At 40.5% G+C, this 288358-nt stretch overlaps 3 protein-coding genes and 1 pseudogene across 16 annotated transcripts; 2 read left to right on the top strand and 2 right to left on the bottom strand.

The window, feature by feature from the left end:
• Positions 1–46351: 46351 nt before the first annotated feature.
• TXNDC16 (thioredoxin domain containing 16) lies at positions 46352–162023 on the bottom strand. 11 transcript variants are annotated; one of them, XM_053595379.1, is made up of 20 exons: positions 161577–162023; positions 148857–149164; positions 147833–147915; positions 140238–140311; positions 139321–139395; positions 126224–126345; positions 122393–122483; positions 117744–117894; positions 105403–105569; positions 104958–105018; positions 98723–98846; positions 91811–91954; positions 90965–91024; positions 81151–81319; positions 80671–80807; positions 78474–78558; positions 76709–76847; positions 60685–60845; positions 59074–59264; positions 46352–47325 (listed from the first exon to the last, which is right to left on the bottom strand). In XM_053595379.1, the coding sequence occupies exons 2-20, from the start codon at positions 149014–149016 to the stop codon at positions 47063–47065; spliced, it is 2457 nt and encodes an 818-aa protein (XP_053451354.1). In that variant the 5' UTR covers positions 149017–149164; positions 161577–162023; the 3' UTR covers positions 46352–47062. The 11 variants fall into 11 exon arrangements, with proteins under 11 accessions (XP_053451354.1, XP_053451358.1, XP_053451359.1 ...); XM_053595383.1 differs by having other exon boundaries at positions 148857–149127; XM_053595384.1 differs by having other exon boundaries at positions 148857–149124.
• Positions 162024–162341: 318 nt separating this feature from the next.
• On the top strand, positions 162342–229480 carry GPR137C (G protein-coupled receptor 137C). The gene is made up of 7 exons (XM_053595837.1): positions 162342–163093; positions 193241–193284; positions 194922–195150; positions 223714–223863; positions 225381–225506; positions 225667–225785; positions 226729–229480. The coding sequence occupies exons 1-7, from the start codon at positions 162650–162652 to the stop codon at positions 226904–226906; spliced, it is 1290 nt and encodes a 429-aa protein (XP_053451812.1). The 5' UTR covers positions 162342–162649; the 3' UTR covers positions 226907–229480.
• LOC128587628 (ARL14 effector protein-like) lies at positions 217651–220336 on the top strand (annotated as a pseudogene).
• Positions 229481–233097: 3617 nt separating the features above from the next.
• ERO1A (endoplasmic reticulum oxidoreductase 1 alpha) lies at positions 233098–277533 on the bottom strand. 4 transcript variants are annotated; one of them, XM_053595830.1, is made up of 16 exons: positions 277326–277529; positions 268820–268939; positions 267759–267842; positions 261609–261647; positions 257174–257250; positions 257007–257080; positions 252762–252882; positions 250300–250346; positions 247439–247450; positions 245254–245280; positions 244978–245070; positions 243131–243377; positions 242594–242663; positions 235507–235593; positions 235282–235415; positions 233098–233407 (listed from the first exon to the last, which is right to left on the bottom strand). In XM_053595830.1, exons 1-16 carry the CDS (start codon positions 277437–277439, stop codon positions 233347–233349), a joined length of 1407 nt encoding a protein of 468 aa, XP_053451805.1. In that variant the 5' UTR covers positions 277440–277529; the 3' UTR covers positions 233098–233346. The 4 variants fall into 4 exon arrangements, with proteins under 4 accessions (XP_053451805.1, XP_053451807.1, XP_053451806.1 ...); XM_053595832.1 differs by lacking the exon at positions 247439–247450; XM_053595831.1 differs by lacking the exon at positions 247439–247450 and having other exon boundaries at positions 245254–245278; positions 250286–250346; positions 277326–277528.
• Between the last annotated feature and the right edge of the window lie 10825 nt (positions 277534–288358).

Raw genomic sequence — 288358 nt, 5'->3', positions numbered from 1 at the left:
ATTCATAATGAATCACAATGAAAATGATTAAAGACTCACAGAGCCCTGAAGTCAAGACATACGTTTAATTTCGTTTAAGGCAGCATTTCCATAACTTGTGCCCCTTAACATTCTACGGAATAACATTTGAGACCAGTGTTCCAGAATGAAGTTGACAAAAGGCATCTGAAGACAGGTGAGGAAAACATTACACAAGCCTGTTAAGGCCCCTGCAGGCTGCTTCCCCAGCCTGGCCTCAGGGAGCCCTTCTCCTCTGAAAACTTTGGCAGGCCGAGGGTTCTAAGGTTGGGGTTCCACACTCCCAAGCCTAGGGTTAGCTTCCAAGTCCCCTTGGACTTCTCTATCCAACGACTTAGTGTGTGGCCCTGTGCAACTTGAAAATGAGCCATTCTGTTCTGACCCCCAAACCAAGGAGCAAGACATTTTGTTTGGACTCTCAGAAGCTCTTTGGCAATTTTCCATATAAGTGGTTCCTCAACAAGCGATGAATCATAGACATCCATGGTGGACAGGCGCAATTGGGTAATAATAGAACAGATACATGCTGTCCTGAGGGCCTTTCCTCCAAAGGAGGGGCTAAATTGAATTAAGTTTGTTCCCACAGTATGCTACTCAGGGCTCCTTAGGGTATGAGAAACCTGGAAATCACAAAGCAGCCACAAATGAATTGCTGCTCATAGTCATGCTCAGTTAAGTCTCACAACTAATAGGCACTTGATAGCCAAAAAACGGAGAAGTGATTAAGTCACACAACTTAGAGAAAGTTAAAGTCGTCTGTGGCCAAACACAGCAGTTCCCAGTCTATTCAAGAACACCACCCAGGCAGTGTTCCATCTACCAACGATCTCAGAACATTCTCGGAGCACAAACTGAACAGGACGTTCATCTTCCTGGAGCAGAAACAGCTCATAGGCCAGTGCATTTGTTTCAGGATATCGTTGTCTTTTGCTAGGGAAGGTAGAAATTAGGACTGACTTTTGTAGTTACGGCATTCATGAAGATAGCAGATGGCATTTTGTGTTAAGTTGTAATTCTCATAAGACACAGATGAAAGCTTCTCATTAGAGTGTGACAATAATGACCTGAAGGCGTTATTATAACAAATAAAATCTGTACAGTGGAAAGGAGGACAGCTATGTGGCCTTGGCTGGGTGTCTTTGTTTCCATGGATTTCGTTTTCCCATATAAGAAGGTAAGATTGAAGAAGAAAATTATGAAACTTCCGGGCGGCGCCTGTGGCTCAGTCAGTAAGGCGCCGGCCCCATATACCGAGAGTGGCGGGTTCAAACCCAGCCCCGGCCAAACTGCAACCAAAAAATAGCCGGGCGTTGTGGCGGACGCCTGTAGTCCCAGCTGCTCGGGAGGCTGAGGCAAGAGAATCGCTTAAGCCCAGGAGTTGGAGGTTGCTGTGAGCTGTGTGAGGCCACAGCACTCTACAGAGGGCCATAAAGTGAGACTCTGTCTCTACAAAAAAAAAAAAAAAAAGAAAGAAAAGAAAATTATGAAACTTCCTTTAAGCTCTGAAACTCTATGAATATACCCTAGCCTGTTATAAAATTTGAAATGATCCATTCTGTAGAACTACGTAATTAGCATTGAACTTTTCATGTGCCTTTGTCTTAATTCCTCAAAAAACGGTAGTCTCCTCAAGGCTGTGACTGCCACTTCCTATACCTCTTTTTGAGTGTCTTGTACTAAGGCTATTTGGTTTTCTATTGTACCTCCAGGCCTAGCACAGGGCTGGCCCATGACTGGTGCTCAATAACTGTGTGTTGACCTGCTGACATAGGAGGACACACAATTCCGCCATCACCATGCCACCAAAACTTTTTGCACGGAGTCCTTTAGCCACCTAATGTTTGAGCCAAATGGCCTCCGGTGGGTCCTCACTCTTCTTGACCTCTCTGTAAGTTGGAACACCATGGAATTCAATCTTCTGCTTTTTTCTTTGACTTTTGTACGTGTCTCAAGGGACCTAACCCACCAATACAAGGGTCATTACAAAAGTGTTGGCATGCATGGACGGAAACAAACGAAGCCCTTCCAACAACACCAATAAGCTGAGCAAGTGGATATTTCGCACAGATGAATCAGAAAGGAAGGGCTCTGTTTCTTGGAAGTGAAATAATGGACCATAAAACAGTCTGTCTCAAAGCTTTTGTGTTGATCTATGTAGCTCTTTTCAGGGAAAAAACACTTTCTGAAGAAGTGGGCTTGACAGCCACATGTTATGGCACCTGAGCCCCCAGCCACTGCACTGACCCTCAGGTTTCCTGATCCCGTGTGCTGGCTTGGAGTTAAGTCCACTCAAGTCTCTGGCCCAGAACTGCCTGCACTACAGACATAGAAAAAATCTAGGCTTTTGGCTAGTAAGTGGAGTGAGAGAGAGGAGCTGGCCGAGGAATGCCCAGCAACACTGGCTAGTCAAGCATGATGGCAGAGTCAGCAGGGGTACCACAAGTGGAAATTAGGGAACTCTGCCGGCACCAGACACGGTGCTTAGTCCCGCAGGGTGAAATGGAAGCGGCGCTAAGGAATGGCGGTGGCTGGGCAGCCTCTGGGGGCTGCCATGAGGGCCTCGTCCACCTGCAGCTTAGTCTCATAAACACAAGGCATGTGGGGGTGGGGAGCATACATACAGCATTATCACAGCACTGTCCGCTTCTACATTCCTGTGATTTGAAGATGAGAAAGAAACACTCCTCCGAGTGTAACAGGAGGAGGGCAACTCTAAATCTTTCTAATCCTGTGGATAAGAAGGGCCAGGAGAGGAAGGCAGCCTTTCATGCTCATGGGTACTTTAGATTTTATACTTGCACATGGTCAAGGAAGGAACAGAGTGGTCTGATGATTCATTTTACAATAACACTTATTAGGAGTTACTAGGCACCAAGTGTGCTCTGGGCACCATCACATTTAATTCTTATAATAACTCTATGCGGTAAACATCATTCTTCCAATTTTGCAGGAAGCCAAGGTTTAGAGAAGTTTATTATTTTCTCAAGATGGCTGGAATTTGAAGCTAACTCTCCCATGCTCTTAAGCACATTTACAGAACATCTCAATATTTGACAGATGTGTACCAACTATCTACTCTGGGAAGAGTGCCATTTTGGACCTATCGAGGTTAAAGACATGAATTAGACATATAGGCCCTCCATTCGAAGAGTTTGTCATTTGATAAGGTAAATAGGATCTAGTCAAATAGTATTAAGTGCAAAGAAGCATTAAGTGCAATCGTGTATTAAATCGTCCACAGGAATTGGAGACACAGTGAACTGTGTGAGTATAGGCACCAGAAAAGAAAAACCCAATACAGACACCAGGACTGCTAGAGAGGAGAAAGCTTAAAAGAAGGAAGGATGTACAAGTGGAATAGTAGTTTGGAACAGATAATGAAGGATTCTGAATTTCCAGCCTAACTTTAATTATATCAATTCTGGAAAACAGGTGACGTTTTCAAGCTGGAAGCTACTTTCAGAAGTCTGGAAGTGGTTTGCAGTGAGAGCTGGAAGTGGACCAGCTTCAGTGAGGAAGGACATGAAGGAGGCTGGAAACCAGGGAGGCTGAGAGTTCCGGCCCAGAGGCAGAGAACCGGTGAGGCTCGAGCAGTGGGGTCAGAGCAAAGGGGACGGATGGCGGGGGGGGAGCAACTGGGGTTGGCAAACAATCCATGTGGCAGATTAAGTGGGAGAGGACTCCAAAAACTGGGTGATAAAGAACCTAATGGTATCTATCAGAAATGACTGTGGAACTCAGAAAGGAGCTGAGGAGGAAGAACATTTAATAGGGAAGGTGATGAGTTCAACTCTGATTACCAATCTGGAAGCATCCTCAAGACGCCCAGGGGCAAGCCTGTGGCAGGAATGGGCGGTGCCTGTGGCTCAGTGAGTAGGGCGCCGGCCCCATATACCGAGGGTGACGGGTTCAAACCCAGCCCCGGCCAAACTGCAACCAAAAAAAAGAAAAAATAGCCGGGCGTTGTGGCGGGCGCCTATAGTCCCAGCTACTCGGGAGGCTGAGGCAAAAGAATCGCTTAAGCCCAGGAGTTGGAGGTTGCTGTGAGCTGTGTGAGGCCAAGGAACTCTACTGAGGGCCATAAAGTGAGACTCTGTCTCTACAAAAAAAAAAAAAAAAAAAAGAAAGTGAGGACAGGTGATCAGGAGGTCGGTCATGACTGTATAAAGAAACGGGTGTGCCACAGGCATGAAGCATTGAGCCATGGAGTGCCAAGGGAAAGAGATCTTCAGTTAACTTCTACCAAGCCCTTACTCTGTAGGCACTAAGGGTACAGTGCAGACAGAGGCCCTGGCTTCATGAACTTACCTTCTGGGACGGAGACCAAAGAGAAGGAAGCCAAGGCAGAGTTTCAGAGGACGGCTGGGGAAAAAGTGCAAGGCAGGTAACGGGCACAATACTATGTCTGAAATGCCAAAGGAGGAGGCGTTTCAATAAAGAAAGAGGAAAAACATTGAAGAGGGAATGAGTTTCATTTTATTATTCCATAAACACTTACGACTTGAACTGGTAAACATGAAGATGCAACAGAAGACCAGGGGAAGAGTCTACCCTCGGGAAGCTGACGTTCCAGGAGAAAAAAGCAGAAGGTAAACAAATTAAACAAGATGATTACGCATCTTCATTAGTGCCGTAAATAAATAAACAGGCTGCAGCAGGAGGAGAAGCTGGAGAGGGGAGAAGGTCTGTACAGGACGTTCAGGGGAGACCTCTCACAGAAGTGACGTGGAACCAAGACCTGCAGGTGGCAAAGAATTCCAGAGCAGTGATAAACAAGGCAGGAGGAACGCGTGCGAACGTGCAGAAGCCAGAGGCCGGAGGAGAGGACGGCACGGCTGCAGCCTCTGAGCAGGCAGGAGGCTGCTGCAGATGAGGCTGGAAAAGCATCTCCCAGAGCAGAGGGAGGGTGTGTCTTGGCCTTGATTGGTGACAAGGGGGATGAAATTAGATCTGAATTGAATCTCTTGATAGATTTGCTATGAGAGATGAAAGAAAAGGGAAACCAAAGATGGCTGACTCTGAGGTTCTCTGCTTCAGTAATCAGGAAGGAGGTGGTACCATTTATTTTCATGTGGAAGACTGGGAGAGAAATACATCAGAGGGATAAAGAACTCCACTTTTCCCATATAAAGTTTAAGATACTTAGGTGATCACTATTTACATTGCTCAATAATGGGGTTTGGGCAATAAGGCCACTGGTTTCCAGACAAGGATGTTCTGGGGTCCTATCCTCATAGCCACCTTCTTGTCAGCTCCACCAGAGACTCTGATTGGGTCCAGGGCCAAGCCCACGGACATTCACTAAGCAAATGGACTCCCAAGACTGGATCTTAGCTGTCCCATTTCCATTCTCCTGACCGGTGGGCAGCAGAGGTCAGGGAAGGGCCGCCGGGCACCAGGGAGAAGGTGAAAGGTTATGCCACAAGACGACGAAAATCCCCACAGCAGGAGAGCTGGCCCTCTTCTGCCCATATGACAGTTTTCATACCAGTGTTCTCCCCACTAAAACATTAGAACAATCTGTATTTTACTTTATTAGAGACAAAAATTACAGTGAAAAATTGTAGTGGTATGTGGACATCTTTTTGCCAAGACCGGCTTGCTTTGATGTTACAGCCAATTGGCTGCCCCTGAGCGATTCCCGCCCAGAGTCAAGAAGTCTAAACAATAAATTGGCTATTTGATCTTAGCGTTCATTCATTTCCACACTGAGTAGTGTGTGCTAGGAGACACGGGGTACATAAGATGGTAAGACAAACCTTTAATACGTGGGAGGGATGCGACATCAACAAACTGCCCACAGAGACAATGGGTTAAGTGTCATTTGAAACAAAGTCCTCGCCAGGAACCTGACGGCCATAACTGAAGAAGGGGGTAGTACTTGCAGAGAAAAAGATGAGAGAAAAGAGGTTTTGCTGAGCATAGAGGCAGGAAGTTCAAAGTGGGACTGTAATATGGCCAAAACATAACTCCAGTAGGACTTGAGGCTTGTACTGCAAAGCAGTGGTCACAGCTGGAAGGCAGGTGGGGGCTGGAGGATAGAAGGCCCTGAAGGCCAGGTCTGGAGGACTGGAATTGATTGGACTCATCTCATGGACCGGCAGGGGAATCCCAGGATGTAGGCCAGCAGTGCCAGAGGAGGGTTGATTTGGGAGTGGGGTGGGGAGCCACCACCCACTGGTTCCCCTCTCCCCAACCCCAGTGCACATGGGGAGCAGGTGGCGGTGGGAGAAGAGAGGACCATGGAGACAGGTCTGGAAAAGCCCTGGGCTGGGCTGGGGGTGGAGGGGAAGGAGGGGAGAGTTACAGAGAGAAGCAAAAAGGGAAAGAGGTCAAAAGTGACTGAGGCTTTGAGAATAGCGAAAATGAGAAAGGCAATTGGGCTGCAGAGCCAGGAAGCTCTGGCGCTGGGGGAGGTAGATTGGTTAGAGCTACATGTAAGCTTGTGGGATCTGAGGCACCAGGGGACAGCCTGGGGTGGCTTCTCAGCTCCCGGGGACTGGAGCCTGGAGCTGAGTGGTGGCAGCTAAGCATTCGGGGCAGGCTCCAGATGAGGCTATAGTAGAGAGTCCCAGGCAGGAGGAGGGAGGATGCTGATGGGAGTCGGGCAGGGTCAGAGGTGAAGCCAGAGAGTAAGTAAAGACAATACACTGTGACAAAAGCCATCAGCCAGAATTCTCATGTCAGACACTTGACTTCAGAGAAACAGGAACCTGGTGACAAATTGAAAACACATCTTTGATCCTTACTCACTTCACCAGGGGAAACCTTCAGGCTGAGTCCTGAGCTGCATAGTAACCAGGATTTGGCCCTTTTGTTTGGAAGTGCATTTGCCAAAAGAGCTAAATATGTCCTGGTCTCACCAAGAAGACAGGCCTTGACAGCTTCTCCAGCCTGGTGGGGAATAAGGGAGCCCAGGAAACTGTACTCACCTGGAACCTTCACAGAGGGTGGTGGCTTATTTAAGCAAAAGGATGACTTTGGGTTAGGGGAAGTAGAAAACCTCATCTACAAGACTAATTTTTCCTCATTCTTTCTCTGTTTTGACAGGAGAAGGGAAAGGATTGGAAATAAAAATTCAGTGACGTTGGCCTGGGGCAGTGGTCTAGCACTTTGGGAGGCCAAGGCAGGAGGATCCTGGAAGGTCAGGAGTTGGAGACCAGCCTGAACAACATAGAGAGACTCCATCTCTACATAAAAAAAATTTAAAATTTAGCCAGGAGTGATGCCATGTATCTGTAGTCGCCTACTTAGGAGATGGAGGCAAGTGGATCTCTAGAGCCCAGGAATTGGAGGTTACAGTGAGCTAGTGTTGTGCCACTGAATCCCAGCGTGGACTACAGAGCAGAATCCTATCTCTAAAAGCAAATTCACAAATAGTCCAGGTTCTGTGGCTCACACCTGTAATTCTAGCACTCTGGGAGGCCAAGGCAGGAAGATTGCTTGAGCTCAGGAATTCAAGACTAGCTTGAGAAAGAGCGAGACTCATCTCTACTAAAAATAGAAAAAAATAGGTGAGCATGATGATGACAAGGGAGGCTGAGCCAGGAGGATCACTTGACCCCAGGAATATGAGGTTGCTATGAGCTATGATGATGCCACCACATTCTAGCCTGAGTGACAGAGCAAGAAAAAAAAAAAAAGAATTACAGGGATATAAAGACAATATATAGTCTTTATCATTTTGGTTGTAAAAGGTTATACCCAAATGGGAATTATGGTTTAATTGGGACCATTTTAGAGGCAGAATATGGTACTTCTCATTAGGAATCAACAAAATCTTTAGAGCTTGTCAATAGAATGTACATAAGAGTGAGGAAAAGGGAAAAATCAGACAAGAATCTCAGTGAGCCCTGAGATGTGGCTACGTGCGGGGAGCCAGAAGAGAAGTTAGGGAAAGAAAAAGGTGATGGTATCAGAGAAGGAGAATGAGAGTCTAACTAGATTTAGAAGTGCTTGGGATAGGACTTTCAGGATCATTCTGAGATACTTGGTTAAAAATGGTGGACAGTACCATATTGAATCTGGACTTGTTCAGCGTGGGCTGATAGCATGACACCTGAATGGAGGCAATGGAAGATCTAGAGGGCAGTTAGATGAGGAGAGCAGAGACACAGAAGTGGGAGAAATCACAGAGAGGAGTTAAAGACCTGAGAGTCGATTAGTACTGTGAGACGTGTCTTAGCTCAGCCTGCTATACCAAAATACCGTAGACTGGGTGGCTTGAACAATGGGCACTTATTTCTCATTAATTCTAGAGTCTGGGAAGTTCAAGATCCAAAGTACTGGAAGATTCAGCTTTTGGTCAGGGTCCTCTTCCTGACCTTCCTGGGTTGCAGAAGGCCACCATCTCCCCGTATCCTCAAATGACCTCGTGTGTGTGTGTGTGTGTGTGTGTGTGTTAAAGAGAAAGAACTCTGGTGTCTCTTCCTTTGCTTATAAGACTACTAATCCTATTGTGGGGACTCCACCTGTTCAACCTGGTCTAAACTTAATTACTTCCCAAATACACCCCCCCCCACACTTCAATATATCATTACATTGGGATTAGGACTTTTACGTAGGAATTTGGTGGCCTGGGAGGGAGAAGGACTGCCTTAGGCTCATAACAAAAGAGATGAGCCGAGAGCCACAGCTTGAGCCCTGGATGTGGCTACATTCAGGAAGAGGAGTCAGGGAAAGGAAAAGATGATGCCATCAGAGGAGGAGAGTCTTAAATAGATTTAGAAGTCCTTGGGATAGGACTTTCAGGATCATTCTGAGATATTTTATTAAAAATTAATTGGCAGTTTCCTGGACGAGAAGCTTGGGACTCAGGGTCAAGTGACTAGCTCAGGGGACCATCATGAATCAGCAGCTACACTTCAGTCCATCACACATTCAATGTAAGCTGAGAAAGGAAAGAAAATAGAAATTCTTCAAATTAAACACAAGGGCTATCGCAGTTTAAAATGCCAAGAGTTTAAAATGTGTGATTGAGGGACTTTACCTAACAATTGCAATCAGTGTAACTGGCTTATTGTACCCTCAATGAATCCCCAACAATAAAAAAAAAAAAAAAAAAAAAAAATGTGTGATTGTCATTTCAAAATCATCTGCTTCAGGAAAGCAGAAGGGGCACTAGCGGCAGGGAGAAGGGCCGTCGCGGCTGCTTCATGAACTGGGTATCCGAGTTAATGCCGACTCTCTGTTCTGAAGGCTGGGGAGTGTGCAGAATTTGCTAATCGTGAATACAACCATGAGAACCTTCTGAAAGAATTGGCAGAGTCACAGAATCTTAGGTTTGTGAGACATGCTTGGTGAATTATAGGTAGAAGAGTCCCAGGTTGTGCTTCCAGTACTGAGTATCTAGTTTGATCACCAGTAACGAGCCCCCTTCTGCTTTTGTCCTCATGGACCCGGCAAGTGCGTCTCCTCTGGCCCATCTTCTTTCTCCTTAATTGCTTGTTCTTTGGTGCCTTATCCTCTTTCCATTCCTTAAGTTCATGTTTACAGACATGGATCCCTAAGTCAACTCTCATTTCTTCTATCAATAGAAATAGTTTCTTAAACTATTTCAGAACATGTTTCCATCCTATCAAGTCTCTGCCTGGTATCTCTTCTTTGCTTGTAAACGAAACCTCCTGGGCCCTCCCTTCTACCTATCACTGTCTGTGGAGGTGTTTGCAGGGGTTGTGGGAACTCAGAGCAGGGCCAGTGTCCAGAAGTCCCACTGGAAAGGCTGGGAAGAGGTGGCTCCTCAACTAAGCTCCCTTGTCCATCCTTTCTTGTCCAGACCCTGGATTGCTCTCGAGATAGTCCACGCTGTGTCACTGGTGTAATTTTGAAGTATATCCGCAGCGCTGATCAAGGAATAGTGAACGTTGCAGTTTACACATATTGATTCTTTGCTATGTGCTGATCACTGTTCTAAGCAGTTTCTAACTGACTTAATCATTATTAACTCTCTCTAAAGATGAGAAAATAAGGCACAAAGAGGTTAAATAATTTTCCAGACTGGCAAGTGAAGGAGCCAAGAATTGTCCCTGGGCAAATGTAGATATATACACTGTTAAACGTCAGACTACCCTCCAGGGCGAGTCTGTCCATCCCTGGAGTCACACACTGTCTACCTAAGGTACCTACAACAGACCTGCCAACAGGAAGTAAGTGGATTGAAGAGATCACACCTAATTTGTACTTCAACCGCTGTGGTGAGGGGTGGGCATGGTGTTCTTGTAGAGGCTAAAGTTCTCCCTGCCTTTCATTTCTACAATTTTTGATTCTTTGAGAGAATGAAAGTATTCCAAATTGCTAAGCCATGGGTTTTTTTACACGGCCCATAACTTTCCCTAACAAAGCAGAAACTCCCCTTACTTAGTTCAAGGGGACAGTGTTGCTTCTGTTTCAAATTGTGGTAAAAGAGACATCACGTAGAATTTACCAGTAGAAGCATTTTTGACCATGTGCTTCAGTGGTAAGACATGCACTCCCGCCATGGTTGCACTCGCTTTCTTTGGTTGTTAAGACAAACCTAGCAACCTGAGGTCATGATTGGCCTAAGGACAGCCATTCCCCTCCCTGCTGAGGAGTTAGACCCATGCTGTCTAACTCCTGATGCTAGAAAAACAAGCCTGGGTGGAGAAAAAAGGAACACAGCGGTCAGAGAGGCCCGTTGGGTGGGACACAAAGGGGCAGATACAGCGAGGGAAGGAGGAGGCGGGAGCAAAGCTGACTCAAAACACCAGAAAGTTGCCTAGTCCCCTCCTCCCTGTTAGCCTTCCAGTCCATCCCCATGGCTGCTTACAAGGCCCTTTCTGTGCACTTTCCCTCATCACACCCTGCCTAGCCCCGGAGAGCCCCCACTGGCCTGTACTCTGTCCCCTCCCGTGACCACCCACTGCCCTGACAGGCATTTCACTGCTCTCTGAAATGCATAACCTCCCACTGCCCTAGACTATTATTTAGCGGAGTCGCATGTTTCCCACTTGATCCTCCAAATCAGTGAAGGCTTTTCCAAGTTAGAGACTATGTCTTAGGTAAGATGTTAGTCCCCCTTCCCATCCACCACCATCCCTTAAAAAGCCGACCACATCACAGGTATTCGGTGAATGCTTCTTGCCTCAAATCCTATCATTGTGGAAAACCTTCTAAGTGACCTTTGCATGAGTAAGTTCTCAATCTTTAACTTTGTATTTGTATGCGCCATGCTACTGGAGATCCATTGTTTTAAATTGTTTCCAGAATTTCTGTTTACTAAGTATGGCTTGAGTTATTGCATGCAGGCAAAAAAAAAAAAAAATGACTGTTGGCTTCCGGAAAACATTTTTTATGACATTATTATTGGCAACTCATGCTGTCATGGAACTGCTTCTTTATTTTGGCTGAACTTTGAACGTAATTCACGTTCTCCAAGTTTCTTTTGGAGTCAACTTTACTCGCATGCAAATTTCCTGAGATTGCTAGCTAAATCTCTAAATATGAAGCAGGAATGGCTGTGTGGGTAAAAGAGTGATCCAGCTAAAAGTCCAAAGTCTGTGTTCATTTTACTGCTTTTAGTTAAAATGTTCTGCTAACAGCAAGACTATAATTCCCAAATGTTCACCATATGTATGAGCCCAAACAAATCAAACAATTTTCAGTTATGATTAGGTCATAATATGGCCAACCTTCTGTCTTACTATTTGAGCTTGTGATGTGAGCAATTGCAAACAAACACCATTTCTTTCAAGGCAGCACAAAGATTTCCAGGCCAGTATCATTCCAGAATTCACAGCATCTAGAGCTCTGTATATGCCAATGACTATCCCACCTTCCCAAGCTCTTTGAAATATTCATCATGGAGGTTTATTTTCTTAATGATGACAAATCCCATTTTATAATCATGTAAAGTTATTTAACTTTCTTGTATTTAAATGTTAGCATGCAATTAGACTTCAAACTGTAAGCAAATAAACCATTTTTTTACATTTCCTTTGTTTCACCTATGCTTTGATACAAGTAACAATCGTTTAGTTGACTCATGATTAAGTCAACAAAATTTGAAGTGGCTTTTTCCATCAGATGGTAGATTTTGTTTCTCTTGGCACTGTGTATTCAGAGAATGTTACTATCGTCTATTGATAAGTTTTACTTATAAGTATTTACACTATATTTAGTCAGAGGGTTGCCAAGACCTATAAGGTGCTAAGTTTTTGCTGTATATGTTGGATCTTTCAAATATAGTTTTAAAATTATTGAACTACTTTTTAGCTTTTATCCCAGGCCTGGTCCTATCTCAGGTGGCTTTTCTCCTTGAAACAATGCCAGGCCAGCTAGACATTTATAAAAATTATTGTTAATGGTAAATTGTAGCATTTACAAATACGATGATATTTCTATCCCACGTTTGACAGCTGAGTCTGGAATGCTGAGCCCCGCAGGCAGTAATCTGTTAGACTGTTCACTTGAGGAAGCCAGGACACCACTAATCCCCGCCGCCCAGATCTTTAATGGACCCTGAGTGGCTCCCCGGCGGAATTCCGTTCCAGGCTGTGCTCACCAGCCAGCTGGGGCAGCCATGCTCCTCAGCTCTCCTTTCTTGTTCTCTTTCTGTTCTCCGTTCTCCCCTCATCAGCCTTCCCCTGAGCACCCCAGCCGTGGGAGAGCCCTGCGTGGCACTTCTGATGTCCTTCCCTGTGCGGCCATCACTCCCTTCTCACCAGCTGCCCAGATGCCTCCTGCAGCCACCGTGCCCTCTCTTCCTGCCCAGCCCATGGCCGGAAGCCCCGGTGCCCCTCGCCCTCCACTGTCACCAGGGCACAGGTGAAAGCCAGGCCAGTGCAAGTGAGGAATGGGGAGTGAGAGGCAAGGAGGGCACTTTCACTTCCGGGATTGTGAGAATCCCCAGTTGAAAACTGGAACAAATAGAAACAAAATAAAAGACGATGTCTTTCTCTTGTGCTCTCAGTATCGCTGGCCATATCCAACAATGCTGTGGGGACTGGCCTGAAAAACTAATAATCTTTTGATTTATTAACAAAAAAATTGAGGAATGCATTTTGAGGTCCACTAATGTACAGTCATCCCCAGGTTCTCTTCACCCCTTTCCTCTCCGCCGTCTCTGCTTCATTTCCCTGACTGGGCCCATTGTTCTGTTCGCACCCTACACAGGTAAGTCAAGTGCACCTTCTCCTGAGTACCAGACACACAGCCTGAGAACAACTCCGGCTGGGCTGTCCGGAAGGTTTTCCCATTCAGTGAGGTACAAACAGAGCTCAGCACCTTCCCCTCACGTCTTTCTAGGGCCCGTGCTTGGCCACCTGTGAGGATTTCTGCAAGGCATCCCCCTGGGAGGAGGGGAGAAGAACATGAAAAGTGCCTGCCCCTTCCTTCAGGGGACCAGAAGCAGGGCTCCCAGGTCAGGGTGCTTAGTTTAGCTACCAGAACAAAGGCAGAATGTCAACCCTGGGCTGTCATTCTTGTACAGAAGCTCTTCTTGCCACCTTCCTCTTTTTGTAGCTATTTTCAGTCACCAAGGTTTGGAATCTTCTGGTCAGCTTCAATGTCAGGTCTTCCAATAAGTCTTTCCTGACCCCCAGAGTTAGAACAAGGTCCCCTCCACGTCCTCCCTCCTATGCTGAGTTGCTGCCCCACAGCCCCCTGTCGTCTGAGTACATTCCCACCTACTTAGCGTGGAGAGGAAGGAAGAAACTTAGCTGTATTGTTTATATGCCCTTTATGGCAATTATATTATTTCGTTTTATATTTTTGGTTTAGAAAGTTGGGTAAGTGGCTTGGTGCCTATAACTCAGTGCTTAGGGTGCTGGCCACATGCACCCGAGCATGCGGGTTCAAACCCGGCCCCAGCCTGCTAAGCAACAATGACAACAACAACAACAAAAATAGCTGGGTGTAGTGGTGGGTGCCTGAGTCCCAGCTGCTTGGGAGGCTGAGGCAAGAAAATTGCTTAAGCCCAAGAGTTTAAGGTTGCTGTGAGCTATGACACCATGGCACTCTACCGAGGGTAACATAGTAAGACTCTGTCTCAAAAAAAAAAAAAAAAAGTTGGGTAAGAAGTATTGAAATTTCTTGTTTTCCTCAAACCACTTTATTTTTATTTCAAACTCCCATCCCATTATGCTGGGGTATATTTCAGTCTCGTTGTCATTCTTAACCAGCACCCCCCCTCCCGCCCCCAGCAGGGTCAAGACCCAGGGAGATTCCTCTAGACCTCAGTCACTAGGGCCTCCCATGATCTGTGTTGCAACAGCTATACTGATTGATTCTGGGCCATGCCTGGGGGCACAGGAATCTTGGAAAAGCCAAGAGCAAGCAATCCTTTCTCTGAGGTCCCACCCACCTGCCCCCAAACTAGGGGAAACACCCCCATCCATGCTCTTACCTCTCCTCCAGGACACCCAGCACTTCCTCTTCAATGCACGTAGGCTTTTAAAAACCAAAAGTCAGGGTGGGGTGAGGTGCTCATGCCTGTAATCCTAGCACTCCGGGAGGCCACATCAGGTGGATTGCTTCAGGTGAGGAGTTCGAGAACAGCCTGAGCAATGATGAGACTCCATCTCTACTAAAGATAGAAAAACCAGCCAGGCATGGTGGCAGGACCCTATAATCCCTACTGCCTGGGAGGCTGATACAGAAGGATCACTTAAACCAGGAGTTTGAGGTTGCTGTGAGCTAGGTGGGTGCCAGAACACTTTAGCCTGGGCAACAGAATAAGATTAGGTCTCAAAAGAAAGAAATAGAAAGGGAGAGAGAGGAGTGGGGGAGAGAGAGAGAGAAAAGAAAGAAAGAAAAAGAGAGAGAAACTGAAAAGCCAGAAAGGGAAGTGTCTTGGCAGCAACTTCTGCCTTCTGCCCCCTCGGAGAAAGGTCAGAGCCTGCCTCTCCGCTTAAATGAGAGAAGAGAAAGAAGAAAAACATGAATTTGTTTCTCAGGAAACTTCCCAGCCATTTACATTTCATCCCTGTCCTCTCCCCGGCACCCCTGTGGTGAATAATACCCCCAGCACTGCCCCACCTAAAGTGCCTCCATTCTAATGCCCACAGTCTTGAATAGGTTGCCTTACATGGCGAGAGGGACTCGCAGATGTGATTGAGTGGAGGGATCTTGACATGGGGGTTATCATGGATTATTGGAGTGGACCCAGTGTAATCACAAAGGTTATAAGAGGGAGGCAGGTGCACTGGAGGAGGAGCTATGAAAATGGCAGTAGAAGTGAGAGGCCGCATGGCTGGCTGTGAAGGTGGAGGAAGGGGCCATAAGCCAAAGCATGCAGGCAGCTTTTACAACAGGCTGTCCAAACTCTCAGCTTCCCTGGGCCACACTGGAAGCAGCAGCAGGTGTCTTGGGCCACACACTACGTCCACAAACACTAACAAAAGCTGATGAACAAGAAAAAGGTCTGTGCATAAGTTTCATGATATCCACTGTCACAGAAAAGCAAGCATCCTTACATCATAATCCTAATTACGCAGAGTGTTTTAAAATCATCAAGCGGGTCCCAAGTTTGTGATCACTAAGATAGAAAATGTACACATGTAAGTAATGAAACAGCTTTGGGAGGTTTAAAAAATATTTTTATTATAAAAGTAAAAGAAAAGTGGGCAACATAAAACTAGTGAGATATTTGACATTGGATTTAAGAACCTAATGAATCAATATCTGGTTTGATGGAAGTAGCTGCAATTCTCAGTGAGTTCTCAATGTGCTCATCAGATATTTGGGTTCTAATTTTACTCTTTATGTGCCTCATTCTTATAAATGTCCTGCTGCCAAAAAGTGATGACATGAATGAGGTGTGATTATGAAGTGAGGGATACTTGTCTCTGGGAAGACAGGTCCTATAAAAGTCCAGTAAAGAGACATGATCAAATTTTTCTTTCAGTTGACCGTCAGCTCTGTGAATTCCATGTGAAAATTGGCAGGTAACATATTAATGTTGACTGAAAATAGTCATAAATGCATCAAAAATTATTTTGCCTGAAATCTTGAAATCTCTTTTAGAATTCTTGTATCAAATTGAAAAGCAAAGCTGCATATTTTATGCTGTTCATAGGACTGTGTTTAGCCAATGAGTCAAAAATGCATAAAATATGTTTGCCTTAATTTGAGCTTGCCCTGATTTTAGTTTCATTTGGAATGCTGTTACGGTTTGAAACATTATATTGATAAGTTGTTTTTCACCTTGAAGACCCCTGTTCAACTATTCAAATGAGCAGTTAAATTCTCACTAAAAATGCTAAATTTGTAAGCCAGTTTTTGTTGTCAAATTTGGCACAGATTTGGTTTTTGATACCGTAAACAACTTGATAACATGTTGTAAACCATAAAATCTTTTCATCATCTGGCCTTGACGCAGCCATCTTACTTCTGAAAAGTAAAGATGTTGCCATGGCCAGCATCAATACCTTTAAGGAATTCCTGAAACACCAGTAATCATAATTTGATGTCTTGGCCCTTATGAAATTCAGTCTTGATGATTTGCATGACATTCTCCATTTTTAAAGCTTGTACAGATACATTTTCTTGATGTACTATGCAATGGTACTTGATCAAACATGAGTTTTGGGTAGCAATTGCTTCGTCTTCTATTAATTTTACAAGTCCCTCTTTCCCACCTACCATTGCCAAGGCACCATCAGTAACTATATCAGACACATTGACAATGAACTAAGGAAATTGCTTTAACATTATTTTTTACTGCTTTGTATAAATCTCTTGATTTAGGTGGTCTTTTATCTTTTAATGGCACTAAAGAAGTCATTCCCTCAGTAACGTGATATTCGTCATCAATACCTCTAATAAAAATGGGAATTTGAGCCATATTTGTAGCATGAGTGCTGTCATCCATCACCAAGGCATAAAGTTCAAAATTAGCAGCTTTATTCTCCAAACTTCTTTCGATAGATTTTCCAATTTCTTTAGTTGACCTGGCTATAGTCTGATGAGACAAACTGAATTTAGAAACATTTGCCTTTTTTTTTTTTTTCAGGGCAAATCATATCTGCCATATTTCTGTGCATTGCTTAATAATCTCAGCATCCATAAATAGTTTTGATTTTTTTGCTATTAACTATACTGCCATATAACTAATTTTTACAATGGAATTTGCCTGAGTTGTTACGGCCTGCTAAAACAAACTTTGTTGAGCAGACTTTTTTTCACTTCTATTTTGTCCTCACACACAATCCTTTCTACACATAGAATTTGGCAGCACATTTTTGCATATAGCGTCTTTTCAAATTCTAGTCTTTGAAAACTTGCACAAATTCCCTACAAATTCAGAGCGTCTCACTATTTGCCTCCACAAAAAAGAAGTCAGCTATCCGTTTTTCATTGAACAATCTTCCTTCATTTGTAATTTTTCTTTTCTGAGGTTCTGTTTTCTTTTGGAATATTGTAGGAGCCATGCTTGGATTAAGAACTACTAATAGGTAAGGGACAATATTTACTTTTATTATGAAAATAACTGACAAGAAAATAGAAAGCAAGGCTTGGGCCCTTCCACATCTTGGCTGCAGGGTGAGGCAGAGGCCGACTATAAAACATAATGGGCAATCTGTGAGGTGCTGCCAAGGAGTACAAGTACCTTAATAATCAAATAAGAATGCCCACCTGACTGCTAAGTAACAATGGAGTCCTACTTTTGCAATGGGAGGTTGACATATTATTGATATATGTCACCGTGAGCACCTGTAACATCTGATGGTGACAGTTGAAAGACTGCTCAGCACCTGGCTTTTGAGCAGCTGGGGAGACCTTCATCAGTTATAAGATCCAGGCATTAAGAGAGAACCAAAGAGTTTTTAAATTTTTCCAAAAATAAATAAATAAATAAATTCCTTTTAAACATTAAGAGCCACAACTGGCCAAAGTAGAGAGTGGACTTAATAACATAAATCGCGGAGCAGAAGGAATGTGTGATGGTGTAAGAGCAATTCTCACCAAAAGAAGAGGCATTCCACACACAGGAAGGCGGGAGAGATTCCTAAACGCTGAGGTGCGGGGTCAGCTGCAGCAGGTTAGGAGAAATGTCCATGCTTTGTGCTATCAGCCTCTGGGCCTCTGGCTTGAGCATGAAGGGGTGGGAAGAACAAGGGAAACCCTAAGTAGGTTTGGGGAATTTTGGTGCGGAATAGACAGCTGAGACAAAGTGGATGCGGGTCACGTGGTCCTAAGGGCAGCAGCAAAGTTGCAGACACGGATGACAGATTCCAGGTGGAGTGTCAGGGACCAGGCAAGGTGGTGCCGCTCAGCCAGTACGCATGAGGGGACCACGCTTGGAGCCTGGACCCCACACCAACATCAAAAACACACCCTCACCCTCTCTTCTCAGACAAGGGGGCTGGAGTTTGCTTTAGGATTTAGGCCAAAAGAGATTGTTTGATCAAGTGACTACGATTTGGTAACATTGTGCCTTCCAATACTACTGGCAGAATTGAGTGCTTGAGAATAAAATAATGTTAGCTATGGACAGATACAAACAATGATTTTCCTCATATCACACATGTGTAGCCTAGTAAAAAAAATATGCTAACAAATTTTAACATAGCTGAAATGGAAACTTTTATTGGGATGACACCCAACCCAGTCACAGAATATTTCTCTTTACCCACCACAATTCAAAGAAAATAATCCTATTTTATGGCTTCATAGTTAAAGCATGCTTTTCTTTCTTAAAATTTTTTTTACAGTTGTTCCACTATAGTTTTTTCTCTTTTTGGCCAAGATAAACTTTATAAGTCAATTCTACTTTTAATATGTGTGTACATATTACAAACATGTATGCTAAGAATTGTTTCCCTTTATCAAATATGAGTTCATCATGTAAAACCCCACTTTTTATCCCACATCCTGGGAAAATCTTGATGCAAAAGGGTGATAATTCACTCAGGGGAAGACGCCCGTAGTAATTTGTTGTTAAGGGATATCAACACTGCTGCAGCGGCCGTGGCCTCCAGGCCCACGATGTTGCAGCCTCTGGCAAGAAGGGAGTTCCTGAACCCTGCCAATACCCTGTCTCCTCCTCCTGCATTTATAAAATGAGGGAGTTAAAAGAGATGATCACATCTCTTCAACATAAGGCAATGTTTCCCACTCTTGAATGTGTGGATCCAGTTCAAATGCAGATTCTATTTCAGTAGACTGAGGGGGAGGGCCTGACATTCCACATTCTCACCAGCTCCCTGACAGACCAAGGATGATCCATGGACCATGCTTTGAAAAACAAGATTCCAAGGGACAGCTCATATCTAAACTTTCTTGCATTTCATTAACACATGTATTTGTTCAGAGTATGCTACTTTTCACATTTTAAGAATACACCTTGGAGGCCGGGCATGGTGGCTTTTGCCTGTAATCACAGCACTCTGGGAGGCAGAGACAGGTGGATTGCTTGAGGTCAAGACCAGCCTGTGCAAGAGCGAGGCACCATCTCTACTAAAAATAGAAAAACTAGCAGGGCATTGTGGTGGTCTCAGCTACTCGGAAGGCTGAGACAAGATGATCATCTGAGCCCAAGAGTTTGAGGTGGCTGTGAGCCATGACACCATGGCATTCTACCCAGGGTGACAGAGTGAGACTCTGTCTCAAAAAAAAAGACAAGACAAGACTACATCTTGGATATTTAAAAAGGACCTGTCGGGCGGCGCCTGTGGCTCAGTCGGTAAGGCGCCAGCCCCTTATACCGATGGTGGCGGGTTCAAACCTCAGCCCCGGCTGAAATGCAACCAAAAAATAGCCGGGTGCTGTGGCGGGCGCCTGTAGTCCCAGCTACTCGGGAGGCTGAGGCAAGAGAATCGCTTGAGCCCAGGAGTTGGAGGTTGCTGTGAGCTGTGTGAGGCCATGGCACTCTACCAAGGGCAATAAGGTGAACCTCTGTCTCTGCAAAAAAAATAAATAAATAAATAAAGGACCTGTCATTGTTCAGGTTTTAAGTTTACTGGAGACTGGGGTCACTGTTTGAGGACACAACACATGAGCACACACCTTCTTCCTCTGGCCCAGTGTACATTAGCATCACCCATGGTGCTGTCAAACATTGCCAGGGCCTACCCACCTAGGCCCCCTTTCCTCTGCCCCAGAGTACAATTTAACTGGTCTAGGGAGGGGCCCAGTCTCTGGGTATTTCTCAAACGTACTGTTTGTGATTCCAGCCTGTGGTCAAGATGGAGAAGCCCTGCAGGCCAGCCCCCAGCTACCAAGGCACTCCAGGTATGACCAAGTTGTTTTTAACAAGACCCACGGCTGTTATCCATTAACTCAGTGCATTCTCATGGAAAGCTTAGTTAAATTATACAGCTCACATAAACATTTCTCTTATTAACTTGTAACTCAATAAGGGTTCTCAGCAAGGGACATAATAAACACAGAGGAACTCTTAGCTTTGTTTAGTCCTTTTCAGAAAAATTTTTTTTAAATTATCAAATTAAAAGGTACTGCATAACTATAGAGAACACAGTGGCTTCGAGGGAGATTTTGTCCATTTTCTCCTTTGCAAACCTCAGCTCTAACCGGGAAAGTTTTGTGAAGCTGGCAAAAGCCAGCAGAAGCAGGAAGGGTTTCTGGAGGTTCAAACATCAGCAGAACAATTGCTCTCTATTGTGCTGTCCTGGCTCAGAAGCCAGACCGTCCAGGTTGGAATCCTGGCTACACCATTTTCTAACTACCTCACCTCCTAACTGGAAGATCTTGGACAATTTTCTAACACCTGCATTTCCTCATTGTAAAATTGGTAAAAATGATGATGATTAGGTTATGAAACTGCAAATGGGTGAATGTGTGCAAAGTGTTTTTTGTACGTTGCTTGGCATAAAGTAACCATCTATTACTATCTACCTTGTGAAGCTGGAAGTGGAATATGACTAATGCCCATTTAAAGTTACATTGTTGCGTTGCCACCGCAAGGCTACAGGATATGTGTGTTTGTTCAGAAGATGATGGAAAGTGCCGCATAGCTGCTGGCAGGGCGGGCAGCCAGAAAGCCAGAAAAGTAAATTCAGCTGACTTTGTGGCATACCTAACAGGCTGGGCTTAGACGGCAAGATTGATTCTATTGGCAACGGAGAGCCATTTAGTGTTAAAGCCAGAGACTGATAAGATCACTTTTCTGATCTGAAACAGACCCGTGCAGGGTCTGGGGGTTTCCAGGTTGTCTCAGCTCTTCTCGAATGTGTCTGCCTACTTCTACAACTGACACCGCCACAAGATTTATATTTGCAATTTGTGGTTATGCTGAAGCAAAGAGGGACTCTCAAACCACAATATTTCCTTTTCTGCCCCAAGAGGATGACAGTTGAACAAAACCTTAGAGGCCTGGTGTACATTCTGACAACTCCCAGCTAGCTACAGACCTGGGGCGATTTCACCTTTCTCTTGAATCTTGTAACAGATATTTGAATCGTCTAAATCACTTAGGATGTTACATTGCAGTTCCTAGCAAGACCCAGTCACAGCGAGAGAGCAAGGTAAATGGGAGAGATGTCGTGGATCATTCCGGAACAGGCCCTCCAGGTGCTCTGGGAATGTCTCACAATTGAGAGAAATCACTAGACTCCTCTCAAGTAGATGACAGGTCTCAGGTCAAGGAATTTACAACTGAGAGTTGGGGTTTGGTGGATACCATGACACAGAATGTGAAATTTTATGTAGGATGTAAATGTTATGCGAATAATCTTACACATAGTAAAACCAGAGTAAGTAAAAGTGGATAGAATGACTCTGGGTTTCTGCTTAAGAAGAAGACAAAACACTCAAAACAATTATATTCCTCCCAGCTCATAATATTTTGGGAAGTGGAGGTGAAGTGATGCGACTTGTCAACCTAGTTCTTCCTTGATTTGGGAAGAGTTATTTGATATTTAAATTTCTGCTCACCCGAAAATAAATGATAGTAACAAATTGTCAATCATCCTGATGTTGAGTGCTTACTGTGTTCTAGCCACTGTGTTTTATTCAATAAATCCTCACCATAACCCCACTTTGCAGATAAGGTAATATAATTAACCCCGCTTTGCAGATAAGGAGTCTGAAAGAGATTGAACAGCTTGCCCAAAGCCACAGAGCTCAAAGGTAGCAGATTCAGGATTCGAACTCGGAATCTACAGTCTGTGGAGCTGCAGTAAAGTGCAGGCACTGCCTTAAACAAACTTAGAGCCTGGTGGGGAGGGAACAGAGCGTGTACCAACGTGCTTACAACACAAGGCCCGTCTTCAGGAAATCGAAATGGCAGTGATACTAAGGAAGGTTAAAAGAGAAGAGAAAAGACGTTGCCCAAGTCAAAAGGCTCCTGGGAAGAGTAGAATCAGAAATGGGCTGAGAAAAATGAAAGCAAATATCAGGCATATTTGTGATGTATCACTACAGTGTCTTAGCAGAGGAGTGTGGCAGAGTGGGTGGAAGCAGACTCCACAGAAGCCTGGAAAACTAATAAGAGCCAGAGCCAGCTGGTGGAAGGAGAGAAAGCTGGAATGAAATCTGTGAGACACTGCAAAGGATGAGCACTGGAATTTGGTCCTCTTTACGCCTGTGTTGAATTCATCTTTATTGGGGTGTCTAGTCCTGTATCTGTCACAGAGTAGACTCTAAAGTCATATTAGTTGATTGAATGAAGAAGAAAAAACTGTCAAAAGGAACCAATGATGGATCAGAAGTAGACTGGGTATAGATGATTCAGTACATACCGTGCAAGAACCCTGTGGTTGAACATGTGAGTAAATAGTAGAGCCATGAATTGAAATAGAGAGGTCCAAAAGAGAAATCGGTGTGGAGGACTGCCAGCCTACCTCATGAGGTTCTGGCAAAAGTAAAATCCAACAGTGCGGATGCCATGCTTTTGTTCCTCTATTTGAGGCACGCATGTTTGCACTCATTTCTTTACTAAACGGTCTTTTTTTTCCTTTTTTTTTTTTTTTTTTGAGACAGAGTCTCACTATGTCGCCCTTGGTAGAGTGCTGTGACGTCACCACTCACAGCAACCTCAAACTTTTGAGCTCAAGTGATTCTCTTGCCTCAGCCTCCCAAGTAGCTGGGACTACAGGTGCCTGCCACAATGCCTGGCCACTTTTTGTTGCAGTTGTCATTGTTGTCTAGCTGGCCTGGGCTGGGTTTGAACCCGCCAGCCTCGGTGTCTGTGGCTGGTGCCGAAACCACTGTACTACAGGCGCTGAGCCGATTTACTACTAAGCGTTCTTGAGCATTCTCTGAGCCAGGTATTCATTCAACAAATATTCCATGAGCACCTCCACTCTGCGTTAGAGATGAGTACGACACTCACCTGAGAAACACAGTCAAGTGGCAGAGGTGGAGGTGAAGTGGAGTAATTACAGGAACAGCCAATGTTTATTGAATATTTATAATATGCCAGGTAGAAGTACTTTGTGGGTTGATTCATCTTATCTTTAACCATCCTAAGTGACACACAGTATTCCTTTCTGTGTAGACAGAATAATAGTCCCCAAAGATGCCAGTGTCCTAATCCCAAACACCTGTGACTACGTTACATGATTTGGCAAAGAATTAAGAAGCAGATAGAATTAAGGTTGCTCATGAAGCCCCACTGAGAAAGAGCACGTCCTGGGTTGTCTGGGAGTGTATTCACAGTGTATTCACAAGGGCCTACAGAAGTCCATGGGGAGGGGGCAGAAGAGCCAGAGTCAGGAGCCTGTGACAGTGAAAGACGGGCCTGCTAACACAAGGGTTTTAGCCCAGTGAAAAGATGTTTTAGTCTTCCCACCTACAGAAATGTGTATAATGTAGTTTTGCTTTTGGAAGCCACTAACTTTGCCATTATTTGTTACAGCAGCAGTGGAAGGACTAATACACTGCTCTATTTCAGAGATGAGAGAATAGAGGCACAGAAAGAATAACTTATTCATCCAAATTTCGCTTACTAAACTGCTTGTCCTTGGAAGCGCCCTGGTTTTTCTTACACCTCTCTGGCCACTTTTATCCAGGCTCCATGAGAGAGTCTTTACCCCTCCCCAAGCTCTAAATGTTAGTGTTTCTTAGGGATTTCTCCCAGAAATACTCTTGTCTTTGAATTCTTTCTCCAGGTGATCTCACCTATCCAAAGAGTTTTAAATACTAATACTGTATTCCACTGATAACTCCCAGACTGGTATTTCTAACAGGGACCTTCTCCTCTGAGCTCCACACTAGAAAGCTTGGAAGCTGCCAATTTGACATGTTTATTTGGAAACTTACAAATATTTTAGATCTAACATATTCAAAACAGGATCAATTCCTACCACAAGACCAGTTCCCCACCCCTACATTCAATTACACGTGGCCCAGGGAGCTGAGTCGAGCTTAGATCCTCCCACCCCCTTGGCTTCAATGTTTGTCCCTCCAGCACTGTCCCCGTCCTTGTGCTGTGGTCCACCTTCCCTGCTGCCACCTGGCCCAGCCACCCCTCCTCCTGCGAAGACTGTAGTAGCTTCCCAGCAACCTCTCTGCTTCTGGCCTTGCTGCTCTACAGAGCTGCTTTCCCCACCGTGATGAGAACAGCCACTTCCCTGACGAACAACCCTAATGGCTTTCCTAGGTGCTCAGGATAAGATTCAAACTCCTTTTCAGTGACTAAGAAGCTGCTACACAATCCAGCCCTGCCCACGCTGTCCTCACCTTCTACCACTGCCCCTCACAATTGCCTTTCTTCAATCAAGGGAGGCTTCTCTCCTGTCTCAACTCCCAAATTCAGCCTTGACGTCTTTGTATCAGCCGCTTCCTTTTTGTGTGGTGTACACACGCCTTTCACCTACTGCTCATTCTTCAATTTTCAGGTTAAAGGTCTCCTCCTCGGAAAGGCCAACCCCAAACTATGCAAACAAAAGTATTTTCACTCTGCCACCCAACTTCTCTGCAGCTGTATTCCGTCCCAGTCCTGTTGTTCCCTTCTCAGCACTCATTACAACCCACAATTGTTTGTCTTTTGGTTGCTCGTTTTTCTGTTTTGTTTTTATCTTTCTAGAATCTTAGTTCCTTAACAGCAGAGGCTGTGTCTTTCCTGGTTACCAGTGTAACGCCCATAGCCTAGTACCAGGCCTGACACACAGAAGGTGTTTGATAAGTAAGTTTAAAATGCTACGGAAGAGTGATGACATCCCGTTCCAGCTCTACATCCTGACCAGCTGCACGACTTTGTTGAGCTCTCTGAGTTACTTCTCCGCTAGAGGAGAGGACACATCCCTGTGCCTCGCGGGCCCACGAGAGGATAGAATGAGATAGTCCGGGCGGAGTACCTGGCATTGAGCATAGCACAAGATAAACATTCAGTTTAACCATAATGATTTATCTCTGTCTTCTGTAAGTTTATAAGTAATTGTTATATATGAATGGAAGTGGAAAGGGACCTGTATTGGAAACTATTTATGAAATTGGTATTTATTTTAAAGAATTCACCATAGGCTTGCCAACATAATTGGGACAAATCCCACTGTAATTGTCAGAAGGTTGTAACGTGTCCATGGCACTCTGTGGAGTTAGAAGGCTCTTCTTGTTAGCTGCCCCTCTTTCACTTAGATGCTGCCATAGGCAAAAGCAAGGAGAGCCTGGTATGATCACATGCTAATCTAGAAACGTAATTATGCAACAAAACTTATTTATTTTGAAGGATACAAAAAGGCGTATATGTAGTTAACACAGAGAAAACATGTACGTGAAAAACTATATTATAAATCAGTAAAGGAGTTGGGAATATCCTCCTCTCCTGTGGTTTTAACTATCTCTTGCATTCTGGTGACTCCCAAACCCATATCCGGTACCCTAGCCTCTCTTCTGAGCCTCCCATTTGTAGTTCAAATGATGGCTGAATAGCTCCATCGAGCACAGTGCGCCCCGACCATGCCCGGCATTCACTGCCCTCCCGCCATTGTTTCTCGTCACTCATGCGGGAAACCCAGGAATTCACCTTAACTGCTCTTTCTCCATTCCCCCCAAATGCCATCAATCTTTCAGTGCCCTGGATTTTGCCGTCTATATTTTCTCCATATCCGTCCCTTCCTCTACACTGATACTACATGTCAGCACTACACTAATTTTCTCTCATGTAAATTATTTTAAAGCTGCCGAATAGGATGCCCTACCCTGGCCTACAGTCAGACCACATGTGGTCAGAGTCCCCCAGTTAGAAATGAAGCTGACTTCTCTTATTTAATACCCTTCAATGTCTCCCTCTGTTTAATAACTCCCTAATAGTGTCAGGGCAAAGACTAAGCTTCTCAGCAGAGCATGCAAGGTACCTTAAGGCTAGACCCCTTCCACCTCATCCAGGTCAATCATTTATTCATGTTTTCACTCATTCATTCAACTAATTTTTACTGAGTGCCTGCGATGGAAGCAGCATTGTACCAGGCACTCTGAGAAACACAGGTGAGATGCTTACCTTCATAACCATGTACTCTAGGAAAAGACAGAGAACAGAGAGGGGAAGAGGGGGAGGGAGAGAGAGGGAGGAAGGGAGGGTTAGGGAAGAAGAAACTCAGGACAGACTATAATGTCAAGTAGAGATAATACATAGGAAGGCAAAGCAGGGGAAGGGGACAGAGCTGGACGGTGGTCACTGCTTTTGGTGGAATATTAGAGGAGGCCTCTGTGAGGAAAAGACCCTTAAGCAAAGATATTAACCCGGTTGAGCAATGAACAACTAAAAAATCTGGAGAGAAGTGTCTTAGACAGGAAAGAGCTTGGAAAGCTTGAGGAACAGAGAACAGGCAGTTGAGGCTGAGACTCCCCTAAAGAGCGCAGGACGGTAACAGGCGGGGAGAGGTAGGCAGGGCAGGGGGCAGGACTTTGCTCCAAACTACATACAGTTGATGAATGCAAACAACAGAGATTCAAAATGATCCTGACAGGCTAGAATATTGTACAGAAATTTTAAAAATCATTTAAACAATTATTAACTGTTAAGCCCTACATTCAGCCTCACCATAGAAATTCTGGGCTTCACAGCAATTCCAGTTCAATAGACTAGAGTACATAGTTAATTACAAATGCAAAATTAGTTTGGAAAAAGTATGGTTTCTTTTCAGCTTTCTTAGCTGTAGTTGGTATTCATAGGAGTATTATACTCGGAATGCTGGAAGTAATAAATCCATGTCATTCGGCCATGATGAGATATTATGGTACGTTCTAGAGAGCACTGCACAAAAAAACTGGAATATGTCCTGGAAGATGTGACCAAATCAAGGGAGATCTGGCGAATGTGGGGGCTGAAAGATGTTCCAGGGATGTGTGACCTCCGGGGAGAGACAGGGCAGACATGGCTGTCCTGTCCCACCAGGCTACCATGGGGCAGAAGCCACAGACGTCCTCCCTGTGCTTCCGGGACCGGCAGGGGCCGGCAGGGAGTGGGGCAGGTAAAGTGTGCCCTGACTCAGGGTCTGGAGGAACCAGCAGCCACCAAGCAGCATGTCCCTAAGGGCCAGGCCTCTACTCACCTGCTGGTTTTCAAGCAAAGATCCTGTCACTCTGCATCAGGGATTTTGAAGTGAGGCAGCTTTGTTCATCGGCTAAAACTGGATTAAAGCAACATTGTCGTTCCTTCCAAACTGGAGTTTATGTAACTTATTTACAAATTAGTAAGACAAGAAGTTAAATCCTATAGATGCCAGCCCTGTACATGGTATTTATCTTTACCAATGGGAGGTCGGGCAGAGCTGCCCAAGTGTCTGTCTCACTATTTACCTTTTGTAGGGTTGTTTTGCTTCAGGCACTGTTGCAAGCAGGCTGGAATTTCTGTCTGGTTTTACTCTGTTAGTATAATGGGTAAGGAGACAGAACGCTGTGTGCGAACTGTAGTTTTACCAGTGTGGACTTAGAGCACACAGCTTGGCCTCTAAGCCGCAGTCTCGGTCCGTAAACATGGGAGGAACAGGCCGGCTGGCAGAGCGGGTGTGAGGGTCACCCGGGGCAGCGTGTGCAGAATGCTCGGACGGGACCTCGGCCAGTGTCACCTGTGCCTACCCACTGCGCTGCTGCAGCAGTAACCCAGGCCTCCTGGCAGCGTGTGCCCTGGGGTGTACCCTTCAGCTTTGATTCCGTCCTGCTTCAGGGGCTGAGTGAGTTTGTTCTGCTAATTGTTCTGCTCCAGGAATAGCAGAATTGAAGACACCAAAGGGGTGCCTTAGACAGACAGAAGTGGGGGCATGGCACAGAGCTAAGGGCAGGAACCTGGGTCCCGGGCCTCCCGAGGACCAGCCCTGTGACTGTACAAATGACCCTTGCATTCCCTCTTAACATGTCTTATCATAACTACGGATGGAAAATAATGAATCACGAAGGCAGAAGGGACGGGAAAGTGGAGAAGCCTAAACACTGACTACTTAAAGGAGTCTATGAATCAGAGCATCTCCCTTGCAAGCTTTGCTGGGTAATGGATGGTCCTCGTGAGCTATCTAAAGGCAATCTAAGCCAATAATAACCATGTCTTCCAATTTTAATAAGAGTGTACCTGGTTCAAGTGAGGGGAAGCTAAAGGAGACACCAGCCAGACACTGCCACAGTACTTATCTGCAGTCCCAATGCTGATGGCTAGAAAACCCCGGTCTGTTATTACTCAGTTGGTACTGAAATTCTGTATGTAGATTACAAAATCATGAACAGATAGAATTAAAATAATCCTTTTACTGCCAGGTGGCCACCTGAAGCTTTACTCTAAGCCAGAACTACACTCACTCTGTGGCCCAGTAATCAGGGCACTAGGCTCCCTCCCCACCCGCTTATGGAGCCTCCAAGGTGAATGCACTGTGCATACGCAGCGTAAGATGCAATTCCTGATGTCTGGGAATTCAGGCGTCATAGAAGAAGCAGACACACAGACCACTGCAAGGCCATGTGACAAGGGCAATGCAGACATGTGTTTGGGACGGTATCCAAGTATCAGAGGAGGGCTAGTTTACCCAGATTAGGAGTGGGGAGGGAGACAACTAAATGGGAGAGAACTCCTGGGCAGCAATGGGAACCAGTCTTAAAAGTTACATAGGAATTAGTCAAGTAATGGAATAGGAAGGGGGAGGCCCAGCAGGGAGAAACGGTGCAGGATAAATCTGTGTTGCTGAATCATGATGTGCCAGGTAGGAGGTCGGAAACACAGACCAAAGTGGTTCACAGGAAACAAACTGAAAAGATGCTATGTAACTAGACTGGCAGTTCTCGGGGGTGGCCAGAGCCCAGCCGCGTCCACGTCCCTGGGAACTGGGACACGCACCTTCTCAGGCCCTGTCCTGGACCTACTGAGTCAGAAACTCTGGAGGTCGAGTGCAGTTCAGAGATGATTCTGATGCACACTACGATTTGAAAAACGCTGGCCTAGATTTTTTCCTATAGCAGGAAAGGAGAGGAATTTTCTAAGACAGTTAAGAAGAATGGGGCGGTCAGATTTGCATTTAAAGTCTCTATTCAGGTCTATACTTACCCCCCAAATCCCCGTCCCCTGTTGTAGCAAAGACAACCCAACGACCTTCTAGCTCAGAGAATCTTTAACATTTCATGGTCTTCTGGGCCAGCAGCAGTGGACAGGAGGGCCCCTGCTCACAGGCCATTTGTGGAAGGCTATTTCCATTACAATGTGTAATCCCTCCTATAAATCCTAACCAAACAGTGCCACCAAAGTGATGAAGAGGATTCCGGCACAGTACCTGCTAGTTCTAGCTGAAAGATCAAATTCCTTTATGCCCGTGGCTGAGTTCTGCTACCACGATGGTGTCAGTACCTCAACTCACAACACCTGGCTTTTCCTCCCCAACACACCTGCCACCTCAGAACCTGATGAATCTCGGTCCAGGTTTTGCTTCCTGCCCTAGTTCCTGAATGTTGCAGCCAAAAGACAATCTGTCTGGTCCCTGATCCTGTGTCAACATCTTGGTTTAGCTTTTTCTTTAATCTCCCCAAAACAAACCAATTCATGATCTCAAATATGCATTTCCCTGTTCTTCATGATTTTAGAGATTATTGCTCTAAGGAAAGCTCACTGGAGAAAATGGACTTGCATCCAGGGGCAAAATAAATCATATTTTCACACATATCTGTTTTTTAAAAAACCATAGAGCTGGATGGCATTAAGCTGACAGATCCCACCTTGTTGAAAAAAATCTTGGTCATAGAGACAATATCTTTATAGGCTACAAAAATGTATTGGTCTAACTTGACCCATCATCAGTGAAAAATTAGTTTGTAAAAAATACCATGTAGACACCATGTATTTAAACATTGAGAAATTGGTCCATTCCAACCATAAATCTGTGATTTTCCAGTTTTATTTTTAGCAGTGGAATGTTTTCTAAGTACCATTGATACCATCTAACAGTACCTAAAATAAATAAATTCAAGTCATTCTGGTTGAGGCTCAGGAAAGGAACAACAGAGGACCACTGCTAAGCACTTTTCTTGCCCCCTTTTGACAATCCCTGAAATACTTCCACAAGCCTATTTTTTAGTATCATTGATCTAATTTGCTCCTAATAGGCATGACAGATCCCACTCTGCTGCCAGTGGTTGTATCATGAGACTCTGTAGAGAAACAGAACCAATAGGATGTGTGTGTAGCCATTCTATAAATATATATACATAATCCCTCAAATTATCTTTAAATATACTTATCAGCAATAATATATAATGTATATATTTACGTAAATATACTCACGTGTATTTATTATAAATAAAGATTTTTTTTTTTTTTTTTTGGTTTTTGGCCAGGGCTAGGTTTGAACCCGCCACCTCCGGCATATGGGACCAGCGCCCTACTCCTTGAGCCACAGGCACCACCCATAAATAAAGACATTTTAAAGAATTGGCTCAGGTGGTTATGGAGGCTGGCAAATCTGAATTCTGTAAGAAATCCCACCAGGAGCTGATAACTGCAGTCTGGAGACAGAAATTCTCCCTTCCTCTTCAGGGGACCTGGGTCTTTTCTCTTATGACCTTCAATGGATTACATGAGGCCTGTGAACATGATAGTGAGTTATCTGCTTTACTCAATGTCTACTGATTTAAATGCTAATTACATCTAAAAATAATGAATGTTGTTACCTTCATAGCAACATCTGGACTGGTGTTAGAGCAAACAATGGGCTGCCAAAGCCTAGCTACCTTGATGTGTGAAACTGACCTTTCTGGGAGTCGCCCACAGCTTGTGCTGAGTTTCCCGTCTCCTGATGTAACGAGAAAGGCCCTAACAGTGGTGACCATAGATGACAGATGAAGGGTGAGCACTGAAGTGCCAATGTGGTCAAAGATGCTTCTTTGAAATTAATGGTTTCCTAAAACTAGAGGCCAAGCAGGGGTCATAGGCAGGGTAAGGAGGCCGAATTTGGGTGAATTTTGTTTATCTCAAAAAACAAAGTCCAGGTAGAAATTAATTAGATTAGGTAGAAATGAATCACCAGAAATTTGCCAAAAGCTGGCAACTTTTCATTAAAGATCTATTAACATTTGAGGCTGATAATGTGAGGTTGAAACTGCAGCAGATTGGAGCTTCATGTGTGACTGTAACCTATTTCCTAGCAGCTGGTTCTTGTCACCAGGGTGTCAGTGAGGACAATAAAATTTTTGCTGGAGCTCATGCTTCTTCCTCAGAGGACCATGAGTTCTTCCATCTAAAAAAAAGCAATTCAGAAAGAGTGGCTGAGTGATAACCAGGGCAGTACAGGCCATTTGTGCCTGTCAAGGCTCAGCAAGGTTTCAGAGTGTGAGCTGTGGTCTCTTGCAGGGCCCGGCCCATCTCAGAGTGAGCCCCTTCTCACCCGCTGCTGAGCTGGACGACAGGGACTACTGTGCTGCCACCACCCTCGTTTTGGCCTCAGCCGTCACATCAGGGCAGCCATTTTCTTAATTTGACAAATAACATTGTATGATTTTTTTGTTGTTACTGTCTCGGGGGCCTTTTTGAGACAGGGTCTTGGCTTGTTTCGTTACCCAGGCTGGAGTGCAGTGGCATCATCATTGCTCATTGCAACCTCCAACTCCTGGACGCAAATGATCCTTCTGCCTCTGCCTCCCATGTAGCTGGAACTACAGGCATACACCATGATGTCCAGCTAATTTTGTTCTGTTTTTTTTTTTTTTTTTTTTTTTTTTTTTTTTGTAGAGATGTGGTCTTACTCTTGCTCAGGCTGCTCTCAAACTCCTAGCCTCAAACAATCCTCTCACCTTGGCCTCCCCAAGACGTGAGCCACCACACCCAGCATTGTATGTTTTAGTCACGCTTGACATGGTGTTTGAAGTGTATATACATCGTGGAATGGTTAACTCTAGCTAGTTAGCAAATGCATTACCTCACATAGTTACCATTTTGTGGTAGGACTACAATCCACTGTTTATTCTTCCAACCATAGTCATCTCGTGGTGCAGTAGAGCTCTCAAAATTGATTCTGCCTAATTGTTAATGATGTATACTTTGACTGACATCTCTCCATATTCCCTGACCTCCACCCCCAGCCTCCAATAACCACCATTTACCCTCTGCTTGTCTGAGAGCAACTTTGTTAGCTCCCACATATGAGTGAGATCATATAGCATTGGTCTTTTTGTGCCTGGCTTATTTCACTTAACAAGATGTCCTCCAAGTTCACCCCTGTCAAAAATGGCAGGATTTCATTCTGTTTTAGGGCTGAATATTATTTCATTGTGTAAGTACCCATGAGTGGATTCCCTGTCGCGGCTATTGTGAACAGTGCTGCTGTCAACATGCCAGGGCAGGTATCTCTTCTGTATAAGGATTTCATCTCTTTTGGATATATGTGCAGTGGTGGGATTGCTGGATCATATGGTGGTTTGATTTTTATTTTTTGAGAAGCCTCCATATAGTTTTCCATGGCAGCTCTACTAACATAGATTCCCACCCTCAATGAGTAAGATTTCCTTGTTTTCCATATCCTCGACAATATCAATAGCCTTTGAGGTAATCTGGCACCAAAGCTTTGCTCCAAAGAGCAAATGGTGACTAAGTCTAATTCTCTCTTTGAAGAAGTTTTGAGTACTGAAAATAAACTCAATCAAAAGCAATTGATAGGATCTTCAAAGGCTAAAGAGCACAGAGAAAAGTCAGGGGAAAGGAACTCAGAGATGAGGGAGGCGCAGAACATGACTTCGCAACCTAGCAGAGGTGGATGAAAAGAAAAAGAAACTTGTCACGCAGTATGACAAATAGGACAGTCACAAGACACACAAGACGCGATGGGGCCACAAAGGCACCCTTGGTGTAGCTGAGGAAGGGGACCAAAGGTGGCCTTCTGGAGGAGACACACCTGCAGCTGAATAGTGACAGCGGGTATACAACAAGCAGGGGACATGCCAGCTCCTGAAAGCCAGAACTGGACCTCCAGGAATAGGAATCTTCTTGCTCTCAAATCACATCATGATTGTCTGATGACCCATAGAGGCCAGATAAGGGTTTGTGGCTGTCTCTACACAACTCCCGGTTCCTTTCCTGTTACTTGGTTCCCAGGAGGCCTGAGACGCTCCTTGGCCTTATTTTTCTCTGTGTGTAGTTACAGGAAGATCCATGACTGAGACAATCAAGACAGTCAGTGTTAACCTATATCTGAAAGCCCCACATGCTACTTGTGATTAACTACTTGTTATACCAAGAAGCTTTACAATTAGTCACAACAACCTATAAGCCAAATTTTGAATTCAGGATAAATCACAATATCCTTAAAATTCTAATTTCACAAATGCAAAAAAGGACTTATGCCAGGAAATCTTTATCAAAACCCTGTGGGATTTTACTCACATGCATCACAACTGATGTGTACTAGACACAACAGGGGGAATTTAGACTTTCTTCCCATTCAGCTGGGACTGAAAACCATGAGTCAAGAGTCAAAATGAACGGTCTAAATTGCTGTACCTACTGCAACTTCAGATGTTAAAGTTTTCCACGGAATGCTGAATCAAAATGAAAATTAAGCACACCCATACACACATTTTATGAAACCAGAACTAGATCTATGTATTTTCGAAACCTGCCCTTAACTGGTATTTTATTTGATTCACTCTCTCCGTTTGGTTGGGTTTACTTAGTGGTCAGACTGGATATAAAAATAGCACAACTCAGATAACTAATGAAGAATGAAGAGAAAAGCATTTCCCCTTTTGAATAGCTGAAGCGTCACCATGCCAAGAGTGGTGTTACCTACCAGCACTACCGATTGATTGTGCAAGGTAATTCGGCACCGGAATCTCGCAAAAGATAAAATTAATTAAAAACTGGAGCATCCTTAAAATTGGAAAGAATGAATTTTCAATTTATCACACATATACTATAACATACCTGATGCAAATATATGCAAATTAAAATTGTGTTAACTTGAAAAGGCTGGACTGAAAACATCGAGAAAGTTTCACTTTCAGCACAAAATCAGAAATACTGTGAACCTATTTTTTTTTTTTTCAGTCTTAAAACGGGTTATGACTTTAACCTGGAGGAGGGAGGCATGAATGACCACTGAGTTTATATTACTGGCATATGTCTCGGCCACTTTTGTTAGTGAACATCCTTGTCAGTCCTATGGGAGCAATTAGACGTGAAATATGTAAGTTTTGAACTCAGCAGTCTCATAAAATGAAACTGTGTTATACTTCCTCTGCCTGTACCATTTATGCTGACGAAGTGGCTTTATTTTAATTTGTTGCCTGGCATCAGAGTGTTAAGAGACAGAAGAGAGAGTCACTTATGCTTCGGGCTATTAAGTGGTATTTAGAAAAACTGAATTACACGTAGTATAGCTCATTGGACACAGTCATCTTCTTAGGTTTGGTCATATTGGGCCTTTTTTTTCAGTAATGAAAACTTTTGACAACCTAAACAAAGCTGCAGATCTAATCCCCAGAAAACATATGTGTCCATGTGTACACTCTGCTCTACCTACACATATTATGGACCCCAACTAAATAATCCTTCAGACATGCAGTCTTTGTGGAGCAGAGGTCCACGTAAGCAAGGACACGCCCTCTAGCACAGTCACCTGTGCCCACATGAGGTCATTCACTAGTCTACTGTGAACACGTGTAGGTAGAAGGTGGTCCTGGGCCCCCATTACCCTTCCTTCAGCTCTTTAATGTTTGGAGATTTGTCTTTGTACTCAGGATCAAAGAATTTCATACTATTAACCCAAAGGTGAACCAGGGCTCCCGATGTTGCGAGCACAATATCTGCACCTTTTCTTTTTTGGTAACTGTCAGAGAACAGTAATCACAACCAAGACAAGTAAAAATCAGAAAACAGAATGAATTGCTCAATATGCTAAATTTCATATGATAAAAATAAAATACAAATCAGGTAATCAAGGATTTTTTCCTCTTTAAATAGTTTATGAAATCGATTATGCCAGAAACACACACATACGCATGTATGGTGTACAGGCCAAGCTCTGAAATTACATGAATGTGCACAGAATTTAGGCTAATGTGCATTAGAACATTACGCATGAAAATATGCCTTTCTTTAAAAGATTTGGGTGGCGCCTGTGGCTCAGTGAGTAGGGCACCGGCCCCATATACCAAGGGTGGCAGGTTCAAACCCAGCCCCAGCTGAACTGCAACCAAAAAATAGCCGGGTGTGGTGGTGCGCACCTATAGTCCCAGCTACTTGGGAGGCTGAGGCAAGGGAATTGCCTAAGCCCGAGAGCTAGATGTTGCTGTGAGTCCTGTGACATCATGGCACTCTACCGAGGGTGGTAAAGTGAAACTCTGTCTCTACAAAAAAAAAAAAAAGATTTTAAAAACTAAAAACATAAAACAAGAATTTGTGGGTGAGTTTTCATTTAAGAACATTTCTTAATCTTTTTTCTTTTAATGGTACAAAATGGGCTGGGTACAGTGGCTCATGTCTATAATTGGGAGGCCAAGGTGGAAGAATCAGTTAAGGACAGAAGTTTAAGAGCAGCTTTGGCAACATAAGGAGACCTGGTCTCTACAAAAAATAAGAAAGCTGAGCATGGTGGTGTCTTCCTATAGTCCCCAGCTATTCAGAGACTGAAGCAAAAGGATCACTTGCCCCTGGGGAGCTGAAGGCTGAAGTGAGCTATGATTTGACCACTGTACACTGGCCAGGGTGGCAGAGCAAGACCGTGTCTTTAAAAAAAAATAATAAACAGTCTATGAAACCAGGGTATGGTGCCCCATGATCACATTAATGTACACAGCTATGATTTAATAATAATAAAATAATAATAATAATGATAAAGGCCTGGTGCCTGTAGTTCAGTCGGCTAGGGCGCCAGCCATAAACACCAGACCAGAGCTGGCAGGTTCCAATCCAGCCCAGGCCTGCCAAACAACAATGACAACTACAACCAAAAAACAGCCAGGAATTGTGGCAGGCGCCTATAGTCCCAGCTACTTGGGAAGCTGAGGCAAGAGAATTGCTTAAGCTCCAAAAGAATTTGAGGTTGCTGTGAGCTGTGACTCCATGGCACTCTACTGAGGGCGACGTAGTGAGACTCTGTCTCAAAACAAAAAGAAAAAAAAAGGTACGAAATAATTTCTTCAACTAGAAGTGTTGTCTGTTTAACCACTTGTCACATACGTGTATGAAAGGGCATTTATCTCATAGGATTATTCATTAGGAAAACATAAAATGTAAGTTGAAATACGTCATCAAAGGAAAAGAAATCCCAATTTTAAAAAGACACTTGGGAGCCACAAAAATACACTATTTTCTCTAGTAGACGAATAGCTAAAGATTATTTTCAGAGCTAGACCAATTCCAGATTCTCCATTGTATCTAGTGGGGGTGGAAAACAGCCATTTTAGGAGGTTAAGATTAGAGCAAGTGTTAACAAAATAAAGTCTGCTACACATTTTTTAAAAAATTCTCATACCAGTCCATTAAGGGATTAAGGGAATTACTAGAAATAACTCCAAAATTCTTTCCCACCAATACTAAATTTTGATTATTTTTACGATGTGTGTCTGTCAATAATTATAAGAAGGAAGAGTAAAGCAAGGAAAACAAATCATTGTATAAGGTTCCATTATGAACAAACTGTATTTTTTTAATTTTATGTCCTCCATGTTAGACATGATTTTATGCTCATAATATTTGCACTTGGAGCTTGAAAAGGGAAGATTACGTAGTTTATAGGTTTTGCCTTTCCTTTCAGAAAGGCAGATCATTTGTGTTTCTATAAAAAAAAAGACATTGTAAATTCTTGGGCTCATACTTACAAAATAAAAAATGCTTTCTCAAGAAAAGTGAATTATGATTGGAAAGTTTTTAAATCAGAGATGCAGGGCTCAATCAGAAATTCCTCCACTGGACACGGAGAAAGGACCAAGGATGGGTCAGGACATCCTGGCCAGAGAAGTTGCAGGTACTGGTGTGTCTTCCGTGTTCTCCTGAAGACAACATCAGATTTGTGTCAGACGTGGGAGGTCTGAGAGGCCTGCTGTGGACCCGAGACAAGGCTGTCCCAAACCTGGACCTCTGTGACCTAACGGTTGGGATAGATACAAGATGTGACAATAGAGAAAAGGGGAGCGGCTGGAAAGAGAAAGAACAAACTACATTGTGTAGCTCCGTCGATGATTAAAAATATAAAAATAAAATACAATTCTCAACCAGCAAGAGATGAATGATGGCACAAAATGTGCCTGAAATGTGTTCTCCCCAAATCAGCTTTTTAAAAAAATCCTGCCTAAGGCTGAAATTTTTCATGGACTTCCGAAAATAAGAATTTGGCAAGTCCCAGGTTCCAATACCCAAGAAGAAATCTCAAGGCCAAGGCTGAGTGGTTTTCTTTGGTGACGTGAACAGAGTAAAGTAACGTCACAGCCCATCGCGGTCTCCTAGAGTTTATTTTACTCTGTTTTACAGGCTCTTCTTTATTCTATATTTAATCAGGGTTTGATAGTTTCTCCCACGTGTCTGTGGAATGTCGTAGTCAAGTTCCTTCACTTCCTTGGACCTTGGTTTCATTTGTAAAACAGAAGTGAGAACATGTACCACTCAGACCTTCCCTCTGAGCGTGAGTGGAACGCATCTTCCAGGATACGCAGCAGCTCACCCCCGTCCACCTGGGAACCAATTACAGTTCCAGGGTGATTATTTTTTCAGCAATCTGTCTTCAACTTTACAGCTTCTCATGGACGTTTTCCACTTGGGTCCTTACAAGATACAAAGGACAAACCGACGTGTCCTGTGTCTTGTTCTCCGGCATTTCCTGCTTTTTGTAACAGAAACCAAAAGACGACACTCACCTCGTGAACAGCCCCACTCACAGCCGACCTGTCCTCGTTCCCGTGATCTCACAGTGTTACCAGTCTGAAAATTTCTGATCATTGACTGGCACTCCATCCTCATTTTCACAACTTCTTTTTAGAACGACAATGGCTTTGGGATTTATCTTTTTTATGTTTTTATTTTATTTTTTTTGAAGTTTCTAGCCAGGGCTGCGTTTGAACCCGCCACCTCTGGCACATGGGGCCAGCGCCCTACCCCCTTGAGCCACAGGCACCACGCTGGGATTTATCTTTTTGCCACCGATCCAGACCTTCCTACATCCTTCCCCCACACCCCGCCGCCCTGCACCTCAACCACTGCTCCTGCTTACCTAGTAATCTGTGGGGACACCTGTGACTTGCCATCAGCATCCCTGGTTTGAGTTCTGGTTCTAATCCTTAAGAGCTTTAAAAGAATTCCCTTAACCAAGGTCACTATCAGCATCACCTGGGCACCTTTTCATTTGAGACAGAGTCTCACTCTTCCCTGGGTAGAGTGCTGTGGCATCATAGCTCACAGCAACCTCATATTCTTGGGCTCAAGTGATCCTCTTGACTCAGACTGCCAAGTAGGTGACACTGTCACAACGCCCGGCTAGTTTTTCTATTTTTAGTAAAGATAGGGTCTCGCCTCTGCCCAGCTGGTCTCCAACTCCTGAGCTCAGACAATCCACCCACCGTGGTCTCCCACAGTACTAGGCTTACAGGCAAGCACCACCAAGCCCCACGCCTGGGCAGCCTTTAACCGTTAAAGCAGAATCCTGGAGGGTGGAGGTGAGGAGTCAGGCACACAAACCTATCTTAGGAAAAGCTGTCCCAGGTGATGCGAATGAAGACTAAAGTTTGGGATTTATGTGCTGTAACCGTGTGGTTTCTTTCCTACCTTGGAAAACTTTGAGTCTATTTTATAGTGATATTGTAACACCAAACAAAGCAATGTATAGGAAAGGGTGTTATACTACATCAATGGAAAAACTGAGTACAGTACAAGGTAGTAGGAATCGATACTTTTGTGAGGTAAGGAGGAAAATAAGCTTATTGTTAATCATTTCAAGCATCACACACAGGAATAGAAAAAATGTATCAGTAACAGATATTCTGCAGGGCTCACAGCGCAGAATCTCAGGGTATATACAAAGCGGTTTAAAACCGATAGAAAAAATGTTTTTACTACATTTTAAAATAAAACCCACCTACAAATAATTTCACCCTCTCTGACTTCTTGGATTTCATTAAGACTTCATCACAGGAAGCTGCTTCTCTAAGCCCAGTCTTCTACGAAACCAGAGAAACACTGAAACACTTTGATGCCAAACTAAAGAAAGAAATTTGATGTGCAAATATTGGTATTGGTCTCTGTTGTTCCCATATCTAAGTTGTTTCCTGGAATCATAATAATCCAGATGCTAAGTGAGGTTTACTAACTCAGTTCCCATTCGTGCATTTTACATTGCAGGAGAAAAAAAAATGGTACTCTAATAGCCTGGAAAAATTACTGCAGGAAATGACTTTGACCCTGGAGAATATCTGATTCATTATAATTTCCAGGATAAAATATTCACCTACAACTTTTAAGTCCCCAGAGGGCTTAATCTATTTAAGCTAGTGCAAGCAATGAGGCTGGTAGAAAGGGATCCTTCCTCTAAAATATTGTAAATATCATTTTGGGGAGACCACAGGTTTATATTCAATCTGTCACAGATGTTTAATTTTCCTCTTTCATCGTAATAGAAACCTTTGAAGTTTATTTTTTCACTCTTGGGAGTAAGTGGGGAAGCACCTAACATGTGTACCTAATTCTAACTTACTCTTCAGAGGTGGAGCGCGTTTGTTCAGCGACACTGGGCAGTGTCTGGTGTCTGCTCCTCTCCGGCCTCCTAGACGGCTTTGTTCCAAATGCCCTTCACTCCCTACAGAACTATTTTCATTTCTGCATGTAACAGGCTGTTGGAGACCAATACGTCATCACCCCTGCACTTCTCTTTCCCTGGAAATTCCTTGAGCAACTTCTATTCATTCTTTAAAACTCAGCCTATGCGTTCTCTCCTGTTGGAGGGTTTCTGGCCCCCAGCCCGACAGGCTCCCCTTCCTCTGGGATTCCTGCCACCCTAGGCGACCCTCTGCCCTCAATAACACAAGAGGCAAAAGGGATTTCCATGGCTCCCCCTCCTGGCCCCCTGACGCTAGGTGCTAATTAAGGTCCTTTGGGGGATGGATTGAGCCTGACATGACTTTACGTCCACAGCACAGCTCAGGAGCTGGCACTGGGCAGGTGCCCAAGTGTGTGTTGGTTGAAGGCATGAATGAAGGCGTGACCTGAAGGTTGTTGTGTGAAACCTCAAAGAACTGACTATGCCACTTACCAATATGGCAGCAACTGCACATGTTCTGATTTTTTGTAGGAAAAGCTGAACTCCACTTCTCTGGTAAGCAAGCAGGCGATGGAGGGAGTCACCTGGGGTGATTTTCTTTGTTCTCTGAAGCGTCATCTGAATTGTCCTTATGTGTTAAGCAAATACAAGCCAAGATACTCTGCCTATAGAAAGGGTATATACCAATCCTTTTTGGTATCCAAAATTCCAAAAAGGGTGTAACTTCATTCATGTAAAGATTCCTTGGTTTGAGAGATGTTCCCAGGGAGCGAGAGTACCCCTGAACAGTGCTCAGGGGCAGGCAAGGACGAGGTCCCCCACACAAGCCTTGAGGATAGAACAGACGAGGATTGCTGGGTGGACCCAGCAGTGCGCTGACCGAGGAGCAGTGTCCTGAGTCGAGAGACAGCAGATGCTAGAACTGCCTCAACCCAGCTGCAGGGAACTCTCCCTCCCTGGCAAGTTGCTGGTCACTCAGAGCTGGAACGACTGGGGCCCAGACCTGCCCTTGGCTGAAGCTTCTCAATGGAGAGCTTGTGGGTCCTTCTCACTGCTGGGTCTTCAAATCAGCACCACCGTAGCCAGCCCCATCTCCCACTTCCCCTCCTGTGCCCAAGGCTGTGCACTGGCCACCCCATTTTCGATTGCTATTTCTCAGTGTAGAAGTCAGAAAATCAAATATAGAGCTTTCTTTTCAGCTCTTTTGCAAATAGGAGTGGCTTCCCAGCTCTGATGATACACAAGCAAAATTTCCCAGAGGATTTCTGATAAAAGCTTTATTCTTTTTTTTTTTTTTTTTTTGGCCAGGGCTAGGTTTGAACCCACCACCTCCGGCCTATGGGGCCGGCGCCCTACTCCTTGAGCCACAGGCACCGCCCGATTTTTCTAATTTTTTTATAGAGACAGGGTCTTCCCCAGGCTGGTCTTGAACTCCTGAGCTCAAGCAATGCATTTGCCTCAGCCTCCCAGAGTGAATCATTTTCTTATGTGACCTTCAGGATGAGAAGCATAGCATTCAGAAAATTTAATCAAGTTACCAGAGGTCCTAAATTTCAAAGGTGGAAAGAATCTTACAAGTTGTTTAATTCATTTCCTCCAATGAGTTTGGAGGAAACCTAGGATTGGGTGACATTTCCTTTTTTTTTTTTTTTTTTTATTAAATCATAGCTGTGTACCTTGATATAATCATGGGGCATCGTTCACTCGCTTCACAGACCGTTTACCAAGTTTCACATATACCCTTGTAAGATGCACTGCTGGTGTAAAAAAGCTTTATTCTTCATATAAAATGGAGCTATCTGGTACCACCACCCCCCATCCTTAAATACATGCTAGAAGAAGAGAAGAAGCTAGCCATTGTTCTAGACGGATATATAAATAGTACAGGAACTGATATTGTTCATCATGGACATGCCATCATCTGCAGACTGTCACTCAAGTAAATAAAACCCTGTGTGTTTAACCTACTGTTAGATTTTCTGTACCTTGCAGTCGTAGCCCCTAGACACCTATAACCACGCGTGATATCTAGACTCTGCACTCCAGGGATGCCAAGGGGATATAGTTTTCAGCCAAATAAAGGTCCCTCCAGGTAAAAGTGGGTTAATTTTTAAAGTTTACGTCTGAAGAGCAAACTTCAGTCCAAAAAAGCATCTATTGACTACATTAATACTCGAATGGGGCAGATTCTTACACAACCTCTCCCTTTTGACCTCAATGTGAACACCAAACACAGATAAAATCTTTAATACCACAAATAAAAAAAAAATTTTAATGTTATATTACGAAAAGAAAATGTAAATGGAATTTATGAATGTGTTCTAACACAGGTATCTTCGCTTGATCTGAGCCAAACAGCCAAGAAGTGATTAACTAACATACCTGGAACCCCAAGACATAGTGAAACATTATAAGGTCAAATAGAATCCATGTTGTTAACAGCCGTTATCACTTGACTCTTTGAATTGGAGGGAAGTGAGGCTGGCTACTGCTTTTTTGTATGTACATATTTCTCTACTTTTAAATCTTTATTGTAAGAATGTATCACTTTACTAATAAGAAAAGATTTCTAGTAAATCAGCCAGTCTTTAAGATGGCATCCATCAAATGCTTACTGTGTGTACTCCCAGTGAATCCTCAACACTATGTGGGGGCAGTTATTTTCACCAACAAAGGTGTTAAGATGGATGATTGTAACTTACTTTAACAACGCCACACAGATAACATTTAGGAGAGTTAGGTCTCAAAAGTTCTCCAGTCCAAATGCAATGCCCCCTCTCTCTAACCAGCGTGCTATACTGGTTACATCCTCCAGAGATTATGGATATTCAGAGATTCCCAATTCTGCTTAACAAACTTGTAACTTTGAATACCACTTTTGTTAGACTATTGTTAAGGATATTATTCTGATAGCTTTCCCCCCCAGTATCTTTAGGAACAGGAAGAATCCTACCTTCTCACCATGTCTGAACAGGGATTTATAATACCTACTGTTCACATCTGTCAAGACCACGCAGGGCTAGTGTGTCCTTCGAGTCACACCCTGGTAACTTTGGGAACGTGATTAAATGTATTAGTCACTCTTAACTACCCTAACCCAGACCTTCAGAGAGAGTTTCAGGACACGAAGAACTGGGTAGCTGTTTAGGTAATATCTCTAACAAGGAAATAAGTTTAAATGTGAGAAAAATTAATTCTTCAAAAATACCCTTTGTAATTATATAAAATATCCACATGAGGAAGGGAAAGTCCAGATTGCATTTAATGTCAGAGGAAATGAGTGCTTTATTTGATTAAAAGGCTGACGTGAAATACTGCCCACTACAAGTCAGGGGCGCTGTCTGGAATATTTCACAAGACTCTAGATTCTGCATTTTTTTTTTTTATAGCTCTTGAGGCCCAAGTAAGGACTTGACCCTGGGTTATCCAAACTAAATCTTGGATAGGCTTCCATTAACATTATCTTAGTAAAATAAAAAAGGTTTATTTTAAGAGAATGTGAAATTATAACTATAACCCTCAAGTGTTAGAATATTAATCAGCTCTAAGTAGGAGGGATGGTTGAATTGTCTGCTTATTCAACAATCCAGTAACAGGCCATTTTTGTATTATTTTTGAGAATTATAAATTTTCAATGCAGAAATGTTATGAACAAGAAATGTTGTACACGGTATTATCCAACTAAAGGGACATGAGGGAGACTCAGGTTTAATTCTGATTTTTGCCATTAATAAGCTGTATGATGCACAGAATTTTATCCCAGGCTCAGGCCTACGTATCCAGCTCCTTAACTCCAAGTCTGTAGGTAACATTTTGTTGTCGATTTATAGACTAATTGCACTGTGTTCAGATAACATGCTGTATTTTAATCCTTTAACAATTACAGAAACTAGCACTATAGCCCAGCATAGGACAATTTTTATAAATGTTCTGTGTGTGCTTGAAAATAACGGACATTTGGTATTCTGCAGTTATTAGGTGGAGTTAGGCCAAGTTTATTAATGACATTGCTTAAATCTTTGATAAATTCCCTTACTTTTTTTCTGCTGGCTCTATTGATTACTTAGGTATTTAAAAATCCAATATGGGGGTGGTGCCTGTAGCTCAGTGGATAGGGCGCCAGCCACATACACCGAGGCTGGTGAGTTCAAACCCAGCCCGGGCCAGTTAAAACGAAAAAACAGGGCATTGTGGTGGGTGCCTGTAGTCCCAGCTACTTGGGAGGCTGAGGTAAGAATATCGTTTACGCCCAAGAGTTTGAGGTTGCTGTGAACTGTGACACCATGGCACTCTACCGAGGGGGACAACTTGACGCTCCGTCTCAAAAAAGAAAATCCAATATGATGGTGAATTTGTGTACTTCTATTAATTTTTGCTTCACATAATTTAATCCTATATTAGGGGACCACAAATTTACAACCACTAGAACTTATTGGTGAACTGAACATCACTATGAAGTGACTATTTTTAATAATGCCTTTTGACTTAACATCTATCCCATCTGACATAAAGGCATCTTATCTGCCCAGCTTTCTCTGACTTAAAAATCACATGGTGTATCTTTTTTCTATCACTTTACTTTTAACTCCAGGAATTTTGAAAGACTCCATGAATATTTCATCACAAGGACTGGAAGAAAGGGACCAAGTTTGGTTTTTTAAAAATCGTCAACACAGGTGAAACAAGAGAGGTAACAGAGGCTGACTGATGCTATGCAGGATGTACGTACGCACCGGCCCACCTCTGTGAGAGGACCAGGGGGACACACGGCAAAACTATGCCCGACTAAGGCAGAGAGAGGACTTGGGGGCTCTCGAAAATGGTAAGATGTGACAGAAAGTCCTAGAAAGGACCCGGAGGACAGACAGAACAGCAAGTAGGTTTTCTATTGCACTGCTGCTGTTTTTCCTCTCCTCACTCTTCCTGGTAGACAGAGACTTCCTTCATGAGGTTTATGTCTTCTGCAACTGCAAGTACTATTAGGAGGGCCAATGAAAGTGCCTCATCTTCCCCAAACCAGCCTCTGAGCCCAGGACTCTGAATCAAAGTGGATAGGAAAACAGTTGGGACTGATCCAGCACTGAGCTGTAAATTCCTGCTACATAAGCCCCAGACAGCCTTCGTTCCTATATTTTTGAATATTAGTTTAATTTTTCTTGTAACTCTGTGAATTACCCAACAGTTCCATTTTGCTTAAGTTAGCCATGGTTGGATTTCTGTTGCTGGCAGCAAAGAAACCCAACTGATGTGCAGGGTGACTGGTCCAACAGAAGGCACAAGAGAGGCCAAGAAAGCTTCTGAAGGTAGCTTGAAGCCCACTTTATTTAAATTTAAATCCGCTTTATTTAAAATTATTAAAAACATGTACTAATGATTTTCAAAATCACTGGCTATAGCACAATGACTAATCAATTTCACTAATCAAATTTATGTATTTGTAGTTAGTGTTTTCTAACAATTAGGCTGAAGTTTTCTTACTACAAACTAGAGTTCGCTCTCCTATCTCCCATGTTAGAAATAAAAGCAAATGAGGATAAACTGAATTAAGGCATAAATGCTACAGGAAAAAAAATGAGTGGGTATTGCCAGCAGTAGCAAATGGTCTGTGTTTTAACAAAATACACACCTTCACTGAAATCTAGCTGCTGTGGTGTTTTCAATTCCAGTTAAGAAACTCAGCTGTACTAGGCAAACCATATGTGGAGAAAGTTTAAAGGACAAGATATTATTACAAGCGTGCATTACACGGAGAAATAGGGCAGAGCACCAATAGGTTATTCCCAACAAATGTCTCAAACACTGCACAGAATAGACGTGAGGCAAACAACGGCTACAAACCATCCATCTAACGAGGAATTGAGAGAGAAAACATTAGCTTGGAGGTTAATCTTGGCCTCCCGTTAATAGCCGAGTCACCACGGCCCAGGGACAGCACTTTGATTTGTTTAAAGCTTACAAGGGTGGGTTTTAGACAGTTTTAGAAGGAGCCTCTCTCTTGTGAGAAGATGGCAGAAATGTTGAATTCCTGTTCAGTCTGAAATTTAGCCACATAATGTATAGAAATAGGGCAAGTTTTAGGACTTCCTTCAATATACACATACACATCATTTTGAGTCCTTTTTTAGGGTTACCTCATCACTTTTTGAAAAACTTATTAAAACTCATTTGTTAGAAAAGATAAGGGTATAATTAAGCAGAACCAGAGAATCCAGGAAGCTCAGTCTGCCACAGGTTGGTTTGACCTGGGGTCACTCAACTTTGGCTGCCCAGGGTGTGGTATGTAGCAGCGTCCCTGGCCTCTACCTCTCAGATGCTAGTGGTCCTGTTAGTCACGATATCAAAAACGTCTCCTGACATTGCCAGTATCCCTGGGGTCGGGGGGCAATCGCCCCATTTGAGAAGCACTGGCTTTAACATCATGGCTACAATAAACAAATGTAACTGCCAGCTGTATAACTCCACTGAGGAGTCCACTGTGATTAAACTAGAGGTACATTTTTATTTTAATCAAAATCATATCATGGTTAGAACTAAACAAGTTACAGAAGTTTCTGTCTAGTACTGAGCTGTCCGGTATAGTAATCACAGGTCACACATGATGCTAAGCACCTGAGACCTGGCCGTCCAACTTGAGGAGGGCAGCCCGTGTGAAGGGTGCTGCATTTTGAAGAGTTGGTATGAAAAAAGAATGCAAAAGATCTCAGCGATTTTTATATCAATTGGGCTATTTGGGGCATACTTACTGGGGGACATATAACATTAAAATTAACTTCACCTGCCCATTTTTACTTTGTTTCATGTAGCGACTAGAGAATTTGAAATGACTATGTCACTTGCCTTATAATTCTGTTGGATAGCATCGGTCTAGAAACTTGAAATGATTTATTATTCTTTAATGAAATAAATTCCTAAGTCCATCAAGTCAAAAAGACCTTGGAAAGAAAAGCACAGCCCTGTGCAGCCAGCCAGTTGTGGTGTCACAACTCTTGATCCTGCCTCAATGATTTTTCAGCTACTTTAAACCAATTGTTTCGATTCCAATGCTTTATTCTCAACATCTCAGCGGGTTCTTTCCTAGCTGCTGAGTCATCTTCATGTTGTTCCTTATCATTCTGCTGCACATCTGTTTCTTTTGTACACTCGGGAACTTTCCTGGTGGGATGTGGAGAGGCAGCATCCATCATGTTTAGAAAATCATAAGCAGGAAGAGGAGGTCTCCATTCTTGAGCAGGTAAAATTGCTGGAAGGTACAATCAAGGGTCAGAGATTAATAGCTATGCAACTATCATATGAATATACTAGAAAATATTTTATTTTGAAAAATATATTTGTAAGAGTAAAGGCTTTATTAGCTTTATCTAAGCAAAGCTAGAATTTTTTTTTTTTTTTTTTACTGTCATTGTGTAGTGGCTCATGTCTATAAACCCAGCCCTCTGGGAGACTGAAGTGGGTGGATTATTTATTATTTTGTTATTTATACAAGCGTTTCTTTACATTTTCAAGCATTTTATGGTTTTGAAGCTTTCTAATCATGGTGGGATTATACCTGTGGTGCATCTTACAAGGGTATATGTGAAACTTAGTAAATGTGGAATGTAAATGTCTTAACACAATAACTAAGAAAATGCCAGGAAGGCTATGTTAACCAGTGTGATGAAAATCGGTCAAACAGTCTATGAAACTAGTGTGTGGTGCCCCATGATCACATTAATGTACACAGCTATGATTTAATAAAAATAAATAAATAAAAATAAAAAGCTTGTTTTATAAAAATAATGAAAGACAAGGATTAATGCTACTCTGGAATCAACTGTACTGTTCATAGACAGTGATTAGATACTTTTTCTTAAGTATGCTTCATGGCGGTGAATCTCAGCATTATTTTAAAACACTGGTCATTAAAATTGGAAAACTAATGAAAGCTGATCATATAATGTCAACTAGACAGATTTTACAACACAGAGTTAGGATTTATTGGCTCATTTAAAACACTATTTTGAGAAACAAACTATATAAGGCAACGTGCAAAGTAAACCTTTAAAAAATAAATGCCAATGAAAGAATCTATATACAGTTACATGTCAAAAAATAATAATACTCATAAAATATAAACATGAGCATTTCTTGTAAGTATCTTTAAGAGCTTAGAAAATACATATAAATTTCAATTTCATAGAGTGAATTAAAGCTCAAACAAAAATCTGTGTATGTATATGTAAAGTACTTTTACTTTATGTATACTTTACTGTATATATGCAGTACTGTACTTAATGATATATAATTTCTTCACTTAGATTCAATTATACAAAATCTTTGTACTTGGTACATCACCAGGGTATTAAATTTAGACTACTTATGGAACTGATGTTTCAAATTGGTGTTGACAGCAGATTCAAAAGTAATAAACGATGAAATATTTTCTTCAATGTAATAAATAGGTAAGAAGAATAACCGTAGTTTGCACTATGTAGATCAATGTATATTAAAGTAGTTGAAAGTGTAACAAATAGTTAGCAACATTGGGTGGTACCAACAAAGGAGTAGGGCACCAGCCTCATATACCGGAGGTGGTGGGTTCGAACCCCAGCCCCAGCCAAAAACTGCAAAAAAAATAGCAACATTTGAGTTTCTGACAGAGTCTCACTGTCATTTAGGCTGGAGTACAGTGGGGCAGTCACAGCTCACAGCAGCCTTGAACTTCAGGGCTCAAGCAATTCTCCCACCTCAGCCTCTCGAGTGGCTGGGACTACAGGCATGCAAATACTTTCTTCAATTTTTTGTAGAGACAGGGGTCTTGCTATTGCCCAGGCAGATCTCAAACTCTTGCCCTCAAACAATCCTCCTGCCTCAGCCTCCTTGTGGGAGGAAACCCTGAAGTATTACATCTGGACCTGAAATGCCAGAAGGTTTTGTGCTTCTCTGATATCTGCACAGGGTTGCTCAGGATGACTCAGCCCTCTCTTTACAGCTTCTTCACTTTGCTGTGAATCCTGCACATGCTTTGAAACTGCGCATGGGGGACTATATGACAATCTCCTTGTCTGCCTTTCTGTAAACCTATGAAAGGACAGGGTGACAGGCCGAGGAGCTCGGCCATTTGGTCTCTAGTCCGCTGTGGCCACACTGGCTAAAATAAAGCGCTTCCTCTTTCAAACACAGGTGTTGGGGTGATTTGTTTCTATGAGGCCTTGTTTTCCTTCAACATCCTGAGTAGCTGAGATACAGGCAGGAGCCACTCTGCCCAGTGTAGCAATATTTACTTTTTAAGGTAAATGCTGCAGCCTAGTGGTCTGAGGCTATGACAAAAATGCCCCAAACTATCACCACACTTCTGCTAACTACTTGCTAAGGAAACTCTACAAAGATCTTAATTTTTAATGGCAAAGAAAACTGTTATCTTATATAAGTAGTAAATACATTATTCATAAAATTAGTAATAATAATAAACATTTATTGAGCTTTTAATTCTATGCATTATTCATTTAATCTTTCTTTTTTTTGAGACAGAGTCTTAATATATAACACCCGAGGTAGAGTGTGGTAGCATCACAGCTCACAGCAACCTCAAACTATTGGGCTTCAGTGATTCTCTTGCCTCAGCCTCCCGAGTTGCTGGGACTACAGGCGCCTGCCACAACGCCCGGCTATTTTTTGGTTGTAGTTGTCATTATTGTTTGGCAGGCCCAGGCCGGGTTCAAACCCTCCAGCCCCCGTGTATGTGGCCAGTGCCCTAGCCACTGAGCTACAGGTGCTGAGCCATTTAATCTTTACAATGAGGTAAATATGATTATTATCCCAATTACATATATGAGAAGACCAAGGCATAGAAAGGTCAAGGAACTAGACCAAAGTTAACTGTAAATCTCAGATAAGAATAGCCAGTCACCACAATTCCACAGAAATTAAGATGTGCAGCAAGCAAAACGAGGCAGACATCTGTGGCGTCGTGTACCAGTTAGCTGTTCCCAGATCATCCCTGCAATCCACCCCCCACGCCAGCCCCAGCTTAGAGAGGGTGGGAACAGGGCCTGCTTGTGCAGAAGGCAGAGTCCAGGGCACAGGGAAGGACCATTCAGTTTTCTTCTCTGCTGCAGACGCTGCAGGAACAGCTCATGAACAGCAGCCGTGACACACGGCAATGGCTCACGAACAGCGGCCGTGACACGCAGCAATAGCTCACAAACAGCGGCCGTGACACGCGGCAACGGCTCACGAACAACGGCCGTGACACGCGGAAACAATGGAAAACCTCAGAGTGAGTTGGTGAAGACATGAACAACATTGCAGTGGAAAATACTCCAGTCTCTCAGGACGCTCGGAAGAATCAGAACCTCTTGGTAATGATTTCAGTTGGGGACTTAAAGCCCCCAGGGAGGCTCCTGGTAGAAAAGGACATTTACATGATAACACTTTAGAGTCGTACTTTACAAAGTGCCCCTGTACACAGGGTTCACGTGATTCTTAAAGTCAGGGATGTGAAGTCTTCAGACAGGAATTATTAACCTCATGTTACAGTTGTAGAGTAGGAAACCGAGAAAGACTTGAGAGCCATCTCAAGGCAGGTCCCGAGCTTGGGATTCTGTGTTTTGAACAATACTATTTCTTTTGTTTCATGTCAAAAAATACAAAGCAAGAAGTTTGTATTGAGAAGCACACTGGCCCCAGCTGCACATAATCCTGACCTACAGGGGAATTCTACGTCACTGCAGCTGTAAAACGACAACATTCAACTTAATTCTGTAAAATGGCAATGCAGATGGTGAAGTGAATGTGGGGCATGTGGGAAGGTTAAGTACAGCTGGAAGGATCCCTGCACCGGGGGGCATGTGGCAAGGTTAAGTACAGCTGGAAGGACCCCTGCACCGGGGGGGCATGTGGCAAGGTTAAGTACAGCTGGAAGGATCCCTGCACCGGGGGGCATGTGGCAAGGTTAAGTACAGCTGGAAGGATCCCCTGCACCGGGGGGCATGTGGCAAGGTTAAGTACAGCTGGAAGGATCCCTGCACCGGGGGGCATGTGGCAAGGTTAAGTACAGCTGGAAGGACCCCTGCACCGGGGGGGCATGTGGCAAGGTTAAGTACAGCTGGAAGGATCCCTGCACCGGGGGGCATGTGGCAAGGTTAAGTACAGCTGGAAGGATCCCCTGCACCGGGGGGCATGTGGCAAGGTTAAGTACAGCTGGAAGGATCCCTGCACCGGGGGGCATGTGGCAAGGTTAAGTCCAGCTGGAGGACCCCTGCACCGGGGGGCATGTGGCAAGGTTATGTCCAGCTGGAAGGACCCCTGCACCGGGGGCATGTGGCAAGGTTAAGTACAGCTGGAAGGACCCCTGCACCGGGGGGCATGTGGCAAGGTTAAGTCCAGCTGGAAGGATCCCTGCACCGGGGGGCATGTGGCAAGGTTAAGTCCAGCTGGAAGGATCCCTGCACCGGGGGGCATGTGGCAAGGTTAGGTACAGCTGGAAGGATCCCTGCACCGGGGGGCATGTGGCAAGGTTAAGTACAGCTGGAAGGACCCCTGCACTGGGGGGCATGTGGCAAGGTTAAGTACAGCTGGAAGGACCCCTGCACCGGGGGGCATGTGGCAAGGTTAAGTCCAGCTGGAAGGACCCCTGCACCGGGGGGCATGTGGCAAGGTTAAGTACAGCTGGAAGGATCCCTGCACCGGGGGGCATGTGGCAAGGTTAAGTCCAGCTGGAGGACCCCTGCACCGGGGGCCATGTGGCAAGGTTATGTCCAGCTGGAAGGACCCCTGCACCGGGGGCATGTGGCAAGGTTAAGTCCAGCTGGAAGGACCCCTGCACCGGGGGGCATGTGGCAAGGTTAAGTCCAGCTGGAAGGATCCCTGCACCGGGGGGCATGTGGCAAGGTTAAGTCCAGCTGGAAGGATCCCTGCACCGGGGGGCATGTGGCAAGGTTAGGTACAGCTGGAAGGATCCCTGCACCGGGGGGCATGTGGCAAGGTTAAGTACAGCTGGAAGGATCCCTGCACCGGGGGGCATGTGGCAAGGTTAAGTACAGCTGGAAGGACCCCTGCACCGGGGGGCATGTGGCAAGGTTAAGTCCAGCTGGAAGGACCCCTGCACCGGGGGGGCATGTGGCAAGGTTAAGTACAGCTGGAAGGACCCCTGCACCGGGGGGCATGTGGCAAGGTTAAGTACAGCTTGAAGGACCCCTGCACCGGGGGGCATGTGGCAAGGTTAAGTACAGCTGGAAGGATCCCTGCACCGGGGGGCATGTGGCAAGGTTAAGTACAGCTGGAAGGACCCCTGCACCGGGGGGCATGTGGCAAGGTTAAGTCCAGCTGGAAGGATCCCTGCACCGGGGGGCATGTGGCAAGGTTAAGTCCAGCTGGAAGGATCCCTGCACCGGGGGGCATGTGGCAAGGTTAAGTCCAGCTGGAAGGATCCCTGCACCGGGGGGCATGTGGCAAGGTTAAGTCCAGCTGGAAGGATCCCTGCACCAGGGGGCATGTGGCAAGGTTAAGTCCAGCTGGAAGGATCCCTGCACCGGAGGGCATTGGCAAGGTTAAGTCCAGCTGGAAGGATCCCTGCACCGGGGGGCATTGGCAAGGTTAAGTCCAGCTGGAAGGATCCCTGCACCGGGGGGCATGTGGCAAGGTTAAGTACAGCTGGAAGGATCCCTGCACCGTGTAGCGACAATGCAGACATCCATGATGACTGACAACCACAGGACAGCTTCCTTCCAGACTGAATCACACAAAACAGTGCACTTAATTAATTTTGTCCCATTTCCTAGGGAAACATTAAAACTAATAAATTATCTAAATTATCTCAGAAAATTAAGACAAAACTACCATTTTAACGGAAAGAACAGCCAAAATAATCTTGAAAATGAGGAATGAAGTTAAAGAAATCAAATTTCTAGATTTTGAAGTATTTACAAAGCTATAAGGAAGACAGTGTTGTGTTTACTAACCTAAGGATGGGCACAAAAACATGTATGCAAATGTTCACAGCAGCATTATTCATAAGAGCCAAAAGGGAAAGCAACCCAAATGTCCATCAACCGATGAATGCAAAATCAAAGTGTGATCTAGCCACACCACAGACCATGTTCAGGGGGACTGTGTTCATGGACTGGGTGCGTCAGGCTATGACATGGAAATCCTTGAAATCCTCACACTGAGTGAAAGAAGCCAGACATTAAAAAGCTATAAATGGTATGATACCTTTTACCATGTCTATGAGCCATCCAGCTTAGGCAAATCCATAAGGCCAGAAAATAGATTAGTGTTTGCAAGAATATAGGTGGCCCTGAGGGATATTATAGTTAGTAAAATAAGCCAGGTACATAAAGAGAAATATTGTATAATCTCACTTTTATGTGGAATCTAAAATAACTTAATTCAACTCATGGTGGACAATAAATCTAAACCTAAGGCATGAAACTACAAAAGTTTTAGAAGAAAATGCTGAACTAACTCTTATAGACACTGTCCTAGGCAAAGAATTTATGAAGAAGATGCCAAAAGCAATCACAACAACAAATAAAATAAATAAATGGGACTTGACCAGATTCAAAATTGTTTGCACAGCTAAGGAAACAATTAGTAGACGACCTACAGAAAGGGAGAAAGTATTTGCAAGTTATACATCTGATAGAGGGCTGATAACCAGAATCTACAAAGAGCTCAAGCAAATCAGCAAGAAAAAAAAAATCAAACAACCTCATTAAAAAATGGGCAAAACACATGAACAAAAGCTTTTCAGAAAAAGATAGACTTAAGGGCCAACAAACATAGGAAAAAATGCTCAACATCTCTCATCATTAGGGAAATGAAAATCAAAACCACAATGAGATATCATCTAACTCCAGTGAAAATGACTTTTATCAAAAAGTCCCAAAACGACAAGTGCTGTTGTGGATGTGGAGAGAAAGGAACACTGGTCTACACATGGTTGGTGGGACTGCAAACTAGGACAGCCTCTGTGGAAAGGAGTAAGGAGATTCCTGAAGGGACTAAAAGTAGACCTGCCATGTGAGCCAGGAATCCCACTACGGAAGCAAAACAAGACATTTTATAAAAAACACACCTGCACCTAAATGTTCATAGCAGCACAGTTCACAATTGCAAAGATGTGGAAACAAGCCAGTGCCCATCAATATGTGAGCAGATTCATAAAATGTAGTACATGTATACCATGGAGTACTTACTACTCAGCCATAAAAGAAATGGTGAACTGATGCCTCTTGTATTAACCTGGATGGAACTGCAGACTATTCTTCTAAGTCAGAGGTTCTCAACCTTCCTAATGGCCACAACCCTTTAATACAGTCCCTCATGGTGTGGTCACCCCAACCATAAAAGTATTTTCGTTGCTACTTCATAACTGTAATTTTGCTGCTGTTACGAATTGTAATTTAAGTATCTGATATGCAGAATGGTCTTAGGCGACCCCTGTAAAAGGGTTGTTCAATCCCTACAGGTTGAGAACGGCTGTTCTAAGTATCACAAGAATGAAAAAACACATACCACATGTGCTCTCTATTAACCTGGAACTAATCAATCAACAATTATGTACACATATAGAAATAACATTCATCAAGAATCAAGTAGGTGGGGAAGTTGTAAATTCACGGGTAGAGTGCACACTATCTGGGTGATGGGCACACTTGTAACTGTGACTCAAACTGTACAAAAGCAATGTATATAGCCAAAACATTTGTACCCCCATAATATTCCAAAACGAAAAATACATATAAAATAAAATAACTAAACTCACAAAAGGAGAAGAGGGTAGAGTGGTGGTTACCAGGTTTGGCTGGGGGTGGGGCGATGTTAGAGTTCAAAGTTTATTAAACAGGAGCAGTAAGTCCCGGAGACCTGCTGTAGAGTGTGGTGACTGTGGTAGGTAACACTGCGTTATATACTTGAAAATTACTAACAGAGATTTCAAATGTTCTCACCACAAATAAACAAGAAGTATGTGAAGTGATAGGTATGTTAGCTAGCTTGGTTTAATCATTCCACAATGTTTACATATATGAAAACATCATACTGCATACTGTAAATCATCATTTTCTTCATTTGTCACTTAAAAGAAATTCTGGCTCTGGAGTAAAAGAGATCCAGGTTGAAATCCAAGCACCCTCATTTACTGGTTAATTATGACTGAACTACAGGTTGACTTAACTGTTCTATAGACAATAATACTCATCTGAGCTTTTCGAGAATTTAATGAGAATGTCTGTAAGTCACTTAGCATTGTGCTAGCCACCTAGTAGGCATTCAATAAATGTTAGCTATTATTAAATTTAATAAAATGTAATCATGGTACTTATTTTTATGTGTAATAATTCCTACCACATAGGTTTCTCATGAGGATTAGATGAAATAATGTAAGAAATGTATTTTTGTCAGCTATTATTTTATTCACGTTAAATATCCTGAATCAAGGAATGTCATCTTATTCTTTGTCCAGATGATAAAATTAAGATATTTATTAAAATACTATTTCAATAAGCAGAAATTCTTCCCCCGAATATTTATGACTATAGACTGGACATAATGGTTATGGGGTTTAGTTAAAAATCAACACAAACTCAATTATCACCTGATAATCTTGGTGACTACTCAGACTGAATTGCACGGTTACCTGGAGATTCAGTAAAACAAGAAAATGATATGTTAGATACATCAGGCGATCGAGTCGAAATGAGGCTCTGGACTTAAGATTGTTCGGTTGGAGCTGCACTGGGATTTATTAGTGAATAACCTTTGACAAGTTACTTAAGCTCTATCTTAATTTTATCATCTGGAAAAAGAATGTGATGATGACATGCAGAATCCTGAGGTGGTTGTGAGAATAAATCAGAGAGAGCTTCCCGAAATGTACTCAGCGCCAGGCCTGGAAGGAACACATTCTTAATGAATACTGGCTATTATTTTTATTCCATCAGTAGCTTTCTATGAAGTAACTGTCCTAAAGTGTAAAAGCCAGATGTATCACAACCTTCAGGGTAGAGCCATCCGATCAACAAAAGCAATAATAATAAACATTGAGGGAAAATCCAAAGATAGTTTCAGTCTGAAACGCACATTCTTAGATACACGCAGACCTCACTTTGTTGTGCTTTGCTTTAATGTACTTAGTGGATATTTTGTATTTTACAGATTAAAGGTTTGTGGCAATCCTGCTTTGAGCCTGCGCTCTCTTCACATCTCTGTCATATTTTGATAAGTCTCATGATATTTCAAACTTTTTCATTATTTTCATTACTTTTTTATCTGTCTTGGTGATCTGCGAGCAATGACCTTTGATGTTATCACCGTAGTTTGGCAGAGATGTGACACAAACCAGTCCCACCTAAGACAAGGAACTTCATCAATACATGCTGTCCCTGTCTCTCTCCCTTCAAGATGCAAGAATATTAAAATTGGACCAAACAATAACCTTCCAATGGCCTTTAAGTGTTCAAGTGAAAAGAAGACTCTCTCACTGGACACTGAAACCTAAAGATGGCTAAGCTTTCTCAGTGAGGCAGGCACGCTGAAAACCAAGACAGGCTGCAGCCGGCCCTCTCTAGCCCACCTGCTCTGTTGTGAATGCAAAGGAAAAGTTCTTGAAGGAAAGTAAAAGTGCTTTTCCAGTGAACACACAAATGATAAGAAAGCACAACGGCCTTACTGCCGATAGGGAGAAGTATGCAAACAGAAGATCAAACCAGCCGCAGCACTACCTTAAAATGAAGCCAAAGTTCATCCGGAGCTAGGCACTAACTCCCCCAGTTGTGTGAAGGCTGAGGCAGGTGAGGAACTGCAGAAGCACAGCTGGAGTTAGCAGAGGCCGGTCTGCACTTTAAGGAAAGACGCTGTCTCCATAACATAAATGTGCCAGGTGAAGCCGCAGGGAGTGCCGGGGCATCGCGCAAGTTATCCGGATCACCTGATGAGATCACCGATGAAGGTGGCTGTGCTAATACCATATATTCAGCGTGACGAAACAGCCTACTACAGGAAGAAGATGCCATCTAGGACTTGTCAGAGAGAGATGCCTGACTTCAAAGATTTAAAGGACATTGTAAGCTGAAGCCGATGTTCACTGACCATTCCAAAACTCCTAGGGCCCTCAAGAATTATGCTCAATTTACTCTGCCTGTGCTCTGAAAACAGAACAACAAAGCATGATAATAGCAAGATTGTTTATAGAAAAAAGATTTCCTTTCAAAATGTAATTGCTTATTGACAACGCACCTCATCACCCAAGAGCTCTGATGGAGACACACAAGACTAATGTTCTCATGCCTGCTGACACAGAATCCACCCTGCAGCCTGGAGATCAGGAGTCATTGTGACTTTCACGTCTTACTATTTAAGAAATACATGTCATAAGGACATAGCTGCTATAGACAGTGATTCCTCAGAGGGAGCTGGGATGTCAACTGAAAACCTTCTGGGAGAGCCACTCTTCCAGCTGCTACTAAGCACGTCTTGTGAGCCATGGGAAGAGATCAAAATGTCAACATGAATAGGAGTTGAGCAGAAGTTGATTCCAGCCTCCTGGATGACTTTGAGGGGTTGATAATTCCAGTGGAGGAAGCAACTGCAGATGGGCTGGGACTTGGAAGAGAGCTAGAGCCAGAGACTGAGGAGGGGCTGAACTGCTGCATCTCGTGCTGTGAAGCTGCTGCTCACGGATGAGCAGAGAAAGTGGTTTCTCGAGATAGTACCTACCAGTACGATGCCATAACACTGCTGAAATGACAGTAAAAGCTTTAGAATATCACATAACACAGCAACAGGGCTTGAGAGAATTTTGAGAGAAGTTCTACTGTGGGTAAAAAGCTATCCAACAGCATCACACGCTTCAGAGAAATCTCTCATGAAAGGAGTTGACCAATGTGCAAACTTCATTGTTGTCTTGAGAAATAGCCACAGTCACCCCACCCTTCAGCAACCACCAGCCTCCTCAGTCAGCAGTCATCCACACGGAAGCAAGACCCTCCCCCAGCAAAGAGCTTAGAGCTCACTGAAGGCTCCCAGGATCATCAGCATCTTTTAGCAATGAAGTATGTTTTACTTACAGTATTTACTTTTTAGATACAATGCTACTGTACGCTTAACAGACGACTGCATAATATGAATATAACTTTTGTACGTACTAGGAAACCAAAAATTTTGTGTAACCTGCTTTATTGCAGTGTCTCAAAGCTAATATCTCTCCAATATCTCCGTGCCTGTATTAAGGACCAGAGTTTTACATAATAAGAATGTATTATTTATAAAATAGTCTCACTTTCTATAAACTACATATTTGCTTACAGCCATAGAACTGGCATGTATATGAAAAAGCTACACAGGAACTGTCTTGTGAAATCTACAATTTTATGTCTGTAAAAAGAGCATAAAGGACTTGTGCTTCAATAGAGCAATGCTCCCACTATAACCTTCCTTTAACGTTACAAATTACTAAAATTGTATTTTTGAAGACACTGGCAATCTATACAAGCAACACGGAATCGGTGAATTAAAATTCGAGAGCTGGAAGAGGCCTTTGCAGGCGACTCCGCTGTCTCCAACTGAGGCCTTGCAGCTTTGGTCTCACAATCAGAGTATTAATATTTAGGATAATTACAAATATTACAATTCAACTCATTCTAGCATTCATTAGCATTATTTAAAAGTTTAAAATTCAGCCAGGAGGGTGGCTTATGCCTATAATCCTAGCACTCTGGAATTCTGAGGCAGGAAGATCACTGGAGCTCAGGAGTTTAAGACCAGCTTGAGCAAAAGAGCAAGACCCCATCTCTACTAAAAATAGAAAAACTAATGAGGAGTTGTGGTGCACACCTGTAGTCCCAGCTACTCCAGAGGCTGAGGCAAGGGGATCGCTTAAGCCCAGGAGTTTGAGGTTGCTTGTAGCCAGGGCAACAGAATGAGACTCTGTCTCTAAATAAATAAGTTAGTTTAAAATTCATGGAACAAATTGCAGAACTGTGTATATTATACAAAACAGAAAACTTACTGATGTGGTTTTCTAGTCCTGCTTCTAATTTCTTAAGCCACAATGTAAGGTTTTGCTCAGTTATAGTCTGGCCTGAAGGAAATGCAAACACTTGGCCACCTGCATGCAGATTCACCAAAACGAGAACAGGAAGGGGAGGCACAGGGTCAAAGTATGCCTGTAAGATTCCTCTCCCCACAGGAGTATTCTTTCTACAAAAGGGAACAAATGTACGTGTTAATGAATGTTTCTTTTTATAACAAAACCATGAAAATAGTTTATAGAACATTATTAATCTTTAAATAGTCTTATGCCAGTAAGTTTATTTTACAAAAAGGTGTTCTGAAAACCAAAAGGTCTCTGACAGTGTAATCAGTCATCAGATTCTTTAAGTTTCTTTGTAACAGGGACAGTCCCCTTCTCTTTGAAGAAAAAAGACCTGACAGTTTAATGAGAAGCAGTCACAGCCCACAGGCCTATCAATTTAGGCCCAACATAGTCAATAGGTTCCTTCCAAAGTTTAGTCAAGTATCTGATAACATGTCAACTCAAAAATTAGTTACATAACTATAAATATTTCTTTTCCAAATAAAGTTGTGCCTTTCCTCCGGAAAAAAGAGGGTATTGATTTCAAATTAAAGAAGTGAAAACTCCTTATGTTCATATAAGGAAACATAAAGATACCTGGTTTTCCTAATGTAACACATTCCATAGTTTTTAAAATACTATTTTACTCTTAGATACCTACAGTGATAATTACCCAGGAAAATTTTGCCTCAAGCAATAGGATGTACTATTAAACTCTTCACAGTAAAAATGTACATTGCCCTACTTTGGTAATGTTTCAAATGAATTAAAAAATAAAATACGCCTTTTATCTGATGAAGCTGAATAAGGGACAGTGTGTGTATTTGTAAACTGTGTTCAAAGACGTTAAATGTAACACAAACAGTGCATCTAGAAAACACACCAGGAAACCCTACAGATGATGCTCCGAAACCGCTGTGTAACATTGTGGGCTGCACTTTAAAAATACAGAAGTATGAAAAAGAAACTGAAGGGAAAGGTCAATATGCTTACTTTTCGGTATTTGCCAAATTTTCCTCAATGAACGTCAATAACTTTTTTTTTTTTTTTGAGACAGAGTCTCACTATGTTGCCCTGGGTAGAGTGCCATGGTGTCATATCTCACAGCAACCTCCAACTCTTGTGCTTAAACAATTCTCTTGCCTCAGCCTCCCAAGTAGTTGGGACTACAGGTGCCTGCCACAACACCCGGCTATTTTTTGTTGCAGTTGTCATTGTTGTTTAGCTGGCCGGGGTCGGGTTCAAACCCACCAGCCTCAGTGTACGTGGTCAGCACCCTACTCACTGAGCTACGGGCACCAAGCCAACATCAATAACTTTTAAAATCAGAAAAAAATATAACTTAAAAAAACTTGTAGAATAAAATTCAACCTCTACCAAGGTCATCTTAGATCTTGTCAAGAGAGTTTAATTACTAGAATATCACAGTATACCTGGTCCCTTAACATTACCTTTAAAGGCAGAGTTAGAGAGTTGTGTTTCCTAATGAAAATGCAGTAATTATTATACTTTTGCTATCTCTTACATATTAAAAAATATACTTACAGATTTAACCAACAAGGAGTAAGTGTATTCAAGTGTTTCTGCTTTGCCAGTGTCAATATTGTTTTTTCATGCTGAGGACTTATACTCCCATCACTGAACAAAATCAGTAATGGTTTCTTAAGTCTTAAGTAAGTGGGAAGATTGTCCACAGTGATTTCTGGCTGTTAAAAGAAAGGGACAAAAAAAAAATTTTATATATATATATATACACACACACACGGAGGATGCATAAAACAGAAAATAATACTCAAATCGCTCATGCACTGTTAGTTTATAAAATATAATTCAAACACATTTCACATCAGCAGAGACTTAACTACACTAACTAAAAACTATCCATCTCAAGCTTCTTAGTAAGTTATTTTTGAAATGAACCTGCTAATAGAATTGAGAATAATTTAAAGGAGCCCCCCCCACTTTACAAGAATGTAACATTTCTAATAATTTCTTATGCTAAAATCTGGACCAAACTAGCCAGTACTCACATGAGAAGTACATAAAATTCCTGGTTTTTTTTTCCTCTAGCATAAAATACTTTTAATTTTATTTTAATAGACACGTAATTATACATATTTATGGAGTATACAGTATTGTTTTGATACACATATAGTGATAACATAAAATTTTTGAAACATATAAGCTAAGAAGAAATGTTCCTCCTTTTAATGTATATAGTGGCTTAAAATAAAAATTAATAGAGGCTAGTGGCTTCCTGTTACTACTTACAGATGGCTTGTTTGACTTCCCAACTCTTCCATCACCTAAGTAATCAAGTCCCTGCATTGAATTCTCTTTAAAGAAAGTACCTTGTTTTTCTTTGGGGAGGCGGAGACAAGATGGCTGACTGAAGCCAGCTTTCCACAGAGGCTCCCATCCAGAAGGAGAGTTAAAGGACAGAAATTTAGCAAGTAACCTGGTAGATTAGAGCTGCACCAAGAGAAGGTTGAAGAATGCATCTCAACCCCGCTGAGATGAGCTGCGACCCCAAGGATACAAACAAAAGGTACAAAATCCATCACCAAGCGGACGGGAGTGCCCCACAAACAAAAGAGCAGAGGTCAAAGGTCCTCCCACTACACTCCATGGGAGAGACCCTCTGGAAACTAGACCTACCTCCCCTAATAGGGTGCCACAGCATTCTCCTGCCAGGTATAAAACTGTATAAAACTGTACATATTCTCTACCTGCAATTCTGAGCTACGAGCACTCCCCTCCATTCTCACTCTGAGGTCTGGAGGCCTGTCCCGCAGGAGTCCAGATTCTTGGGTGATTTCTCAAGGGGTGTGGACAGGGCCTAGACTGCAGCTGGTCAGTGCTGATTCTGTGGCACGGGAGTGAGGAGAGGACGGTCGGCTGAGAGGGAACCACACCGGAGCAGCGGTGCCCCGAGGTGCAGACCAGCAGCCATTTTTGGCAACAATAGGGCTCATTCCCAGATATTCTGAAGCCACACCCCCTTGTCTACCTGGGCAACCAGAGGAGGCCGGGCATCTTCTCAGGTGGCAACCACAGTGGAACAGATCTGGGACGGAAAGGCAGGCCCCGTTGAGTAAAGGGTTTGCCTGAGGTGGTACCGGCCTGGGTGGAGTGTGGGGACTAGAAAACGCATGCGCAGAGCCGGGAAATTCCCAGGGCTGGGCTGACCCAGAGGACCGCTTTACTGAGTCTAAGATGCACACGGCCCTCAGGGGATCGTCAGCCTATAGACAAAGGAAGACAGGTGGCTAGAACTGACAGCTAACCGAATACAAACCTGCAGGAGCAAAGACAGGGCCTAAGGCACAGGCTCTGGGAACTCAAAACAGCTTCTCTTCTGCAGGGGAATTTAGCAGGGACAGAAACAGATTCCCACAAACTTGTTCTGGTTCTGTTCTGTCAGTAACATCAATCAGGGGCCGGGCTGGAACTGAGTAAACACCCCCCAGCCTCCATCAAGCACCCGAGGTTGTCAGGCCTCACCTCCCCATGCTGGATAGAGGCAGACCACAGCGGCATGGCTGAGCAGAAATAGATTTCCTTGTGACTCAGGCAGGTGCAACCCCCTGGAGTATCTGTTCACTAGAGGAAACTGGGTCACAGCCCTGCAGGGCTATCAGTGACTGGGTGTGACAGAGGTGCAAGGTGGGGAAGGAGGCATCAACCTTCCCAGACTAATTTATTTGCTGGGTGCATCCTCCTGACTTCACGGAGCACCGGAGCAAGTCATATCTGAGTTGTCACCAGACCCCTCGATCTAGTTGCCAGAGACCTTTTAAACTCTCCCACCTAAGACAGGTGCTGACTGAGCCAATTGATTTGGACTTTTTGAACTGAGGCAAGTGCCTGAGGACTATTCAAGTGGTGCCCTGGGTGTGTGGTTGTAGGAAGGTTTGATTTTCCTTTTCCAATTGTTGCCTATGGGGGGTGGGGTGACTTAATTGCTGGTATTTCTCCACATCTGAGACTTCAACCCAGAGTAACTGTTTCACTAGGGTCAGACAGAGACCAGCTGAAAACAAGACAGAACTACGTAGCCCCACCATACCAAACAGGTCCCAGTTTCTCAGGCCATAGCACTGTACGGGTTGTCAACAAAGCTCCAGGGGAAAAGTCAAACGGTTTAAAATAATCATGGGGCAGAATCAGTGGAAAAACTCTGGTAACACAAATAACCAGAATAGATCAACCCCCCCCCCCCCAGGAAAGATATGGCAGATGTAACTGAAGATCCCATTCATAAACAGCTGGCCAAAATGTCAGAAATCGAATTCAGAATTTGGATTGCAAACAAGATTAATAGAATGGAGGAAAATTTGCAATTAGAAATTCGAGGAAAAATTCAAAAGTTGTCTCAAGAATTTAACGAATTTAAAGACAAAACCTCCAAAGATTTTGACGCACTGAAGCAAGAATTTGCAGCCCTCAAAGATCTGAAAAATGCAGTAGAATCCCTCAGTAACAGAGTGGAGCAAGCAGAAGAAAGGATTTCTGACATTGAAGACAAAGCCTTTGAACACTCCCAAACTCTCAAAGAGGAAGAGAAATGGAGAGCAAAAACAGATCATTCTCTCTGAGAGCTCTGTGATAATTCGAAGAAGGCTAATATCCACCTCACTGGAAATCCCTGAAAGTGATGAAGTGACCTCGCAAGGCACAGAGACCCTTCTCCATGAAATTATGAAAGAGAATCTTCCAGACATGCCAAGAGATTCTGAAATTCAGATAGCAGACAGTTTCAGAACCTGAGCATGACTCAACCAGAATAAGACATACCCCAGGCATATCATAATTAACTTCACTAAAGTTAATATGAAGGAGAAAATTCTGAAAGCAGCCAGACGTAAGAAATCAATTACCTACACAGGGAAGAATATTAGAATGACTGCAGATCTCTCTGCTGAACTTTTCAAGCCAGAAGAGGGTGGTCATCGACTTTTAATCTCCTAAAGCAAAATAACTTTCAACCCCGGATCCTGTATCCAGCTAAACTAAGTTTCATTTATGATGGAGAAATTAAATACTTTAATGACATTCACGTGGTGAAGAAATTTGCCATAACCAAACCAGCTTTGGGATATTCTCAGACGTATCCTCCATAATGACCAGCCCAATCCTCTACCACAAAAGTAAACTCACTCAGAAACTTTTGATCAAACTCCAACTTCCACACTGGCAAAAGGATTAAAAATGTCCACTGGACTTTCGAAAAACTTGATAAACAAAATTTTACCAGACTTATCAATATTCTCCATTAATGTGAATGGCTTAAACTGTCCTCTAAACAGGCACAGGTTAGCTGACTTCATACAAAAACTCAGGTCAGATATTTGCTGCATACAAGAGTCACATCTTAACTTAAAAGATAAACATAGACTCAGGGTTAAAGGATGGTCATCCATATTTCAGGCAAACAGTAATCAGAAAAAGCAGGTGTTGCAATTTTATCTGCAGACACAACAGGCTTTAAACCAACAAACGTAAGGAAGGATAAGAATGGTCACTTCATATTTGTTAAGGGTAATACTCAATATGATGAGATTTCAATTATTAATATTTATGCACCCAAGCAGAATACACTTCAATTAATAAGAGAAACTCTAACAATCATGAGCAACTTGATTTCCTCCAGCTCCATAATAGTCGGAGATTTAAACACTCCTTTGGCAGTGTTGGATAGATACTCCAATAAGAAGCACTGCAAGCCTTCCTCAAGAAAACGGAAAGAGAGGAAGTTAACAACTTAATGGGACATCTCAAGCAACTGGAAAAGGAAGAACATTCCAACCCCAAACCCAGTAGAAGAAAAGAACTAATCAAAATTAGAGCAGAATTAAATGAAATTGAAAACAAAAGAATTATACAAGAGATCAACAAATCCAAAAGTTGGTTTTTTGAAAAGGTCAATAAAATAGATAAACCTTTGGCTAACCTAACAAGGAAAAAAGGAGTAAAATCTCTAATCTCATCAATCAGAAATGACAAAGACGAAATAACAACAGACTCCTCAGAAATTCAAAAATTCCTTAATGAATATTACAAGAAACTTTATTCTCAGAAATATGAAAATCTGAAGGAAATTGACCAATACTTGGAAGCATGTCACCTTCCAAGACTTAGCCAGAATCAAGTGGAAATGTTGAACAGGCCAATATCAAGTTCTGAAATAGCATCAACCATACAAAATCTCCCTAAGAAGAAAAGCCCAGGACCAGATGGCTACATGTCAGAATTCTACTAAACCTTTAAAGAGGAATTAGTACCTATATTACTCAACCTGTTCCAAAAGGTAGAAAAAGAAGGAAGACTACCCAACACGTTCCATGAGGCAAACATCACCCTGATCCCCAAACCAGGAAAAGACCCAACAAGAAAAGAAAATTATAGACCAATATCACTAATGAATATAGATGCAAAAATATTCAACAAGATCCTAACAAACAGAATCCAACAACACATCAAACAAATTATACATCATGACCAAGTTGGTTTTATCCCAGAGTCTCAAGGCTGCTTCAATATACGTAAATCTATAAGTATAATTCAGCACATAAACACATGAAAAAACAAAGACCATATGATTCTCTCAATTGATGCAGAAAAAGCTTTTGATAATATCCAGCATCCCTTCATGATCAGAACACTTAAGAAAATTGGTATAGAAGGGACATTTCTTAAACTGATAGAGGCCATCTACAGCAAACACACAGCCAGTATCGTACTGAATGGAGTTAAATTGAAATCATTTCCACTCAGATCAGGAACCAGACAAGGCTGCCCATTGTCTCCACTGCTCTTTAACATTGTAACGGAAGTTTTAGCCATCGCAATTAGGGAAGAAAAGGTGATCCAGGGTATCCGTATAGGGTCAGAAGAGATCAAACTTTCGTTCTTCGCAGATGATATGATTGTATATCTGGAAAACACCAGGGATTCTACTACAAAACTCTTAGAAGTGATGAAGGAATACAGCAGTGTCTCAGGTTACAAAATCAACATTCATAAATCGGTTGCCTTTATATATACCAACAATAGTCAAGCTAAAAAAACAGTTAAGGACTCTATTCCATTCACAGTAGTGCCAAAGAAGAGGAAATATTTGGGAGTTTAGGTAACAAAGGACATGAAAGATCTCTATAAAGAGAACTATGAAACTCTAAGAAAAGAAGTAGCTGAAGATGTTAACAAATGGAAAAACATACCATGCCCATGGCTGGGAAGAATCAACATTGTTAAAATGTCCATACTACCCAAAGCAATATACAATTTTAATGCAATTCCTATTAAAGCTCCACTGTCATACTTTAAAGATCTTGAAAAAATAATACTTCGTTTTATACGGAATTAGAAAAAACCTCCAATAGCCAAGATATTACTCAGAAATAAAAACAAAGCAGAAGGAATCAAGCTACCAGACCTCAGACTATACTATAAATCAATAGTGATCAAAACAGCATGGTATTGGCACAAAAACAGAGAAGTAGATGTCTGGAACAGAACAGAGAACCAAAAGATGAATCCAGCTACTTACCGTTATTTGATCTTTGACAAGCCAATTAAAAACATTCAGTGGGGAAAAGATTCCCTATTTAACAAATGGTGCTGGGTGAACTGGCTGGCAACCTGTAGAAGACTGAAACTGGATCCACACCTTTCACCATTAACTAAGATAGACTCTCACTGGATTAAAGATTTAAACTTAAGACATGAAACTATAAAAATACTACAAGAGGAGGGGGCGGAGCAAGATGGCGGCCAAGTAACAGCTTCCTTGCATCTGGGCACCGTGAGTCTGGGGAGATAGGACTCCAGGCATCTCTGGCTGGTGGGATCTACCTATCATCACTCCTATGAGGATACAAGGAGTCAGCGAGAGACTTCTGGACCCCAAGAGGAGGACTAAAACAGTGGAAAACCGGCAAGTGGTCGCATATGTTCAATCCATCTAAACCCGCCCACAACTGTAAGTTCAGTAGCAGCGAGACTGCAAACCAGAAAGGCCTTACCTGTGAACTGTTTTGATGTCCTTGGACTTGGCACTGAGTTGAACTGCCTTGGGGAGGGCCTGAGCGGGAGTGCGGAGAACTTTGGCCGTTGTCTAGGGCCCCCGTCTGAGCCACTGAGCCAGACGGAGCTAACAGTGTTTGGCGGTGGGTCACACGGAACCATTGTCAGTGATCTGCCCAGGTAAGCTCTGCCCTCAGGGTCGCAGAGCTAGAAACGGGTGGGAGCTGGTAACCCAGCAACCAAGTAGCCTAAGGGTGGGGTCTGAGCCGCCTTGCAGCCCTAACCCTCAGGGGCAGAGTGAGACCGGTTTTGGCACCCTGGGTAAGTGAATAGCCACTTCAGCAGTGATTCCAGCGAGAAAGCTGGGAAAGCTTCTGCTCAGCAAGTTTACCAGTTCAAAGTGCCTTTTAAGTGGGCTGAAGAGAGATTTAGGGTGTCTACCTGCTGGGGTTGGAGAAATCAGCAGCCTCCAGTCGTATCAGAACTGTGATTAACATCTCATACCCCAGAAGACCACGTGTTGCCCAGACAATATTCAATAACATATACAAACTGCTTTGTTTTTGGTTGTGTATTTTTTTCTTTTTTTTTGTTTGGTTGTTTTTTTTGTTTATTTTGACATTGTTGATATTATTTTGTTTTTTAATTTCAATCTTTTCCATACAGATACCTTTTTCTTTCTCAATTTTTCTAGTTTAATTATAACTTCCCATTGCTGCCTTTTTTAATAACTACAACTTCATTTTTCCTAGTGTTTCTACCGCTATCATTTGGTTTTTCACCCAATTTTATCCCCGTAAAGTTTTCTGTTTGCTTGTTTTGGTTTGATTTATAGCATTTTTGTCTTTCCTCTCTACTTGGTGGAGGTGGGGTACTGTGTCTGATCAGTTAGCAAAGAGCTGCTGACCTCAAGGGAACCACCCAACTGGGCACCCCCAGAAGGTGGGATTTTTTAAGGTTGTGTCAAAGTACCCTACTGTACACCTATATTGCCCTGTCTCCCTCTTTCTGTGCCTCTCTTCTTTTTGTCAGTATTCCTTATACCCACCCCCCTCTCTTTTCTCTATTTTTCTTTTTTTTCTTATCACTCGGTCCTCCTTTCTTTCATCCCTTTTTTGCTCTTCAACCTTCTCACCCTTCTGGTCCTGTAACCCTTAGTCCACAGGCACTCATGAATATAGACGCAAAAATTCTCAACAAAATCCTAGCCAATAGATTACAGCTTATCATCAAAAAAGTCATTCATCATGATCAAGTAGGCTTCATCCCAGGGATGCAAGGCTGGTTTAACATATGCAAGTCCATAAACGTTATCCACCATATTAACAGAGGCAAAAATAAAGATCACGTGATCCTCTCAATAGATGCAGAAAAAGCATTTGATAAAATCCAGCACCCTTTTCTAATTAGAACACTGAAGAGTATAGGCATAGGTGGCACATTTCTAAAACTGATTGAAGCTATCTATGACAAACCCACAGCCAATATTTTACTGAATGGAGTAAAACTGAAAGCTTTTCCTCTTAGAACTGGAACCAGACAAGGTTGTCCTCTGTCACCTTTACTATTCAACATAGTGCTAGAAGTTCTAGCCAATACAATTAGGCAAGACAAGGAAATAAAGGGAATCCAAATGGGAGCAGAGGAGGTCAAACTCTCCCTTTTTGCTGATGACATGATCTTATACTTAGAGAACCCCAAAGACTCAACCATAAGACTCCTAGAAGTCATCAAAAAATACAGTAATGTTTCAGGATATAAAATCAATGTCCACAAGTCAGTAGCCTTTGTGTACACCAATAACAGTCAAGATGAGAAGCTAATTAAGGACACAACTCCCTTCACCATAGTTTCAAAGAAAATGAAATACCTAGGAATATACCTAACGAGGGAGGTGAAGGACCTCTATAAAGAAAACTATGAAATCCTCAGAAAGGAAATAGCAGAGGATATTAACAAATGGAAGAACATACCATGCTCATGGATGGGAAGAATCAACATTGTTAAAACGTCTATACTTCCCAAAGCTATCTACCTATTCAATGCTATTCCTATCAAAGTACCTATATCGTACTTTCAAGATTTGGAAAAAATGATTCTGCGTTTTGTATGGAACCAGAAAAAACCCCGTATAGCTAAGGCAGTTCTCTGTAACAAAAAGAAAGCTGGGGGCATCAGCATACCAGATTTTAGTCTGTACTACAAAGCCATAGTGCTCAAGACAGCATGGTACTGGCACAAAAACAGAGACATAGACACTTGGAATCGAATTGAAAACCAAGAAATGAAACTAACATTTTACAACCACCTAATCTTTGATAAACCAAACAAGAACATACCTTGGGGGAAAGACTCCCTATTCAATAAATGGTGTTGGGAGAACTGGATGTCTACATGTAAAAGACTGAAACTGGACCCACACCTTTCCCCACTCACAAAAATTGATTCAAGATGGATAAAGGACTTAAATTTAAGGCATGAAACAATAAAAATCCTCCAAGAAAGCATAGGAAAAACACTGGAAGATATTGGCCTGGGGAAAGACTTCATGAAGAAGACTGCCATGGCAATTGCAACAACAAAAATAAACAAATGGGACTTCATTAAACTGAAAAGCTTCTGTACAGCTAAGGAGACAATAACCAAAGCAAAGAGACAACCTACACAATGGGAAAGGATATTTGCATATTTTCAATCAGACAATATCTTGATAGCTAGGATCTATAGAGAACTCAAATTAATCCACATGAAAAAAGCCAACAATCCCATATATCAATGGGCAAGAGACATGAATAGAACTTTCTCTAAAGACGACAGATGAATGGCTAACAAACACATGAAAAAATGTTCATCATCTCTATATATTAGAGAAATGCAAATCAAAACAACCCTGAGATATCATCTAACCCCAGTGAGAATGGCCCACATCACAAAATCTCAAAACTGCAGATGCTGGCGTGGATGTGGAGAGAAGGGAACACTTTTACACTGCTGGTGGGACTGCAAACTAGTACAACCTTTCTGGAAGGAAGTATGGAGAAACCTCAAAGCACTCAAGCTAGACCTCCCATTTGATCCTGCAGTCCCATTACTGGGCATCTACCCAGAAGGAAAAAAATCCTTTTATCATAAGGACACTTGTACTAGACTGTTTATTGCAGCTCAATTTACAATCGCCAATGTGGAAACAGCCTAAATGCCCACCAACCCAGGAATGGATTAACAAGCTGTGGTATATGTATACCATGGAATACTATTCAGCCATTAAAAAAAATGGAGACTTTACATCCTTCGAATTAACCTGGATGGACGTGGAAGACATTATTCTTAGTAAAGCATCACAAGAATGGAGAAGCATGAATCCGAATCCTATGTACTCAATTTTGATATGAGGACAATTAATGACAATTATGGTTATGGGGGGGAACAGAAAGAGGGAAGGAGGGAGGGGGGTGGGGCCTTGGTGTGTGTCACACATTATGGGGGCAAGACATGATTGCAAGAGGGACTTTACCTAACAATTGCAATCAGTGTAACCTGGCTTATTGTACCCTCAATGAATCCCCAACAATAAAAAAAAAAAAAAAGAAAAAAAAAATACTACAAGAGAATGCAGGGAAATCCCTTGATGTAATCAGTCTGGGCGAGTATTTTATGAGGAGGATCCCCCAGGCAATTGAAGCAGCTTCAAAAATACACTACTGGGACCTGATCAAACTGAAAAGCTTCTGCACAGCCAAGAACACAGTAAGTAAAGCAAGCAGACAGCCCTCAGAATGGGAGAAGATATTTGCAGGTTATGTCTCCGACAAAGGTTTAATAACCAGAATCCACAGAGAACTCAAACGTATAGTTTTCACATGAAGGCTATAATGCAACTATAGCAGAAGACTATGAGGAAAGGGCCAAGGAAGGGGAAGGGAAGGGGGAGGTTAGGGCGGAGGGAGGGTAATGGGTGGGGCTACACCTTCGGTGCACCTTAGAATGGGTACAGGCGAAACTTAGTAAAGGCAGAATACAAATGTCTACATACAATAACTAAGAAAATGCCATGAAGGCTATGTTGAACAGTTTGATGAGAATATTTCAGATTGTATATGAAACCAGCACATTGTACCCCTTGATTGCACTAATGTACACAGCTATGATTTAACAATAAAAAAAAAAAAAAGAACTCAAACATATAAGCAAGAAAAAAACAAATGATCCCATCACAGGCTGGGCAAGGAACTTGAAGAGAAACTTCTCTGAAGAAGACAGGCGCACGGCCTACAGACATATCAAAAAATGCTCATCATCTTTAATCATTAGAGAAATGCAAATCAAAACTACTTTGAGATATCATCTAACTCCAGTAAGATTAGCCCATAACACAAAATCCCAAGACCAGAGATGTTGGCGTGGATGTGGAGAAAAGGGAACACTTCTACACTGCTGGTGGGAATGCAAATTAATACATTCCGTTTGGAAAACACTTAGAGATCTAAAAATAGATCTGCCATTCAATCCTATAATTCCTCTACTAGGTATATACCCAGAAGACCAAAAATCACATTATACCAAAGATATTTGTACCAGAATGTCTATTGCAGCCCAATTCATAATTGCTACGTCATGGAAAAAGTCCAAGTGCCCATCAATCCACGAATGGATTAATAAATTGTGGTATATGTACACAATGGAATATTATACAGCCTTAAAGAAAGACGGAGACTTTACCTGTTTCATGTTTACATGATGGAGTTGGAACATATTCTTCTTGTAAAGTATCTCAGGAATGGAAGAAAAAGTATCCAATGTACTCAGCTCTACTACGAAACTAATTTATGGCTTTCATATGAAAGCTATAACCCAGTTATAACCTAAGAATATGGGGAAGAGGGAAAGGGAGGGGAGTGAGGGGGGAGGTGGGCAGAGGGAGGGTGATTGGTGAGATTACACCTGTTGTGCAACTTACAAGGGTACATGTGAAACTTAGTAAATGTAGAATGTAAATGTCTTAACACAATAACTAAGAAAATGCCAGGAAGGCTATGTTAACCAGTGTGATGAAAATGTGTCAAACGGTCTATAAAAGCAGTGTATGGTGTCCCATCATCGTATTAATGTACACAGCTATGATTTAATAATAAATTAATAGAATTTTACTTTCTCCAATATTGTGGATTTTTAGCATAATTAAATCAAGGATATGCTAAACAAATCCAATTGCCGATCTCACATCTTGCAGTTTATAATAACTGAAAGAATTTAGTAAAAAATTAGAAATCTATTTATCATTTTTATTATTAGTTTTAAGATGATCATCATTCTCCTGAGATTCCCTTGTGCTGAAGTAAAATTTTCTGTGCCTTTCTGCTATCGATCTGTCTGTTGTCAGCTGATATTCAGTGAACCTTCAGAGGGAGAAGTACCATCTTTCTTTTGGCCCCTAAGCCCTTTTTATCTTAGAAATATTTCCTTTCTCCACTTTCCTCCAACTCAGAATGACACCCCCCTTCCTATTCTCTCTTTCAGAATGCCCAGGTTCATGAATTGTCACAGTTATAAAACTTTAAGCAAATCGCAAACTCGTTCCACTCACTCTGTGAGTTTAAGCTGTAAAATGGAAAGGACTGAAAACACATATAACTTTTTTTGTTTTTAAGAGACAGGGTCTCACACTCTGTTGCCCAGGCTGGAGTGCAATGGTACAATCGAAGCTCAATGTGAGCATGAAAACTGAGGGTCACGAGATGCTCGCATCGCAGACCCCTAAGTAACCAGCACTACAGGCACGCGCTACCTCATCCAGCTACTGTGTCTTCATTTCTGTGGAGATGAAGTCTTCCTATATTGCCCAGGTTGGTCTCAAACTTCTGGCCCCACGTGGTCCTCCTACCTTGTCCTCCCCAAGTGCCAGGATTATAGGTATGAGCCACTGTGCCCCATTTTTAAAAATATGTTTGTAGCAGATAATTTGTCTAGGCTGTTAGTAACAAGAATTGAAAAGAGCAATAAACAGTGCTGATATATTTAGGATTAAAAATAGCAATGACTTATAATAGTAAAGCCTCCACCATTTTCCATTTTTAGTCCCACAGCTATAATTTCATCCTCTGGAAAGACCTGTGAACTAGATAAATCATGCTGCGTGAGATAAATAATCCCCAGCCCACAGACAGGAAACCAGCAGAGAAAGGCCAACTTGAAAAAGTCACACGGCTGAGGAGGAAGCAGCGGGCTTCTGAGAACTCAGGCGTCCTGCTCACCAGCTGCCCATTTCACCGGATCACACTAGAAATTCAGATGAAAGATTTTATCTTCTGAATGGCGCCAACCACTTATCACAATACTGGCTCCTCCTCAAATGCCCAGATTCTGGTACGCCACCTTACCCCAGTCAGTTCTCAGAACAGCCTCTCTCTGCCACCTCTCATCTTTCTTTCCATTCTCTCTCTTGCACTCTCAACATCTTCTCTCCTTTTTCGTGATTAAAATCTTAGGTCCCTTTTTCTCCAAATTGTCCTATGTTGTCTAACTACCATCTCTTAGCTTTCTAGTGAAGTGTGTCCACCTACAAAACATCGACAGTTCTCATGGAGCCAGCAGAAACATCGGAGAGACAGATCCACCTCTGCTCCACTCAAACGTCCACTGAGAACTACAATGTTCAAGTAACTTATGCTGGATGCAGAGTCAACAAAGAAATAAGACACTCTCCCCGCTGTCAAACAGTTCATCCTTTAGGCAGGGGGCTGACAGCTATACCAACTGCTGAGATCCATGGAACAATCTAAAGTCTGACAATAAGGAAGTCTACTGGCTCAACACCAGACAAGCTAAAAACAAGGCCGAGGAGCTCATGGACAGGCTGAGGGACTGGTACCAGGGCTGGGCTTTGGCTAAAGACTAACATCTGGACAGGCTGATCTGTGTACTTGAGCAGGGATTCCAGAGGCAGGGCATCCTGAGGACGGGGGAGCTGCGAAGGTGTACTGGGGAGCAGCAGGTGAGAGGCGCACATGCAGAGGCAAACACGAGACCTGGGGGTGAGGCCTTCATGCATTTTCTAGCTCTTGGGAATACTGAGGAGAATGTGGGGTCAGGCTAGCGATATGGCTGTGCGTGTTTTCAGAAAGATGACTCCCTGGAATATGAATTTGAGAAAAAAGGCCAGTGATGAAACCTGGTCTTTCCTTTGCTGCAAAGAAGAACCAAGCCTTCTGTCAGTCGACAAGGAAGACTTGTCGTCCGGTTCATTAAAATAAAAATTTCATGCCATATAAAAAATTGTTACCACCTGGTCATCCATTTCTCTTCCCCCTCCAGATGAAGGAACTAAAATCTTTCTAAAATCTATTTAATTTTTATTGTAGCTGTTTAATATTTAGTTGAATTCCACAAACCAAAATATTATAAACTCAAACACCGTCACAATGCCTATCAATCTGCTTTAACTCTAAACAGATTTTGATAGTTAAGTTTAACCTAAAGTTTCTCAGGCTTAAAGAATATAATCTTAAAGAAAAATACTAGGTACCAATTTTTATCTATCAGATAGGCCAAGACAGAAGAGTAAAATGATATAAACCTATGGTAAGACAATATAGAAATAGTTATCAGACCCTCAACAATGAGCCTGCTGTTTGCACTACCAATTCAAATGCTAGGAATTTACCTTACGTACATAATCACGGACACACCCACAGATTACCTAAAAGGATGTTCCCTGCATTAAAAAAGACTAAGGTTTTAATTCATTAGTACCACAAAATTTATGCAGATATTAAAAATAAATATCATAGCTATATTTTTAGTGAAAACACACTATGAGAAGACATGTACATATACGCAAAATTTTTTTAAATCTTGGGGAAAATACATTCCTAACTTTAAACTTGGTTAGTGACGTTATGGATGATTATAATTTTCTTCTTTATAGTTTTCTGTGTAATGTGAAAAAAAGTTAAAGACTTATAATATTTCTAAAATTACACTATGTATATGCTAAGGGAATATTAATAATGTGTCAACAAAGACAAAAATGTTACTTTAATAAATAACTTAGAAAACTACCTCATGAAAATATTAATTCAATGATTTAATTATAACTTGTAAATTTAAGGTTATAATTAAAGGGGAGAGAGAAGGCACAAAAAGACTTACTAAAGACCAGTCATGTATCTGAGCCTAAAGTGCAAGGTCCTGTAGACCATCATGACCAAGGACACAAGAGAAGGACATTCACTCAGCATTTCTGGCTGGTAACCTTGCTCCTCTGTCACTTTAGAAATGCAGAGAAGTATCAGTCTAGGACATTTGAGCTATGTCAGATATAACCACAGACAACCGAAACCAAGAAACCCAGGTTACAGCTGCTGCGCCCTCAGCTCGCTACCATACCAGTAGCGTGCACACTGGATCGCGCGGGCGACAGTGATCTCAGAAGATGACAAGACTTTCTTTTACTGTACCTCTTCTGTGATTATCTTTAGATACCCAGACACTTATCACTATCTTACAGTTGCCTACAGTACTCAGCACAGTGACACGCTGTCTCCTGCTGTGGCCTAGGAGTGACGGGCCATACCACATAGCCCAGGTGTGCACGCTACCATGTTCACACAACAAAATCCCCAGATGCCACATTTCTCAGAATGTGTCCCTGTGATCAAGTGATGTATGATAGTACAAGGAAAATGTTAGAAAAAGCCTTTTGTAAGGCAGCGTTGTGTTCTAAATCTGTATAAACACTAAAAATAGCAGCTAGCACTTGCTGCATGTTTGTCGCTGGTTCACCCTGCACGTAGAGCACTGTGCACCGTGGGTCACCGAGTCCCCACAGTGCTGCCCACAGCAGGTGCTGGTGTGACCACGGCTGTGCAAAATGAAGAACAGACAACTGAAAGCACAGGCAGCAAAAAATAAATCGAGGCTTTGAAGCCAAGCAGCCTGACTTCCTGCAATGAGTGTGCTTAATGACCAGCATCAGCCTGGATTTCTGCCACACTCAGCAGGACATGTAAACTCTCTGCAGCGGGCTAGAGATGCTGTGTGCTTAACAAGTGAGCAGCAGCGCGGAGCGCAGCGAGCCAGGGCGTCTCCAGCTCACAGAGCGTCATCTCAGGGCCAGGAAAGGCTGGAAACAGCATTAACACACACTGTGTTCAACGGGTGGCGTTTTTGTTTCAAATGACATCCTCATTATAAAACATACCAGTGTGATGGAGGCATTCCTAATTCTATATGAAATCAGCACATTGTACCCCATAAATGCATTAGTGTATACATGATCTGTGTGTTTATGATTCAATTAAAAAATATATATATTCAATAAAAATAAAAATATTGAATATATTCAATATAAAAATTGAATATTTTTTTTTATTGAATCATAAACATGATTCAATAAACATCATATTGTGGCAAACATGCAGCAATAAAAATATATAAATATATAAAATATATATATTGAATATATATTCAATATTCAATAAATATATATATAGTCAATACAAATATATATATATAAAAAAGATGGAAAAAAACCCGCACTCACAAACATCTCCAGCAGCGCGTCTGTCACTATCTGAACCAGGTCCTGTGTGCGGCTACCAGCTAGTGAGATGCTTTCTATCCTGCCTTCTTTGTGTCTGGCAATCAGCAGGGCTGGAAGAGTTGCAGCATATTTATTTGACCTATAGAAAAATGCAGATTAAAATTCACAACCAAAATGTAAAAAAGTCATCAAAACACAAACAGTTAGGCCAGAAAGTCACAGTGGGAGGCGGCAAGTGGGAAGAAGCTCCACTGCTACAGGAAAAATGAGCTAAATTTCCAAACTTATTCTTCTACATGAGGCTACCTGAGAAAGTTTAAGAGTTTTGACAACCTAGATTAAAGCAGAGTAACAAATAATCTAGCCGTTTTTTTCCTACACAATTTATTCATCCAGAAAATGTCTAAACAGGATTTGGAACACAGTGAATGGTCCTCGACCTTTTTGGACTGCCTGCTACACTGCTGAGTAAGGTGGTGGCCACTTACGAGACACTATCTGCCAGGCACCACATTAGGCAATTTATTTTTATTTTTATTTACCCCTCAGAAAAGTCCTATAAGATAGGCATTATGACCCCCTTTTATAGATGAGGAGACAGAACTTAGTGACTGATATATGGAAGACGCAGACTTCCAGTGAGGGGCTCCCCACATAAAGCCTGCTCCTGACACTGAAACAAGGGCCCAAATCCACCCTCTACCACAACCACTTTTGCTAACTAAACCTAAAAGAAAATTCTCTAAATTAAATAGGAAAAATGCTTTCTGTGAAACTACTAGTGTGGCAGTTATATGTAATAACTTAACTGATGCCAGAACAAAGGGCAGACATTATAATATGATATGCATCAGTCGAAAGCTCAGGCTTCAGATCACCTAGGGAAGCCTCTTAGCTGACAGGTGGCTACCATACTCTGAAACCTGCTGGTCTAGGTCTCTGAGCCACAGCTAAGGGCACAATGAGAACAGATTAGAGGACAATCGTGATTATCCACTGTCTGGAGGATAGGTCTCAAATTTACTAGTTCAGTATTTACATTTCAAAAACCACTAATTTCACAGATAAGACACACACTTCACCATTGAGGGCATATGTCACCAGTGTTGAAGAGGCAAGAGTTAAGCTGAGAATTCTCAGTTGGGAATATTACAGTCAGAAGGTAAGAAAGGTAAACTACTGGGAGCAGTAAGTCCACTTGCACCTGAAAATTGTCTTTCGTGTAGAATGTGATGTGTATTAATAATAATCTCCAAATTTACAGTTGAGTCCTTCGTTATGTAGCAACTAAAATATTTCTGTAGTCCACAGAAGCCCTACCCTCTACAGATAAAGCAACTTAAGTAGCTACAGACGAACAAAAAAACCCACTGATTTTTAAATATATATATATATATACACACACACACACACACACACACTTTGGTAGCAAATAAAAACTTACTCTCTAAAAGTTAAACTCTTCAAAACCTCTCCAAAAAACAACTCCAAAAAACCAAAATTACAGATAAGAGAATCCAAAGAGGAAAATTTTTCTAAGATGATGAAGTGGGAATCCAGGACTGCCCCTGGTGGAGGCTCTGGCCTCAGGTGAAAGACTATCTATGGAATCTAAACGTTTGGTACTTTCCAGATCTCCCTGGAAGAAAATTAAAAAAGTATTTTTGTGGCTGTGCTGTCTTCCTTCACAACCTGAATAAAGGCGAGTAATACAGTATTTTGTGTAGCTTCTTCCACCCTAAAATTAAAAGAGCAAAAAACTTACAGTATCAAAACATCTTCTTTAGAATAAATTCCAGTGATAACATATCCTTGCAGGTACTTTCCAGCTTCACTGAAATATTCTTTTGCTATAAAAACATAGACAAGACAAAAATCTGAAACCTTGAAAATAACGTATGTGACTCAATCGATGAAGAGTTTTATATAGATGGTAGTTCTTCATTATTGATTACAAAGATAAATATTTAAGTGCAGACCTCATACAACAGTGGTTCTAAAATAAATCTGTGTCCTTTTCATGACATTTGATTACTAAAGAAATGTAAACTGATGTAACAAAACTATGGTTTCCTAAACAAATGTATTCTAAATGTAGTTTGTAAGACTCACAGCACTCCGATCAGACAGAGTTACTGAATAAATATTTGTTGGCTTTTCTTCCTAAGGCAGGGTAAATGGAGACAGCTGCCCTACAAGTAGCCTGAAAAGATAAGCAGGTTTGTAAAATGATGTGCACTTGTAATCACAAAATCTAAAGTGCTTATAAGCATAAAAAAAACCTCTAACAGTGTCTGTGCTAGGATCATGCAATTTTGACGGATTTGTGTCTCATTTTTCTATTTTCTGCATTTTCTGTAATGTGTTTTCATTACTTTTGAACTTACATTAATTTGTCTATCAGGTTTTAGTCATTTGTTAGGATATACATATTCAAATTAAAAACTATGATTTCATCAATCTACATTTATGAAAATACACACTTTCATAAATAGCATGAATAGTAACATTTTGCTTAGTACAACAAAATGTATATTTTCATAAATGGCATATTCTGCATTATGTTAATGACTATCTCATAACCAGGAAGCAAATGTGAATTAAATCATTGTAGTCAATGAGAAAAAAAGCAGAAGTTGACTTATAGGTAAAGGATGTATTCTTGCCAGATGAAGGCCAAATGACAGCTCAGCTTGCTTACAAACAGTTCATGGTGGCTCAAATACAAAAACATCAACGGAAGGACTGAGTCACGAAGCAGCTGCTCGGCCGCCAGGGATGCTGAAGACAAAGACCTGTACCTCAGCAGCCAGCAGGAGATTCATAACGCGAGAGTTCAACACCTCAACACTTGGGTAACCACACGATTACTTTCTTTTAAAAGGACACATACTTTCCATAAGATTGAGAAACATTGTCTGTAGGGAGCCAACGTACTAGGGTGGCTCAGTCAGCCAGTGAGCAGCATTGGGAACTCACTTATAATTATAAATTTCATGAGAAACTCATTAAAATATTTTCTTTAGCTTGTGCTATACAAAAATGGAAAAGACTCATAAGAAAAAAAGGCAACTAGAAATCTATACTTATTATATAGCCTAAAATTCATACAAAGACTCATAAATAAAAATATTCTTTATATATCACAAAAACAGAAAAGCATATTGTTTGTAAATAGTTGAATTATAATAAATATTAATATAGACTCATTCAATCAAATACGCAGCCCTGGCTCAGCACCATGGCTCAGTGGTTAGGGCGCCGGCCACATACATGGGGGCTGCCAGGTTCGAATCCAACCCAGGCCTGCTAAACAATAATGACAACTACAACAATAGGGTGTGGCAGGCGCCTGTAGTCCCAGCTACTTGGGAGGCTTAGGTAAGCCCAAGAGTTTGAAGTTGCTGTGAGCTGTGATGCCACAGCACTCTACCAAGGGCAATAGAAAACCAACCAAACAAACAAACAAACAAAACCCCCAAAAACGAAAACAAATATGCAACTGTGTTTATAAAGAACATTAATCACATGGAAAAAATAGGACTCAATATTAAATAAAACAAGGGCAGCGCCTGTGGCTCAAGGAGTAGGGCGCCAGTCCCATATGCTGGAGGTGGCGGGTTCAAACCCAGCCCTGGCCAAAAACCAAAAAAAAAAAAAAATTAAATAAAACAAAAATAGCAAGATGTCTAAGCGGTTTTAGCCTAATTTTATTAAAACATATTATGCTAAATATGCAATGTGTAGGTACATAGTAAAAAGATGGAAGGAATCACATCAAAATGTAATAGCACTTTTCTTTCAATAATTAGATTATAAAATTTTTATTTCTTCTTCAAACTTCTCTGTATTTTCAAAATTCTCTATAATTTAAAAAGATACTCTTTTAAAAAAAGACTAATAACCAATGAGTGTTTAACTATACACTGTACTGTGCGACTTGAAAGCTCAGCTCCACTTACCTGTTGTCATGACTGGACTGAACAGGCCCAGCACTGCCACGCTGGCAGAGGAGGTAAGGTCTCCGTGTAACTCTCCACTTAAATATTCTTCTGCTTCTTGGACTGACGTTATGGCCACTGGACAGGAAATCCTGTTGCTGGATGAATATACAACTACATTAAAATTAATTTTTAAGAATTTTCTCAGTTTATAAAAAAATAAAACACATACTATGTATTAGCAAACAATGTATTATGCAGATCAAGTATCTGACCAAAAAGACAAATATTATGCATTAAAAAAAAAGCCTCATTAAACAAAATTACTATCTCCCCCAAAAGTGATAGAATGTACACAGACATTCCTTACCGCTATTTACTTTGTGATCTCAATTCCAGTATCCTCCTTACCCTATTCAAAGTATGTCAACAAAGCATGACAAAACAGAACTTGTACCAACCCAAACACTGAGAAATGGTATGGTGAAGCTGAATACTTACAGCTGGATAAATTTCAGGAGCGCTTCCGTTCCTAACATGCCAGCGTAAGACACTGGGTTCCTGCCTTCCTTGTACAGCTTCACAACAGGAAATTCAGTAACATTCTGCTTAGTACATACATCAGACCAATCTGCACAGTTTATTCTTGCAAGCAGCACAGTGGGTGTGCCTAAATAAAAGGGAAACCTAGATTTTGTAATTATTAAAGATTAATGCAAAAAACTCATTTGCTTGACATTTTCAATACTTTTCTCTCCTATTCTTGGTTTAACTTCTCAGCATGAAACACCATTCCTGCTCACACACTCTCTTCCCTTGGTCCTCACCGTCCCTTTGCCTGTGGGCTTTTCCCCACCCTCTGACGGCTCCGTTCTGGTCCTTGCGGCACTGTCCTCGGCCAGTGGAGTTCCAAGCCACCTTCTCTTCTTGCTCTACCTACACTCTCCTCCTGGATGACCACCCACCTCTATGCCCATCCGCACCCTAATGAGCATGAAATCCATCTCTTTGCTCCAGACTCCTCCTTGACGTTCCAGACCCCTGTAGTCTTCCTGCCTTCCCTGTGTCCTTGGCCTAGAACTCAAACTCAAAACCAGACATGGTTTCCTTCCTGTGCGTACTGCTGAATGCTGCCACTCTCGTGCAACTCAGAAACAGACGTCATCTTTCACACCTCCCTGTGCCTAAACCCTCTGCATTTAATCAATCAGCACGTGTTTTCAACTTTACCACCTAAGGTTTTTAAATCTTTAATGACTGTCCATTTCCCTTCATTGCCGCCACTCTAGTCACCTCTTCTGGACGTGATAGACTTCTAATTCACTTCCCTGAGTTTGACGTCTCCATGTTAATGCTAGAGATACCTTTTCAAAACTCAAATAAAGCTCTGTTGGTACCGGCCCCCTCCCACCAGCTTCTGAGTCAGGGGCTTCTCATCCCGTGTGACTCCTTCAGGGAAGCCTTCTCTGACACGCTGATCAGCACCAGGGGCCTTGGGATAGGCTGTTCTAGAACCACGGGCCTCTCCTCACCTCCCCGTACAACGATGAGCTCATTTGCGTGGTTACCAGAACCACGGGCCTCTCCTCACCTCCCTGTACAACAATGAGCTCATTTGCGTGGTTACCTGATTAATGTCTTTCTCCACCAAGACAAGTTCTTGTGAGCAGAGACTTATCTGTTTACTCATTATTGGTTTTGCAGCATCTAGAGCACCTTAAATAACACGTGTGAATAAATGATGTAGGTGAAGCTCCTCTGGGGCTTCTGGGACCTGTCTTATCCAAATAAGATAATTTCTTTTTCTGCTCAAGAAAACTCATAGTAACACATAGTAGAATCTCACACAGAAATTCCTACTTGTTCTATTAAAAAATAGGTAAAATTCTCTAAGATATGAAAATTGCTGTGTGGAAAAAGCACTAAGTAAAAAAAGTAGCAAAAACTCAGCCACCAAAAGAAAGGAACAAGTTCAAATGGAAGAAGGCATCTTTGTGCATCAATGTAACCTTAACCTGACATGACAAAAATTGTGAAATGTGATATTCTTTTTTTTTTATTTTATTTTATTTTTTTTTGAAATGTGATATTCTAATATCTTGTCACCAAAAATTTTAATACTGAAAATTCATCTGTATATTTTTAGATTCTTGATTTCTCATAGACACAGTGATCACTTCAGTGTTAATGGTCTGTCTAATAATACAGTCTGTCCTATAGTGGCCACAGGGTCACTCATACCAAAGTTATCAATTTAAAAATGTTATTTTCTTTCCTGTAGAAGGCTTAAATATTTACTCATATTTCAATCTGAACAGTCTGATAGTCTAACATGCCTGTAGTATTACATCCCACATACGTAATCAATGCAATCATTTTAAACAGCCTCCTAACTTCAAGGGGAAAAGTCGATTCTCTTAGCTACACATACTATGTAAGTATAAAAATTTGATGTTTGCTGCCACCTTGTGACTGAGTAAAAAAATATTCTTCATTCTTTTGGACTAAAACGAGAAATGGTTTTTTCCCATGAAGTTAACATGAGCGACAGAGTGTTGGACTAAATGCCGGTAGTATGACAATACTATCCTAATTTACAAAGTTACACTGTAGGCCCCAACAAAGACACCAAAGACTATACATCCCGATACTATGCATTTCTACATTAAGCCTCCTGAACTTCCAAAACAGTCGAGTTATCTGCTATCTATCTAATTACTAAGAGGACTCTTTATAAAGAACAGACTGAATGAAAAGGAAAGCCAGACTTAGGCTGGTCGCGTGTTTGCATTTTCTACAAACACACAAAACTTAGAGCCCCGAGGGTGAGGGGGCACCCGGTGTCTTTATTTGGTCAGTAACAGAGAAGAAAGGACGGGAATCTGCTTCTGGTTTCATCTGGAAACAATGAACTCTGTCGCTCGGGGATGCTGACCGCAGCCGCACTGTGACTTACATCTTCTCCTCTTTTTCCTTCCTTCTACTTGTTTGCCAATAAGGCCAGAGATAGACAGTAGATGAAAATCGTATTACAGATACAAGGTATGATACAGTCCACCTTAACCAAATGATTACACCTAACCCATCACTTCCTCGTACTCCAGGCCTCCCTAATCCCTGTGTCTTTGCTGGAATGATGGTGTAGACATCTTGACTTAAAGTCCATTCCTTGGATTCATATTTGCCCACCGTTAGATCAGGTATCAGAGAAGAGTTAAAATAAAAAGATTTGGCTATTAAGAAATAGTCTAGTCCATGAGGAACAGACTGTGTAGTGCAAGAACACTGAAATCTCTCATCTTTCGTTAGATTGTGAAACTGGGTCTTATCTGTCAAATTTTTTTTTTTAATTTATTTTTATTTATTTATTGTTGGGGATTCATTGAGGGTACAATAAGCCAGGTTACACTGATTGCAATTGTTAGGTAAAGTCCCTCTTGCAATCATGTCTTGCCCCCATAATGTGTGACACACACCAAGGCCCCACCCCCCTCCCTCCTTCCCCCTTTCTGTTTCCCCCCCTATAACCATAATTGTCATTAATTGTCCTCATATCAAAATTGAGTACATAGGATTCGGATTCATGCTTCTCCATTCTTGTGATGCTTTACTAAGAATAATGTCTTCCACTTCCATCCAGGTTAATACGAAGGATGTAAAGTCTCCATTTTTTTTAATGGCTGAATAGTATTCCATGGTATACATATACCACAGCTTGTTAATCCATTCCTGGGTTGGTGGGCATTTAGGCTGTTTCCACATTTTGGCAATTGTAAACTGAGCTGCAATAAACAGTCTAGCACAACTGTCCTTATGATAAAAGGATTTCTTTCCTTCTGGGTAGATGCCCAGTAATGGGATTGCAGGATCAAATGGGAGGTCTAGCTTGAGTGCTTTGAGGTTTCTCCATACTTCCTTCCAGAAAGGTTGTACTAGTTTGCAGTCCCACCAGCAGTGTAAAAGTGTTCCCTTCTCTCCACATCCACGCCAGCATCTGCAGTTTTGAGATTTTGTGATGTGGGCCATTCTCACTGGGGTTAGATGATATCTCAGGGTTGTTTTGATTTGCATTTCTCTAATATATAGAGATGATGAACATTTTTTCATGTGTTTGTCAGCCATTCGTCTGTCGTCTTTAGAGAAAGTTCTATTCATGTCTCTTGCCCATTGATATATGGGATTGTTGGCTTTTTTCATGTGGATTAATTTGAGTTCTCTATAGATCCTAGTTATCAAGCTTTTGTCTGATTGAAAATATGCAAATATCCTTTCCCATTGTGTAGGTTGTCTCTTTGCTTTGGTTATTGTCTCCTTAGCTGTACAGAAGCTTTTCAGTTTAATGAAGTCCCATTTGTTTATTTTTGTTGTTGTTGCAATTGCCATGGCAGTCTTCTTCATGAAGTCTTTCCCCAGGCCAATATCTTCCAGTGTTTTTCCTATGCTTTCTTGGAGGGTTTTTATTGTTTCATGCCTTAAGTTTAAGTCCTTTATCCATCTTGAATCGATTTTTGTGAGTGGGGAAAGGTGTGGGTCCAGTTTCAGTCTTTTACATGTAGACATCCAGTTCTCCCAACACCATTTATTGAATAGGGAGTCTTTCCCCCAAGGTATGTTCTTGTTTGGTTTATCAAAGATTAGGTGGTTGTAAAATGTTAGTTTCATTTCTCGGTTTTCAATTCCATTCCAAGTGTCTATGTCTCTGTTTTTGTGCCAGTACCATGCTGTCTTGAGCACTATGGCTTTGTAGTACAGACTAAAATCTGGTATGATGATGCCCCCAGCTTTATTTTTGTTAAGAGAACTGCCTTAGCTATACGGGGTTTTTTCCGGTTCCATACAAAACACAGAATCATTTTTTCCAAATCTTGAAAGTACGATGTTGGTATTTTGATAGGAATGGCATTGAATAGGTAGATTGCTTTGGGAAGTATAGACATTTTAACAATGTTGATTCTTCCCATCCATGAGCATGGTATGTTCTTCCATTTGTTAATATCCTCTGCTATTTCCTTTCTGAGGAGTTCATAGTTTTCTTTATAGAGGTCCTTCACCTCCTTCGTTAGGTATATTCCTAGATATTTCATTTTCTTTGAGACTATGGTGAAGGGAGTTGTGTCCTTAATTAGCTTCTCATCTTGACTGTTATTGGTGTACACAAAGGCTACTGACTTCTGGACATTGATTATATATCCTGAAACATTACTGTATTTTTTGATAACTTCTAGGAGTCTTGTGGTTGAGTCTTTGGGGTTCTCTAAGTATAAGATCATGTCGTCAGCAAGGAGGGAGAGTTTGACCTCCTCTGCTCCCATTTGGATTCCCTTTATTTCCTTGTCTTGCCTAATTGTATTGGCTAGAACTTCCAGCACTACGTTGAATAGTAAAGGTGACAGAGGACAACCTTGTCTGGTTCCAGTTCTAAGAGGAAAAGCTTTCAGTTTTACCCAATTCAGTAAAATATTGGCTGTGGGTTTGTCATAGATAGCTTCAATCAGTTTTAGAAATGTGCCACCTATGCCTATACTCTTCAGTGTTCTAATTAGAAAAGGATGCTGGATTTTATCAAATGCTTTTTCTGCATCTATTGAGAGGATCATGTGATCTTTATTTTTGCCTTTGTTAATATGGTGGATAACGTTTATAGACTTGCGTATGTTAAACCAGCCTTGCATCCCTGGGATGAAGCCTACTTGATCATGATGAATGACTTTTTTGATTATAAGCTGTAATCCATTGGCTAGGATTTTGTTGAGAATTTTTGCGTCTATGTTCATGAGTGAGATTGGTCTGAAATTCTCCTTTTTGTTTGGGTCTTTTCCTGGTTTTGGTATCAGGGTGATGTTTGCTTCATAGAATGTGTTGGGGAAGATTCCTTCTTCCTCAATTTTTTGGAATAATTTCTGCAGTACAGGAATAAGCTCTTCCTTGAAGGTTTGATAGAATTCTGGAGTGAAGCCATCTGGACCAGGGCATTTTTTGGTTGGAAGCTTTTTTATTGTTTCTTTGATCTCAGTGCTTGAAATTGGTCTGTTCAGGAGCTCTATTTCTTCCTGGCTGAGTCTAGGGAGAGGGTGTGATTCCAAATATTGATCCATTTCTTTCACATTGTCAAATTTCTGGGCATAGAGTTTCTGGTAGTATTCAGAGACGATCTCTTGTATCTCTGTGGGATCAGTTGTTATTTCCCCTTTATCGTTTCTGATTGAGGTTACTAGAGATTTTACTTTTCTATTCCTTGTTAGTCTGCCCAATGGTTTATCTATTTTATTTATTTTTCAAAAAACCAACTCCTTGTTTCATTAATTTTCTGAATGATTCTTTTGTTTTCAATTTCATTGATCTCTGATTTGATTTTGGATATTTCTTTTCTTCTACTGACTTTAGGCTTAGATTGTTCTTCTTTTTCCAATTCCATAAGATCTCTTGTGAGATTGTTGATGTGCTCTCTTTCTGTTTTTCGAATGTACGCATCTAAAGTGATGAATTTTCCTCTCAAAACTGCTTTTGCAGTATCCCACAGGTTTTGGTAGCTTGTGTCTTCGTTGTTGTTATGCTCAAGGTAGTTAATGATTTCCTGTTTTATTTCTTCCTGCACCCATCTGTTATTCAACAGAAGATTGTTTAATTTCCATGCCTTTGTGTGGGGTCGAGCATTTTTGTTAGAGTTGAGTTCCACCTTCAGTGCCTTATGGTCTGAGAAGATACAAGGTAAAATTTCAATTCTTTTGATTCTGTTGATATTTGTTTTGTGTCCCAGGATATGATCAATTTTGGAGAATGTTCCATGGGGTGATGAGAAGAATGTATATTCTTTATCTTTGGGATGGAGTGTTCTATATGCGTCTATCAAGCACAGTTGTTCTAGGGTCTCATTTAAATCTCTTATATCCTTGTTTAATTTCTGTTTAGAGGATCTGTCCAGCTCTGTAAGAGGAGTGTTAAGGTCCCCTGTTATTATGGTATTATCAGATATCATATTGCTCAGACTGAGTAAGGTCTGTTTCAAGAATCTGGGAGCATTTAAATTGGGTGCATAGATATTTAGAATTGAAATGTCTTCTTGTTGTATTTTTCCCTTGACCAATATAAAGTGACCATCTTTGTCTTTTTTGACTTTAGTTGCTTTAAATCCACATGTATCTGAAAATAAGATTGCAACTCCTCTTTTCTTCTGAATTCCATTTGCCTGAAAAATTGTCTTCCAACCCTTGACTCGGAGCTTTAATTTGTCTTTTGAAGCCAGGTGTGTTTCTTGCAGACAGCAAATGGATGGCTTGTGTTTTTTAATCCAGTCAACCAAACTATGTCTCTTCAGTGGGGAATTCAAGCCATTAACATTTATTGAGATAATTGATAAGTGTGGTAGTATTCTATTCGTCTTATTTTGTGAGAGTCCATTGCTTAGTTTTATCTTTTGCATCAGTGTGGAGGTTAGGTTCTGTCCTTTAATTTCTGAGTTCTTACTTTGCTGCTGATCCATTGTGGTGGTCAGTGTGCAGAACAGGTTGAAGTATTTCCCGTAGAGCTGGTCTTGTTGTGGCGAATTTCCTCAATGTTTGTATATCCGTAAATGATTTGATTTCTCCGTCAATTTTGAAGCTTAGCTTAGCAGGGTACAGAATTCTGGGCTGGAAATTGTTCTGTTTAAGTAGATTAAAGGTAGATGACCATTGTCTTCTTGCTTGGAAAGTTTCATTAGAGAAGTCTGCGGTCACTCTGACGGATTTGCCCCTGTAGGTCAACTGGCGCTTACTCCTGGCAGCTTGCAGAATCTTTTCTTTTGTCTTGACTTTGGACAGGTTCATCACAATGTGTCTTGGAGCAGCTCGGTTAGAGTTGAGGCGACCTGGGGTCCGATAGCCCTCTGAAAGCAGTGTGTCAGAATCTTTGGTGATGTTTGGGAAATTTTCTTTTATAATATTCTCTAGTATGGCTTCCATTCCTCTGGGGCATTCTTCTTCCCCTTCTGGGATTCCTATAACTCGTATGTTGGAAGGCTTCATAAAGTCCCATAATTCTGACACTGAACGTTCTGCTTTCTCTCTCTTCTTTTCTGCCTCTTTTACTATCTGAGTTATCTCAAAAACTTTGTCTTCTACCTCTGAAATTCTTTCTTCTGCATGGTCTAACCTGTTGCTGATACTTTCCATTGCATCTTTAAGTTCCCTAATTGACTGTTTCAGTTCCTTCAGCTCTGCTATATCCTTTTTATAGTCTTCATATCGTTCATCTCTTATTTGATTCTGTTTTTGAATTTCCTTTTGGTTATTTTCCACTTTATTAGCAGTTTCCTTCATTGTTTCCATCATTTCTTTCATTGTTTTCAACATGTGTATTCTAAATTCCCTTTCTGTCATTCCTAACATTTCTTTACAGGTGGAATCCTCTGCAGTAGCAGCTACCTCATGGTCCCTTGGCAGGGTTTTTCTGGACTGGTTCTTCATGTTGCCTGGAGTTTTCTGCTGATTCTTCCTCATGAGTGATTTCTTTTATCTGTTTCCTTGCCTTAATTTTCCTTTCACTTCCTCTTGCTCTTTAAGTTCTCGTGCCTGTGGACTAAGGGTTACAGGACCAGAAGGGTGAGAAGGTTGAAGAGCAAAAAAGGGATGAAAGAAAGGAGGACCGAGTGATAAGAAAAAAAAGAAAAATAGAGAAAGGAGAGGGGGTGGGTAAAAGGAATATTGACAAAAAGAAGAGAGGCACAGAAAGAGGGAGACAGAGCAATATAGGTGTACAGTAGGGTACTTTGATACAGCCTTAAAAAAAAAACCACCTTCTGGTGGTGCCCAGTTGGGTGGTTCCCTTGAGGTCAGCAGCTCTTTGCTAACCTGATCAGACACAGTACCCCACCTCCACCAAGTAGAGAGGAAAGACAAAAATGCTATAAATCAAACCAAAACAAGCAAACAGAAAACTTTACGGGATAAAATTGGGTCAAAAACCAAATAATAGTGGTGGAAACACTAACAAAAATGAAGTTCTAATTATTGAAATAGGCAGCAATGGGAAATTATAATTAAACTAGAAAAATTGAGAAAGTAAAAGGATCTTTACTTGGAAAGGTTGAACTTAAAAAACAAAGCAACAATCAACAACATCAAAATAAACAAAAAAAACAACCAAACCAAAAAAAAAAAAACAGAACCAAAACCAAAGCAGTATGTATATGTTATTGAATATTGTCTGGGCAACACGTGGTCTTCTGGGGTATGAGATGTTAATCACAGTTCTGATACGACTGGAGGCTGCTAGTTTCTCAAACCCCAGCAGGTAGACACCCTAAATCTCTCTTCAGCCCACTTAAAAGGCACTTTGAACTTGTTCACTTGCTGAGCAGAAGCTTTCCCAGGGAAGTGCTTGTCGCTGGAATCACTGCTGAAGTGGCTATCCACTTACCTGTGTGCCAAAACTGGTCTCCCTCTGCCCCCGAGGGTTAGGGCTGCAAGGCGGCTCAGACCCCGCCCTTAGGCTACTTGGTCGCTCGGTTACCAGCTCCCACCCAATTCTAGCTCCGCGACCCTGAGGGCGGAGCTTGCTGGGGCAGATCGCTCACAATGGCTGCCTGTGACCCAGAGCCAAACACTATTAGCTCCGTCTGGCTCAGCGGCTCAGACTGGGGCCCTAGACAAAGGCCAAAGTTCTCTGCACTCCCGCTCAGGCTCTCCCCAAGGCAGTTCAGCTGAGTGCCAAGTCCAAAGACACCAAAACAGTTCACAGGTAATGCCTTTCTGGTTTGCAGTCTTGCTGCTACTGAATTTACAGTTGCGGGTGGGTTTAGACGGATTGAACACACACGACCACTTGCCGGTTTTCCACTGTTTTAGTCCTCCTCTTGGGGTCCAGAAGTCTCTCGCTGACTCCCTGTATCCTCTCAGGGGTGATGATAGGCAGATCCCACCAGCCAGAGATGCCTGGAGTCCTATCTCCCCAGACTCACGGTGCCCAGATGCAAGGAAGCTGTTACTCGGCTGCCATCTTGCTCCGCCTCTTATCTGTCAAATTTTTATCTCCAGTATTTAATAGTTATTCATACAAAACCCACACTTAACAAATGCTTGCTGAATGACTGAGTTCAGCCAAGAAAGGTTACTGGATTAACTGTGGAGCCATAAGCCCTCAATATATAGGATCTCTATTTTAAAACACAGTCCAATGAAGACAAATCAAAATGAGCACTTTTGAAACTCTTGGCTCATTAACTGAACCTTGGAAACAAACATAATAACCCAAAATTGTACAGAGTTTTCTGTATGTCCTACCATGGCAGTGCACTACAGCCACAGCTCAGAATCAGGAAAAGGAGCCAGCACAGTACCTTCCAGTTTAGCTGCCACGTCGACATAGGACTGCAGAAATGCCATGGAGACTGCTTGCCCTACATTAAAAAGAAAAAGCCGACAGATATTACGTGTGTATCTCCAAAGCATCCATACTTACTTACAACAAACAGATTTATGGCATTACCCAAAACTGTTATTTCTTAACAGGAAATATCCTGGCATACAGTCCTCAGTACACACACTAAGAGACTTCTAAGTTCACGTGACTTTCTGCATTCATACCACAGAGAATACAGCTGAATGGCTATGGTTTGAAGATAAAAGCAATATACTACTATAAATCCGTAAGAACTGTTAACATATTAAAAACACAATTCAAAACACAATTTTTTGAAATTAATACAAATCTAGTTTAAAAATTAACTGTTAATTTGTAAATCAGATATGAACATACATAAGTATATACAGAGGGTACCAAAAAAGTATACACATTTTAAGAAAAGAAAAAACTATTAAAACTGTAATAATATATACCAATAACAAAGATAAATATAAGTCACATTTGATTTCTACAATTATAAGAGGTGCTCAAAATGGTTACCATCAGGATCCAGATACTTCTGATTACAGCAAACAAAAATTAATACATAGATAACATCTCTTAAAATGTGTAGACGTATTTTTTGGTACCCCTGGTGCACGCGTGCACACACACGCTGTGTATGTCAATTGTACGACCTATCAGAAATAAACACTTCAATGTGTGCTGTCTACTTGAGACATATGAAAGCTCCATCATTTTACAACATGCAACGTGCAAAACGACTTTTCAATGTCCTGGTACGTGCTCTGAGGCAGTCCCCTGGCAGGCTCACACTCACAGCTGGCGTAGAAGAGCACCATGCTGTCAGCAGCCAGCACTGTCGCGTTAAAGGTCTCTTCCGTCAGTTCCACTGTCAGCTGCAAAGGTAATTTTCTCTTCCTATCTCTGTAAACAGTTTCTGCCACCTCATCATCTTGAATATCTAAAATGTTTGAAAAGAAATTATTTTAAATATATACGTACAATTTAAAATATCTAAGCTCTTCTTAATAATTAAGCATATGAAAATTGTGTTCTTTGTACACTGTTCATACTATCTTACTAGTTAAATGCATGACATTAGAAAACTTGCAACGCGTCTGGCTTCCTTTAAATGATGAGATGCTTCCTAACCCAGAAATTCTGAACTTTTGGTCAATTCCAGAATTATTAAAATGTGTTCTATAAATATAAATAGTGCTATTTTGATTAACAGATTAGTTTATAATCCAGGAAGGTGCTGCAGTACATATCTGATGGTGTTTGTTTTGCCTCTACTACGTGCAGAGCACTGTGATGGGCAGGCGGGAAAGCATCTGGGCCACACGGAGCTGCTGCCTATGGAAAAGTCAGGTAAACTGGTCACGGAGTAAATATATAATCGTAGACTGTGTCAGCTTATGAAGAAAGGTAATGGATACAGAAAGGGGCATAACAGGGAGATTTAGACTGGGGAATCCAAAGTCTGCCACATAGAGAATCAAGAAAACAATTTTATAGAGAATAAGAAAGAATAACTTGTCAAAAGCTCGGAGACACAGAATTTATGAGTTTAGCACATCTAGAGGCACTGAGAGAAAACACTTCGACTAAAATAAGAGAGGGTTGAAGGAATAGATGGTGTGAGAAATGTCAGGGCGGGCAGAGGTGAGATCACACAAAGCCATGTCAGCAAAGAATTTTAGATTTTACACTAAGTGCATCAAGTTATGGGTGGTTTCTAAATATGTGACAACCTTTCACTAATTTAGATAGATCAATAAATTGATAGAAGTGAATGATGCCCCATGATCATATCAATGTACACAGCTATGATTTAATAAAAAAAAAGAAAAATAAATAAATTGATAGATACATAAACCCATCCACATATGTAGTAAAGACACATTTTGAATCCATAAATATCCTATTGTAAGTTTGTATAGACTGAACAATAACAAAGCCCCTACCTTGATTAAATAATTAAAACTTCTTAGAAGAGTTGCCGCTAGCTCAATGTTAAAAGAAAAATAAAACTCAGGTAGACAGAGAAGGGAGGCGGTGGAGGCACAGAGAGCCAAAGGCCTGATAGCTACAGGAGCACGGGACGTGAAAAGCATGATAGAATTGGAAACTCAGACACTAGGTATCTGATGCTATTAAGAATTAATTTTTAGATGTAATACAGTATTAACTGCATTAATTTTAAAAGAATCCTGGCGCCCGTAGCACAGTGGTTACAGCGCCGGCCACATGCACCGAGGCTGGCAAGTTCAAACCTGGCCAGGTATACAACAATGACAGCTACAACAAAAAAAAAATAGCCAGGCATTGTGGCAGGCGCCTGTAATCCCAGCTACCTGGGAGGCTGAGGCAAGAGAATCGCTTATGCCCAAGAGTTGGAGGTTGCTGTGAGCTGTGACACCACAGCACTCTAACCAAAAGCAACACAGTGAGACTCTGTCCCCCAAAAAATAAATAAATAAAAATCAATACACAAAATATGCAGGAAATATTTATGGATGAAATTATATATTTGGAATTTACTACAAAACATTAAGGGGTAGAAAGCAATCAGAGCAGGGTTAGGAAGGGGCTGGAGGTGGTTGGGGCCCCATGATGGATGCCAAAAGGTTTGCTGTGTTATCCTGTCTACTTTGTGGTGTGCTCATAATGATCTGTAACAACACATTAAAAAGAAAGGAAGAGAGAAAGGGAGGAAGACCTTGAACTACAGCATCACTTGATGCATTTGATGTATTTCTAATATGGTCGCACTGGGTAACAACGCTTTAGTTGGTGACAGAGTGCATGTACAACTATGGGCCAGAAGATTACAGTGCAGCCAGAACATTGCTACCACACAGCGACATGGTGGCTGTCTCAGTATCAGAGCACAACACGCCACCTGTGTGTCTGCAGTGATGTGCTGTAGACAAACCACTGCGCTGCCAATTTTATGAAAGTCAAACAAGGTACAATTAGGTTCAGCGCATGATCCATGACAATAGTAAATGGTGATGTCATGGTTTATGTATTTACTGTGGTACTGTCATTTTATAGTGTACCCCTTCTACTTATTAAAAAAACTTAACTGTACAAGGGCCTCAAGCAGTTCTGCAAGGGGCGTCCAGAAGAAGGCATTACTGGTGTGGGGACGACAGCTCCACACCGGTTACCGCCCCAGAAGGCCTTCCAGTAGAGACGGTGACATGGACAATCCTGACCCTGTGTAGGCCTAGACTAATGTGTGTGTTGTGTTTTAGTTTTTAACAAAAATGTTACAGTAAGCTAAGATTTATTATTTAAAATATTTGTGATAGATTTAGCACAGCCTAAGTGTTAGTGTTCACAGTCCCCAGCAGTGCACAGCAATGTCCTCGGCCCTCACGTGCTCTCATCACTCACTCACCAACTCCGCCAGAGAAGCTTCCAATCCTGCAAGCTCCATTCATAGTAAGTGCCCAGTACAGGTATGACATTTTTTTATGTTATACCTCATTTACTTCATTTTTACTGTCCTTTTTCAACGTTTAGATGTGTTTATTTATTTATTTATTTTTGAGACAGAGTCTCACTCTGGCACCCTGACAAGAGTACCACGGCATAGTAGCTCACAGCAACCTTATGTTCTTTGGCTCAAGCCATCCTCTTGCCTCAGTTTTCCTATTTTTAGTGGAGATGGGGGTCTTGCTTTTGCTCAGGCTGGTCTTGAACTCCTGAGCTCAGGCAGGTCTTGAACTCCTGAGCTCAGGCAATTCACACACCTCGGCCCCAGGGTGCTGGGATTATGGGCATGAGCCACCACCCCTGACCTGTTTAGATGTGATTAGATGCACATTTAGACTGATTAGATGCGCAAATACTTACCATTGTACTGCAAAGTGGCTACAGTACTCAGTACAATACCCTGCAGCACAAGTATGTAGCCTCAGTGTGCAACCTGTCCCATGTAGGCTTCTGAGAGCATACTCTGTGATGTTCACACAAAGACAAAATGACCTGAGTGTAGTTCTCAGAGCGTGTCCCCACTGGTGAGCGGTAGGGGAGTGAACTATAAAATAGAATTCCAGATCTGACTCTCAGCTCATCTCAGCCACTCTGTGGCTATTTGACTCTTTGGGTCTCAGTGCTCAGCTCTGTGACGCATGAGAGCTGCCCTGCAGTGACTTCACTGTGCTTTCAAACATCACCTTTAGTCCACGACACTTGAAAGTTATGTCCTCAATTCCAGGATCAGTAAAGGCCTATTTTCTTATTTACTGCGTGTTTTCTCCTTCTTCAGATATTTTCATTTTCCTCCAGTCTGATTTCCTAATTCATCCCTTCTTCACTTACTTTGTTCCAATGCTTCCTTTCTCTTCCTCCCATACTCTCAAATGAGCTACCCTCACTTGTAACGGACTCACTCCGCAGCTACACCCTTCACCTATTCATTGACGCTTCCAAGTGTGGACTGGACACTGGTGTTGGTGTACAGCTCCCCACAGGGAGTCCTTGGAAGGTGACCTAATGATACTCAGCAATGAGGATGTAGCACTTTTTCTAGGCTGAGTTTGTGAACTTAATTGCTAGGCCTTGTACGTTTCTTTTCCTTTTTTCATGTTTATAGAACCCAGCCCTTTTCATTCTAAGTTGGGCTTTGGCTCATTTCCTTTGGGGAACACTTGCCCCTGATTTCCACTCTCAGATGGTATCAAATTCTTTCCTAACCCTCATCTAGTTTTCCTACGTAATGGAAATGATACAAGGGGGATTGTGTATGTGGGCATGACATGGCACAGGATTCTGGGCCAGTATGAGTTACAAACAATAGGAAGTCAAATATGAAAAACAACCAGAAACAGGCTAGAGAGAGCAGGCAGGCAGGCTGTCAAACGAAAGGGAAGGAATCAGTAGGGGGCAGATTGGCTGTAAGGGGTCTTGAAACAGGCGCCTTTCAGGACAGTGTCTTACTAACCTGAGACTGGGGCAAGGCCCCTAACCCTGAAGGGTTCGAACATATGAACCACAACAGGAATAAGGCATGGAGCAAGAGACCAGACAGGTCTGCCCGTGCCCCTGAATAAGGACAGCATGATGAAGAACCCTGGAGGGGAATCACAAACCTAATCTCCACACAGCAAAAGAACTAGCGCCCAGCTCACTCCAAAAAACTGGGTGCTGGTGTCAGTTAAAGCTCTTATTTAAGTTTACAACATAGACTTTAACCATAATAATGAATGCATCTCATGAGAAGAAGACGTAAACTGCTTCCATGGTGGAGATACTATATAAAATATTCAAGTGTTTACTAAATGGGCTAAAAAAATGAAAAAGGCATGATTCTTAATTCAAGATACTCACAGACTAGTAGAGAAGAGAGAAAAGTAAATGAGCAATTACAGAGAGGATTAATGTGATGAAAGGAGTCATCAGGAACAGTAACAATGACAAGTAAGATTTCACGTCACAATGCTTAAGCTCTAGTCCGGCTCCGCCACCTGCGTGACCCTCAGCAGGTCACGTAACTGCAGAAATGCAGGCTCTTCCATCTGTAAAACGAAGGTGATGTCAGCTCCTAAGACGGTAACAATCAAAGTAAACAAAGTGTGAAGAAAAAGTCTTGAAAGCTACAGCATACTTCATACCAGAGCAAGACGTAAAGCAGAAATCATTTCTGAAAAGAAGTATGGGAACATCGTTGACATTACTCTCTACACCACTAACAAGCAGACCGACTTAGTGTCACGGATATGACAGTATTTATGAGAATTTCACTTCCTAACAGGAATAATAAAAATCAATGATCCTATTATGGCTTCCAGGTAGAGTTTTTAAACATGGGCTGGGCCAGAAAGGCTGAAAGAATTTTGATTTGGAGGATAAAGACACAGATATGGGAAATTTGAAGCCTGATACGTAATAGTGAGAGGTATCACAAACAAAATATAGCATCCTTACACCTTTTCAACAAATAGCCTTGACAAAACGTGATTCAAAATAAATTTCTCCAGGTTTCTTCACAGAGTACGTTCTGTGAAAAGTTAACTCGCTGGAAATGTCCCGGACTTAATGGGTGTGGGCAGGACGGGTGCTGGGCAGGACGGGGGTGGGCAGGACGGGTGCTGGGCAGGACGGGTGGCGGGCAGGACGGGGTGCGGGCAGGACGGGTGCTGGGCAGGACGGGTGCTGGGCAGGACGGGTGGCGGGCAGGACAGGTGCTGGGCAGCATAGGTGCTGGGCAGGACGGGGGCTGGGCAGGACGGGTGCTGGGCAGGACGGGTGCTGGCAGGACGGGTGCTGGGCAGGACGGGGGTGGGCAGGACGGGTGCTGGGCAGGACGGGTGGCGGGCAGGACGGGGTGCGGGCAGGACGGGTGCTGGGCAGGACGGGTGGCGGGCAGGACGGGTGCTGGGCAGGACGGGGTGCGGGCAGGACGGGTGCTGGGCAGGACGGGTGCTGGGCAGGACGGGTGGCGGGCAGGACGGGTGCTGGGCAGCATAGGTGCTGGGCAGGACGGGGGCTGGGCAGGACGGGTGCTGGGCAGGACGGGTGCTGGCAGGACGGGTGCTGGGCAGGACGGGTGCTGGCAGGACGGGTGCTGGGCAGGACGGGTGCTGGGCAGGATGGGTGGCGGGCAGGACGGGTGGCGGGCAGGACGGGTGCTGGGCAGCATAGGTGCTGGGCAGGACGGGGGCTGGGCAGGACGGGTGCTGGGCAGGACGGGTGCTGGGCAGGACGGGGGTGGGCAGGACGGGTGCTGGGCAGGACGGGGGCTGGGCAGGACGGGTGCTGGCAGGACGGGTGCTGGGCAGGACGGGGGTGGGCAGGACGGGTGCTGGGCAGGACGGGTGGCGGGCAGGACGGGGTGCGGGCAGGACGGGTGCTGGGCAGGACGGGTGGCGGGCAGGACGGGTGCTGGGCAGGACGGGGTGCGGGCAGGACGGGTGCTGGGCAGGACGGGTGCTGGGCAGGACGGGTGGCGGGCAGGACGGGTGCTGGGCAGCATAGGTGCTGGGCAGGACGGGGGCTGGGCAGGACGGGTGCTGGGCAGGACGGGTGCTGGCAGGACGGGTGCTGGGCAGGACGGGTGCTGGCAGGACGGGTGCTGGGCAGGACGGGTGCTGGGCAGGATGGGTGGCGGGCAGGACGGGTGGCGGGCAGGACGGGTGCTGGGCAGCATAGGTGCTGGGCAGGACGGGGGCTGGGCAGGACGGGTGCTGGGCAGGACGGGTGCTGGGTAGGACGGGTGGCGGGCAGGACGGGTGGCGGGCAGGACGGGTGCTGGGCAGCATAGGTGCTGGGCAGGACGGGTGGCGGGCAGGACGGGTGCTGGGCAGCATAGGTGCTGGGCAGGACGGGGGCTGGGCAGGACGGGTGCTGGGCAGGACGGGTGCTGGGCAGGACGGGTGGCGGGCAGGACGGGTGCTGGGCAGCATAGGTGCTGGGCAGGACGGGTGCGGGGCAGGACGGGTGGCGGGCAGGACGGGTGCGGGCAGGACGGGTGCTGGGCAGCATGGGTGCTGGGCAGGACCGGGGCTGGGCAGGACGGGTGGCGGGCAGGACGGGTGCAGGGCAGGACGGGTGGCGGGCAGGACGGGTGCTGGGCAGCATAGGTGCTGGGCAGGATAGGTGCTGGGCAGGACAGGGGCTGGGCAGGACGGGGGCAGGCAGCATAGGTGCTGGGCAGCATAGGTGCTGGGAAGGACGGGGGCTGGGCAGGACGGGGGCAGGCAGCGCAACACAGTACCTACGTCTGGCTCCTCTGCATCATCGTTTTCATCTTCTTGTATTTCTTCAACATGTGTAGTATTTTCCACATGGGATACTATTAACTCAACATCATGTACCACCAAAAATTCCAAAGGCACTCCCTAGAAATATGATAATTTTTTTAATGACTAAAATATAGCAAAGCTTTTTTCCCCCCAGACACAGGGTCTCACTCTGTCACCCTAGCTAGAGGGTAGCAATGCAATCATAACTCACGGCAGCCTCAAACTCCTGGCCTGAGGCCCTCTCCCACCTCAGCCTTACAAACAGTTGGGACTATCAGAATGCATCGCCATGTCCAGCTAAGTTGTTTATTCCTTTTTTTCTCTCAGAGATAGAGTCTCACTGTGTTGCTGAGGGTGGTCTTCAACGCCATCTAGCATCCTAGGTGTGCTTATTTTTATGTCTCCTGCCACACTTGGTTTTGTATAGATCCTCAGAGCCTAGGATTGTGCCTGGAAAACCACAGGTGAGGCACAGTAAATATTTAATAAAAATAATACTAGTTACTGTCTATTAGTACGTAGGGATTGTTGGACCCTGTGTTAAGAAAGCACTGTATATTACTTCATTTAACATACTGACTCCGTAACCCTTCAAAGTAGATATTAGTATTCTCTCCACTTTATAATGGAAAAAAATAAGACACATAGAGGTCAAGTAATTTGCCCAGAATTACAAAGTAGAATTTGAACTAGGCAGTATGATTCTACAGCATAAATTCTTAATGCTATATTGTTGATCACTGCTGTACACAAAAAAAGTATCAAGACTAATACAAAGCTAATAGAAATCTATATATTATAAGGCTTTTATAAGTATATGAAACTGTGCAACAAGTTGCAGAACTTAGAGACTAAGTACTAGACCCTTTGCCTGGAAGGGCACAGGAGACAGAAAGGATGATTATACAAACCCAGGATCAACATTACTGCCCTGATGAAGTTAAAAAAAATTTACATTAAATTTAATAAACTCAAGAAAAGCTTATTCTATCCTCTACCAAAGAAACCTCTATACAGAGATAGCTATCTAGTACATAACCTATCTTAGCTTACACTATACAAAATTATTTTACTATATTTTAAAATTTAAACATCAAAACTGGGAAATTAGCATGAACTTTAATCCTTTTACAAAACCTACTTTTCAGTACCAATACTATAATTTCTTACTTAAGGTTCTTTACCTACTAGCAAGAAACGGCTTCAGGAAATTCCACCTGTGTTCTTTCCATCATGTGGTCGTATGTAGTGCACACCCACCCCGTACTACCACACATTGAACAATGCCATCGTTTGCAAAGTATTTGCCCATTTGTCTTGTAAAATTTATTAGAAGTTGGAAGAAGAGGTTTCATGACTATTTCATAAATGAAGAAACTGAGCCTTGGAGGGAAGTTAATTCATTTATCTAGTCCTAGAACTAGTAAGGAACAAAATCCAAGTTTTCTAATTCTTTTTTATTGTTTTTATTTATTTTAGTTTAGTTTAGTTTAGTTTACTTGTAGAGGTAGAGTCCTGCTTTGCTACCCAGGCTGCAGTGTAGTCATGCAATTACAGCTCACTGTAGCCTCGGACTTCAGGGCCCTTGTGATCCTCCCGTCTCAGCCTCCCCTATAGGTAGGACTACACAGGCTGCCACCACACCTGGCTTTTTTTCTTTTTCTTTAATTTTTTTGTAGAGACGGAGTCTCACTATGTTGCCCAGGCTGCAAGTTTTCAAATGTTCTTGCCATAGATTTACAGCAAGAAAATTTAAGTTTTACTCTGGCAGTTCTTAAACATATCAACCACCTTTTTTAGCATATTTATAAAGTATTTAGAAGATGTTAGGAATTCAAGACTTCTTAATAATTAAGAAAAAATTGAGGCTTGGTGCCAGTGGCTCAAGCGGCTAAGGCACCAGCCACATACACCTGAGCTGGCAGGTTTGAATCCAGCCCAGGCCCACCAAACAACAATGACTGCTGCAACCAAAAAATAGCCAGGTGTTGTGGCAGGCACCTGTGGTCCCAGCTACTTGGGGGGGCAGAAGCAGGAGAATCACTTGAGCCCAGGAGTTGGAGGTTGCTGTGAGCTGTGATGTTACAGCACTCTGCCCAGGGTAACAGCTTGAGGCTCTGTCTCACAAAAAAGAAAAAAAAGAAAAAATTGAGAAAAATTTAAGGAAAAAAGGACGGTAACAGAAATTTACAAAGGAAACATAAATGGCCAATAAACCTAAAAAAAGTTCAACCTCACTAGTAGTCAAAAACATGCAAATTAAAACAGGAACTTTTTTGTCTATAGAAAAAAATTTTTAAAGATAATTCTCACCACAAACCATGTCTCAACACGTTCAAAAAAACAGAAATTATAACATACATCTTCTCAGACCACAGTGTAATAAAATGAGAAATCAACTCCAACAGAAACACTCATCTCTACATAAAGTTATGGCAACTAAACAACCTATTGCTGAATGACAGTTGGGTCAAGGAGGAAATTAAAATGGACATAAAGGATTCATTGAACTAAACGATAAAGGGGACACAATTTACTAAAATCTGTGGGATGCTACTAAGTCCTGAGAGGAAAAATTCATAGCCGTAAATTCCTCCATTCAAAAGACAGAACAACCAGGCGTCAACAATACAATGAATCATCTCAAGGAACTGGGAGTGGAAGAGCAAACCAATCCCAAATCCAGCAGAAGAAAAATAACCAAGATCAGAGTCGAACTAAACGAAACAGGTACAAAAGAACTACACAGATTAACAAAACAAAAAGTTGTTCTTTGGAAAAAAATAAATGAAATTGACAGACCACTTGCCAGATTAACCAGAAACAGAAGAGAAAGGGCTCTAATTAGCTCAAACGAGAATGAAAAAGGAGAAATCACAACTGATACTACGGAAACACAAAAATATCATCTCTGAATACTATAAAAATCTATACTATACTATACTGAATGCTATAAAAACCAGAAAATGCGAAGGAAATGGACAAATTCTTAGAAACATACAATCGCCCTGTGCTCAATCGGGAAGAAACAGACTCCCTGAACAGACTAATATCAAGTTCTGAAATTGAAGCTGGAATAAAAAATCTTCTAACAAAAAAAAAAGTCCCACAGCAAAGGGGTTCACAAACAAATTTTACCAAATCTATGAAGAAGAACTGGTACCCATCCTGCAGAATTAATTCCTTAAGACAGAGAATAAAAGAAATCCTCCCCATCACCTTGACATCAAAATCAAGGTGTCAACAAAAAATTAAACTACAGATCAATGTCCCTTATGGATATAGATGCAAAAATTCTCAATAAAATCTTAGCAAACCAAATTCAGCCACACTTCAAAAACAATTCACCACAACCAAGTGAACTTCATCCCAGAGATATAAGGATGGTTCAACATATGCAAATCTATAAATATAATTCACCACATAAACAGAAGTAAAAATGAAGACCATACTATCCTTTCAATAGATGCAGAGAAAGCATTTGACAAAATCTGGCACCCTTTTATGATAAGAACACTTAACAAAATAGGCATGGACAGGGCTTACCTCAAAATTATAAAATCCATATACAGCAAACCCACAACCAACATCATACTGAACAGGAAAAAACTGAAAACATTCCCACTTAGAACTGGAACCAGACAAGGTTGCCCACTGTCACTTCTATTCAACATAGTTTTAAAAGTCCAAGCCAGAGAAATCAGACAAGAGAAGGAAATCTAGGGTATTAAATGGGAAGAGGTCAAACTATCACTGTTTGCTGATGATATAATCTGATATACAGAAAACCGCAAAGATTCTTCCAACAGACTCCTAGAATCAATAAATAAATTCAGCAAAGTCTCAGTAGAATTAACATACGCCAACAACAGTCAAGCTGAGAGCCAAATTAAAGACTCTATACCCTTCACAATAGCAACAAAGAAAATAAAATACTTAGGAATATATTTAACTAAGGAGGTAAAAGACCTGTACAGGGAGAATTATGAAACGCTGCAAAAGGCAATAGCAGAGGATATAGAAGGTGGAAAACCTTACCACGTTCATGGAGTGGCAGAACCAACATTGTTAAAATGTCTATACTACCCAAAGCAATCTACAGATTCAACGCAATCCCCATTAAAATACCAATGTCACTTTTCACAGATCTAGAAAAAAAAAATTCTACATTTCACATGGAACCAGAAAAGAACCCGAATAGCCAAAGCAACCTTAAGCAAAAGAACAAGTTGGGAAGCATCACCTCACCAGACTTCAAGCTCCAGTACTACAGTAACCAAAGCAGCATGGTACTGGAACTGGTACAAGAACAGAGACACAGACCAATGAATCAGAGCAGAAAACCCAGACATAATAAAACCATCCTCATATTGCCATCTGATATTTGACAAAGCAACCAGAATCCTACACTAGAGATAAGAATTCCTCATCAATAAATGGTCCTGGGAAAACCAGATAGCCACATGCAGAAGACAGTATCTGCACCTCTTAATGCTCACAAAAATTAACTCAGAATAGATAACAGAACTAAACTTAAGACATGAAACCATAAGATTTCTAGTAGTGAAGAATTTATGAAGAAGACCCCAAAGGCCATCACAGCAACAACAAACATAAACGGATTTGATCAGATTAAAAAGCTTCTGCACAGCTAAAGAAACATTAGAGCAAATAGATAACCTACAGAATGGGGGAAAATATTTGCATGCTATACATCTGATAAAGGGCTGATAGCCAGGATCTACAAAGAACTCAAGCTAACCATCAAGAAAAAACCAAACAACCCCTTTGGAAAAGTGGGCAAAGATGTGAGCAGAGGCTTTGCAAAAAAAGATAGACTGATGGCCAACAAACATAGGAAAAAATGTTCACCATCGCTCATCATTAGGGAAATGCAAATCAAAACCATAATGAGGCTACTCGGGAGGCTGAGGCAAGAGAATCGCTTGAGCCCAGGAGTTGGAGGTTGCTGTGAGCTGTGTGAGGCCACGGCACTCTACCGAGGGCCATAAAGTGAGACTCTGTCTCTACAAAAAAAAAACAAACAAAAAAAAAAACAGAAAAAACCATAATGAGATATCATCTAACTCCAGTGAGAACAGCTTTTATCAGAAAGTCCCAAAACAACAAGTGCTGCTGTGGATGCAGAGAGAAGGGAGGACTCGTCTACACACGGCTGGTGGGGCTGCAGACTTGGGCAGCCTCTGTGGAAAGGTGTATGGAGATTACTCAAGGAACTAAAAGTAGACCTCCCATTCAATCCAGCAATCCCACTACTGGGAATTTATCCAAGGAGAAAAAAGACACTTTACACTTGAATGTTTACAGCAGCACAATTCACAACTGCAAAGAAGTGGATACAGCCCAAGTGGCCATCAATACGTGAGTGGATTGACAAAATGTGGTACATGAACACCATGGAGAAACGGTGGACTGATGCCTTTGTAACAACCTGGGTGGAAGTGCAGACCATCCTCCTAAACAAACACATGTACTCACTATTAAATTGGAACTAATTGATTGATACTGATGTGCACATATGGAAATTACACTCATCGAATTCTAACAGGGTAAGAAGGGAGGAGATGGGTGAATTCACACCCAGTGGGCACTGTCTGGGTGATGGGCACACTTACAACTTCGACTCAAATGATACAAAAGCACTCTATGTAACCAAAACGTTTGTCCCCAGTAATTTGCCAAAATAAAAATTAAATTTTAAAAAGGTATTGGCAAAGAAATGAGAAACAAGGAATTCCAAACCTTGCGGATAAAAGTATAACCTTTCTGGAGGGCAATTTGACAAGAGGTACTTTAAGCCTAAACATTTCCATTTCCTTTGACCAATTTTACTTTCAGAAATTTTGTCAAAGGACAAAAAATCAGTGATGTTCCAAACAGTGCACCAAGGCAGGCATTATATCACAAGGGCAAATAATTACACATAATTTAAGGTGCAAAGTAGGATGTACAGTATGAGTTTGATTTCCTTTACATGTGTGTCTATATATGTGTACTACACATGAACAACACACAGAGGAAAAGGACAGACTGACGCCTGAAAAGAACACCAAAATGTTTACTGCAACTACCTTTGAGTAACTTACAGATTTTTTTCAATAATAAAGATATCTTCAGTATCTCTAGGGCCATACGTATCGACTTTAACTACGCAGACACTGTAGACCAATACATAAAACAACTCACCTTGTCTGCTCTTTTGAAGACCACATTAGCATGCTGAGGAATGTTCACTTCCAAAGAATCCCTTTTTCAAAATGGAAATAAATATTTTATGTTGCTAATTTGAAGAAGTATAGGATGTAAATCTAAAATAAAACTATAAATTCTTATACTAAAAAATGTTTACAAACAGAAGATTATGATTTAGTGAGTCTGAAAATTTTATACATAAATATCAATCAGATTTTCTAGTCTCCATGTTAATCTGCATCTTCATTTAGACAAGGTTTAAAGTTCCAAATTCTCATCAAGATTACAATTAACATACCGACTTTAGCTTAGCAATTGGCTCTGACTATATAGGAATCTTAACAGGATTTTGAGTTCATATGATTAAATTACCACATTGTAAAATGTGAAAACTATTAATATTTTCCTAAAGATACTGAACCCTGAATGTTTAAGGTACCTTAACAAGAGGAGAACTCCTGCTTTTCCCAGAAGACGCCGCGCAACCACTTCTGCAGTTGTTCTGTCTGCTTCATAGGTAGCTTGCTGTCCAACAATAAAAACCAGCGGTAACCCCAGCTGGAGATGAACCGTTGAAACTCGCTGAGGATCTTCAGTAACTTCAGTCTTCATTTAAAAAACAAAAAAGTCTGTGTGATTATAATACTCCAACATTTTGATTTAAACTCTCCTAATTATTATTAATAAAGCCACAAGTTAAAAACAAGTCTGTGAAATAAATTCAACATTAACAGAAATGATCTCTTAATTTCCTAAGCTTAATGTTCCCCACATCCTACATAGCTTGAGCATTATAAAGCTAACGAATTTTATAATAAGTTAAAACATAAAATATCAATAGAAGTAATAATAAACATAGTATAAATTAACAAACCAAAAAACCAGTAAATAAAACCTGTGCTCCTGTAGAGCTAAATATTTCAAAGGAAATGAAACAGATAACTAGGGAACAAACACTCTCATATAAGAACTTAAGATATAATAAATGCCATGTCACATAAAAGTTTAAGTAAACATATTAATTATCTAATAAGCTCCCTTAATGAATATGCTAATAGTTAAAATTTTCCAATGCTTAAACACTTTGCATTATTTTTCTCTCTACAGTTTGAAACATTTCTATTTTGTACACTATAGAGGTCATTGTGTTGAGATAGCTAATGGCACATTTTCACGAATGTACACTATATGATTTTTAAAAAAGAAAGAAAGAAAAGCTCTATGCCCTTCAGTTATGATGCTGCTTCTAAATTTTGTCTCCCAGTTTAAATACACAATAGTTAAATCACACAAAAAGATTAAGTTTCTTCCCTGGAAGTATATACAATATTTACTTTCCTTTTAGTTAACCAGTTCTGACTTTTCTGTTATCTTTCATTGTATTTCATTTACTATGTGGTGTTCAGCATGCAGAACACATAGTCGCCCCAAACCAAAATTAAGTAGCATCCCATTCCTCAAAGATAACTGCTCTTAATATTACAGTAAAATGTACCCTTTTTGAAAGACACAGATGCTTTACATAGACGTTTAACTTGACATATACACATTAGTTCCTCTTAAATGTTTTGCTACCTATTTCTAATATACTCTTTATATTTCAATCAATTTATACATGTGTCTGTGTGTATGTGTAAACCCTAAACCACCCTTCTTCACTGATACCCACTTTGTCAATGGATGTCAATGGATTCCTTATAATGGCCACATTGTAGACAATTGCACGTTATTTTTAAAGCAAAAAATTTATATTATTCTTTCATTATTTTATGATATAAAACAGCATAATAATGAACATTCTTACATAAAATTTTTAAAATACTAACATAGTTTTCAGATAAATTGCCAAAAGAGAATTTCCCACAACTTACCTTCTTACTCTGCCTTCCAGAAAAAGTATATATCTGCCTAAACTCACCCTTAATAAATACAGGCATCTGTTTCTGTACAATTTTACCAATACTGAATTATCTTACATGACATTTTATAAGCACACATATATTACATAAGTTTACATGGTGCCTATTGTTTTATTTCTTTAATTAATAATCAGTGATGTTGAATTCTTATTTTATAATTATTCTGTGACTAGTATTTTTACTTTATGTTTATGTTCTTTGCTGGTGTCTTCTCCTGAAATAATCGGATTTTCCTAATTGACTTATGTGAATATTTAATAAATTAATATTAATTTGGAAAAGCCAAAATAAATAAATAAATAAACGCCATGTCACAAAACAATGAGGAACGTGAGTTAAGACAGCAGATTGAATATACACATCTAACCTCACCTCCTCCAGAAACCCCGGGAAAACTATAGCAGGAGAACTTTAATGGATGAATGTTGTATGTATGTGAAGAAAGGATAAGAGAAAAGGTCGCAAAATTTTAGAAGCCAGAGAACAGAATAATAACTGACTTAGGAGACTACAAAGCAAAACCCAGGCCATGAAAAGGAAAACTACGATGTAACTGAATTTTAAGTGCAGAATCCTAGCTCAGGAACTTCAGTGTCTGGAATGTCTGGAAATGGGTAAAATGTATTGGAGGTAAAGGGGCAGGAAGGCTCTAATGGTAAGCTAAAGGGGAATGAGTCAAGTTCTTGAGTAGTAGTTTCCCCTAGTTGCACAGGCCACTGTCCCTCCCCCAAACCAGCAGAGATGCAAGAGGACGTGGGGGCAGCTGAGGCTGTGCTCAAATCAGGGATTTTAAGTACCCAAATGTTGAGTCCCACCAGACTTCTCCTCACTCAGTTACCAAAATGCTAAAAGTCAGACCTTTGTCCTCAAACAGAAGACTGGAAAATCCTTTTCTGGGCAACTTGAGTAATCTCCAAAAGCCTAAAGACGCTGACATCAGGGCTCAGCAAAACCCAGCCAGGCCCCGTCACCGTATGGAGCTGAGTTAACAAGTCCCATAAACATTCTCAGAATTTCCAGTCAGCTTTCTGATTTCAAATTCCGAATCGTGAACAGATATCCAAGGATTAACAAACACCTAAGCAAAACTTCTAACAGGAAAAATAGACCAGGACAAATGGAAAAATAAACAACATGGAGAAAACACAGACTATGCAGGAAGATGAAAGGCTCAGAAACCACCACTGATAACCTCAAGGAAAGAGAAAGACACCACGTCTGCGAGGAATGAAAAACTAACGTCAGATAAACCTCTCCAAGAGCAGAACCAAGACAGATGGAAGACAGGAGAGAAAAGGGAGTGCAACCGAAGGACTAGCTCAAGAGGTCCCACGTCCAAATAACGGGAGTCACAGAGAGAAATGGGAAGAAAGAAATGATCACTGAGACAAGCACGAAATTCTCCACAACGGAAGGAGTTGCCAGATCAAAGAACCCACTGAGTGGATCCAGTACGGTGGATAAAAGCAGATAAACAGAGATGTACTCTTGTAAACCTTCTAATTGCTGAGGATTGAAGACAATATGGATCCTAAAAGTTTCCAGACGGAATCCCATATTTACCTATCATCGACAGAATCCTAAGACAGCCCTGAAGATTCCTGCCCACGGGTGTACAGGTCTTGTGTAATCCCCTGGAGTGTGGGTAGGACCCATGGGGTAGTCATTCCCTTGATTAGTTACAGCACGAAAGAGGCTGTTACTGCACACAAGTAAAAATTTCCTGCTGGCTTTGAAGGAGCAAGCTGCACTGTGGTGAGAAGTCCCTGGGTCAAGGCAAGACAGCAGCCTCCCGGGGCGGAGAGGGGCCACTAGCCAACAGCCAGTGAGAAAATGGGGCTCTGAGGAGCTGAATTCTGCTGAAAACCCAGGTGAGTGGAACAGCCTGAAGGAGTGGGAAAGCCTGCTTCTTCCTTGTGTATTTGAAGAATTATTAGTCACTCAATATTATAAAGTGAAAAGGTGAAGGCCGTAGGGCTAGGGGTATGGCAAGATTTCCAGATCACTGAAAATCACAGAAGGACTTTATTGTGTAGGTAAAGTGAAACCACTTATGAATTGTAAGAGTTGTAACATGATTGTGTATGTGCTTACAAAACACTCTTGTCAGTCTTCAAAACAGATTTAAGATGTAAAAACAGATGTGGGGAGATGTAGGAACTGAGGCTGTTGTCCCAGATTTCTGTCATAAATGAACAGATGGTAAAATAACTAATAAAGTGGAAAAAGAACATGTGATGAAGAAGAGTAACACCTTAATGTCGGATGTGTTGAGCTTAAGGAGAGATACGTTTTAGTAGTAGTTAGATACAAGGGAACAGAGCGCCAAAGAAACGCAAGGCCTGAAAACTCAGATTTGAGACTCGGGTAGTGGGGCGGTGCCTGTGGCTCAGTGAGTAGGGTGCTGGCCCCATATACTGAGGGTGGCGGGTTTGAACCCAGCCCCCACCAAACTGCAACAAAAAACTAGCTGGGCGTTATAGCGGGTGCCTGTAGTCCCAGCTCCTCGGGAGGCTGAGGCAAGAGAAGTGCTTGGGCCGGGAATTGGAGGTTGCTGTGAGCTGTGACACCACAGCACTCCACTGAGGGCATAAAGTGAGACTCTGTCTCTAAAAAAAAAAAAAGAGAGAGAGAATCTGGTAGTAAATGCAAGAAACAGATGAGATTCCCTGAAAGGTGTGTTTTAAGTATCTGTCACTGTACAGCAAAGTGCCCAAAACTGAGCAGCTTGAAGTAATGTGAATCATTTCTTTTACTCATGTATCTGCAAGTTTGTCTCTGCTTTTTGTGGCATTACTGGGCTATTTGAAGGGGGCTGAAGATTCCTCTTTAAAAATGGCTCACATGGACAGCCAGCACACCACATCTGTCTGTTAAGAGCTCAGTCAGGACTGTGACTGAGGTGCCAGGACTCCTTTCAGCCCTCAGCTTCTCTCAGACTGTTTAGTCTAACAGCAAAATAGTGGCATTTCAATATAGCAATGCAGAAGCATGCGACATTTTGCCAAATACAGCTTCAGAAGTCATATCTCATCACTTCAGCCTCATTCTGTCGGTTAATGCAGTTACAAAGGCCCAAGAGATTCAAGGAGAGGGAACACAGACTCCATTATTCCATAAGCACAGCGATAAGGCCACATGGTAAGACGAGTTTATGATAAGAGGTACTGCTACCATTTTGGGGAAATACAACCAAAGTCTGATGGGATGCGGTTTTGGGGATCTTAAGATATGTTGGATGTATTTTGCATGTGGAGGGATGTGAATTTTTGGAGCCAACAGTCTACCCTCTGTTGGGTTACAACAGCTCACATCCCTTCCACATGCAACACATACTCCTCTCTCCTAGACTCCCAAAGCCTCGTCCCACCAGACTTTGATTTCTTTTTCTTTTTATAGAGTTGTGGAGGGGGAAGGTGTCTTATAATGTTGCTGGGGCTGGACTTAAACTCTTGGGCTCAAGCAAACCTCCTGTCTTAGTCTCTCAAAGATTTGGGATTATAGGTCTAAGCCACCATGCTTGGCCTTAGATAATTGTATTTTAATGTCCTTTTTTTGAAAAAGACTTACAAGTATTAGACACCATCCACCCCAATTAGGGCTCAGTCCTGCTCCCTGAGGATGTTTTCTTGAGATCCTTGGTTACAAACTCTGGGCCTTGATGCGCCCTCCAACTCATCCTTTCCTTTTTACGAAGAAAATGATTTCTCCTTGGTAGTAGAGACAGTAACAGAGTAGTATCACAAAAATTAAACTAAATAAAATATATAATAGAATAGAAATTAAAGTAACAACATCCAAAAGTGATAGGAACACTCTTACACTGAGGATGGGATTACCAATGTTTTGTAAAATTATGTATTACTATTAAATAACTGAAATTACTTAAAAATTACTTTCAAAAATGGATATAAGAAGAAAAGGATAAGGTTCTACTGTGAACTATTATATGCCAATAAGTTGGATAAGCTAGACTAAATGGACAAATTCTTGCAAACATAACCTACCAAGATTAAATCATGAAGAAACAGGAAATCTGAACAGTTGTATGACTGGAAAAGAAATTGAATCAGTGATCTAAAACCTCCCAATTAAAAAAAAAAGTGACTAGATGGCTTCACATTTAAACAAAAATTTATGCCAATACTTCTCAAATTCTTCCAAAAATTGAAGAGGTGAGAATGTTTCCAAATTCATTTTATTAATAAGAAGCCAACTTTACCCAAATACCAAAGTCAAAGATATTACAAGAAAACTAGAGACCAATATCCCTCATGAATATTGATGTAAAAATTCCAAACAAAATATAAGCAAACTGAATTCAACAGCACATTAAAAGATTACTCTTCATAAGCAAGAGGCATTTATCTCTGGGATGTAAGGATAGTTGAAAATAAAAAAATTAGGTAATTACCATATACCACATTGACGGAACAAAGGCCAAAAATCGCATTGTTTCACATTTCAACTAATGCAGGAAAAGCCCTTGAAAAAAAAACTTAACACCTTTTCATGATAAAAATTCTCAACAAAGTAGGAATAGAAAAAATGTCAAGATAATGAAGGCCGCATAGGAGGAACTCTAGCCCATGGTGAAGTATTCAGTACTTCCCCTTGCCACTTCTATTCAACATATGGAAAGTCCTAGCCACAGCAATTAGACAAAAATAAATAAAATAAATAAATAAATGAATAAATAAATGGCCAGCACCCAGACTGGAAAGAAAGAAGTATTATCTCCGTTCACAGGTGTAGAAGATTCCACACCGAAAAAATCCCCATAAGAATTAATAAGTAAATTCAAACAAAGTTGCAGGATACAAAATCAACACTCAAAAAAGTTTTGTTGCTGTATGCTAACAATAAATAATCTGAAAAGGAAATTAAGATGATTCCATATGCAAAAGCATCAAAAAGAATAAAAATAAACTTAACAAAGAAGGCACAAGACTTACACATGAACACTACAAACACTTAGCCGGGCGTTGTGGCGGGCGCCTGTAGTCCCAGCTACTCGGGAGGCTGAGGCAAGAGAATCGCTTAAGCCCAGGAGTTGGAGGTTGCTGTGAGCTGTGTGATGCCATGGCACTCTACCGAGGGCCATAAAGTGGGACTCTGTCTCTACAAAAAATAAAAATAAAAAAAAAAAAAAAAAGAAAAGAAAACTACAAACACTGTAGAAAAAAAATTTTAAAAGACATAAACAAATAAAAAGACATTCCGTGTTCATGGATCAGAAGATTGTACATTATTAAAATATCCATATTACCTAAAGCAATCTACAGATTAAATACAATCCCTATTAAAATCCCAATGGCATTTTTTGCAGAAATAAAAAAAACATCCTAAAATTCATATGCAATCTCAGAGGACACCAAATTACCCAAACAATCTCAAGAAAGAAGCATAAAGCTGGAGGTGTCTCACATTTTCTGGTTTCAAAACATATTACAAATCTAAAGTCATCAAAAGACACATAGATCAATGGAACAGAATAGACAGCTCAGAAATAAACCTTTACGTAGATGGTCAAGAGATCTTCAACAGAATGTCGACATGATTCAGAGGGGGAAGGCCGGTATCTCTAATAGACGACAGTGTGAAAACTAGATAAACAGCCACATGTGAAAGTGAAAACAGATCTTCACCTCACACCACACACACAAAAATTAACTCAGAATGGATTAAACACTTAGACTGAAGACCCCAAACTAAGACTTCTAGAAGAAAATGCAAGGAAAACTTTTATAACATTGGAATAGGCAATGATTTCTTGAATATGATACCAAAAGCACAGGCAACAAAATAAAAAATAGACAAATGGGCCTATATCAAACTAAAAGTTCTGTACAGCAAAGAGAAAAATAGAGTAAAAAGATAACCCACACAATGAGAGAAAATATTTGCAAAGCATATAGCACAAAAGGGGGTTAATACACAATACATAAAGAGCCCCTACAATTCAAAATTGGGTTATTCAAAACAAATAACCCAATTTAAAAATAGGCAAAGGACTGGAATAGACAGTTCTCTAAAGAAGATATATTAACGAAAAGTAGCCAACAAGTATGTAAACACATGTTCAACACCACTAATCACCAGGAAACAAACCACCACAGCGACGTATGACCTCACGCCTGTCAGAAAAGCCACAGAACAAAAATGGCACATGGAAAACTGGCTTGTGTAGCTACTATGGAAAACAGTCACAGTTGTCTCTACTGGAGATTTGTGCCAGGACCCCCACCCCGATAGATACAAAAATCCACAGAAGCTTAAGTCTCCTATGTAAAATGGCACAGTATTTGCATACAAGCTATGCACATTCTCCCGTAAACTTTAAAATCATCTCTAGAGGACTCTCAATGCCTAATACAATGCAAATGCTGTGTAAATAGTTGTTACACAATTTTTTTTTTATATTTTTTGCTGTTGTATTTTTAAAAAATTTTTTGATCTGCAGTTAGTTGGCGGAACCTGAGGATGCAGAACCTTGGATATAGAGGTCTGACTGTACAGAGGTTCCTCAAAAATTAAAAATAGAAATACCATATAATTCATCAATCTTACTTCTGGGTATGTACCCAATAAAATTAAAAACAAGACTCAGAGAATGCCCATGTCGACAGCAGCATTACTCACAGAGACGTGAGGTAGAAGCAACATTAATGTCCAATGTGGATAAATGGATTAATAAACATGGCACGGCCATGCACTAGAATGTCACTCAGACTCACGATGGGAAATCCTGACAGCTGCTACCACATGGATGAGCCTTGAGAACCTTTGCCAATTATACGGTTCTCCATTTGTTATTGAGAAATAAGCCAATTACAAAAAAAAAAAAAAAAAAAAAAAATTACTGCATAACTCCACATATACATTAGGTAACTAAAGTAATCATACTCACAAAACTGGAAGTAGGTGGGTGTCAGGGGCTGGGAGTAAGGGGGGCTGGAAATGTGGAATAGTTGTTCAATGAGCACAGAGTTTCTATCATTTGACAGCAAAAAGTTCCAGAGACCTGCTGAACACCAATACGCACGTAGTTACTACTATATTATACGCTCAAGAATTATGAAGGGAAATGTACCTGTTTTTATCACAATGAAAAAAGACATTTTAAAACAACAGTGTCAGGAGCCAACACGCTGCTGTGCAGTACTGCACACTGCCACGGCAGTTAGCAGAAACAGAAGCTAAATGAATAAACCATGACAGCAACCTTCTCATCCTTCTAACTTCCCACATAAAAGAGGAGGTTTAATTTAATTCAAGTATCTCAAATCTATCTGAGACAGCCAGTTATCTCAGATGTACAAACAAAAAGTAAAAGTTTCAGGAAAATCCATCAACTTACTCACTTTCACATTTTATCAGATGTTTGCACTTGATTCCTTTTGGGATCCAGGTAAGGGCTTTCCTTCTATACCACATATAAACTGAATCCATCACTGAGAAAATCATCAGCTTTCCAAAATGTCCCTGATATCTGTTAACAGGACAATGACAAAACCATTTTCCCATCTGTGCTCCTTTCTGGGAACTTTAATGATGCAGGGGTCCTCAAACTATGGCCCGTGGGCCACATACAGCGGTGTGATTGTATTTGTTCCTGTTTTGTTTTTTTACTTCAAAATAAGATATGTGCAGTGTGCATAGGAATTTGTTCATAGTGTTTTTTTAAACTGTAGTCCGGCCCTCCAACGGTCTGAGGGACAGTGAACTGACCCCCTGTTTAAAAAGTGTGAGGACCCCTGATAGGGCAACCCCGTATCTGGCAGAAGAATCTCTATCTATTTAAGACCCCTTTAAAAAATTTATGCTCAATATTTATTTTCAATTTGACAGGATTAAAATGACACGCCTCCCATCAGGCATATGACAGATCAACATACACATACAAAAGCAATCTGAATCAATTTTCATGAGCTTAGATGTGAAATAACAATGCATATAAATGCAAGAGTCACACACAAAACCGCCTACTAAAAAAGCAATCATCCCATTTCCCATTTTATTAGTTTATAGTTTATAAAGACACCAAATGATTTCATATCCTGAACCCACAAACCCAGGCTAGTTTGCAAAGCAGCTTACTAGCCGCACAAAACCTAGTCATGATTAAACCTCGAAGGCTTGGTACGGACGGACATAATAGACAATAAAGGAGGAATGGTGTACGAGGGAACCAGCATTGCCGGGGCGGAGAGAGGAAGAACACGGTCAGAGGCGTTAATTCAAAGCCAACTGCTAAGAACCTGGGAAGTCTTCTAAGACCTCTCCATCCCGTTCTATAAAGTTCACAACACCATCACAATACTCTAGTTACATCAACTTTTGGTCTAAGATGTGTTTCCTATAAAAGTATTTGGCATTCCTTTTTTAACCTCAACTTCAAGAACAAAAGCAACCTCAAATACTATGGGGCCAAATGTTCAAAGTACCAAAATGTACAAGTGACCAAACCAGCTGAGACCTCTGACGCCTTCCTAAGCCTGCAAGGGTAAGGTCCTCGCCACCACACACCACCACACCGACAGCCTCATACCTTCTCTTCTGCACTCCGTATTCATCGCTCTGCTCTAGTCTGTGAAAGTCCACCAGTTGTGTTTCTCTGCCAAGCTTGTCTAGGCTGACACCATGCTGTGAATTCCTAGCTTAGCTTTATAACCGGGCACTGATCTTCGACGTTGCCTTCCAGATCATTCCTGGCTTCATGCTACTGGTCATTTGTACCTATTCCAATGTCCACCCAGGCTTCTGGAACCTCTGCCTGAATCCTACATCCTAGTTCCCTCATTGTCTAGGCAAAAAACCTCAAAAAAAAAAAAAAAGCTTATGCTTTATTCTGTAAAGGAGTTGAATCAAACCCCACTTCAGACTTTGATTAATAATTTAATATTCCTTTTGGGTGAACAGGAGCTAGGGCAGGGTCACCTTCACTGCACAATGCCAGGGAGTACAATTTCTATTGTATTCTATAAAATGTATGTTTCGGGGCTGTCATTCACACAGACTGTAAATGGTGCCCTTCATATTTTTTTTTTTTTTTTTAGAGACAGAGTCTCACTTTGTCACCCTTCGGTAGACTGCCATGGGGTGCCCTTAAATTTTTGCCACGTCAAGCTTTCCAGTAAAGCCACTCTTAACTGAATCCCAAATCATTATGAAGTCTCCAAGTATTTCAAAATGAACATTACATGATTCCTAGTATCATAAAGTGAAACAAGATCAGAGAATCTCCCTCCTGATTATCTATCTAAAAAACCAAAAAAGAACTTTTAAAACACAGCAAAAGAAAATCATGAGCAGAAACTTTAGGAAAGGGGAACAACTTCAAGCCAGACGTTTTAGCAAAAAAAAAAAAAAAAAACCAGAAGAATTAGCAAAACATGGCACGAGTCCTAATCCTGTTTCCAATAGCAAAAACATACTGGTGAGTAGACAAAACCCTGAAAATTCTTAATAATGCTCCATTGTTTGAAAAGAAGGGAATGAGGCCTAAGGGAAGATGGCAAAGAATCAACTATACAGTGAACTGTCCGCTTTCTACACCCCACCCCCCACTTCGTGCTACAGTGGGAGATCAAAATAAATTCAGAGAGATTCTTTCCATGGAAATAAGATACATGCCCCTCCCACATGAAAGGAAAGGGAATCTTTCTTTAAAAAAAAAAAATGACTTTCAACTAAAATTCCACCAGAAAAAAATTACTTAAATTAGAGAATTAAGGAATGAAGCTGGTAAAATTGTGACTGGCAAACTCTGAATCTAAATTTCAGAAGCAAGACTTTTTAAAAGGTGGGAATTCCGCTTACAGAACAAAACATAAATATTATAGATCTTAATAATATAAAAACACAAAACTAACAAAAATCAGAAGGGCGAGAAGACCTGAGACAGGAATAAATGTATGAAGTTAAGTTAATTTTCTCATCTTTTGTGACTAGAAGTCAATATTATCCAAAATAAAAATAATGAATTTCTTAATGCTTTTCATAACCACTTTAACACTTCAGACAGTATCTCCTAAAGAGCCCTCTAATGGTAAAGAAACATTTATCAAAAGTTCCATAATCCCTTTAGTTTCATGTTAGTTTCTTTTTCTTCTATTAAATTCTAGTAAGATCAAAGATAGTATTTCACACTGCAAAGCATCACACACAAAATGACATATTCATGAGTCCATTCCTTTCCCTGTACACCTGCAGACAGGTGGGGGGAACCTAATGGGATAGTCATCTATCAGTTCATCTCTGAGTGATGGGATTAGCTGATTTATTACAATTTTTTCTTTATACTTTGCTGTAACATTTAGACTATTTGTAATACACATGTAGCACTTTTACTTTTTAAAAAAAGACAAACAGAGAAGATCTATTGAAGGTTTCACACGTGCTGGCACAACCCTTCCACATCACCTAGGGAGTCCTCACAAAATTCCTTCAGGCTGATGCTAATGAGAGTATGGCACCAGAAATCCTATTGTCAGAGCATCTGCCAACTTTTAAAACAGTGAGCAAAGCATTCATACAAGAGGTCTTTTCTTAACCATGATGTGGTCACTGGGACTTGTAAAAAGTCACCAACACTGTCTTCATTATCACTACCACAGAATATTTCTGCTTACACAATGCTATATGTGGGTTTCAATGCAATAGTTTACCAAGGCAACAAAATGTCATTTTATGAATAATCTAATCTTCCATTCTACCTTTAATAAGGAACTACTCCTAAATCCCTAAAAATGGAAGAAATACTCTCAAAGAAAAGGGAAAAGATGTAATTTACCTAAATAAAACACAAACTTAGGAAGTGCTATGTATGAATTATACCGTAGTAAGATAAGACACAGACCAACAGAGGTGCTTCCATTGTCTTAATGAACAGGTGAATGTTCAGGGTGGTCAGCGGTTGTTCCATTAGGGTTCTTCTACATTGCTGGGTCAAGTCCGAGACTAGTTTACAATGGAAAAAGTAGACATGTGCATATTCTATATCCTCAGAGCTGCAAATTAGAAATTAAGGCACTCAGTAAAGTTCAACATGTGATCCTTCTACCATCCAAAAGGGCACTATAACAAATCTCTGTGTTACGTCTCATGCTTTTCAACTATTGTTTTAATAAAAGCCTAAAACAATATAAGATCAAAATAAAATGGACTTGGACAAAAAAAAAAAAAGATATAGGATATTAAAGAAAATTAACCTTCATATTTGAACAAACAAAATGAGTTGTACAAGCAATTTTTTTCCTGAACTCTTTCATGTGATAGCTTCTAAATTAGGCGGGAGGCAGACCTGCATAATTTGTTTTTTAATAAAAGGCTGTCACCTTGTGGACGATGAGATTGCCTTCAAATATAGTTGCTTTTCTAGAACTACACTAAAGGAAGCTTAGTAACACGAAGCTTTGTGTTTAATTTAAACCCAAAGCTGTTTTAAATAAACTTCAGCCAAAACATGCCTTAAATAGAAACCATGTGACAGTTTGTAGGAGTTTGTGAGTTTGTATATGAAATATTACAAAACCCAGCAAGGGTGGCTTGTAATTCAAGCTGTGGCATTCCTTTCAATTGAGAATACTAAGATAAACTTACAGTGAGGATAGGTTTGCCAAAATTAAAATAGCATTTTAAGAATCTCCATATGGCATTAGTAAGTTTGGCAAAATACTACAAAATTTTATTTTTAAAATGTCATTTTAATTCTTGAGATGTGCTTAAACTGAGTGTCCAAGGTTCACTGATTTCAAATTTAATTACAAAGTAGTTTCTAATAGATTCAATGATTAAAGAGATAATCCACTCAAAGATTTACTTACTTGCCCACGAAGTGTTGGGCTCTATGCTAACATAAGAGATCAAGATGAATCAGACAATTTAAATTACTGAAAGAAATATACCTAAATATATTTCTCCTTAAAGGAGATATATTTAGTAAAAGGATTGAAATTTAGTGTATAAGTGCTATAATATACAAAACGTTGTGAGGAACAAAGATAAGTCATTCTGCCTCAGATTGAGGAGGAGGAAGAGGAAGGAAAAGGAAAGACCACTGAGCTTGAAGATCAATGACGTCTCCAAGAAGACAGGACGGGGCATTTCAAACGAAGCTGAAGGACAGTGAGAATGCAGGACTCGTGACAGGAATCCTGCACAGTCACTGCTGCTGACAGGACAGTGTCAAGGGCAGGAGAGCCTCGTTCAGGCTGGACCTCCCACCAGAACCTCCCAAATAACAAAGGAATATTGGAAAGTTACTCGGGGTTCATTTGCTTGCAGGTAACAGAAACCAAAAAGGGGGAAATTTATTGGAAGTTTAGAAGGTTATCTCACAGATTACGAGGAAAATTCAAATAAATGGATCAGAGAAAGGGCAGAGAATAAACGTAGAGACCTGGAGAGCGGGGGTTAGGCACCTTCATTTTGCCTTGAACGCCTTTTAGCTCCCAGCTCACCCTGTGAAGACACCTCTCTGCCTTACTTCTAAGTGGATAAAAGTTCATTCCTGTGAACAAGACAGCTACCAGGATGTACAATCCAGTTTTCTTCATGTCCAGCTGTAAATTCCTGGGAGAGAAGATCTTACTCGCTCAGCTAAGTCCATGGCCTGGCTGGCCCTAGGTCAGCCGCCCACCCCTGATTTGCTGGCTGTGGTACGTGTGGGGCAAGGGGTAACAGCCTTCCTGACCTAAACACAGGCTTTCTTTAAGGAGAGAATATGGGCAGGTAGCAGAAAGTACTGGTAACATGAAGGCACACTATCTCTTTCATTTGCCACCTCTCATACATACCCTTCTTAACTGACGCAGGATTTCAACACACTCAGGTCCAACAAGATAGCAAGAATACAAAGTCTGACAATTAAGTTTGCGAACTCGTCCTAGAAAAAGCGTTACACACCTCATTGCTGAGTATCACTGCAGTCACCTTCAAAGTCCGCCCCTTGGGAGCTGTGACCGATGCCAGTGCCTGGTCCACCCTTTAAGGCAATTTTGGAGCTCTTTCTGGAATGGCCATTTAGGGCTTTTGTCATATTACACTCCATGTCCTGAGTATCATCAAAATGTCTTCTTTTCAATATTTATCTTTGGGTAAAGAAAAAGTCACTGGGGGCCAGATCAGATGAGTAGGGAGGATGCTCCAATACAGTTGTTTGTTTACGGCTAAAACGCCCTCCCAGACAGTGTTCATTCTCCCTCCCAGTAATTGTTCATATTACTATTCTTTCAGTAATAGTCCTTTAGGACTATTTTTGCACACTCCTTTCTCAGGCCAAGATTTTCAATTAAGATTTTCTTGTTTCTCTATTGATGTTGACTTGGTTTTGATTAAGATTTTCTTGTTTCTCTACTGATGTTGACTTGGTTTTGATTAAGATTTTCTTGTTTCTCTATTGACATTGACTTGATTATGCTTCTCATAATCAGTCTACAATTTTGACTCACAATGGATGATTTTTTGCAATGTTTTCATCAGTTCTGCTTGGTACTGGATGCCCTGGCCTCTCTTCATCAGTGGTGCTTTCTCTTCCCTCAGAAAAACATTTAATCCATTTGCACACTGCCATTTTCTTTATAGCATTATCTCCATAAACCTGGACTAATGTGTCCCTGATTTCACTTCCTCTCTTGCCAAGTTAACAAGAAATTTAATGTTTGTTCGTTGCTCTGATTCAAGCCCTGACATTCTCCTGACAGAAAATCAAAAAATGCAATGAAGACCCCTCAGCAAGACACCACCATGCCAATGAGAACACAGCTGTGAGACACCGACATACTCAGTTACGAAGCTTACCATGTGTTTGTATGGTGCTGCCAAGGCCAGCTCACTTGGCAAGTTCACAAACTTAATTGTCAGACCTCTTATTATGCACTCAATAAATATTTGCTGAATCGAAGAATTAACAAATCAAAGAAAGAATGCATTCACCTCACCCCAAATAAGAGACAACCCAAAGTCACTGCCGATTACTTTATCCGGAAGTGATGTGGTAGGACTTCTGTACTCGGAATCCAGTCCTTCCCTGTTACCTCAGGTCCAGGCGTGACTCCTCACCACCTCAATATCCACGAATAAATGATAATTCAAAAATCCCCAAAACAACACATACTCAAAGTAAATAAGAAACAAGATAACTGTACATTTAATTCTCAGTTAAAAATGGGGAAAAACAAAAAATGTGGCAGAATACTGTGCCTTAGTCTTAGTCAGAATCTATGTATACATAGCCATCTCTTTGCGTTTTAAGAATGTCACCATTCTTTGCAATTATTTCATTAACTGAAAAATATAGAATGTGATAACACAAGAGAAAGTACAAATAACTAGCCTCCAAAACTGTGGGGCTAGCATGGAATCATGTGGGATGGGGGATAACAAGGCATCCCCCATTCCAGGATGGGAAATTGGCAGTCTACACAGGGAGGAGCAAAGTCACTGCTAAACTACTGCTTGTGGTGTCTTCCAACTCAGTGACTACTTACCGTGAACATGAACTGTCAGTGCACCTGCCAAACTGTTAGAAATATAATTTGCACACAGACAGTAAGCAGGTGTCAAAGTTTTATTTAACTCATTCATGAGGGAAACAGCAATAGAGACTAATGGAAAAAGGAATGCTGGTTAATGTCATACAGAGCCACAAAAATATAACTTCTTTTGTATGAACTTTCTTCTCTGCCTCTCTCCCTTCTTCCCTTCCCTCAAATCATTTCACCTTACTGGTTTTCTATGCACAAGCCTCTAAATCTATAGAGCTGTAAAATTTCCAGGCTTTAAACAATTTTGGGTAGTATATCAAATAGCTGCTATTTTTCTAAAAGGTCAGCTGAGGGGCTCATTAAAGATGCTTGATGTCATTACAAAGGCCATACGACGACCACCATTTTGCTTTGCTTTGGATACTTTCCTGAACACCCTTGTGAAACCAAACTTAGTCTTTAAAATGTATTGGTTATTCCGCATGGTCTTAAGTGCTTAAAAAAAAAAGAAAGAAAGAAAGACTTTAACCCTAGCTTGGCCAGCCAAAAACAGTGAAAAAGCAGGTTTCTCCCTAGAATTCAAAGCTAGAAGCTAGACAAGAAAAATAAACATGCCATTCAAAAACTGTGCTTAAATATACTTAAGATCGTTATGACAGAGTAACTTACAGAACTCTCATGGAGAGCTTCCGGAGCTTCATTATGGAAATTCTTATTTTACCCCCTATCTGACCACTGCGGGCGATCAAGTCCTAAGATAGCCCACTGGGCCACTCACAGGATCACCTCTTGTGGCTTATCCACATCACTTTCCTTCACCTTCACCTAATGCCACTTCTGCGTATTTCAGACTGCAGTGCAGGAGCTGACGGCATGAAGGGAGGTCAGGTGGGTACATGGGTATTCACACCTGTGTGTGATCCCTCAGACACGTCCAGGCTGTGGGGTGGCCGTGCTGACTGAGGAAGGTGAAGAAAACAACAGAACACTTTAAATGGTTGATATCACCTCTTATACATACCCGATGCTTTCCAAAACAGCAATTTCTGTGGTTAAGACAAATCGGTACATGGTCCCATACACAAAAGCAGCTTCCATGACTGCTCTGTGCTCTGCAGAAGAGATGAGGGTGCGGAAGACAAGAGGAGTTAGTGCGTGTGACGGGCCTCGGTTTCTGCTCTGAGTATGGACTGTCCTGCGGGCTTTTGTCGTCTGCTATACTTAAAGAAAAATCCTTTGCAGCATCCCAGTTGGGTATTTAACTGCCTCTCAGTGCAGGCAGTTACAGAAGTTATAAAAAGTCTACGCTAGTCAAGGTAAAAGGAGAATTAAGAGGGAGTGGAAAACTACTTGAGAATGTAATTTGTGATAATTGTTTTCCAGTAGCAGAAAGAGAATACAAATGCACCATACAACTTTCTATGTTATTTTTATATCTGTGCATGTCTGTGTCTGTTGGTTCTGGTTTAGTTAACTTTTAACCAAACATGCTTATTGACAAATAATCCTACAAGGCATACTAAGGCTTATTAACAAAAACAGCTGTCCCCCCACCCTCTAGCCCATTTCCAATTCCCAAGGGACAATCACTTTCAACTCTTTCACTGTCCCTTCTGTTATCTACCTCTGAGACTTTAAATGGCATTTTCAGACTCCTCTTTCCTGATAAGAGAAATACACATACATATTTATAAAAAGTATCAGTATTATCTTTTGAGTTCTCACTATGGAAGATAATACATTTCTTTTCTGAAACCCAGCACCACAAACATACCCAACAACTGTCTCCCGATATAGTTCTGATTTTTATAAGGCCAATACTGAGTACTTACATTGTTACAATTCAGTAAATAGTATTTACAGATAAGCCATGCAGTACTGAACCACATTTCCTTTCTTAAACCTCTTCACTGCAGTTATTATTATCTTTTTAAATGTCTTGTTTTGATTTTTTTCTTAATTTTTTCCTAAACTCTTCCACAATTATCTACCCTTCTCAATACTTCAAATATTCTCAGGCATACTGTCAATTCTATCCTGCAGACATTCTGCAGAGCCTTCTGATGTGCTCTGACATTGCTTCTCGGCCTGCTACACACCAGCCACGCCGCTGATCCTCTTATCCTCCTGGTCCTTCTCCCTGTCCCCACATCTTCTCTCCTGCTCCCTCACTCCCATTCTCTAGCACATTCCTGTGACAGAGTATGTGCAATACACACTTTTTGCAATCCTACATGTCTGCAACTATATTAATTCTACTTTTGCTATAAACTATACTTGGCTCAGTAAAGAACATGAGGTTCAAATCATGTCCCCTGACAATTCTAAAAACATGGCTCCATTTATTTTCATTTCCAGCACTGCAATTTAGAAGTTCAGTGACATTCTGATTCTTGACCCTTGAACTCTAAACCATTTTCCCCTCCTCTGGAAGATTTTTCCTAATATTCTAAAATTGCAAAATGAGATGCCTTGTTGGGGCTCTGTAGTCACTCACTGTGCTGGGACTCAGGGGCCTTTCAATCTGGAAGCTCAAATCCTTCAGTTCTGGGACATTTTCTTAAACTATTCCTTTGAGGATTCCCTCCTTATTTTATCTTCTCTTTTCTCCTCTTTGCCATTCTAGACAACTACCTTCCTCTCCCACCATGTGCATCCCATATCACTATATTATTCCACCACCCCACTGTGTCACAGTCACCTACTACCCCAGCCTGGATCACTCCTCGTCCCATGAAGAACTGAGCTGTGGCCACACTGTTACTCTCTCTAGTACCACTCCTGCCATAGTGTTTGGTAATTTCATTATCCACATAGATGATCCTTTCAAATCCCTGGCCTCCCTGTCTGTGGCCTTCTCTACTGTAGTGACCACTCTTCAGCCTTAACACTCACTCCAAGCCGTGTTACTACCAACACCACAGACCCCTCCACAATCTCCACATCTAGCCTTTCCCCACATACAAACGCACATCTCGGAGTTACCCTGTCTAGCACCCAGCTCTGAGCCATCAGGACCTACAGCCCACAGATCCTACCACTCGTCACTCTCTTTCAACTTTCTCTGGCCCTCTTTTCCCACCTAATTCAGCTTAAATTCCATGGTCAACCTTTATAACCATTCCCCTGCCCATTAGGCTAAAACACAACTCAGGTTAAGTCCAACACTCTGCCCAGTCTATTCTTAACACCCACAAAAGTCAACACAGCTGGAAGGGGGGAAAAGAAACCATGAATATGCTGGGGATCTCACTTTAAATTACTCCCAACAACCATTCTGTATTTCCAGGCCTCCTAAACAACTTCATCTCTTCTTTTCTCTTCTCAAACTAGTTGATGATTTTATTTCTATTTCACTGAGAAAACAAAACCAACTTGAAAAATGAACCAAAAACACTTCCACAAGCTCCCAGCTCCGTATCTGTCTACCCACTTACCCCAGGATGCCCATATCCTTTCTGGTCCCTCCTGTCACTACAGAGGAACCTCTGGGCTCCCACCAAGAACCCCTGCCCGTGCTCACCAGGTGCCATCCCCTCCTGCCTCTGGAAGGCCTTGAGTCCCCCTTTCTGACGCATCTTTCTCATCAACATTCAAATACATGCCCTAGGAAAGTCCTGTCTTGGCCCCACATGCTCTTTTAGCTTTCCTCCTCTGTCCTCGGTGTCCACTGGCTCTTTCTCTTGCTCCCCTCCACCCCAGCTGTCAAGTATTTACCCCTGGAAAGGTGCTTGCCTTCGGTGACCTTGTGGAGGTCACCAAAAACTTCCACATTGTGAAACTGACGGCCAATTGGCAGTTTTTACCTTCAGTCACCTTTCAGCATCATTTACCACTACGGTTCGCACGCTCTCCTTAGTGGCTCCCCGCCCCTCACTGGTCTGTAAGTGCTGAAGGCCCTAATGAGGTCAGTCTTTTCCTTTCCACCTCACCTCACTGTCTTAATAATCCTCTGTGGTCTCACAGTTTTATTTCTGAAAATTTACATCCCTAGTCTGTAGTTTAGTAATATCCAACTTCTTTGTTAATATCTCTTTTTCGTGTGTGTCTGATGAGTATTTACAAGTATGATGTCAAAAAGTGGATTCCAGAACTTCCTCTCCAAATTATTCCCTATCTTCTCCACCTAAGTGATCAGCAGTTTTACCTTCCAAGTAGGTCAGGTGCAAACCCCAGCGCCACCCTTGTCTGATATTTCTCAATCCATATCTAATATGTCAGCAAATTCATTTAGCTCTATCTCCAAAATCCTGCTAAAATCCAAATTCATAATAATTACCACCTCCCTTGCTAGCATGCTGGTCCACGCCATCCACCATCATCTTTTGCCTATGCTATTACCGCAGTAAGTTCCTAATTTTCTGCCTTCCTCTGCTCTTATTGCTCCCAATCTAACAACATTCGTCAAATACTACAAATTACCCCCACTAAGCTTATATTGTAGCTACTACTACTATAAACACTGTAAGGAAATCAAAACAGAAATGGCTAATACTTTCAGAGCACCCACTGTACTCCTGGAACCATTTTAATTATTCAAATGCATTTGATTCTCACAATAATACTTAGAAGTAGGCAGAGTGATTTTCCCCATCTTAGGAGCCAGGAAATCAAAGTTCAGGAACTTGACCCTGGTACTCTGTAAGTAACTGGGCGAGCAGAGAGTCAAACCAGCAGTCTGGCTCCAGAGTTCCTGCCCAACCTCTATGCTGTGATGTCCATTCCACGAAAGATAACATAGTAGTAAAGTCCTTACATTCATTTTAAATATCAGAAAACACATCATTTCAAGTACTCCAACACACATAAGTTCAGAGACACAGCAAATACTAAAAGGAAAGCGATTAAATACCTGGTATTCCGATGGCTCTTACATATGAGAATATAATATTTTCTTTTCCTTTCAGAGCATTTTCTACATTCTGCAGGTCTTCTGGGGTAGTAACATATTTCACTTCATTAAACAGAAGAGAACTGAAATACAGATACAATTAATAGAAAAATCATGTATGTAATTAGTTATCTAATCAAAAGGAATTGATCTCCTTTGACCAAACCATTAGTAGTAAGAACTAAGCATTTTAATAACTGTGAATTCAAATCTCTCTTTAGAACATCAACCAGGGACAGGTGTGAGAAATGGTGCTGAGGGTCCATCACAATGACCTCAACAGATCTGGGGAGCTGCAGTCACTAACACCCTAGCCTAACCAGATAAGCCCACACAGATCTCTCCACCTTGAATGCTTCCAGCCCTTCACACACCTAACAGCAGGCTTGTCTCCACGGCCTAATTAGGTCCTACACGACCTAGACCTTGTCTACCTCTCCTGCCTCATTTGGCTCTCCCATCCCTCATGCCCATGACGCTCCAGGCCCACCTCAGGGCCTCCCCACGCACAGGTGCCTTCCCGGGAAGCCTTCCCTTTGCTTGTCACCTCAGAGAAGCCTTCCCTTCCCTCAAGAGGGAAGACCTGCAGAACCGGCTTTTCCTGGAGCATTTTCCTCTCATTTCACTATTTGATTCCTTCACACTACTTACAACAATTTATATTTACATATTTACATGTTTGTCCCTGCCTCTTTTTTTTTTTTTTTTTTTTTTTAAGAGACAGAGTCTCACTTTGTCGCCCTTGGTAGAGTGCCCTGGCAGCACAGCTCACGGCAACCTCCAGCTCTTGGACTTAGACGATTCTCCTGCCTCAGCCTCCTGAGGAGTGGGGACTACAGGCACCTGCCACAATGCCCAGCTAGTCCTGCCTCTTATTAACAGTATGCCCTTGGGGCAAGGATCTTGTGTACTTTATCACTATATTAATTACTTAGAACAGAACCTGAAACACTCCATTCTATGTAATTTTATGGATATGATTATTGATAAATGTTTTTTAAATGAATGAAAGGAAAAGCACAGAAATTATTTACTCCCATCCTTCATTTGAAGAAACAGAAGTTCAAACACTGAAGCGTCTACCGAAACACCCCTGTATTGAATCAAGGAGCCAGAACAGAACACCAAACAGGTGCTCCCAGTTCTGGTCCAATCATCTTCCCACTCAACCATAATTCTTCCAACTCATCTTGTCAGACTAACTTACCATATTTCTTCATCCAAAATTGTCCCATTTTTAGTTGTCTACTTCTGTATTTAGTCAAATACAGTTTCCCTTTACAGAAAACAGCATGTCCCTCTAATATAGCAGTTCTCAAACTTTTTGGTCTCAAACTTTATAGCCTTAAAATTTTTTGTGGTTCTCAAAGAGATTTTGTTTATGTAGGTTATAAACATAACCTACATAACCATAATTATCAATAATTGCCAAAATAGAAATTAAAATACGAATTTTTAAAATCTATTAATTCTTTTTTTTTTTTTAGAGACACAGTTTCACTTTATCGCCCTGGGTAGAGTGCCGTGGCATCACACAGCTCACAGCAACCTCCAACTCCTGGGCCTAAGTGATTCTCCTGCCTCAGCCTCCCGAGTAGCTGGGACTACAGGCGCCCGCCACAATGTTCAGCTGTTTTTTGTTGCAGTTTGTCTGGGGTCGGATTTGAACCCACCACCCTCGGTATATGGGGCTGGCACTCTACCCACTGAGCCACAGGCACCGCCCCTATTAATTCTTTTTGAAACAATAACCACTGTGTTAATATAAACACTTATTTAAAAAATAAGTAAATTTTCCAAAACAAAAGGAAAACTTAGTCAGAAGATGGGCATGATTTTACATTTTTGTAAATCTCTTTAATGTAGAACTAAATAGAAGACAACCAGATTCCCATGCATGCTCCCACGTTCAATCTGTTGTAACGTTACGTATCATGTCGCCTTTGGAGACTCCATTATTAAAAAATATCTTCACTGAGTGGCACCCTGAAAGCACTGCCCTGAGTTACACTGGCCCAGATACTTTCCTATTTATTACCAGTTTCTTCCACTTTTCAAAAGAGACATAAAACTTTATCTTCTATATATCGCAGGGCTCATTTTTTTTTTTAATTACTGAGTAGTATTCATTATGTACTAAATATTTTCAGGTTTTCATTAAATTTTCAACAACGTATTTCAGATATTATTTATTGAGATATTGTTTATTCTTTAAAGGTAGTAATGACAAAGTGTCATTAATAACAGTCCCAGTGCAGGTGATGCAAATGGTAGCACCCCATGCTCAGCAGTAATGAAGCTGACCCCCTCAGATTTGCTGTGTTGCAATTTGGGCTGTAATTTATAGCTGTGGGACCTTTGAGTCTGGTTCTCCAGCTCTGATAGCAAGGCTGAGGCCTCCTATGTCGTATCCATTCCAACTCCTCTTTGCTTACGCCAGGCAGAACCAGACTCTAGGATTTATAAATAAGAATCCTCGTCAATCCACTCCATCTTGTTTAATTTTTATGGCAACCATCTGAAATTGGTACTATCATTAACCCCATCTTAAAGATAAGGTCTAGGGCTTAGAAAGGTTACCTGGCCCAACGTCCCAAAGCGCATTAAGTGGTCATTATCCATGAGATAATGTAACCAAAACTAATGACATTCATCATCTAAGGATCTCTGTGATTGTTCCCAACAGCCTCCTAATTTTAAAATATGCTTTAATGTTAATTTCCAGAATATGAGGATCTGTTCCGCAGGCTGTGCTCCTTCACTCCACTGACAGAGATGGGGGAAGGAGAGTCTCTCTCGGGATTGTCTTGCTCTAACGATTGGGTAAAATAGCCAGGGCTTTCTCTGCTCAGGAGTTTTTCCTGCCCAGAAAGGTTTCTTTTTCTCTGGCTTGCTTTTCCTGAGACTTTCTCTAACCAGATCAGATACGTGGCCAAGAATTGAGTGGTTGTCAGAAATAAAAGGAATGAAGTAGTGTGTATCTGACCCGACTTTCTGAGTAGAGAGCCACTAGGTCGTTTTTCAGAAAGAGTCATCTTTCTATTTCTGTCACGACTCAAGTTTTAAAAAATTCAATGAAAAGAAAATATAACCTGCTAATTTACCATATCAAAACCCCCCAGGAAAAATAAAGATACACAGGAAGAGGGACAAATTACTTTTATCTAAAGTAATTAGATGGTATAACAAGGCAGATTCGTTTGTAAAGAGAAATATCCTCAAGTCTTTTATCAAGTACTTTCTAAATTAATACAGATTTTTTTAAAAAACTGGTAGGAGAGACAATCCAAGATGGCGGCCAAGTAACAGCTTCCCTGCAACAGGGCACAGTGAGTCTGGGGAGATAAGACTCCAGGCATCTCTGGCTGGTGGGATCCACCTATTATCATCCCTTTGGGGATACAGGACGTCAGCAAGGGACCTCTGGACCCCAAGAGGAGGACAAAAACAGTAGAAAACTGGCAAGTGGTTGCATGTGTTTGACCTAATCCCGCCAACAGCCATAAGTGCAAGTAGCAGTGAGACTGCAAACTGGAAAGGCCTCACCTGTGAATTCTTTTGGTGTTTTTGGACTTGGCACTCAGTTGAACCACCTTGGGAAGAGCTTGAGCAGGAGAGTGGAGAACTTTAGGCATTGTCTATGGCCCCAGACTGAGCCACTAAGCTGGACAGAGCTAACATGTTCGACTGTGGGGGGCAGAGAGTCATTGTGAGAGAACTGCCCTGGCAAGCTCTGCCCTCAGGGTCGCAGAGCAAGGATCGGGTGGGAGCTAGTAACCTAGTGACTAAGCAGCCTAAAGAAGGGGACTGAGCTGCCTTACAACCTTAAACATCAGGGGCAGAGTGAGACCAGTTTCGGCACACTGGAGCCTCGGGCTGTTGCCCTGGGTAGAGTGCCATGGCATCACAGCTCATAGCAACCTCAAACTCCTGGGCTTGGCGCCACCTAGACCTCCATAAGAGCTGCACCACAACCGCCAATCAGTGACCTGCACCCTCCGGGACTCCACATGCCCTGACCAGGAACTGCGGGAGCCACACAACCCTGCCTCCCCTCCCTCCTGTACCCTTCCTGCCTCCACACCAGCCTGCTCATCTGGCCAGGGACTCTGGTAGCTGAGTATCCTCCGGAGCCCTACCTACCTCTGTGCAGAGCCCTTCTCCTGGCCAGAGACTGCTGGAGCCTTGGGCTGTCTGTGCAAAAGTCACTGAGTGCCAGGCACTCCCAGAACCGTGCACACCACTTCCCGCCCTGTTGCTGGATCTGGATATGTCACACTCTGGAGCTACTTCCACAATCAGAACTCCCTGGCTGGGGCAGCCCAAGAGAAACTACACAGGGTCACTCCCTACAAAGATCCAGCAACAACAGAGTGAGCCCGCTGGGGTCTAATCTTGGAGAGACACCTCCCCTACTCTGACAACGGCCAGAGGTAACAGTAAAAAACAATCATGAGACGAAATCAACAGATAAACTATGGTAATATGAATAATCAGAGTAGATCAACTCCCCTAAGGATCAATGGGGCAGACACAGCACAAGATCCCATGCACAAACAAATAGCTGAGATGTCAGAAATCGAATTCAGAATCTGGATAGCAAGTAAGATCGAATTAGAATTCTAAGCAGTAACCCAAAAGGTATCTCAAGAATTCAACAAATTCAAAGACCAAATGACCAAAGATTTTGACACATTGAGACAAGAAGCTGCAGCCTTCAAAGAGAAACACAGTAGAATCCCTCAGTAACAGAATGGAGCAAGCAGAAGAAAGGATTTCTGACATTGAAGACAAAGCTTTCGAACCCTCCCAAACACTCAAAGAGGAAGAGAAATGGAGTGCAAAAACAGATCACTCTCTCAGAGAGCTCTGGGATAATTCGAAGAAAACTAATATTCGTCTTATAGGGATCCCCGAAAGTGATGGAGTGGCTTAACAAGGCTCACAGTCTCTTCTCCATGAGATTATGAAGGAGAACTTTCCAGATGTAACAAGAGATTCTGAAATTCAGATAGCAGACAGTTTCAGAACTCCAGCATGACTCAACCCAAATAAGACATCCCCCACACACATCATAATCAATTTCACTAAAGTTAATATGAAGGAGAAAATTCTGAAAGCAGCCAGACGAAAGAAAACCATCACCGACAAGGGTAAGAATATTAGAATAACTGCAGATCTCTCTGCTGAAACCTTTCAAGCTAGAAGAGGATGGTCATCCACTTTTAATCTCCTAAAACAAAGTAACTTTCAACCCAGGATCCTGTACCAAGCTAAACTAAACTGAGTTTCATTTATGACAGAGAAATTAAATACCTCAATGACATTCACATGTTGAGCAAATTTGCCATAACTAAACCAGCTCTCCAGGATATTCGCAGACCTATCCTCCATAAAGACCAGCGTAATCCTCCACCACAAAAGTAAACCCACCCAGAAAATTTTGATCAAATTCCAATTTCCACAGTTGCAAAAGGATTAAAAATGTCCACCAGACTCTCAAAAGGCTTATCAATATTCTCAATTAATGTGAATGGTTTAAATTGTCCTCTAAAGAGGCATAGGTTGGCTGACTGGATATAAAAACCAGATATCTGCTGCATACAAGAATCGCATCTTACATTAAAAGACAAATATAGACTCAAGGTGAATGGATGGTCATCTGTACTCCAGACAAATGGAAAGCAGAAAAAAGCAGGCATTGCAATCCTATTCACAGACACAACAGGCTTTAAACCAAGTGAAATAAGGAAGGACAAGAATGGAAACTTCGTATTTGTTAAAGGTAATATCAATATGATGAGATTTCAATTATTAACATTTACACACCCAACCAGAACGCACCTCAATTTATAAGAGAAACTCTAACAGACATGAGCAACTTGATTTCCTCCACTTCCATAGCAGTTGGAGATTTTAACACCCCTTTAGCAGTGCTGGACAGATGCTCCAAAAAGAAGCTAAGCAAAGAAATTTTAGATTTAAACTTAACCCTTCAACATCTGGACTTAACAGACATCTATAGAACATTTCATCCCAACAAAACTGAATACACATTCTTCTCATCAGCCCATGGAACATACTCCAAAATCGACCACATCCTAGGCCACAAATCTAACCTCAGCAAATTTTAAAAAATAGAAATTATTCCTTGCATCTTCTCAGACCATCATGGAATAAAAGTTGAACTCAGTAACAACGGGAACCTGCATCCCCATACAAAAACATGGAAGCTAAACAACTTTATGCTGAAGGATAGATGGGTTACAGATGTAATTAAGATGGAAATCACCAAATTTTTGGAACAAAACAACAATCAAGATACAAATTACCAGAACCTCTGGGCTACTGCAAAGGCAGTCCTAAAAGGGAAAATTATAGCACTGCAAGCCTTCCTCAAGAAAACGGAAAGAGAGGAAGTTAATAACTTAATGGGACATCTCAAGCAACTGGAGAAGGAAGAATACTCCAACCCCAAACCCAGCAGAAGAAAAGAAATATCCAAAATCAGAGCAGAATTAAATGAAATTGAACACAAAAGAATTATACAACAGATCAATAAATCCAAAAACTGGTTTTTTGAAAAGATCAATAAAATAGATAAACCTTTGGCCAACCTAACCAGGAAAAAAAGAGTAAAATCTCTAATTTCATCAATCAGAAATGGTAACGATGAAAGAACAACAGACCCCTCAGAAATTAAAAAAATCCTACAAGAAACTCTACTCTCAGAAATATGAAAATCTGAAAGAAATCGACCAATACCTGGAAATACGTCACCTGCCAAGACTTAGCCAGAATGAAGTGGAAATGTTGAACAGGCCTATATCAAGTTCTGAAACAGCATCAACTATACAAAATCTCCCTAAAAAGAAAAGCCCAGGACCAGATGGCTTTATGTCAGAATTCTACCAAACCTTTAAAGAAGAACTAGTATCTATATTACTAAATCTCTTCCAAAATATAGAAAAAGAAGGAATATTACCCAACACATTCTATGAAGTAAACATCACCTTGATCCCCAAACCAGGGAAAGACCCAACAAGATAAGAAAATTATAGACCAATATCACTAATAAATATTGATGCTAAAATACTCAATAAGATCCTAACAAACAGAATCCAACAACACATCAAAAAAATTATACACCACGACCAAGTGGGATTTATCCCAGGGTCTCAAGGCTGGTTCAATATACGTAAATCTATAAATGTAATTCAGCACATAAACATACAATTCTTTCAATTGGTGCAGAAAAAGCTTTTGATAATATCCAGCACCCTTTCATGATCAGAACACTTAAGAAAATTGGTATAGAAGGGATATTTCTTAAACTAATAGAGGCCATGTACGGCAAACCCACAGCCAATATCGTACTGAATGGAGTTAAATTGAAATCATTTCACTTAGATCAGGAACCAGGCAAGGTTGCCCATTGTCTCCATTGCTCTTTAACATTGTAATGGAAGTTTCAGCCATTGCAATTAGGGAAGAAAAGGCGATCAAGGGTATCCACATAGGGTCAGAAGAGATCAAACTTTCACTCTTCACAGATGATATGATCGTATATCTGGAAAACTAAGGATTCTACTACAAAACTTTTAGAAGTGATCAAGGAATACAGCAATGTCTCAGGCTACAAAATCAACACCCATAAATCTGTAGCCTTTATATATTCCAACAATAACCAAGCTGAAAAAACAGTCAAAGACTCTTTCACAGTAGTGCCAAAGAAGATGAAATATTTGGGAGTGTACCTAACAAAGGACGTGAAAGATCTCTACAAAGAGAACTATGAAACTTTAAGAAAAGAAATAGCTGAAGATGTTAACAAATGGAAAAACATACCATGCTCATGGCTCGGAAGTATCAACATTGTCAAAGCAATATATAATTTTAATGCAATTCCTATTAAAGCTCCATTGTCATATTTTAAAGATCCTGAAAAAATAATACTTCGTTTTATATGGAATCAGAAAAAACCTCGAATAGCCAAAACATTACTCAGCAATAAAAACACAGCAGGAGGAATCACACTACCAGACCTGAGACTGTACTATAAATCGATAGTGATCAAAACAGCATGGTATTGGCACAAAAACAGAGAAGCAGATGTCTGGAACAGAATAGAGAACCAAGAGATGAATCCAGATACTTACTGTTATTTGATCTTTGACAAGCCAATTAAAAACATTCAGTGGAGAAAAGATTCCCCATTTAACAAATGGTGCTGGGTGAACTGGCTGGCAACCTATAGAAGATTGAAACTGGACCCACACCTTTCACCATTAACTAAGATAGACTCTCACTGGATAAAAGATTTAAACTTAAGACATGAAACTATAAAAATACTTGAAGAAAGTGCAGGGAAAACTCTTGAAGGAATCGGCCTGGGTCAATATTTTATGAGGAGGACTCCACAGGCAATTGAAGCAGTATCAAAAATACACTACTGGAACTTGATCAAACTAAAAAGCTTCTGCACAGCCAAGAACATAGTTAATAAAGCAAGCAGACAGCCCTCAGAATGGGAGAAAATATTTGCAGGTTATACCTCCGATAAAGGTTTAATAACCAGAATCCACAGAGAACTCAAACATATTAGCAAGAAAAGAACATGTGACCCCATCTCAGGGTGGGCAAGGGACTTGAAGAGAAACTTGTCTAAAGAAGAGAGATGACGATCTACAAACACATGAAAAAAAGCTCATCATCCTTATTTATCAGAGAAATGCAAATCAAAACTACTTTGAGATATCGCCTAACCCCAGCAAGAGTAGCCCACATAACAAAATCCCAAAACCAGAGATGTTGGCGTGGATGTGGAGAAAAGGGCACACTTCTACACTGCTGGTGGGAATGCACACTAATACGTTCCTTCTGGAAGGATGTTTGGAGAATACTCAGAGACCTAAAAATAGACCTGCCATTCGATCCTATAATTCCTTTACTAGGCATATACCCAGAAGACCAAAAATCACAGTATAACAAAGGCATCTGTACCAGATGTTTATTGCAGCCCAATTCATAATTTCTAAGTCACGGAAGAAGCCCAAGTGCCCATCGACCCACGAATGGACTAGCAAATTGCAGTACATGTATACCATGGAATATTATGCAGCCTTAAAGAAAGATGGAGACTTTACCTCTTTCATGTTTACATGGATGGAGCTGGAATATATTCTTCTTAGCAAAGCATCTCAGGAATGGAAGAAAAAGTATTCAATGTACTCAGCCCTACTATGAAGCTAATGTATAGCTTTCATATGAAGGGTATAACCCAACTGTAGCACAAGACTATGAGGAAAGGGCCAAGGAAGGGGAAGGGAGAGGGGAGGTTATGATGGAGGGAGGGTAATAGGTGGGGCCACATCTACGGTGCATCTTAGAATGGGTACAGGTGAAACTTACTAAAGGCAGAATACAAATGCCTACATACAGTAACTAAGAAAATGCCATGAAGGCTACGTTGAACAGTTTGATGAGAATATTTTAGATTGTATATGAATCCCGCACATTGTACCCCTTGATTGCACTAATGTACACAGCTATGATTTAACAATAAAAAAAAAACTGGTAGGAACCACCTTTGAAAGGTGAGTTCAGAGTACAATAACAAAATTAACAAACTTAGTCCTTTTGTCATACATTGTATTTCCTCTCACAAGCTTATTTCTTGAAAAATTCTTACCAGAAAAATCTTAAAGGCTTAAAACATAAGAGGATTTCTGCTCCTCCCATTTTTAACAACCAAAAAGTGAAGTTTCCAAATTCATCATCCGCCAAATATTCAAGTACCTAATACATGTCGCATACATGTATACTCTGTAGAAGCACTGAAAAGGCCAAGTTTGCAGAGATAATCACCAATACCAATTACAGAGCCACAAGGAATTCAAATCCAACAAGAATTTTTTTATTAAAATTTCCTGGTAAAAAGTGTGTCATCTTCAAACAGGAACGCACTTAACAATATTGCATAGAAACAAATCTGAAACCCAGAAGAAATGAGTAACAGCTCAATAACTATTAAAAATAGATCAGCGTGCGTCCAGGGCAGGAGTCTCAGAGAAAGATACCTCCAAGGCAATGTTCCTCTGAGATTATACAGTAACATCACCTACATACTCAATACTCGGGCTCTGCTATCACAGGAAAAGAACAAAATATTAGGAGGAACTGTGACAGTTAAAAATAATTCCTGTAATAGTTTTGAAGTTCACATTATCATGAGTAGTGTGCTAACTTGAAAGAAACTTATTATCTGACAAAATACAGTACTGTCATAGGAACATGAGGTGCCACGTCTTAATGAAGAGTTAATGGGATTTCACTGTTTCTTACTAGACTATCTTTCCTTTAAGCATCATTCGGCGATTCTTAGGTATTAACAGTGAGCAGGTAAAGAAGAACGGCCTTTCTCTGTGACTGCTGCCTCATGGCAAATCTCCCCAGCTCTCTCCATGAGCTGTCACAGTGTGAGCTCGTTTTTGTTTTTCCTTCTTCACTAAAAGATGAAACTTCTTGCATTTATTAGGAAAAAGACCAACATTTGTTGAGCCCTGGGTAAAATCCACTTTTATGTGTGTTACTTTATTTGATCTTTATAATAAATCTCATGAGAATGCAATTATAACACATAAGGATAGGGAAACGGGCACTCAGAAAGGATAACTGCTCAGATCATACAGCAGAAGATAGGAAATGGGGAGACTTAAATACTTAGTCAACTCCTAGCTGATTCATCTATCACACAACCTTTCAAATTGCATGAAGGGATCACAGTGGTTGCCAGGGGTTGGGAGGAATGAGGGATGGTTAAGAAGGTGGATCACAGATGATATTTAGGGCAGTGAAAATGCTCTCTCTTATACAATAATAATGGATACATGTCATTATACATTTGTCCAAATTCACAGAATGTACACCACCAAGAGTGAACCCTAAAGCAAACTATGGATTTGGGGTGATTATGACACATCAATGTAGGTTCACTAATTCTTCACAAATGTACCAGTCTGGTGGGCGGTGTTGAAAATGGAGGAATCCATGTACGTGTGGGATGGGGGGTATACGGGAAATCTCTATACCTTCCCCCTTAATTTTGCTGTGAACCTGTAACTGCTCTGAACAATTATCTTCACACAAAACAAAACAAAACACTGCCAGAAGGACACACATACAAATTCAGGCACATGGGAAGACACCACGTATGGGATGAGAAGATTCATTATTAACACGTCAACTGTCCCAAGATAACTTATAAATTTAGGCGGAAGAAGAAAGAAGTATACAATCTGATTTAAAATAATAAACATATATAAAATATGTGTGTGTATACATATATATATAAAACATACTGCATAAACTAAACAAAACAATTTCAGCTTTTGTAGCATTTTCTTAGTTATTTTGCTAAGACCTTTACATTCCACATTTACTAGGATTCACATATACCCTTGTAAGATGCACCGCAGGTGTAATCCCATTAATCCCCCTCCCTCAACCTCCCTCCCCCCTCCCTCCCCTCCCCCTATTCTTAGGTTGTAACTGGGTTATGTTAACTAGTGTGATGAAAATGTGTCAAACGATCTATGAACCAAGTGTATGGTGCCCCATGATCATACTAATGTACACAGCTATGATTTAATAAAAATAAATAAATAAAAAAAGTCAAAGCATCGGCTCAAAAACAAAACAAAACAATTTCAGCAATTCTGAAAGGAGAAGTATGAAGGGGCCTAGACTTTTCACATATTACCTTACAAAGCCTCAAGAAATTAAGTCAATGATGCCGGTACACGAATAAACAGAAACAAAAAATCCTCAAACAGCTACAAATCCGTGGACACTTGAGTCCTTAACAAATTATATTTCCTAGCTCTGTCACCAAGGAGAATAGCAGACTGCCTGAAGTCAGGGGTCAACCGCAGGAATGGATCCCAGACAGGACTGAATTCCCAGGACTGAGGGAAGATTCTAGACCAGGGAGCTTAGATCTATTCCCTCTCAGTCAGCACTCAGGTAACTGCTCGGACTAAGAAATCTTTCTGCACTTACTGAGCAGGTACAGAGCTGAAGACTCCAGAAAAAAAATCAGGCTTGGATAAGAAGGCAGCCATGGACTTTAAAAATCTCACTGAGAATAGCAAAGACGAGCTTCTTATACCTGGTACTCGAGTCTGAATATCTGTGTCCTCCCAAAATTCATATGTTGAAATCCTAACCCCCAATGGGATAGTATGAGGAGGTGGGGCCTTTGGGAATGAGATTAGTACCCTTAGAGAAGAGACTCCTGTCTCTCCCACCATGTGAGGACACAGGGAGAATGTTGAGAAATAAATTTCTGCTATTTATAAGCTCCCTAGCCCAGGGTACTTTATGTAATAGCCTGAACACAGTAAGACACTGGCAGATCCCCCCCTCCACAGGTAGGGTCAAGAGCACCTGCATGACCATGGGTCTTGTTAAGTCATTTCCCACTTTTTAATACAAGTATGTACATTTTTCTGTATCTTTTATATTAATGAAATTTTAGATTCTTAATGTAAGAACAAAGAACAATGATTTTATAAAATTAAAATTGATACCTACAAATATAATGTTAAAAGCTAAAATATTTTAATGAATTGTAGTTGCCAAAAATGAAATCAGGCCAGGCATGGTGGCTCACATCTATAAGCCCAGTATTTTGGGAGGCCAAGGCAGGAAGATCACTTGAGGCCAGGAGTTCAAGAGCGATCTGGGTAACATGGCAAGAACCCGTCTCTACAAAAAGCTAAAAAAAAAAAAAACAAAAAAGCCAGGCTTGGCGGCACACGCCTGCAGTGTTGGCTTCTCAGGAGGCTGAGACAGAAGGACTGTTAACACCCTGAAGTCTGAGGTTGCTGTGAGCTATGATGACACCACGTGATCTCAGCTGGGCACACCGTCATCACTAGCCTGGGCAACAGAGTGAAAACTTGTCTAAAATAAATGAAACAAAATGCAATGAAATGAAAATAAAATGAAACAAATAGGTAACAAGTAAATAAGTCAACGGATATGCCTGTACTTACAAGAGAACATGAGCGACGATGGCATTCACATCAAACAAGGTGTCAGTGGGAAACTCTCTGAGCAATATGTTGCCTCTATAAAAATTTTAAAAACATGTTACAGAAATATCTCATTAGAATTCAATTTACCTTTCTCTCTAGGTTAGAAGTTCTTTGATGTCAGAGCCTGTGTCCTACCCCTTACCTCACACCTACCAGAGTGCTGGTACGTAATACACGCTCATATTTATGACATATACACTCAGTAAATACACTGACTTTTAAAAGCTTAGGCTCTGGATGTGGCGAAAAGACTGCTAAAAAAAAAAACAACCTTGAGTCCAATCTCAGCTTTTTACCATCTTCCCTTTAACAACCACACACACACACAGATTCCGCAAACTGGCCGAAAAAGAAGACGAGCAGGAGAGAAAGAAGGATCCCCAGCAGGGAGAAATGAGAGAAAGGAATCTCTCCAGACTTCCCAGGCCAAATCCAAAGGACCTGAGACAGCTCAGCAGACCAACAAAGTCACGTGCAGAGGAATCTGTCGCTGCAACACTGGTAGGTCCTTCAAAACGAAGGGATTTATCTCATACCTAGACACGGATCTGCTCAGAACACTAAATTTGCTAACCAATTTACTAATCTAACCCCACTTACTTACCAGGCACGTACAGGAGAAGTTTACTTAAGAGTCTTACATTATATTCAAAACACCCTGTGAGGTAGGTATTACTCTCCTCATTGTATAAATAAAGAAGTTCAAGTGCAGAGATGTCAGGTTATAAACCTATGACTTGACTTCCTGTTGGGCTTCACACGGCCCCCACGACATGCAACTTTATGCTGGCTCAGGGACAGATAGTTTACATACTGGAATATTCTAGAAGTATAGCTTTACTTTTATCCATCACAATAAAAAAAAAATTGCTTACCTGAATAAATACGCTTTCATCAAATCCTTTTCTTTTCCACAGTAACTTGAAGTTTCTTCTTTGACACAATTAACCTTTAAAAGATTTATATTTAAGGTTTAGCATTTACATGTATCAAAAGGTCAAATTTCCTGGTTAGGGAAACAAGAAAGAGAATTAAACACTGCAGCTTGCCTCCAGGTCAAACTTTGTATTTTACCTTTTTCCTGATTTGGATGCTGTAATTGCTCACTTATTCAAGTGTGTGAGATCATCCAGAGAAAGGCGCCCTTTCTGCACCTAAGGGTTATAGTTAATTGTTCCTAAGAGCTGGTATTTACTTCGATCTTATAGAACAAGTAGGAGGTGACCAAGCAGGGGAGGAGGGACACACTGGAGGGAAGACGTAAAGGGGGAAGACATCAGGAGCCCGGGAGCAGGACGGAGGTGCTGAGGGGGATGGGGACAGCCTCTCAGCCTCAGCGGGTGGAACTCAGGTGGCAGGCACCGCCGGTTTCCTAACCCAAATCCATCCTCCTGTTTTGTTGTGCAACAAAACTTTGCTAAAGGCAAGTACCCCATTAAAAGGCTTTGCTGGGCTCCCCAACAGCCAGGAATGACCAAACAGTGCCAGGAGTGTTCCCGGGATGGAATTCTTAGAAGCCTCTTAACAGGGGGATGAGTGACACTGTGGCTCTTGCTCCTTCTTTCTGACCAAAAAAGACAAGACCACTAGCATACCAGCAGTGACCACAAACTGAAGGCATCTTTAAGGAAGAAACTACTTGCTAAGGACAGCAAGCAGAAAGCATGGACTTGAGTCCCTGATGATGCCTGAGCAGCCATACTGGGCCTGCATTAAGTATTTAATAAGTACGTACAAGGACAATAAAAAAATAAAAAATATTAAAAATATAAGGACAATCCTGGTGGCATAATGAAGATAAAACAGAAGGCAAAAGAGCACAAAATAAGGAGGTGGGTTAAAAGAAAACCACGTTAGTGTAGGTCAAGGATGACGAGGGCCTGAGCACAGCCAGGTGGAAGTGGGGAGAAGAAGAAGAAAGTCAAGGAGTGTCCAGACGGGACAAACGGGCAGCCACCAACATAGCCACCCAAAACCAGGGCTAGAAGAAGTTACTTGGTTTTGCATTTGGTAAGGGTTTTCTCTATTTGAAGATAGGGTCTCTTATTGGTTAATTTTAGTAAGAGTTGAGAAAGCACAATGACAACAGGGAAGTGACATTCGTTTAAATAGGGAACTGACATTCAGAACAGCTATCAGGAATAGAGAAGTGGAACTAACAGAAAATAGCCATACCCTATAAGTGAATTCTAGTGTCTGTAATTTAAGAAAAATCTTTAAGTCAGCGCAAGATGTATTTGATCACCTACCATATGTCAGTTTCTGTTCTAGTCACTGAGGATATAGGTAAGTTCCAAAAAAAAATCTACTGTTAGAACTTACATTCTAAAAGCAGAGACAATTAAAAAACGAATTAGTATGTCACAGTCAGTGCTATAATTTTAAAAATTATAAGGAGACAGCATGTGATAGGGTGGTTTAGATAGGTAATCAGGGAAGGCTTCCCAGAGGAGGTAACACTTATGCAGAGAACTGAGTAGTGAAGTGACGTACACAAACACACAGACGCAGGGCAGAGATGAGCTCTAGGCAGAAGGGAAACACCTGTTAAAGCAGCAGTTCTCAACCTGTGGGTCATGACCCACAGGAACTGTATTAAAGGCTTGCGGCATTAGGAAGGTTGAGAACCACTGCGCTAAAGCCTGGTGATAACAGCACCTCTAGCAGTTTCGAGTAGCAGAAAGATGACCAGGATGTGTCAGGAACAAACTGAGCAAGGTAGAGGGACAGAAAACAAGATCAGAGACAAAGCCAGAACCACGGTAGCAGGAGCTTGTTTTCTAATAACTGTGACGGGGAGCCTCTCCAAACAGGGTGGCGAGGAGTTCTGATATATCTGACTACAAGTGGAGAAGTTGTCTTGGGACAACCGGAGAAAGGCCCATTGTTAGACGGTCACTGCAGTTTCCAGAGGAGAGGTGCAAGTATAGAAATTGGCCAGATTCACAAAGTTTTCATTGCAGAACCTGGTAACAGATGGATTGGTTATGAGAGAAAGAAGAGTGAAGGACGATGTTTTTGTTTGAAAATCTCATTTAACACAGGGATACAGACGAGAGTGAGGCAGCAGCTCCACTGCTGCGATGACGGAAGGGCCTGGAAACAGCCATGGCGACACCAGCTACAACCAGGCTGGTCTGGTTGACAGGCTAAGCCAGTGACACGGGACACAAAAAGAAGGAAACAAAAAGAAGAAAAAGGCAGTGGGACAGATTCAACCCCGGATCCACCTGTGCAGGTGAACTCCTTCCCAGGAAAGAGGACGCAGGAAGTAACAGAGGCCCCGGAGCTGTTCTCAGTGGGTCAGGAACCCCCAAAGCCATGGAGGCGGCTGGCAAGGAAAGCTGCCTATTCTGGGATACACAGCCGTCCCTGAAGTGGGTGAAGTGGTGAACACCCACAGTCTCACGGAGCCTGACAAAGACAACACCCACCAGGAGCCCTGTCCCCTGCCCCGGGGTTTCACCTGGGCGCCCTGGGCCTGGGGGCTGAGGGACCAAGGTGCCCTGAAAGAGCTGCACACCATCCTGAGTGAGTTCCGTGTGGAAGATAATGCCAACAAGTTCCAACGTGGTTCCCCAGGAATTTCTCTAGTGGGCTCTCCAGCCACTAGGCTGGCTCCCCCAGAGGCACTGTGGTGAGTGGTCTCAAGTTGGAAACCAGCTGCATTTATTAGCACCACCTCAGCAGACAACCATGTCTGTGACACAGAAGACAGTGGAAATTAATTTCCCGTGAGTACACAAGAAGCTTTTGCTCCGGCTCGGCACTCGTACCTCAGTGGTTAGGGCACTGGCCACGTGCACCTGGGCTGGCAGGCTCAACCCTGGCCCAGGCCTGCTAAAACAATGACAAGAACAGCAACAACAAAAAAAATAGCCAGGCATTGAGGCAGGCGCCTGTAGTCTCAGCTACTTGGGAGGCCGAGGCAAGAGAATCGCTTAGGCCCAATAGTTTGAGGTTGCTGTGAGATGTGACTCTACCAAAGGCAACATAATGAGACTCTGTCTCAAAAAAAAAAAAAAAAAAGAAGCAACAGCAGCAGCATCTGTGCTCCAAGAAGGTGGTGGCTCCAGTCCCGATCTGACAGAGAACCAGGCAGGGTCACCTGTACAGCGTTTCCCAAGCTGTTTACACTGCCAGCTGGTGCGACCGAAGCCTGTGGCACCAGCAGGTGCTGCCATTGGTCCCCTGGAAGCTCACTAAAGCTCTCCCACTTGAGTGGAAATGTGACCATCCAGTGTGCAGCAAAGCTCTACCAACTGCCAGAGACTCCCAAGACAGCTGGGAAGGTAATCGAAGGTCTCTATCTCCTCCGCTGAACTTGACAGAGGCTGCGACCAGCGGGAACAAAGGACCTTCCAGTAGTGCACCAGCTCCTCACCAGGTGTGTGGCAGCTTCGCCTGTCAGTCAGGCGGAACACTAGGGCCACCCCAGGAGGGGACCATCCACGTCTTCACGATGGAGAACGCAAATTGAGAGGTGACAGGTCTCCTGAGCTTTCACACACCTGCCTCCACCATCATGAACCATCTGATCCACCATTGCACATTCTTTCTACAATGTGCAAACCCAGACCCATCTTCTAGATCCCAGGAGCGATGCCCTTGTTCTTGCCAGAATGAAAGGGTTGGACATGTTCAATGTGCTGGATCTCTTGGAGAATAAAACCTTCCTGGAGAGGCTCAAGTTCAGCAGAGGAGATAACAGACCTGTGATTACCTTCCCAGCGGCAACTGCCAGCATGGGGGCAGGGAAGGCTGGGCTGGTGCTACAGTAACCAGTCGCCAGTGAGATTCTGGATAAAGCCACTGAGAATTCCAACCAGGAAACAGAACCCCACAAAATGGTCCCATTTTCACAAACATGAGAATCTCTATCAAAGGGAACAGCGTGAACTAGCTTTACCAGACAGCCAGTGAACTTGACAGTCTATCGCAACAGCTCGGGCTGTGTGGTGTCACCTTTAGCCATGTCTCTGGTCCCCCTGTTTTCCAGTTAATCACATCCTCATGCCCGTGATCATGGGAATGTAACTGCAGAAAACCAACTCATGATTGGCACTATGGAGTTAACAGGTGAATCATAAAAGTGTATGTTATATATGTAAATATTTTAACTCTCTTTCATGTTCCAAATGTAAATATATATATGTACATGTACACACTTACTAATACAGCTACACTAGACTTCTTTTGGTTATCCCTTGTATAATGTATCTTTCTCCTTCACTTACTTTGAAGACTCTGAAGCCTTTATCTTAGTCCCATTCTAAGCAGCACACTGTTGGATATGGTGGCTGTGTTCAGCTTGATGATCTCTGTCTTAACTAGAACATGTGATACATTTACATTTTACTGTTTCCTTTATCTACCTCTGTCTCTTTTTTTTTTTCTTTTGTGCAGTTTTTGGCTGGGTCTGGGTCTGAACCCACCACCTCCAGCATATGGGGCTGGCGCCCTACTCCTTTGAGCCACAGGCACCACCCTACCTCTGTCTCTTGCCATCTTAACTTATGGAAAGTCTCAAATGCTTCTTTTTATGAAGTCTTTCCCAATACCACCTGTGACTTTCTACCTCAAAATTAAGATACAGGCTTTCTTTCCTTTAAAGCTCTACTGCATGATCAGGTTCTGCTAATTTAAAATAAAATGACTTGTGAGTATGTTTTATTCTCCTTATTTAGGCTATAAACTCTCCACAGGAAAGGACTGAGTCATCGTCTTCATTCTATCCAAAAGAAAACTAAGTGCTGTAAGCTCATTTCAGTCTGACAAATATGTATTTATGGAGCATCTGCTATGTGCCAAGCACTGAGCTAGGTACCAGTACAGGTCTGTCTGATGCCCCCCGTCGCCCTTCCAAAGAGCTCAGCATCCTCACCATAAAATAGTTCATAAGTGCAACAGCCTGGGCAGGAAGCTTAACGTTAATATTCTACTACAGTTACCAGATGCACAGTTATTAGTCATTAGTCTACCAGTTACTAAAGAAACAGCATAATTACCTCTTTTCGATTTCCCACCAACCTAATATTTATTTTTTTTATACATAGTGTATGAAAGAAACATATTGTTAAAAATTAGGAAAAACCTTATTCACAGCATTAGTATTGACATATATCTTTCCATTTAAAAAAAATTACACTTTTACATAGTTGTGGTCAAACTAATTGCACAGCTTTTAGTTACGCCCTCGCTTCAACTCACTTGCTCCGTTTTAACTTACTGTGAAAACCTTTCCTAAGGATTTCACTGGATGAGGGGCCTCTACTCTGGATTGCAGTCTGTCTCCTACTCTAGGTTACAACACAATTTAAGAGCTCATGAACGGTACCACACCTAAGGGGACGGGTGGGTGACAGTTTAGGAAGGTGGAGACATTCAGTTCACCGTGCCACATGCATCTGAAGGGCCATGTCGCTTGGATAAAAGGAAGAGGGCTTACGTGGTACTTTCCCAGAGGGGAAATCAGAGGGACATCCAGATCCACAGAGTCGGCCAGGCATAGTGGTTCACGACTGCACTCTGGGAGGCTAAGGTGGGTGGATCTCTTGAGCTCAGGAGTTGGAACCCAGCCTGATCAAGATTGAGACCCTGTCTCTACCAAAAATAGAAAAATTGGCCAGGTGTGATGGTGGGAACCTGCAGTCCCAGCCACGTGGCAGGATGAGACAGGAGTATTGCTTGTGCCCTGGAGGTTGCTGTGAGCTACGATGATGTTACAGCACTCTACCCAGGGTGACCAGAGCCAGGCTGTCTCAAAACAACAATAAAACACAATAAAAACAGGTCCACAAAGTCCAGACATGGTTCAAAAAGGGAGCCATTCATTTGACAAATACATACTGTACATTTTCTGTATGTCAGGTATAATCTGCTCTTTGTATATACTTAATATCAATTGTTGTGCATTTTACATCAGAACACCTAGCCCAGTATCTTAAAGATTTTTTTTTTTTTAATTGTTGGGGATTCATAGAGGGTACAATAAGCCAGGTTACGCTGATTGCAATTGTTAGGTAAAGTCCCTCTTGCAAGTATCTTAAAGATTTAAATACTAGATGGAAAAAAACACCTGGTGGCAATGTTGTAAATAAATCTGGATTAGCAGTACAAAAACACACTGTAAGAGCATCAGAAACCGAAAAACAGATGAGGAGAGAATTCACTTTATTTTTCCAAGACTCCTAAGTCCACATGCATACCAATAAATTATAAGAAAACGTTTATTTGCTGATCACTGTTTGAATCTCGGAATTCCCCATAGATGATACTGATAGAAAATGCTAACCCACCATGATGATAAAAATCAGTCATTTTTGAATCTTCATTAACACTTGAACTATTGTATAAATGAATCAGCAGTAACAATTGAAAATTCCTTTTCACTCCTCATACAATTTAACTTCCAGTTTCAATCATCCAATGTTAAAAGTCTAAAGTATCCTCCTGGGTGAAAAGTGCACGACAACCATGTAGATGGTCAAGCACGATAATGGTTTTTAGCTGGCAGTGAAAAACAGCTGCAGCTTAGTACTTAAACCAACCTAATACTTAATTTCTAAATTTCAGCTTAAAATTGTATTCAAAGGTCCTTGGAGATGAGTGTCATTATTTTAAATGAGACCTCATTAAAAAATGGCACATTAAAAACATAGGTTTTTTTTAAAAGTCACATAGCCAAGGTTAGTTAACCTTTCTATGTCTCCTGTCCTGGGAAATGCAGCCAGAGTCTAAGAGAGACGTGCTGCGTCTCTCAGTGAAGGGAGGCAAATGAACCAGGTGTACCCATACACAGAACGCCGGGCAGGCGCTAATGCAAAGGAATCTAACCTCAGGGGTTACTTCTCATTCAGCTTCCTGGGGTTTAAATTCCATACTTAAGTTACAGAAAAGACTACACAGTTATGTGATCCATGATGCATGTGGAAATTTTCCATAATGCTCCATGGAAAGTTTGAACGTTTTTTGAGAAAAAAAATTAAATAAGTAATTTCAAGTTGAGTTGTTCTAACTTTGCTCTAAAAATAAATGTGAGAAACCTGCACATAAGCAATTATAAAGACTAACAAGAAAAGAAAAACATTCTTTAGTTACCTCAATTTTGTTACTTCCATTTGTCCTAATAGAAAATTAATAAATAGTTGAATTTTGAACTATTAAGAAATATTCATCAGACAAAATGGAACATCTAACTATTGGTATGAAAGGTGATACAAAAGGCCCAATAGTATGATTTACAAAAAAAGGTAAACGCTAAGCTAAAAACTTGTAAACAGCTTTTCCCCCCTCTATGTGTACCATGTTATATAATAATCTGAAATTATCTTTCTGTGCTTCTGTTTATTTTTATGAAAAAAATATTCTTGCAGTTTGGAAACAGATGTAGAACAAAAGTGCTCTCAGTCTTAATCCATATATGTTGTTCAGTAGGTCACTAATTTTACTAATGTAAATATCTCTCTACCTTTGCAACTGAAATTCCATAGTCCTGGAGAGGTTTAACAGCCTCTTTCAGTTCTTCAAGAAATACAGATGTACTTGGAGAACCTAAAATAAGATATAGTTTATGAATGTTTACGAATCAATTGCCCCTTAAAAAAGATGAATTTTTAAAATTAGAGCCAAAATATGCAGACACAGAGAAATATATTTATTTGTCCAACTATCCTGCAATGGCCCATATCTGAGGGACTGAACACACCCAGTTACATCTTTTCATGCTTATTTCCCTATTGCCTCATTATTCTTATTTCTAATGTTTTTGTCACGATATAATTTTGCAAGTGACATGAAAATCTTTCTAAAACAAGATTATGATAAATCAACGTTTAATTTGAACCTAAATGGCATACACAAAGCACTTGTACACATACAAACTTTAAAGATTATTTTTAAATATAATTATCAAGATACAATTATAATAAAGGAAGCAACAGAAATGGGAATTCAATTCACTTACTAATTCCAAGAAAAGTATTTTTAAGGCATGAAGACCTAAATAAGACTATTACAATTAGTTACGTTCAATAGTTACATCAGCTATTTCAGTATAATTAATGATATAACTAAACTGGAGTATTAAATTAAAGCATTACTAACACATTTAAAGTTTTAAAAAAACTTTTAAAATATTTACATGCTAAGAGCATGAGAAAGCCTACTCCCAGAAATGACTAGATGAAATTCAGATGTCATGTCAGCAGCTAATTCCTATCTAGTATTTACTATACAGTAAGTATAGTATAAGAATACTTATTTAATGCTTACAACAAACTTAAAAAGTACTGCTGTTTCTTAATAAGTCATGAAAAGACATATAGATCACACCGCAGGCCAAGTGGCAGAGTCCAGGTTCAAATCCAGGCAGGCAGTTTATAGTAACAGCTTTCCAGCACTACTGATCCTGATAGTAAGTGACCACTGAGCTTATTGACTGAACAGCAATCCAAACATCGCAAAAAACATACTAGATTCTAAAAAATACTTACCAGCTTGACAAAAATAAGCTAAAGAGGCTTTTCCCGGTTTCAATGTACTGAAATATTTCTGAGGACTTAGTTCTGGTAGAGAGTTTGCTGTTGACTTGCAAAAAATGCATGTTATGACAAAACAAATCCCAGCTCCAAACACACTGCAGCTGGAAGACATCACTGGCCACAGCACACTCAAGCCAGCAGGCGTTTGGTCTTCTCTGTTCACTGCTGTGTTCTGCTGCCCATGAGGATACTTGGCACAGAGTAGGTATTCACCAAAGTTCTGCTGAATGAATTTGTAAAATGAATCAATGAAGTGAAACCTACAAAAAGAAAAGTTATTGCTCATATTATTTAATTATTTTATTTTATTTTATTTTGCTGGTACTTTACTGTTTCCTTCTAGTAAAAGTTTGAGGGAGAGAGGATATATGAAGGCTTTCCGGTAAGTATCCAGCCATTGTTAATACAACTTTTCATATGACATGGCTGGTACCTCCCAGACAGCTCTCATATAAAAACGCTGATTTCAAGACAGAGCCACTTAGCCCCACCACACCAAGCAGGTCCCCAGTTTCTCAGGCCGTAGCATGGTACAGGTCCTTTGCAAAGCTCTAGGGGAAACAGTACAGACTCCAGTCCCAGCTCTTGGACAAAGGGCTGGTTCATCACTACTCCAGGAGCCCCCAACCCAACTTCACCTTATCTGTTCATCTAGCCAAACAGTGTAAAATAATCATGGGGCAGAATCAGCGGAAAAACTCTTGTAACATGAATAACCAGAGTAGATCAACTCCCCTAAGGAACGATATGGTGGACACAAGTGAAGATTCCATTCATAAACAGATGGCTGAGCTGTCAGAAATTGAATTAAGAGTTTGGATTGCAAATAAGATTAATAGAATGGATGTAAAGTTGGAATTAGAAATTCAAGGAACATTTCAAAAGTTGTCTCAAGAATTCAATGAACTCAAAGACAAAATCACCAAAGATTTTGAAACATTGAGACAAGAATTTGTAGCCCTCAAAGATCTGAGAAATACAGTAGAATCCCTCAGTAACAGAATGGAGCAGGCAGAAGAAAGGATTTCTTTTTTTTTTTTTTAGACAGAGTCTCAAGTTGTCGCCCTGGGTAGAGTGCTGTGGTATCACAACTCACAGCAACCTCCAACTCCTGGGCTCAAGCGATTCTCCTGACTCCACCTCCCAAGCAGCTGGGACTACAGGCACCCGCCACAACACCCAGCTATTTTTTGGTTACAGCCGTCATTGTTGTCTGGTGGGCCCGGGCTGGATTCCAACCCGCTAGCTCAGGTGTATGTGGCTGGCACCTTAGCCACTTGAACCCCAGGCGCCAAGCCAGAAGAAAGGATTCCTGACATTGAAGACAAAGCTTTTGAATGCTCCCAAACACTCAAAGAGGAAGAGAAGTGAAGAGCAAAAACGAGTCTTTTTTTTTCAGAGAGCTCTGGGATAATTCAAAGAAAACTAATATTCACCTTATAGGAATTCCTGAAGGTGATGAGGTGGTTTCAAAAGGCACAGAGGCTCTACTTCATGAGATAAAGAAGGAGAACTTTCCAGACATGACAGGAGATTCTGAAATTTAGATAGCAGACAGTTTCAGAACCCCAGCATGACTCAACCTGAATAAGATATCTCCTAGGCACATTATAATTAACTTCACCAAAGTTAAAATGAAGGAGAAAATTCTGAAAGCAGCCAAACATAAGAAAACCATAATCTACAAGGGCAAGAATATTAGAATGACTGCATAATTCTCTGCTAAAACCGTTCAAGCTAGAAGAGGATGGTCATCGACTTTTAATCCCCTAAAACAAAATAACTTTCAACCCAGGATTCTGTATCCAGTGAAACTAAGTTTCATTTATGATGGAGAAATTAAATATATATATATTTTTTTGCCATTTCTGGCCGGGGCTGGGTTTGAACCCACCACCTCTGGCATAAGGGCTGACGCCCTATTCCTTTGAGCCACAGATGCCACCCGAGAAACTAAATACTTTAATAACATTCACATGTTGAAGAAATTTGCCATAACTAAACCAGCTCTCCAGGATATTCTTAGACCTATCCTCCATAATGACCAGTGCAATTCTCCACCACAAAAGTAAACTCACTCAGAAACCTTTTATAAATTCCAACTTCCACAGCTGCGAAAGGATTAAAAATGTCCTGGACTTTCGAAAAACTCGATACCCAAAATTCTACCAGGCTTATCAATATTTACAATTAATGGGAATGGCTTAAATTGTCCTCTAAAAAGGTGCAGGTTGGCTGACTGGACACAAAAATTCAGGTCAGATAGCTGTTGCATACAAGAATCTCATCTTACCTTAAAAGATAAATACAGTCTCAGGGTGAAGGGATGGCCATCTATATTTCAGGCAAATGGAAATCAGAAAAAAGCAGGTGTTGTAATTTTATTCACAGATACAATAGGCTTTAAACCAACAAAAGTAAGGAAAGATAAGGATGGTCACTTCATATTTGTTAAGGGTAACACTCAACATGATGAGATTTCAATTATTAACATTTATGCACCCAACCAGAATGAGCCTCAATTTATAAGAGAGACTCTAACAGACATGAGCAACTTGATTTCTTCCAGCACCATAATAGTCAGAGATTTTAATATTTCTTTGGCATTGTTGGATAGATCCTCCAGTAAGAAGCTAAGCAAAGAAATTTTAGACTTAAACTTAACGATTCAACAATTGGATTTAACAGACATATAGAGAACATTCCATTCTAACAAAACTGAATACACATTCTTCTCATCAGCCCATGGAACATACTCTAAAATTGATCACATCTTAGGTCACAAGTCTAACCTTAGCAAATTTAAAAGAATAGAAATTATTCCTTTCATCTTCCCAGACCATCATGGAATAAAAGTTAAACTCAATAACAACAGGAATCTGCATACTCATACAAAAACATAGAAACTAAATAACCTTAATGCTGAATAACAGCTGGGTCATAGACGAGATTAAGAAGTACCAAATTTTTGGAACAAAATGACAATGAAGACATGAATTATCAGAACCTCGGGGATACTGCAAAGGCAATCCTAAGTAGGAAATTTACAGCTCTACAAGCCTTCCTCAAGAGAACGGAAAGAGAAGAAGTTAACAACTTAATGGGACATCTCAAGCAACTAGAAAAGGAAGAACATTCCAATCCTAAACCTAGCAAAATAAAAGAAATAACCAAAATTAGAGCAGAATTAAATGAAAATGAAAACAAAAGGGTTATACAACAGATCAAAAAGTTGGATTTTTTAAAAGGTCAATAAAATAGATAAACCTTTGGCTAACCTAATCAGGAAAAAAAAAAGAGTAAAATCTCTAATTTCATCAATCAGAAATGATAAAGACGAAATAACAACAGACTCCTCAGAAATTCAAAAAATCCTTAGTGAATATTACAGGAAACTCTATTCTCAGAAATATGAAAATCTGAAAGAAACAGACCAATACTTGGAAACATGCCACCTTCCTAGACTTAGCCAGAATGAAGTGGAAATGTTGAACAGGCCTATATCAAGTTCTGAAATAGCAGCAACCATACAAAATCTCCCTAAAAAGAAAAGCCTGGGACCAGATGGCTTCATATCAGAATTCTACCAAACTTTTAAAAAGGAACTAATACCTATATTACTTAACCTTTTTCAAAATATAGAAAAAAGATGAAATACTACCCAACACATTCTATGAAGCAAACATCACCTTGATCCCCAAACCAGGAAAAGACCCAACAAGAAAAGAAAATTATAGCCCAATATCATTAATGAATATTGATGCAAAAATAGTCAACAAGAGGTGGTGCCTGTGGCTCAAAGGAGTAGGGTACCGGCCCCACATACCAAAAGTGGCAGGTTCAAATCCAGCTCTGGCCCAAAACTGCAAAAAAACAAACAAAAAATATTCAACAAGACCCTAACAAACAAAATCCAGCAACACATCAAACAAATTATACACCAGGACCAAGTGGGTTTTATCACAGGGTCTCAAGGCTGGTTCAATATATGTAAATCTATAAATATAATTCAGCACATAAACAAATTAAAAAACAAAGACCATATGATTCTCTCAATTGATGCAGAAAAAGATTTTGATAATATCCAGCATCCCTTCATGATCAGAACACTTTTAAAAATGGGCATAGAAGGGATATTTCTTAAATTGATAGAGGCCATCTACAGCAAACCCACAACCAGTATCATATTGAATGGAGTTAAATTGAAATCATTTCCACTCAGATCAGGAACCAGGCAAGGTTGCCCATCATCTCCATTGCTTTTTAACATTGTAACGCAAGTCTTAGCCATCACAATTAGGCAAGAAAAGGTGATCAAGGGTATCCACATAGGGTCAGAAGAGATCAAACTTACACTCTTTGCAGATGATATAATTGTATATCTGGAAAAGACCAGGGATTCTACTATAAAACTCTTAGAAGTGATCAAGGAATACAGTAGCGTCTTGGGTTACAAAATCGACACTCATAAATCTGTAGCCTTTATATATATGAACAATAGTCATGGTGAAAAAACAGTGAAGGACTCTATTCCTTTCACAGTAGTGCCAAAGAAGATGAAGTATTTGGGAGTTTACCTAAAAAAGGATGTGAAAGATCTTTATAAAGAGAACTATGAAACTCTAAGGAAAGAAATAGCTGAAGATCTTAACAAATGGAAAAACATACCACGATTCTTCTCATGGTTGGGAAGAATCAACATTGTTAAAATGTCCATACTACCAAAAAAAAAAAAAAAGTCCATACTACCCAAAGCAATATACAATTTTAATGCAATCCCTATTAAAGCTCCATGGTCATATTTTAAAAAATAAAATAAAAATGCTGATTTGGCTCAGCGCCGTAGCACAGTGGTCATGAGCCAGCCACATACAACAAGGGGGCAGGTTCGAACATGGTCCAGGCCAGCTAAATAACACCTAAACAACTGCAACAAAAAATAGCCGGGCATTGTGGAGGGCGCCTGTAGTCCCAGCTACTTGGGAGGCTGAGGCAAGAGAATCGCTTAAGCCCAAGAGTTTGAGGTTGCTGTGAGCTGTGACACCCCAGCACTCTATTGAGGATGACACAGTGAGACTCTGTCTCAAAATAAATAAATAAAATAAAATAAAAACACTGATTTGATAATACTACTGATTTGATACTTATAAAGATAGCAAAGATAACTAGAAAATAACTAAGTATTTCGAATTGGAAAGATATTTACTGGAGTGTAGTACACTAATTGTCAGTTTTAAGGGTTCTAAAATTCTCAAACATTATCCAAAATCCATCTTTTAAAGTGGTCATTTTATCTTTGTCTATTGATAGCTGATTTATAATAAATACTCAAATAGTTACTTAATACCAGTAACATAGGAGACATCCAAAATATGTCTAGTATGTTTAGTTTCTTTGTGCTTTAAATCCCCTAGAAGACGCCTGTTATAACTAAGAACATTCCTTCTAAATATACATACACATTTATAATGTTTAAGGGTTAGATTGCTTTATACTGCTTAGAAATGTAATACCTATTCAACTCATACTTCAATTTGACTCTATGTCCCGAGCTCAGATTCTGCATCCTTATTCCCTTGCTGCCCTCTGCATCGCCTGTCAATTCTCTCTGTTTTCTATTTTGCTACTTCCATGTTTTTCTTAAGCAACTTCAAGATATTCTTCTACTGATGATCTATTGTTATCCTAGTTTACAAAAAAGATAGCTTACGAAAATTAGCGTAATGTACAAATATCATACTTCTAGAGAAAAATATATATCCACAGATGAGAAGTTTGTTTTAATTTTTTCTTAATTTCAAATAAGACCCATATCTTTCAAATGCAAAATCACTATCTCAAAATAGGCAATAGGGAAAAATAGCAAAAAATTATTTTCATATACACATATGGATAGGTGAATAGAGTAGAATTTTTCAATAAAGAATAAAATGACAAAAGAATAAAAATGTATGGAAAAATCCTGTTAAACTGGATATTTACCATGGCCATTCGATATAATCAAGAAGAACTTAATACCTCTCCTTAACGAGCAGGTATTCCTACAAAAGGAGCTAATTACCTATTGATAACTGTCTAATAATTCTGTTCATTAGAACTAATATATATCAAATAGTGAACAAATCTACCATCAATGTTTAAGGAGTCAAAAGTTCAAAAACTCAAAAGTAAAACGAGGAGTGAGAACTGTGAGAGGTGTATAAAAATGTAATTTTAATGATATAATTAAGGGGTATCCTTGACATTAAAATTGATTATACATTATAACCATTTTAAACCAGCCTATTTTAAAGCCACTTTAAATTAATGGAGATGTTTTAAAATAGGTCATCCACTATTTTCTTCATATTCTGGAGAGAAATGCATGCATTTCCAAGACTAAGAGAATAAGTGCATAGCATTCATTACTATATATAAAGTAAATATAACCTAATTAAACTGTAAAACATTAAAAGCACAATTGAAAAATTCATGTACAAAAGTATCATTTTCTCCAACTAAGAAAATGCCATGAAGGCTACGTTGAACAGTTTGATGAGAGTATTTCAGATTGTGTATGAAACGAGCACACTGTACCCCTTGATTGCACTAATGTACACAGCTATGATTTAACAATAAAAAAATGGAAAAAGAAAAAAACAAAAGTATCATTTTCTCTGGCCCTCAGGTTACAATTCAATTATTTTAATGCTAAGCTGGACGTATCAACACACTCTTTTCCCCTAGAAAGTACTATGTAGCAGCAAGCTGCACATTCAACGCTGACTTTCCCACATCTCCCACTCATTAGACAAATGAGATTACATACGTGAAAGCGCTGTGCCTTTGGTCAATTAGAGACGCTCGTGATCATTCTTACACACGTTTAGAGATCAGTAGCAATCTTTGGTTTGTTCCATCTTTGATAACAGTTGATTATTTTAAAAATTACTTCAAGCAGAGAGTACAGCATGGATCGGCTAGAAATAGAATTTATGTCTTCATAAAGAAATAAACACTGAATAATTATTTAATCAAAACCATAACCACAGGTGAGAGGATGAGGAGACAGAAAATAAGGGAACAAGCAGTTGGGGTGGGAAAGAGATGAAAGAACTAAATCTTTACCTTTCCCAAGACCAAAACCCAAGTGTATTGGAAATAAGAAGGTCAAGGCCAAAACAATCAGTGAGCTGTTAAAAGTAACTGACTCTTAGGAAGAAGAAATGGGGGTTGGGGGAAGGAAGGTGCCAAGGGGACTTTTAAAGCCTTTGACGTAGAAACCATCTGACTTCTTTAAATAGTATACTTTTTCACTTTGATTTAAAAAATAAAAAAAACAACTATTCCTACTAGTAGTGCATCATCAAATCTTCCATACGACGCGTATTAATCCAATCTACCCCGTGGGGCCACAGGCATGGAAACTGAATCCCATTTTCCAGAAACCAGCTCTACATAAAAAGATCACTGAAATAAAGGGATGGGAATATGAGTGAGTCAAAGAGTATGAGTGAGAACAGACTCCTCCAGTAACTAGAAAAGGGAATAAGAACCAATACTTAATACTTCAAAAATCTAAATATCAGCACCAAGTAATGAGAACCTTGGGAGAAAGGCAACCTTATTTCTTAGGTGGGGCAGTTCATCTGTCTAGTTCTGATTCTTCACTAAAATATTATAAGGTAGGGTTGGTGCCTGTAGCACGGTGGTTATGGCACCAGCCACAGACAGTGAGGCTGGCAGGTTCGAACCCAGCCTGGGTCACCTAAACAACGACAACTGCAACAAAAATAGCCAGGCCTTGTGGCGGGCGCCTGTAGTCCCAGCTACTTGGGAGGCTGAGGCAAGAGAATCACTTAAGCCCACGAGTTTGTGGTTGCTGTGAGCTGTGATGCCACAACACTCTACCCAGGGTGACATAGTGAGACTCTGTCTCAATATATATATATTACAAGGTAGGAGGACATGTAAGCTCCTGCACTCCCCATCTCTGGTGAAATCAGATCTGGCCACATGCAATTTACTGTGGCCAATAAAGAGTGGGCAGAAGTGGCATCTCCCACAGGAAAGGGTTCTAACAGCTAGCATGGGAGATGCCAGCCTTTACTGTCTTCTGTCACAGTCCACAGCAATGTCCAAACAGTGGCTGTTTTGCCAGCGTGACCACAGTGCAGAGAACCCCCACCCCACGTGTATACAAGCTCCCGATGAGCATGTGACATAAAGAAGACGTAAACCCTGCCGTTTCCAGCCCCTGAACTTGGAGGGGTTACTATTGTAGCGTAAGCCAGTCTATCGTCACTGGTGTACCAACCACAGATGAAATACTGCCTTAACAAAACCCCCAACACTGGCTTACAGGCCAAGCAGCACGAAAGTGTTCTGGGCCTACTCAAGCAATCATTTTTCAGAGACTGGAGATCAAAAGTGATCCATGTTAAGGAATGATAAAACATTTGATATAACTATCATTATATTAACTTGGAGGTGAAACTCAGCTAATAAATTTATAATGAACCTGTACCTCAGTTCCTGTGGCTAATGAACTTATCGATAGCCCTAAAAGCAGAGTTTGGAAGACAGATTAGCACAGTGTAGAAGCTGGTTGTACTTAACAAGGTGTTGAAAAAAGATACTCAGAGAAGAAGCATCATACAGGAGATGAAATGTTCAGAACTTTAAACAATCCACCCTCCTATGGTCATGAAGCAAGCTGACAAAACTGCTCAGCCACAGAAAGAGGCCGGATTCTCCAAAGCCACCTTCAGATATAGCCAATGACAAAAATGGAAGGGCCTCTTTAAAGCCAAGGACCACGGAGAACTATACTGCAGGCAGGTGCAGAGTAAGAACTGAGATAAATACAGAATTTAAATGTAAATGTTTACAAGCTCTTCCAGCAATTTCGTACTTATTGAATCTAACAATTTTTAAATTGGGCTTGTAATTTGATGGTTTTTATTTCATTTTTCCTATAATGCATTTTTATCATGTTCACTAAATATTCAAATTAAATTGGAGTTGTCTATGGGTTTTTTTTGTTTGTTTGCAGTTTTTGGCCGAGGCCAGGTTTGAACCTGCCACCTCCAGTATATAGGGTCAGCGCCCTACTCCTTTAAGCCACAGGCGCCACCCAAGTTGTCTGTTTTTTAAACTGGCCTAGAGAACCCAAAACAGAATAGAGCCCTGGCACCATGTTCCCAGAGAGATTTCAACTGTAGACTGCTACAGTCTAGAGTCTGATATGCGTCTTCCATTCTTCCCCTCTCTAAATGGGAACACTTATAATTATGTCTCACCACTACCCTATATATTCAACAGGGGTGGGAGACATAACTTATGTCCAGACCAGTGAAGATCCTACCCCTACTGGGCATGTCTCAGAGATCATGGACTTTATGCTTACACAGTGACTGTATGGGATTTTTGGATTATCGCCACTGGGAAAAGTCAAGGATGAACTACATGCAGAAAGCGGAATATTTACTGGCAGGGGATGGTTTTTCAAATGTTTCTAGTTCTCTATATGTTAAAATTATACTTCTTACTTCCTTGAGTCAGGTATGGGCATGGTTTCCTCTGGCCGACGAAATGTGCAAAGTGGCATGTATTTTAGGGGGTTTTAAGAGTCAGTGTACATGTGTTATGAATCATAACACACTTTTCCTCTGCTATGAAGACTGATAACACTCAAAATGAGGCCTTTTCTGTTGGCCCAAGTCCCAGAAAAAGAACACTAGGGAACAAAGCTCCCAGACTGACTCGATGTGAACATAAAGTAAACTTTGTGGTTTTAAACTCAGAAAGTTGGTGTTACTACCATAGTAAAACCCAGCCTAGTCTTTTTGGTACATCTGGTCCTAGTAACAGGGGAGAAGAGAGTAACCTGAACATAAATACCCTGTTTCCCCGAAAATAAGACATCCTCTGAAAATAAGACCTACTTACAGGAAAGATAAGATGTCCCCTGAAAATAAGACCTAGCGCATCTTTGGGAGCACACCTTAAAATAAGACACTGTCTTATTTTCGGGGGAAACAGGGTACATACTCAAGAGTTTAAAGCAAGGTATTTCAAAGAATTCAGAGGAAATTCACCCCATTCCACTGCAAGGAGATTCTGAAAGGCAAGAGGACTCTTTAAAATACAACTGGCTGTTAGGTACGGCCACAACTTAATTCGGCCAATGAAATGTGCAAAGTGGCTTATGTAACTTCTAGAAGTTTTTAGGAATCTATATACGTGTCATGAATCTGACACACTTTCTCTCTGTTGTTACCACAATAGATGCCAATACCAAAAGGAAAAAGTCATAGGCAAATGTTTGCCAATATCCCACACATACCTCCCAACTGTGTGCGGACTTTTATACCTTGGGCCTGGAAGGGGCCTTGATTCTTCAGTATAATGCTCCCGATCAGCAGATGTCAGCATTGGCATGTAGGTGTAACTTTTGTCCCATCCCTGAACTCTAAACAAATGTATATGCATGAGTCATTTAAATAATAGAAAGACTAGCATGTAACTAAGGCCAAACACAAGAGGCTAACAAGCACTGTAAAATGGGTCCATGAGACTGTAGTACAGAAAGGATTAAAGCTTGCAAATGAAATGTTAAAGGCAACAAAAGTTATGTTGTGTGCAGCGGGAGACTATTAAGAAAGCCCGGGCAGCGCCTGTGGCTCAAGGAGTAGGGCGCTGGTCCCATATGCCGGAGGTGGTGGGTTCAAACCCAGCCCCGGCCAAAAACCAAAAAAAAAAAAAAAAGAAAGCTCCCAAACACACGAAGGAGGAAGTGCTTCAAGGGAAAAACATTGGTCTTCCCCTTGGTAAGGAAATAGGCTGAGAAGGTTCCTTATGTGATCCCTGGCTGGTGGAACAACCACAGCCCTCTTTACCCAGGCTAGAGCAACCGCATTTGGGGACTGGATACTGTTAATAACAACACATGGAGCACAATTCTCTGCTTTTTGATATTTGACAGACTACTGAGCAACAGCAATCTGCCCTCTCAGAACAATATTCAACTTTTGTGCATTTGGACACATTTAATTTGTGCAGCAAGTTTTTTTTTCCCCCTGTATAGGCCTAAAATTCCCTTATGAGTAACCATAAAATTAATGGCTATCCCTCTCAGGAAAAAGAGGAAACAACTGTAACTATTAAAATAAATTGTATCAAGATCTGTGGGCCCCTGGAAGGAGACACATTTCATATTTTGCAACAAATGAGGCATATAATTGCTTGTAAAGTTGGGGTAAGAACATTCTGTCTGAAGTTAGTTTAGTTACAGTTTAAGGCTGCTACTAGAGGACAGAACCTGCTCGCCTAACCAGCCTCCCAAAAAAAAAAAATGTTGATTATATTTCTATAGTTTATTATTTAAGACTTAATGGAGGCAGCAAAGGGAATCAACATCTCTCCACTTTAGAGCTCCTTGAAAGCATTTGTGAGGACAATCCTGTATTTCACTCCCCACACTCATCCCCAGGAAAGGGAAGTAGAAAGAAGAGGCATCCAGACTTGTTCTGACATATGGGGGGAAAGTCTCACAAGCAAAGACGTAAAGTCAGTATGAGTTTATTATCTGGATGTTTATTATCACCTTAAGTGGAGAATAGGGAGAAAAAGAAAAACCTCTTTAGGGTTAAAGTCTACTCACCAGTTGAAATTTGCATCTAGGCTATGCCAGAGACCATGTGGTGTCCCCAATTTTCACAAGTGCCTAAAACAACTCTGATTTTATACTTAAGTGCTTAAGCACACAACTATAATCAATTACCTCCCTGCTGTCATGAGCACTTGTTCCCTATTTGAAAAGAATTGTGTGTACTGCCCTGACCGCATTCTCTAAGAATCCAAGAGGTGAAGTTCTTAAGTTTCAATAAACATGAGCACAGATGTTGGATCAGGCCTGTTAACTTCTGTTCACTGCACTGCTCTGAACGTTCCATCTGAGCACTGTCCACTTCACAGTGCCAGGCTCCTCCTTTATCACAATTTGCCGGCACACCTGTAAAGAAAACTCAAACCACACCAGCATCTGGTGCCCTGGTGAACCATTGTTTCAGAATCTGGAGTACAAAACAGACATTAAAGTCCCCAGTGGAACATGTAGGTAGGGAAAAAGAAAGCGCCACTCTTCCTCAGCAAGCAGAGGACAAAGGATGGTGAGGTAGGAAAGGCTGGGTCTTGACTGCTCCAAGTAAATGCAGGATATTGAATTTGTAATGTGCCAAACACAAATTATTTCCTCGACATTTTGCACTATTTTGCTCATTTTATTACCAATTTTTTTTTAAGCCAACGAATGGTACGTGTCGGCCCAATACACGTTAGGGAGGTCTGTTTATCCCTGGACTGTTTGCAGCAGCAAGGTAACACAGCCTTCATGTTTTCCCAGCTCAGGAGTAGCGCCACCAACCACACTATGCCCCAGGCACTAAGGCTTCCCGACTTGTAGGGTTTAAGGCACACGGACTACCCTATCTCCTCTCCAGACAACCATCTAAGACCTGCAGGTCTGCTCTGCCTTTCCCCCCAAACGTATGCCCAGATTATCGTCCCAAATTCTAAGTTTCAAGGAAGCGCTAATTCAGAGATGGTTCCAACATCGGATACTGACACTGTTCTTCCTGGGGGACATTTATTTCCCTACGCAGGGTCTTTTACTTAATAGTTTCAGTTTACCCATCGCCTCCATCCTTGCCCTCGCCTTGAAAAGGGTTCACGTGCTTCCCGCGCTCACGAAGCGACGAATGCAAAACGCGGGTCAACAGACTCTGGGCGAGGCCGCTCCGGGCCCAAGGCCCGTGCGGGCGTGCAGTGCTGGACTCCTGGACTGGGAGGTGCGGCCCTCGCGGGAGAAAAGCCGCTCGGTCTGAACTCCACTTCGGCAGGCAGGATCCGCGCCGCCACCTACCTGCCGAAGACTTTCGTGCACCACCTGCGGGCAGGGACCCGGCGGTCTCCCAGGCCGCACGGCCGACCGTTCCCGCTGCCGAACCCCTGAGAAGGATGCGGAAGGCGGGGCCGTGCCGGGTTAGCCAGGCAGCCGAGAACAGCTTCGGCCACCTGCGAAAGCGCAGGGTCCCTGAGCTCCCGGCAGCGGCCACCCCCGGCCAGCGGAATCACCCTCCCGGGCCGAAAACACCGCGCGAGGCTCCTCCTTCTCCACGTGCTCCCTACGTGAGGGGCTCCCCAGCCAATGGGAAGCGTGGGAGGCGGAGCGAGAGCCGCCTCTGATGACAGACAGTCCTCCCGCCGGCGCGAATGGGAGGTGCCATAGCTGGGCCAATCAGTGGCGTGGGTGGGGAGGAGAGGGTGGGATAAAGCGGGGAAAGCGGACACCCAATCAGATCTCGGAACCCCCGAGCGACGGGTTCTGTGGCTAGTGGCCTTCCGAATACGGCGCTCAGGGGGCGTGCCCGCATGAGCCAATCGGCGCGAGCCCACAGTGCGGAGCGAGCGCCTCAAATGCTCGGGTTTCTCAGCTGATTGTCTCCAGCCGAGAGTTGTTTTTTGCAGCTCCGGAGCTGAGCCGCAGCAGGAGGAGCCGAGACCCCCGGGGGGTGGGGGGAGGAGGAGGCGGGGTCGGGGGGAGCCGCGGCCGCTCTGCGCGGGACGCCGGGTCCCGTCACGGCGCTTCCTGGGGTTGGAGGCAGGGGTGGGTGGGGGGTCAGGGGGCAGTCTTCCCCCTCGACGGCGGCTCCGAGTCCGGCCCCTTCGTTCCCGCGCTCCCTCGCCAGCCCCCTAGCCCCCTCATGAGGGTGTCCGTGCCGGGTCCGGCGGCCGCCGCCGCCCCTGCGGCCGGCCGCGAGCCTTCGACGCCCGGCGGGGGCGGCGGAGGCGGAGGAGCCGTCGCTGCTGCCTCAGACGCCGCGGTGCCGGGCTCCGTGCAGTTGGCGCTGAGCGTCCTGCACGCCGTGCTCTACGCCGCCCTCTTCGCCTTCGCCTACCTGCAGCTGTGGCGGCTGCTCCTGTACCGCGAGCGGCGGCTCAGTTACCAGACCCTCTGCCTCTTCCTCTGTCTGCTGTGGGCAGCGCTCAGGACCACCCTGTTCTCCGCCGCCTTCTCGCTCAGCGGCTCCCTGCCCCTGCTCCGGCCGCCCGCTCACCTGCACTTCTTCCCCCACTGGCTGCTCTACTGCTTCCCCTCCTGCCTCCAGTTTTCCACGCTCTGTCTCCTCAACCTCTACCTGGCGGAGGTAAGGCGGGAGCACCGGCGCGCGGGGCCGCGCGGGGAAACTGAGGCACGCCCGGGCGTGCGCCCGTGTGTTCGCCGTGAACTTAGGCGGTGGGTCGACTCGGTTACCGCGGTGCTTGCGGGGGATGGGGGGCACGGGGGAGGGAGAGTGCGTGCGAGCCGTCCACTTCAGACAGCGGGACAGCCCTTTGTTCGCTGTCCTGGGCCTCGGAGGAGGCGTCGGTGGCACCGACAAAGTGGCAGCGCGCGGAGCAGCAGCCCGGGCGGCCGCGCCGGAGCCGGGCCGCGCGGAGGGAGGCCGGGCGCCGGGACGCGGCGGCTCCGCGGGAGCTGGCCCGCCGCCAGCCATTACGTCACCGCGGAGCTGCTGCTCCGCTATTGTTGCTGCGTGGCTTTTCTTAGAAGCTTCTCTTCCCTCTCGCATCTCCCTTCCTGGGGCTCGAGAAGCCTCAAGCCAATTCCGCTCGATAGTCGCCCGGCAGGGCGGGTGGTCGCTTACCGAAGCCGCGGGTCAGGGGTGGGTCTCCGGGCAGCCTGTAAAGCGCGTCCCGGTGCTGCAGGCTTTGGAGATTTATTTTGCTTCTTACAGTATAGCCTTTCTTGGCGCCAAAGAAGACAGAAAATACGAGCTTAATCTGTGCCCACTGCAGGAGCAGACCAAACTGTTTTTTTGCGGTAACTTGCAGTGATATCTGGAATCTAATCACACCCCCTTTCTCTTTGATGAGGAATTGCTGGTTGGATTGCATTGTTCTGCAGCGCTTAGGTATTTGACCCATTTCAAACAGGTTTGGGAGTGGAAGGTGTCAGTCATCTGTGTCAGCTTGTGGTGTTTAAGCCACAGGATTTTCAGAATTGCCTGACAAATTTCCCTTCCCCTCCCCCCAAAAAAAGAAAAGCTGGAGGAAGGGAGGAAACAAGGTGACATCATACGCTTAATACTGACTAATATAGAACAATATTGGTCTATGTAGCTAATCCTCTCAAAGGCTTTTGGAGGTGATGAGAATTAATGTAGTTCCAAGCAAAAGTTAAAAAAAAAAAAAACATTTGAGGCAGATTATTTTTTTCATAAACCAACTCTTTTCTCTTTTAATAAATAGGAAGTAGAATGCATAATTTTAAAAGCACCGCCGGAACATCAGCTGTTTAGCTCACTGAAAACAACAGCTGAAATAGTGACAAAACTAATTTAACTTAAATTCTTTATCCTCTATTTTTTGGGAGCTTAAACAATACAGTAACAAAAGCCCAAACAGTAAGAAGCAAAATGGAAACATGAGTAATCATAAATCAGATAATCACGCCATAGTTATATCATTTATCTGAGGACGTTCTGATCTTCCAATTGTTTAAAGCTATTATCACACTTCTTTATAGTTAAACATTGTATTCTTCCTGCCACCATTTCTGAAAGAATGTTAGTGACTTATCATCCCTGAAGCTTTACTCTAGCTTCAGATGTAATTTACCTGAAAGCGACTAGCAATCTTTATGTCATGAACATCAGATAACTTGGTTTTCACCTATATACTTTGACTTACAAAATCATTTTAATGATTCATCATAAAATAGTTGGTAGACATCTCATAAAGTAGGTAAATACTCTTTTTACTTCTTGAGGTATATAAGCACCATAAAGTGCACAATCTTAAATGAACAGCTAGATGGGATTTTATATATACTGTATATGCACGTTACCACCACCCAGATTAAGATGTGAGAATTTTCCCATTTACCCTCTCCCAGTCAGTATCTGTTATCCCAAGGTAAACAAAGTGGCTAAACACTATCACAACAGGAGAAAAGTATCACAATAGAAAAAAGCATCTATGTTTAAGCTCAAAATTCTAAAAGTATGCTTCTACAGCACAAAATACACAACACAATATCTAGACTGAGTCTAGGCTTTTGATTGCTAACATTGCAAGCTAGTGAGAAAGTATTTTTGTTGTTTGGGATTCTGTGAGGGTACAAAGAATTGGTTACACTCATTGCATTTGTTAGATGAAGTCTTCCTGTGTCTCCCCTATGCTCCTCCCATGAGGAAGTATTTAAAGTCTAAAAGTCTCCCTTTAAAAGAATCTTTTGTTTGTGTGATGTAATTTTTTTAAAACAATAAAAGTCTATTAACCTAAAAAATAAAAAAAGTTGAGCTATACCTTTTTTCTTTTGCAGTGTCTCCTAAAATGGGTATAGATTGTTAGTCTATCCTCGTCCTTTTATAATCAAACTAAGAATTTTAGGACATATAACTGTACTTAAGACAACAGATTTGCAAGTTTTTGGAAAATCTGTTTAAAAAGAAAATTTTAATTGTTATTTTTGTGACAAGAGTCTCACTCTGTTGCCAGGCTAGAGTGCCATGGCATCAGCCTACCTTGTGGCAATTGCAAACTCCTAGGTTCAAGCCATCCTCTTGCCTCAGCCTCCTGAGTAGCTGGAACTACAGGTGCCTGCCACAATGCCTGAGTAAATTTTGTGTTTTTTATAAGAGATAGGGTCTCTCTCTTGCTCAGGCTGGTCTCAAACATCTTAGATCAAATGAGGCCTAGGCCTCCCAGAGTGCTAAGATTACAAGTGTGAGCTACCTGGCTGCCCCAAACAGATACCTTAACCAGGAATCACTTCCCTATTCATTAGAGAAAATTCATAGGAACTTGACTTTAACAGTATTAGAATTCAAATTTTTATCTCAGTTCCAGGCAATTAGAAATATACTTCCAATTAATCATCCTAAATTAATAAATTAATAAAGCGTTTTCTAGAAAGTTCTTCATATTATAGCATAGTGGTAGGGAAAGTCTATGTGGTGACAAATATAAGACTTAACCTGATAATTAATTTTTTAAACTAAAAGCTCCTCTATTTTTTTCAAGTTGTGCTGCTTAATTACTAACTTGTCTTTACTGTCATATTACATTATGCGAATTCCATTTTTCTTTAGTGTAAAGCATTTGTTGATCTGTTTCTAACTAGTAAAAGTAACTTTAAGGACTTAGTTATAAAAAAACATTGAATCAACCTGGCTTATTGTACCCTCAATGAATCCTCAACAATAAAAAAAAAAAAAGAAAAAGAATAAATAAATAAATAAATACCCAAATAAAAAACCAAAAACATTGAATCAGTATAAAAATGAAGCTTGTGAAGTAACTATTACTACTTTGAACACATTTTGTTCTAAAACTCACCATGCTTTTGAAAAGTTAAGAACTGCCTACACAACTTTGCTTTGGTGACTACACTTAAATGGAATCCATAAGGGGTAGAGTAGCTCTGTGTGAAACTATTAGGCTTCTCATACTTAGCCTCCTACAAGCAGATAGTTTAGAGGGAAAAACCTGGGCACTAAACTTAAAAGCACATATATTGAACTTTTTCTGGCTAGATTAGTAGAACATAAACTTCACCATAAAAGGGTTCACACTCTTGTACTTTTACCCAAGAAGACCTCACTCTGTAAAACTGATGCCATCCACCATCAGAACATGTGGAGGGATTTAAAATGACATTTGGAAGTGTACCATCTTTGGAGTATTGTAATACATGCAAGAATCAATGAGTTCATATTCAACATATTGATACTTTTTCCTTATATTTGTAATATGAGTGCCAGTTGCTTAATCAGGATAAAATACAGTGACTTAATCAAAATGCCAAAACCTTAACTCTTACATTCATGGACGCTGTTACTATCTCTGCTAATGGATATATTCTTTAAAATGTGGGTGGTGCTTGAAATGTAATTCAACTTATAGATACGTTGATTTTGTTATGTTCTGTGATTTCCCACAAAACTTAACACTTTCACCACCTGAAATGGAAATTCCTTGAGGACAAGTTATTTTATCATATTTTTAATCCCATAGCAATTACAACAATGGTGATCATCTAATATTATTGAATGACAATATAAAAGATCTGGAAAATATTTAGACATCTAATATGTGGAGGTTAATTTTGTTTTCATGGACATTTGGGGTAAATTATTTATGTACTGTCTGTAATCTTTTCTGCCTAAAAGATTTTATATAACAGGGTTTTGCTTAACAAAACTATTTATGTCGTGGCAAATGGCCCATAGTAATTAGGGCTTTGCTAATTTCGTTTCAACAAATTCTACTAAATAGAAAAGTCTGTAAAACAAGTCTCATATCATGAATCATTTACTATTTACTGGAAATAGTGATTTAGTTCAATGTTGACTTTTATCCATAACTGTGATTATAAACTGTTTTTATCTGAATCTACGAAGCAATGTTTTGTTCACTAACTTGATCTTGTTTTTACTGAGACTATCTGTTGAGGCCAAAGTTTCAGATAAAGATCTATGGCAGGAGACATTATAATGCCTTATAATTATATACTGATTTTCAAAGCACTTTATGAAATTATCTTCACAATCCCCATGAAATAGATGGAAGAAGGGTGTAATTTTTCCAAGATTATGTGGCTAATATGTATCAGATGTAAGACTACTATACAGCGCAAGTGCAGTGAAGTCTGGTCAGGTAATCTCTTCCTGTACCATGAGCTGTCTTGTACGCCATCATGTCTTGCGAGTGTCTTCCAACTTGCTTTCCCATTTTACACTCGTTCACACCTTTTCCATTGTCTACCAAACCCTTTTTTCCTCCCTTTATCCAGAGCATATGACTCTTAACCTCCTACTTAATTAACTTATTTTTAGAGACAGGGTGTCACTCTGTTGCCCAGGCTGGAATTCAGTGGCTCTATCATAGCTCACTGCATTCTCAAACTTCTGGGCTAAGTTAATCCTCCCACCTCAGCCTCGCAGAGTAGTGGGAGTAATACACGTAGGCATAAGCCATCATACCAAACTTACCTTCTAGTTTAAAGAAGTAAAAGCCGGGGCCATCTGGCTGACCAGAGATTCAGAGAAATCCATAACAAAGTTTCAGAGAGTATTTAATCTTTTTCAATGCTTGGTTGAAATGGTAAGTAAGGAAATTCCTGAAAGGCCAGAAACTACGACAAAAGCAAATGTAGAATGATAGAATGTTTGGGAGTGAGAGTAGATATCAGGTGCTTCCTGCTAGCCTACCATCCAGATTTTAATTTTATGTATTGGAGGTGTAGGGAGGTGATATTTCAGGCTCTACCTTTTGGGGAGGTCTATTTAAAGACCTCATCCCCTCCAGCATAATACTACAATCCTTGAAGTGTACACCTTCAGTCCATGAACTAGGAAAATAGCAGGTCTCAGAGGATGATAGTGGGATTTGTGACTGTCTCTGCCTTGGCTTGGATGAAGGGGTTACAAATTGGGAAAAGAAAAATCTTCCCTGAGAATGTGGAACAAGCTTATTCTCACACAAGTTTGAAGCCTGAGCTTACATCACTCCAATTTTGTGACCAGAGGGTGAGGAGGTTGGCAGAGCCAATGTGAAATTTAAGTATCCTTGCTTGATAGTAACCTCAAGTACCTGGAAGGACCAAGTCCAAATAATCTGTGGAGGAATGTACTTTAAACCCAGAATCCTGATAAATAAAATTATAAGGAACATGAGCTCAACATTACCAATCACAGGGAATCTTACTACAAACATTGTGGATACCAGAATACCAAATACATGATACAAAATAGTTATTCACTTATGTAAATTAGGAAATTAAACACTTGAAATATAAAATTAAAAATTGGCACATTTGGAAATAACTATTTTTTTTGTGGACACAAGGTCTCTCTGTGCTGCCTAGGCTAGTCTCAAACTCCTGACCTTAAATGAGCCTCATGCTTTGTCCACACAGGAGGATGACTTGAGGTGGCTGAATTACAGGCGTAACCACCATGCCTGGCTAATAATCATTTTTAAAGATGAAAAGAAACCGAAATGGACAGTTCCAGATTGAACAGTTAAAAAGAAATTAGTGAACTAAAAGATCTCAGAAAAACATCATCAAGGGAAATAACACATCGATCATATTTTAAATCTTTTAAGAGAGAATGAGGATATAATTAGCAGGTCCAACATATGTCTAATTGAAATCTGAGAGAAGTTATTCAGAAGGATAGACAGAGTTTGTTTACCCTAATTTATGAAAGACAGCAAGATCAAGAATCATAAAGCCCAGCCAATGCAAGGTAGACTTTGTGGAAATGATCACAGAATGAAACTTCAGAACACCGAAAAGAAAATATTTTTAAAGCAACTAGACAGAAGTTATTACTAAAGAATAAAAGAGTGTTGCTCTTTAACATTTAAGGAATCCAAGAGACAGGAAAATATCTTTAAAATGCTGAAAGAGAGTAACCTGAAACCTAAGATTCTACCCTTGACGAAACTGTCAACAATAGGGGTGAAATAAGAGCATGTTTAAGACAAAAAACAAGCTCAGCGTCTGTGGCTCAAGCGGCTTAAGGCGCCAGTCACGTACACCTGAGCTGGCGGGTTTGAATCCAGCCCAGTCCCGCCAAACAACAATTATGGCTGCAACCAAAAAACAGTCGGGCGTTGTGTGGGCACCTGTAGTCCCAGCTACTTGGGAGGCGGAGGCAGGAGAATTGCTTGAGCCCAGGAGTTGGAGATTGGTGTGAGTTGTGATACCACGGCACTCTACGCAGGGCAACAGCTTGAGGCTCTGACTTGAGAAAAAAAAAAAGACAAAAAACAGTCTGCTGCTAACTGATCCTCACAAAAAGATCTAGACTGGCGGCGGTGCTCAGTGGATAGGGCATTGGCCACATAAACCAAGGCAGGTTCGATCCTGGCCCGGGCCAGCTAAAACAACAGTGATAAATGCAGCAAAAAAAAATCTGGGCGTTGTGGTGGGTGCCTGTAGTCCCAGCTACTTGGGAGAATTGGGTAAGCCCAAGAGTTTGAGCTCTAAAGCGGTGGCACTCTACCCAGTGCAACAGCTTGAGACTCTGCCTTAAAAAAAAAAAAAATCTAGACTGGGTATGGTGGCTCCTGCCTGTAATGCACTCTGAGAGGACAAGTGAAAGGATCACTTGAGCTCAAGAGTTTAAGTCCAGTCTGAGCAAGAGCAAGAACCCTGTCTCCAACTAGAAATAGAAGAATTTGCTAGGCAGTGTGGCAGGTCCCTATAATCCCAGCTACTTGGGAGGCTAAGGCAGGAGGATCACTTGAACCCAGGAATTTGAGGTTGCCATGAGCTAAACTAATGCCTTGGCACTCTAACCTGGGGCAATTGAGTGAGACTGTCTCAAAAAGAAGAAAAATCTAAAGGATAAATTGTAGAAAGCTCAAAGTGTAGACCTTGTATGTAAGGTGCTAGTGTTTGATTAAACTTTAAGTTGACTATGCCTTTCAAAAGAAAAGCATGTCACTTTCAAACTATGAGGAGGAAATGAAAATGGGAGTAGGGTAGAACTTGTATACAAGAAGTTAACAACCACCACAAAAAGCCTTGAGAAAGATCAAATTAATATAGAATGAAAGTTAGAAAATAAAATATTCCAGTCAATGTCATGAACTTAGTGAACTCTGGGCTAGAGTATTCCATACTTCATTTTAAAACAAGTTCAACTATATGCTATTTACAAGAGCCTCTTATTACAAGTAAAGGATAAGAGAAAAAGTATAGTAAATATGGTGCCATGTTAACCAGAAGAAAACAAAAATTAATGAACTTCAAAGAGAAAACAAACCTAATGTTTTATTGGAAATTTTAAAATACCTCATTGATCAAGCAAGTAATGATACAGATCAATATGGATATACCTCAAAAATGACCATTTAGGGGGCAGCGCCTGTGGCTCAAAGGAGTAGGGCGCTGGCCCCATATGCTGGAGGTGGTGGATTCAAACCCAGCCCTAGCCAAAAAAAAAAGACCATTTATAGAACACCATATCGAAAAACAGGGTATACTTTCATAAATTAACATTTGGAACACTTAGAAATTGACCATATACCTGGAGCAGTAAAGCAACATTCAACAAATTAGAGGCCATCAGACAACGACTGAGAGTGCAGTTCAACCATTTATCAGCCATTAGATCTTGAGCAAGTTGGTGAACTTCTCTGTGCCTCTAACGCTGTTTCTAAAACTGTAGATGATAATGTCTACCCCGTAGGAATATTTTTAGAAATGAATGATAGCAAAATCAGACAAAGGCACTGTGAAAAATAATTACCAATACTTTTTATGAAGATACATTTAAAAATAATCTTTGGCATGTCTAATCAAATATATTAAAAGTTTATTATATCATGACCAAATAAGTTTTATATTCAAAAATGTAATATCATCTGGGTGCAGTGATTCACACCTGTAGTCCCAGCCTGGGAGGCCAAGGCAGGTGGATCACCTGAGTCAGGAGTTTGAGACCAGCCTGAGCAAGAGTGAGACCCTGTCTCTACTAAAAATAGAAAAACTAACCAGGCATCATGGCAGGTATCTGTAGTCCCAGCTACTTGGGAGGCTGAGGCAAGAGGATGGCTTGGGCCCGAGAGTTTGAGGTTGCTGTGAGGTATGACACCACAGGACTCTACCCAGGGTGACAGACTGTCTTAAAAAAATAAAAATATATATATACATATAAAATTCAAAAACACAATGTGATAAACCATATTTGCTGTGTAAAAGCAGAAAAATCATGATGATCTCAGACACAAAAAAATTTGACAAAACTCAACAGTCATAGATGATTTTTTAAAAAATAACTTCTAGGGTGGCCCCATATATCAGAGGTAGTGGGTTCAAACCCGGCCCCAGCCAAAAACTGCAAAAAAATAAATAACTTCTAGAGAACAAGGGAATAGAAGATAAATTCCTCAGTCTAATTAAACACGTCTACAAAAAACCTACACCTAATATTATACATATGAAGAGAAATTGAAAGCATATTTCCTAGGACAAAGTACTTCAACATTGTTCTAGAGGTCCTAGCTATTGCAATACAAGAAGGAAAAATGGCTTAAAAATTAGAAGTAAAATTGTCTCTATTTGTAGGTGACATGATTCTAAAGTCAAAAATCCTGGGCAGCACGTGAGGCTCAAAGAGGTAGGGCGCCAGCCCCATATGCCGGAGGTGGTGGGTTCAAGCCCAGCCCCGGCCAAAAACTGCAAAAAAAAAAAAAAAAAAATCAAATCTCTAATACTAAAAACTATAAGAACTGATAGGTGAATTTAACAAGCTTGCAGGATGTAACTGTGTTTATATACTGAAAGAAAACAATTGGAAAATGAAACAAAAACAATTCTATTTACAATAGTGCAAAAATTGAAAGTTGTGTAATACCTCTATGATGAAAACTACAAAACATTATTGAGAGAAATTAAAGACCTAAATAAATGGAAAAATATAGCCTGAAAGAATCATTTTTGAGATGTGACTTCTCCAATGTGATCTACACATTTAATGCATTTTCTATTAAAATCTTCACAGGTTTTTTGGTAGCACTTGCCAAGATGATTTTAAAATATGTGTGGAAATACGCCTGGCTCACACCTGTAATCCCAGCACTCTGGGAGGCCAAGGAAGGTGGATCGCCTGAGCTCAGGAGTTTGAGACCAGCCTGAGCAAGAGTAAGACTCTGTCTCTACTAAGAATAGAAAACTAGGTGTTGTGGCAGGCACCTGTAGTCCCGGCTATTCAGGAGGCTGACACAAGAGGATTGCTTGACCCTAAGAGGTTTGAAGGTGCTGTGAGCTATGATGTCACAGCACTGTATCCCCTGTGACAGAGTATTTAGTATTTCCATATGGGCTTAGTATTTTCATATATATATATATAGAAATACTTTTACTTCTGGTAAAAGAACAACAAAGTTGGAGGATCACACTACTTGATTTCAAGACTTAGAAATACAGTAATTAAGATAGCGTAATACTGGGGGGAAAACAGACATATAAATCCATGGAGCAGAATAGAGAATTCAGAATTAGGCCCACATTTATATAGTCAACTGAGGATTTTACAAAAGTGCCAAGGTAATTTAGTGGGGAAAAGAAAGTTTTGTCAACAAAAGGTGTCAGAATAATTGGATGTTCATATGGGAAAAAATGAACATTGATTCTTACCTCATAGTATGTAGTCTATGAGGAAAGTCCAACCTTTTTTCTTTTCTGCCGCACATTGGAAGAATAAGAGTTGTCTTGGGCCTCACATTAACTACACAAACAGTAATGAGCGCTAATGAGCAAAAAAGAGGTTTGTGCATGTTTTTTGTGACATCCAACACCACCGATAAGCAAAACAGTCCTCGTGTAATCGTTGTGCAGGCCACAGGTTGGACACCCCCTAGTACTTGATATAGATCAGTAGTTCTCAACCTGTGGGTCGCAACCCTTTAGGGGGTCTCTGCATATCAGATATTTACATTACGATTCATAACAGAAGCAAAATTAGAGTTACGAAGTAGCAACGAAAATAATTTTATGGTTGCAGGTCACCGCAACATGAGGAACTGTATTAAAGCGTCGTGGCATTAGGAAGGTTGAGAACCACTGATCTAGATCCTAGACCTAACTAAACACTAAAGTTTGTAGAAGAAAATAGGAGAAAATCTTTGTTTTCTTACAGAAGGCAAAGATTTCTTAGGAAACAAAAAAGTGTGAACCAAAATTGACAAATGAGACTTTATCAAAATTAAAGACTTTTGTAATTTGCAAGACAGATATTGAAAAGGCAAAGCACAGACAGGGAGAAAGTATAACGTACCTGGCAAAGTGATATATATCCAGAAAATATGAAGAATTCTTAGAACTCAGTCACAAAATCTTACGGACAAAATATTTGAACTTCACAAAAGAAGTTACATGGATGGCCAAGAAGCACATGAAAAGATGCTCAGATTATTATTATCAGGAAAATGAAAAGTGCAATCACGATGAATTACCACAAAACTTCAGCTAGCAAGTCTAAAAAGGACTGGCCCTACCAACTGTTGGCAAAGATGTGGATTCATTGGAACTCCTACACTGATGCTAGTAATGTAAAGTTTCCTTACATCTTGGCAACAGTTTAGCAGTTTTACAAAAGCAAAACATAAATCTGTTATAAAATCTAACCATTATAGGAGCCAGGGGTGATGGCATATACCGGAAGTCTCAGTGTACTCTGGAGGCTGAGGCAGGAGGATCACTTGAGGTGGGAGCTGGAGGCCAGCCTGGGCAGCATAGCAAGACCATGTCTCAGAAAAAGAAAAACAGACTGGGCACGGTGGCTCACACCTGTACTTCTGGTACTCTGGGAGAGCGAGGCCAATGGATTCCTTGAGCTCAGGAATTCAGGACCACCCTGAGCAAGAGCGAGACCTCATCTCTACTAAAAATAGAAAAATTAGCAGGGCGTTATAGCAGGCACCTATAGTCCTAGCTACTTGTTAGGCTGAAGCAAGAGGAGCTTTTGAGTCCAAGAGTTTGAGGTTGTTGTGAGCTAGGCAGACACCAAAGCACTCTACCAGGGCAACCAAAAACAATGACAACAAAAACTTGAGGAAAAAAATCTAGCCATTGTAGTCTTAGATATTTACCCAAGAGAAATGAAAGCGTATCTTACAGAAACTGGAATATAAGTGTTTATAGTAACCCTAGACCTAATATCCCCAAATTGAAATTAACTCAAATGTTCATCAAAAGTGAGTAAACAAAATATGGTATATCTTAGAAAGGAATACTGCTCAGCAGTTAAAAAGGACAACCTACTGATACAACAACATGGATGAATCTCAAAATCAGTATGCTGAATAAAAAGAAGCCAGACAAATACTAGCTAGAGTATATCATTTCATTTATATTGAATTTATAAAATGCAAACTGTGGTCATAAAAAGTAGATCACTAGTTCCCTGGGGCCTGGAGCAGAAGGGAATTTACACAGAAGGCCAGGGTGAAATTTAGTGGGTATGGAAATATTCTGCATTTGTTGTGATAGTTTTATGGGTTTTATAGGTTGCATACCTTTCTCAAAACTCAGAATTGTACGTCATAAATGCATGCAGTGTGTTATACATAAATTATACTCCAATGAAATTGATCTCCCCAAAATTTAGGGCTTTGCAGTTTCTTCTAAAAATAAAAACTAAAGTGGGGAAGATATAAAAAGGGCAGCTCCATCTTGATCAGCTCTATCAAGTTACTTGGGTATAAATTATTAATTTTGTTGTGTTTATCTCCCTGTTTATAAAAATGAGAATATAATAATAGTACCTGCCTCATAGGATGATCGTGAAGATTAAATTGTATAATTTATATAAAAATCTTTAGAATGTCATGATTGCAAGAGGGAACTTTGCCTAACAATTGCAATCAGTGTAACCTGCTTATTGTACCCTCAATGAATCCCCAACAATAAAAAAATAAATAAAATAAAAAACTTTAGAATGAGTATATGTCATATAGTGTTCAAAGAATTGGGATTTTATCAACTACATATTTTTAAAAATAACTTGTAAAGGCTCATTAAGAAACATTTGAAATACTTTTGAACACATGCATTGAGGAAGAAATCTCATTGGAATTTAGTAAATAACATGAGACTAAAAATATTACATCTCATAATTTGAATAATGCAGCTAACTTGGCATGCAAGGTAAACTGTAGAACCTGAAATGTTTATATTAGATAAAAAGCTGAAATATCTGTATCACACAGAGAACAACAGGATAAATCTTAAGGAAACAAACGGGGATGAATGTAAGAAGTAATAAAATAGAAAAAACTCAATAAAGAGGGTTGATAAAGCCAAAGTTACCCTGTACTTTCTTCCTAACCGGACTTCTTGAGAGGTGACCATGTACGTGTCACCATTTTCTCACTTCATCACCCACTCTAATCTGCCTTTGCCCCATCACTCCACAAAACAGCTGTTTACTTTGGCTCATGTCAATGAGTTCACTACATATTTTTCAGTTAATCACTCAAATCTCTCAGCAAAACTGACTCGTCATATTTTTCTCTTGAACACTTTTCCATTGGCTAACACATTGAATCATATACTCATGATTTTTTTTTTTTTTGCTATTTCACAAGTTCTCGTCAAGCTTCTCAGCTCTGTCTGGCCATCAGAGAGGCTGAGATTTCTGAAGAAATTTAGATTTTCTAAAGCTTAGAATCCCTTCTTCCCAAGTGATATCCATTTTCATGATACACCACCTAAAAGCAAATGACACACACACCTGTCTCTGATTTTGGATTTGCTTTTATTTATTTATTTATTTATTTATTGAGACTGAATCTCACTTTGTCACCCTTGGTAGAGTGCTGTGGTGTCACAACTCACAGCAACCTCCAACTCTTGGACTCAAGCAGTTTTCTTGCTCGGCCTCCCAAGTAGCTGGGACTACAGGCACCGGCCACAAGGCTTGGCTATTTTTAGACATGAGGTCTCCCTCTTAGACTGGTCTCTCCAACTCCTAAACTCAGGCAATCCACCCGCCTCACCCTCCTAGAGTGCTACAATGACAGATGTGAGCCACCACACCCAGCCTCCTGTCTCCGATTTTAACCCAGGCTGCTCCTCTGGGTCTGGCCTTCCAAATCCTACCCTTATTTGACATCTCTTTCAGGATGTCTGCAGCACCAGATTCAAGCGTACCAAATAGAGCTCATGATCTTTCCTCCTCTCTCCCTAGCCTTCATCTGTCTTCATCAAAACCTGGTTCTCCTCTTTTGTTCCCCATTTCAGTGACTCTGGCACTGCTATCCAGTTATTTATATAATTCAGAAACCTGTGAATTAGGTCATTCTTGATACTGCTGTCTCCCTCATACTGTCTGTCACCAAATCCTGTGTTGTCTCCTAACATCTCTTAAATCCATTCTCGTCTCCCCATCGCAATACCGAATTCAAGCTACCCATGGCAGTTAGCCTCCCAATGCTGTGTCTGTATCCCGTGCTCCCTCACAGGTCCGTTCTCCACAATTTTGCCAGAATTATCTTTTCTAAAACAAAAGTGTAATTGTAAAATCCCCAACCCCAAATGCCTTTTATAGCTCTAGTTACTCATGAAGAGAAAGATACTTTTACACGTTCTACAAGGCACTTTATGGTCCCAGCTTCATCTCATACCGTGCTCCTTCCTCACCACTCCAGCCACGCTAAAACATTCGTTTAATTCTTAATATTTGTCATTTTTTCTGCTACAAAGCCTTTCCATATTCTTTTTCCATTGCTTAGAATATTCTTTCTTCCTCCTTTGCTTGGTTAACTCTCAACTTCTTCAGGGAAGCCTTCATCCAACTATCCAAGTAGATAAGATTCCAAAATTACTCACTAGCAGAGCATTTTGCTCTTCTCCTGCAAATCACTAGCACAGTTGGAATTTTACATTTGTGTAATTTCTTTTTTCTTTTTTTTTTTTTTTGGCTGAATTCAGGGAACTTTATTGATCTTACATGACAAGGTGGGGCTCCCTAGGCCCCTCTTGTTCTTCAGGGGGTCTGATGTGGAAACTGTGTTGAGGGGAGATTCTCAGTGAGGTGGGGGACTGAGTAGGCAGGGGCACCCCAGCAACTGAGGGCCTCTCTCCTCCTCTTGTGCTCTGGCTGGGGCTGGTGGTCTGGAGGCTCTTACTCCTTGGAGGCCATGTGGGCCATTAGATCCACCACCCTGTTGCTGTAGGCCAAATTCATTATCATACCAGGCAATGAGTTTGACAAAGTGGTCAATGAGGGCAATGCAGCCCCAGCATCAAAGGTGGAAGAACGGGTGTCACTGTGGAAGTCAGAAGAGACGCCCTGGTACTCGGTGTAGCCCAGGATGCCCTTGAGGAACCCCTCCCATGCCTGCTTCACCGCCTTCTTGTTGTCATCATATTTGGCAGCCTTCTCCAGATGGCAGTTGAGATCCATGACCAACACATTGGCAGTGGAGACCCGGAAGGCCATGCTAGTGAGCTTACCATTCAGCTCGGGGATGACCTTGCCCACAACCTTGGCTATACAAGTTGAGGCAGGGATGATGTTCTGGAGAGCTCCGCGACCATCACGCCACTTCCCAGAGGGGCCATCCACAGTCTTCTGGGTGGCAGTGATGGCATAGACTTTAGTCATGAGTCCGTCTGCGATGCTGAGGTTGTCATGGATGACCTTGGCCAAGGGGGCTAAGCAATTGGTGGTGCAGGAGGCATTGCTGACAATGCTGAGGCTGTTTTTGTACTTCTTGTGGTTCACACCCATCACAAACATGGGGGCTTCAGCAGAAGGGGCAGAGATGATGACCCCCCCCCCCGTAGGTGAGCCCTAGCCTTGTCCATGGTGGTGAAGATGCCAGTGGACACACAGCGTACTCAACACCTGCCTCACCCATTTGATTTTGGTGGGATCTCGCTCCTGGAAGATGTTTATGGGATTTCCATTGATGACAAGCTTCATGGAAAGCTTGACTGTGCCATGGAATCTGCCATGGGTGGAATCCTACTGGAACATGTAGACCATGTAGTTGAGGTCAATGAAGGGGTTGTGGATGGCAACCATATCCTCTTTGCCAGAGTTAAAAGCAGCCCTGGTGATCAGGCGCCCACTATTACCAAAGCTGTTTCTTCCAACCTTCACCATGGGGCCTTGGGGATGCAGCTGGCACTGCACTAGAAGTAGCTGTCTGACGAATGGGAGGACCAGAGAGCCAATAGGGACCAAGCCTTCTTGCTGTATCTCTGGCACCTAATTTAGTACCTGGAATGTATTAAGTGTTCAGCAAATACTGAGTGAATGCCGTTCTTGTTCAGCATATCCAAACTACCCTAAGGGAGGCCGGGCGCAGGGGGCTGACACCTGTAATCCTAGCACTCTGGGAGGTGAAGGGGGTGGATTGCTTCAGTTTAGGAGATTGAGACCAGCCTGAGCCAGAGCAAGATCCCTCTAAAAAAAACAGGCAGGCACTGTGGCAGGTGCCTGTAGTCACAGCCACTCAGGAGTCCGAGGCAAGAGGATCGCTTAAGCCCAAGATTTTGAAGTTGCTGTGAGCTATGACGTCACATCACTCTACTGAGGGTGACAGAATAAGACTCTCAAAAAAGAAAAATCCTAAGGGGTGGAATTCTCTGAGTATATAATTTCACAGTAGAACTTTTCTATCCTTTCCTTTTCCTTTCCCATTTAGGTACTTTATCCCCTTTAAAAAAAAAAAAGGCACTTATGTTAATACAGGCATCCTAAAGTGAAATGCCTAGACTATCTGAGAGAGAATAGGGAGTCGTGGTGATTCAGAGAGCACGTATTTAAAGAAGACAGCCACATTAACAGAAATTTGGATTTCTTAAAAATAGGAAATATTTTTAAATAAAGGGTGAGGATTCAAGTACACCTGTAATCCTAGCATTCTGGGAGGCCTCAGGAATTTGACACCAGCGTAAGCAAGACCCCATCTCTACTAAAAATAAACTAGCCAGGCATTGGGGCAGGTGCCTTTGGTCCTAGCTACTATGACACTACAGCACTCTACCCAGGGTAACAAAGTGAGATTATCTCAAAAAATAAATAAAAACTGTACTCTATCACTGAATATTTCCTTCTTTCCATATCTATAAACAAAATCAGAATCTCTAACTTAATGTGGAACTTTTCATTTAATTTGTTTTAAATAAAGACAAACTTTTTCAAAATCTTACTGTTTGATTTTGGTGGGATCTCTTGATATGTTTATGATACTATAATTTCATTGTTAGCCCTGAACTAGGGCTGGGATCCTGAATTCTAGTCCTAGTTCTGCTCTACTTGGCTAATTAATATTTGCCAAATCACTACTTTTCTGGGCCACTTTTTAATTTGTAAAGTGGTTAGTGTCCGTGACATCTAAGACCCCCTTTAATTCTGATATACTAATAAAGCAACCTAGATTTTGAGCATCTTTAAAAAAAAAAAAAATACTCTGAAATCTAGTTTTGAGATCTATATAGTGTCTGAATTCTGGATGCCAATTAAAGTTTAACATACTATGTTAAAACTGATCAAAGCAGGGTCCTCAAACTGCAGCCCGCAGGCCACATGAGGCAGTGTGATTGTATTTGTTCCTGTTTTGTTTTTTTACTTCAAAATAAGATATGTGCAGTGTGCATAGGAATTTGTTCATAGTATTTTTCTTAAACTGTAGTCAGGCCTTCCAACGGTCTGAGGGACAGTGAATTGGCCCCCTGTTTAAAAAGTTTGAGGACCCCTGATTAGAGCATAGAGATTATCTTTTTTCTAGAAAAAGATGTAGCTAGATATTTCAAATCTGTATGTTCTCACTTTTTACAATTCAGTTATAGCTGCCATTTTTCATCAGCATATTAATCACCCTGCTCTTTGTTTTTCCAGCCTCTAGTCCAGTGGTTCTCAACCTTCCTAATGCTGCGGCCCTTTAATACAGTTCCTGTGGGTCACGACCCACAGGTTGAGAACCATTGCTCTAATCTCTCAGCATAAAGAAATGCTTAAATATTTTCTTAAAAGTTTGTGCTCTTGGGCGGCGCCTGTGGCTCAAAGGAGTAGGGTGCCAGCCCCATATAGCAGAGGTGGCCCGTTCAAACCCAGCCCCGGCCAAAAACTGCAAAAGAATACAAATGTCTACATACAACAACTAAGAAAATGCCATGAAGGCTACGTTGCAGTTTGATGAGAATATTTCAGATTGTATATGAAACCCGCACATTGTACCCCTTAATTGCACTAATGTACATAGCTATGATTTGACAATAAAAATAAATAAATTTAAAAAAAAATAAAAAAATGAACTGCAAAAAAAAAAAAAGTTCTCTTTCCTCAGCTACTATATAGGACTGTGTAATTAGCGATCCCATCGTTTGGACTGCTTTAAGACGATATAGTGTCCTCAATGGAGGATAAGAACTTTTACAGCCCTACTTTAGGTCTTTGATTGGTCAGGACCGCCTGGTGTCCTTTCTCTCACTTTCCAAAAGCTTCCTGTTGAGACTGGTAAGTATCTAATTGGCATTTAAAAAAAAAAATCTGTTCTGGAAAAAATGGGACTTTTAACAGCCGACCTTGTAAGCAATAACTTAGGTCATTGTAGACAGAGCATATGTACTCAGTGGTAGCAGGAAATACTTTTGCCTGAAGTAGAAAAGGTAACATGATTACTTGCTAGAAACATTACTCATAAACGTATTCCTTGAAATGAATTAATAGACTAGATCAGTCACAGTTCAAGGCACCAATAGTTCTAAATGGGTTGTGGATTTTCTTGGTTTTGTAAAGTAGAGGCTGTAAGGATACAGATAGAACATTGGCTAGGAAGGAATAATGGAGTTAAGAACTTGGACACTGGAGTCCTTATTCCTTTACCCATGCTAACTGACTGTAATCAAGTTACTTAACTTTTTTGTATCATAGTTTCCCCATCTGGACCTCATTGTGCCTACCTCATAGGGTTGTGAAGATTAAAGGAAATAATACTTTAAAAATATTGATAGAAGTAAGGACCAGAACATAGTAAGATTCAACTGTTAGCTATTGTTATCATTTTAGTCACACAAACACAAAAAAAAAGAAAGAAAGAAAAAAGAAAAGAAGAGCAACTCTAAAATTAGGATTTTCTTCTGCCTTTTTTCTCATGTGTAAACTTTAGAATAATCATGAGACCATTATTTCCTTGCATTGAAATAGCTTCATAGGTATTATCCCCATTTTTCAGATAATGAACTGAAATCACGGATTTTGTTCTGAATTACACTAGAAATTAGAAGGATTGGAAATCAGGGCTTCTTACTACACTAATGATTTTTCTGTTATAACTATAGAATTAGCAAGTTTTAAACTACCATTAGTAATCACCACCACTGCGTACCTAATTCGAGCTGTTATTGTCCTTAAGAAATGCAAATGAAAGCAATGTAAGCACCGTTCTTTCTCATTTCTTCCCTGGGGTGTTCTATTACTCCTCCTGATACATTCTGACCCATTTTTTTCTCACTATTATCAGTCAGATATTCTCCAGTGAATCTGGTTCTGTCTCCATCTTTACGAAAAGCAGTTCTGCTATCTTCCTAACTCAAAAAGCATGAAAGATTTTATGAAAAATCAGTAATACACAATAGGGGATTTTAGCATTGGGAACATTTTTTAAGAACAGCACAGTTTCAGCACAATTTAATTTAAATCTGTTTTCTAGGGAGTCTAAATCTATGCTCAGTTTAGAAATAAATTTTGTGTATTCTTTAAACATAAGACAGATTAAATTATCTTCAGTGAACTATCCATAGTGAACTAATAAACGGCTCTCAAACAGCTTCTATCTAGCCCTGTTTTAGCCACCCCCACCTCTCACTTCTCTCAGAGCAGTACCTGGTTCTTGTTCTTGTACCTTTTGAAGATTCTTAAATGTATATCATGTTGGTTCTCAATCCTTATTACTACTAGCTTGGGATTTGTCTTTCTTGGGTAACCATACTTTGTATTGGGGGTCCCAAAGGCCATACTCAGCCTGGGTGGTTACACTCACGATTACAGTTTACTACAGTGAAAGGATACAGAATAAAATCAGCAAAGAAAAGGGTCTCTCCCAGTGGAGTTACACAAATGTGCTCAATTCATTCAACAATGAGTTGTGACAGTATATGTCAAATGGTGTCGACCAGGGAAGACCATTAGAAACTCAGTGTTCAGGTTTTTTATTGGGGGCTGGTCGTGTAGACACCCACTGTCTAATACATACCAAAATTCCAAGCTCTGAGAAAGAAACCAATAGTCAGGATACAGCTGAATACTTGTTTACACAAACAGTTTAGTACAGTGAGACACCCTCATCATTTAGGGAATGGTAGGAATCCTCCTGAAACCCAAGTTCCCAAATGCCAGCCATAGGCCAACCTTATAAGCAGAGGATAAAGTCTCAGGCCTGCTGCCTTTATAGCTCTCAACATTTTATTAATGTTCCTTTCTCATTCTACTCAAATGTATATGTTCATGCCTTTCATGAAGATCCCTTTAGTATTGTTTTAGTAGAATTTTAGGTAGGAACAAAATTAGACTCAGTGTTTACCTGGAAATTTCTGTGATTGTAAATTGAAATACCCTAATTTGTATAAAACCATTTTTAAGCAACTTGAGAGAAAACAGATTAAGTAAAGAGAAGAAACTTAAAAAAAAAATTGTTAAAATATTAGGATGTTAAGATCCTAAGAGAGAAATAAGAAGGTACTGAATCCTAGAAACAAGAACAAGCTACTATAAAGAAAAACCCTTGAGTAGATAAGAAGAGCTTTTAAAATGAAATATACAATAGGCATTGGAAGTGAACATCTGAGAAAAAGTATGTCTGTTCAATTTATAACTAAAGTAGCTAAAAACATCATACTTTATATGCAGACAGTAGCAATAGTAAGCTCGGGAATGGTACACACTCTCCGTAGAAACTTGAGCAATTGAGATGGAAATTGGATAACTGCTTCTGTGAAAGTGATCTACTTAGTTGGATGTCTATGCCTAACTCTTCACCATGGAGAAGAGATTATTTACCACAATTCACTTTTGTATCAATTTCAAATTTTATGTATTTTCTCCAGTAAAGTTCCTATCTTGTTTAAATCAACAAAAGTGGAAAAGTGAACTTGACAAAAATAAATTCCATAGAAAAGCATCTGTTCTGTATGTGTTTCAAGTACTGACCATCTTCAGAACAACACGGTCTACATGTCACAGGTGAAGAGGAATGATACAGAGCTCCAGTAAGACCCTTCTGTCTCAGTCCGTTTGGCCTGCTACGGCAAAATATTGTGAAGTAGAGAGCTTATAAACAGCAGAAATCAGGGTGCCAGCAGACACAGTGTCTGGTAAGGGCCCATGTGCTGTGTTCACAGACGTGCCTTCTCACTGGTGGAAGAGATGGGGAATATCTGTGGGGGCCCGTTCATGGGAGGGTTCCATCCTTATGACCTAACGCCTCTCAAAGGCACCTCCTAGTACCATCACATTGAGGGTTAGTATTTCAACATAAGAATTTGGGGGGGCATAAGCATTCAGAGTATAGTACCTTCCTTGTATTAAAATTACATAAGGTAATGTTCACAAAACATACTTGCAATACTCTTTATTTGAAGAACTAAACAAGGAGACAAAAATATGTCTATATTTTTAAATGGAATCAGTTCAGATCTCATATAGGTTATATATTATAAAATAAAAATGGTATATGCTAGTTATATTTTAAATCAATAATTCAGAAATCCTAAATTAATATTTTCTAAATTAGGGGATGCTACTTTGTACACAGAATAAGGGTTATATGACAAAAAAAATTTTCTATCCATCAAACCTTATAATTCTTTATACTTTTTTTTTCTTAGAGACAAAGACTCACTTTGTTGCCCAGGCTGGAATACAGTGACACGATCATATCTCACTGCAGCCTCCAATTCCTAGGCTCAAGTGATCCTCCCACCTCAGTCTTCTGAGTAGCTAGGCCTAGAGACACATACCACCACACCTGATTGATTGATTTATCTGTTGTAGACACGGGGTCTCACTATGTTCCTAGGCTGGTCTTGATCTCCTGGCCTTTTGTGATCCTCCTCCCTTTGCCTCCCAAAACACTGGGATTAAAAGCGACTGCACTGGCCTCTTTGTACTTTTATGTAAAGACTAACATCCTTCTGTAATTGGCCATTAATTCAGTTTTTCTGGTATTAAGAAAGACCTGATAAGATCTGGCCCAGCTGACACAAACTGACATCAGCAAGTCATTTAATAGATATTATTGACTATTCTAAACCTCATAAATTCTGCATAAAGCATATGTTTATTATGTTTTATGAATGATCACTATCTTAATGTTTAATTTTTTGATATTACTGATTTTATTTTTAACTCAGGGTCATGTCCTATTAGCTATATTCTATAAAATACTTGGAATCTATTACTTGCAAACCATTGTTTTTAACCTTGCTATAAATCTAAATGTGATTTCAGCACCCCGCTATATTGGAATATAATATGGGATGGTAGTTGAGCTTTAATTTTTCCCTTATTTGTCTCAACTCACTCTAACACCTTTATCGCATGATCTGTAATCTTGTGGATCACCTCTTACCCTGTCCCCCTTCTCTTCTTCCTGTGATCCTTTTAAATGCCTTTACTGAAATTGAGCTTTTTCCAAATGACACTTTGTGCCTTTTGTGGGAAAAACAATCAGGCTATTTGATACTTCCCAATACTGTTATACCATAATCATCTCTCTGAAACTCTGCCATCTGATTAGGTCATTGTTGGCTATAATAATAACTTCCACCTTCATGGATGAATCAGCACTTTCATTCTTGTCTTCTGTGTTACATGATCTTTTTCAAAGCCTTTACTGATAGCCCATCCAGTGTCTCACTCAATTCAGTGGTTTCTTGGAGATCTAAAACCCTGCATCTCCATCTGAGCCACCCAAATGCACCCCCACCCCTCAGATCAGCTCTTAAAAAGGAGCTGTTCTTCCTGACCACTGTCTTGTATCTCTGTTCCCCTCTGCATCTTGAAGTCATCCTTTTTATAACTGTTTTTCACCCTCATCCTAACTTTTAATCACTTTACCTCTTCTGTTTTCTCCACTCCATTCTAACAATTCTCACTCTTTGATTTTTGCCATCCCAAACTAGTCATTCACCAGAGTGAGTTTTTTCTCTACAATCATTCCCACATGTTACAGTTCTAAATTACTCCATGAAAAATACAGCCTGTTTGAACTTCTTATAATGTATAAACCTAAAATAATAGAAATTCTCCAACGATAATGAGTTTATTTGGGAATGAGCAGGATTACAATCCAGGATATGGGTGCTAAAACAGATAATAGGTATATTCAGGGAGGTTCAGTTGAGGGTAAGTTTTAAAGGCAAAATGAGGACGTTTACATAAGTTGATTTGAAACAATTATCCCTGATCGAAAGGATAATAGCAAGGGTGGTGTCAGCCGAGGTTTGAATAGGGAGTTGCTGGGCAGCGTCCACAGAAGTCATCTTCAAGGCGACAGTGACCTTCGTGCAAGGTTGTGGTTTCCAGAGAGTCCTTACAATAGTTTTTATCGTAGGCCTATCTGAGCCCCCCACACTGCTTTCCAACTCCATTTTATTAGGGTTTGATAACTTTCACAAGTGGTATGCACTTTTCTATCAGATTATTTCAATTTTATAATCAAGAAACAGTGTTAACTATGTCTTCTGTTGATTGCCTGACTGTAACTGGACCTTCCTGCTTCTCAATATATTCTCTTACAACCCTTCTGTTCATGTGTTCTAAATGTTTTCCATATTCCAAGTGCTTAAGTCCAACATCTTTTCACAGGGTATGACCTTGCCTTCTACTTCACTAGAAAAAACAGAATCCATCTGCCAGAGTCTCTCTTCCTTCTCCTCTGTGTTGAAATAATCTGGATCCACACTATGCCCAAATTTCTTATTTTAACAAAGAGCTGGTTTGTAAATTATTTTAAATTTTCTGTACAGACCTCCAAGTTTTTCTTTAACTTTTCTTTCTTTTTGACTCGAAAGTATGTGTCTTCCTTTCAAGGGATAACTTGCCCCTTCTTTAACAATTGAACACGCTTTCTCAATCTGCTATCCTCTGTCTTCTACCTCACCCTCTCTATTTAGTCTATTTCTGACCAACACATTGTTAAATTAGAAACTGTGAATGATCTTTTACCCCATTACAGTCCAATTGGTAACAGTTTTATATACATACACTGACAAAAAACACAAGACCTGTGGGTCAGAGGTTAGTATCACTCATGGCAAAAACGTCAACCAAAGCAATGTCTCTGAGCCCAATCCCCTAGGGCAGCCCTGTGAGGGACACATGTCACCTACACGTACAGTGGGATGTGCTGCAGGAGAGAAACCCTGAAATATGGAAGAGACCCAGACAGAGTCAGACCTTGGCACACCTTAAGCAACCTCTACCTGGGAGGAAGAGCGAGACTTACTCCCTGAGGGAGGAAAATCATCTCTATTATACTAGTCAAGACACAAACACTCCTCTCACCTTAAAGTAAACACTGTCTCTCCAGGCCATGCAAAAACATGAGCTAGTCGTAGAGAATAGTATTCCAACCCAGATCTCTCCAGGCCATGCAAAAACACGAGCTAGTCGTAGAGAATAGTATTCCAACCCAGATCTTCCCGGTCTCTCTGGGCTTCATTCTCTCTCTCAGTCTGTACTCACCGCCTCTGTTTGTTGTTCACTTCTTGTCAACTTCTTGCGCTTCTGCTCCTTAATTCTGTTGAAAACTATTCTGTGCGAAGTACCAGTGGCGTGCCCATCAGGGAATCAAAGGTCTCTTCTTAATAATTACTGATCTACTGCAGTATTTAACAAGGGCTCTCTGTTCTTCCTTTAACCTCTGAACTACTCTGCTGTCTCCTGTTTCTGGTCTGATTCTTATGTTTCTCTCCTTTGCCCAACTTACTTTTCAGTCTTGTGCTTTTCTCTTCTCACTGTTAAATGTAAACCTGTCGCAGGTTGACTTTCATTCTACCTCTGTTCCCTCAAATGTCTCCCACTCTTGAGTTTTAACTGTGAACTTTGTAGGTGACTGTACTTTCTTTTTCACATTCCAGAACCCTCCTGTCATTTTTATTTCTGCCTAGATGTAATAAAGTTTAAATATAAGAATCAACTCCATGACCTGACTTTTTAATTCTTTGTCAGTAGAGCCCTCATTCTATCAGTTTTCTTAATTCAAAACCTGAGACTATGGTTTAGTTGACTCACTCAAATTCAAGGATTTTTTTTATGTGCTCTTTGTTAGGTTTTAATTTAAAAGATAATCAAAATACACTAGTTTTTCGGAATATGCAGTAATGGATAAAGTTCAAGGAAATTTTATTTACATGTAGGGCCCCAAATACTCTGTCTTCACCAAATTCAAGTTTTTTAACTGGAATTCTTTGTTCCACTCTAGTCCATTTTCCATGCTGTCACCTATGAAATCACTCATACAGAATCGTATTACAGAGCTTGTAGGGGCTAACGCTTGATTCTTTAGCATTGTGTATGTGTTCAAGACCTGCATGTTGGATGACTGCCCCACCAGCTTCAGCTTCTGCTGTATTTCCCACACCACCCCACACCACCATCCCAAAGTACTTTCTTTGACTTAAGTTCATTACTCATTTATTCAGCCTCTTTTTAAAAACTTATTGTGAACCAGACATTATGTTAGGCCTTAAGGCCATAAAACTAAGTTATGGTCTTTCTTAAGAGAGAAATAAATACATAAATACGTGTATGGAGTGTGATTAGTAACGTGAGGATACAAAGTGGTTTCTCTCTCCCTAAGATGCTTAACCTGAAAATATAAAGGATGGCAGTCTAGTATAAAGTTTTGAAGGGTGAGTTGAAATTTGTCATCTGACCATAAAAGTGTATTCCAGGAAAAAGATTACTACAAACATGTACAAAGGCACAGAGTTATGAAATTAAACTATTTTAAGGCAGGTACAGTCGCTTATGCCTGTAATCCTAGCACTTTGGAAGACCAAGGCAGGAGAAACAATTGAGGCCAGGATTTCAAGCAGCCTGGGCAACATAGTGAGACCCTGTTTTACAAAAAGTAAGAGAAATTAGCCGGACGTGGTAACGTGCAGCTGTAGTCCCAGCTCCTTGGGAGGCTGAGGCAGGAGGATCAGTTGAGCCTAAGAAAGAATTCAAGGTGCCACACAGCACTCAAGCCTACAGTGAGCCTTGTCTCTAAAAATAAAAAAAAAGGAAAAAAATATCATTTATCCTTTTAAAAGAAAGCAAAAGAAATTGAACTACTTATTTGAAGAATTGTAAATTCAAGACAACCGGACTATAAGATTAAAGGTGAGGACAAAAAGGATGTAAAGATGGGAAGGTAGGACTAGATAATAAAAGACCTTTTAGGTATTAAACGAGTGTGAGCTTTTTTTTCCTTTTGGACTACTGTGATCAGATTTACTTTTTAAAAACAAACTACTCCATCATCATAATTTATTCAGGCAAGAATCATGGTAATAGTAAAACTAGCATATGAAAGTTTGAAGAATCAGATGGTTACTTAGTCTGTACGTATCTCCCCACACATTACTTATTAATTACGGTGGGGAAAACCCTATAGACACCACCTTACCCAGTGGACCAAAGTTAACCTCCCAGAAACGGGACAGAGCAGCAGCATGAGCCCTGATAGGAGGCTGTGAGAATCAGGCAGCAGCACCCTTCCCTGGTCGTCCTACCAAAACGCATCACCTGACTGACCATAAGGAAACACTACAAGATCACCGGTCTGCACTCTTAAAAACTCTGAATATCATGGAAGAAAGAAGTGATGATTAAAAGACACTCAATACACATGAAATCTGTTTCCAGATCCTGGATTTTTTTCCCTAAGGACATTATTAGGGTGACTGGCAAAATATGAATAAGTTCTACAACCTACACAGTATCACTGTTAGGATTTTTGTAACTGCACTGTGGTTGGAGTACAGAATTTTCTTTTAAAGATACATTGAAGTACTTAGAAGCATGACACAACTTGCTGTCAAATGATTTTTTAAAAATCATATATAGTACACTGACATTCACAGCAGCATTATTTGCAAGAGCCAAAAGGTAGAAACTACCCAATATCCATCAGTGGGTGAATAGATAAACAAGAAAAATATTCAATGAAATATCGTTCAGCCTTTTAAAAGGACATTTCGACACATGCTGCAATATAGACAAACCTTAAAGACATTATGGTACATGGAAATCAGTCACCAAAGGACAGATAGAGCTGTGTTTACTTACATGAGGCGTTTAGAGTAATCAAATTCATGCAGGCAATGTAGAATGGTGATTATCAAAGGAGGAGCAAATGAGTTGTTAAATAACTAAGGACAGAGTTTCAGTTTGGGAGGATAAAGAGGTTCTGGAGATGGATGGTGGTGATGTTTACACAGTAATGTGAAAGTGCTTAATGCCACTGAACCATACACTTAAAAAATGGTAAATTTTATGTTTAAGGTATGTTAGCCCAATTTTAAAAATGAAAATAAAATCCTATATAGAGAGGTGGGAATAAAGGAAAAGCAAGAGTTAGGAAGGGAAACAGAAACAAATCAAAAGGCAGTTGAAATAATCCACCATGGGCTCAGTGACTGTGGCTCAAGCGGCTAAGGTGCCAGTCACATACACCTGAGCTGGCGGGTTCGAATCCAGCTCGGGCCCACCAAACAACAATGATGGCTATAACCAAAAATAGCCAGGCATTGTGGCAGGCGCCTGCAGTCCCAGCTACTTGGAAGGCGGAGGCAGGAGAATTGCTTGAGCCCAGGAGTTGGAGGTTGCTGTGAGCTGTGATGCTACGGCACTCTACCCAGAGCAACAGCTTGAGGCTCTGTCTCAAAAATAGTAATAATCCACTGTGGTAGTAGAGTGAAAATGGACATGTCTGAGAATATCTAATAGTGTAGTATTTTAGATTCCTCCATTACATTCAGCTTCTGTTGATGGTGGTATCTAAAATACAGTCACGTGCCATATAACCACATTTCAGCCAACTGCACACATGGCAGTGGTCCCATAAGATTATAATGGAACTGAAAAATTCCTACCTCCTCGAGACATTGTAGCCATCGTGACACTGTAGTCCAACAAATTACTCAGGTATCTGTGCTGATGCTGATGTCTACTGTGCTGCCAGTCACGTAAAACTAATAGCACATACAATTAGGGGTAATACGTAATACTTGATGATAAAGGACTCTGTTACTGGTTTATGTATTTACTATACTTTAATCTTTATTTTAGAGTGTATTCCTATGTTTTTTTGTTTGTTTGTTTTTTGCAGTTTTTGGCTGGGGCTTAGTTTGAACCCACCACCTCTGACATATGGGGCTGCACCCTACTCCTTTGAGCCACAGGCACCGCCCTGTACTCCGATGTATTAAAAAAAGTTAGGGCAGCACCTGTGGCTCAGTGGGTAGGGCGCTGGCCCCATATACCAAGGGTGGCAGGTTTGAACCTGGCCCCAGCCAGCTAAAAAGAAAAAAAAACAGCAGTGGCAACTGTAACAAAAATAACCAGGCATTGTGGTGGGCATCTGTAGTCCCAGCGACTTGGGAGACTCAGATAAGAGACTCACTTAAGCCCAGGAGTTGGAGGTTGCTGTGAGCTGTGACGCCACGGCATTCTAGCACCAAGGACAACAGAGTAAGACTCTGTCTCAAAAAAAAAATAAAATAAAATTTAAAAAAAGTTAACTGTAAAGCATTGTCAGGTAGGTCCTTCAGGAGGAATTCCAGAAGAAAGCGTTATTAGCACAGGAGACACCAGCTCCACACATGTTATTGCCCCTGAAGACCTAGTTGAGACTAGATTGGAGGTGAAAGACTGTGATATGGACGATCCTGACCCTTGTAGGTCCAGCTAATGTGTGGTCTTAGTTTTTAACAAGAGTTTAAAAAATAAAAAAATTAAGTAGAAAACAGCTTATAGAATAAGGACATAAGCAAAAATTTTCATAAAGCTATATAATGTGTGTTTTAACCTAAGTGTTATGAAAGAGTCAAACTATTTTTAAAAATTAAAAAGATTTTAAAGAAAAAGGTGATTTTAAGCTAAGGTTAATTTATTACTGAAAAAAAATGTTTTTAAGTTTAGTGTAGCCTAAGTGTACAATGTTTATAAAGTCAACAGCAGGGCACAGCAGTGTCCTCGGCCCTCGCATGCACTCAACACTCCCTCGCTGACACCCAGAGCAACTTCCAGTCCAGCAGGCTGTATTCATGGCAAGCGCCCTAGACAGGTGCACCATTTTTTATCTTTTATACTGTATTTTTACTGTGGGTTTTCTAGGTTTCAATATGTTCAGATGCACAAATACTTGGTATTGAGTTACAGTTGCCTGCAGCATTCAGTACAGTAACATGCTGCACTGGTTTGTAGCCCAGGAGCAGAAGCCTGTGCCACGTGGCCTAGGAGTGTAGAAAGCTGTGCCGCTGAGCTGGGTGATGTTCGCTCGGTGATGAAATGGCCTAACAACACATTTCTCAGGACATACCGCTGTCATTAAGCAGCCTGTGACTACATGACAGACATGAGTAGATACAGGCTTCTGTCTTGGCCTGAGCATTTAATTCTTATTTCCTCTTCATAACTTGGTTCAAACGCGACCTCCGTTAAGAAGTCCTCCCTGACTCTGCACAGGCTTTTCCTCTTACCCCTTCCTGAACTGAATTAGTCTTTCTTCCTAGATTTGTGATAACATCTTTTGCATTTATATCACAGTGTGTCAAAGTAGATGGATTATGTATTTCTTCCAAATACTGAGCTCCTCGTGTACAGAAATAGTGGTCATGTTTGTGAATCCGTTGCACCTTTCCCAGAGTGTGGCAGATAATAGGGGCTCAGTAAATGTTGGGATGAAATCAGTGCATTACCCACCACCTACCCTATTTTTCTTCATAATGTACTTTCCTCTTTCTTTCCAGGGCCCTAATGTCCATACCTTACTTTAATAGTCTTGTAACTGCTTTCTCCTTTTCCTCTTTCATTCCATTCTTTAGTTCTTATATCAGAGCCAATATGTTAATGTTAGAGTAATGAAATTCCATATTTTGGAGTGTCTGTATTAAAACCTTCGATATCTTCCCCTTGCCTAAAGAATAGTCTAAGTTCACAGTAAGGACTGAAACCCTTCACACTGTGCTCTCAGAATATACCATGTTTACTTTGAATTCCGGTTGCCTAACTAGTCAACAAGTATTTGAGCACCACCTTTGGCAAGACTTTGTAAAGGAAGTTAGTTTACTACGATTAATATGATAAATACTTGTTCTCTTTATGTTCACTCTTCTTTCCTTGTTTCCTTTTATGACTTCATTATAAGAGAAAATAATCTTTGTAGAACACTCAGCCATGTTCATATTTAAGGAAGAAGTTCCATTTTAAGACAAAAACGTGAGTAACATAATTAATTTAGGATGGGTGGCAAGCCGTCCAGCCCAAGGTCTAGCACCCATAACAGAGGTTTAATAACAGTTTAAACTGAATTAATTCAATTGTTTACATTTTTAAAGGTAAAAATTGAAGTGTAAGACGATAACAAAGTTATCGCTTTACTGTTTTAAGCCTTTGGAAACCTATTTTTGCTTTATAATAATTAAACTGTTAACATTTGAACTTTACTCACCATTATGATTTGTACTTTTATCACTTTGAAACACAGTGAAAACGTACGAATACTGTATTACACATTTTCAAAACTTTCTTTTTGTACTCTCATTATAGGTTATCTGTAAAGTCAGATGTGCCACTGAAATTGACAAACACAAGTAAGTCTTACAAGTATCTGATTTTTAATCTGAAAGATGTAAAGCAGTTTATTAATATTAATGATTAGTATCTAAAAGATATAATTTTCTTTTTTACAGCATGCTTCTCAAGGTTGAAGGAGTGGTTGCTGAGGGGGGCTTAGCAGTTTTCTAGAAAATCCACATATTTAGACTGGTTCAAATGGAGTGAATGTAGTAGCCCGCATTTCTCTGCCTTTACCCATACTGCTGACCAATTCCTTTTTCTTGCTGCTGTCACTGCCTCACTTCAGATGGAACTTCATAGAGTCCACTTTTACCAAAGTTAAATTACGCTGTTCAGGGTGAGACTGTATGTAATTCCATGAAATGAGTAATGTTTCAGTACTGATCTTAGGATCACACTGTGTATAAACTTGTTTTCCCACTAACATGCTGACGATGCACCTCATATACCCTCTATGTTTTAGTTTCCTAAACTACTCTAATGCCTGGCATGCATAATTTCTAAATCCTTTTGAAGGTCAGACTATATAATTTTTATTACTTAATCTGAGAATGTTAAAATCTAACCTTTTCAGAATCTTTGTACTTTTCATGTACACGTAACAGTTTAGTTTGCTTGTTACAGATTACACATTACCTTCAATTTAACTCGTGTAAACCATTTCCAAATGCAGATACTTTATGATTCTAAAGATTGAAAGTGACCCAAACTACGAGACCTTGGGATGCCAGATCCATTTCTGGATCACATTATTTAATTTAGGCGTACAAACACTTATGAAGAAGGATTACTTTCCTACAGAGAGCTGTTACTGCTATTTGATACAGATAACCACATCTTACCTGGGGAGTTTTTATGAAGTGGTCTGATTTTTCTTAGAAGGAAGAGGTTAAGCATTTCATGTGTGGAGTTGCTCTGTAGAAGAAGCAAATGCTCAACTTTTTAAGAAGATGAGGTAGAGCTTGAAACTCTCTACGTATGCTGTACCTGTGTATGTTCTTTAGTCAAGTTTGAAAATAAATAATCAGAAGTTCATGAGATTCAACATTGTTTAAAATAGATTTCCCTTACCTCTTAAAATTAATATTAAATGAATAATATAAATTTAGACAGTATATTATTTTCCAGACAAATTATAAAAGCCTGGTAATTCTTGGGATGGAAAGATCAGAGAAAATATGCCTAATAGTTATGAAAATAAAAAAATTCAGAGGCCAGGCATGGTGATTCACACCTGTAACTCTAGCACTCTGGGAGGCTGAGGCAGGTGGATCACCTGAGCTCAGGAATTCAAAACCAGCCTAAGCAAGAGTGAGACCCTATCTCCAAAAATAGCCAGGCCTTGGGGCAGGTGCCTATAATCCCAGCTACTTGGGAGGCTGATGCAAGAGGATCATTTGAGCCCAAGAGTTTGAGGTTGCTGTGAGCTATGACACCATAGCACTCTACTCAGGGCAACAAAGTAAGACTTTGTCTCAAAAAAAAAAGAATTCAGGATTATTTGAAATAGTGTTAAAATAGTCCTATATTATTCTTCTGGTAAAGACAACTGAATTGAAGTTAACATGATGTTATTTCTGAATTAATACTTTAAAAATCTATGCCATTTTAAGATGGTTTAGAAACATCTATCTACATTTTTTTCTTTCAGAATTCTGCTGCATTTGGGCTTTATCTTGGCAAGCCTTCTCTTCTTAGTAGTGAACTTGACTTGTGCAATGCTGGTCCACGGAGATGTCCCAGAAAATCAGTTGAAATGGACTGTGTTTGTCCGAGCACTGATTAACGATAGCCTGTTTATTCTTTGTGCCATCTCTTTAGTTAGTTACATATGCAAAATTACAAAAATGTCATCAGCAAATGTCTACCTCGAATCAAAGGTAAGCATATTTCTTATATTTGCACTTAAATCTAATTTTCAAATCCTTGTCCTATTAACTATACTTTAGTGGAACGTTTCTATTGCTCTTTTTTTTTTTTTTTTTTTGAGAGAAGGTCTCATGATGTTGCCCATGATGGAGTACAGTGGTATTACACAGGCATGATCATAGCATAGTACAGCCTCAAACTTGTGCCCCATATACCGAGGGTGGTGGGTTTGAACCCAGCCCCGGCCAAAGTGCAACAAAAAATAACCAAGCATTGTGGCGGGCGCCTGTAGTCCCAGCTACCGGGGAGGCTGAGGCAAGAGAATCGCCTAAGCCCAAGAGCTAGAGGTTGCTTATCGCCATGGCACTCTACTAAAGGCAATAAGATGAGACTCTTCTCTCTAAAAGAAAAATAAATAAATAAAAAATAAAGTATCCTAAATGGCATGGGATGAAAAAATAGTCACTAGAAATTTAAAAGTATTCAAAATTTGGCCCTTCATAAACAATGTTTTTTTTTTTAAGAAGCTTATGTTAATACTAAGCATATTATATTTTCTGTGAGTCTGTATTAAAGGCTAATTGAATTAAATAAACCAGAATTTAGATGAGTGGATCAGAAATATAGTCTATTCCATTGTTAGCTGCACTAATAACTTAAGATTTTGCCTAGTAAAGGATGGTGGTATTACCTAAAAAACAAATTTTAGCAGATTATGTCTGTGTACACTTGGGTTAGCAGTCTTAAGGTGTCATATAGGTAAAGTGTTTATTTGTATAAAGGCTTAGAAAATGTTACTTCACTCTGTAATGTGAAACCCATATGATATTTCAAACAACTAATCATATAACTAAATTTATAAATGCCTTGCTTCTCTCTTTCCTTATACTTTGGATCAATAAACAGAAGCCAAATTAATAAATTAATCCATTAATAACCATGGAAGTTTCCACTGGTGTGGATTGACAACATGGTTAAGCAGAAAATTGGTCATAATCATGTGTGTGTAGCATTGAGTATCATAGAGGTGTGACTATGGGGAGACTGGGTGTATACATACACACCTTTTTACCATAACTTGCCCAGGAAAACTTGCTTTAATTTGACATCATTGCCTGTTCACTGAAACTAAGCAAGAGAGCATCTTAAACGGTAAAATCGGTTCTCTGAAATATTTTTAGACCTGTATCTTGTCATTATCTTAATATAGTCCTAGTAAAGTACTGTAATTAAACATATGGTAATCAACTTGTTCCCTAAATTTAGGCACAGATTTTAATTTTACTTCTTAAACATATTTTAGTGGAATGTTAGGAAAAAAAAATATATATATAGCTAGAAAGAGAAAGAAGAGAAAGTTAGGCTTTCAAAGCTATTAATCTTACCTTAAAATTATTTTTTTAGCTTCTATTCTAAAGGGTTCTTAAAATTTAAATATTTTAGCTAATTGAGCTGAACTAATAGATTCAGTTTATTATGAATAATATTATCACTGTACGATCCAAATCTTTAAGTAGTAGCAATAGCATCTTTACTTAATATAGTAACATCACCATAGAAGTCATACTTCTTGCTTGTCTAGGAACAAGGCATAAACAGATGTGGTTGAATCTAAGTGCTTCTCATCTAGATACCTAATAACGTTCTAAGTTTTATTGTTCTTATTTTGAAATACATAAGACTCTGAATATACGAAAGTTGCCAGTCTGAGAAGAACAGTTATCTGATAAATCTTTCAGAATTATTTCAAACATCTTCCTCTTACTATCATATGAAAGATACTCACTTTTGTTCTACTTATTTTTAAAGTCTTAAATTTAAAAGCCGCATGGATTCAGAATTATCTAGGAACACTACACAAAGACATGTTCAGATACATACTTCTAAAAAGAGAGGAGCTGTTAGATGGTTTGTATTACATTGTACTGTTACTTATCTCTTATCTTCCTAACTAGGTTATAAACTTCTGCATTCAAGCTGGGCATGGTGGCTCACTCCTGTAATCCTAGCACTTTGGGAGGCTGAGGCGGGTAGAATGCTTGAGTTCAGGAGTTTGATACCAGCCTGAGCAAGAGCAAACCACTCACACCCACACCTCCCCAGTCCTATCTCTACTAGAAATAGTGTGGTGGCGGGCGGGTGCTTGCAGTCCCAGCTACTTGGGAGGCTAAGGCAAGAGGAACTCTTGGGGGGGGGGGGGAATGGGGCAGAGACAGAGTGAGACTCTGTCTCAAAAACAAACAAAAAGAACCTTCTGCATTTAAAAGAGCTGTACTATTTCTCTTTTTTATAAACTCAATTTTGTCCTTTCTCCCTCAACTCTAAAATAAAATTTAGAAATGACTCACTATCTGAGTTATCTTAAAATTTTATATATTCCTCTGGGGACACTAATCAGTTTATACTGGGTAACATTTGTGCATGCATGCCTAATTTTTTTTTGTAGAGATAGAGTCTCACTTTATCACCCTCAGTAGAGTGCTGTAGCATCACAGCTCACAGCTCACAGCAACCTCTAACTCCTGGGCTTAGGTGATTTTCTTGCCTCAGCTTCCCGAGTAGTTGGGACTACAGGTGCCCGCCACAACGCCCAGCTATTTTTTTGTTGCAGTTTGGCCGGGGACAGCACCCTTGGTATATGGGGCCACCCTCGGTATCTGGTGAACCCACCACCCTCAGTATATGGGGCTGGCGCCCTACCACTGAGCCACAGGTGCCACCCAAGGATTTTTTTTTTGCAGTTTTGGCCCGGGCCAGGCTTGAACCCGCCACCCCTGGTATATGGGGCCAGTGCTCTACTCCTTGAGCCACAGGTACCACCCTAATTTTTCTTTTTCCTTTTTTTTTTTTGGCAGTCTCACTCTGTCTCCTGGCTAGAATGCAGTGGTTCATTATAGCTTACTGTAACCTCCAACTCCTGCGGTCAAACTCAGATCTGACCACAGGTCTTTGTTAGTAACTACTTTTTTTTATAAGGCAGCACAGACTCCATTTACACTGCCCTGTGCTTACTTACAATCTTTTAGGTATGTATTCTTACATAGTGGTAATTCACATATGTATGTTTGCATGCCTGTTAATGACATTATTCCACATAAATTCTTACTGGCCTCGGCCATACTTCTCTCCAAAAGAATAACCAATTTTATAATGCTATGATCAGTGTACATTGATGTTCACATGAATATCTTCTATTCCACCAGTAGTTGAGTAGTTGGATCTAATGCTTAATTGTTGGTTATTTTCATTTTTGTATATGTAAACTATTTCTCATTGAATTATAGAGCAGAATCTGGGTATTTATTCTTTATATATTTGGCATATATGTTTTCTGTTTATATTAAAATTTTACTTTTGTTAAGAGTGTTACCCTGGGCGGCGCCTGTGGCTCAGTCGGTAGGGCGCCGACCCCATATGCCGAGGGTGGCGGGTTCAAACCCGGCCCCGGCCAAACTGCAACCAAAAAATAGCCGGGCGTTGTGGCGGGCGCCTGTAGTCCCGGCTGCTCGGGAGGCTGAGGCAAGAGAATCGCTTAAGCCCAGGAGTTGGAGGTTGCTGTGAGCTGTGTGAGGCCACGGCACTCTACCGAGGGCCATAAAGTGAGACTCTGTCTCTACAAAAAAAAAAAAAAAAAGAGTGTTACCCTTCATAAGTCATGTGTGTAGTTAAGGAATAGATGTTTAATCTTATTAAATTCTTCTCAACAACTTCATATTACTACAATTTTTCTGCTGCTTATTATACAAGTATAGTATATTATGTGTTTACATTTTCTTATGTTCCTTGAAATTTGATAATGAAAGTCCACTTTATTATTTCTTTTAATTGTTGTGCTTCAGGTGTTATGATATTATTTAAAATATTATTATACCTAGATATAAAGTAAAATTAGCCAACATTTTTTTCTTTGTTAACATCCTTGTCAGGCTTTAAAATACTAACATATTTATCTCATAAACTGAAAATGGATAACACAGTATGTTCAACAAAACAGTAATAACTCAAGCTCTAGAGTTATATTGCCTAGATTTACATCTAGGCTCTGCCATTTATTAGCTCTTCAGCTTTAACCTCTCTACCTTTAAAGTGGAGATAAGTATAGTAAACTCCTCCATAGCATTGTTACAAGGATATAATGATAATGTGTGGGAAATAATACATAGTAACCTTTTTAATGACATAGGGTACTATTTGTCACTAAAAATATAAACACATATTTTGACATAGTTTATGGAACAGAATTTTTTTTTTTTGAGGCAGAGTCTCACTTTGTCACCCTGGTAAAATGCTATGGCGTCATAGCTCACAGCAACTTCAGACTCTTGGGCTCAAGCTATTCTCTTGCCTCAGCCTCCCAAGTATCTGGGACTACAGGTGCCCACCACAACACCTGGCTATTTTTAGAGGCAGAGTCTCAAACCTGTGAGTTCAGGCAGTCCACTTATCTCAGCCTTCCAGAGTGATAAGATTACAGGCCTGGGCCACCACGCCCGGCCTGAACAGAATTATTTTTAGAAAACTTGAACAAATGCTTCCATTATACATTTGCCAAAAAGTTGTTCTTTAATAAACTTTTTTAGTTTTTTACTTTTCACTGTTATTTGTCTGTTTACTAACTGGTGTTTGTTTCAGACAGTCTCCCTCCCTCACCCTGGGTAGAGTGCCATGGCATCATAGCTTACAGCAACCTCAAAACTCTTGGGCTCAAATGCTCCTCTTGCCTCAGCCTCCCAAGCAAGATTACAGGTGCCTGCAACAACACAAGGGCTATTTTTTAGAGACAGAGTCTCGCTCTTGCTCAAGCTGATCTCAAACTCCTGAGTTTAGCCAATCCACCTGCCTCAGCCTCCCAGAATGCTGGGATTACAAGAGTGAGCCCCTGCACCTGGCCTTACTCCCTGGTATTATTTCCATCAGACTTGTTGTTTTATAGTTTTATAGGCAGTTAGCCATATTAACCTTATAAAAATTTAATTTTTTCTGATTATTAAAACTTAGCAATGTAGGCTGGGCGCAGTGGCTCATGTCTGTAATGCTAGTACTCTGGGAGGCTGAGAGGCACAGAGTGCTTGAGCTTAGGGTTTCAAGACCAACGTGACCAAGAGTGAGACCCCATCTCTACTAAAAATACAAAAAAAAATTAGCCAGCACTGTGGCTGGTGCCTATAGTCCCAGCTACTCAGGAAAGCGAGGTGAGAGGATTACTTGACCCCAAGAGTTTTGAGGTTTGCTGTGTGCTCTGACTCCGTGACACTTAACCCCAGGGTGACAGAGTGAGTCTGTGTCTCAAAAAAGAAAACAAACAACAACAAAAAAACACTTTGCAATGTTAAGACTATGATTTAAAAAAAAAAATTTTAAACAGCCATGATGTCACCATTGACACAAACATATTTGGAACTCTATAAATATAACTTTATGCCTGATTTTTCCCTTATTCTAGTAAAGAATTTTCTCATGTTATTATTATTAAAAATTTCTTTGATAAGCCTTTAAGTGGTTTTCTAAAAGAATGTCAACCTCCATTATGTTAATATTTTTGAAAATGAGTTTTAGCTTTTTATTTTTAGTAAGAATTGGGGGATATGGTAATTGCATCTAGAACTGGCTCATTTTACAAAGCACTTAGGTACCTTTTATATTGTCTTTTTATTACTTATTTTTTAATTTGTATTTTGTTCTTTAAGGAGCTGGAATAGTGCTGTGATTTGATTCTCTTTTTCAGTATGGCACATCTAATGGCTTTTTAAATATTTGTTATTGTCAATTTAAATAGTTTATTTCTGCTCTTTTTTTTTACTTATTTAGGCTTGTTGCTTTGTTCAATATCTATGTCCTTGTATAGACATTTAATTCATTCTTTTGTAAACTAATACGGAAATTTAAAACAATCTGTTTTCTCAAGTACTGCTTTCCATGATGTTACAATGCAGCAACATTCTTTATTTATCAAAAATAAAGAAAGTTTCTGTTTGGATTTCAGCCATGTCTCAAACAATGCCAATTTACACATCAGGGTAAATTAGATATTATCTTTAGCCATTGGTCTCCATTCAACTCACCTTAGAAGAACATCTCAAGTTCAGATGCATGTTGTGTTCTGGCCCCCTAACTTCCATTGGAAGTTATCAGTTTTACTCTCTGCTTGATTGTTCGTGCATATGAATCTGGCCTGCTAATGAAGAATTTTCATACTACAGGTTTTTGTTAAAGAAAATAAACTCTCAACTGTTATATTCAAAAGCATAATTACCTGAAGGATGCGGGGTCCACTTCCGCATCTATTTGACATTGTGTGCTCGGGCCAATCCATTTCGTTCCAGTTTTGCACCAAGACTGCATGGTATCCTAAGTAGAGTCGTCTTTTCTGACCTACACTTTGACATTATGCCTTGGCCTACATCAAGATATTTGTTTAAGAAATTTCTTACAGTAAAAGTTTAGTTTAAAGTAACTATTGTGTAATGTTAAATATTCAAGGTTGACCAGGCTGCAGGCCCCGTGCGGATTATTTGGGGGTGGCTTTGCTTATTATGGTGTGGGATATCGTGAAAAGTATACATGGATCTTTTTTTTTTTTTTGCTTATCCACTTTCATTAGTGTTTGTGTATTTAATGTGTGGCCCAAGACAACTCTTATTCTTCCAATGTACGGCACAGAAGAAAAAATGTTGAACACCCCTTGTGTCCTCAGAACTTAGATTCATCATCAAGAAAAACAGTGCCGATTAAGAAAGAATTTAGCTGGGCGTTGTGGTGGGCGCCTGTAATCCCAACTAAATGGGAGGCTGACGCAAGAGAATTGCTTAAGCCCAAGAGTTAGAGGTTGCTACAGCACTCTACCCAGGGTGACATAGTGAGACTCTGTCTCAAAAACAAAAAAGAATAGCGTTCTTTACTCTGGCAACTGTGTTGTTCAGAAGGAAGATGTGGCTCGCATTTATCGGTTTTAGATAACCTTATGATACCCATTTTGGTTCTGGCTCTACCTCTGTTTCCATCTCATTTTCTCACCCATCCCCCCACCCGTATACATTTCTATATTTATTTATTATTTGTATGTATCTAATTGCTTCAAATGCTGTTGGGTGGTGAGAGTGGTATAAATAAAAATAGGATTGGATGTATTTTTGGATATATTTATTTTCAAATACCACTTTTTGAAACTGGTATGTAAAGACCTTAGTGAGAGACAGCGAATTATAGTGCTGAAAAGATGGAACCTGAGACCAGAGAGAGAAGGCTATAAACCTTATCTGTTCCCTCTTGGCTGTGTGTCCATAGTCAAGTATTATCATCCCAAGCTTTACTTTCCTGATATGTAAAATGGACATAATGGTAGTGTTGATCTCATGGGTTGCTGTGAGGATCTCAGGTTTTCCTAAGAATTAAATAAAAATGTATCTAAAGTGCCAAGTATAATGCTTACCACCAGAAAAGTGCTTATCAGTGTTAGTTACTATGATTTCCTGTGTTCTAAGGCATGGATCCTAGCTTCAAGAAGTTCTTGAACATCTGAAAATGTTTGCAAAATTACTGGAGTGGGGTCCTATATATTGGATTGGATATACTTTTGGATATGTTTATTTTCACATGCCAGTTTTTGAAATTGTATGGAAAGACCTTACTGAGAATGTACTATAGTGCTTAAATGATGAAAACCTGGGATCAAATTCTCAGCGACCAAAAAAAGAATAAGAATTACTGAAGTACAGGATTTCTCAATATGTTACAGCTCACAGCAACCTCAAACTCTTGGGCGTAAGCAATTCTCTTGCCTCAGCCTCCTGAGGATTAGCTGGGACTACAGGTACTCACCACAACACTGGGCTATTTTGTAGAGACGAGGTCTCACTTTTGCTCAGGCTGTTGGTGTCAAAACTGTGAGGTCAGGCAATCTACCCACCCTGGCCTCCCAGAGTGCTAGGATTACGAACATGAGCCACCCTTCCTGGCCATGATTTCTCTTTTAATTATTTTAATTTTGCTTGACTCTACCTTCTTTACAGACCATTCCACTCTGATTTTGATAAGATTTGAAGTATCTGATATATTACAAGTCATCTGATATTTAAGTAGTTTCCTTAGACATTCTTGGAGCAAATATTTTTAAAATTATGAAATGGCCTTTTTTGGTCAGTATTTTTGTTCTGAAATCTGTATCTTTTACTACAAGCTTGGGGTTTTTTGTTTGCACTGGCACAATAGACATAATAGATTATCTTTTAAATTTTTGTCTATTGCTAACATTTTAAATGTGTCTCATTAATTTAAACACTTAGACAAAATGTTACAGTTTGTTTTCTGATTGTTCCTGAGTACCTCTGTCGTATAGTGTAGCTCAGTTTACATGTGTTGATATGATTAGCTGTCACTTTTGTCTTTTTATTCCACTTTTGTCTTTTTTATTGCTGTTTCCTTTGTCTTCATTTGTGTAATTTCTGTAGTACACTTGGATTTACTTTTTATCAGAATTATAACTTTATGTTAACCAGTGTGATGAAAATATGTCAAATGGTCTATAAAACCAGTGTATGGTGCCCCATGATTGCATTAATGTACACAGCTATGATTTAATAATAAATAAAAAAAGAAATATAACTTTAATGTTAAAGTGCATACTAATAGAATTATTTCTATTTTAGTATTCATTGCCACTTCATAAAAAAAATAGTTATAGGAATCTAGAAGACATTTCACTTGTAAAGAACAAAATAACTCATCAGTGTAATAAGGTTCAAACCAGTGATAGATGTTTATAATTCCTGTGGTGGCAAGTTGAAATTCTTTATGTGAAAAACCACTCAAAGACTAGGTGGGAATAAAAGTTAAGCTTTTAAGCTTATATATCTGACCAGGAACATAAATGATTTTATATCTAGATAAGAATATGAAAGAAATAATTGTTTAGTGCTCAAGATTAGCTTGTCTCCCAGCCCAACCAGCCATCTGCACGTCATCTTTTTTCTCTCTCCCTTTTACTTCCTAAAAGTTTTATTTACTCTGTAAACCTTTCTGTTCTGTATTCACTCAATCCTTGGTTCTCACTATTTAATGTATTGGAATAGGAGGTAGCATCAGCATCAGTTTAGGGACACAGTAGCATTTAGCCAAACTGTTTGTATTTCTAATCTTTCATACAGGCCAAGTAATTCTATAAGACTAAAGCAGTAGTTTGTGGCAATTTAGGCCATAATATTGAGTGTCTCTCTTCCACCACCTTGAAATAAAACCTAACTGAATTTGGGACAGTATGATAGTGCAGAAATACAGGCTGCACCATCCCCTGTAGCAGGTCTGAGTGCCACTTTTCTAATATTCTATTATAATTTCTCTCTTGAATTACTAGGACTTGCTTTATCCATGTTGAGCTCTGGGGCCTCTTGAGTTTGCTGCCTTAGCTACCCCAAGTTTTTTCTGTTCTATTGCTGGGTGACTCACCACACATTTGTCCCATTTGAAAAATCCCTGCTTATACTTAGGTTTATATCTTTCATCTACTCTTAGTAAACTCAAGTAGTTTTTTCTTTATACACATAGACCCTTTTACTGTATTAGCTAACCTTTTCAGATTTTATGTTTCCATGGTCAGAATGCACCCTATAAAAACCATCTACTTGGGCAGCGCCTGTGGCTCCGGCCACAGGAGTAAGGTGCCGGCCCCATATGCCGGAGGTGGCTGGTTCAAACCCAGCCCCGGCCAAAAAAAAAACTGCAAAAACCATCTACTCCATAATGTTGGGGTTGTAGGAACCACAGGTCTAATTTCATCCTACCTTAATAACATGTATCTGCTTTTGAAACTATTTAGGCCTTATAAAATAATTATCAAAACATTTTTAATTTATTAATTGAGATTACTTTGTTTTCTTATTTTTAATGCTTAGTTTGGCATTTTAATTTGAAAATGGAAAAAGCATTTGTCAGACAATTTGAAAGAATATGTGCAGCATTGTGCTACTGGTAAGGCTAAGATTGCTCCTCATGTGCCCACCCCTTCCACAGATAGCAATGATAAATTCGGGACAAAACGTAACAAGAACACTGAAGGCGCCGGAGAGCAACCACTTAGAAGACGGTGGCACTGAGTGAACTTCTGTTGTTCACAGCTGCTAGCCTGAGAGGAGGTCTCATCCGTGGGGCAGCCACTGCTTTACAGTTTGAAAAATCAGAAGATAAGATTGTAGTAACTACCGCAGATGGAAAATGAGCAGGAAATCGTATGAAGAAGGCCAGCTACAGGGAGGCCCGTACTCTGATTGTAAACTCTCTCAAGTTTTTATCTCATACCTGAACTGTGCATGTACCAGACAGTCTTCAAGCAGCACAATGGGGAGAAAGGAGCGAGGCTGAGGTTTCAGGTTCCGTCTGTGCGTGAGAAACTTGGGGATTTGAGTCCAGCCACGTTGATTATTTGCTAAAACAAACAAAAATCAGTACTTTTCAGAAGAGCATAACAATTCAGACTGTCCAAAATGGGTCCCTTACAATGTCTGGAAAACAATTCGAAGTTACTAGATACATGAAGAAACAGGAAAAACATAACTCACATTCAAGAGCACAAAGCCAACTCAAAAAATAACCACTGGGTGCAACTCCCGCCACCAAGAGGACCTACATTTTGGATTTATCAAAAATTTTATAATGCGTTCAGTGATACAAAGGAAAATACAGTTGGATAAATAAATAGGAAATCTCAAGAGAAATCTCAAATTTCAAGAGAAATAGAAACTGTTAAAAAAGAGAAGGGCAGCGCCTGTGGCTCAAAGGAGTAGGGCACCAGCCCCATATACGGGAGGTGGTGGGTTCAAACCTGACCCCAGCCAACAACTGCAAAAAAATAATAATAATAATAAATTTAAAAACCAAATGGAAATTCTAGAATTTAAAAATACAGTATTTAAAACAACTCACTATTTGTGCTTTATAACATATCAGAAATGAAAGAAGAGTCAGTGAACTTAAAGATAAATCAATAGAAATTATCCATATGAGGAACAGAGGAGGGAGGGGAGAGACGATCATGGGGAAAAAAGCACCCAGAGCTTCAGGAGACGAATCATGTGTAATTGGAATCCCCAAAGGAAAAGGAGATGATGATGGAAAACTATTGGAAGAAATAATGACCCAAATATTTCAATTTTGGCAAAAGCCAGAAATTTACAGTTTCAAGAAGCTCAGTAGCCCCAGTCAGGATGAATATTAACATAAAGAAAACTTCACACAAGTTTATCACTGCCAAAGTGCCTCAAACTGAAAATAATGAGAAAGCAGGCAGAGAAAAATGAGTTACAGATTTACACAGTGGAACACAGATTTAAATGACTGCTCACTTTTCATCACAAGTAATGGAGGCCAGAAGACATGGAAACAATATTTTTAAACTGCCAAAAGAAAAAAAGCTGTGCATTCTGAAACCTATACCCAATGAAAATACTCTTCAAGAAAACAGAAATAGGAACATTTTCTGATAAAAGAAAATTAAGGGGATTATATGCCAGCATACCTTTACTATGAGCAATGCTAAGAAAATTTTAGACTAAAGAGCTTAAATTTCAGTGTTTCAGGAAGGAATGAAGAATATGATAAATAGTAAATATGTGGGTAAATATAATTTCTTAATATCCTTAAAATATATAACTATAAAGCAAAAATTATAGTATTGTGAGGTTTACATCTATAGATGTAATATTTGATTGTACATTATATATACTATAGCATAAAAGACCGGGTACATGGACCTATATGATTACAAAGTTCTTATATTTTACATTGAATGATATGATATTAACCACTACTTAAACTGAAAAGTTAAGTATATGTATTATAATCCTTAGAGTACTGGTTCTCAAGACCCCATACCCTCCTAAAAATTATTGAGGACCCCAAAGAACTTTGTAGATAGAGAGATGGATGCCACATTAGAAATAAGAACTGAGAAATTATGAAAATATTAATTTCCTAATTCATTTAAACTAATAATACTTTAATTTTGCATTTAAAATTGCATTTAACATAAATAACATGTATTTATAAAACACAATTATATTTTCCAAAAAAAAAATAGATGGTTGGCTTGTTCTACATTTTGCAGATCTCTTTATTGTCTTACTTGAGACTATAAATTGTCACATCTGCTTTTGCATCCAGTCTGTTGTGATATATTGTTTAGGTTCAAATATATGAAGAAAATCCTTCCTCGTACATACATGTAGTTGGAAAATGGAGGAGAAGTTTAATAGACTTTTCAGATAATGTGGATATCTTCTTTAATACTACACCAAAACTCAGAAGTTAAGGTTTCTGAAAGGTTATTACCATGTGGAATCTAAAACCGTCGTAGTGAACTTTTGCTCTCTCCATTGGTCTGTCTTGCACTTTGAATGATTTTGTGACATCACTCATTGATCATTTGAAGAAGAGTGGTTACAAACCTTCAAAATGTTGATACATTTCATTAGACAATATCCAAAATCATGTGTGTTTATATTCATCCAATCAGAAAAGTATTTTAGTTTTGGGAAGCTGTCCATTGTACAATGGATACAAGCACACACAAGTTTCAAAAATTATTCTAATTTTCATTTGAATGTTTAAATTTCATCTTTGGAAATAAATACTGCCAAACATTTTCTCTGAAGTGATAGGCTCATTTTCTTTATTTTGGAAAAAAATACTCCCAGTAGCCGTGTCGAAATAACCTTTGTTTGTTTGCCATAGTTGTCTATCAAGTAAAAAGTGGTGCTCCATGAAAAAAAATGGCTAGATCCACCCACAAATCAAATAATCACGCACGTGCTTTTCCTCAACACAACCACTCTACTTCAGTATAAAGCAGAATTACTGTAAGGGCTCATCTCATCTCATTACACAGAATATCAAATAGACATGTGCTCTAGGTTGATATTTAATAACTATTTTCACTCACTCATGGGGCGGCGCCTGTGGCTCAAAGGGGTAGGGCGCTAGCCCCATATGCCAGAGGTGGCAGGTTCAAACCCAGCCCCAGCCCCAGCCAAAAAAAAAAAAAAAACTGCAAAAAAAAAAAATAATAACTATTTTCTCTCCTTCATCAAGGGTATTCTTAAATGAAACCCTTTTTTAACTGGGAGTGCGTTGTAGTACAGAGTACGGTCACTCTCAGTCCAGTTCACTGTCACTGCCTTGATGTGTTTTTCCACTGTTGGTGAAAATATTGCACGTAATTGTTTTAGACACAATTGGTTTTGAACTTTTTAGTGAAAATATCACCACTATTGTCTCAGTATAAACAATCAGAACAGTTATTTGACATTTGGAATATTCCAGTACCACTTGTGTTTCTTGTCAGGCATAGGGAAGATTCACATGGACAAGATAAAACAGTATCTTCTTGGATGATTATTTGGTGCTGATGCCATATAAATACAAACAAGTCCTGATTTATAAGGCAGAAATGTAAGTTTTTAGGCAAGATATTAGATCAGTTGTACGTTTCCAGTTAAATATTTAAACCAGGGCTGGGTGAAGTGGCTCACACATTTAATCCTAGCACTCTGAGAGGCCAAGGTGGGAAGATGGCTTGACATCAGGAGTTCTAAACCAACCTGAGCAAGCGTGAGACCCTGTCTCTACCAAAAATAGAAAAACAAGCCGGGTGTTTTGACAGGCACCTGTAGTCCCAGCTACTTGGGAGGCTGAGGCAAAAGGATCTCTTGAGCCCAAGAGTTTGAGGTTGCTGTGAGCTATGGCGCCATGGCACTCTACCGAGGGTAACAAAATGAGACTCATGTCTCAAAAAAAATCTTTACATCACCGAATTTCTGTATTGGAAAATGGCAATGCCATGATTTCTTCTATAAACTTTCTATCCAGCAGGAATTCAGCAATATCAATTATATAAGGCTTTTCTAGTCTTTCAGCTATTGTGTACTTTACCAGCCAATGCAATATAATAACTTACTCTGTTACTCTCTGACACTTCATCTTTTTCAGCATCTTAGAGCTAAACAAGAAAGCTATATGTTGAAAAGATTGTTTTATTGTGCTAAAATATACATAACAAAATTTGCCATTTGTATCATTTTTAAGTCTACATTTCAGTGGCATTAAGTGCATTCATATTGCGCAGTCATCACCACGTCCATTTTCAAAATGTTTTTCTCATCCCATACTTAATTCTGTATCCACTAAACTTAGGAATAACACCCTATTCCTATGCCAATGATCCATTCTTAAGTATGGAAATATTATTTTCAATTTAGAATAAAATATTAAATTCTAAAATAAGTCTTAAAACAAATTTAATTTTGCATTTTTGAAGAAAATTCTTAAATATTATAAAACAGATATTTATGATGTACACAGTCCTGGGTTTCCTTGTAGGTACAAGGAAAATTTTAGGATTTCAAAATTATAATTTGAGGCCTAGCACAGTGGCTCACACTCTGGGAGGCCGAGGCAGGTGGATTCCTTGAGTACACAAATTTGAAACCAGCCTAAGAAAGAGCAAGGCCCTGTCTCTACTAAAAATAGAAAAAACTTAACTGGTGCCTGTAGTCCCAGCTAATTGGAAAGCTGAGGCAAGAGGATCATCTGAGCCCAGGAGACTGAGATTGCTATGAACCACGACGATGCCATGGCATTCTATCCAAGGCGACAGAGTGAGACTGTCTCAAAACATGATAATAATTTGTTAAATGATAGGGTTCAGTGGGTATAGTAAGTATACCTAAAGAAAACTAGCAAGAACCAGTAAAAATAAAGAGAACAAAACTAAGTTAAACTTTGGAAGTGCGCATGTTTCTACCTTAATTCTACTACGTCAGAAATTTCTAGAAAACACAAGAACACACATGCACACAAGGATGGCATCACATGTCATGTTGCCTCTGGAAAACTACACACACAAGAGAGAATAATAGTAAAAGGGGCAAATAACGTGCTGGTGTTTTTAAGTAGTTTTGATTTTGTCCTTTAGAGTTCTTGGACCACACTTGAAGAACTGCCATCTTAGAATAACGCCAAGAAAACACAAGAGGAACAAATAGAAAACAGTGAAATGTAAGGTCTAAATCCAGACGTACCACTCGCTGTATTAAATTGTAATGAACTAAACACTGAGGTTAAAAAGTACTAAAGACTATCAAAGTGGCTTATTAAAAATGCAAGGCCCAGCAATATGCTAGCTCTAACACTGTACTTTAAAGACAAATAGAAGTTGGGAAAAAAATAGAAAACTAATATACGTTCAGCAAGGATAGAATGCTCCATTAATGTCAGTTAAAACAGATACCAAGACAAACTGCATTAACAGAACAAAGAGGTACATTTCATCCATAAGACATAATAATCATAAATGTGTTCATGAAGCCAAAATAGTAATAAATAAAGGGGAAAAGTAAATAAACCCACAATCATTATTGGAGATTTTAATACCCCATCCTCAGGAATTGGTAAAAATAAAATCAGTAGACATAGAAAGTCTGAACAGCATTATCCATGCCCTTGAGCTAATTGATGCCCAATAACTGGAGAGTATATATTCATTTCAATTGAGTATGGGAATGGTCACCAAATAAACAATATAATGGGCCATACAAGTATCAATACATTCAAAAGGGTCAGAACCAAAGAATGTTCTTGGCCACAGTACATTTAAATATTAATACGTATACACAGATAGATGCAGCACATTAGGAAATACTAATGATACGTATACACAGATTGACACAGTACATTAGGAAATTGTACAATACAATTCTAAATAACCCAGAGTTGAAAGAAGGAATCACAAGGGAAATTAGAATATATTTCTAAGTGGACCAGAGGCAGTGGCGCACGCCTGTAATCTCAGCACTTTGGGAGGCCGAGGCGGGTGGATTACTTGAGCTGTGCAGTTGGAGACTAGCCTGAGCAAGAATGAGCCCCCATCACTACTAAAAATAGAAAAACTAGCCAGGCATTGTGATGGGCGCCTGTAGTCCCAGCTAATAGGGAGGCTGAGGCAAGAGAAACTGTTTAACCCGAGAGTTTAGCTGTGAGCTAAGATAATGTCACAGCCCTCTACCCAGGGTGACAGGCTCTCCAAAAAATACATTTTCCAAACTGAAGGATAATGAAATATATCAAAATTTGTGGGATGCAGCTAAAATAGTACTTGAAAAGTAAAGCTTTTAAATACTAGAGAAGAAAGATATAAAATCAGTGATCTGAGTGTCCACCTTATAAACTAAAGGAAGAAAGTAGGGAAAAGTAAGCCCAAAGTTAAGTAGGAGAACTGAAATAAAGATTAGAATAGAAATCAATGAAACATAAAACAATAGAGAAATTAAAGCTACAAGTTATTTCTTTGAATAGATCAAAAAGTTTGATCTACAAAAAGTGAGAATACAAATTGTTTTTTTTTTGTTATTGTTGTTGTTTTGGGGGAGGGGGGTTGCAGTTTTTGGCCGGGGCTAGGTATGAACCCACCACCTCTGGCGTATGAGGCTGGCGCCCTACTCCTTTGAGCCATAGGTGCCACCCGGAGAATACAAATTGTTAATGCCATAAAAAGAGAGGATGTCACTGAAGATCTCATAATCGTTAAAAGAAAAATAAAGGATATTGTTAACTCTCGGCCAGTGAATTTGACAACTGAGATGAAATGGACAAATTTTCTTTAAAAAATATAACAAAATTTATAGAAGATCAAATACAAAATCTGAGTAACACTATATTGATTAAAAAATAAATTTGTTATCAGAAATTTCTCTCAAAAGTAAAATACAAAAACATGGTTTTTCCCAAATAAATAAAATACAGGACCAGATGGCTTCACTGGTGAATTCTATCAAATATTTAAACAACCAAAATATTAAAATCTTGGAAAATAGAGAAGGAAATAACATTTCTTAACTTCCAGAGGTCCACATTACCCTGATACAAAACCTTACAAAAATGTTACACAATACAGTCCACCCTCTGTATTCAATCAAGGGTTTCATATCCATGGATTCAACCCACTGTACATTGAAAAGATTAACTAAATAACAATACAACAGTAAAAATAAGGCCAGGTGTGGTGATTCATGCCTGTAATCCTAGCATTCTCGGAAGCCTAGGCTAGAGGATCACTTGAGGTCAGGAGTTGGAGGTTTCAGTGAGCTATGATTTTGCCATTGCACTCTAGCCAGGGCAACAGAGCAAGATTCCGTCTCTAAATAAGTAAGTAAGCAAGCAAGTAAATAAATCACAAATTTAAAAAATATATAGAATAACTATTTACATAGCATTTACATTGTATGAGATATTATCCACAATCTGGAGGTGATTTAAAATATACAGGAGCTGAGGGAGGGTAATTGGTGGGACCACACTAACGGTGCCTCTTACAAGGGTACATGTGAAATTTACTAAATGTACAATATAAATGTCCTAACACAATAACTAAGAAAATGCCATGAATGCTATGTTAACCAGTTTTATGAAAACATTTCAAATTGTATATAAAACCAGCACATTGTACCCCATGATTGCATTAATGTACACAGCTATGATTTAATTAAAAAAAAATATATATATATATATATTTGATGGTAGTTCAGTGGGTAGGGCCCCGGCCACATACACTGAGGTTGGCACATTCAAACCCAGCCTGGGCCAGCTAAAACACCAATGACAACTGCAACAAAAAATAAAAATTAAAAAAAAAAAAATAGCTGGGCGTTGTGGCAGGTGCCTATAGTGTCAGCTACTTGGGAGGCTCAGGCAAGAGAATTGCTTAAGCCCAAGAGTTTGAGGTTGCTGTGAGCTATGACGCTACAGCACTTTACCCAGGGCAACAGCTTGAGACTCTGTCTCAAAAAAATTTTTTTAAATAAATAAATAATACAGAGGTAGGCGGCACCTGTGGCCCAGTGAGTAGGGTGCCAGCCCCATATACTCAGGGTGGGGAGTTCAAACTCAGCCCCCACCAAACTGCAACAACAACAACAACAACAAAAAAAAAATAGCCGGGCATTGTGGCGGGCACCTGTAGTCCCAGCTACTCGGGAGGCTGAGGCAAGACAGTCACCTAAGCCCAAGAGCTGGAGGTTGCTATAAGCTGTGATGCCATGGCACTCTACCAAGGGTGACAAAGTGAGACTTCGTCTCTAAAAAAAATTAAAAGTAAAAATACAGGAGCTAGTGTATAGATCATATGTAAATACTACACCACATAATATAAGGGACTTGAGCATCCGTGAATTTTAGTAACTCCAACAATCTTGGTACAAGTCCCCAAGGGATGACTATAAAAATTACAGACTAATAATCCTTTATTTCTAGAGAAAAAATCTAATCAGCATATAAAAAAGGATAATGCATCATGACCAAGGGGTATTTACTCTAGGAATACGATGATGTAACATTTGAAAATTAATCTATGTAACTCACTAATAAAGAGAACAAAAGAGAAAAACCGTGTGATCATTTCAATAGGAGTAGAAAAAGTATTTGATAAAATTCAGCACCCTTCGTGATCAAAACAAAAACCAACCAAAAATAGTAGCTAACAGAGTAGAAGGAAGGTTCCTCAATTTCATAAAAGGCATCTATTGAAAAATCCTAAAACCAGAATGTTACTTAAACATTGAATGGTTTGTACCTGAGGTTGGAATGTCAGCTCTCACCATTTCTATTTAATATTCCAATAAGGCAGGTGGCACCTGTGGCTCAAGGAGTAGGGTGCCGACCCCATATACTGGAGGTGGGTTCAAACCTGGCCCTGGCCAAAAAACTTATAATAAGGCAAGAAAAGGAAACAAAAAGTATACAATTGGGAATTAAAAAATGAGGCAAGAGAATCGCTTAAGCCCAGGAGTTGGAGGTTGCTGTGAGCTGTGTGAGGCCACGGCACTCTACTGAGGGCCATAAAGTGAGACTCTGTCTCTACAAAAAAAAAAAATAAATAACTGTCTCAGCTTGGCACCTGTAGCTCAGTGAGTAGGGCGCCAGCCACATATACTGAGGCTGGCAGGTTCGAGCCTGGCCCAGGCCTGCTAAGCAACAATGACAACTGCAACCAAAAAAAATAGCCGGGCAATGTGAGGGCACCTGTAGTCCCAGGTACTCAGGAGGCTGAGGCAAGAGAATTACTTAAGCCCAAGGGTTTGAAGTTGCTGTGAGCTGTTGATGCTACAGCATTCTACTGAGGGTGACATAGACTCTGTCTCAAAAAAAATGAAAATAAAAATAAATAAAACTGTCTTTAATTGTAGATAACATGATTGTTTATGGTGAATATCTTTTGGTTTCTTTTTCTTTATCTTTTTTTTTAAGAGACGAGCAGGCATTCTCAAACTTTTTAAACAGGGGGCCAATTCACTGTCCCTCAGACCATTGGAGGGCCAGACTATAGTTTAAAAAAAAAACTGAACAAATTCCTGTGCACACTGCACATATCTTATTTTGAAGTAAAAAACAAAACAGGAACAAATAGGATTCACACCTATTCATGTGGCCCACGGGCTGCAGTTTGAGGACGCCTGGACAAGAGTATCACTCTTCTGTCTCCCAGGCTGGAGTGCAGTGACTGTAACCTTAACTCCTGGGCACAAGTGATCCTCCCCTGCTAGCTTCTGAGTAGTAAGGATTACAGATGCATGCCACCACACCCAGATAATTTATTTATTTTTTATTCTTTTTTTTTTTTTTTGGTAGAGAATTTTTGCTATGTTGCCCAGGCTGGTCTTTGTTTTTTCTTGGTTTTTCTTGGTTGGTTGGTTTGTTTTTTTTGAGACAGAGGGTCACTCTTTCGCCCTGCATAGAGTGCTGTGACATCATCTTATCTCATTATAACCTCCAACTCTTGAATTCAAGCAGTCCTCTTGCCTCAGCCTCCCAATTAGCTGTGACTATGGGCACCTGCCATGACATCCAGTTAGTTTTCCTATTTTTAGTAGAGACAGGGTCTCACCCTTTCTCAGGCTATTCTGGAACTGCTGAGCTCAAGCTATCCACCTGCCTCAGCCTCCCAGAGTGCTAGGATTATAGGCGTGAGCCACCCAGCCTGGCCACTCAGGCTGGTCTTGAACTCCTGTTCTCAAGTGATCCTCCTGCCTCAGCCTCCCAAAGTGCTTTTATAAGTGTGAATCACTACTCCTAGCCTGGAGAATACCCTAAGGAATCTCCTAAACAACTACTAGAACTAATAAGTGAATTTACAGTTTCTCAGTATACAGGGTCAAAAGACAAAAATATGCTATATTTGCATATATAGCAAGAAGAATCATTAGAAAATGAAATTCAGAGTGGCGCCTGTGGCTCAGTCGGTAAGGCACCAGCCCCATATACTGAGGGTGGAGGGTTCAAACCCGGCCCCGGCCAAATTGCAACCAAAAAATAGCCGGGTGTTGTGGCGGGCGCCTGTAGTCCCAGCTGCTCGGGAGGCTGAGGCAAGAGAATTGCTTAAGCCCAGGAGTTGGAGGTTGCTGTGAGCTGTGTGAGGCCACGGCACTCTACCGAGGGCCATAAAGTGAGACTCTGTCTCTACAAAAAAAAAAAGAAAATGAAATTCAAAAAGACCACTTACAATAATATTTTTAAAAGATACTTAGGAATAAAGTTTCAAATGAGCAGTATCTCTATGCTTGAAACTATAAATATTGCTGAGAGGAACTGAAGACAACCTGAGTCATTGAGCAGAGATCCATCCATGTTCATGGACAAGAAGACGCAGCATTGTTAAGACAGCAACTCTTCTCAACGGATCTGTCAATGCAGTGCAATCCCAATCATCGTTTTACTATGCAGGCTTTTTTCAAATAGAAATTGACAGTTGACAAACCCATCAAGTCATGTACATTAAACATGTAAACCTATTTTCTATATCGATACCTCAATAAAGTTTTTTAAAAAAGGACTGACATGTGAATTTCCAAACTTGTATGGTTAAGACCTAAAATCTTTAAAGAAGTGCTTTCCTAGAGATCTCTCTGCGAAGATGAAAATATTCTATAGTTACCCTGTACGGTAGCCAGCCATATGTGATTTGAAAGGTGACTGGCACAACAGGAACTGACCTTTAATTTAGGTGTAAATACTCAACATATAGATCTGGCTACTGTATTGAACAGTATAGAAAGTAACCCTGAAAAAGAAAGGGACTTACGTGATGTTGAAACTTAGTATAGTTTATAGTAACTAAGGCAGTGTGCTACTGGCGTAAGAGTAGATGAGAGCTTAGAAATCAACCCACATTTATATGGTTTTTTGATTTCTGACAAAGTTAGTAAAGCAATCCAATGAGGAAAGGAATTCTTTTTAAATAATGGTGCTGAAGTAACTGGATATCCATCCATATAGAATAAAATTAACCTCCAACTTTATCTCATACCATACGCAAAAATTAATTAAAAATGGATCATAATGGGCAGCCCCTGTAGCTCAAAGGAGTAGGGCATGGGCCCCATATGCCGGAGGTGGTGGGTTCAAACCCAGCCCTGGCCAAAAACTACCAAAAAAAAAAAAAAAAGATCATAAACCTAAATGTCAATGAAAAAATCAAAAGGCCCTAAAAGAAAGCAGTAACTTTACAACTTGAGTATAGGCAAAGATTTCTCGGGTCATAGAAAGTAATAAACACAAAAGAAAAAAATCTAAAAATTAGAATTAATTGAAATTTAAAATCTCCCATCAATAGACAAGACTAAGAAAATGCCAAAACAAGGCACAGACGTCAAGAAAATATTTGCAATACATATATCTGACTAGGAAATGGTTTCCAGCTTATGAAAAGAATTCCTACAACTCAACCTTTTTTTTTTAAAGACAACCCATTTAGAAGTGGTCTAAAAGTTTGAATAAATACTTCACAGAGAGGAGACACAAATGGCCAATAGTACAGTATTATTAGTCATCAAGGAAATGCAAATTAAAACCAAAATGAGATACAACTACACATCCACCAGCATGGTTCAAAATTAAAAAGATTGACAACCCCAAAGGGGCTTAGGATTGGACAGTTGAGTGGAACAACTGAAGCTTAAATATAAAACTATTTTGGGGAAAAATCTGGCAATTTCTTACACAGCTGAACTTATGCCTACCATATAACCCAGCAATTTCACTCATAGGTATTTACCCAAAAGAAGTGAAAACACAAAAAGATTTGAATAAGAATTTTCACAGAAGCTGTCCATCAACAGAAAAGTCGTTAAACTCTCATATGAACAACCTTATATAATCACACAGTGGAATTAGTGCGATTAACTGTCCTGGTTTGGTGAAACGAAGGAGTTTCCAGGATGTGGGACTTCAAGTGCTAAAACCAGGAATCTCCTAGCAAATTGGGACACAAACGTGGTCATCCTTATTCCCTCCACAATAAAAAAAAATATATATTCATACATCTAAAAACATGGATGAATCTCAAAAGCATGATGATGAATTAACGAAACCTACGGAAGAGTTCCTATTCTGTGGTTACACCTATATGAACTTCAGGAGCAAGAAGGATTAGGTTATGGGAAAGACTGAAGCAGTGTTGGCATTCGGGAGGTTGGCAGATGGGGACGGGTATGAGGGATTTGCTGGACTGGTGATAGTGGTCTCTATTTTGGGGGAGATTTAGGTTACACAGGTGGATACATTTGTCAAAACTCAATGGTAATTTAAGGTTGCTGATATCTTCATTCTAAAAGTAACTGTAAATAAATACTCAACTCTAGTTAATGATAATGGATCCTTACATGCTTAGGAGTGAGGCATAGCTCTACTTATCAAGTATGGAGTTTTTGTTTGTTTGTTTGTTTTTGCAGTTTTTGGCCAGGCAGGGCCAGGGTTGAACCCACCACTTCCAGTATATGGGGCCAGCACCCTACTTCTTGAGCCATGGGCACCACCCAAGTATGGAGTTTCTTAAAAAGTGGTATGTAGGTATTAGAGATGAAGAAAGGAGAATCATTTCTTGAGGACTGCTCCTTAGTTTGTTTTGACTATTTTAGGAAAGTTTTCTTCAACCTTTTGGTAACACTATCCATGCTGGATTTTTATTTTTCATTCTATAATCCTGTATTTTGCAGGAAGAATCTTAGGTTGTTTTCTGAATCCGTGGGTTTCTTTCACTGTTTGATGTTTGTAGTACAGGGATGTTTTGTTGATTGCTTCAGTGTTATCGACGCCCTACTGTTTTCTCACAACCTTTTAAAAATGTTTTTAATCACATTTACAAGTTGAAGCAAGGTCTCTATGTAGAAAGCATGTTTCTCTCTAGCAGTTGTTTTATTTCCAAAAGTGGCAAATATAAGCTTCTGTGATGATTTTAGAGGACTGAAATAGGTTACAGCATTCCATTTTTGTATTTTTGTTACCTAAATTTTCTTTAATAATATAATTCTTTTATTAATAAAATTGGATCTGGATTGGTTTTAGGTTAACGTTTTTATTAAAAACTTTTTTTATTCACAAAAATGAAAAGTTTATATTATAGGAAATTTTAGCCTTTTTAAATTTAATTTTACCAGAGTTTTATTTATTTTCACAAATCCTTTTCATGATAATAACGGGTTAGTTAGCTCAAAGAAGGTATTCTGTTACTATCTCAACATCTTTTATCTTTAACTTCTTTCTTCTTAGATACCTCTAAAATATCTTGTTCTTATAAGAAGTCAGTTATAATAATGGTTTTCAATCCTGCCAGACCCAGTGCACCCTTCTAGTAAAAAACATTTTTAATAACCTGCCTCCATGCTAAAATGAATAGATTTTTAACCTACCTATATATATAAAATTCAATGTAATTGCCGTAAAGGGTAAACAAAGGGGAATTAATAAATATTTTAATATGTAAATTGGAGGCATGATATAATAGATGTTTGTATTGAGACATAAAAAACTAAGTGGGACAGCTACAAATGCAGTGTGTTACAGGCACACGGCGCTGGTCATTAATATACATGGTACATTATAGTGTGGTGTACTAACCCCAGCGTCATGATTATCTGAACTATTTGAGCAATTGATAAAATTCTGAACAAAAAGTACAAATTTCCTTCCATTTATATATTATATGTGTTTCTAGAAATTTTGGCATCCTTTTAAAGTATGCAAACATGCACTTTGCTTATATTTAAAACAGAGTTAGGTTCTGGCTCTGATTATTATAAATAGGTTTTTCATCTTCATGAATGTCCAGAAGGACATTTGAAAGTTATGAAGTCAGCAGAAAGTTGTCCTCTGTGGAGGAGTCTCCTGTGAACTATCGGTCATCTAGCTGGACCTTGTGTGCTAAATGCCATTCATGACCTTTCCATTGTGACAACAAATACACAAACTTGTGGGTAGTGTGAGTACAAGCCAGGAAGGGCGGAACCAAGTCTGGCTTGCGTGGACTGCAGTTCTGCTTGAGGAGAGCTCCAGCTAAGGTGATCAGCACATGACCTACTAAAGAGAGATCTCTGAACACAGTAAACGGGAAAATGTGATGGAATCAAGAATAATCAAGTTCAGTTGGCGTCCAGTTTCGTACCACAAATGAGTGCCACAAAACTCACTATACTTGTCACACAGGTTTCAAGACTTCACAAGAATTGTCATCAAACAGCATGAAGATAGGGTCATACTTCAACTTAGAACTGGAATGACACTTTCTGGGAATAATGCAATTACAATTTGCTTTCCTCATGTAAAACTTTACATTGACAAATTTGAAGATTTGTAGAATCCATGCTGTGTGACCCGTTTACATACACAAAAAACTAGCCAAAAATATTTGCATGTAATTGATTTAGATGATGCCGCTTTTCTGAATGCAAAATTTGGAAGACAGCTTGTACCTGGTTGGAAGCTTCGTACACAGATAATCAATGAAAGTGTGGATATTGACTGGGAGGACCACCAGAGAAGAAAACCTGAATTACTAAAGCTGTGCGGTCATTAAAATTTACAAATCCAGGAAAACTGACTTTAGTCCAGAAACAGCTAAAAGAGAAGAAAGAAGGCTTGTGGAAAACGCAACTGCTGGTTCATACAGACAAGGGATACTGCGGAGAGTAAGGTCTGTGACAGCCACGGGCTCCTGATTTTCAGAGGAATGGGCCTCTGTGACTTGAAGATTGCCCGGGATGGTTCTGTGCTTGTCCTTCCTGTGGTTCCACCAAATGTGGAGCTGAGTGCCACTATGACCACAAGTGGTTGTATGAGGAGATCACAATGGGAGGAGGAGAAATAATTCATAACACCCATGCTGGATAATTTGTAGTATCAAACCATGGGGTCTTTAAACATCCTTTCTCTGTTTCTAAAATTCTCATTCTAAAACACATTTTAAGCTTGATTGCCAAATGTCAGCAATTTGAAAACCACCTCAGTATCCACTCAGTATGCATTATTTTGCATTTGGGATACTTCAATATTCATTATTTGGTGGGTAGTTAAGATGGGCTGTTTCTCCAAAGTCAGCACTCAGCCGGTCTGGGCCACCGTAAACAATCAGGGCACACAGGCAGTCCTGTTACTTGGTTTCCATAGGCACAAACTTCCGTGACCGTGACTTAATTAAACAATACCAGTCTCCTAAGAGCATAGTTTGGATTTCTGTTACCCAGCATGATGACTGTGAGTAACTGCATGGAGTACAGACTTCTCTGCCGGCTCATCCACCCACAGATGACTACTGACTTACAGACGTGCTTCACCAGCAGTGACTGGTCATGTTACTTCTTTCGAATTCTGCCCGTGGTTGGTCCCTGTGCATCTGTGACTTGATTCCCTTGCGGTGAAGCACATAGTTGGATTGTCTCCTTGTCACACATTTCACATTTTACAAAAATGAAAATGCATCAAAGAATTGAAAAGCAATGCTGGGGGTGGCGCCTGTGGCTCAAGGAGTAGGGTGCCGGTCCCATATGCCAGAGGTGGCGGGTTCAAACCCAGCCCTGGCCAAAAAAAACAAAAAATAAAAAAAATAAAAAAAAAGAGTTAGAAAAGCAATGCTGGAAGTGAGATCTGGATGGAACATGAGTGGAGCTGCCGGAGAAATCCCAGATCATGGGAATGTTGGTACTGCTGCCGTCCTGGAGACTCTGGCTGTGTGTCCAGAGGAACGTAGCAAAGGCAGACTGACCAACATAAAAGAGGAAAGTGCTTCTGATGAAAAAGATAAATATGTCCCAGAGGAAATGGTGGTAAAAAAAAAAAAATTAATACCAAAGGATATTTAATGTGGATACAGAAATATTTTACAACATTCAAAAGCACAAACAATAAAATGGTAGAAGCTTATCCAAACTTAAAAGGAATGTGACAATTTGGCATGCTATAGAAAAAATGTTTACTTAGTATCATACGTCATTCAACAGAAAAAGACAAGCACTATTCCAACTACTTTTAATTAGTTTTTACAATAAATTAGAACTTTGTTTTTTGGTTTTTTTTTTTGAGACAATCTCACTTTGTTGCCCTCCTACAGTGCTGTGGCATCCCAGCTCACAGCAACCTCAAACTCTTGGGCTTAGGTGATTCTCTTGCCTCAGTCTCCCAAGTAGCTGGGACTACAGGCGCCTGCCACAATGCTCGGCTAATTTTTGGTTGTAGTTGTTATTGTTGTTTAGCTGGCCCGGGCCAGGCTTGAACCCACCAGCCTCCGTGTATGTGGCTGGCGCCGTAACCACTGCACTATGGGCACGGAGCCTAGAATTAACATTAACGCTCAATGTTTCTAACTTTTTTTTTTTTTTTTGAGACAAGTCTCACTCTCTCACCCTGGGTAGAGTGCCGTGGCATCATAACTCACAGCAGCCTCAGTCTCTTGGACTCAAGTGATCTCTTGCCTTAGCCTCCCAAAAAGCTGAAACTACAGGTGCCTGCCATGACGTCTGGCTGGTTTTTCTATTTTTAGTAGAGATAGGGTCTTGCCCTTTCCCAGGCTGTTCTCAAACTCCTGAGCTCAAGCAACTTCCTGCCTCAGCTTCCCAGCATGCTAGGATTACAGGTTTTTTCTAACTTTTTAAACTACAACATACTAAATAAATATTTTAAACTTTTTTGCATTTTCTTCTACATTTATAACTGATCATTTTCAATATTTTGACAGATTTTTGAAGGTCATGAAACAATCACAGTTTTCCCCATTATTCAGATTGCTTTGTATGGCCATTTTCATGTCCTCATGCACTATTGTGGCAAATGAGGACTGTCTGCAGCTGGGAACAAAGCCTGCGTCAGGGAAACTGATTTTAATACAACTGACTACCCTGTTTCCCCGAAAATAAGACATCCTCCGAAAATAAGACCTACTTGCAGGAAAAATAAGACGTCCCCTGAAAATAAGACCTAGCGCATCTTTGGGAGCGCACCTTAAAATAAGACACTGTCTTATTTTCGGGGAAACAGGGTAGTTAGGTGTTAAATTATTTGGCAAATAATCTACATATCTAACTGCTAAAATATATTTCTCTTCTCTCCACTTATTCTTCAAATAAGAAAATGTTTTTATACTGTAAAAACACACACACACACAAACTTCCAAAACACCATATTGGTAGTTTTTTTGCAATGGATTGCTTTAACAATTGTGTCACCCCTTAAAATAATGTTTTTCAGTCTGATATGTCTAGATATGTCTCTGCATAAGATAAAATATATGGGATGACAAAGGAAACTACTGAAATGCAGACCTCAGGTTAAGAAATCCTGTTGAGGCTCAGCGCCCATAGCACAGTGGTTACAGTGCCAGCCACATACAGCGAGGCTGGCAGGTATGAACCAGGCCTGGGCCAGCTAAACAAGAATGACAACTGCCCTGTAGTCCCAGCTGCTCGGGAGGCTGAGGCAAGAGAATCGCGTAAGCCCAAGAGTTTGAGGTTGCTGTGAGCTGTGACGCCACAGCACTCTACCGAGGGCGACATAGTGAGACTCTGTCTCAAAAAAAAAAAAAAAAGTATTCCTGTTGAGAACCTCTAAGTTGTAAGGGCTTTCAATATTGGGGGAAATGGTGAACACCAATCTTAAAAATATTACAAAAGTGCATTTGGGTGCCTAGATCATTTGTCATCCACATAATGGCAGGAATAAGGAACGAACATGCACTCTAATCCAGCGGTTCTCAACCTGTGGGTCGCGCCCCACGGGAACTGTATTAAAGAGCCACGGCATTAGGAAGGTTGAAAACCACTAATCAAATCTAATAGAATGAAAGCAAATAGCAGAGGAGCTATATTTCTATCCGAATTTGGAATCAGAAACTAAGCTTATCAAATGGACTAATGCTTCTGTTTTCCATTCTACTCTCATTGTGACTAACCTCTGATTAACATCAATTAAAGTTCATCTCTTTTGCCAAATTGTTTATTTATATATTGCTTGACGGAGTGAAGTAACCTTGGCAGTACAAAATCTTCCTCCAGCTGCTATTGAGCAAGTTGGCAAAGAACTTACAGTTATTCACTTATGAATATTAAACACAAGCCATTCTAGGAATACGAATTATCAAGCAAGATAATCAAATTTGTTTCAACAGGGGCTACCTCGTGCCTTCTCGGGGGCATCGCAAGAGACATCCGTACCGTCTGTGGGCGAGTAGCTTGTGTCAACATGCAGAATATCGAGATGACGATTTTCATTTCTTTTAGGGTATGTCTCTGTGCCAGACTGTCGTCGTAGGCTCTATAGTCATTCTGCTCTACTCTTCCAGAGCGTGTTACAATTTGGTGGTGATCACCATATCTCAGGATACATTAGAAAGTCCATTTAACTATGGCTGGGATAATCTTTCAGATAAGGTAAGTACCTCCCACATATTGCCAATCTAACAAAGTGATACACGTGATTAAGTTACCTCAACCTATCTTAAACTATTAAGTTACCCTCAACCATCTCAAACGTTTCAGTGTTTGACTTACAGATGGTTTTATGGAATCTCTGTCTCCTGTCAGTAATCACACTTAAAGCTCTATATTTAAAAACCCTTATTTACATGTGACACTTGAAATCATTCTTCAGAGAGAATTCATAAAGAAGTATTTTATTTTATTTTTGTAAGTAATAATAGTATTATAAACCTGCTTTACTCATTTTTTTAATGTAGATGTTTAAATATCTGTAGATAATTTAATTGCCTGTCATTAACCAGTGAATATGGGTCCTTAATTTGTTAGGATGTCTTTAATTCGTTAGGGTGAAATTAACTCTCTCCTACCCAAGAACCGCATGTAACCTTAATATCATTCAGCCTCAGATGTTTAAATGACGGCTTTCATAAAAGTCTGAGCATTCTCAGTCTGGACAGCGGCAGCACGTTCTTTGTTCCCGGGCATCCAGGTGTCTGCGATGTTAATTTCTAGCACTCTGGCAGTGTGTGTGGAACTTCTCAGCACTCTCCATCCCCTTTCTCTGGTTTAACATACTGTAGGTTGTATCTTGAGAGTAATTTAACTTTGTACCGAATTGAAGGCATCCTGGAATATCAGTTTTCACTTACCTTTGAGGAAGAAGCAGTTTTCACATGTGGCTCCATATGGCAGATTCTTTTTGCTCCTTATTCTCCCTTCCCTGACATCTGGTGGGATGGAAACAAACTCAAAATGTAGATTAGGCCCAAAAGCATATTTTAAGTAGCAGTGGAGCTGACTGATTTAACATGTTCCATTTCTTTACAGGTATAACTCAGGCTAAGTGCTATTATTTTGCCTGTGGAGCAGCTGGAATAGTCCTCTCTTTAAAAATAACTCTCTTTAGGCTGGGCACTGTGGTTCATGTCTGTAATCCTAGCACTGTGGGAGGTTGAGGCAGGATGATCACTTGAGGCCAGGAGTTCAAGATCAGCCTGAGCAAAATAGCAAGACCTCCCTAGTCTCCAAAATATACAGAAATTAGCTTAGTGCAGTGGTGGGTACCTGTATTCCCAGCTACTCAGTAAGCCGAGATGAGAGGGTCACTTGAGCGTGGGTGTTTGAAGTTGCTGTGAGCTGTGATGATGCCCAGGCAATAGAGTGAGACCCTATTCACCACCCCCACCCCCACCCCCAAAAGCAACTCTCTTCAGACTATAGAGACAAAAATATGAGATCACTACATATTATTCTTACATTAAAACTATTTTCATATTGATGTATTAGCATAATTTTAAGTCCCTTAAGGGACATCATTACATGAGAAACCACAAAATATAAACTTTTAGAGTTTATGTGCTTGTAGTTGATAAATTTTAACTTACCTAACCTGAAACAAGTTAACTGTGGAGGGGACTTGCTTATACATTAAACAGATGTAAAAATTCTCTGCTATACTCTGTTGACAGGCTCATGCAGAAGATGGAAGTGGGGAAGAGTATATAGTTTTTGGAACGGTCCTTTTTCTGTGGGAACATGTACCAGCATGGTCGGTGGTACTGTTCTTCCGGGCCCAGAGATTAAACCAGAATTTGGTATGATAATACTTCTCAATGTTTGTTTTTCTTATTTTCAAAAATTATATTTGTGTCGATTTTTTTTTTTATTTCTGGCAAAGTTTAAGACTTCATTACAGAGTCTAGCCTCTTTTCTTAGTGAAAAGTAAACCTTCATGTGCTAATACTTTGTTCACAGACACCTGCCGGCGTGATGAATAGTCACGGTTATAGTTCCAGAGCTTACTTTTTCGACAATCCGAGACGATACGATAGCGATGATGACTTGCCAAGACTGGGAAGTTCAAGAGAAGGAAGGTAGATGTCACCAAAGTCACTTAGCCTGAATTAGCACTGAAATAGATTAACAAGAACAAGTCTAAGCTTTAACCCAAATATGACAAAAGGTGATTTGGTGGTAAAGGTCAGTAAATAAGATGAGTAACATTGAAGCCTAAGGCCGTAGATGTTAACCTCGTGGTGGGGCCCACACTGTGAGGAACCACCATCTGACCCAAACCACTGCCTTGGGCTCTCCTCCGGAGGGTGGTGGGGGAGGACTGGGGAAGGAAATACTGTGACAGACATCACCTCTGTGTGTCCTCATCTCTAGTGCTAGTCGAGATCCAGAGAAACCCTGGATAAAACTCTTGGGAAGCTTATGTGCCATAGGAAATCTTCGTGAGCCCTCCTTGTTCCAAAACCATTACAAGTCCTTGACGATATACTATTAGCCGCTATCCAGGGTGAAGACAAAACCTTACTGCCCAGCCTTGTGTTGCTTTCGGTTTGATAGAACATTTCCTATAGTCCTAACGTCAACTGAATTAAGTTAAACTCAGTTTTTTGAGCCTGTTTTTTATCTATAAAATGGGAATAATAGAACCTATTTCAAAGGCTTGCCATAAGAATTACATGAGTAGTTATGTGTGTGCGTATATATACAGACACATATCTTGGAACAGAGCCTAGGACATGAGGACTATGTTTTTACTATCACTATTAGCTGAGCATCACATTCTACCAGTTCTGAGCGGCATTTATCCATTCTTTTATAATGTGACGTGATAGAGAATCAAAGATAGTAGAGAAAAGTCATTAGCTTTTATAGAAAGGCATCATGTTATTTGGCAAAGAACATATTTCAATATATTTGATACAAACCGTATTATAAAATTCATTGAAAATGTTAAAAATTCCGATGTAACTTCACACGTTCCCATCACAGTCCCATGGCTTCTGTGCCTTTTTTTTCTTGCAGTCTATCAAATTCCCAGAGTTTGGGCTGGTACGGCACCATGACTGGGTGTGGCAGGGACAGCTACACAGTTACTCCCCACCTGAACGGACCTCTGACAGACACTGCTCCCTTGCTGTTTACTTGTAGTAATTTAGATATGAACAATCACCATAGCTTATATGCAACACCACCAAACTGACAGCATTACCAAGTCGTGATTCTTGAGATTATGGAATTGTTTTTATGAATGTGTATATTCAATGTGTTTAAATTTCATCTACATTAACATTCCATTATCTGTTGCACCTAAAAACAAAATCTGGACATGTGGCCGTGTTTGATGGATAGCACAGCTGTTTACTTTTGACCTCTTCATAGTAAAATGAAGTAAATTGGAAAGTTTGGAGTTGGGAAGAGAAACTAGATCTTTAGGTACTTGATGGCCTCCAAACATCCTGACTTTGGAACGTCAAATGCATATTTGCACTTTTATCTTTGTTCTGAAAAGGTACACTACATTCCCCAAAGTCATAAGCCAGTGTTCACACTGGAATACTATATCGTCCACAAAATTGGAAGGCAGATTTCCTGCGAAAATCAAGGCATGTATATTCAGTGGTATACTCTGTATGGAATTCTTACCCAGTAAAAAGTTTGGTGTGAACAGTGCACAGAGTTAAGGTATAGAAATGTATCATCCTTTTAAAAAATCTACAATAAATATGTAATCATTGAAGACAGTTCTTTTAAGCATGATTTTAAAATACCAACTGAAATTATTCACAGAATCATTTTAAACAATAGTAGCAATCCTTTACAATGATGACCAGCAGTGTTCTTTGGAAAGCCACAGTAATTTCAAGAGGAAACTATCAGTGAAAATTGTGTGGCTACTTTGAGTAGAATTGGTGAAGTGATTATTTTATATAATTAAATATATATAGTACTTTGAGCATGATTCTTCAAGAAAGCAATAGTGATTTTTGTATAGGGAGATTTTGGTAGAAACTTCTTGGGACTAGACAAGTTTACAGATGCATTTAAGAAATATTCATAAAATATACAATTCTAAGTTGAAACATGAATACATTTTCAAAAGCATTCAAGTTATCTGAAGCAAAGTATAGATGGTCTTACCTATTGAATCAGGTAATTTACCTCAGGTAAATTAAACCATGATGTGATTGCAGTGAACTCAAGTGCAATACTTTGTAAGACAAATAATTCCTCTGTTAGTTTTCATATTTGTATACCTTGTATATGGGCAAAGCCAAGTTAAATTGAATTCAAATTAGATTAAATGAGCAAACGTAAGTAAATGTACAAACTAGTTAAGTATAAAACCACAGGTTAACAATATTGGAATACTTCTAGAATTACATAAAAACTGTCTCAAATGTCCTATCCCAAATCTAAAGATATATATTTAGGCTAAAATAATACAGAAGTTTAAAATGCACTTTCTACCAGTGTCTATATGGAAAGTAGATGCTGAAATACCTCGAGATGCCAAGTGAACAGGCAGCATTGGAAAGCTGTCATAGCATGGTTAAAGATGACTACACACGTCTGGAGCTAATACAACTGTCCTTTTCTGTCTTCTACTTTGATTAGGAAGTTGTTTTATTTCTACTCTTAGTATATTTCTCAACTTTTTAATAACTGGGTGCAGTAACTTCACAAAAGTGTAACAGGTGAAATCCTAAAGAAAAAAATGAACTTGTTAATGGAGGCAGCTACACAGCCACATAAATTTTTTTGATATAAAATGACTAAACTAATCAGAAGCATAGTTATCAGTTAATGAATGTTACTTTGGGTTTGTTTTTAAGTTCTCTCATTGTAACAAAATGATTTCAGAATGTATAGTACAGAAGTTAACCTTGGTATTAACAAGACAATATAACAGTACATTTTTATTACAACTTCAGTTGTTAGATTTCTTTTCAGAATGCCAATTATTTATTTTGCCAATAATGGTAGGTATCTAATATCTAGAGCTATTTCAAAAGATCTCTCTTATCTTTGTTAATCTTTGGGGTTCAAGGTAATAGTTTTTCTAGTAATACTTCCCCCAGGTAATGTTCCTATTTGACCAGATGAACAAGGATTACTTTTTAAAAACATTTCAGATAACTCACTTCTCTTCAGCTGCATTAGTTGATTGTTCCAAGTTCAAAACTGGCAAGTTTGTTGTTACCACTGACTAGGGTACCTAAATTCTTGCCATTTGTCTCCTTATACACATCTCACATGATACATCACCAAAGACAAAGAACGATACACTCTGGCCCAATTTTTTGCTTAAAAATTCCAAAGCACTAGGAGCACTTTACATTTGGTCTCGAAAGAAGGAGTTGTTTATAAAATCAAAGGGCTACCGATTCCCTGTTCATTCTGCACTGAAGCACATGACGACAATTTCAAACCTTCCTTTTTTAGTTCATTAATTAGAAAAGCGAATTTCATTAGTGTATAATTCTACGGTGATTAGCAGTGTTTGTTTTTATCATTTCATTTGGGTGGCCATTAATTTTGAAACTCTTACCACTCATTGTAGCTAGCTGTAGTTTTATGGAAGATGTAATTTATAGCTAAAGTGGCTTTTTTATGCATAGCTGCCTTTTTTATTGTTTAACAGTGTTTCCCAGCTATATAATCAGTTTCAAACTGGTTGTAAAGGTATAGCTGTGGCCAATGAATGTATTTATTTGTTGTTTCACTAAATTGTAACAAAACACTACTGTTCAAAATAAAAGTGTTTGTGCTTTTATTTGGAGGTCTGGTTTTCTTAATCTTAGTCGACTACACTGAGTTTCTATTACATAAGGATAAGAACCCAAATCCAAACACAAAAAAGAAAAAAATCAAGAGTTACAAATGATAGTTTGCTTTTAGAGATATCGTAATTACTTGCATCTGGATGCTACAGCATGTAGTCAGTTGAAGTGCTATACTTTACTTTGAAATACCAATGTTATTATAATAAACATTTATTCAAACATTAAGCTAAGATAAATCATTGTATGAAATAATGTATAAAGCCCCTTCCCTTTAGAATCTTAAATAGGAACCAGTTTTTTTAGGCCATAATCCTAAGCAGCTATTCTTTGATTACTTAGGAAATTCCTCAAGGATGCTGCCTTTTCCCTTGAAAGCAGTTCCTTTTTTCTCACAATAGACCCCTTTTCATGACAATGTCAGCTTTCTTGGCCCCCTAAAGTCTACAGGTGCTTGGGAGGCCACTGACCCTTACTATAAAGTGAAGGAAGTGAAGGTATTTGGAGTCAAGGTAGAAATTCTAATAAAGCTGTCACTTTAAAAGCAATTTATTCAACAAACATTTATTAAGTGTTCATATGCCAAAAGCTATGGTATGGAAATGCAAAAATAAAAAAAGTTCCTTTTCCTGCCCTTGAGCTCACATTCTAGTAAAGGAGACTTTAAAAAATAATACAGTACAGTAAGTGACATACAGTAGAGGTAGGTTGTAATTACAGTGGTGACACAAAGGAGGTCAGTCGATCATAGAGAGGCTTATGTTGGGCCTGAAAGGCTGTGTAGGAATTTTCCAGGTGGGGAAGGATGGCAGGGGCCCTCAGGGCAGAGTTAACATCACCAAGGTGTGGTGGTCTGGCCATGTGGGGAACTTTAAGTCAGTCTTTATTAGACATTGGGTGGGGGGAAAATACCAGAGGACTTTGTACACCAAGCAAAGGAATTTGGCTTTCCTGAAGGTTCACGAAATCACTGAAGGATGTTAAGTAGGGAGCAACGCTGTCAAGAGTACTTCCAAAAAGCCTACTCTGGTAATACTGGAGACCAAGAGGAGACAAGTCGGGTCTAAGGAGATGGGTAAGTGGAGCATTTCAGGTAATAGCAGTGAAAATGGAAAGAGTGATGTATCAGGAAGGTGGAGATAAAATCAGGGGTATTTGGATGCCAACAGGTGTCAGGAAGGTAGAGAGCCCAGACCTCTAAAAAGATGATGGTTCTGAAATTAACCACAGAGAGGGACACAGGCATCAGAGTCAGTCCCAACCGAGTTAAGTGCGATAGGCAGGCAGATTTAGAAGTTTGGGCTGAAGATAAAATTTAGGAATTGTTGGATTGGAATCACCCAAGAGCGAGAAGCGGTGAAGTGATTTAAAGAGTGAGAATGAAGGCCTGACTGAGGGGTGAGTGAAGAGGCCGGAGGACCAAACTCAAAGATCTTTAGAAAGGGTTATCAGGTGTGCCCAACGCAGAAAACGTCAAGTAAGAAATGGCTTATGAACTGAACTGTGGATTTAGAATTAAGATTTCCGACTTTACAGGAAGGGATTGTTAAGAACCACAAGGCCTAATGCCAGATTTTAGTTAAGGAGCAAGTGGAAAGTAACCAAGTTAAAGTACAGATATTTCAGAAAGACTGGTTGTTTAAAAAAAAGGGGGGGGAAGGGAGGCAGCATATGACTTAGGCATACACGCAGAATTACCATTTAAGTCCACCTACCTTATTTTCAGAATACTACAAATGCCCTAAACTTTAACACACAGTGATCACTTCATAGGCCCCAAAAGGATTGGCTTAATTTAGGGCGTTAATGGCTTTCTTTTCCTGCCCTATTCAGAGAAAATGAAGAGGAAAAGGAAAACAGGACACACTATTAAACTTAGTTCTGTGATTATTCATTTAAATATACGTTGAATACATATTCATACATTCATTGGACACATTTATTTGATACTGTGTGCTTGGCACTGTACCAAGCCTTAGGGACAAAGAAAAAAGAGCATACACCAATGTAAAGTGACATTTCTAAATGATTATATAAACCCTGCCCTACTGATAATGTGACATCTCAACATATATGTATGTAGTTGCTAAGATGTATATAAAAAGGGCACATGATTTTGAGGTATACAGTTTCTGTTTCCCTACAGTTACTGTATGATATAAATTCCTAATCCTTCAAATATTTTTATCATTGAAGAGCTTCCACTAATGAATACCTCTTAAAATTACACTTCAGTTTTAGGGAGGCAAAGGGAATGAACTTGATGTACAAAAAAAAAAAAATTTAAGCTGGGCATGGTGGCACACACCTGTAGTCCCAGCTAATCAGAAGGCTGAGGCAGGAAGATTACGTCAGGCCAGGAGTCCACCCTGGGCAACATGACAAGATCCCTGTCTCTAAAGAATGTTTTTCAATTAAAAATTTTTTAAATAAATTACATGCCCTATGATATCAGATCAAGCATAAAAAGGGCAACAAAACGAAAAGAACTTGAGATTGGAACTTGAAAGGATTCCTTATTCTAAGGCTTATAATATGATAATACCAGATTTAAGGAATTGTTTCCTGAGAAAATAATTTTTAGAAATTAGTATTACAGGGCGGCGCCTGTGGCTCAGCGAGTAGGGCGCCGGCCCCACATGCCGAGGGTGGCGGGTTCAAACCCAACCCCGGTCAAACTGCAACAACAACAACAAAAAAAAAAAAAAAAAAATAGCCGGGCGTTGTGGCGGGTGCCTGTAGTCCCAGCTACTAGGGAGGCTGAGGCAAGAGAATCGCGGAAGCCCAGGAGTTAGAGGTTGCTGTGAGCCGTGTGACACCACGGCACTCTACCCGAGGGCGGTACAGTGAGACTCTGTCTCTACAAAAAAAAAAAAAAAGAAATTAGTATTACAAGTATTTCAAGTCAAAAGGACATAGCTGACTTTCAAATAACTGAGAAAAAAGGAGTGGGTGTGTCTATATACAGAGAGCATGGCGTATAAACAGGAGCAAACAATTGGTGCGTCTGGGTATAAGAGCTCTTTTTAATAATTCTGAAATTCTTCTGTGAATTTGAAATTATATAAAAGTAAAAGGTTTTCTTCTACTTTTATTCAGTACTAGGGAAAGTATTATGAGAATAAATACATAATCTATTCAACTTTTCATAATGTTTAGAAATCCTATATACCTTTGAGTTGTCATTGTACCCTATCACATGCAAACGACGGAGTCACAATAGCGATATAATTCTAGAAGTGACTTGCTTCATACCAGTGTGTTCTCAGGTTGCAGACAGAGCACAAGACTCCCAGTTAAATTTGAATTACAAACAAATAATGAATAATTTTCAGTATGTCCCAAATATTGCATGCAACATACTTCTATTAAGAAACTAGTTGTTTATTTGAAATTCAAATCTAACTGGGCATTCTTCGCTTTCATTTGCTAAATCTACCAACCCTAAGTGTATTGAAAGATTCTGGGTTGTAATTATGGATCATTCATGAGCCTCCTTAGCAATTTCCTATTAAATGTTTGTCACATTTGCCACAGTTTTATTTATATTACATCTTACACAAAACTCTAGTTTGAGACTTAAAACATTCACTTAGTTTTATCGTATACAAAATTGATAATCCTGCTTTTATTCAACACTGAACTGTAAAATTTGTACATTATTAAAGTATTACTTTTATTCACAATTATTATACATAGACTTAGCACAATTTAAAAGTTTACGTAAAACAATATAATTCTCCCTTTACAAAAGCAACTTTATATAAAATGTTTGGCTTAAGACTGTCATTGCCCTTGAATGAAATCCCACTCTTTGGCCTCCACTGTCCAGAAACAGGCACATTTCAAGTTGTTTTCTTTAATGAATATTCTGTAACAAGTTCCTGAAGTTTTCTAATTCTTTCACACTTGTAGATATTCTGTAACCAAAAAATATTCCACTCAGAAACCATTTTGAGATAAATTTTCTCTGTAAAAGTTACACTGCATTTTTAAGACGGAAAATTTTAAAAGTAATTTAATTCAACCAATTTAAAAGTATATAAACCATTTAATCTACTTTGATATATTTTAGGTCTTAATTTGACATGGTAAAACTAAAATAATATTGTCTATAAATTAGTTATCTTCAAAGTATTAAAATACTTATGCATTTTAAGTAATCACAAGCATATTCACTTACTTAGTATTAAAGTATTTGGTATAAAACATATAAATGTATTAAAATATTCATTTGCTTAGTAATAAAAAGTATTGGTATAAAAAACTTAAGTAATAAAATATTAAGGTATTTTAAGTATTTCTAAGTATATTCATGTGTTTAGTATTAAAATACATAGGTATACATAGAAATGTTAAAAATTTTTAATATATGAATAAGTATATAGAAAAATGATATGACATAATTAGAAAATGTACATACAAAGAATCAAACCTATAAAGGCGGCGGCCAGGCACAGTGGCTCACACCTGCCTGTAATCCTAGCATTCAGGGAGGCTGAGGCAGGTGGATTAGGTGAATAAGCTCAGAGTTTAGGATTGGGAGACTGGCCTGAGCAAGAGTGAGACCCTGTTTCTACTAAAAATAGAAAAACTAGCCCAGCATTGTGGCAGGTGTCTGTGGTCCCAGCTACTCCGAAGGCTAAGGCAAGAGGCACTGTTGAGCCCGAGACTTGGAGGTTGCTGTGAGCTATGACACCACAGCACTCTAGCCTGGGCAACACAGTGAGACTCTGTCTCAAAAAAAAAGGGTGAGAATAGTACATGTGTAGCAAAATTGTTTTCACTAACTTTATTTATCTATATTTTTGAGACAGAGTCTCACTTTGTTGCCCTTGGTAGAACGCCATGGTATCTTAGCTCACAGCAACCTCAAATTCTTGGGCTCAAGCAATCCTCTTGGCTCAGCCTCCTGCGTAGCTGGGATTTCAGGTGTACACCACGATGCCTGGCTAGTTTTTCTATTTTGAGTAGAGATAGGGTGTCACTCTTGCTCCTTTTGGACTCAAACCCTTGTGCTCAAGCAAACCTCCTCACCAAGCTTGGCCTCCTAGAGTGTGAACATTATAGGTGTGAGCCACTATGCCCTGGCCTTTTTTCACTAATTTTTAATAAAAAGTCAAATCTGTTCTTTAAGTGTACTTTAGCTTTGCTCTCTACCATGAAAAAAGTAGAATACTCAAATGAAATATAACTGTCAAGCTCCTAGATGCTAGAAAAATAATTTTTAAGGTCAATTACTTTAAGCTCAAAATATTAAATCAAAAAGTTTTCAAAGTAAATCTTTAAAATTTACAAATCTTGGCATTCTCTACATAATAGGCCAGAAGGAAATGCACCTTTACTTAAATATTTTAAGTTCTTTATCTCATTCTTTTACTCCAATTATTCTGATAGAAAATAATTATTTTTAAAAGAATTATTAACCTTTTTATATAGTGGTAAATTCACAGAAATTTACATGTACACCCATATTAAAAAATGTAAAATTTATTCAGGACAAGCACAATAGATAGCTTTTAAACAATTCAAAAATATATATAAATTCAATAAGATGAATTTTTAAATCTAATCAGTAAATTATGATTATAAAAGTCAATAGAAGAAAATAAAGAATGTATCGTGTAATGATTTTGTGCCCACATACACAAAATGTATATTTTATGAAAGCATGGAATTCTGTAATGAAATAATTTCACTAAACAGGATACTCCTTACCCACTTTTATCTGAAAGTATAGGTATTGCATTACTTACTCAGCTAGCAGAAACAATTTCAGTACATTCAAACTAACCTTCCAAATGCATTAAATAATGATACTATTTCTTGTCTGCTTAGATGGAATTCGTGACTGGGTCCACTTTCTGGCATATTTGCTATCAGTTTCTCTGAAAACAAGATCTTCAGAGCAGTACCCAAACCCTGAGTCTGTAATAGAGATTAAAAAAATAAGATTAAGAAGAAAAGTCTTGGTGCAAAGGATAAATGAGAAATAGGGTTGGCTAGATTTGCTTATTACCTGAAGCTTTCCCCACAGTCGACATTTGAAACAACCAACACAGTCCATGATTCTTGAAATATTTCTAAAATGCAGTCGAAAGTCCTCCTAAAAAGTTTAACAAAACATTGAGATATAATACATAATCAACTATTTTCTACATGCCTAACATGATCCAAGGTGTTCCAGGTACCAAGAAAGAGAAAAGAATTGACATTCACTGACATCTACACACCAGGATCTTTACATACAGAATCTCATACAGAACTTCACCACAGATCCCAAAATAGACACTATTATAATCAACACCTAATGAATTTAAAAAACAAGATTCAGAGAGGTGAGGGAATTTGCCTAATTCCCGCACTTAGTAAACAGCAAACTTAGAATACAGGGCTGCCTGACTACTGACTCCAAAGCCAAACTATCTGCAAAAAATATACAAGGGTACGTAAGTTGCGGTGTCCTGCTGTGATTATTAAATATGTCAACATGCTATTAACTGTATGTCAATATGGTGACTTGTGTGGGGCACAGTTTGGAGGGCATATCATTTTATAAAGGAAGGGAGGGAGGAAAAAGGAAACAAAACCCGTTTGTTTCATAGTAGTTGAATTTCAGCCTTTCTTTCTGGTATTAATTAGGTAAGACAATCAGATCTTTTTTTCTTTTTTTGAGACAGGGTCTCCCTCTGTCACCCAGGCTGGACTGCAGGGACACCAGTGTAACACACCGCAACCACAGACTCCTAGGCCCCAGAGATCCTCCCACCCCCCAGCCTCCTAGGATATAGGCATTTACCACCACACCCAACTTTATTAAGAGACAGGGTCTTGCTATGTTGCTCAGGCTAGCCTCAAATTCCTGGCCTCAAGCAATCCTCCTTTTATTATTACTAATGTACAAAATTGTACAAAATACAGTGAACATCCATGTACCCACCACCAGGTTTTAGAAAGAAAGAAGTACAGGCTCGGCACCTATAGCTCAAGCTGCTTAGGCACCAGCCACGTAACACCAGAGCTGGCAGGTTCGAATCCAGCCCGTGCCCGCCAAACAGCAATGACCACTACAACCAAAAAATAGCCGGGCGTTGTGGCGGGCGCCTGTAGTCCCAGCTACTTGGAAGACTGAGGCAAGAGAATCGCTTGAGCCCAGGGGTTGGAGGTTGCTGTGAGCTGTGATGCCACGGCACTCTACCCAGGGCGACAGCGTGAGGCTCTGTCTCAAAAAAAAAAAGAAAAAGAAAGAAACAAGTACAACTGACACCCCTGCGTCTCTCTCCGAAGTCCTAACCCCACCCTCTGTTATTATGAATCTGCTATTGTTCTTTTTTTATACTTGTAATACATATGTATCCATGAACACTAGAGTATTATATCATTTATAACAGGGTAACATGCATCCAGCTTATCCTAAAGTAGTATATGTCCTGAGGAATATGGAAAAAAGAAGAGAAACTGAGACTATATCCTTGTTTTACTCCAGGGAAATCATCACTTGATCCTGTAAGTGACTCCCTCTGTCCTGGACTTGGTCGAATCCCAAGCTTACAGTAGTGAAAGCAGAAAATTTAACACGTATTTCAGATACAATATCAATTATACCAGTTGGCCTACTATTTAGGGAACAAGCAGTATTTTTCTTTTTTAATGTGATAAACCACACACTGGGCTCAACCAGATGAGAATAGGATCATAGATCTAAAATAGAAATAAATCAGCAAAGATTGGAACCCACTATTGAAAGCAGACCTCAATGTGCTCTAAAGATACTTCCCCCAGATGCTTTACTCAGCTTGAGACTCTGAAGCAGCTGTAACATGTAAAAGATTTTTAATAGAATCCCAGATCTTGTCTTTATTAATTGAATGCAAAGCCAAAATTATTAATATTAATTATTGTCATTTGTTAACAATATTCTCTATCTTGTGTTTCTGTACCTGTTCAGTAAGAGGTACAGGTTCTAAACCTTCTGTTCAAAAGAACTACCCAATAATATTACTCTGGATAGACTCTGAATTGATTTTTTTTATTTCCTTTAGTGTTTTAACAGTAACTTCAAGAAAACTCACACATTTAACAATAATCACAGAGTATGTTCCCATCCTAGAGTGGTTGGCCACTACAGGACTGAGGGTCCTTATTAGTGTCTAGAAAATGCAAATGTTGACAAGATGGTATATAGACAGAATAAATTAACTCAGATGTATATATTATAAATTTCTAAATGAATATAAATGTTATGATCAGTAAAACACAACTTTACTTTAAAAGTGTTACTGACCACCTAGTGGCTTCTTCGAAATTATATTTTCACAGTCAATAAATACTAAAAATATACTGACATGGGAAGAGGCCTTGAAAGTTTCTGACTTTAAGGGACTCTCACACTTCAAAGGCTGGAAGTCTCCGTTCTAGAAGATGATGCTTACTTTTGGAGACAATGTCTAAATTCAGCTTTTGAAATCTACATTAATTAAAATACTTGAAGGTGACAGCTCCTGAGTAAATCTTTGTATAGAGGTACAGAGAACAGGCACAGTTGCTTACGAAAGCCAAATAAACACACGTCACAGGACAACTAAGCAAATAAAACATCATGAATCTTCTGCTTACGTGAACTTCACATGCTAGAACCAAATTTACTAGATTAGGAGAAAATTCCTGGGACTTCCACAAATAATAATCATGCCGAATAACCTGAGATAGCCCAAAATTATCTCAGATTAGAAAAATTTATGATCCTTAAAATAACCAGAACATAAATGACTTACAGATGTTCCTTGTTTAGGCATACAGTTTTAGACAATCATTTTAAGTTACAGCCAGTCAAGAGAACAATGAAACATGCTGTGATTTTCTTTTTTCTTTTTTTTTTGAGACAGAGTCTATGTCGCCCTGGGTAGATTGCCATGGTGTCACAGCTCACAGCAACCTCAAACTCTTGGGCTTAAGCGATTCTCTTGCCTCAGCCTCCCAAGTAGCTGGGACTACAGGCTCCTGCCACAACACCTGGCTATTTTTTGTTGAAGTTGTCATTGTTGTTTAGCTGGCCCAGGCCAGGTTGGAACTCACCACCCTTGGTGTATGTGGCCAGCACCCTACCTACTGAACTACGTGCACCAAACCAACATATGCTGTGATTTTCTTTTTTTTTTTTTTTTTTTTTGTAGAGACAGAGTCTCACTTTATGGCCCTTGGTAGAGTGCCGTGGCCTCACACAGCTCACAGCAACCTCCAACTCCTGGGCTTAAGCGATTCTCTTGCCTCAGCCTCCCGAGTAGCTGGGACTACAGGCGCCCGCCACAGCACCCAGCTATTTTTTGGTTGCAGTTCAGCCGAGGCCGGGTTTGAACCCACCACCCTCGGTATATGGGGCCGGCGCCTTACTGACTGAGCCACAGGCGCCGCCCCATATGCTGTGATTTTCATACAATGAAACCAACTGAACAGTTCTCACACAAATTCTCAAATGTTTTATAAGCCTTGAAGTTAGATCATATTCTGTTTTTAATTAGATACTAAATAATTCTCTTATATGCAAGTCCTATGTTTCTAACCATATAAAGGAGATGGGGTTTTTTTAATGAATTTAATAAGTATGACTGTTCAAATGTATGATGTTTAAAAAAGTAAATCTCTGACATTAACCTGTTGTCTTTTTACTTCTTCCCTGTAAAAGACTAAAAAAATTCTCTGTTAAGTACAAACTCTCTATATAAATTTTACAGGCTCTCAAAGCTAACTGTTGTGGAGCTTTGATCAAATTAAAACATTATGAGAAATTCTTCTAATCTGCAGAATCTAAAAAGAGCTGATGCCAAAGCACTTTCCAATAAACCAGCAAGTATACTAAAAATAAAGAACATATTGAAAATAAGAGGAGAAAAAAAGAAGTCTCCTTTCAGCATCTTCCCCCTCATTTCCAAGTTCCTGGATGCCGTCTGGGAGATTACATAAGCACTGGGTGCGTATTTGTGGCAAGAATGCTTTAAGTAGGAGGTAGAGGGAGTCAAGAGTAACCATTATCTCACAGCAAAAAACCGAGTGCAGGCTCGGCGGCTCACACCTGTAATCCCTGCACCCTGGGAGGCCAAGGTAGGATTGCCTGAGCTCAAGAGTTTGAGACCAGCCTGAGCAAAGCAACACCCTGTCTCTACTAAAAATAGAAAAGCAAGCTAGGCGTGGTGGGCATGCCTGTAGTCCCAGCTTCTCAGGAGGCAGAGGCAAGAAGATCATTTGAGTCCAGGAGTTTGAGGTTGCTGTGAGCTGTGATGATGCCACCATGCCACAGTACTCAGCTCAGGCAAAAGAGTGATATTCCCTCTCAAAAAAAAAAAAAAATACTGAGCACAAAATGCATTTCATTTGCAATCTGCATAAAATGAACTTCTTTCACTATGGAAAGAAACAAAAAATAAGCAGAGGAAGGTTGTTACATTTTGGTGAAATTAGATCAAGCCTTGTAGTACTGAGGGCCACCTGCCTTTACTTGCCCAGAGTTCTGTGAGACAGAGCAGTGAACTAACCACACTTGACTCCCTCTGAAATCCCTTGAAGGTGGGAGCTGTCTCTTTAATGATAAAAATCATACTCTGTCCATAAACAGTATTGAATAAATCTTCTGAGAATACTTTGTAGCATTTTGTGGCAAATACATGCTCAGAGCTGGTCACATCCATATTAAATGGCCTGTGGTCAGACCCTACCAGACCCTATTCTGTGGGGTTTCAGGTCAGGTCTGCTCCTTCCCCATTGGTTTCCTGTAATTTCCAGCAAATAAGATGAATGATAAAACATCATGCTGTGGCCTCTTCCCCTGAAGAGCTTTCAGTTTAACCAGTACCATTTTCGGAATTCTCAGCAAAAAATGGACTAATACTGCCATTTAGAAAGTCTGACAGTTAAGTTCATGAACCTGCCACCATGCACGTAGGTTGGCAGTGCTGTACAAACAGCGCAGTAAGGTTTCGTGACCTCGGGGCAGCATGTCTCACATCTGTGTTCGTGCTGACATGTGACACTGTCTTGCTGAGGGGTGTTCGTATTGTTGCGTGTTTTTATGAGCTGCCACGAAAATGGCAGCACTTGAATTAGACCAATGAACAAACATATTTATTTCATGTTAAACTTGGCAAGAGTGGAAATGAAATCAGAGACACTTAGTCCAAGCTTATAGGGATAATGCCATGAACAAAATGGCAGGGTACAAATGAATTCATTGTTTTCCTGAGGGAAGAGAAAGCATCACTGCTGAACAGAGGTCAGGGCGGCCAATAATCACCAGAACTGACTAAACATTGCAAAGAGAGTCAAATGGTGTGTCATCGCTTCTTGGCCTTTTGGCTAAGATCAAGTGTAGTCAAGTTGTGTGTCAAAGTAGTCAGTGGACTGGGAGAGGCACAGCAGACCGAGTAAACATAGATGGAGAAACAGGAAAATCTTCACTGAAATCTTGGCATGAGAAAGGTGTGTGTAAAAATGGTTCTGAAGGAGCTCACCAACGAACACTGTCTGGGAGGGAGTTTTTAGCCAGAAACAAGTAACTGAAGTGGAGCACCCTCCCTGCTCACCTGGTCTGGCCCTGGTGACTTTTTTCTTTATCCAAAGATAAAGGAAAGACTGAAAGGAAGACATTTTGATGGTATCAGGACACCAAGGGTAATCATGAAGACAGCTCTGAGGGCCATTCAGAAAAAGAGTTCCAAAATTACTTTCAAGGGTGGACTAAGCACTGGCATCAGTGGACAGCTTCCCATGGGGGCTTCAGGAGTGACCGGAGGGAAATTCAGCAGTGACGTATGTATCATTTTTCTAGGATGAATTCATGAACTTAATTGTCAGGCCTCGTATGCACTGGATCCCTTCCCTTCAATTTATTACCTCTATTACATAAGAACATCAAGGTGAAAGCTGTTTTTAAAGTGTACTGTAATACACAGATATCAGTTGTTATTTTTAATATAATACAAAACAGATCTTAAATTGGACCTACTTTTGGTTTTCTTTTTTGAGAAAAAGAAAAGATTGAGACTGATTTTTCTTATAATTTCAAGATATGTACATACATACATAGGCAACCAAGATTTACTGTTAAGTATAGATATAAACATGACTGATATTTTTCTTTACATTTTTTTTTTTAATTAAAAAAACGTTTGTTTTGCACAGCACCTCCCTGTCACCCAGGCTGAAGTCAAGTGGCATGATCATAACTCACTGCAGCCTTAAACTCCTGGGCTCAAGGGATCCTCCTGCCCTAGCCTCCCAGCAGCTAAAAGCATGTGCCACCATACCCAGCAATATTTTTTTAATTTTTTAGGTACAGGATCTTGCTATGTTACCCAGGTTGGACTCAAACTCCTAGCCTCAAACAATCCTCTGCCTCAGCCTCCCAAAGTGCTGGGATTACAAACATGAGCCACCATAGCTGGCCTTTATTTTTTTTTTAATTGATAAATAGTAAACTGTATATGTTTATGGGTAAAATGTAATTTATATTTATATATATATAAAACAATGTGGAATATAAATAAATATATATATATAAAAAACAATGTGGAATGATTAAATCCATCACCTCATGTATGTAAAAATCTTCTTGTGGTGGAATCTTCTCTTTTAGCAATTTTTACATGTACAATGATTATTTATGATAGTCACCATTCTGTACAATAAATCTCTAAAATGTATTCCTTCTATTTAACGGAAACTTTTGACTTTTTTAAGAGTTTGCCACTTTTTATTTATTTATTTTTTTGTTGAGACAGAGTCTTAAGCTGTCGCCCTGGGTCGAGTGCCTGAGTGTCATAGCTCACAGCAACCTTTAACTCTTGGGCTCAAGTGATCCTCTTGCCTCCGTTTCTCTATTTTTAGTAGAGATGGGGTCTCGCTTTTGCGCAGGCTACTCTTGAACTCCTGAGCTCAAGCAATCCACCCGCCTCGGTCTCCCAGAGTGCTGGGATTACAGGTGTGAGCCAGTGTGCCCGGCCTCTAGTAACAGTCACTCCAGTCTGGAATTCTGTAAGTCATATGCAGGTTTATATTCATGCTTGTGTGTTAATCAGGTTGTATCTAACAATTAAGTGAAAATATAAAATAATTACCTTTAGTTTGTGTGCTTCTTTTTTATCTCCAGCAAAAAATGAATTCTCATCAAAATGCAATGGAAATGATCTACATTTTAAAACAAAATAGTCATTGTCATGCATTATAAATATTAAAAGTCCCAATAATACATTTTATGGGTCATGATAAATACAGTATATTTAAAATAGAGTAGAAAACACTATAAAACTAAACCTCAGATGCCCCAAAACAAATTCTTCTACTCAAACATTAACGATAATTGCATAATTTAGAAGTTTGGCCCCAACTCAACTGGTTCAACTAAATATAAAAATAACACAGGTATCAAATACTAAACAAATGGCTTTTAAAACTAAAAATCTGTGCCCTTCAGTATGCAGGTAAAAACAGACAAACAAAAAAAAGTAACATCAACTCTGAAAAACCTACAAGCAAAATTAGCTTTTCATTATTTTTTAAATAGTTTCCTTTTTTTAAATGAAAATTTAAAAATTTAATTTTGGATGCCATTTGTTACTGTTCTATTAATGTGTAAGTTATAATATATAGTTTACTTGATTTCATGAAGTATTTCCAGAAGTAACATTTTGTTGTCCGCATCCTGAATTTTATTTCCAGTGAAGAGTTGAAAATCTGGGCGCTCAAAAAATGGTAACACTTTAGATAAAGCCCTTAATTCTATTAAGTAGAGAAAATACAAGTTCTTAAGCCTTCGTGGACCTTCTCCTTCGGTCAAAATTCCGTCAAACCGCTGCTGAAATTCCGTAATGTTGTGTCCCCATTTCTTTTCCAACCAGGTTTCTGGTAAGAAAGAAGAATTAAGTATTAAAACTGAATTTTGTAATCAAGTACTTTTCATTTTATTTATTTATTTTTTTTGAGACAAGAGTCTCATTATGTCGTCCTCGGTAGAGTGCGGTGGTATCACAACTCACAGCAACCTCCAACTCTTGGGCTTAAGCAATTCTCTTGCCTCAGGCTTCCAGTAGCTGGGACTATAGGTGCCCACCACAACGCCTGGCTACTTTTTTGTTGTAGTTGTCATTGTTGTTTAGCAGGCCCAGACCAGGTTCAAACCTGCCAGCCCTGGTGTATGTGGCTGACACCCTAACCGCTGAGTTACAGGCGCCAAGCCATACTTTTCATTTTAATTATACCGGGTTATTTATGCCTGCAGAAATTAGTTTCATATTGTGGTTTTAAATACATAATAAATATAGCCAAGAAAATGGTTTTTCATAATTTAGCCTTTAATGGGTCTATATTAACATTTTTTTGGAAAACTCATCCATAAAAGCAAAATGAATTCAATGTTGTACTGACAAAATTTTAACAAAAATTAAATTTCTGAACATAAACATTCATAAAACCAAAATACACAATTAAAAACTGATATTCTGGGCTCGGTGCCTGTAGCTCAAGCAACTAAGGTGCCAGCCACATATACCAGAGCTGGCAGGTTCGAATCCAGCCCGGGCCTGCCAAACAAGGACAACTACAACCAAAAAATAGCTGGGCACTGTGGCAGGCACCTGTAGTTCCAGCTACTAGGAGGCTGAGGCAAGAGAATCACTTAAGCCCAGGAGTTTGAGGTTGCTGTGAGCTGTGACACCATGGCACTCTACCGAGGGTGACATACTGAGACTCTGTCTCAAAAATAATAAAATAAAAAAATTTAAAAATACTGATATTCTGAAATAACTAATGAGTTAAAAGTGTCATTTCAAATCAAAGTTACAAAAAAATTTAAAAATAAAATCAAAGTTACTATACTTTGTTTCTAAGAGGTAATAGATACTTTATTTCCGGAAAGAAATATGTCACTGATGAAAATCAACCGAAGTCTCATTCCCAACAGTACCCGTAAAGCGTGCAGAGCAGCAGGAGGTGCTTTAGCCCATTAAAACTCCAGGCCCCACACTGGCACAGAAGGGAAGTTCTGATGCAGTATCACTAACAAATACCTGTGCTCTTAGGAGCTACTTAATTCCCCACAAAATGATTTTGAGCAGCTTTTTAAAAGAAAGTGAAGATAGCTAAGAATATGCTGTACTTTTCAACTCTGGTTAGTTCCCACATTCCTAATTACCACCATTCGTAATGGATTTTTAGGCTGGGTGCGGTGGCTCACACCTGTAATCCTAGCACTCTCCGAGGCCGAGAGGGTAGACTGTTGGAGCTCAGGAGTTTGAGACCCTGTTTCTAAAAAATAGCTGGGCGTTGTGGCGGGCACCTATAATCCCAGCTGCTTGGGAGGCTGACACAAGAGGATCACGTGAGCCCAAGAGTTTGAGGTTGCTGTGTGCTGTGATGTCACAGCACTCTACAGAGTGACAAAGTGAGAGTCTGTCTCAAAAAAAATAAAAAGGTGGTAAAGTGAATAAAAGTAAATGCCACATACCTTGTAAAAGATATCTTGCACTCAAATGCACATTAATGCTTGCGTGTAGACCAGATATGAGTCTGTAGAATGCTCTTTTTTCTACACAGAGTCCTAAAAAAAAATCAGTGATTTACAAATAAAATTTCACATGTGAATCCTGTACATACAAAATGAATTTCTTTATCTCTTTAATGAGAAAAAATTTATCACTTAAACTTATTTTAAAATTTCCAATTACCTTAATGTGCAGTTATGATTTAATAAAATAAATAAGTAAATAAAATTTCCAATTACCTTCTAGCCAACTGTAAAAAGTGTTCTCTGAAATTGAAAGAAAAATAAGTCATTAAGAGTATTAAAATGCAAAAAAAAAAGATTATTAAAATGCCAAAACATAAGTTTTTCAAATTTTAAATCATTTGTTAAATTTGTTCCAAACATTGATTTAAAAATTGTTTAACCTTAAGATCCAAGTCTTATTTACAGTTTCTCCAAAAGAAGAAGTTCTTAGTATGGATTCAGGGCTTACTCTTTTTTTTTCTTTTTTTGCAGTTTTTGGCCAGGGCTAAGTTTGAACCCATCACCTCTGGCATATGGGACCGGTGCCCTACTCCTTTGAGCCACAGGCGCCACTCCAGGGCTTACTCTTTAAAAGGCTTTGGCATTGACTTAGGGAGCCCCCCGCCTCATAACTCTGTGGATTTTATATAAGGTCACAATACAGAATTTAAATAGTAAATCAACCAAGAATAGTAAAATACCTAGCCTTGATAACAATTCATACCATAAAAACTAAGGATTCATCGTATGCTTTTTAAATTAGAAAAATAAATAAAAATGATACACTACTATTGCTGACTAGACTCAGTGCCTCATGCCTGTTATTTCACCACTTTGGGAAGCCAAGGCAGGAGGATTACTTGAGGTCAGAAGTTCAAGACCAGCTTGGCAAAATAGCGAGAGCCTGTCTCTATAAAAAAAAAATACAAAAATTAGCCAGAGGTGGTGTCACATGGCTGTGGTCCCGACTCCTCAGGAGGCTCAGGTGGGAGGATCGTTTTAGCACCGAAGTTGGAGGCTACACTGAGCCACGATTGTAACACTGCACTCCAGCCTGGCTGACAGAGAGAGACTCTGTCTCAAATAAAATAAAATAAAATAGTATTATAGGTATAACATTTGTATATAGTTGATATTATGTGTCCTTAACTATTTTAAAAGAGCTAATAAGATTGTTTCTCTAAGGATAGCTCCCCCCAGGTTAATAATCTTTTATCTGATAAAACCAGTGTATGGTGCCCCACGATCGCATTAATGTACACAGCTATGATTTAATTAAAAAAAAAATGAATAGGCTTTAAAATAGCCAAAAAAAAAAAATAATAATAATCTTTTATCTGATAACAAGAGAAGGTTGTCTTCTATTTGAAAAACCAAAGTAGCTTCCTCTAATGTGGCTAGAACACAGCATCAAACTAGATTGTTGTCCAAGGTACAGTAAAGTTACACAAAACTGAAAATTATAGGATTACTTCCACCAGTAACAAATATGAGGGATCTGTGGAAAACTAATCCCACGATTAGGATTAGGTTGTGGGATTAGTTTTCCATTAGTTTAAGTGTGTTTAACTAGGTTATCCTCTAGTAACGCCCCAGTAACTAGAGTTACAAACAGTACAGTTCTGATACTTTGTTTAGCTGCTATAGTTACTATGATATGTATAATATAAAGTACAGTAATAAAATAGCAGTGTCACTAGACTTTAGTATTCCGTTCTTTACATGTCATGCAGAAGCAACTCATAAAAACAGTGTTCAAAAGACAAAAGGTTTTGAGGGAGAGAAAAGCAACTCTTCACATTTTAGCAATTTCATGTTCATGGACTAAAGTCCTGGTTCAGTCTTTTCACATTGTCGAGCATGTGGTCTTAAGAATAACAAAATCATTTCAACTTCACACTTAAAGCAAAAAGATTCTGAAAAAGACACAGCACACCTAACAATGTATGTTACAATTCTTAGTGTTATTAACTAAGACTTGGCAATGATACCTCGCCCGAGTCAGCTTAAGTCTTAGAAGCTATTAACAGCTCTGCGATCAACACTCTGATCATGCCCAGAAGCTTCCTACAGGAGACCCAGCAGATCTTAGAGTTCAACCGTCAAGGACTGAGGAGGAAGTTTTCCCGGCCCAAGGCAGGGGAAGATGGTGAGGTGGATGTGCCCAGGCTGCCACGCTCAGTGGGTAAAACGTGCGGCCACTACCAGAGGCTGAGGGCAGCTGTGTCTCATGCCTGAGCCCAGACACAGAACATCACTTCCCATTAATCTGTGTTTGTATCTCCAGAATTTTAGATAAAGAAATAAAAATTAAGTTCTTCTGCTGAGTCTGAGTCACGAAGAAAAAAATAGTTTGCCATAATAAACATCTAAATGTGTAAACAAATTCATACATTTATGATAAAAAGGTTATACTTACCTTTACTTTTCCCTGAAAAGCAAAAGAAAATGTTTATTATTATAAACTCCTTCCAGCTGTCCCTCTCATAGTGCTGTACTCTCATAAAAATAAGACTTTTTAATAACGCTTGGTTTTAGTCCATCAGTTCATTCACACTATTAAAACCTGAGCGTGAGACACTCAGAACCGCAACTCTGTCTAGTGATGTGAATTATGCTGGATTCAACTACATGGCGATGCCTCCAGGAGTGTGCACAAAGGGTTTCAGCTCACACCGGATGTAACATGGGCTGACAGGAGACACATGGAATCCATCACATGAGAGTACCCTTTATTTATTTATTTATTTTGAGACAGTTTGAGCCCTGTTGGTTGGGCTAGAGTGCAGTAGTGTGATCATAGCTCACAGCAACTTTTAACTCCCAGGCTCCAACTGATATCCTCCTGCCCCAGACTCCCGAGAAGCTGTGACTGAAGACACACACCACTCTTCCTGGCTAATTCTTTTTATTTTTTGTAGATAGAGCTGTCTTGCTATGTTGCCCAGGCTGGTCTCCAGCTCCTGGCCTCAAGTGGGAATACAGGTGTGAACTACTATGCCCGGCCTGAGAATACTCTGAAATATCTTAAAGAGTTATGTTTATTTGGCTGGGAGAGCCTTTTTCTACATGTATTTATTCTAAATCTGTAAGAGTTTCTGTTAAAGATTTGTTATTATTGCTTTGAAACCTCCAGACTGCCACTACATTTGACTGCAGTCAAATGTTATAGTCAGGAATATTTTCAAAGACTCTTTGTAAGATTCAAATTATATATAATGCAGCCCTTTGTATGCAACTCCTTATTTACTATTGAAAAACTGTCTTTGTTTTGTCATTATTGTTTGATTATTCAGGTAATATATACTCATTCTAAATATATACATTAAAAAAAAGACACAGATGAAATAAAAAAATTACCCATAATCTTCCCTGAAGAAAGATAAACACTGACATTTTGGTAAATGTTCTTTTTCCTTGTATATAGATATTTAGATTATGTTAATTATAATTATGTTTTAATAAAAATATACATATTGTTTTCATACCTGTTTCTTTCCCTCAACATGCTATTGATCACTTTTGATTTAAAAAAATACAAAGTTATAGCAAGCTTTATAAGGCTGTATTCTACTTTGTGCTATATCAGAAGTCATTTAACCAGTTTGCTAAAGATAAACATTTAAATTGTTCCCATTTATCTTTAAAGTGAAGGTGGTTAATTTATCAAATCATGATGTGAGTGATGATCTTATAGTGAAGATCATCTCTTGTTAATGAATTTGCATTTAATCTGATATTAAATCGTAGCTTCCACTGATTCACTACATGTGATTGTACAAACGGAAAAGCCTTTTTTAAAGACTTTTGTTCTGGGCGGCACCTGTGGCTCAAGGAGTAGGGCGCTGGTCCCATATGCCAGAGGTGGTGGGTTCAAACCTAGCCCCAGCAAAAAAAAAAAAAAAAGACTTTTGTTCTTTTGTTCCTAAGAAATAAACGTCTGCCAGCATGTAGAGAATGATGCGATCTCATTGCTTTCCAGTATGAAATTTACATTTATTGACTATGAGATCGGCATTTTTTTTTTTTTTTTTGTAGAGACAGAGTCTCACTGTACCGCCCTCTGGTAGAGTGCCATGACGTCACATGGCTCACAGCAACCTCTAACTCTTGGGCTTACACGATTCTCTTGCCTCAGCCTCCCAAGCAGCTGGGACTACAGGCGCCCGCCACAACGCCCGGCTAGAGATCAGCATTTTTTAAAACAAGTTTTAAAACTGAAAATCTTACACATTTTTATTTATTTATTTTTTTTTTTTGTAGAGACAGAGTCTCAGTTTATCACCTTCAGTAGAGTGCCATGGCATCACACAGCTCACTGCAACCTCCAGTTCCTAGGCTTAGGCGATTCTCTTGCCTCAGTCTCCCAAGTAGCCGGGACTACAGACACCAGCCACAATGCCCGGCTATTAACACATTTTTAAATGTACATCAAAGATTTTATCAGCTGATTTTAAATGTACATCAAAGATTTTTTCCATCCATTGTGTGTCAGGCTGTTTGTGAACAGATAAAACAGATAAATGCCACCCATATGCTCCAAGTCTTAGGGGAGATCAATACAGATTTAAATAATAAAATAATGCCACACAGTGGGAAAGGCTACAAGAGGAAAACAAAACATGCATAAGATTACTTCCTGGGGAGGGAGAGATTACTTCCAGGTAAGAGCACCAGGGAAGAAGTTTTTTTTAGGAAAAAGCATCATTTGAGCCAAACAGAAAATGAAAAAGGTCAGTTAAGATATTGATGTGTGAATTTGGGGCCTGGTGAGTTGGCTCACACCTGTGATCCTAGCACTCTAGAAGACAGGAGGATCACTTGAGGTCAAGAGTTCAAGACCAGCCTGGATAAGAGTGAGATCCACAATCTCAAAAAACAAAAGATAGGCAGGAATTTGAAATCAGACTCCCGATTGATATAGTAATTTCAAGTTTGGGGGAAATTTTCAGAAGTCTTTTGCTATTTATTTATCTGGAAGATGAACAAAAATTTAAAAACTGAACATACACTTTAATGTGTCTGCAGAAATGTACAGAAGAATAAAGATAATCCCGATCTTCATCCTGTGATAGTCTAACACCATGAACTTCTTTACAAAAATGCTCCTTACTGAAGTGCAGGTATCACAAACATGGATCTTTGCACAAGTGAGGCCCAACTGCTACGAAACCAGGACTGGGGGTCATGTGACCTCAACTGCACCCAGTCATCTCGCCTTCTCCTTCCTTCTCATCAAAGTTCACTGGCTGATAAATAACAACACAAATAATAACTCACCTTGACCAGAAGCCAAAGGATTTAAAGGTCTTTTAATTGTCTGTGGCCTAGAAAAAAAAATAACCAATCATGTTATAATTATTTAAGTGACATTATCTCAGAAAGTTGGTTAAGGACTACATTTGAAATTCAATTGTCTTACTATGATCATAAAAAATTCAGTTCTCTCTAATTGCTGTAAGGGAGGGTGGCTGTTATTTGTCTCAGCCATAATAGTTCCTCGTCTTTCCCATTGTAGCAGCCAGCAGGTCATTTCCCAATCAGGTCTTCAAACAAAGGAAGAAATACCAGTCAAGCTCTACTCCTGGAAGTCACTGGTATGCTTGTGTATACATCATAGATATATATCTGCATATGTGTGTTTGTGGGGCACCAAATGTTCCCCTAATTGAAAGACAAATAAGCAAAAAATATAAATACTCAATACAAGCATTAAATTAAAAAGTAGACAAACACTGTGGGTAGATTATTCCCACTCAGGTGCCCTTAGATGCTTTTTGCTTTCCAGCCAAGTCTATGATGACTTAAATAAAAGGTTCTCTTTTACTCATATAGAAAAAAATAGCAGTTTTCTTGAGAGCTAATGTCACTACATTGCTTTTAAATCCCAGAATAAACATGCATTAGTATTATTTGTAAAATGGAGCGATTGCTTGAATGTCCATAATTTAAAGTTCAAAAATGTGCATAACTGGAGACATTTTGAGAACGGAATATGTAAGCTATATTCTAACATACTCAATATAATTAACTTAGTACCTCAGATTTTTTTTTTGCAGTTTTTGGACGGGGCCAGGTTTGAACCCGTCACCTCTGGTATATGGGGCCGGCGCCCTACTCCTTTGAGCCACAGGTGCCGTCCCTCAGACATTGTTTATAGTGTTAGAAATTACAGGAATCAGAACGTGAATTAGTTTAGGAAATGGCTACAAAACTAAGATAAATCTAACAAGCACTTCTTGGACTCTTAGTTCACGTTAAAAACAGTTAACAACAGCCTGTGGTCCCAGCTACTCGGGAGGCTGAGGCAAGAGAATCACCTAAGCCCAAGAGCTGGAGGTTGCTGTGAGCTGCGACACTACCGTAATCTACCAAGGGAGACAAAGTGAGACTCTGTCTCTAAAAAAAAAAAAAACACAGCAACAACAAACCTTTAAAATAAACCTTAAAGTCAGTAAAACTAAAACAAAACCCATAAAGTAAACCCTAAGTCAGTAAACCAAGAGTTCCTAATAACAGTCAAGAGAATTTAAATAAAACACATCACAGAAATAAGTAAATAATCAAAACTTTCCACTTTCTAAGCTGAAGAAATTCTTCAAGAAAAACAGAAAAAAATAAATAAAAATTTAAAAATCCAGGCTGACATTTTACTGGTATGAAGTGTATCTGCTGATCTCACACCTGACTTAGAAAAAGTGAAATGTATTACTCTCACCTTTAGGAACTCCAGATATTTTCCCAGAATTCTCTCAATCTCTAAAGCTACATGTGCACATAAATTCTTTCCAAAAACCAAGAAGCACACTACTCAGAGCCCCAAGGCTTACACACAGTAACACCTCAGTCACACAGTGAACAACAGGACTGCTTCCACCCAAGAAAGGGCACACAGTGGGCTCTGCCACTGACAAGGCCTTTGGTGCTGAACGAACCACTTACCCTCTCTAAGTCTCAGTTTCTGTATCTGCACAACAGGGGCCGCCACAACGCAAGTATTGCAAGAAGAGAGGGAGAAACGCACGTAGCATGCTGACCACAATACCTAGCGCACGGGAGTGCTCACAAAACACTACCCTATCACAGTTACTCTCTGAAATAAATTTAACTTTCACTTTAGAGCAGGTAAGCTAATTATACCCAAGGAAAGGAGTATAGAGCACTAAAAAGAGAACTAAGAGTGGTGGATTCGAATCTATACCCTGCTGCTAACTATATGATCTTGGGAAATGAAGTAAACCTCTTTAGCTCTGTTAGGGCCTCTATAAAATGAGATCCTATTAATATAATCTACTCATGGAGCAGTTACTCCAGAAACACTCTCATAAACGTCTAATACTATTATAAGTCTTTTAAAGAAAAGAAAAATTGTTGAAACTCTCAGCTATGTGTTTCCCTACGTGAGAACTGGATTATTGGATAGGTATGTTTTTATGTCCAAATATATCTTTTAACAAAGTGAATTTGATTCGTAATTTTAAGTCATTATGATTTCATTTGCTTATGAAAAGAAATCACCACATCTTGTAGGAAATTTCTTTTTTTTTTTTTTTTTTGTAGAGACAGGGTCTCACTTTATGGCCCTCGGTAGAGTGCCGTGGCCTCACACAGCTCACAGCAACCTCCAGCTCCTGGGCTTAAGCGATTCTCTTGCCTCAGCCTCCCGAGTAGCTGGGACTACAGGCGCCCGCCACAGCGCCCGGCTAACTTGCAGGAAATTTCTAAATGAAGACGACACATACTTAAAACAGTTTTCTTCATAGATGACATTCCATATCTTCCAAGCATCTGGTCCCTTGTAACCTGTGTAGCGCTCGGGATTAAGGAGCAAATCTACATATTCAGCATCAGGAGAATGAATGTCTGTAAAACAAAATATGTTATTTAATCTTTCTCATCTTCGGTTACCTTAAAAAGCTACTACGAGAGACTACATTTTATTGAGGCATCACAAATCTAACAATGCATTGGAGATTTTAAAACGACTTTTCAGAAAAAAGAAAGGAAGGAAAAAGGGAAAAACAAAACGTCACATCAACTATACACACTGGCATCAAGGACATTCTCACCTAGAAATTAGGAATATGTGAATGTTAAAACTGAAGAAACACAGTAATTCAATTCTTACAAGCTATCCAGACGACCTGCCTTACACAACGACCACAGTTTTTCAGTAACTAAGAAAATGAAGAACTGTCGGTGCCAGACACTGCTTATCGCCAGACACTTTCTTCTTAGAAGTCTACCATTAGAATCCACTAGCAGGCTGTCCTAAAGATAGAATACTAAATCCGCAGAAGATATTTGCTGGATGATTTTGTATAAGCGTTATTTATGAAAAGGAAAACTGGAAGCAACCTATGACCCCACATAGCAGAACAGTTAGAAGCAGGGGCTCTGAGGTGGGCACGGGGGCTCACGCCTGCAATGCTAGCACTCTGGAAGGCTGTGGCAGGTGGATCGCTGGAGCTCACAAGTTCGAGAGCAGCCTGAGCAAGAGTGAGACGCCCCTCTCTCCTAAAAATAGAAAAATTAGCCAGACATTATGGTGGGCACCTATAGTCCCAGCTACTCAGGAGACTAAGGCAGGAGGATTGCTCAAACCCAAGAATTTGAGATTGCTGTTAGTTAAAAAAAGGAAACAGAGAGAGAGAGACCTGGGCTCTGGAGGCTACTGCCCACTCAATCTATCACAGTTATAACTTCAAAACAAAAACAATGCCCCCAGTCCTCCAGTGCCTTTAGGAATTATCTAACACTATGGTGCTACCTTATCCATCTATGAAGGTTAACAATATGAACCACTCAGGAATGAGGAGGTGAGCAAAATGGCCAAAGCAGATGACGAAATCCAAGCACTACAGTGCTTCTAAGAGAGTCCGCCAAGCTCTCAACAATACTTACTACAATTCCAAAACAAAAACAAAACCCGAAGCTCAGTTATTTTTACTCCAATTCACAGTATATTAGAGGGATAGATTAGAGGAAAAGCTGCTTCTACAATGACGGCATCTGGAAATAACAGTGCCCAGTGCAGAGGCAGCAAAAAAGTAACTAGAAAATGTAAATATAAGAACTTAAAAAACAAAAGGAACCATCTGGTTCAGAGATGGTATAAATGTTCGTATCAATTATACCACAGTATAGTAAATTATAACTAATTCATTTTTAAAACCCCTGTCTATTCAGTACATAAGAAGCATTTGTTATCTCGTAATTTTACTTATTACAAAAATACTTCACCTCTCTTCAACCTCACTTTTAAACTGACTACTAAATATAAGCATATCTTACCTCCTAATGAAAGCTCAAATTTCCAATTGGGATTTATAAAATACCATCTGTATTTCACATACCATTTACATACATTATTTATTCCTTATACAGCTGTCCTTTAAAAAAAAAAAACACTCCCCCCCCTCCTTTACCAGACACAACTAACACACAAGGGCGAGTGAGCGGCAAACCCAGCGTGCAACAAGGGCATTGCTGCTTTCTCACAGGTGCCGCTACACACTGTAGTCTCAAAGGGGCATTTTGTTAATGGTTAAAAATTCCCATCCTTTTTCTAACACTGCCAGCCTAAAAAAGAAATTTCTGCAGATTATAAATTTAGTTTTATTTGGTACAACAAATGTTAAAACCAAAAAATTCTTGTGGGAAAGATGCAAAATAAAGGGGCCGGGAGAGCCTCTGACCCATTCCTTTACTAGCCCCCATCTTGGCAGCAGGCTGTGACCTGTCATCAGATGTCCCCGGGACCACACGTGCTTTGGAACTGGGAACTTGCCAGATTTTTCAAAGGGAACACAGCTCATCCAATATGCACTGAGTATTACTCCAGCAAGGCCTGGGCAGCAAACTTTAACCAAACATAAATATCTCTGCAGGGAAACACTAAAAGGGTCTGTGCTAAACTTATGGAGAAGGTGTTCATTTTTCAAATCACTTGGGCCCAAGAGTTTGAGGTTGCTGTGAGCTATGACACCACAGCACAAAATAAAAGAGAGGAAAAAAATTTTTTGTCATTTTTCAGAATTCTCAGATTTTGACATTTGAAATAGGGATTACAGATATGTCCACGCCAAAATACGGTCATGGTTTCCATAAAGGAAAGCTTCCTCCGCACCCCACCCCCAACCCCCCTGCCAAAGAACCCACAGAATTAAAAATAAATACTTTTTCTTTCTCTTTTAGGGGATTGCAAGCTTCATCTTTTGCTTGTAATTAAAATATTCTGTATTATTCTTTTCACTAATTTTTTGAAAGATCATTTATCCACCAAGTTTGGTATTAAGTTAATACCAAAACTTAATTTGATTTGATTTTGTTTAGCTAATTAAGAGGCTAACACTTTGACTTAGAAAATGAGAGAGACTAGGGCGGCGCCTGTGGCTCAAGGAGTAGGGCGCCGGTCCCATATGCTGGAGGTGGCAGGTTCAAACCTAGCCCCGGCCAAAAACCAAAAAAAAAAAAAAAAAAAAAAGAAAATGAGAGAGACTAGAAAAAAAAAGAATGGGAACACACATGAATCTCCATCAAAGAGTTTCCATGGACTCCAGGGCTCCTGGACTTTGATAGCACCTTGACCCTGCCTATGGACTCCAGGGCTCCTGGACTCTGACAGCACCTTGACCCTGCCTATGGACTCCAGGGCTCCTGGACTCTGACAGCACCTTGACCCTGCCTTAGCTTTAGATTCTTAGACATGACCCGTGGCTCAATATTCACTTCTCCAAAGCAACACAGACTATCAATTAAGGAAAACGTACAACAATCCAACAGCAATATAACAGAGACAGGTTTTCATAATCCCTACATTTTAGCTATTTAGGTAAAATGCATGTATACACAAAATTATATAAACTACTAACTAGATACCCAAAACTGTAAAACTTAAAAAGGCAGATTTTTTTCAGAAACTGAGTTTTCTTTTTAAGGTAAAAATATATGTAACAAAATGTACCAGTTTAATCACATTTAAGTATACAAGTGGCAGTAATTACATTCACAACGGTGTACAACCCTCACCACTATCTGTTTCCAAAATTTTTCCAAAAGAAACTCTGTGACCACTTCACAATAACTTCCTACCCCACCTCCAATCTCTGGTAGCCTTTAATCTGCTTCCAGTCTGTATAAATCTGTCTATTCCAGACAGTTAACACAAATGGAATCACGTAACACTTAGGTTCTGTGCCTGGGTTGCTGCACATGGCATGTTTTCAAGGCCCACCCAGGTTGCAGTGTTATCAGACCCATTCCTTTCTGTGGCTGAATAGCATTGCACTGTGTGTACACACTGCATCTGTTCATCCACTCACCTTGTGAGGACAAACATTGCACTGTGTGTACACACCGCATCTGTTCATCCACTCACCTGTGAGGACAAACAGGTTCTTCCTACCTTCTGGGTTTTGTGAAAAACACTGCAATGAGCCACCTGTGCACCCACATCCATCCCAGGCCCTGTTTTTAAGTCTTTTGAGTGTATACCTAAGACTGGAACTGTTAGATCGTGCGGTAATTCTATACCTAGCTTTTTTTTCTTTTAGTTTTTATTTTTTTCTCGAAAAATATGCTTTTTCTGCTATCATTTTATTTTTTATTTATTTATTTATTTTTAAAGACAGAGTCTCACTTTATCAACCTCGGTAGAGTACCGTGGCGTCACAGCTCACAGCAACCTCCAGCTCTTGGGTTTAGGTGATTCTCTTGCCTCAGCCTCCTGAGTAGCTGGGACTACAAGCACCCGCCACAACGCCCGGTTATTTTTTTTTTGTTGCAGTTTGGCCGGGCCAGATTCGAACCTGCCACCCTCGGTATATGAGGCCGGCGCCCTACTCATTGAGCCACAGGCCCTGCCTTCTATATGTAGCTTTTTTAAGTACAGCTGAACTACTAGAAGCTAAATTTTAAAAAATAATTTTAAATGTTTTTCTTAGGTATAATTTGAAACAGAATGCATACATAAAAAAATGTTATACCATCGGCTTCACAGAAGTTGTCTGCAGAATCATCATGCTTGGTCCACTGAAGAACAGCCTTTTGGGTCTCCTCACTTCAAACAAAGAGAATAATGTTATTCTTCTTTTTAAGTTAACACGTAACATTTAAACCATAAAGTGCTGCTGGAAAATATCTAAACTCAAACCTCAGAGATTCGTCCACTGCTCCAAGTCGTTCAGCTTGTTCACATTCTTCAATGAGATTATTGGCTTCTTCAGAGTACTGAATTGAAAAGGGGGATAAGTAGAATACAACTTACTGTATTTTTAAAACGTTTAAAAAAATTAGAGGCTAGCTGAGGCTCTTTTTATGCCTGGAACCATCACCTTGGTGTCAAAGCTTAAAAATTGTTTTTAAAGGGAAAAAAAAAGAACCTCTCACATTCCTCCTGAAGCTGAAAAGTAAGGAAAGGGCTTTGTCTCATGTTTTTGTTGTAGAACATAATTTACTGTTATGTTCACAAATAAAGAATATAGTTCTAATAATGTATCACTAAAACATTCACTAGGAAAATCTTCAAGGTGTGAGGCAGTCACGAGGCAGGTGGTCGAGAGGCATTGCCCCACTTTTCTAACGACCTGGGTGTGAACATCAGTTCTCTTCTACAAAATCCAATAAGTGTCTGGATTACATCATGAGTGCCTGAGGCCTGTCCCATGCAGCGGTTCTAAGAATACCCTGGAACCTATCAAGTCTTATAAAAAGCTTTCCATCATGTTTAGGTTGTTAAAATACATTCTTTAACAGCCACATTTCTTCTCAGTGTCTAAGTCACTATGTGTGTGTGTGTGTGTGTGTGTGTGTGTGTGTGTATAAATACATATTTTTTAAATCAATCACACAGTGAATTTGGTCCGTGAGATCCCACAACACTCCAGTCATCATCACCACCATGCAGCTGAAAGACAACACTGGAATCAGGAGGCCACAAACTCAATCACTCACCAATTATATCATTAACTAAGTGCCTATTATGGCTTTACTGTTAAGATGACCACACAAATTACTATAGAAACTAGGACTCGGGGCGGCACCTGTGGCTCAGTGAGTAGGGCGCCGACCCCATATGCCGAGGGTGGCGGGTTCAAACCCAGCCCCGGCCAAACTGCAACAAAAAAAAATAGCCGGGCGTTGTGGCGGGCGCCTGTAGTCCCAGCTGCTCGGGAGGCTGAGGCAAGAGAATCGCATAAGCCCAAGATTTAGAGGTTGCTGTGAGCCGTGTGACGCCACGGCACTCTACCCGAGGGCAGTATAGTGAGACTCTGTCTCTACAACAACAACAAAAAAAAAGAAACTAGGACGCTAAAATAACTGAATAATAAAGTAACTAAAATGATATAATTTCTTAATTATATCATTCTTATATGTATAATAAATGATATAATTTTTTTGGAAATATTTATTTGTTGAATGATAACTTTGTTCATTACATTGGTTCACATATAAGCTCTATCAAAAACTATTTCAAAAATAAAATTCCTTCATACATAATTAGGTATTAAAGAGTAAAGGGATATGATGTATTCAACTAGTAATCAAATGACTCAGAAAATAATATATATAAAGAAAATACATGATAAAACAAATGTGGCAAAATATAAAAATTAGTGAATCTGCAGGAGCGTACAAAATATCTTTATACTACTGGGGAAACCTTTTTCTAAGTTAAAAATTACTTCAAAATTAAAAGTTGAAAATACATATTAAAAATGAACAAAATTTGTTCAAAAAGTAACACACAGATGTATATTAAAACAAAAATTTTAGGTCAGGCACAGTGGCTCACATCTGTAATCTCAGCACTCTGGGAGACCAAGGTGGGTGGATCACCTGAACTCAGGAGTTCAAGACCAGTCCGAGCAAGCATAAGAACTATCTCTAGGCTCGGCACCCATAACTCAGTGAGTATGGAGCCAGCCACATACACCAAGGCTGACAGGTTCAAGTACAGACCGAACCTGCCAAACAACAATGACAACTGCAACCAAAAAATAGCCGGCCATTGTGGTGGGTGCCTACAGTCCCAGCTACTCGGGAGGCTGAGGCAAGAGAATCACTTAAGCCCAAGAGTTGGAGGTTGCTGTGAGCTGTGACACCACGGCACTCTACCTAGAGTGACACAGTGAGACTGTCTCAAAAAAAAAAAAAAAACAAAAAAACTATTCTTCAATAACTTAATTGTTCTTATTTAATAATTCACTTTCTTTTTTTTTTTTTTTTTTTTTTTGAAATAGAGTCTCACTTTGTCACCCTTACACCCTTACAGTACACCGTACTGTGGCATCACACCTCACAGCAACCTCAGACTCTTGGACTTAAGTGATTCTCTTGCCTCAGACTACAGGCGCCCACCACCACACCCGGCTATTTTTTATTGCAGTTGCCATTGCTATTTTAGCTGGCCCAGGCCGGGTCTGAATTCACCAGCCGTGGTGTATGTGGCTGGCGCCATGAACACCGTGATGTGGGCACCAAGCCGAGTCACCTTCTTGGTCACATTGTCTCAGTACTGTGTCACTGGTATTTTCCTGAAGAACATTTTTTCCAATATCTTACTATCTTTAATTTTTCAAAAAATTGCCCACATCTTTTTCAAAGTTATATTTTATTTTTTTTTTAATTTCTTTTTTTTTTTATTAAATCCTAACTGTATACAATGATATGATTATGGGGCATCATACACTCACTTCATAAACCATTTGACACATTTTTATCACAGTGGTTAACATAGCCTTTCCGGCGTTATCTCAGTTACTGTGCCAAAACATTTACATTCTACATTTACCAAGTTTCGCAAATACCCCTTCAAAGTTATATTTTAGAGTTAATTGATTTATAGATCTTTTTCAAAGTTACATTTTATGGTTAATGAATTTGAAATTATTGGTACTGTCAACTGACTCTGCAGATTTTTTTAATTGAGAAACTGTTATCTCTGTAGGTAAAGTACAACATTTTTCTTCAATAAATATTTTAAGAAAAAACTCAAGTAAGTTGACTTTATTATCTTAAATGTTTTGCCAAATTTAGATACTACAAAATTGTTAAGCCTTTTCAACTTCATTCCATTTCAGTTCAGAATGTAAATGTTATCCAATTAAAAGCCAGAGCTCTATCAAAAGGAGATTCTTCTCACAAGTAGAGATATTCCAAAACACAATTACAAAATTTCAGAATTAAGATTTCAAAATTAAATTAAATAACATTCAAGCTTTACTCTTTTCCAATTCCTCCCTAGTTTTTGTAGGATAAGTGTCAAGGTCTTTGCTTACAAGCTTTGTTTTATTAATTGCAATTTGCTAAATCTTTAAAAGCTGAATTCCATTCATTGATACTTTGAATAAAAGATTTTCCATAGCCGGGCATTGTGGCGGGCACCTGTAGTCCCAGCTGCTTGGGAGGCTGAGGCAAGAGAATTGCTTAAGCCCAGGAGTTGGAGGTTGCTGTGAGCTGTGTGATGCCATGGCACTCTACCCAGGGCCATAAAGTGAAACTCTGTCTCTACAAAAAAAAAAAAGATTTTCCAGTGATTTTGAACAAACTGCAATCAAAATATAAAGGGCTCGTTTATGAAAAACATGTTAACATCACCGACTCAGGTTGTTTTACACAACGGTTCCTCAAAGGTTCAAACATCTACAAAATCTGAGTGAAAACAAAGAAAATACTTCCCCAAACCATACCAAAGTAATTTTATTTACTAATTTATTTTTTATTTATTTTATTATTATTTTCTTTTTTGCAGTTTTTGGCCGGGGCCGGGTTTGGACCCACCACCTCTGGTATATGGGCCCAGCACCTTACCGTTTGAGCCACAGGTGCCACCCAGTAATTTTATTTTTTGAAACAGAGTCTCACTCTGTTCCCCCAGGATAGAGTACCCTAGCATCATCATAGTTCACAGTAACCTCAGTCTCTTGAGCTCAAGTGATCCTCCTGCCTCAGGCTCCCAAGTAGCTGGTACTACAGATGCCCGCTACAACATTCCACTAATTTTTACTTTTAGCAGAGACAGGATCTCACTCTTGCTCAGGCTGGTCTCAAACTCCTGAGCTCAAGCAATGCACCTGCCTCAGCCTCCTAGAGCGCTGCAATTACTGGCATGAGCCACTGTGCCCGCCCTCTTTTATTTTTGATATAATAATAAAAAATTATACAAAAAGAAATAAACAAAATAACTAGAACCATTGAGTACATATACTTCTCAAGGGTTTAACTATAAAGAGAAGCAAAGAAATGGGTAGGGGGTGGCAGAGGAAATACTTTATTTTTTTTTTTGTAGAGACAGAATCTTACTTTGTCATCCTCGGTAGAGTCCCATAGCGTCACAGCTCACAGCAACCTCCAACTCCTGGGCTTAGGCGATTCTCTTGCCTCAGCCTTTCGAGTAGCTGGGACTACGGGTGCCTGATACAACACCTGGCTATTTTTTTGTTGCAGTTTTGCCAGGGCCGGGTTTGAACCCACCACCCTCGGTATATGGGGCCAGCGCCCTACCCACTGAGCCACAGGCACCACCTGGAAATACTTTTTTTTTTTTTAGTTTTTCATTAAGACACTGGACACTGCACATAACACACCTTGTAGCTCGCAGATTTAATTCCATCAGGAACTTCATCCTGAAAAAGAAAAAAGGAATGTTTCCAGATGACACTCACTATATTTTCTGGAAAAATATTTAAAATTTCTATGATATATGAGAAAACTTCAGAAAACAAATTACAGAAGTTAGATTATTTTTAATAGACTAGCTGGGTAGTATTTATATGATTTCTTAAAAAGAAAAAATCCAACAAATTATTCTATGAATTGGTGATCATATATTACAGTATTGAGATCTAAAAATAGTCACTTAGCCATTATTCCTTCTGATGTTTAAATTGTCCCATATTTGACCACTGTAATATCCACTAAGTCTTCACTCTATATTGACACCTTTGCCCTTTGGATACTGTTCCAGTGGTCCTTGGTAGCATTTTTTGTTTTCTGTGATGGTAACATATTCCAGGTTCATCTTAGGTATTTTTTCCTCCACTCTCAGAATCAACCATATCTTAAGGAGCCCTAGCTCTTCTCAGAGGAAACTGGTACTGGTTTTTAGTTGTGCTGGCCACTCAGTTCACTGCAGGAACTATCTGCATGTCCTTGAAGGGATACTATGAGTAGATAATCAATGACACATCAGAACTCTGTAAATTGTAGGACACTATTCCAATGCCAGGTGTATTCCTGAAATAGATTATACCTGCCCACAGGGAAAGACCCACATAGATCATCACTTCCTTCTAGACCCTCCTAGACTCTGAGCAAGATCAATGTATATTCTTTCTAAGGCTAGACATTTACATGGTTTCTAATTTTTTCATATAAAGTGCCAAAGATATAGATTAATTTCAGAAGAGGTGTCATCTTTACAATATTCAGTACTGCTTTCCAGACTTCTTTGAACATTTGTCCAATTATTTTAATAAGTAAAATCCCTAGCAGAACTGCGAGGTCAAAGTGTATGCAGCTTTTAAAATGTTTTGATACATTTGCCAAATTGATCTCCAAAAAGAAAACCACCAAAGTGCAGTTTCTCATTCCCAGACTAACAATGGGTATTGTTATTCTTTTTCACACTGGCCAATTAATAATAGAGGTGAAAGAATGTTGTCTTGATTAATTATAAAGAGAATAAATGACTGGCCTTTCAGCTTATAGAGAGATTCCAGCCTCTCCAGGCAGACCATCTGCCTTATTCAAATAGTCTCTGAAATCAGGTGCAAACTGAGAGACTTTTTTTTAATGCCAAGTATGAAAAAGAGAACTTTAATCTTCATTATTTTTCTATCTCCTGCTGGGTCACACAGTATCACTTGAACCGAGTTTATAAATAAACTAAAAAAGGGAATCAGAGTGTTGCCAAAAAGGAAACTGGTCTTTGTTTCTTTTTCAGCCTCAAAAGGCATGAGCAGAACAGCAGCAAACCATCTCAAGTAGTGCACCAACTCTGCCAAACCCTGTACGTGTACTGGTAATATCAGATTAAGAAAGCACTGCTCACTGTTTTGGGTGTGACCGTGGCGCTATGGTCATCAAGTAGAGTCCTCTCTTTTAGATGCATGCTGAAGTACGTAACAGTGAGATGTCACGGTATCAGCAAGGCACAATACAAAAGCTAGCTATGAAAGGTGATTAGGGGGAAGCAAGGATTCCAAAGGACTTACAGTGATCTTTATTTAGTTGGGGTTTTTTTGAGACAAGAGGCTCATTTTGTTGCCCTTACAAACGTTTTTTGGGTGACTCAGCTCACAGCAATCTCAAACTTTTGAGCTCAAGTGATCCTCTTGCCTCAGCCTCTCAAGTAGGTGGGACTACAGGTGCCCACCACAACACTCGGCTATTTTTTAGAGACACTGTTGTTCAGGCTGGTCTTGGACTCCTGAGCTCAGACAATCCACCCACCTCAACCTCCCAGAGTGCTAGGATTACAGGCATGAGCCACCGCGCCAGGTTCAAGTGATCTTTAATCACTCTGGCACACCAAACTATTAGAAACTATGAGAACTGAGCCCAGGCCTATCCTAAGAGGAATGTGACTGGGGCACCCCCCACCATCCAGGCAAGAGTTTCTCGGGGGGCTCTCACACTGTGTGCACCATCTGTGCTTCTCTATTACTGGGTATCACAGGGGTGACAGGGAGAAAGGGTCAGTTAGTTTCTATCCCCTCCTAAACCACAAGCTCCTCAAGGACAGCTCTCATCCTGTAAGCCCAGGGCCTGCCACATATGAGGCACTCAGAAAATATTCATAACTGAGCCAAATTACATTCGATTGCTAATTACTGAACTTCACCAGTCCCTTCTCCATCTCTACATCCTCCACTCTCCATAATTCTGGTCTCATCCTGGCTCCTCTCAGCTGAGCTAATATAGACATACTTCTAAACTAAGGACATTTTTAGGGGGATAAACATCTTCCAATAACTTTTTAAAGAAAAAGCCTTGGATGCCTTTGTTCAGTGGTTAGAGTACCGGCCCTGTGCACTAGGGGTGCCAGGTGGCCCAGGCCTACTTTACAAAAAAAAAGAGCATTGGCCACCCATTACCGCAGAAGCTGAAATAATGAGACTCTGTCTCAATTTCTCAGGAAAAACTGAATCACAGGGTCAATTTCACCTAATTTTTAGTATTTCTATGTATTCAAATAAAAGAATAAATATATCTTTTAGCACTTCGTAAGTGCCAAAATTGGTTGTTTTCTCTAGTATTCATCATAAAATACATCTCATCCAACAGTCTGTCAACTTAGGAATCAATAAACTCTTCTTTTATGCTAACTATCTTTCAGGTTTTCTGTCCCCTCCAACCTTCTCTTTAAAGAGCCTCATCTAGTTTTATACCTCATTAATGATAATCAGAATAATTGCTATTTCAAGATGAGGCTCAATTTTGCAATAACTGTGAAACTATTCACATTTTTTCTGACTAATGTTAATAAAAAGCCCATCTAATGCACGAGTACAATTAAACGCCTTTATTACATATCAACCATATTTTAGCACTTTTACTAAGTCATATAAATAAGATATTGGTAAATTTACATTTTTCCAATTATTTTTCCTATTACTAAATTATAAATGCAGAAGCTTGTAAAACAAAATGGTTAAATTGCTAATATGACTTTAACGGTTTCTTATACTTTTATAATAGTAACAAAGTATTTCATAAATTAATCCTTGAATTTTCCAAAAGTAGTGTCTATGAAGATTAATATAACTAAAAATATACTTCTCATTCTCCTATGAAAATATTTCACATTTACCATAATTCCACATGCTTGATAGATTTATGCAGTACTATTTACACCAGGCGTCCTCAAACTTTTTAAACAGGGGGCCAGTTCACTGTCCCTCAGACCGCTGGAGGGCCGGACTATAGTTTAAAAAAAATATATGAACAAATTCCTATGCACACTGCACATATCTTATTTTGAAGTAAAAAAACAGAACAGGAACAAATACAATCACACTGCCTCATGTGGAGTTTGAGGACCCCTGAACATGTATGAAATGAACTGGTGAAAACTACAATACCACTTCACATCTATTATGATGGCTACTATCTAAAAAACAGAAAATAGGGCCAGCACAGTGGGTCACACCTGTAATCCCAACACTTGGGAGGCTGAGGTGGGTGGACTGCCTGAGCTCAGAGGTTAGAAACTGGCCTGAGCCAGAGTGAGATCTCATCTCCATTTTTTTTTTTTTTTTGAGACAGAGTCTCAAGCTGCTGCCCCGGGTAGAGTGCTGTGATGTCATAGCTCACAGCAAACTCAAACTCTTGGGCTTGCCTCAGTTTTCCTATTTTTAGTAGAGATGTTGTCTCGCTTTTTGCTCAAGCTGGTCTCAAACCCGTAAGCTCAAACTATCCACCTGCCTCGGCCTCCCCGAGTGTTACAATTACAGGTGTGCACCACCACGCCCAGCCAAGAGACCTTGTCTCCAAAAAATAAAATAAAATAACCAGGCATTGTGCAGGCTCCTGTAGTTCCAGCTACTTGAGAGGCTGAGGCAAGAGAATCGCTGAAACCCAAGAGTTGGAGGTGTGAGCCGTGAGCCACAGCACTCTACCAGGGTGACAAAGTGAGACTCTGTCTCTAAATAAATAAACGGGAAATAACAGTATTGTTAAGCATGCAGAGAGACTGGAACTCTAGTACACTCCTGGTAAGAATGTAAAATGATATAGCCACTGTGGGAGACAGCATGGCAGACCCTCAAAAAATTTAAACATTGGATTATCTTCTCATCCAGCAAATCCACTTCTAGGTATGTACCCAAAAAAAAAGATTCAGATATAGTAGAACTTCTATAACTGACCATCTCCTTAAGCTGACCTAATTTTCATGGACCAGACATGCCCCACAGGTGAAGCATCAGTACAGCAGGCCTAGTTCCTTGTGGTGACCAGCTCTGTGTGCTGACCAGAGTGTCACAGTCCCTTGGGTGGTCAATTTACAGAGGTTCTAATGTGTCACATAATTCCTTACATAAGGAATTCTAGCTAAAATAGTCAAATTCATAGAGAAATAAAACAGAACAGTGGTTGCCAGGAACAGAACAACAGGGAGATGGGAAAGTACTGTGCAGTTCAACAGGCACAGTTTCAGCGTGGGAGGAAGGAAAGTTTGGAGATGGCCCGTGCTGACAGCTGCACTGGTTATACAATGTGAATGTGCTTAATGCCACCGAACTATACACTTAAAAATGGCTAAAATGGGGCAGCGCCTGTGGCTCAGTGGGTAAGGCACCGGCCCCATATACCGAGGGTGGCGGGTTCAAACCCGGCCTCAGCCAAACTGCAACCAAAAAATAGCCGGGCGTTGTGGTGGGCGCCTGTAGTCCCAGCTACTCAGGAGGCTGAGGCAAGAGAATCGCTTAAGCCCAGGAGTTGGAGGTTGCTGTGAGCTGTGTGAGGCCACGGCACTCTACCGAGGGCCATAAAGTGAGACTCTGTCTCTACAAAAAAAAAAAATGGCTAAAATGGTAAATTTATGTTATATATATTTACAATAACAAAGTAAAATAAAAATATATACTTTTAAAGGAAGAAAATGGCTTCATTTGAAAGTATTAAGAAATCTCTTTTAGGAAAGAATACTTCAAATTTCAATACTCTGAGAATTCCTAAGCAACACCAGTTGTTTCACCTACTTCCAATCCTCACTGCAGGAAATCCAAAGAAAAAAATGAACCCAAAAAGGTAAACAGATCATGTTTATACCTTGATTAACTTCTATGCTATATACATAACTTTGGTCAGGTAAGGTAAAAAAGAAAAAACATTCAAGCCAAATTAATTTGTCTCATAAGTCAATGGATTACATGAACCACAGAATTTTAATTCTATTGGTATGAAGGGAGGATAGATTTTATATTTGATTTGCAAGTGTGGGTTTTTTTTTTTTTTTTTTTTTTGAGACAGAGCCTCAATCTGTTGCTCTGGGTAGAGTGCTATGGCATCATAGCTCACAGCAACCTCCAACTCCTGGGCTTAAGCGATTCTCTTGCCTCAGCCTCCTGAGTAGCTGGGACTACAGGCGCCCGCCACAACGCCCGGCTATTTTTTGGTTGCAGTTTGGCCGGGGCTGGGTTCGAACCCGTCACCCTCGGTATATGGGGCCGGCGCCTTACCGACTGAGCCACAGGCGCCGCCCAACAAGTGTGGGTTTTTAATATGTAAAGAATGTTATATTTGGCCAGGCATGGTGGCTCACACCTGTAATCCCAGTATGCTGGGAGGCCAAGGCAGGTGGATTGCCTGAGCTCACGGGTTCAAGACCAGCCTGAGCAAGAACAAGACCTCATCTCTAAAAAATAGCCAAGCATTGCGCGGCGCCTGTGGCTCAAAGGGGTGGAACGCCGGTCCCATATGCCGAGGGTGGCGGGTTCAGACCCAGCCCCGGCCAAAAAAAAAAAAAAAAAAGGCCAAGCATTGTTGTGGCAGGTGCCTATAGTCCCAGCTACTTGGGAGGCTGAGGCAAGAGGATCACCTGAGCCCAAGAGTTTGAGGTTGCTATGAGCTAAGACATCACAGTACTCTACCAAGGGCAACAAAGTGAGACTCTATCTCCAAAAAAAACAAACAAAGAATGTTATATTTAAGCTAAGTCTTGCCAATATTATTTTCATTACATTGGCCCTCTTTTAAAAGCTGTAACAGATGAAAATATGCATGGCTCTTACAGACTGACAAGGCTTGACCGCACAGTCCCTCCTTCCACACTGACTGATATCATTCCAGAAAGGGCATGGCCTCTTCAGGTTTACCTGTAAAATAATAATAGAAAAAAGTTACAAAAATAAGAATCCTGAGATATAATGAACAAACATGAATTAAGGTGTTATAACCTAGCCATGTTACCAGCTATAATTATTCTATTTTTCTACTTACCTATTGTCAAGTTCCAGTGATTATATAATGTAAGTAGGTAGCTAGTGCAAGTAGATTGGTAGACTTAGTTAGAAAGACAGGGACTGCTGCTCAACAGGCCCTGAACAGATGGCGATTAGGAGCCACAGGAGTGCAGATGATCACTGCTCAAGGACACCCATTTTAAGCAAGAACAAGTTAATGAAGAACAGACAGTCGTGAACTCAGACTATAACTAAATACTCCAATGATTAGGTTTACCAAGGTCTTCCCCTAGACATATCCACATAAAATACCACAACTGACTTGTTAAAATAATACGTGGGTCAGTACACAAGTTTTGAGACAGACTGTTATGGTCCATTATTTTACTTCCAAGAAACACAGTTGACAGCATCCTCTCTGTTTCAGCTGCTCAGCTTATCAGTGTTGCTGGGAAGGCTTCACTTGTTTCCATCTGCAAGGATTTTACTTTTCTCGATTTTTATGTATCTCAAAACTTTTGTAATAACCCATGGATATGTCAGAATAAAGTCATGCTTCTCAGAAATATTTAATTAATTAGTTGGAATCACTCTAATATATCAGAAAATTACGATCTTACAATTTTGATAATATGATGGTTTCTGTTCTAATTTCAATTTAACCAACTAGTTTCTAACTCTGGAGTACAAAACTCACTTATGAAAATTAAGAGTACCAATGGGTGATTTCAGAACTACTTGGTTCACTCTTGTGAACTGAATTTGCTTAATAAAACCTATATTGATTTTAAGTAAGAACCACAATTTTGAAATTTGGTAATTCTCAAGAAAATGTAATTATCCATTTAAATGTTAAATATTCTTATACAAAAAGTTAAAATCAAAAATACCTTGTAATATCTAAAGTAGTCACTTTCAAGAAGTTTTTGCAGTCTTGGGAAAAGCCTGTAGTTATTAAATTTATCAATGGTTTCAATATCACAGGTACAATCATCCAAGTAACCGCTAACCTGTTTAAAAAAAAAAGAACTACTAAATTAAAATGTCCTAGAGGCATCAAGGTTCTTTTTCCCCACATAGCTTTTATGAATAGTCCCCTACTCAACCAACCTTTATCCTCCCTCTCCCCAATAATCTCCTGAGATGAGGTATAATAATTTAATAATACTGTTACTCTCACCTGTAAGAATTACCTACATTACCACTACATTCCCTAGAATAATGTGGCAGATACCTGTGTAGGGTGTGCTGAGCTCATAACCTTTCTCACACACACGGAGTTGGTTACTTGGCAGCCATTTATATTATACTCTGCCCCTACCCAGCCAAAGTTAACCCAACCAAGGTGCTGGTCTCCCCAGGAATCTGGAATTGAGACTCAGAAGGAGAGGTACGTCTCCTTACAGCTAGGCCAGCAAAGAAGAAAACTCAGACTATATTCCAACAAGTGAACTGAGGAGCACATTAGACAGCTGTTAGAGGGAAGAAAGATTTTAAAAGATACACAGAGACTGGCTCAGCACCTGTAGCTCTGAGGCTAGGGCGCCAGCCACATACACTGGGGATGGCGGGTTTGAACCCAGCCCAGGCCTGCCAAACAACAATGACAACTGCAACAACAACAACAAAAAAAAATGGCTGGGCGTTTGTGGCAGGTGCCTATAGTCCCAGCTACTCGGGAGGCTAAGGCAAGAGAATCGCTTAAGCCCAAGAGTTAGAGGTTGCTGTGAGTACCAAGGGCAACACAGTGAGACACTGTCTCAAAAAAAAAAAAAAAAAAAACAACACAAAGCAGCAGAGATGGGGGAGGGGTGGGGAGGGGACGCCCACACTCCCAGAAGGTGCAGCAGGAGCAGGTGCTGCTCTGTCCCCAGGGGTTTCCAGCTCCGCCTACCCCATTTTCCTGAAGCCCAGCTCTGCTCCCTTCCTTAGCTCTCCAGAGACTCTACACTGGTCTTATAATTCAGTCATCAATGTCTTTCCTTTATTTAAATTTCCCACAGGTTGTACAGATCAGAGATAAGCTTGGCGAATGTATAAAAAGATATGACACTGGATTTATTTTAAAAAATCAATAATTCATGATAATCTAACAACCCTCAATTACTGGGCCATATTAATTTCTTAGGTTTGGTATGGTGCTCACAATTACTTATCGTTAGCAACACTGAAACAGCAAACTGACCGCAAAGCCAATTCTGATCTTCAAATGCTTAAAAATGACAATTATCATTACTAAATTAAACAAATGCACATTGGGAAATCACAATCAATATTATCAGTTATGAAACTAAAATTCTTTACTTTTTCTTTTCCTTTTCTTTTCTTTTTTTTTTTTCTTTTTGAGAGTTTGTTATCCAGGCTTGAGAGCAGTGACATGATCACAGCTCACAGCAACCTCAAACTCCAGGGCTCAAGCCATCCTTCTGCCTCGGCCTCCTGAGTCGCTGAGACTACAGACGCCGGTCGCAATGCCCTGGTAATTTTTTCTGTTTCTGTTTTCCATAGTATGTTGCTCAAGCTAGTCTTGAACTCCTGACTTCAAGCAATCCTCCTGCCTTGACCTCCCAAAATGCTAGGATTACATGCATGAGTCACTGCACCCAGCCAAAACTAAAATCCTTAAATGTTCATTTGGATTAGGCAAGCACCTGATAGAATTAAATGTGGTTTTGAGTTACAAATATGATTTTTAAAAAATCTTATACATTAAAAAAAATAATACAGCACAGCATGCTACAGAAGTGACCATTCCCATACCCTGGGCCCAGGAGTTTGAGGTTGCTGCGAGCTGTGATAATGCCATGGCACTCTAGCCTGGGCAACAGAGTGACACTACCTCAAAAGTATATACATATATACATAAATTCCTCTTACACATTTTGTATGAATACCTTTTAAAAGTGCTCAAAGTGCCAAACAACAATGACATCTACAACAACAACAACAAAAATAGCTGGGCGTTGTGGCAGGCACCTGTAGTCCCAGCTACTTGGGAGGCTGAGGCAAGAGAATCCCTTATCACTTAAGCCCAAGAGTTGGAGGTTGCTGGTGCACTGTGACGCCATGGCACTCTACTAAGGGTGACATACTGAGAGTCTGTCTCAAAAAAAAAAAAAAAAAAAAGTGTTCGGGGGCAGCGCCTGTGGCTCAAGGAGTAGGGCGCCAGTCCCATATGCCGGAGGTGGCGGGTTCAAACCTAGCCCCGGCCAAAAACCCAAAAAAAAAGAGATGACATGATCTGTACTACATAGAAAACCCTAAGGCAGTGGTTCTCAATCTTCCTAATGCTGCAAACCTTTAACACAGTCCAAAGGGGTCGCAACCCACAGGTGGAGAATCACTGCCCTAAGGACTCCACCAAAAATCTGTTAACATTAATAAAAAAATTCAGTTAAGGTAAAGGATACAAAACAATATATGAAACTCAGTTGCATTTCTGTACACTAACAATGAACCATATAAAAAAGAAACTAAGAAAACAATCCTGTTTACAACAGTACCAAAAAAGAATAAAATATTAGGAATAACATTAACCAATTACATTGAAAACTATAAAACACTGATGATAGAAACTGAGGATGACACAAATGGAAAGATACTCCGTTTACGGATTGGGAGAATTAATATTGTTAAAATGTCATTCTTCCCAAAGCTATCTATTCTCACCACCCACATACACAAAAAAGGTACTGATGTAAGGTCATGGCTGTGTTAATTAGCTTGACTGTGGTAGTCAGTTCCCAGTGGATATGTATTGATATACATATACACTGCACTGTATATCTTAAATATATGCAATATACTTAAATATAAGGCAATAAAGTTGAGGGTAGATATAAACAGCAAGCAAAAATGTGATTTGGCAAAGAACTTTAGGCGTATTTAACTTTATTCTATTTTGTGAACATTCAAAAAAAAAACAAAAAAGACCATGAAAATTATTCATTCACTGACAGAAGTCCATGGGACAACTCTATCAGTGAAAGCAGGGAAATACCAAAGCTTCTATGCTAAGCAGCAGCACCATGCGGAGGACAGGGAATGGGAGAGCTACTTTTGCTCCTAAAACTTTATATTGCTGTCAAACGACTTGAAGGCGCAGCAACCATTGCAGAAACATTTCTTCCACACACCTTATTCAATAAAGCCTGGGATGTTGCAGGCACTCAGAGTCTATGTACATCTCTCCAGTATAACCGGTTTCAAAGATCCCTCTGACTAAATTTAATCCTGGGCTTATTTATACCCACCACCCAACATGGCATCAAGCATCTCTCCCAAGGCCCAGCCACTCAGGCTAAAAATGAAAATCATTTTTTAAATGGATCAAACAAGATTCTTGACAGGTTAAATCTGCTAAAATATGTTTGCAGAATATGTACAACACATCCTGAACTAAAATGATCCTTTGGGTTATCTGAGCACTCCCCTCTCCCTAGGCTGACAGACTGGCCACCATCAAACACGTAGGTCTGAGCACCGCCATCCCCAGCCGTGTTCAGACTGATGGAACCTGTGAGTCCACAGGAGCTTACAGACTTGTTTCTAACTAACTCAGATGCAAAAGACATCATACTGCTTCCATGTCTCTGCTTCAGGATTTCTTCTGAGGTTATTTCTTTAAAATGCATGGGGTGGGGGTGGGGGGGCGGCACCTGTGGCTCAGTAAGTAGGACACCAGCCCCATATACCGAGGGTAGCGGGTTCGACCCCGCCCCGGCCAAACTGCAACAACAAAAAAAAAAAAACAGCTGGGCGTTGTGGTGGGCACCTGTAGTCCCAGCTACTCGGGGGGCCGAGACAAGAGAATCCCAACACAAGAGAAGCCCAAGAGCTAGAAGTTGCTGTGAGCTGTGATGCTCTCTACCAAGGACAACAAAGTAAAACTGTCTCTAAAAAAATAAAAATAAAATGCATCCAGGGCGCTCGCTTTGGCAGCACATATACTAAAATGCATCCAGGGTTTCCGTGAATTGGCCACTGAAATTCTGTTCTGTTCTTTCTCGCTAATGGTACATTATAGGGCAGTAACTGTCAACAAGGAATAAGAAACTGAAGTCTTGGGCAGTGCTGTGGCTCAAAGGTAGGGTGCCAGCCCCATATGCTGGAGGTGGCGGGTTCAAACCCAGCCCTGGCCAAAAACTACTTTAAGCCCATATTGTTTACAGCCAATACTAGGAAAATTATTTTGGTTTAAAGAAAGAGCAGGTCCCATTTGTAGACCTGTTTATACAAACTATATATGTATTAAACATCATAGGCTTACATGTCCCCAGGGGGAAAACAACCCAATTTTTTATGAAAATTTTTAAATTAAAAATATTTTAAATAGGGCGGCGCCTATGGCTCAGTCTGTAAGACACTGGCCCCATATTCCGAGGGTGGCGGGTTCAAACCCGGCCCCGGCCAAACTGCAACCAAAAAATAGCTGGGCGTTGTGGCGGGTGCCTGTAGTCCCAGCTACTCGGGAGGCTGAGTCAAGAGAATCGCTTAAGCCCAGGAGTTGGAAGTTGCTGTGAGCTGTGAGAGGGCACGGCACTCTACCGAGGGCCATAAAGTGAGACTCTGTCTCACTTTTAATAGAAAACATTTTAATGGTCCAGCACAATGGCTCACCCCTGTAATCCTAGCACTCTGGGAGGCCGAGGCGGGAAGATCACTTAACTCAAGAGTTTTGAGACCAGCCTGAGCAAAGTGAGACTCTGTCTCTACTAAGAAAAACTAGCTGGGCATTGTGGGCAGTTATAGTCCCAGTTACTCAGGAGGCAAGAGGATCTCTTGAGCCCAAGAATTTGAGGTTGCTGTGAGGTATGATGCCATAGCACCCTCCCCAGGGTGACAGAATGAGACAAGAAAGGAAGAAGAGACGGGGAGGGGGAAGAGAAAAGAAAGAAGAAAAGGAAGGAAGGAAGAAAAGGAAGGGAGGGAGAAGGGAAGGGAAGGGGGCACCTGTGGCTCAAAGAGCACAGGCCCCATACGCCAGGGGGTGACGGGTTCAGGCCAGGCCCAGCCCCGGCCAAAAACTACAAAAAAAAAAAAAAAAAAAAAAGGATTTAAAGTATATGAGTTTGTATACAAGATTGTCTATATAACCTTATAAAAAGATACATGAGTCCCAGGTAATTAATCATAATTTTGAGCAATTAAACCTTGAAGCACTATTATCAAAGGAACTTGCAACATACAGTGAAAATAGTTTTAGTAGGATGTGATGTTGTAATAACTAACGGGCAATTGTAAAAACTGACCAAATTCAAAGACTCACGCAGGCTGTGAACCTACCTGAGAGATCAATTCCAGGAAGCAGGCAAATGGCTTGCTAAGCAGAATAAGTTTTAGAATATACCCTGCGGGCATGGTGCCTACACTGTAATCTCCCTAACATTTCCTGAGCACCAGTTATGTACCAGGCTCAACACTCAGCGGTGTCAGATGACTCTTTAATTCATTTTTTGATCTCTCAAAATTTGTTCAGAATAGGCCTCAACAAATATACGTTGAATTTAATCTGATTTATTTGTAGAGCTCTACACATTTTACTTTGGTGATTTTCTAAGGCCAAATAACAACCTGCCTGCTCTGGCTCAAATCTGAGCCAGGGCTCTGAGCAGGGAACCCTACTGCAAGCCAGGCAGTGGGCGGTGAGGTGCGGCGACGTGGGAGCCCAAGGCAGAAGTGGTAAGAGAGACAAGCAACAGGAAGGAAGAAAAGATAAAACTACTAAGAAAACAGAGTCAACAGGACTTTGCAGCTCACTGTGTACTGTAAACAGAAACAGAGATTTTAACTTGTATTTCCTTCCCAACATTAGATGAAATTTAGTTTTTAATTTAGTTTCTAGCAATATTTATTAACCTTTTTTAAGTGGTGAGGATGATAGTTATTTGTGTCCCAGCCACCCAGATCAACGTACACAGCAGTTACAAATGTTTGTTGAATGATCTGCCCCATCCGCTTCCCGGTATCCTTCCTTCTCTGTTCTCTTTTCTTCTCCTCGTCCCATTTCTCGGCACACCTGTGGATATGCTTGTCTCGAGTCTCCTCTGCAGGTCTATTCATCACTGTCACCTCTCCTTTCTTCTCCCCTCACCATTATCCCTTCTGTTATTGCCACAATAGCATATACTTCTGTTTCATTTATTGAATTGGAATCGATGGTCTCTATTATTAAATATATTAAATTTAAGTAGACCATTTTAAATTTCTCTTATAGTTTTTTTTAACTATGGGACCCTCAACTTACTATTCTTTTTATTTACATATTTATTTATTTATTTATTTTTGGGAGACAGAGTCTCACTATGTCGCCCTCGGTGGTGGAGTCCCAAGGCATCACAGCTATTTTTGCTGTTGTTGTTGCAGTTGTCATTGTTGTTTAGCAGGCCCAAGCCAGGTTCAAACCAGCCAGCCCCCATGTATGTGGCCGGCACCCTAACCACTGGCACTCTGAGAGGCCAAGGCAGGTGGATTGCCTGACCTCACCAGTTAGAGTTCTGGACCAGCCTGAGCCAGAGCAAGATGTCCTCTCTAAAAATAGCCAGGTGTTGTGGTGGACCTGTAGTCCCAGCTACTTGGGAGGCTGAGGCAAGAGGATCACTTGAGCCCAGGAGTTTGAGGTTGCTGTGAGCTGTGATGTCACAGTACTCTACCCAAGGTGACAAAGTGAGACTCTGTCTAAAAAAGTAAATAAAATAAAGATGACTTTGAAAAGAAAAAAATTCACTCGATCTAAAAGGAAAAGAAAGGGGGCGGCGCCTGTGGCTCAGTCTGAACCCATCACCCATATGCCCAGGGTGACGGGTTCAGACCCGGCCCTGGCCAAACTGCAACCAAAAAATAGCCGGGCGTTGTGGCAGGCGCCTGTGGTCCCAGCTACTCAGGAGGCTGAGGCAAGAGAATCGCTTAAGCCCAGGAGTTGGAGGTTGCTGTGAGCTGTGTGAGGCCAGTCACTCTACCAAGGGCCATAAAGTGAGACTCTGTCTCTACAAAAAAAAAAAGAAAGGAGCCTAACAGATTTTTGTGTTGGGGAAATATTTAAATTGGACCATATTAGGAAAGAGGAAAAAAGCCTAATCACTAATCAGGAAAAAAAAGAAGAAACGTAAAAAATTAAAAGTTCCCCAATTTTAAGCAGATCTCTAATGAGGCTAATAGGGGAAAAATGTGATGTTTGCTAAGTTCAACGTGTACTTTTATTCATTATCCAGATCTCTAGAGTGTAGCTGAAAATGTTACACTGGGTAACTTCTTTCAGTACCGAAAACCTTAAATCACTTATCTCTACCTTACTTGTTTTTTACATGTTTAAACTTTGTGTTACATTTGTATTCAGGAGAAAAATGACCCTTGTTCCTTTTAAGCACTTGTGTGAGGTTTGCAATCAATGACGGTAAGAAGTGTTCAGGCCCTCGGTTGTAAAGCAGCAATCGTCTTTCAACTTCCTTTACGGTAACTCCGCACTCTGCAGAGCAACAAAACGCAAGAATTTACAGTGGCAGAAATGATGGTATCATAATCCGAATTCATAGTATTCAAGGTGCTTCTTCCCTCTATGAGATGGGGTTATGCTGCTACTCATGTTATTTCTGATCATTAATGGAAAATCTACTCAAAAGAAGTAACGTCAATGCTCACCCCAGAAGTCAACCAAAGGTGGCTTTAACAAGAGTAGTAATATCCAAATATCAGAGGCTGAGGATACAGGAAACCTGCAGGTTTCTGTGAATGCTCAACGAACCCACATCTCTCAACGAAGAAAAGGGTCCTAATAAGCTTGTAACCACTGCACGAAAAAGTGGGGACATCCTCCCAATTCAGACCAGCTGAATGGGTGTCGCGATGGGAGATCTACTAACATCCAGGAGAAAGAAAGGACATCACAGGACGAGGGGTCAGGGGCATCTGCAGCCCCGGAGACACCTGGCAGGTGGGATCAGACACAGAAGAGCCACACGTTGCCATTCTCCCACCGGACAGAAAAATCTGAGTAGCAGCCCCCTACAAGAGCCTGTCTTAGACAGAAAGGCTGGCGAAGGCACCCAGCACAGGCACCGGGTACAAAAGTTCCTGGTCGCTAGAAGTTGGCAAGACCCAGGTTCTGTGAAAATGGCACACGGAGCGTGCGTTGTACCCTGCGCACACCCTACCCGGGCAGGGGAGACCGACAACGGTGCACAGACCCATATGGAGAACACAGCGCGCGCCCCCCAACCCCGCCCCGGTGCTCGCGCCGCAGTCAGACTACCGGGGAGCCGGGTCCGCGCCAACCCGGAGGGCGGCTGCGGGCTCAGCCCTGGCCCCGAGCAGAAACACAGGGGCCTCCTTCCGGGCGCGGAGAGGCCGAAACGCGCCCGCCGCTCGCCGCCCGCGCCCCGCGGAGCGCACGGCGCTCACCTGGCAGAAGCAGCGCTGCGCCGCGGTCCCCGGAGCCTGCGGTCCGCCCTGGCCCGACGCGAGCAGCCACACCGCGCCCAGCAGGCCGCCCAGGAAGCCCCAGGCGCGGCCCATCGCCGCCCGGCCGCTCGTCGCCCCGCGCCCCGGCGCTCCCAGCTCCCGGCGCAGGCCGGGCGCCCTCAGATGAAGCCCGCGCGGAGCGCCCCACCCCGGGCCGCCCCCCGGCCCGCCCCCGGCCCCTCCGCCGCTGGGCGGCGCCTCCCCGGCGCGGTCTGCGGACGTGCTCCGGGCCTCGGGCCCGCTTCCTGCGCGGCGCGTGACGCTGACGCACCGCCCGCCCCGGCTCCGCCCCGCCCGACCGCGCCCCTGACGCGGCACGGGCCCGGGGTCCTTCCGGGTCCTTTCCCCGGAGCGGGGACCAGAGCCCGAGGGGTCCGCGTTCCTTGCCCGGCCCGCCCGGCCCGCGTGCCCCTCGCCGGTCCTTCCGTGTCTCAGTGCGGGGAAACCGGACAGTAAGAATTCCGTGTCCACACTGTCTCCGGTGGTCGTAAGCGGAAAGGGATACTGGAGACCATCTAGACCCGGGCTGCAGGTGTCATTCACACACAGCCACATCAACACAGCAAAAAAAAAAAAAAAAACGAAATTTATTTTAAAAATTTATTTTCTTTAACCCAGTATGTGCAAAATATAATCAATAGTAAATTTATTCATAAGCTATTTTACTCTTTTGATTTTGGAAATCCGGTGTGTGTGGTTAGCAAGTGCCCACTGTGTGGACCGGCGAGACCACCCTCTCCTTACATGGGAGTGACCCGGCCCAGCGAGGTGAGATTTGGGATTGGAATTGGCATGGCAAAGATTAGAAGTTGGGGAGTGATAGATAGCACCAGGTCCTCTGATTCCTGGCCCTGGCCGTGAGCCTAGTCTATCAGATTGGTTTGGGGTTTTTTGGTTTTTAAGAAGACATTTTCAAGGTGAAACTGGAAGCTTTCCATCATATTGCACATTGAAAGTCAAAAATTTTTAAATTATCTCTTTTGGCCGGGTGCAGTGGCTCATGCCTGTAATCCTAGCACTCTGGAAGGCCTAGGTGAGTGAATTGCCTCAGCTCAGGAGTTTCAGACCTGCCTAAGCAAGAGCCAGAACCTGTCCAAAAATATCTGGCGTTGTGGTGGCACCGGTAGTCCCAGCTACCTGGGAGGCTGAGGCAAGAGGATAACTGGAGCCCAGCAGTTTGAGGTTGCTGTGAGCTATGACGCAAGAGCACTCCAGTGGGTGTGACAAAGTGAGACTCTGTCTCAAAAAAAAAAAAAAAAAAATACAGTATCATAGAGGTGAGACTTCAAACTCAGGTATATTTTACTGCAAAGCCTATAGCTCTGTCCATCACTGCCCAATGGATTGACATGGAGTAAAAACTCAACAACCCATCTGAGATTCTGGTGGACCTAAGAAGCTCCGGTTCTAATGTCTCCAAAATGGCACATGTACATATCAGTACAATATCCCTCCTTACCTGGAAAGGTCTTTTTCACACTTATTTATAGGTGTTAACTTACCCTTCCCAGGGCCAGACCCAGCATATGTGCTCCCTCTGCTAAGTAGACTTCCTGGTTTCCTCTTCACACAGTTCCAGTCTCTACCTGAATAGATTTACTCAGTAAGTTTACTCTGTGCCAGCCTGGGCTTGATACTGGAAATGTTAAGACGGGTAAGGCCCAGTCCCTGCATATGGAGGGACACCTATGGAACTCAGTATGTAATTTTCAAAAAGATGGACAAATAATACTTGTGTGTGTTTATAGGGTACAATGTAATGTTCTGATCAATATATACATTGTGGAAAGATTAAATCAGGCTAATTAACATACCCATCACCTCACCAACTTATTTTTATGGTGGGAATTTAAAAAATCTATTCTTTCAGCAGTTTTACAATTAGCAATATGTTGTTACTAACTACAGTCACTTCTTCCTCCCATTGAATGTTGTACCGTTTGACCAGCATCTCCCCCTTCCCCATCTTCACTCTTCACCAGCCTCTGGTGACCACTTTCCCACTCAGTTTATACAAGATCAACTCTTTTAGATTCTGAATAAGATCATAGTGTTTGTCTCAATGTGCCTGGCTTACTTCATAGCACAGTGTCCTCCAGGGCCATCCATTTGGTTGTGAATCACAAAATTTCCTTCTTTTTAAAGGCTACTCTATTGTATATATACATAATACTTTTTTTTTTTTTTTTTGAGGCACTGTCTTGCTCTGTCACCCAGACAAGAGTGCTGCAGTGTCAGCCTAGCTCACAGCAACCTCTGATTCCTGGGTTCAAGTGATCCTCTGGCCTCAGCCTCCCCAGTAGCTGGGACTACAGGTGCCTGCCACAATACCCTTCATCTGTTGATGGACATTTAGGCTGCTTCCATATCTTGGCTATTGTGAGTAATGCTGAAATGAACATGGATTCATGGATTTATAAGGAACTCAACAGCATGAAAACAAATCGCCTCATTTAAAAATGGGCAAAAGATCTGAATAGACATTTTTGAAAAGAAGACATAGGAATGGCCAACAGATGTATGAAAAAATACTCAACATCTCTAATCATTAGGAAAATGCAAATTAAAACTACAAAGAGCTATCACGTCACACCAGTTAGAATTACTATTATCAAAAAGATGAATGATAACAAGTATTGGAAAGGATATAGAGAGAGGGGAGTCCTGGTACACTGTTGGTGAAAATGTACATTAGCACAACCATTTTGGAAAATACTATGGAGGTTCCTGAAAAAACTAAAAATAAAATTTCCACATAATCCAGTAATCCTACTTCTAGGTGTGTACTCAAGTGAACTGACATTGTTGGAGAGCTGCGCTCATGTGTTTATTCCAGGATTAGAATGTCATCTTTCGGCTTGGCGCCTATGGCTCAAGAGGCTAAGGCGCCAGCCACATCACCTGAGCTGGCAGGTTCAAATCTGGCCCGGGGGCCCACCAAACAACAATGATGGCTGCAACCAAAAAATAGCTGGGCATTGTGGCGGGCGCCTATAGTCCCAGCTACTTGGGTGGTGGAGGCAGGAGAATCACTTGAGCCCAGGAGCTGGAGGTTGCTGTGAGCTGTGATGCCATCACACTCTACCTAGGGTGACAGCTTGAGGCTCTGTCTCAAAAAAAAAAGAATGTTACCTTTCAAGACATGTTCTACTTCATAGATCTGCCACTGAATTGTAAACTTTTTAAACATCTTCAGCAAGAATTATGTTTCAGACATCCCGGAGACTCCCACAGATCATAACAAGGAACATGTTTGCACATGTTTGTGGAATGAATGAAAATCTTTCATATGGTCACAGTACTAATAACTAAAGATTAGGCCATCAAAAGCGAGCGATACAGTAAAAAGGGAGGAAACTAAATGAGTAAAGCCTAGGATTTCAGAAGGAAGCAAGCCGAACAGGAATCAGCTTAACACTTCACTCTGAGGCAAGAGCCTGTAACCTGGGCGAACTCCCATGAGGGAAGTTCTTTTGTATAAAACTCAAATTCTTGCCAGGAAAAAATTACTAGTAAACTTAGAAACAGCAAGAGTATCCATATACAATTTTTTTTACCTTATTGTCTTGATAATGATAATTTTTCCTTTCAAATTCATAAGAAATTTTAGAATAAATACAGTTTTACATGTGTGGTGTGAATATCATTGAAGTTTCCCTGAGAATCCTTTAAGTCCATCCTCCACAGGCGTTTACTTTTTAAATACGCTTGCGCAGGCAGGTAATCACCTCACCTGTGTTCATGCTCATGAAATTACTGATTAGTCATTCAATAACTATTTAAAGAGCACCCACAGGGGACTCTCTTCAACCTTTGGTTTCTGAAAGCCTAGCCTCCCATCTGTTACAACTTTGCTAAACAACATTAAATTTTTTAGAGATGAACAAAGTCATAACCGTGTTATTCTAATACCGGTGATTATAACAAGAACGTGACTTAGATTTAGTGTACACGGCATTTCTTGTTGGAATTCTGATTACTATGTAAATAATAGATATCATTGTATAATGACCAGAGCAGGAAGTGCCTCCAGCCCAATTTCTCAAAATGGGACATGGGTAATTCTGTGGAATTGAATAGACTGGAAGGAAATAATTAAAAGGGAAAAAATGGCAAAAGAAGAAAGGCTTTACTTGTTACTGTTAGCAGGGCAAGTCCCCATCTCTACCTCTTTGCTCACCTGAAATGAGTTTCCTCTCTAGAAAGGTTTTCTCCTGGTCCCAACCTATTGCCCTCCCGTCCCCTGGCTAACTGCTTTGGGTTCACCTCAGGCCCTGCTCCCTCCACGAGGTCTTCCTTAACCTGTCCTCTGTGGCTGGATTTAGTTGTTCCTCTTTGTTTCCAAAAGGTATGGGGCTGATACTTGATTAGAATCGCTTATCTGATTACTATTTAATCATTCATATAATTAATGTTGACCTTTCTCTGAAGGTGCTTAGAATCATCTGAAGTGGGAAGATACGCCACTCTCTTTACCTTCTTCACCTCTGATTCCGGGAGGAGCAGGCTCCACATGGCCACTGGCCTCACTTCCTGTTCACTCTCTACCTGCCCACTGCCACCTTCGTGCCCTGGACAGTCTGGTTTCTAGTTCCACCCTCCTGAAACTCCTCTTTGTGTCACCTTCTTACAGCCAAATCCAGTGACTACTCTTCATAAAATCTCAGCCACATTTTGAAAACGCTGATTCCTTTCCCCTTCAATTCAATTCTCTGTGCACCCAAGACTCCAAGTTCTCCCTACATTTCTCTGATGTCATCTTGCTGTCTCCTCCAGGGGCTTTTCCCTGGTAGGTGAGTGTGCCCAGGAAGCTATCCTTTGTTCAGTGTTTTTCTGTACTCTTCCCTGAAGAAATTCCTCCAGTTGTATGATCCATGGTGTGGATCTCCCAAATCTATACGTCCAGTTTATTTCTCTCTCTTGAGCTTCAAAACCAGCTGTCTATTGGATCTATCCATCTGGTTTTCTTTGGAATGTTTGGTCATGCCAGCCCCTGTGTCCAGACACCTCTCTGTGGCAGGAGGCCACCCCTCCATGGCAGACCCGCCAGGCTGTCCTCTCCTGTGTCTTCAACTTGCTCTCTCATCACCATCTTCATGACCAAGGACTTAGCCCCTGCTCTCAGGGGCTCCCCTGACGTATCGCCAGTTACCTCAGCTGACTACCCACCCTGCAGGCTTGTAGCCTTCAGAAAACATCCTCTACACTGTCCCAATTCTCAAAATGTATTATCTGACCCAAGCTCCTCAGCACGACATTCAAGGTCCTCAGTGATCTGGCCCCAGGCACTTCTCCACCTTCAACTCCGACCCCTCTCTGCCTTGTACTCAGTGAGCCGCTAACAGTTCCCAGGCTCCACCTCTCTGCTCACCTGAAATGAATTTCCTCTCTTGAAATGTTCTCTTCTGGTCCCTACATTTTCCCCTCACATCCCCTGGCTAACTGCTTTTAGGTTCACTTCAGGTCCCGCTACCTCCATGAGGTCTTCCTTAACCTGTCCTCTGTGGCTGGATTTAGTTACTCTTCTTTGGTTCCATAAGGTCATATAATTGTGCTAATCATATGGAACCGAACACACCTGTTTACCCCACGCCCCAGATGAGTAGACAACTTGCCTTTATATCTCAGGTTTCCCGGCACTCAGCACTGTGTATGAGTTTCAGAAGATGACTTCTGAGTGAATTAATGAATATACAAATAAATTAACTAATTCAAAATATAATAACAGCCTGAGACATCACAGGGCAATGTGTGATTAAGATTAAAACAAATGATTATGAGCCTAAAGGCTAAGTGATCCCTTTGGGCAGAAGGAATTTTGGATGGGGAAGAAGACAGAATGGAATTGGGGTTGACAAGAGAAAATTCACAAAAAGTATCGTTGTGGGACAATTGATGACAAAGTAGGGGTTCAACCACCAGTTGAATCACTAGAAAAAACAAGGTCATCTAAAATTCATTTAGAAAACATTTCCAGTTAAGAAACAAGAGTGTCTACTAACTCAGGGACTCTAGACTCTGCACAATTCCAGTGAGAGGGGAGAAAGAGTTCTAAACTGAAAAAAAGTAGAATATATAAAGTCTTCCAATGCTGCATGTTAAAACTTCTCCCAGACTTTCAGACCACCTGTAACGCTCCCAAACTGCAGCCTGTATACACTCCTGTTTCCACTCACCCCATGCACCCAATACCCTCTTGTCCCATTGTAAAGGGGATTAGAAAATTCTTCCTGGGATAAACAATGGCATCAAAAACAGCTGGGCCCACACACTCACACACTCAGAATTCCACTCACACACTTTTTACTGCCTCACTCTGTGACCTGAAAACCAAGACTCATCAGATTGTTAAGGAAAGCTTTCAACATGAAATGGGCCAAAACAAATAGTAAAAGAGAAACTTAGAGGAATACAGAGGGAAGAGAGGAAACACAACAAATAAAAAGCTATAACCAATATTCTCAAAGACATTAAGAACAGGATTCTATTAAAAGAAACAAGAAGAATACTTGGAAGAGCTCTTGGAAACTATAATCAAAATGAAACATTTCAAGAGAAATGCCAGAAGAAACATTAAGACATCTCCTAATGGAATAAAAAGACCAAGACGTAGAAATAGATGCGATAGAAAAATTAGAAGACTAAGAAGAATAGAGTTTGACTAATTAAATTACTACTAAGAGAAATTCATGAAAACAGAAGAGAGAAAATACTCTTTTTTTTTTTTTTTTTTTTTTTTTTGAGACAGAGTTTCACTTTGTATCCTGGGGTAAAGTGATGGGGCATCATAGCTCACAGCAACCTCAAACTCTTTGGCTCAGGTGATCCTCTTGCCTCAGCTTCCCGAGTATCTGGGACTACTAGTCCAGCTGGTTTTTCTATTCTTTATAGAGATTAGGTCTCACTATTGCTCAGGCTATCCTCCTGCCTTGGCCTCCCAGAGTGCCAAGTTTACAGGTGTGAGCCACCTTGCCCAGCCTCGAAAATAATCTTATAAGTAATTTAAGAAAATAGTCAAAATGGAAGGATGAGGCTCGGTGCCTGTAGCACACAGTAGTTACGGCACAAGCCACATACAGCAAGGTTGGCGGGTTCGAATTTGGTCCGGATCAGCTAAACAACAATGACAACTGCAACCAAAAAATAGCTGGCATTGTGGTGGGCACCTGTAATCCCAGCTACTTGGGAGGTGGAGACAAGAGAATCGCTTGAGCCTAAGAGTTTGAGGTTGCTGTGAGCTGTGACGCTACAGCACTCTACCAAGGGGGACAAAGAGACGCTCTGCCTCAAAAAAAAAAAAAAAAATGGAAGGATGACTTTCTGAATTGACAGGGCCCACAAAGTGCCCTGTTCACTGGCAGAAAGATGCCCCAACAGAGATAAATCTTCAAGAAAGAAAAACAAAAAACCTGTTTCCTTACAAACAATTGAGGATCCGAAGGGCGGCACTGGAAGCAACAGGGCAATGGAGCAAGGCCTCCGAAATTCTGAGAGAATTCTATAGCCAGAAAACTATTAATGAGGTGAAAGAGCAGAATTAACATATTCTTAGATATGCAAGGTCTCAAATAATGTGCATCTTTAAATCAGGAAATTACTGACAGCATGTGATCCAACCAACCAGAGGAGTAAACCAAAACAGAGGAGACGTGGGTATCAGGAAAGAGAAGTCAGTACCCAAGAGAGGAGTTAGGGGGAGTTCTGAGAAGAGAGCCTAGACTAGAGCAGGAGGGAGGCTTTCAGAGGTGTCTCAAGATAAAAGTTAGAGCCGGAGGAATCCCTGATGTGACTTTCCGAAAAACACTGTTCACAGAAAGTTTACAATTATATTGAAAAGTTGGAAACAATGGTTTAAAAAAAAACCTAAGCATGTTTTTACAATGAGACAACTTTTAATTCCAGGAAATTAAAAAAATTACAAGAAATCAAATGTAACGATAGCATATTGCTTGACCTACATAGCTCATCAATGATATAAATATTGGATAGTGATTTAACCAAAACTTGCATATATCGTACACATGGAAGATGGAAGCAGGGAAAGTGGGAGGCCAGAGTGATGTAAGGATGCTAAATCTTTATCTTCCTAATTAGGAAATCAAAAGATAAATCTTCAAATTTATATATCAAAAAATAGCAATATAGGGATACTATTTAGAAATACAGAGGTAAGGCTCGGCCCCTGTAGCTCAGTGGCTAGGGTGCCAGCCACATACACTGGAGCTAGCGGGTTCGAATCCAACCGGGGCCTGTCAAACAACAATGAAAACTACAAACAAAAAATAGCTGGGCGTTGTGGCAGGCGCCTGTAGTTCCAGCTACTTGGGAGACTGAGGCAAGAGAATCACTTAAGCCCCAGAGTTTGAGGTTGCTGTGAGCTGTGACACCACAACACCCTACTGAGGGTGACAGCTTGAGACTCTGTCTTAAAAAAAAAAAAAGAAAGAAAGAAAAAGAAATACAGAGGTAAATTTAGGAGAAACATGTTAAAATTGAATGTGACTCAGAGTTAGAGAAAAGTGAGACAGGAGACTCCCTTTTTCTATCTTTAAAATATCTTTAAATTTTCATTAATCTTAATTTTTTATCTTTTAGAGACAGGGTCTCACTCTGTTGCCCAGGCTGGAGTATGGTGGCCTGATCCCAGCTCACTGCAACCTGGAACCCCTGGGCTCAAATGATCCTCCTACCTCGGTCTCTCTCGAAGATCCTTCTGCATCAATCCCCTCCTCTCTCCTCCCCTCCTCTCTTTCCCTCTCTCCTTGGCTTCCCAAAGTGCTGTATTACAGCTAAGGGCCACTACACTTGGCCCTCTTTTTCAAAATAATCTTTGTATACTTTTTTAGAAGTTATGTATTTGATTAAAAGGCGAGTATTCTCAGAAGGCTAGGAATTCTGACTTCTATTCCTACCTCAATATCTTGCTGCTTAGACATAGATACATTCAATCAAGTGGATTCTTATTTGGGATGAAAAATTCCCAAAAACTCAGGTGTTGTGGCTGGTGTGAGAGCAAAAGTACTCACTGCTTGCCTGTTGGGCAATTTCTCAGTTTCTCTCTAAAATTATCTGTTCCTGTTGTATTATTTGTATTATAATCTATCACTGTGAAACAAATTATCCCAAAACCTAATAATGGCTTAAATCACCCTGTGATGTCTATGGGCCAGCAGCAGTTCAGGAGCAGTTAAGTTGGGTCGTGTGACTCAGTCTCTCATGATGTTGCAATCAATACTAGAGTTGCAGTCATCTGAAGACTTGCCTTGGGCTGGAGGCTCTCCTGCCAAGATAGCACACCCACACGGCTGCTGGCAGCAGTCCTTAGCCCCTGGATGTTTGCTCTTTGCCATGTCAGTCTCTCCATGGAGCTCCCTATGTTCCTCCAGAGGGAAGGATCCCAGGTACAGTGTAAAGGAAGGCTCCATGCTTTCTATGGTCTCGGCTGTTATACTTCTACCTTACACTTATTCAAGAGCAAGTCATTAGGTCCAGGGGAGCAGAATTAGGCTCCACATGTTGAAGTGGAAAGTATCAAGGAATCTGTGGTATGTATATATATATATATATTTACACACACACATAGCCTGGCACAGTGGCTCAGGCCTATAATCCCAGCACTCTGGGAGGTTGAAGTAGAAGGATTGTTTGAGCTTGGGAGTTCAAGACCAGCCTGAGCAAAGAGTGACCCTGTGTCTCCTAAAAACAGAAAACCTAGCTGGGCACTGCGACAGAGGCCTGTAGTCCCAGCACTCAGGAGCTTGAGGCCAGAGGATCTCTCGAGGCCAGGAGTTTGAAGTTGCTGTGAGCTATGACACCACAATACTCTATCCAGGGCACAGAGTGAGACTTCATCTCAAAGAAAAAAAAAACCAAAAATAGACACATGCATATATACCTCAGTATTACATTACATGAAAATAGATTGGATGATTATCCTTACATGATTTTTGAAAGTCCAGATCTATCTCAAAACTGTTGTTATGACTTTACTTTTAATGACTCCAAAATAAGGTATGTCCCACTTTCTCACATTTCTTCTACTGTATGATATTTCAAATTTTTATTTATTTTGAGACAGAGTCTCACTCTATTACCCTGGGTAGAGTTTGGTGGCATGATGGCTCACAGCAACCTCAAACTCTTGGGCTCAAGTGATCCTCTTGCCTCAGACTCCTGAGTGGCTGGGACTATAAGTGCCTGTCACCATGACGGGCTAGTTTTTCTATTTTTAGTGGAGAACCTCTTGCTCAGGCTGGTCTCAAATTCCTGAGCTCAAGCAATCCACTCACCCAGAGTGTTAGGATTACAGGTATGAAACACAACGCCCAGTGAAATTATTTTATATTTAAATTATTTTTATTTTTGTTCTTTTCTAGTCTTATTTGGATTTTTGCTTTTACTGTATGATATTTTGAGTTACTTCAGTACTAATGACATTTCTTTATCTTTTTTGTGTCTCTGCTTACCTATCATAATGCCTGACATACTCACTCATTCATTCAATACACTGTAATGTAGCTCTGCTACTTTCAGACACTGTGCTAGACACCAGGGTTACTATCAAAGCAAAAAACAGTCCCAGTCCTGTTTTCTTTGGGCTCATAGTTACTTGCAAGAAAAGACACTAAACATAAATTCAAGTTGAGCTCCTTTTCTGATGAAGAGGAATACAGTCTTACACGTGCATATAAAAGAGGAACAGGGCTAGTGCAGGCCTGGGGAAGATAGAAGGTTCATCTCAAGTTGGAACTTTGCCAGAAGGAAGAGAGAAAAAGAACAAGAGTCAAGAGATTTTAAAATATTAATGAGAGTAATGTTAAAATAATCTATCAGTATGTGTCCATAAATGTTTGTTAAGTTGAACCAACCTGGGGTTTTTTTCCCCTGTCTAGTCCTCTCTGCCTCACTTCTTGATGTCAGAGATGACATATTTTGGTATGGATGCATTAGTCTGACCAGAGTAGTTGCAATTG

This window comes from Nycticebus coucang, chromosome 6 (genome assembly GCF_027406575.1).
Source record: "Nycticebus coucang isolate mNycCou1 chromosome 6, mNycCou1.pri, whole genome shotgun sequence".
NCBI classification, from domain to species: Eukaryota; Metazoa; Chordata; class Mammalia; order Primates; family Lorisidae; genus Nycticebus; species Nycticebus coucang.
This window is presented reverse-complemented; position numbering and strand designations above follow the sequence as displayed.

What these genes read in the sequence shown, in the direction of transcription:
- TXNDC16 (XM_053595379.1), bottom strand. Translation starts at nt 149,016, where the DNA reads ATGTCTTCCAGCTGCAGTGTGTTTGGAGCTGGGATTTGTTTTGTCATA. An exon ending in AGCTTATTTTTGTCAAGCTG is followed by an intron (nt 147,916 to 148,856) that starts GTAAGTATTTTT and finishes ATCTTATTTTAG; the next exon opens with GTTCTCCAAGTACATCTGTA. An exon ending in ACTCCTTGTTGGTTAAATCT is followed by an intron (nt 59,265 to 60,684) that starts GTAAGTATATTT and finishes TCCCTTTTGTAG; the next exon opens with AAAGAATACTCCTGTGGGGA.
- GPR137C (XM_053595837.1), top strand. Translation starts at nt 162,650, where the DNA reads ATGAGGGTGTCCGTGCCGGGTCCGGCGGCCGCCGCCGCCCCTGCGGCC. An exon ending in ACTGAAATTGACAAACACAA is followed by an intron (nt 193,285 to 194,921) that starts GTAAGTCTTACA and finishes TTTTTCTTTCAG; the next exon opens with AATTCTGCTGCATTTGGGCT. An exon ending in GGAAGTTCAAGAGAAGGAAG is followed by an intron (nt 225,786 to 226,728) that starts GTAGATGTCACC and finishes TTTTTCTTGCAG; the next exon opens with TCTATCAAATTCCCAGAGTT.
- ERO1A (XM_053595830.1), bottom strand. Translation starts at nt 277,439, where the DNA reads ATGGGCCGCGCCTGGGGCTTCCTGGGCGGCCTGCTGGGCGCGGTGTGG. An exon ending in CGCAGCGCTGCTTCTGCCAG is followed by an intron (nt 268,940 to 277,325) that starts GTGAGCGCCGTG and finishes TTTTTTAAACAG; the next exon opens with GTTAGCGGTTACTTGGATGA. An exon ending in TATGAAGAAAACTGTTTTAA is followed by an intron (nt 250,347 to 252,761) that starts GTATGTGTCGTC and finishes TTTTTTTTCTAG; the next exon opens with GCCACAGACAATTAAAAGAC.